Raw genomic sequence first — 276367 nt, forward strand, 5'->3', positions numbered from 1 at the left:
CAACTGCTCTCAGAGTGACAGCCAACTGTTCGACCTCTCGCATGAGCTGTGGGATGAGGGCTCCCTCCACTGCTTGCTGTTTCATATCTGTGATGCAGCAGCGGCAGCAAAGGAAAGGCTGGCCTTGCTTTGTGCAAGGCCTTTCATAGGCCTTGAGCTATTGCAAGACCTTTATTCATTCATATAAGTTCCATCTCTAATATATTCGTTTATGTAAATGTATTCAAATTTGAAATGTGAATTAATTCTTTTTTCCCAGCCCCCCCCCCTCCCGACAGTGTCAGAGAGATGATGTGGCCCTCCTGCCAAAAACTTTGGACATCCTGATCTTGCTGCTGGGCAGCAAGACTCCAAGAGTCCCATGTGAACCACCAGACACCACCTCAGGTACCACTGGTGGTACCCCATACCACTGGTTGAGAAACACTGGTCTAGAAACTCAGGGCTGTATCACTGGACTCTGAATGTAACACTGAACTCTCAAGGACTCTCAAGGTTGTAGCTGAGGACAGCCTGCACTGGCAGGGATTGAACTCAGTGATCTGGTAGGTCCCTTCCAACTCTATGATTCTTCCACTCCATCCTCCTCTCTCTTTTCCCAGTCCCAGAAGAGGAAGGAGAAGCAGTGGAGGCAAATGGGCAGGGAGAGGTGGCCTGATTCCTGAAGCATCCATCAGAGGCATCATTGTGGATGGGCTGGCCCTGGGAGGTTCAGCTCAAACCTGTGATACTCCAGGCCCAGGGTCCCCCTCCCAACTTTGTATTCTACCCCCTCTCCAAAGAGCTCAGGGTTGCAAACAAGGTCCCCTCCCTTTTATTGTCATGATAACAGATCCCGCACGGAGCAGAGGGACAGTAAGTTTTGAGACAGAGCAGAATTTGAACTCAAGGCACAACTCCGCCCACTCAAGACAGACTCCGCCCACTTGGGAAGGAAGAGAGGCTGCTACTAGGGCTGGATCATTGCTTTGGAATCTGTTGACCTCCGCAGCGCGCCCTCCCCCTCGCGGACTGCCCCGGGGTCTCCAAAGCCGCCTGGGGCCGGGGCCGGGGCCGCGCTCGCTGCTCCCAGCAAGCCGTGGCACGTGTGCAGGCGTTGTGAACAATGGCACAGCGAGCCCCCGGGGCATCCCGGGGCTGGCACCGCGGCCCGGCGCTTCAGGAACGACCCTAAAGGCTGGGGACTAAAGGGGGGTTACAGAGGGAGGGGTGCCAGCCAGCCACACGCTCCTTGGTGACCTCCTTTCGAGCATCGACAGGAAACCGGGACAGATTCTATGCTCATCAAGCGACCAGCAGCAGCAGCCAGGGGGATCGTGTCTCTGCCCCCAACAGTCCTTTTAAGTGGCACCCGATCTCTTCTCCCTTCCCCCCATACACACTCCAGCTTGCGACACTCCGTGGATGCGGGTCTGTGAATGAATTTGCTGGGGGGGGGGGGTCTGCTTCCTGCTGCACGCATGCAAGCGGAGCCCCAAAGATCAAGAAGGACACGTGTCTTGGACTGGAGATCAGCAGGTCTTGAAGTGCTGGGTCTGGGATAATTACCCAAGAACTGGCCAGCGGCTACCAGGAGGTGTGAAGGGGGGGGGGGGTTAGAGTTCAACCAGAGGTCCCTTGGCCAGGAAAGGGCTGTTGCTGAGCCTGCCCACCTCTTTTCCCCTGCTGCAAGTTCCCTCCCTGCCTGGGATGATTTCCTGCTCATGGAGAGGGGAGGGTTGGTGGTGGGACGGTGGGAACGCAAGAATTCACACACACCCCCCACTCCTCCCGCCTGCCACTTCGCCGTTTGGGCAGGGCGATCCTGTGCACGAAGGGGTGGAAGCCACTTGCAGAGCGTGCAGTGGGGCTCAGTGGGTTCAGAATTGCCGCGGAAATCGCCCCCCCCTTACCGCCCGCTGCTGCCTGGTGGTTGCGTGGCAACACACTCTGACGTCCAACATGCGGGTCGACTCAGGTTTTCTTAAGTACATAGGCACAGATGCCAGCCATGATGAGTGGATTGGGGGGCATCTGCGTGTACAAAGCTGGAGAATCCTGCAGCTGCCTGCCCCCCCCCCGCCCCCAACCCCACAGTTCTAGTGTCTGTGCTTGGCAGTTCACTGCTGTGACTTGGAGCTGAAAGGCAAGGAGCCGTCCTTAATGGGTCCTAGCTGTGTGGCAGGTGTGCTGCAGGGGTAGGATGATCGGTTGTTTTGCTCTGGGTAGAGAGAGGAACTGGGATTTCACGTGGGAGTGTCTGCCAGACCTGAGCTGGGGAAGATGTGCTGCTGCTGAGCTACTAACTGACAAATTGGCTAGTTAAGGGAAAAGTCAGATCTACACAGATCTCCATTACAGATCCCCAAATCCACCATCTGCAGCTGCTCACATTCATGCCTGCTGACTGCACCCTCTGACATGACAGCTTCCGTGAATGCTTCTTGAGGCCCGGAGGTTAGGAAACATCACCTGGAATCTAAAGCCATTCACACTGAAAAGAAGTGTTCAACCATCATACCCAGTGGGAACCCTTTCCGCACTGGGCCATTGTCCTGCACAAACCAGGCCATTGTCCTGCACGGACCAAGAGTGCACAGCTGAACATACCCCAGCCATGCATTGTGGGCAGGGCCTAGGAGAGGGTGGGGTAAGGGGGTAATTTGTACCCAGGCCCAGGGTCGGAAAGGTGGTTCAGGAGCCAAAGGAGGGGGGCCCAGAAATGTCCTGGGACCCGACATTTTCCTATCTACTCAGACTTGTTGCCCGCACGGAATTCTGGGGACAATACCATGAGTGTGCGGCTGCAGCTGCTGCAGCTATTGGCAAGCCATATATGCTGGACCAAGGAATGCATACGTGATACCACTGTGTCAAATCTGGGAGGAAACTGGCCTGCTCTTTGGCTTGTGAATCTGCTTGCCATGAGGAAGCATATAGGAACTCAGGCACAGCTGTGGAACTACGGCTGCTACAGAAGCAAGTTTTGGAACGCAGAGGACACTTTCCATTCTAGTGTGAGCCTAAATATGATGATGCTAGTTTTCTGCAATGATTTTCTATATTTAAAAGGTTTTGGAGAAACTATATCTAACTGCCAATGCCACATGGAGACCTGGGCTCCAAAGACTTTTCCAGCTGTCCCCACCCTCCCCCCCCGTTTCGCCCCTCCCTGCCCCCATTTTGCTCACCCGTCACCACCCTCCCCCACTCTGTTTCACCCCTCCCCCTTTGCAAAGGGGCCCAAAAGAAACTTTGTAACCCCTGATAAAATTTCTTTCAGAGGCCCTGATTGTGGGGAAGATGGTGGCAAGCTGTGTTTCCAAGCAGCCTTTTCAGAAGACTTGATAAGATTCCAAAGAACCCCAAGGGTTCTTTGGGAGACAATACCACAGAGTAATGGCAGGTGAGGTATTGGAGCACTCAAGTGGCTGCAAGGCCCGACTCTTACGGTTAACGTCAGAGGTTAATTCAGCCATCCAGATCTTGTAAACATTGGCTGGGCTCGGAAACGGCTGCCTGCCTTAAGATGTCTCCAGACCACACTTACACAGATTGACTTGCCATTAGTTCTTTCATAAGCAGCATCCCTCACCCCTTTACCCTTTCATGACTCAACAGCTCTTGGAAAGCCTGTGCTGGCCACATGGGCTCAACAGCTGTCGGAGCCAGCAAGAAATTTCAGGCGTGATTGATTTAAATAAGGAAAAAATCCCTAGCATGTTGACCGAGTGACACAGTATCGATTGAGATGGAGGAAAAGTGGCCATCAATCACCATGCTGCCTGCCCACACTGGGGGGGGGGGCAGAAGGAGGTCTTCCCTGCCCAAAGGATATTAAAAGAATGAGCCACATAAGGAAAAGGAGCACCCTTGTGTTACCTGTACTGAGGTTAAACTAGGCATGACTAGTTTCTTGTATTAAATCAAGAGTAGTCCCAAAGACGCTGAAAGAGGGAATTTTGAAAGCAAAAGGGATGCTCAGGTGAGGAATGTAGAGACCTCTCTTCCTGCAGCTTTTCAGTCCAAATGCTTTTATCCCCAGTACTGGAATGGCTGAGGGACAATAGCTTGGGGAGAGAGGCTGCGTGAGGAGTAAGCCACAGGCCAGGCAAGATTTTATGCCCCTCATCTGAGTGCCCCTTTTGCTTTAAAATTGAACATTCAGAGTGATTAAGGCAACTCCATGCTTAAAATGCCATTGTCATATCTAGTTTGACTTTCCCAAGGGCTCAGGAGCACAGTCTCCTAGATCCCAGCCTCCCTTACCTGCCACATCTGCATGTGCGAGGCCCCTAGACTAACTGTACGGGAGCCAATACATGCAGCTTTTCTTTTATTAAAACTTCTGTGAAGGATACTGCCCTCAATCTGTACCCTGCCTTGAGCTGCTTTGGGCTCCTTGTTTTTGGTGGAAGCATTCGAGGGAAAAGGGCCCATATTTTGCCTTGTTGGCAATGCTCTGAATGCAGCATTGATGCAGTGACCAGTGGAGCGATGACTCTTTGAAAGTACCACAGGCCCTTCCAGCCCACAGGTCTTGGTCTCCCATATCCCCTTGCCCTGAAGAACCCAAACCCCATGACAGTCCCCACTCCTGCAATTCCCCCAGAACAACTGTTGTCCTACTTCCTCCTCTGAATATGTCCTCTGTCACCCTGTCTCACACAGTGAACCGAAGGCAATTCTGGCCCCCTGCCAGCTGCTGACTTGTTTACCAGCAAGTCGACAGTAAATTAGTGTCCTTAACCAGCATTGCGCGACTCCTGGCAAAGCCAGTAGTATGTACAGAGTGCAGAACTAGAGGGCCACACAGAACATCTGCAACTTGCTGCGTATTTTGATAGATGCTTTCCACCCCCAGCATTAAACGTATTTAATCTGCTCTTGCAAATGGCTAATTTTGAAAATCCTCTTATCAGCATTAGCTCTTCAGCACTGGTATTTATTTACTGTTCATTTTCATAATCTTTTTTTACCCCTACACTCGTGTGACAGAGTTCTCTATTCAAATGGCTGGCTCCATTTCAGAGAATCCTGGTGGAGGAGAGAGGCAGGAAGGCAGGCTGAGGGGGAAGGGATGTCATCACAGAGGGAAAGAGGACAATGGACATAAAGAGGAGAACCATTGCTTTTGTGCTGGATCAGGCAAGCCAGCCAGCGTGAAATGGCAACCTTGAATGCACTTGGGCTGTTGCTCTCTAAGAAGGAAAATGCAACATGTCGCTGTCCTTACACCCCCTAAAATCAGCTATTTTCAACCAGTGTGCCAAGGTACTTTGGTGTGCCACAAATGGTCCTCAGGTGAGCTTTTGGAGGTTGGGACAGGGTCATTTATTAGTAGAGCCATTGGGGATGTGAGCCCCTTGCCAGCAGTGTGGTGTGTCTCGTCAACTGTCAAAAAACGGATGGTATGTCCTGAAAATTTTAGCACCTTGTCAGTGTGCCATGAGATGGAAAGGATTGAAAGTTGCTGCCCTAAATGTTTTTACCTTTTTCTTCTGCACCTGTGTTTTCATTCATTTTTATGTATTGTTTCATGTTATCCTATTTCTAAGAATAGAAATAATGGTCTTTGGTACTAGTCTCTTTTGGCAGCACTTTGACTGCTTCTGCAGAAATGTGGAATGCCTTTAACTGGTTCTTTATGAAGATGTCACTCCTTCCTCAGGGACTAATTTATCAAAATCACTGCTTTGCTTTGCCTTAGCAAGTCTGGACGAAATGCAACTGCCTCGTTTGTCCTAATGCATGTTTTAAGCATTCTTTTTACCATCAGGATTGTTGGAAGTATGGCACCATGGCTTCACTGTATGAGCATTTTCTTATAGTCCTTGCTTTTTATTTTGAATGGCTTCATCTGGAGAGTTATAATGATGGTTGTCATGGTATAGAACAGTCTGTTCACCAAAACACACTCTTTTCAAGCATGGGAAAATATTCCTCACTTTGCCACTCTTGAACCACTCTTCCCTGAGTGCAAACAAAGGGTTCACTGAAGCACGTATGGTGTTCCTAACATACATTAAAGTGGTCTTCTGAATGCTTCTTGTGCCTCTATCTTTACAGTGTCGTATTAGATCTTGAATTCTGAATGTGTAAAACAAAGCATTCACTCACCTGTAATCCAGTTCAATCCTATCTCTTGTGCTTCCCTCCCAGTAAGTAATCTTGACTTAGATGCTTCTCTAGTCCCTATTCAATTATCTCAGTTCAGAGAGAGAAATCTATACAGAGACGCCTTGATTGGCAACCAGTAGTTATTCTTAGTGAGAGATGAGAGTCCATCCTGGGCCCGGTTCTTCTCTCCTCTGTCTTGCTGCTGCAGTTCTGGTGTTCTGCCTGTGGAATTCAAATGAGTGACAGCACCCATTATTTATTAACTCTCATCCCATGCAGACTCTTTTCTGTACCTCCCTTGGGTTAAAAAAAAAAAAAGTACACATTGGATCTCCTGCTCCCACTGGCTCAGCTTGAAAGGCTCACATCTTCCCCTTGTGCAGTCTGAAATATTAACATGCAGAAATCCAGGCAGGGTAGATCACAGGCTGGTCAGTGGTGGTGAGGCATAGCAAAAGCAGCCAAGAATTTGCAGAGAAAAAGACACTTCTCTCACACATCCCCTCTCTTTTGTCTTTCACATGCATACTCCCCAAGCCAATGCACAAATGCAGCCAGTCTGGGAGACAGGATGATGAGAGCAGGGATCAGAAAGCACAAGCATTACCAGGCCTCCTAGCTAAGCCATTGGTAATGAGCATTGATGGGGGAAGCATTCAGGGTAGGCAAGCGGTTTAAGGAGATAATTGCTACGCTCACAGACTTGTGCTCACCTAGAGGAAATTTTCTAAGACCACAGCTATCAACCATACCACCATTCCCCTGATTCTTTCATGCCCCTCCTTTTCTTCTCTTTTAGTCACTGAATACTGTAAAGTTAGCAGAGTGGGAGACTGATCTGACCCATGGGGCACACCTGGATGTATTCTTGCACATGCAAACTCTTGTGCATACCCACATTCACACTCATGTAATACACTTTCACTTCAGTGAGGCTTGTACAGGAGGCCTTCCTGGTGAATTACGCCCCATGTAGCTAGAAGGGGTGCCATTTGGATTTTTCTGGCACCAAAATATCCTGCCCAGCACCTGCTAATTTAAAGACATGCCTTTTATTATTATTTTATGAGTTTACAAGCCCACAGTATACAATGGATGTTTCCCCAAAGTCCTAATGCCTTTAGCACACACAGATAATTGCTTCCAAGAAAGCAATGCCCCCAGTCACAACTTTTACCAATTCCTCATTCTCTGACAAAAATGCACATCTCTTCAATATGCCTACACTAAAGCCAAATAAAGGCTTATTTAACAAGGTCTTTGATCAAGATTCAAATGGCTGCAAGTAGAAGGATTGGAAACAGATGGTTACAGAAGAAGAGAAAAAAATCATAAAATGCATTTCAGAGGCTCTGCTTATTAACAAGATTCTTTCCTGACTAATAAGGTATGTCTCACCCAAATGGTCAACCCATACAGAGCTTATCCAGCCAAGTGAACTGGAATCCTGTTTTCCTGAGACACTCAGGTTGGCAGTGTTTCTTCCATAATAAGACAAAATGCATGCTTCCCATTCCACCAGGGTGTGATTTCATACTTCTGCAGCCTGATCCTGTCCATGTTTACGTGAAATTAACAGCCTGTTCTACATTCCAGATATGCCAACATAGCCCTATATTTGCTGGTACCGTTATAGCCCCCTGCCAGCACAAGGGCCTGCCCGCTGACAGACATGTCTTGGTTGCTGGCACAATGCCAGAAAAACACCTTGCCATCATAGCTAAGATGTCAGATGTTGGTGCAATGCCACCCATGGAGAAGTCAAAACAGGATGATTGGGGCATAACATGGGAAGGACAACAATATGTCCAATTGCTAACACACACCCCCAGATGATGGATATGCCTCCAATGCTGGGAAAATGCTATGCCAACAACAGAGTTGGCATTGATAGAAGTAACCCCATAAAGAACCTTGAGAAAAGGAAAAACAGCAGAAAATTGCACCTCCTGCCACTAGGGGGGGCCGTGCCCACTTTCCAACGACAGAGCATAGGATACAGACTGCATCTGGCAGTCAATCACAGCACACCAACCACAGGGTCTACTTGGTCTTGCACCAGCCAAATAGATGGCACAGCTCTGACTACTAGACTTGGGGTGCAGTCCTAACCCCTTATGTCAGTGCTTTCCAGCACAGACATAAGAGCAGTGCAGCTCTGAGGTAAGGGAACAAACATTCCCTTACTTTGAGGAGGCCTCTGTGAGTGACACCCAACTGCAGGATGCAGCACAGGTCCCATTGCTGGAAAGCACTGACATAAGGGCTTAGGATTGCGCCCCCATTCAGGTAGCGAGGGCCTGAAACTCCCTCATGGGATACATCACACACCCCATTGACTCAGCTTCATCGCCACATGGGGGATGAATAGGATTGGATTGTTAGCACACAAAGGAAGCACTTTGCACATACAAGAGATTGTATGTGCAAAGTGCTTCCTTTGTGTGCTAACAATCCAATCCTATTCATCCCCCCATGTGGCGATGAAGCTGAGTTGGGCTTCAGACAACATGTATGGGAAGACTTTTTGTTAATTCTTGTCTTAGAATTCTTACTGAAGGGCTTCTGCCCTGGAGGTCTCCGCACACAAACACCCAATTGGAACCTCTACCTCACCACCCCAACAGGGGAATCAAGGATAATGTACCTTCTGTAGGTAAGCATGGGGGGGGGGGAGGTAGTCCCATGCAGCATTGTTGCTCCATCTCTCATGTCTTTACCCTCCTCATTCTGACCTTTCAGGATAATCACATGTTTCTTTGCTATTAACTCTGTTGCCTAACCATTTCTTCCTTTTGCAAGAGCTAAGAGCAGGGAGTGCCTTCTCCCTTCTGGAGAATGCCAAGGACTCCAAACATTGCTATTGTTGACCAAACACTCATCTTAATCCCTTTTGTTTTTCAGGACTGCTCCATTACCACAGGGGGTTGAACAGTGGTCTTCTTAGTGCCCATGCAGTGCTCCCCCTCCCCAGGAGAGGGGAAAGTAATGTTCCAAAGCATTATGCTCTTGCACCCAACAAGGCACCACTGCATGTACACTCTGGTGGCACCACTCTCTCTAATAAACACCAAGTATGCATCTCCAGCCAGAGAATAGTTGTGGCTGATGCTGTTTTCCATTCCTTGTTACTCTTTGTGTTTCTCTGGGCTCCCCATGGGTAACCATCCTACACTGTGCACGTCCCAAGGGAAAACTATAGCCTGCCTCTCTGCAGCGAACAGTGTGAGTCCAGCTGCTGCTCAGGGTGGTTGCTGGCCTATTTGTTCTAATCAGGCATTGCAAACTACAGCAGCTGGAGAACCAGACCTCACTGGCACCTTTTACTTGGCTATCTGTTAGATAACTTGCAATGACACATTAGTCCTCCTGGGATGAGCTGGTTGGCAACCACACTTCTGTGTTTCTCTTTCAGATGCTGCTCTGTCACAGACACAGTTTAATAAAAACTTTGACTTGGTCATGCTTGCCTTTTTTTAGGGGAAAGGGATCCTTTCTTACTACTAACCTTCCTTCCAAGGCAATGGTTTCCAAGCATTTTAGCACTGGGACTCACTTTTTAAAATGACACTCTCTTGGGATCCACCTAGCTTTACAAGACTGACATTTACCTGCCCTGCTGGCTATTGGGCAGGATGTGACACCCAGGGGATGGCACAGGCCTTCCCGCTGGCGCCAATTATTCTTTGGGTGTCTAAAAGCACTTTACAGACAATGCATCTTCTATAGGTAAGTATGGGGGGCACTCACAAGCCCATAGGATTGGGCTCTTACTGTCCAGACCTAACTTGTGCTGGAAACAGGCAGGCCGGCATGCCTGCGCTGTATCCAGCACAAGTTTGGGGCTAAAAGGACTGCAGGGGAATTACTTCCCCTTACCCCGTGTCATTCTGCAGTGGCCCCAATGGGTCTGCTTGGATCTGTACCACCTCAGGAGATGGTGCAGATCTGAGCAGAATGGAGCAGCCAGAGGCTGCTCTGTGCCGCCTGAGAACAAGGGTCAGGATCCAGCATAACTGCCGGGTCCTGGTCCCGCTTCCCCCCACCCACCTGCCCCTGGGAATGCCCCATGCCCACCCTCCCCCCACCCTGGAACACCTCCCTCCCGTCTCTTCCCTGCCCTCCCCATGCCCCTGTGCTGGCTGAGCTCAGTCAGTGCAACTCACCCTTCCTCCAGGGCCCATGTCAGCATGGGGAGGCTGGTGCATGTCCATGCGCTGGCCTAACTCCCTTTAGAGTGGCCCAAAAGTGCTTTATGGCACTTTTGCAACCCTCTTGGGCTGGTGCAAAGGACTTGTGCCGACCCAACTCCCCCTTAGGAGTGCGCCCTTAGGCTGCAATCCTAACCCACTTTCCAGCACTGACATAATAAGGGCAATGCAGCTCCAAGATAAGGGAACAAACATTCCCTTATTTTGAGGAGGCCTCCGTGAGTGCCACCCAACTGCAGGATGCAGCACACGTCCCATTGGCACCGCTGTGCCAGTGCTGGAAAGCTGGTTAGGATTTGGGCCTTGGTGTATCATTTTCTCTCTTTCTCATGGCCTGAACATGATTCTAATAATGTTGCAATCCATTCCTACGCTGGAACAGGCAAGCCAAGAGGCTTGCACTGTATCCAGCGCAGGATAAGTGGCTCAGCCAGAGGCAATGGGAAACATTTCCCCTTACCTCCACATAAGGGCCACTGGCCCCTATGGGTCTCCTTGGACTTGTGTCACCTCTTGAGGTGATACAAGTCCAAGGAGAGCGGAGCGACTTGAAGCCAATCAGTTCTCCCTGAGAACGGGGGTTGGGATCTGGCATAACTGCCAGGTCCCAGCCCCGCCTCCTGCTCCCAACCTGCCCACCCCAGGGCCAAACATTGCGCCCATAGTCTATGTGAGATCTTTTACCAAGTCCAATTGGTCATCCATTTCTACAACACTTTCTCCTCTGGATGCATCCCTGATATCTTTCTCCAAGTCAAGATCACCCTCAGCACTTTGGTCAGGATGGCTACAGCATGTCTTTAAAACAGAATTACCTTATTGTTTGGTCTTGGTATTCCCACCTACAGGGCTCCTAGGAGCACATTTTGAGAAATGCCAATCCAGAACATTTACAACCTCATTCCTTAAGGATGCTGTGGTCTGAATCAGATGCTGCCCAACAGCTCAATCCTATCCAGTTTCCCAGTAGCAGTGCAGCCAAGCCAATGGTGTGTGTGATAGCTGGGCAGTCATGGAGGCCTCCTCAAGGTCAGAGAACATTTGTTCCTTTATCTTGGGGCTACATTGTGGCCGCACTGGTGGTGAAACATTGGATAGGATTGGGCCCCCGTTCCTTTCAGCTTTCCCCTAGAGGTCAATCTGAAAGTAGCTCTGCATCTATGGATTTGAAAGGTTTACTGTTTACTTCCCTTTCCCTCTGCCATCTGGTCTAGTGACTTTCCCTTTATTCTGGTCCCCATACACTGTCACAAGCAAAGAAGGTCTGCTTTGCAAGATTTGACCTTGCTAGATCAAAAAGGAAAGCATTGCAAGTATTCAGCTCCTCTGCAAATTATTACTATTATTTTTTAAAAGAAAAAACTTCACTTTCCTAAATGTGAGTTGACATGTGGAAATGTAATTATTTTCATTGAAGTGCATTTAGGAATACTCTCAAATGTTAATATAATTTGCCCTGGTTCTCTTGGCTTGAGTTATGCCAAGGGTCAGCAAGTGGGAAGGAGGTAACTTGAAGTCCAGGGGGAGGAGCCTACAAATCCTTTGCAAAGTTGACATGTTTTCTGAAGTCTTCTGGAGACCCCCAGATCTGAAGGCCCTCTCCAGTCCCAGTGCCCCTCTGCCAGCCTCATCCTCTGGCAGCCATCAAGACCTGCAAAGCGCTGACAGGAAGCGCTACCTGGCTTCAGGGCTTCTTGGTGGAACTGCGCCTGGTGATCCCTGTCTTCAGGTGACCAGATTCAATGGAGGACAGAGTGCCTCTACCTTTAACCATTGTACAGAAGAGGGCGTCAGGGCAGGTGCAGCTCAAGCTGGAAGGGTTTAAAAAGCTGCCCCTGCCCCAATTCCCTCTTCTATGCAGTGGTTAAAGGTAGAGGCGCTCTGCCTCCCATTGTACCTGGTCACTCTGCACCTGATGGCAGAGCGCAGCTGCCCCAACGAGCCCAGGGATGCTCTTGACATGCCCGCAGCGCCGAGCACCGCTGATCTGAGAAGGTAAGGGCCGCCTCACCGCTTGGCCTCGTCCAGCAGCGCAGGCGCAGCTGCGCAGGGAGGAGAAGTTCTCGGGGCCGGCGAGTCATGCCCCGCCCTTTCGCGGCGTCTCCGCTCGGCCGGCAGGTGGCGAGAGCGCCGAAGGGGGCGATCTGGTGAACTTCAGGCTCCCCAGCAGTGTGATCCGGGCGAAGAAAGGAGCCCGCAGCCCGCGCAGGGAGCCTCGGTGCCTGGCAGGCGCGCTCGCCCTCCCGCAGGGTGGAGAGCGGCGGCTTCTGCGCACGCCCCAGGCCCGCTCGGAGCTCTTCGCCGCTTGTAACTCAATTGGGCGGGCAGCCCGCAGTCTCGGGCTACTGCAGTGGCGTTTAATAATATGCCACTCCTTAAGCACCGCAAGTGGGCGAGCGGCCGGGCCGTTCATTATGCAGGAGCGCAGACCCCGAGTCCAGTACTGGCGGGGAGGCCAGCAAAGCGCGGCCGCCCCTCTCCGGCTGCTGGCGCTGCTGCTCCGCGGGGACCACCTGGGGCGCTGGCAGAGCGCCGCGAGCAAACAGGCGGCAACTGGACAGAGGCGGCCTTCCAGCGGGGGAGAAGGACAGACGGACAGTGTGTGTGTGTTAGAGAGAGAGAGGGTGTGTGTGTAAGAGAGACTGTGTGTGTGTGTGTCTGTGTATGAGAGAGAGAGGTTGTGTGTGTGTGTGTTAGAGTAAGAGAGTGTGTGAGGGGGTGTGTGTGAGAGAGAAAGTATGTGAGAGTGAGGGTGTGTGTGGGTGAGAGAGAGAGGGTTTGTGTGAGAGACTGTGTGTGTGTGTGTGTGTGTGTGAAAGAGAGAGAGACACACACACAAGCACAGAAGAGCCCTCTCTCTTTGTCCTGTCTCTTTGCCCTGACATCTGAAGGCTTGTGCACTGGGGCCTTCTAGCTAAAATCCAGGGCAGACTTTTCTTGTCTCCACATCAAACTGTATTACCTGGCATCAAACAGGTGCCTCTTTTTTTGTTAGATCCAGGAGTTTGCAGCTAAACTAAGGAGATCCAGGAGTTTGCAGATAAATTAAGACTCCCTGAAGATAAATTTTCCATCTCCCTGAAGAGAACTCTGTGTGCTATATATGGGCACACCAGTGTTCCTGTGCAGTATCACAAACCAAGAAAACTCAAGAGCTTATATTATCCTCTACCTAGAGGACAAAGCTGGGGATCCAGTCCCAACTCACCACCTGGTCTTGGGCATGTTCTCTGTTCTCTACCTGGATGATGGGAATAATGTTTTCCTTCCAAAGGGATGATCACCATATTTTGCATATTTAGAAGTATCACGTGCAATTAAGGCTGCAATTGTATACACACTTTCCTGGGAGTATGCCCCATTGAACTTAATGGGACTTACTTTAGACCTGCATAGGATTGCTCTGTAGGAGAAGCTAAACTCATCAAAGAACAGGCCAGAGGGTAGGAGCAGTGCAAAATGTGCTAAAGGAGGAGTGAACTCCTAGGTTATAGGGATCAATGACAAAGAAATATTGCTGTAGTAGGCTTACCGCCTGATCCTAAGCTTCCCAGTGCCTGCTGGAGCAGCAGTACCAAAACGTCTATAGGGAAGTGCACCAGGAAGCAGCCAGAAGTCTCAGGAGAAGGGGACTTTTGTCCCCTTCCCCTGAGGAAAGCCCCACAATGGGGCTTCTCAAGTCTCTGCTGGCTATTTTGCCAGCGCAGTCAGGCCAGAAGGCCCAACACAGAGGTTTGGATATGGCAGAGCAGAGCTCCACTGATCCCCTCCTACTGGTCCAGCACTGTGCCCAGCACTGGTGCTCGTAAATGCGCTTTACAGTATGTTTACAGCACCCAGTGCAGATGCTAGGTCTCAGCGCCAGCACTGGAGAGGTTCAGGACTGGGCCCTTGAATCCCTACATTAGTCTCTATGCTAATCACAAACTGTGGTGTAGTGTTCAGCTGCCATGTCAAAATCAGAAGGCCGGGGATGTTCTGCAGCAGCAGTGGTGCCAGCTCACTGGGACTGAGATATGATGTTATGTTCTGAAGTAAGCAGACCTAGTTTTACCTGTGTATTCAGAGTCCCTATCAACTGGCTGTGGTAGAATAATCTTCCAGGAGTTTCCACTGTGGAGTAGGTGCTCATCTTCATTTAAATTTCCAGCACATATTTTATTATACTGTCTACCCCACCTCCAGGCACCTCAAGATGGCATACTCTGCTCATCCACTTTATCATCCAAACAGCCTTATGAGGTAGTCTACGTTGAACGGTGGTGACTGGCCCCAGATGCCATGTGAGCTTTTAAGCTGATTTGGAAATTGAACCTGGGTCTTCCCATCTAGCACCACACAATTTTTTTTGCATTGCTAGCTAGTTTGGATCAACCCATTTGATCAAGAGATGAAGGCAGTCTCTTTAGAGATGCGCAGCGCACATATATGCAGACTAGAGGTTCTCAGCTGGAATTCAGGATGGACATTTAGGTTCTGGTTGGAGTGAAAGGTTTCTGGCATGGATCCAGGGCCCACAGCGTTCAGGTGAGTTTGGAATCCATTGCCAATAAGATCTCATGAGATAAGGGTGTCCATAAACACCACACTGCTAGACCATGCTTTGCATGCTCTCAATAACATCACAGACTCTTTGTCACCCTGGACATCACAGGGCATGTACTGACAGGACTGGCAAAATGCATGACACCACCGAACATGCTAGGAATGAATTGAAGATTACAACCTGGAGTCCACAATTCACTCCATGTTTCAAGTGAAGTGGCATGAATCCGCTTCTAGCTCAACCAAAACATTTTGCAGTGGTACCAAGTGATTCCCATCATTATCATCATCAATAATAGTGCAGAAACCAAGAAATAGCTTTGTGGGTACTAAAACAAATTGCAGTTCTGTGGTGAGAAATGCTGAATTCTGCATCATGTATAAGCTTTGCAAATCAAGCACAGTTGCATATATTTGGCATGATTTCTTCTGTTTCTTATGGATAGACACAGAGGCTACATAGGGTACTGGTGACCCAGCTTCCTAATCACTGGCAAATCTGATTCAGACTTTGCAAGATGGTTGCTGAACCAAAGACACAGGGCCTCTACTCCAGACATTTCTTTGCCCATTGGGTACAGGCTTTGTGCTCTCTAGAAGATCTCATATCCCTAAATCCATTTGTGGAATGTTTACGGAACTTCTTAGACTAGCAATTTTCAACCAGTGTTCCATGGCATTTTTGTTGTGCCATGAATGGTCTGCAGAAGTGCCTCAGGAGTTTGGGGGAGGATCATTTATTAGTAAGATCAATGGAGATTATGATCCCCCCACCAGCAGCATGGTGTGCCTTGTCAATTGTCAAAAAAACTGATGGCATGCCCTGACAATTTTAGAACCTTGTCAGTGTACCATGAGATGAAAAAGGCTGACAATCGCTGTCCTAGATTACTGAGACAGCGCCTCCACATGGGCAAGGAAAAGGTGCTTGCTAGCCAAACAAGAGAGGTCCCACTGAGTATCTCATCAAACCAAGACATCTCAGTTCCATGCTCATTTCTCATGCAAGTCATTTAACAGGCAGTTAATCCCCGTCCAATCTCCCCCACCCGGCACAATCCAATTTAATTTAGAGAAAAATCACACAAAGGCTGTAACATCCAGCTTATCCCTTGAAATGCAATCACTCTGTAGAAAAGAATTAATTTTTAATTCCATCTTAATTACACAGAGTAATAATCCATTTACACAGACCAATGTGGTCAGCCACATGCATTCCTTCGCTCTGGAGGGCCAGAGTCACGTGACTAATGCCCTTGTCAGCTGACCAGCTGAACTAATCAATCAGAGGCGATTATTATGCCAGGAGCCCTGAGAGAGTCTGGAGCCATCGATTAGTCCCTTCCGATTGTGTGGCTGCGCCTCTCCCATTGCTCACATTTAATTAACAATTATTTTGTCGCTAAGAACTTTCACTAAACTGCCTTTGTTATAAAGATGTGCACCTCAGTCTTGTACAAATCAGCTCTTTCCCTTTGGTAGAAGCCAGGGCTAGGACAAACCTAGTCAGCTTTGATACATCCCTTGCATTGCTGCTTAATCTTGACCTTCAGCTTCTGTCTGAGCCCCCACTGTGCATCTCAAGTTCCCTGCCAACCCAACCGCTTGCTTTTTTAACATGGCCTTTGGTCCCACTGGCCCTGGCTCAGAGGCAGACCTGTCATAGACAGACTGACCAGCTGAGCATGAAAGTTTAGGGCCTAATTTGAACTGGATCTGCTTGCTAGAGCTCATCACAGCTGGGCTTACTTAAATAACTGGCAAGCAGCCCTTGATTCAGTTAGATTGGGGGGGCAAACAGGTCTTGACAACCGTATTTGCATCCTGATTGATCAGCAGTGGTGTTCTGCATATACAGGTAGGAAGGCAGAGGGAACCAATGAAGCTACCAACATCAGATGTAGGACCACTTTTGCTTTCCACCCAGCACATCTCAGTTCACCCGCTCCTCTATTTGGGGATATTATGCTGTGGAAGATAATGACTAACCTGTTATGGTTGTGCAAAAACTCCAGACTTTATACAGGGAGTTAAAATAGGCAAACATTAGTTCCCTCTAATCATGTTCTTCAGTTGCTCTTAGTCCACACTTTCTTAGCTCCATCTGGCTCACTGTCATAGGAGATGAGGCACAGCCAGAATGGATTACTCCTTGGCTCCATATCCCTGTACATGCTAATGACAGCAATAAACAATGTCTTACATTGGGAAAAGGGATGCCTACACGGTGCTCTGTGTTGCACATCTTCCTTGCCTAGGTTGACACTTACTTGTCCATAGGACCAAACTAAATAAGAGAGGAAGTCTGTAATCTGACCTCCTGTCACTGCCTTTCTGCCCACTTCAAAGCAGATGCAGCTGTGTGTGTGTGTGGGGGGGGGGAGTTTGGAAGCTTGGCTACAGTGCTGGAGGGGGGGTGGTTAATCCCCTTTCCAATGCAGTTTTCAGAATCTGCTGCATTCCCTAAAGCTGCTATTTGCTCACTTGGAAGAACAAATGAATACCCATGTTTTCTCCAACATGCAAATAGCAGCTTTGGTAAGGGATTTAGATTAGGAAAATTGTATAAGGGAGAAAGGGTTAAACCCCAGTCTCTCTCAAAGCTGCAGCCCCAATGCAGTTCACCTCCTGGCTAACCCTGTGCATTGACTTCCCAGAGCAAGTTTTTGTCCCCTCAGACTGCACTGTGGTTTCACTTCTCAGAGTACCCAAATCCTGGGGCAGTGTTGCAGGGTTAGTTTCCTTTGGATGAGAGCTTTGGTGATGTATTGTGCCTTTCTTGTATCTTATTTACAAGTATACAAGCAGCACACACAGTGGAAGCAGACTTCTAGAGTGGGCAGTACAACCACTGAGCCTGCTTCAGATACAGTGGTCCTCAACCTTTTTTCATGCCACAAACCCCCAAAATAAATAAATAATGTATGAGACTTGGGACCCGTCGTGTGGTCAGTCTGTGGAACTCCTTGCCACAGGATGTGGTGACGGCATCTGGCCTGGACGCCTTTAAAAGGGGATTGGACAAGTTTCTGAAGGAAAAATCCATTAAAGGGTACAAGCCATGATGTGTATGTGCAACCTCCTGATTTTAGAAATGGGCTATGTCAGAATGCCAGATGCAAGGGAGGGCACCAGGATGAGGTCTCTTGTTATCTGGTGTGCTCCCTGGGGCATTTGGTGGGCCGCTGTGAGATACAGGAAGCTGGACTAGATGGGCCTATGGCCTGATCCAGTGGGGCTGTTCTTATGTTCTTATGTAATCCCACCCCCTCCTGGGACCTGATCTGCCCATCCCTGCCCGAGTCACTGCCCACCCCCACTCACTCCAGTTCTCCTACTCTTATGTATTCACAACAACCCTGTGGAGGTAGCAGCCTGAGCTGGGCTGGCTTTAGGAGATGACAAGGAGCAGATAAGACAGTGTAGGATTATATCAAGAACTCTGTTTTATAATGCAGTACCATTATTGGATTGGATCCAAACCCTCTCTTGCACAGGCTTTGAAAGGTTGGCATGACCCCACCAAAATGAGCCTTCACAATCTCATTGGGGTTGCAACCTACAGGTTGAAGAACACTGAGATACTCTAAGCAGCAATGTGGGTCTTAGAGGCCCCCCTCCACACCTCCAGCTAAAGGCACCTCTTTGTTTCTCTCTCTCATTTAAACTGTAAACTGCCTGCTCTCACAAAGAAAGACACACAAACACACACACACCCTGCAGTACAGGTCTCAGACCCCACCCTGCAGGTAAATTGCCCATTCGGGAAAATGTCTCCATTCATTAGCTCTCATGGAGAAACATCAACCAATCATCCCTGACTAGTGACAAGCAATCAGCTTAACAAAGAATAGTCACCCAGAGGCATAATAGCACTAATCCCAGGTACATGTCTATTGCTGGAAACATCTCTTCCTGGTGAATAAAACTGTATGATACACACTTGCTATGGCCCTAGTGATTACCATGTGCATCCGCAGGAGTGGAGCTGATAAGGGCCAGGAAACTGTCACCTTGGGTGGCAGAGCAAGTATGCCCTTGCCTTCATCCCTGCTCCACTCTGCTGAGCAGAATAGCTGACCTTCCCATGCGTCCCACAGACTAAGCCAATGAATGTTGTTTGTGCACAGGCTAGCAAGGCGGTCCAAGTGACTGAACTGGACAGTAAAATGATAAGAGGAAAGACTCCTGAGAACCATTCATAGTTCCTCTGCACCAGAATGCACACAGCTTCTCTAGATTAGAAGCTTTCAAGGTTCTTTGGACTGCAGCTGTTATGGACTCAAAAGTTTCATTGCATTGTATTCTCCTTTTTCTTTTGGAGCAATAGGCGGGAGCAGCTTCTCAAGTTGTGCTGTGATGAGGCTAGCCCTGATGCCAGGGTTATCAGGAGCCTCAAATCTACAAATGTGATAGGGTAGGGAAAGCTTTGCTGTGGGCAGAAAAGCTCCTTTTTTAAAAAGCAGGGAGAAATGCACTCCAGCTGTACACAGAAGAAGCATGCACTCTTTGAAGAACAACAGATGTAAAACTATAATAAAAGCAAGGCATTGCTGCAGGGCAGCAGGCAATCTTGTGTACTTGTTTTTCTTTCTAAAGAGCCATATGAGTACTCCTGTAGTTCAGCAGATCAGGACACTCACTCTGCTGTATGCACAAAATAACCCTTTAAGAACAGTTCCAAAACAGTGCTGTGCACAGTGTGGGGGGGGGGGGAGAGGTGTGTTATTCACTACCATGGACTACCAGGTTCTAGCCTTTAGGAAGCTGTGTCAGTTGCATGTGAGTGTTATGCTTATTCAGCAGTGCTGTGGCTCCACTTCTAGGAAGGTGGTTTCAACTTTTTTCAAGGTCCCCAACTATGAAAAGCAGCCTTGGCTATGATTGAAGTGCAAATGCAAGGGGGAAAAAAAGAGATATGTGCTGCCAGCTGTCACAGGAGGACCAGAGGGCCTCCACTTCTCTTGAAAGGTCTTGTTTAGTGTCCTTTATTTCCCTGAGTAGCAAGGAGATCCAGGGGAGCTTCTATGATGGCAGTGGTGGAGTTAGAAGGGGCAAAATGGTAAGTACTGCAGGCGCTGCATTACCTTGTCAAAGTGGCCTCTCCCACTCGCCATCGGAGCAATTCTAGGCATGGACAGCAACACACAGGAGGCACAATTCAGTTCCGTGAGCACCTGAGCATTGCCATTGCTGCTCAGAATGGCTTGGATGGCAAGTGCGAGAGGCTTCTCACATATTGCAGCACCTGCAGTACTTACCGTCCCCCCCCCAGCTACACTACTGTATGAAAGTCCATTTCCTTCAGTGTCCTGAAGACTTGCAGTTTTTCTTTTAAAACATTCACAGTGTAAAAACCAAGCAGGTGGGAAGCAAGTATGCACACAGGCAGGCAGATGCTGATTACTCCAGGAATGCTTCTGTCGAGCACTGACATTTCCTGAAAAGAGAGCCTGGATCCTCTTGGCCACCTTGCCCAGCTACCTCTCAAACACAGCCCTCTCTCCTCTGGTAAAACTGATGACTGCTCACATTGCACCTTTCAGTCTGAACTCCATAGGTTGGTGTGACCATTTTTGCAATGGTTTTTTTAAAAGAAGAAATTATAACCTGATGTGTGATTAATGACTAGTTTAGTGGTGATTTTCAAATGTATTTTTATTGTTTATATGCTACTGTTTATATATGCTGAAAAAGTGGAATATGAATGAATGAACTGAGGAACTTCCAGGTGTAACAGGCTAGACACAAGCACCAAAAAACAGCAGACTGTCTTTGCTTGGCATAACAAAATAGCATGGACCGAATAATATTGTCTGTACAAGCCCTAAGGGACAAAGTTCTGGGTATTGACTGCCATAATGCTAATAATGAGAATAAACTAACTGGAGCAGGAGTTTTGCAAGGATTCCAAAGAACCCAGCAAATACTTTTTATGACTGCAGTGATGTGAGGAGGTGAAGTGAGCTGCATCAGCTAAAACGGAACTATAGTAGTTTCCTGCCTTAGTGTTCAGGTTGATTCAGGGTCCAGTTCTATTCAACTTTCCAGCACTGATACCTTGGTAATACATTGTGGCTGCTGGAAAAATTGGACAGGATTGGGCCCTCAGATAGAAAGAGATACAAGATGTGACCACTCAGGCCTTTCTTACATTATGTGTCAGGACACTAGATGAAATGCTCCAAACTTGATTGCTTCTGAGAAATCAGAAGAGGGACAATGGTAGCTAACAGTTAATAAATACGTTTTATGTTTATCAGCTCCACAGTTGCACGGTCATGTTCAATAACTGAATAAACTGAATAACACAATGGAGCTCTGCCATCTTGGGTCCATCTGGTTCTTGGCACTCAGTGTAGAGAAGGGGAGTCTCCAATTCTTTTTCCACAGTGGATGCAACTGCAATCTGCTCGTCTTTGACAAGGTTGCCTAGTTGTTAAGAAAAGGAGCAGTGATAGAAAACAAACTGGAGTCTGATCGTGATGATCAAAGTGCTAGGAGCAAGCCAGGAACTGCATACAAAAAAATATTTTGAACAAGTTTTTTTTGTTTAAATTTCAAAATGGCTTATGCCCATGGACTGATTATGTGCACATCCTGGCAGGAATTCCAAATGGCCATTGTTTGTGTCCCTTGTTTGTGTTATGGGAAAATCTAAGACTTGCTTAATCTAAGCCTATACCATAAAAACTTAAGAGTGTGGAGGAGATAATTCCTGCATCACTCTACCTATATTGCTCTTCCTCTTCCTGGATTCAGAGACACAAGGTGGATGGCACCAATTATTTCAGCCTGTGGCAGCCGATCAGACACACCGCATGGCTTCTCAGTGAGTCCTCCCCAGTGACGTGAATTTCTAAAAAAATGTCTTTTGTGTCATTGCCACTGAGCTCAGCAAGGACAGGGTGTAAGGAGACATTGGATAGAAATAGAGCAAACAGACCTGTGGAGTGAGGTAGGAGGTGCAGGCAGGTCTGTGGGGTGTGGGAAATGAAGGTGTATTGTTCAGAGATATGGGTACAGAAAGAGGAGGATACTATGAGGTGCAGAGAGGATAGGGTAGCCAAGAAACAGGGCTGAAAAGATACATGGGGTTAAGCATCAGAAAACAAGGGAATGGCTGAGAAGTGGGAGAAAGAAATCCGCAGGGTGGTGTAAGAAACAAACTGGGGTAATGGAAATGGGGGTGCAGAGAGAACTCTGATGGTGCGAGGAAAACAGTACTATGAGGTGCAAGAGTCTAATACAGCGATTTTCTACCTTTTTCATCTCATGGCACACTGACAAGGCACTAAAATTGTCAAGGCACACCATCGGGTTTTTGACCAAGCTGCCAGTGGGGAGGGGGGCTCACATCCCCCATTGGCCCTACTAATAAATGACCTTCCCCCAAATTCCTGTGGCACACCTGTGGACCACTCATGGCACACCAGTGTTCCACGGCACAGTGGTTGAAAGTGGCTGATCCAATGGAGTGTAGGGGAAAGGGGGAGTTAACACAATGGAATTAAAAAGAAAACACTATAGGAAATTGTAGGCAAGAACATTTTGCTGCAGTTAATAATGTAGTGATGAAGCCCCCTTGAGTTATCAAAAATATAAAAGTGGCACTCCTGATTTGAGTTGTGCAACACACACCCTTCCTCCTGAGATGCAACAAGGATTGGGTAGGCAGAGAGACACAAGGGGGGAGGGAGAGAGAGAGAGATTAAAAACACATCATTGCAGCAGAAACTCTTGAAGGGTTGAGTGCCTACTTCTGAATAGCTGCAGAGCCAGAAAAATTCCATTGGGAAGACTTTGCCTGAAGAGAATGCTCTACAATGGACAAGAGACAATATGCCCTCTGAACTAGAGTTGAAGCCTGTGGGGAAGGGAACTCTCATTCAAATTTCTGCTTGATTTGTGGATGTCAAAATATCTCAGAACTGACTTTGCAAGCCTGTTTTTAAGTGTTAATTTTGGAGTGGATTTTCTGATTAGGAGAATTCTCTTCTTAGGTACTTGTATATATACATGTTGTTAACTCTTAGCAAAAAAAAAAAAAAAGGATTTTTAAAAATTAAAGTTGTCCACCCTTAAATACAGTACAATACTCCCAGAAAATACAGTTACTTTCTAATCTGAACCTTCTTCACCTGACTCCATAGAGGTGTTAGTGACTTTTTTTTTTTTTTTGAGCCATTTGTTATGTGCTTCATTCTAATCTATGAAGAAATGAAATCCTGCTGGGCAGCCCAATCCTGAGATGCCTGTTGCGCCGGGACTGGCACAGCACCGAAACAGCTGCTGTGCAGTGGTGTAGCTTAGGGGGTGCAGGGGGTAGCAGCCGCAACAGGCAACAAGCTTTAGGAGGGCAACAAGTTGAGCTTGACACTAGTGGCCAAAATTGTGAAAATCTTGGTATGTACGAATAATCCCATCATGTTATATATCATTGGAAAGATAATTTAATGCAGATTGCAATGAAACAAACCACATTAGAATATCTGTATTCTATCAAAAGTTATGGCCCATTAACCAGAAAATGAAAACACAACTGCCTTAAGGAACAAAAAAGTGGATTTCTTTAACTCAAAACTATGAGTTAACTGGCCTATGAGATTGATTGTTCTGAGAGCCAATGAGCTGTAATTATGATACAGCATGGAACCAATAAGGTGTTAATATGAGTCAGCTCTCATTTCCATGTATCATAATACAGCTACTCCTGCTAATTGTTGAAAGGCACTTTTTCAGGTGGTGTTCCTCTTATATTTAGAAAGGAGAGAATAACTGTCCCTCCTCACCCCAGCACAGTGTCTCTAACCAATAAGGGCCACACTTTATTTATTTACTTAATTAAATTTGATTTTGTCTTGGGGGAGGTTACAAAACTTTCTTTGATTCCAGTTAGCAGATAGATGCCTTAGCTATGCCACTGGCTGGGGGAAGGTGGCAGATCAAGTGGGTGCTGAACTGCTGGGGGGAGGAGGCAGATTTTCCCCCAATTTATTATTATTATTATTAACAGTATTTATATACCGCTTTTCAACTAAAAGTTCACAAAGCGGTTTACAGAGAAAAATCAAATAACTAAATGGCTCCCTGTCCCAAAAGGGCTCACAATCTAAAAAGATGCAAAAGAATACCAGCAGACAGCCACTAGAACAGACACTGCTGGGGTGAGGTGGGCCAATTTACACTTTTAAAAAAGCCCAGGCATGACATTCACTTCCGGTTGTGACATCACTTCCGGGGCATCATTTTGAGCTCCGCACCAGGCTACACGTTCATTAGCTATGCCACTGCTGCTGTGGCATCCTGTGCGCAATAGGGCAGCTGCCACTGGCTCCACAGGGGATGGGGACTTTCGTCCCCTTCCCCCTGGTAAAAGGATTAGTAGTTCAACGGGGCTACTTGATTCTGTGGCATCCCCTAGGCTGCCATAGAATCAAGAGCCTCTGTGTTTGGCCTTACAGCCCGACACGGTCCCGGCTCCCTCCCAACCAGCTCACTCCCCCTACACACCTCCTCCCCACCCTTCCACACCCCAGAATGCCTCCTCCCTGCCAGCAGACCCCTCACACCCCTCACACCCCCACCTACCTCTTTGCTACCCTGCTGTCCAGGTGACTGCTGAGTGGCGAAGCACTGGTGTTCCACTGGCACTAGCCCAGCACTGGCTGGTGCTGGACTAGCTCATGCGCTGGGGGCTGCAGATGTGCATTACAGCACATTTACGACACTCAGTGCTGGTGGAGGACCGATGGTAAGAGCTCTGGTTTGGGTATTCAATCTCCATGCAGCTATGCAGTTTGGACCTGCTCTAGCAGTATCACTCATGCAATCCAGGTTGATCCATGCTGGCCCATCAAGCCCAGGAAGGGGGTTTGAATTTACCTGCTCTGGTGGGCCTTCCAATGACTTTCATGCCAGTGAGAAGACTCCAGCCTTCCTGCCAATGTGCCTGGGCCTTGCGCTGTCTCCAAGTGCTTTACAGCACTTTTGCAACAGTGTGCACAGAATGTGCTTTCCACCAGCATAGGCCCTCAATAGGATTGGGCTGTATCTTGGGGAGGGGGGGATATTTTAGAATTAAATGTATGTTTACTTTAGTGATGAATTAGATTCTGACCATCTTTGCAGTCAATATCCATTATTGCCTGCTTAGTTTGCATGAGGTTAAAAAGTTCCCCTCTGGTACCTGAATTTCCATGGATGAAGAAAAGCCTTGAAAAGGGCAGGAGCTTTGGAGGAGGAGAACATTATTCTGTAGGAGAAGCCACTTATTGGTAATTGTCTAATCTTTCATAATTCTGTGATTGCCCGTCACATTGCCTTCAACAACTGAACTAGGACAGAACATTATTGATTTTATTTATTAAAATGTTTCTATACTGCACTGCCTTTCTACTTCGGGAAAGCAATCAAAGGAGTGCGCAACAAAGATTGTAATGCAGACAATATAAACTGGCATGAACAGAAACAACAGAATTAAACAATATTGAGTGAGGATGTGTCTTTATGCTTCTTTATACTTCTGAATTTATGTTCTGTTTTCAATAAGTAAATCATTTGTTTCATGGAAGATTTTCTCTTTTGCCCTGGATGATTCACAACCTCTGTCGAAACTCGTTGGCTTTCTGTTACTGAAATAATAGAAATGGGGGGGGATGGACGATGAAAAAAGAGAACCCTGAAAGTTAAATGGAAATGGGGTACTGCTTAGAGGTCAGATTAACCCAGTTCTTCTTTTGTTATTAGATATCTTGCAGTACTTGGAGATTACAGTACTATGTGCTGCATTACTGGCAGCTCCTACTCAAATTACAGAGGGGGGCAGCCCCCAAACCTTTTGTGCCAGGTATTGGTTTTAAAAGACTACAGAGAAGTAGGTGATCATGATTGGTCCAGGATTAGGGTTTGTGGATTTCATTATGGCTTCCCCTCCTTGCCACCATATGAGTGCTGATGAGGTGCAAGGGTGGAAACTGGTAGGCTTAGTTCTATAATTTTCAAAGTCACCTCTAAGGTGAATCAGCTGCTGAATCAATTTTAGGTGGGTCCCCATTCATTTCAATATTTTATTTTTAATAGACTTGATGCTTCTATGGTATGTGACTGCATTTGGGGAAATGTTACAGACCTGTAATTTTAACAAGCTATTATATATATATTTTTAAACTGTGATAGTAAATGGGACTTACTCCTGGGTAAGTGTGGGCAGGATTGCAGCCTAGGATTGTTTAAAAATTTTCCTGCTTGATGATGCCACTTCCGGTCATGACATCACTTCTGGTGGGTGCTGACAGATTCTCATTCTAAAAAGTGGGTCCTGGTGGTAAATGTGTGAGAACCACTGAGCTAGAGAGTAATGGTTTTCTCAGCTACTCATTGCATAAGAGCTCCACACACCTCTTCTTCACAGCCCGACATGTAATCTCAACTATTGTAGACCATGCCACCAAGACCCTGGTGTCCAGGCCCTTGGCAATGGCAGTGTGTGGCTTGGGTAACAGTGAAACACAAGAGATCTGACCTTCTCAGGCAATGCTGGAGAGATGAACCTCTCTTGTGATCCTTATGAAAATCAGCAACCCAAAGCTAAGCTGAGCTAGGACAAAGAGCTGTACTGTAGCCTTGGCTGTGCACTGAGCTCTGCAGACACTACAGCCAGCGTCCTCTGTGGCTCTTCAGCAAGAGGGAGAGTCAGGGAAATTGAAAGTGATCTCCCCAATCTGTATTAATTAGAGTCTATTAACTCATCAGAGCGCACACAGGCGGCTGCATGGGCCGCTTCCCCTATGAAGGGAGCTGCCACCACCATGTCTTGGCAGAGAGGGGAGCTGAGCCAGGAGGAGAGCTTTCACTGCTGTGCTGGGGATAAAACCTCACCCTCAGAAATACATAGCGCGGACAAAAAGTATTTGCAGGACTGCATGAGACAGGCTGGGTGGCGGGGCTAATGTTGCTGTCTTCCTCTTGACATTTGCCAGGCAGAGAGAGAGAGAGAGAGAGAGAGAGAGAGAGAGAGAGAGAGAGATTATGTGTGTGGAAGAGAGGGGAGCAGGGAAGAGGCATACAAGAAGACTGGCATGAATGACCTCAGGTGTGTTGGTCCTTCAGAAGTGACTTGTCTTTGCATAGACAAGCACATATCTGGGAAGTGGGGCATGACAGGAAGTGGTAGAACTGTGATAAAGCTGGTTCAGGAAAAGCAAACACAAGAAATTCAGTAGACAAGGAAAAGGTAACTTGCTCAAAAGGAGGAACTGGCCTACAAGTCTAATGGCCCAATCCTATCCCCTTTCTGCGCCAGTGGAGTACTTGTTCCGCCAGCATTAGCAGGCGCAAAAGTGCCATAAAGCACTTCATGATGGTGTGACTATTGGTAGCGCTGATGGGAAGGCCTGAGCATTCCCACTTGCACCCGTGTAAGGAGTGGTGCTGGCCAGAGTGGATAAGAGCTGTGCTGAGCAGCGACGGTGCAGGGGGATGGTGGGGAGGGGTGTTATGGGGCAGGGGGGCAGTGACAGGTATGGGGTGGGTGAATCAGGCCTGGGAAGGGGCAGGGTTGTCAGCACTGGCATGGGCTGTATCCTATACCCTTCCCAGGCCCAATCTGGCAACATGGATCAATGTGGACTTGCACCAGCAATCAACTCATTGCAGTGATCAACCCAGGGCAAGGGGATGAATGTCCCCTTATCTCAAGGAGACTTTTCACCTGCTAAACTTCCCCATGGGATGCAGTGTCACCCACCCTGCTGTGTCAGTGTGGGGACGTTTAGCTAGGATTGGGCTGAAGGAAGATAAACATAAGTATGTAAGAAGAACCCTGCTGAATCAGGCCCAGGGCTCATCTAGTCCAGCTTCCAGTAGCTCACAATGGCCCACCAGATGCATCAGGGAGCAGTTGTGCAGGAATGCGTCACTTAGCAATGGGGTAACATTCTGGTAATCTTGTTGTTAATCAATTTTGCCATTATGCAAAAAATGTATTGAAACTTACCGTTTTTGGTGATGTTGGGGATGTCCTTCGGAGGCCCCGGAGGCCTTCTCTGGGCTGTGCTGGGCCCCCACAAGCCTCAGAAAGGCTTGCAGAAGCTACTTTCGGAAGCAAACTGGAAGGAGTTTTTCAAAAATGGGAAGTGGCTTCTGTGGGCCACTCTGAGGCCTGTGGAGGCCCAGCATGACCCAGAGGCCTGGGGCCTCCCAAGAATACGACCAGCACCAAGGTAAGGAGTTTCAACTGCTTTATAGCAAACCAACTGGTATCTGGTGACACCCACCTGTATCTTGTTGCCACTCCCTCGCCTCTGGCATTCAGAGACAAGGGGCTACCTCTAAAACCTGGCGTTTGCATATAGTCATCATGGCTTGTCACCTGAGTCTGGTGCTGAGGAGAGGACTGTGGTATAGTGGAGACAGCAGAGCAGCACGGTTTGGAGTAGATATATGAGCTATAATCCAGCTGCTGTTTTTAGAAGCTGATGCGGGAGGTTGTACTATGACTTAAACAGAGGGGAGTCAGGAGGTGGGCTTTATGGGTTTCATTGAGGTGCCCTAATTTTTCTATTGTAGCTTGAGCACTGAACTTAATGTTTGGGGTCTTCACCATTCTCTGTACATTGAGTATTTGCTGAGTGTCTTCTACTCCTGAAGTGTAGAGGGCCCTCACAGAACAGTGTAAGAGTAAGAGTCTCACTGAATAGCTCTGCCCTGTTCAGAAGGCTTTCAGGAACTGACGCAATCAATGCTTCCATCTTCCCACTCCAGCTTTGTTGCTTTCTTTCCAAGTGTTGTTTTCTTCTTTTCCCCTGTCAGCCTTCTGAAAACTAGAGTGAAAAGTAGCCCCATTGTTCCCTCTCACTGTCCTTTCCTAGTGCCTCCAAAGTGGAGTGTGTGTGTGTATGTGCGTGAGAGAAAGAGCTCACAAGAGAGAGAGCCCTTCCCCACAGAGTTGAGCACCTCACAAAAAAAGAAAAGCCTCTTGAGCAGCTTGGCTCTTCTCCCTCCTCCAGACACAATGGCTCTTGAGGGCTGCTCACAGGGAGTCAAGGAAAAGAAGCACCCCTGAGTGCTGGTTCACCTTGTAGGTGATACTCAAGAGATGCTGGAGGTAGAAAGAGACAGGTACTGCCTGAATGTGAAGTCTAAAGACCTGCATGGCAGTGGTAAGAATGGCAAGATATGATCCAGGAAACCACAAGAGTAAATGCTTCTCAGATTCTCACCTGAGAAAGGGCAGGGGAAAAGCAGTGTGGAACTCAGATCCTCCTAGTGCTTTGTATTAGCAACCTTCAGTCTTGAAAGACTATGGTATCGCGCTCTGAAAGGTGGTTCTGGCACAGCGTCTAGTGTGGCTGAAAAGGCCAATCCAGGAGTGACAATCCCTTCCACACCAGGAGCAAGTGCAGTCTGTCCCTGGTCTATCTCCCTGGCTATGGGCCTTCCTTCTTTGCCTCTTAGCCTCAGACTGTTGGCCAAGTGTCTCTTCAAACTGGGAAAGACCATACTGCACAGCCTGCCTCCAAGCGGGCCGCTCAGAGGCTAGGGTTTCCCACTTGTTGAGGTCCATCCCTAAGGCCTTCAGATCCCTCTTGCAGATGTCCTTGTGTCGCAGCTGTGGTCTACCTGTAGGGCGCTTTCCTTGCACGAGTTCTCCATAGAGGAGATCCTTTGGGATCCGGCCATCATCCATTCTCACGACATAACCGAGCCAATGCAGGCGTCTCTGTTTCAGCAGTGAATACATGCTAGGGATTCCAGCACGTTCCAGGACTGTGTTGTTAGGAACTTTGTCCTGCCAGGTGATGCCGAGGATGCGTCGGAGGCAGCGCATGTGGAAAGCGCTCAGTTTCCTCTCCTGTTGTGAGCGAAGAGTCCATGACTCGCTGCAGTACAGAAGTGTACTCAGGACGAAAGCTCTGTACAGAGCAGAGCTAGTGTTTTATGTGCCCTATATTGATGAGTAGTTCTGTGCAATTTTAAACCTTGCATGCACTTGCAATTAGGATTTGTCAATTAAGAATGTAATGCTAAGTTAGGCCATCTATCCTAACACTGGGACTAACAAGGGCCACCCAGATATCCCCATCCCCGGCAAAGTAGTCAGTGTGCTTCTTCACAATGTGGGTCTTCTCCCTCTTGGCCTGACACACTAACCACTACAGCATGTTTTCCAAACCCGTCAGTGGTTTGGAGCTCAAGGAATTTGCTTCTGTCCTAGCAGCAGAGGTTCAGCAATACAATCCAGCAATACTATCCAGCAGGATTGGTAATGGAGCTGTCAGTCTCTTGTGCTGTGTGGAAGAGGAGAGCAAGCACAAGGCCCCATTAAAGGCTGTGGTAATTATGGTAACGAGTTGAGCACAAGTGCTCCATTTTCTTGATCAGACACTGCACTGTCTGCATAAAGGCTTGCTTTGCTCCCCACCAGCTGGCTCCTTGCCTGAGTCTGCCCTTTTCCCCCCCTTTAATGCTTTAAAAGCCACCCCTCATCTCCTGGACCAGGTCAGCACAGAAACCAGATTGCCAGCTTGGTATGTGAGAAATGGGGCTGGACATTAGGTTATCATAGTGGCTCTCCATCTTGGCGTAAGGAATCTTGCACCAGAGGGACACATGAGGCTGGCACTCATGTGCTGTGCTTTTCAGAGGAAGGATAGCAATTGCCAGTCGGGTGCCTAGCAGTGTTGGGGGTGGAAACCTTTGGTTTGAAGAGTTGCCAAGATAACAAGCATGGGGTCAGACCAGCACGGGAGGGTATCAGGGAAGGTCTTGTCTTATGCTGGACTTTTCAACCTCTGCCATTGCAGAGTGAGACAGAGTAGTTGCTGCAGCTATCCAAGGATGTCTAATAATTGTTGGAAAAATTTTGAAGTGAAATGCTCCCAAGCAAAGCATTATGTGCAAAATTCCACCAGACTGAGTTTGCAGGAGACATAAGAACAGCTTCACTGGATCAGGCCATAGGCCCATCTAGTCCAGCTTCCTGTATCTCACAGCGGCCCCAGCAAATGCCCCAGGGAACACATCAGATAACAAGAGACCTCATCCTGGTGCCCTCCCTTGCATCTGGCATTCTGACATAGCCCATTTTTAAAATTAGGAGGTTGCACATACAGACTTAAGGGCAAAATTTGAGTTTCCCCCATGAAATCCCAATTCAGAGCCTATAGTCAGAGTTCTTATGCAGTTTTGTGTTTTAAAAGTCATGTGCCATGACCCAGAAAGCTGAGCTTTGCACTCAAAAACCCAGAGTTCTGTAAGCATTGTGATCATTTGCAAGTCTTCCAAACAAAATTAAACACTTGCAAATGAGGGGACTTGGTTGACTTTTCCATTCCTGCAATGTTTTGTTTAAGCACTAATAAAAGCCACACACTCATTAAGTGTAGGCACGACTCTGCTACTAGTGCCCCTCCCGTCATCCCTGTGTGGGGGTGGTTGGCCCGCTTTGTACTTAGCTGGGGTGTGTTTTTCCTGGCATTGGATTGGCAGCACCAGAAGCCAGAGCTGGAGACCATCCTGAATGGGGAAAAGATAGAATAATAACAGAGGGGGGAACAGATGGAGTGTTTCAGTGCTGGCCGCTTCGGAAAAAGAAAGATGCAGCAGAACTTTGCCCTAAGAAAGCCCCACTCTGAGTATTATGGGTATGTATGCACTGAGTGTCTGATGTTTGCATGCAAAGTGTGTACTCTGGGCATATGTGTGCAAGGCTTTGATGAGTGTGTCTACATGCAAAGCCTGTTTCTGTTTGTCCTTTGAAGTCTACATTTGATGTGTATGCACTCATGGAGAAATCTGTCCATTGTTGTGTCCCCTGATGACCCCTAGTGGAAGAAGAAAACAATGGGATTGTGTTTACATGTAGCTGGTGTGGCTTGGAGGGTTGTTATGCATTGGGATTCCCTTGGGTGAGGTGACACATTTGCTCTGTGTCACCTGTACTCTGTAAGCATCCAATGCAAACCAAGATACTCTGTTTCTGCAGTCACCTGTTGGCTCAGTACAGGACTGGGATGATGAACAGCTGCATGCTTCCTCCCCACCTTTTCTCAAATCAGTGGCCTTTGATGGTGCTTTTTCAAAGACCAGGCTCAGCTGTGCACAGCAGGACTAGGCCCTTAGGCCAGCTGCTTCCCCCTGTGCACCTTCTGTGCTAGAAGATAGTGCAGGACTCAATCTTCATGCTAGCCAGCATTCTCTGAGCCAGACAGCATACTTCCTCAAGTTCTGTAAGGACATGGTTCCGGAAGTGGACAGTTATCAGAGCCAGAATGATGAACCTTGGAATGATGATGGTGCCCTGCAGCAAGCAATTGTGACATGGGCCTGGCAGTATATCCGTGAAAAAAAGATCACTGATGCAAACTTGAAAGGGGGGGGAGGGAAATCTTTTTTGAGGAACATCTGCCTCACATGCTGGTCTCATAGGGGCATAACGATTTGCAGTGGGGACAGATTGCTTTTTAAACTGGGGGTGGTGTTCCTTGTAACTACTCAAAAGTTAACACAGAACTGCTCACATATGTTGGAAAGCACCACTGATGTCCTGACATTGAATCCCAACAATGTCCCATGCGGTCAGGTACAGAGCAGTGATCCAGCATGCAATGCAGTAGGGATAGAAATGTGCAAGACAAAAGCTGCTGACTCAAGGTGCATTGTGGCATGGAGATTTTTGGAGTTCATGATTTTAATTTACAATGGGAGGTGAAGAATAGAGAACTATAGCCACATAGGTAGGCAGGCTCAGCGACGTGTGCCACTTTGTTACATGTTGGTCTGAATGAACACTGTGTTCAGAGTTGGCTCAGTTGCTTCTGCCCAGTTGCCTCTGGAGTCCTCAGCTCCTGCTAGATGCCCCTTGTCCACTGTTGCACACCTCCACATGTGAGATCACAGTTGTCACTATAGCAACTTGCAGTGAGCTCATGCGCAGGGGCTGTTACTTCAACAGGAACAGATGGAGCTGAGAGCAGCAAAACATCCTGTTTTTATGCAAATGCTGTTAGTAATATTTTTTTTAATGCAGAGAGGATTATGCCAGGAGAAGATGTTTTTCTCTGTATGCTCTGAGTGTGTGTGTGTGCATGTGTGTGAGAAAGAGAGAGTGTGCAGGCTGAGGCTGACATAGAGAAGGCAGTGATTTCAACAGGATGAGGCCTACCAGGCCTTTCCTTGCGGAAAGTTGTCAGAACTGTAACCAGTTGCGGACCTACCATTAGGTCCGATGGGGCAAATGCCCCACGTGCGAGCCACCAGGACCCCACGGAAACCTCTCTGAGGTTCCAGACAGGGTCAGAAACTGTGCTTTCGGTTTCCTGGAAGCACAATTTATAGCATCGGGGAACCTCAGAGAGGCTGAGGTTGACACAGTCCTGGGCCGCGCAAGGCTCCATGAGTCTCAGTTGAGTAGGGGGTGTGTGGATTTTCATGCAGGTGACAGCCTGTGGGGGAAGCGCCATTGCGGACCTTTGCCCCCCCCCCCATGGGGCTGGGGAGGTCCATGGCTGACTGTGACCTGTAAGTGATATTTGTGTGGAGTAAGAATCCAGGTGCCTTTCAATGGATTCCTTTGTGCATGTGCCTGAATGACAGCCCCCTCCCTGAACCCTTGACCTTTAACTTAGAGGAGGTTTCATTCACATTCCAACCTGTTGGGTGCTGGTAATCAATAATTTCAGGAAGTTTAAAACACTGCTGGTTCTTAAAATCATATACCAAATCTGTTGCTGACTTGGTAGAAATGCTGTTGAGGTCTCTCAGAGATTACTTAGCTCTTCGGCTTCGGTGCACTTAACTAATTGCTTCCTCCTTGACAAGTTTTTGGGTGACTTCTTACCACTGATTCAAAGCAGGTGCTGTTACATGAATTTGGTTGTTTTTGAGCTCATTTGTTAGTCAGGGCTGCAAGTTCCTGTGGAGTTGGGAGAACAACCAAGTGAGTCTTGTTACAGATGCAGTTGGTTTTGGACTGAAGGATGACCCTGTGGGGTCAGAGGGCAGGAGGAGAGCCTGCCCAAATGCTGTGCAGATCACTGATATGGTAGCACCCTCATCTAGAGCTGAAATGGAATTTCACGTAACTGAAAAACAAGCAATTTTCAGAAGTGGATTTAGAGATTCTGAGATGGTGATTTTTATATGCAGAGTCAAAGGCAAGAATTTGAATGAGATGTTACAGCGTTTCAACCCTGGTCTGAATGCAGAAGTGCCTAATGTCACAACAGAAAGGAGTTTTATTCCTTATTGAAAAGTGGTTCTCAAACTTTTAGCACTGGGACCCACTTTTTAGAATGAGAATTTGTTAGGTCACATCAGAAGTGATGTCATGACTGGAAGTGATGTCATCAAGCAGGAAAAATTTTTAACATTCCTAGGCTACAATCCTACCCTCATGTACCCAGGAGTAAATCCCGTTTACTATCATTGTTAAAAGCATATACAGAGAGTAGTGTAATGGAAGATCAGAAGATCATCAGGTGGATGATGTGGTGTTGACAGCAATTCCATGTTTCGACAGCTCTGGGAAGGGCAGGACTGGCTCCACAGCTGTAATCAATCAAGGCCAATGGAGACATGGATGGACACCTGAGCTTCATCTGACCTTGATGGGACTTTGAATGAGCTAAGGAGGTAACTCACAGCTGAGCTGCATTTGGACTTAACAAGGGGCTGCAGGATAAAAGGCAGTTTCAGAAGGAGCAGGGCTACCTGACCAGACCAAAGGCTACCCTGACCCAGAGGGAGATGCTACCTGACCCAGAGGGAACATGACCAAGAGCTACTTGATCCAGACCTATAGGACACAGACGAACCAGGTCCTAGGGGAGAAGAGAGGACTGCCAGGACCCTGCTGAAGAGGATACAGAGGAGGGACTCTGCTGCAGAAGACTGCACTGTGCTTTGGAGATTGGATTGGACTTGGACTGGAGGCTTCAGACCTTTACCTACTGAGTTAAGTGGAGTTTTGGGGAGGGAAAGCCTCTCGACAAGAGGACTTGCAGGGAGTGTCAGTGTTCGTAGCAATAAATTTGGTTAATTGCTATAGATAAGAAATTCTATTCATTTCTTTGCACACTGCAGCTGTTCTTTCTAGAGATAAGGGGGTGTTAATTAGCCAAAAAGTGGGGCAAGGGGGTTGGAATATTTGGATGGGACAAATTGGTGTAGTCGGCAGGATAGGGAGAATCTGGGCAAGACAAGTAGCCTGTTAAAAGTACAGGTCTGTAACACTTCCCCAAATGCAGTTACATACCAGTGTAGCATCAAGTCCAAAATATTAAAAACAAAATATTTAAATGGATGGGGTCCCACCTGAAATTGGTTTGTGACCCACCTAGTGGGTTCCAACTCACAGTTTGAAAAACACTGCCTTATTAGGAAGAAGAGGTCAGGAATCTTAGCGAAAGACACAATCTGGAAACTTTTGCTGTTTGAGTAGAGAGTAACTGGGTAGTTCAGCTGCCAATACTGGCATATATTCACTGAAGCTAAAACACAGAGCACAGAGTGTTAAAATTTGAGTTTGAGCTCTAGATAACACTGACAAATTCAGCATTTGCTAATGTTGGTGAACAAGTTTCCCTGAAATTTATTTCTGCTCTGTCCTCCACTACCATTTAAAACAGGCATTGTGGGTGGGGATGGTAGGGGGAAAAACGCTTACCTGCCTTGCCAAGGATGCAGTGTTGCAAATTTTCTGTTTGCCATTTCTAGTGAATACCTGTAGAAAATCTTTCTCAGTCAACAATGGCCAGAGAATAGTGTGAGAATCTAACTCAGTAGTGAAGCATGAAGTGTCTCTAGTGTGCTCTTAGTGTTCCAAGCCATTCCTCACGTTTGGGAAGGTCAGCCGCTGGCATCCCTTCTAGTGCCTCAGGCTCCCCACATGGTTCCCAGACTCTCCCACATAGTCTTAATTAGCAGCAGGAAGGCAAAACTCTCCGTTTTCACCCCTGCTGAGTTTTTACACCTGGGAGCAGACACATTCAGGCTGAACTAAACTGGGGAGGGGGCTGATATTGTTTTCCCCCACCGCGGGGGAAAATCAGTGGGAAGTAGCTGGAAATTTTGTTCTTACAAGAAAGTCAGAAAATCAGCATCTTTTCATCTGGAATAGTAGCTGGAACTGCACCTTTATCATAAAAAGGTAAAAATGTCATCAGATAACTCTCATATTTCCAGAAGTCAAATACAGGCTGGAACTCATTTTGCTCTGCAATGAGCTCAGAGGGTGAACATGAGGCTCCCCATTTTATCCTCATAATGTCCCTGTGAGGTAGATAAGTCAGTGGACTGAGCAGAAATTTGAACCTGGCTCTTACCTAGTCTACCTCCAGTGTTCTATCCACTACGTTGTATTGGCTGTCCTTTCTGTTTGTTGGATTTGGTTGAGTGATTAGCAGTTGCAGAACTGAAATAAACCAGTGACTTTGGAGAGTTTGGGGAAAGAAGGAAATAGTGATTTACAAAAACAGGTTAGAAAACAAATATCCAGCAAACACTTATTGGGGGCAACAACAATTCCAGTATGTGAAGGAATATGGTGATGGACAGCCCAATCCTATACTGTCCAGAGTGTGGGGCTGCCGCGGTGCCAAAAATGGCTGCCACTGCATCCTGTGTGCTAACTGGGCAGTGCTGGCAGCAATTTGGGAGAAGGGGACTTTCATCCCCTTCACCTGGATAAGGTAAGTAGCCCCACAATGGAGCTACTCAATTCTATGGTAACCCTTGGGTCGCTGTAAAATCAAGAACCTCCATGTCAGGTGGTGGACCCAACATGGAGGCTCTGGTTCCGGTGAAGCAGAGCTCCACCAGTCCTGCCTCCCTCCTGCCCCGCTTCCTCCCCCAGTACACCTCCTACCCGCCTTCTCCCCTCTCCCCCCACCCCAGAACATTTCCTCCCTGCCTGCCCCCATGCCCCCACTTACCTCTCTGCTGCCCGATGGTCTGCGCGACCATGAGTGGCGGAGCCACCAGTGCTAGCCCAGCACTGGCCAGCACTGAGCTAGCACTGGCACTCCGCCAGTGCTAGGGCCTCGCAAACATGCTTTTTTAGTATTAGTATTTATTTATTTGATTTGTATTCTGCCTTTCTCCCCGAAGGGCACCCAAGGCGGTATATAAATAGTATTTATAAATAAATTTATATTTATAAATAGTATATAAATATACTATATATTTATTTATTTATATTATAATTATAATACTATATTTATTTATATATACTATATATATTTATAAATATATTTATAAATAGTATACTTGTTGGCATCCTTCAGTCTTGGAAGACTATGGTGTCACGCTCTGAATGGTGGTTCTGGAACAGAGTGTCCTCTCCAGTGCACGAAGCCTGGGTAAAGTAGGTATGGAGGATAGACTGTTTCCCATGCAGCAAATCCCCCCTCACCACATGGCTGTAATGGTCCAATGGAAAGGCAGAGGCCAATATGGTAGGTTCCAGCGGTGTCGCAGGAGTTGCCAGAACGTGATTGTGTTCAGCCTTATATAAATAGTATATAAATAGTATTTATATACCGCTTTTCAACAAAAAATTCACAAAGAGGTTTACAGCAAAAAATCAGGTAACTAATGGCTCCCTGTCCCAAAAGGGCTCACAATCTGAAAAGATGAAAAAGAACACCAGCAGACAGCCACTAGAAAAGACAGTGCTGGGGTATGAGGGCCAGTTTCTCTCCCTCTGCTAAATAGAAGAGGAGCACCCACTTGAAAAAGTCCTCTTGCCCAGTTAGCAGGGGTTTTTACAGCACATTTGTGACAGTGCATGCCAACGGTAAGCCAGCGCACACTGTTTTGGATTGGGCCCTTAGTCAAGGACCCGCTAAGGGCAGCCCTTCCTCTCTTATCATATTATTATTATAATAAACAGTTTCATACTAGTTTGGTTTACTGTTTTAGGTGCCTAGCAACATTTTAGCAACTGTAGTGGTACTACATTTAGAAGCTTACCGAGGGGTAGGCATCATGAAATGGGGATCTTATCCATATCACAATACATTTTGTGTCTTGAAGGTAACACAAGATGCTTTGACTGCAATCCTATGGATATTAACCTGGTAGAAAGCCTCATTAAAAACAATGAGACTTGCTTCTGTGTAAACACATATAAGATTGGGCTGCTTGTTATATTTGCATTCAGAATCTAGATATCATCTTCCTAAGATTTAGAACAGTGATTTTCAACCTTTTTCATGACACACTGACAAGGTGCTAAAATTCTCAAGACACACCATCAGTTTTTTTAAGGATGTTTTAAAAAACAAGTATTAAGATATAGAAATAACAAACAAAATGCATTAGTGCAAGCTTACCCAATCCAGATGACTGAAGAATGACACTGGTTCTGTCCTCCCTCAAAATCCCCCCAATGGCCCTACTACTAAAATAACCCTTCCCCAAACTCCCATTGCACACCCCTGGACCATTCACAGCACACCAATGTGCCTTGGTATAGTGGCTGAAAGTCACTGCTTTAGAGCAGTGGCGTACCTAAGGGGGTGTAGGGGGTAGCAGTTGCACCGGGCATCAAGCTTTAGGGGGAACAGGCTGAGTTTGACACTAGTGACCAAAATGGTGAAAAACTTGGTATGTATGAATAATACCATCATGTTATATATAATTGGAAAGGTAATTTAATGCAGAGTGCAGTGAAACAAACCGCACTAGAATATCTGTATTCTATCAAAAGTTATGACCAATTAACCAGAAAATGAAAACACAACTGTCTTGTGGAACAAAAAGTGGATTTGCTTAACTCCAAACTGACCTATAAGACTGATTGTTCTGAGTGCCAATGAGATGTTGTTATGATACAGCATGGAACCAATAACTTTTTATTTAATTTGATTTTATCATGCATGGGAGGCTACAAAAACTTCTTTGACCCCAAGGAGCAGATAGATGTCTTAGCTATGCCACTGGGGGAGGCAGCAGACCAAGTAGGTGGTGAGCAGCTAGGGGGAGGAAGTGGCTTCCTCCCAATTTTCACTTTTTAAAAAGCCCAAGTGTGATGTCACTTCTGGCTGTGACATCATTTCTGGGACAACTTTTTGAGCTTGGCACCAGGCTACAAGATCATTAGCTACGCCAGTGCTTTAGAGGAACCTGCTAGCTGGAGTTGAAGCACTGATGCCCCAAAGAGAGGGAGGCTTGCTCATGCTGGTTTTGAGAAGCTGGAAACTGACCTGGACCTGAGGATACCAAATGGGTACTTAACACAGCTTGACACTGAGTCCTCAGGGAAAAGTCTAAAGTCCTCTGCAGGAGCTGAAGGGAACCTGTACCCAAGCATGTATTACAAGGTGAAGGAAGGCAGCAGCTGGCCCAGGCTTTTCTCGCCCACTTCAGCTCTTAAAGGCATCAGAGCATCTTGTTAATTGTTCATTTCCTGGAGCTACTAATGAAATTAGCTCTGTAGAGCATGCACGCACATGGCAAGGAGCAGATCACGTCCCATCACTCTTAGGCCTGCCTTCCCTCACCCGCTCCTAGACTGCGGTAACCTCTTCTCTTTTTCAGTGTTTCATTTGGTGCCTTTACTTCGCCTGACCCAAGTTAAACTGGTGAACAGTTTAGCTTTTTTCTCTTTTTCGACTGCCCTGGGCCTCACCTGGCCCACACTAAACAAATGGACTCCAAAGCCAGGCCAGTAACAGACATTACAGTCAGTGGCTATAGTAGATTTGTCTGTTTGAAGAGAAGGCTGGAACAGGTCAGGGCTGTGAATGAACAGAAGAGAATTCCAGATGAGGCTAAGTTAGTATCCACAGCACTTCTGAAAGTATCTGATGTGACAGATTGACAATTTTTTCCCCCAGTGTGCCAGGGACCAGTACCATATCTATGCCATATTATTACTATTGTTTCCTTCCTAGAAATTTGCCATGGGCCAGCAGCCGATGCCTCGTGGACCAGTCCACAGACCACCACTTAGCGTAGCTAGAGGGCTGGTTTTCAAATGGTTTTGATCAGAAACTCAGCAGAGGTTCCTCAGGTAGACCAGTAATGGTGGATCAGCTTTCCTGAAAGACAGTTTTCCCACGACTGCTCACCTTCCCCATAATGCACAGCAGCAAGGGAGCCTTACATGTGATCCTGGGTGCACAGGCCAAAGAAGCCCAGACTTTTCTCTCTATGAACTGAATTAATACCCTATGACCTGGAATCCTCTGTTCAAGGATTCTATGGGAGACATGAAGGGGGTCTTCTGAAAACAAATCAACATGAAAAGACTTTTCTCATGTTAAAAAGGTTTTAAATCACTGATATCCAGGAAAACTTGGAGACCCCAAAGCAAAAATTAGAACAGATTGACCTGAACATTGTGACATTGCAGGTGTATAAAAATTACGCCTTTGTCTAACCCACACTGCAATGTGCCACCCAGAGTTCTGAGTGAATTTGGCTACCCTAAATTGGCAAGAGGGAGCTTCACTTCCACACTTGGATGCCGGGACTGTGTGAGCACTAAGGTAGTGGTTCTCACACTTTTAGCACTGGGACCCACTCTTTAGAATGAGAATATGTCTGGACCCGCTGGAAGTGACATCATCAAGTAGGACATTTTTTAACAATCCTAGGCTGCAAGCCTACCCACACTTTCCCAAGAATAAATCCCATTTACTATCATTGTTAAAAGCATATACAGAGTAGCCTGTTAAAAGTACAGATCTGTAACATTTCCCCAATTCAGTCACATGCCATGGTAGCATCAAATCTCATATATAAAAAATTAAATATTGAAATGAATGGGAACCCACATGAAATTGGCTCGCGACCCACAGTTTCAGAAACACAGCACTAAGGCAATAAGCAGAGTTCTCTCCGGCTATCATCAACTTTGCCTTGGGTTTCCCAGGGACTAGGAGTGATTATGTTCTGAACTGTTTTGGATCCATCTTTGGGGGGCTCAATTCTGTTGTTGTTGAAGTGTGCTGCTTCCACTGAGTCATTACACCCAGAGTCAGCTAGTCTAAAAAGCAGCACTTCAAATAGAGTTTATAGTGCAACATCAATATGTTTATTAAGGAAAATATGAGGTAATTGGGGGTGAGTGGGATGAGGTTAGTGAGAAGCAGAATGGCTATACAGAAACAAAACTCCAAACAATTTCTAACTTCAAGATTTATATTCTGAATTCATATGCATTTCTTCTATCCTCACACAGTAACCTCCTGCTGAAGAACTAGTTTCTCAGATCAAGGAGGGTACATGGAGTTCACAGCTGAATAGTATAAGCTGCACCCTTCATGCCAGAGCTGGTGCTGCTGGGAAATGCAAGCCCAGATGCAGCACCAGCATCTCCTTTAGGACTGTTTATCAGCTTCAAGCAAATAGAAAAGACCAATCAGTCTCTAACTGCATGCTACCAAATGGATATGAATAAATATCCTAAGGAGGGGGGCCAGCTAGTGAGAGCAAGCATGCTTGTGTCCCTCTCTTGGCAACAACTGAAGTGTCCCAGACCAGCAGGGCTGTGCTGGGGCTCCAGCCTGCTGTATGATTTGCACATGCTAGGTCCCTGTGAAAGAATTAACAAAGGTACTACTGTTACTAAAAGGGCTGTTTTGTTTAGGGGGAATTATTACACTACCCTTTTAGAACCTCAGGATCGCAGGCTGGATAACAAGATGGTGTAATGCAGAGAAATTCCCTTTTAGCTTAAAGAGGAGGCTGGGAGAAAGATAACTTTTAATAAAAGATTATAGTTTTATTACAAAAGCACAAAGGTAAACATAATGCACATGGAAAAAAGTGGTAAGTATATGTTCCTTGGTCCTAGTACTTGAATTCAGTGTACCTAGCTTTCTTGGTGGTTGCATGTGGAGAGTATTTGGTGCATCCGAGGAAATTAGAAAAAGGGAAGGTTGTAGGGAAGGATTTTAGGGGTCCCTGGTCTGCCAAACCCAGTTGCTAGCTAAAGATGGGGAGAGAAGGGGAGAAAAGGGGGGGAGAAGGAAAGAGTTTCAGGCGCCAGATAGTTACTTGTCCTGTAGAGCAGTTGGGGGGGGGGGGTGAGAGTCCTGTGTAGAGGACTCTACACAGTGTAGAGGACTCTACAAAAGTGTTGTGTCCTTTAAGGGGGAGCCAGAGAGAGAGAGAGAGAGAGAGAGCATGTGGCAGCCCTCTCTTAAAAAGGGGTCTGCAAAACGTGCTGAGCTGAATGGTAGCTTCCTTACTATCACACAGCAGGGTAAACATTGAAAAGATCAGGCTGTCCCTTATCAGCAAAATTCAATGGGGTCTAATGGCTAGCTGGGGGAACTTTGAATGAGCAACCCAGGAAGGCAGTTCAAGTTTGCATACGGTACTTAAGCAGTGATTGAGTTAAAAGATACAATGAATAGGAGACACTTAAACAATGATTTAATATGCCAGACTTCTTCCTATAATATGTGAATTTTGTAACCATGAGCTTGTGATTTGACCAGAGTTTTTTTGGAAATGTGTGCTGGGAGAAGTGTGGCCTGCATGAAGTTTTAGTAACATAACCAGATATAAAATCACAACTAAGGAAAAAAGGGGATTTTCACGTAACACTACATGCTAGGGAATAGGAGCTAATGTTGAAGTCGGGCAGAGTTAGGAAAAGGGCAGGCATGATGAATGCACACCTGGACAGGAAACATGTCTTCCTACAACAGTTGTTGGCGAATAAGATCCTTCTGGAGAAGGGCGGAGAACTGCAGTGCCCACGTTTATGTGCACTGGAAGCTGCCCCAACCAGATAAAGGGACAGTCATTCACTTCCCTCACTCCTTTCAGCGCAGGGAAGGCCTAGCCAAGTGACCATTCTCTGTGCCAAGAAAGGTCCTCTTAAAGGACATTCTTGAGCTATGCTGCTCTCCCAGCATAATTTCCTACCTGGCACCAGTAATCCTTATACTAATCACAGGCATTTGAAAAATTTGGAATATTTTGGCAAAGACTGGAGTAGTAAAAGGCAAAGTGTAAACCTGGATGGGAGTGGGAGTAAAAAAGCAAAACAGATTTGGAGGTGGGGACAAGGATTGATAGGGAAGTACCAAATCCCCACTTCATTCTGATCACTGGGGCCTTGACCAAGGTTCTGAGCTGCCCAATCTGATCCCCCACCATTGAAGATCAACAGGACATGTGCTGCACCCAATGGTGGTGAGGCAATCAGGAAATCTGAGAGAGGTAAAGAAAGATTTTCCCTTACCTCTCCATAGGCATCTTGGTGGCCTATGGCCTTCTCAAAACTATGCCAGATATATAGCTGGCAGGAGGTCTGGTCTAGAGGGTAGAGCCTCCGTTAGCCCGAAGATAACATCAGAAGGTCGCCAGTTCAAAGACACTGGCAGCTCCCCGAATGGCGAGACCTTGAAGCAGCTGACAATCTGAGCTGAGTGATTCCACCTGCTCTTGGTGTGAGCAAGAAGCATCTTGGCTGCCCTCCATGTGAGAGATGGAGCTGCTTGTCAGCCTGCCTGGGAGAACTGGAGGCCAGAAGTGCAACCAAACCAGGAAGATCCATTCTGAAATGTTGTTGCTTCTTGAAAGAGAGAACCTCTATGATTGTAAAAATCCCCTTGAGGGATTTAGAAATGCCTGCCTATGTAAACCGCCTTGAATAAAGTCAGAGGAGTAATCTGATGATCAGAAAGGCAGTATATTATTATTATTATCATCATCATCATCATCATCAAAAAGGGGTTGTGGATGCTTTCAAAAAGAGGGGTAGGATCCTTGCATAAGTCACTGCCTCTGGGATCCACCCCTCCCTTCCCCTCCCAGCCCTGAAACTCCCCCTCCATGCCCAAGACATGCCTCTGACGCCAACTTACCATGAGCTGACGCCAACTGACCTCATGCTGTTTATGGCAGTGGCCCAGAAGTGCACAACAGTGGTCTAGCTTTTGCACCTCCATAAAGGACCTCATGCTGTTGGAATGGGAGTTCCAGCAGAACAAGGCCCAGATAGGACTGGACCCTTGGTTTACTGAGCTGTCACGCAGGCATGCTGTCTCCGCTACACTGAGACCTAGAAATGTTCCTGTACACCCACACACAAACACCAAGGTTCTCTGTCAGTCAAACGCCATACATACAATATTCAGTGGTAATGTGATGTGTGCCTATACTGGCTACACAAAGGTAGATCTTTCAGTCAATAATGACTGAATACCTCCATAGGAGGGACAGGCTGATACTCTGGGCTCCAACCTTCCAAGAGTCGTTGTAAGCAATCCCTAGTTAAAATGTTCCTCTCCCCTAATGCTGGCCACTCTCATTAATATCAGGACTCCAGCCCATATTTCAGCTTCTCACAGTAATGTGTGTCAACCTGTTTCCCTTTCAGAGGATCCTGGGGTGTGTGGGGTGGGTGAATGGCTTGCCCTCCATTTCCCGGGTTGCCCCCAGTGCTGTTAGTGGTGACTGGGGCTGTGTGATAATTGTCATTCTTGGGACCATTGGCCATCCTTTTTCACTCACAGCAGGGGAGCAGCCAAAGAGCTGAGATGTGGCCACAGGCAGGGATCCGTTGTGTGCATTCACATCTATTTGATGCAGTGCAGTACCTGAGATCCCTTTCCCCAGTCAAGAGCATTCAGGGGATGATGAACACCTGCTGGCACATGACCAAGTCTTCCCCTCACCCTCCCATCAGCTCAGGTCAGTGTGTGCTGGAAATGGGGGTTTCTATGGAAACCCCGTGCTGGGCAGTGATGTCACTTCTGAGACAGTGCTTCATTCAAGTGGGGGGCTGGGGCTGTCAGGGTGGGTATCCTCCCCTTGAAGTGTTGCTCCTTTGACATTTAAAGTGTGTGTGTATCATGCTTGCTCTTTGCAGAATGCTCAGACCTGAGGTGCCAGAGGTTTGGCAGTGCTGCTGAGTGGAGGAGAGTCAGGCTGGGATCTTGGGGGAAGGGGAGGCACCCTCTAGGTAGTACCTGGGACATGGGCATGCCAGGCCAGGAAAAAAAGCTCCCAAAATAAATGCCAAGTAAAAGCAATTTGTAAGAGGGCTGCGGGAGCAGATGTATTCAAAGTTCAAAAACAGACAATGCATTTGAGACCTCAGGGGAATTGTGTGTGTTAAGAAAATGCATGCTTTAAATAAGCAGAAAGGCTTGTGGTTTGGTTTGGTTTTTTAAGTCAAGCATTTCTTTTGAACTTTGAATTCGTCTCCCCCTGCATCCTCTTATGGATTCTTCATGGGTAAACCACCCTGCCTGAGAAGCAGTTTGACAACTGGAGAGAGCAAAAAGGAGAGGTTGTCCCCAGCCACGCCTGCGCCCTGTGATAGGATGAATGCATCAGAGATTGCTAAGGTTGGCTGGCACATTTGCAGCACAGGGGTTAACTGTAGGCAGGATGTTCTGTTTTAGCACAGTAGGGGCAAAAGTTGGGTGATCGAAGCCAGAGCTTGAATGGATTTTGGCTGTCAACCATTTCAGCTCCTCTTTCCCCCCAGGTAGCCTTGCCCTGGGTGGTTGTCACCTTCCTTCTCAGTGTCCACAACTCTGTCTCAAGCACCAAACTCCAGAGCCCATGGAGGTGTCTGGTTGCAGCTGGGGGAGAGGGTGCCTGCAGAAGGAGCCTGTTGGCGGGACCCTTGGGTCTCGGAGATGTGTTTCCAGTCCACTCCAGGTGGCTGCAGGCGATGTTGAGCGGAGCACTGAGTACAGTTCCACCCCAGAGGCAGCTTTGTGTGGGGGAGGGTTGTATGCAGCTGTGATTTGTGTGTCAGAGGATGCTTCTCTTTGGTGTGGTCTGTGTGACTGTGTGTTCTCCTCTGGGTTGCTTTGTCTTTGTTTTCCCATGTTCTTCGGTGTCTCTGTGTTGTTCTGTGTGCGCGTCTTGCCCAGGGTGCCCTTCTGCCCGTGGCTCGGTGTGCCATTGTTTTCATGTGCGCCTCAGTCTGCCCGTATTATTCGGTGCCTATTTTGTCCCGTCTTTGTGTCTCTTCTTGGGAGCTGTGCGTCTCTGTGTGAGTGGAGAGGTTCTTTTCGCAACAGCTCTGGCCGGCCAGCCTCCTTGTCTGACCCTGACACTGCCCCTCCCTCCCACAGTGTAGGGTGCCTCCTGGGCTCCTTCACACCCTTGGCCCTCCTCTCCCGCCCTGCTGCGGCACAGGGAGAGCAGAGGGGTCCCAGGCAGCAGCTCCTCAGGGGACGTTTGTCCAGAACACAAATGCCAATGATTGGCAGCCCCTGCGCCAGACAAGCCCAGGACTGGAGTACGGATGAGACACCGGCCAGGCGGGGCTCTGGACCCCCTTGGGAATCCTTGCTCCCCATTCAAGGTGAAGAGAGAGAGAGAGAGAGAGAGAGAGAGAGAGAGAGAGAGAGACCAGTCCCTGAGGCACATGGTTGACTCCTCTTCCAGAGCAGGGGTGCTGCCCACCCTTGTGCCTCCTTCCCCGCGCCTTCCCGTCTGCAGAATCGTGGGCCCGATTCTGGGTCTCAGAGGAGGCGCGATGTCTCTTGAAACCCAAGGGATGGCGAAAGGGGGACATCATCGCTGGGGGGTGGGATTGAGAGCGGGCGAAAGAACCCTCGTCCAAGGTGACCACGCAGCGACCTGACTGGTAGACTGGGCTGAGCTGGTGGGGTTCTCTGCCTGTCGGGGGGGGGCAGAGGAGGGGGTGGGCTTTCTGGGGCCGCCTGTTGATCACTCAGGGTTGGAGTGGCTGCGGCGGTCGCGGGGGGGGGGTGTTGGTCTCTGTGGCCTGTTTTGGGTGGGAGGGACAAACTCTTGCGGGGGGGCTCTGTGCAGCTCCATGATCACAGGGATCCAGCCTCCCCTGGTGGAAAAGGGGCTTCGTGTGCCCCAGCAAAGCACCCCCCCACCCCGCCCCCCCGGTCCCCGCAGGCGGGCTTTTCCTACCCGGTGGTGCGAGCGAGAGGCAGGTAGGTAGGTGTGCGCGGCTCCGCCTGGCGGCTGCGGCGACAGCAGCTCCCTCCCCGCGGAGGCTTGTTTGCGTCTCCGGAGCTTGTCAGTCTGGAACCAGCTGTTGCTCGGTCCCTTCCCTCCCGCGGCGGATTCCAGTCCGGGTTTTGCAGCCCCTCGCAGGCTGGCTGGCTGGCTGGCTGGCTGGCTCTTTCTTCTCGCTCTTCTGCAGTGCCGCGGACAAGGTGCTCGCAGCCCGCCCGCTAGTGAGTGGGGGGAGGAGGAGCGAGCCCCAGACAGGCAGACACACACACGGGCGCACACGCACCGTCGCGCCGCGGCCGCCGGCTGCCGAGGGTCTATGCGGCTGCCCGGCGCGGAGCTCCAGAGCCGGCTGTGGGATCGCGCCCCCCAGCCCGCCTCCCCCTCGGAGCCCCGGCGGCGGCGGCGGCTCCGTCCGGCCATGGGCAGCGGCAGCGGCAGCGGATGGAGCGCGCGGGGGGCCCGCGGCGGGCGGGGGTGCTGAGCGCCCCCGAGGTGCCCTGAGTCGGTGCAGCGGCGCGGAGCAGACTCCAGCGGGGACTCCTGCCTGCCTCCCCTCGCCGGGAGCCGTCCCGTCCCCGCCGCCTCGCCTCTCCCCCGCGGCCACGGAATGGCTTTATGGCAGCGGCCGGGAGCCGGTGCCCGCGTGGGCACGGGGCTGTGGCATGTCCTGCTGGCTGGCACCATCCTCACCAGCCACATCCATCCCAGCGGTGAGTCACAGCGATGTTCCTTCACGCGCGGTGGCGTCGTCGGGCTCCCCGGCCAGCGTCTCTGGGCTCTGCTCTCCTGCCCGCCTTCCTCGGGGACGGGGGGCTGGCTGGATCGGGGCGCGGAGCCCGGCTTCGACGGGGCGGACGGCGCCCAGTGGAGGAGCAGGGGGCTGCGGGGGGCGCGGGCTCGGCGGGGGAGGTGTGGAGACTGGCAGGGGCGGCAGAGGATCCGAAGGGTCCGCATTCCATCTGGCAGGTGGCATCGGCATCGGACCGGGCGCGGACTGTGTTCCATGGAGGCAGGGGGCAGGGCAAGGGGGCACAGAGCTCTGTGGGCACCAGAGGACTCGACGGGGAGCACAGGGTGGCATCACAAAGTGGCACAGCAAACTTTCCCGTCGAGCTGCACCCCCAGCTCTGTCGAAAGGAACCATTGGGCTAAATGCCATGTGGAGCGCTACCTTTGCCACCCACTATCCTGGCACTACCAGGGGGCCTGTGATTGCAGCAGAACCCAGCTCCATCCTGTGCAAGTCCATTGCTTCTGCTTCTGACTGAGCCCCAGGCAAGAGCTTTAGAGCTGGGGAAGGGGAGGGGTTGTACCTGTGCCCCCTTTCCTTCCACCCCCTGCCTCCTGCTGCTTCTCTTGGCTTTAGCTAAGCACCGTCTTTGGGTTCTGTGTCTCAGATCTGGCAGTCTGCTCTCTTTGCAAGGTGACTGAAGGATTTTGTGTTGTGTGACCGTTCTGGCCTCAGCAGGCTAGCTGGGACCTTTGCACATGAACAATGCTGGGGTGAGACTTGAACAACTCTGCGGGCAGTTGTGGCCAGTTCTTGGTTAGGGAAGTGTACAGATGTTTCACTGAACAGCCTGGGTCTGCTATGGGTATGACAAAGAAGGGATTTGATGGGGACCCAGGGCCTAGTGGCATGTCTGTGGCCAACTGTTCATGTGCCAAAGAGAGGGATACTGATGTGGGAAGTGGTGCTTCCAGTGTGTGTATCATCAGGAGGACAGGGTGTCTTTAGAAGGCTGGCTAATAAGTGTTTCATGTTCCTCACCAACAATGACACCCATCTGTTCAACCAGAGACGATGGTCTGGCTGGACTCAAATGCAATTTTCTGTTCACAGCAGCATGCAAGCCTTGAACAAACAAACAATGCAGTCACCCAATCCCTGTTGGCAGGGCAGGGCTTTGATTCCCAGGGTATAGCAGGCACGCTGAGGCCCAAAACCTCCAAGACTTTGCCCAAGGTCAACCAGCAGGTCAGTAGCGGAGTATGGAACTGGGGCAGGTTACCTTTCCGTGGCCCCATCTTGCCTCTTTTCCGTCAGGATCCCAGTGAAGCTGGCATGGCACACAGGTGTCTGTGGAACTGCAGTTCTTATAGCTATGCTGGCAGAAGAATTTCCAAGCTACAATCTCAGTCACTCCTTCATAATGCACCAAAAACAGAGGGACACAGACCTACATACATGTGCTCATGCAAACACGCTTTGTGAGTTTTCTCAGGGATTTAAAGCAGCTTCCAGATCTTGAGAGACTACACACCCATGCACAGCCTCAAATGTATGTGAGAAGCTCATGTAAATGCCTGGTAACTGCATGGTGACTGCACGCACAACAAATATTCACACATAAAAACTGCCCTTGCATATTGGTACCACAAATGCCCCTGGCAATCACAGATCTCTATAGGGGACCTGCCTCCAGTCCCTCATGGCCATGCTTTGCATGTCATCAAGTCACTCAGTTCTGTACATAAGCAGAACATCTGGCACCCAGGAATATGCACTCTCTACAGAGCAACCAGCAGCAACTGCGCAAACAAGTCCTCTATTGTACAGCTGTACAGGGTTTCTTTTAAAAAGCTGTGCATGCCACAGGCTGCTTTGAAGCCTGAGGACCTGGACCAGGCAGCAGAGAGGAGCATGAGTGGAGACTGTTTTCTCTTTTCATCCCCTTCTCACTGATCTCCATGCCAGCCTGCAGGGAACTGGCCAACTCTCAAGCAAATCAGGAGGCAAACCTGCCAGTCTAGAGAGACATGCTCCCATGTAGTGGACATGCTCCCTTGGTGTTGAAGGTGGCGGGGGGGGGGGGATGTTCCACCTAACTGAAAGCTGTGGATTGGGCTTATTCTGTCATCAGGGTCCTGGACTAGAAAGCGTCTGGTGGGATGTGATGCCTGCCCATATTAGTGAAGGCAGTTTGACCCATTTGCCCAGGAGGATTAACAAGTTCAGAGTGCACCCAGCATAATCCTTGCTTCAAATCCACAGAAGCCTAGGCCAACGGCAGCATCCTCAGAGTGACTGTGGGGTTCTCCAGAACACAGGATTCACTGTGTCAGCCATGGCCAGGCAAGGAGTTGAAACAAGCTTTGCAAATCCAGTGAATGAATTCCCCGTTGCCAACTCTCAGCAATCCTGATTTCCCCCAGTTCCCTTTTGGAACATCATAGCTGCCCTCTTGTCCCAGACTGGATTTCTCCTTTCGCTATGCTTTTGTCCACCGTGCACCCAACTGTACAGCTTGTCTCCTGGTTTTCTTGCTGATTCTTTGTTGCTAGCAGCTCTCGATTCAAATGTGTGACCCCCCTCTGCTATTTTTGTGCCAGGTTCACTTCCTAGTTCACCTAGTGAGGACTGAACAAAAGGTTCTCATGAGGGCTGGGGGACTCTATCACTCACAGCACATAACAGAATAGCACACTCTTGTACATTAATCCAGAATAGCTGCCTTTCCTTGCTTGTGTACATTTCCTGAAGAATAAGAGCGAAACCCTAATAATTGGGTCTAACACCCACTTCATTTACAAGCAAGCACTGGAACCAACTACCTGAAGTTATCTAACCAATATGGGGTTCAGTGTAGAACCTCTTCTTATTATGTCCATAAGAAGAATTGGAGCAAATCACGGCCCTTAGAGTTTTCTTTCCAACTCTTTCAGTTTTTACCCCAGTGCTTTTTAAAGTGATACACAGCTTGGTTCCTTAGCCTGCAAAAGAAACAAGTAAAGGATTTTATTTATATGTAAAAAGGTGTTCCTATCCGAAACTATCCAATTTCCATTCTTTAACTGCCCTGAATCTTTGATGGTATGGCTAAAGGGCACTAACAAGTAACTAACCTGTATTGATGCTGATCTTGAGTGTTGCGGCCTTTAGAAAGATGCACGAGGCCAAAAAAAGGTCTGATCTGGATGTTGCACAAGGGATGTGAAATGTTATGAAGCAACAGCTGAAGACAAAGGATGCCTCTGAGCTGTGCCTGTGGTGGGATGCAGGAGGTCAGCGACTGTGGGGAAAAAATATCTGGATCCCATAATTCCGTTGGTGCATTTCTGGAATGCTTCTCCATTAAAAGCCCAGCTTAGGATCTACTCTGCCTTTATGCCAGCACTGACCTGGAACAAGGCACTGGCTGCTCTCCTGGAACCCATATGGAGTTCCCAGATCAACCCCCCCCCCTTTTCACTTTGTTAGGGTACAAGTTAGGCAGGTGGAAGTGTAAAATTCTTCTTCCCATGACAGACTAAAGGAAGGATAGGGCTGCTGTAACAAAGTAGAACAAAATAAAGGGCACACTGGAAATGTGATTTCTATTGCCCAGAGTTCCGTTGGTGTGTCATTTTTGGAAATAAAAGGCCTTCCATTCTGCAAGTGTTCTTCATATGCTCTGAAGTGAGGGCCCACCCTTTGTGATGATTGGCATTAAGAAAAAAAGACACCTGGCTGCTTTAATGAAAATACAGGCTCTAATTCCTTGGCAAATTCCCTCATGAATGATCTTCTCTTCAGCCTGGAGTAAGCACATTCTTCCACTGGAGGGGGTGCTGTATTCAGGCAGATATTTGAGGCAAGATTCTTTCTGGCCACAAGTGGGAAGGGCATTCTGGGAAAGAAGGGGGAAGGCAAAGGGCTGAAAATCTGAAGGAAAAGAATCTGGTATCAGTCACCATGCCCCAATCCCCTGTGATCACAGTATAGTTTGTATGGAATTCTTTTGGCAGTACTTAGAAACCCAGTCATGAACCAAGGACCTTACTGTACACGTACTCAATAAACAAGCAGACATGACCTCTGATGGCTCTCACAACCCAGCTAGAAAATATCAGGCAAATACTCTGGTCAGAGAAGGAGAAAGTTCAGAGAATGTTCTGTTGTTTGTTTTCAGCTTCCCCACCCCTGCCCTGCCCTTGTTTTCTCTCCGCATAGCAGCCCTGAGATGGCATGGCCATTTTCTGATGTGGCACAAGCTCCCTTTGCTCCATGCCACAGAGGCACAGCAGTCCCCAGGAGTGCTAGACTGCAGCTGAGAGCTCTTTCTATCCACGAGGGTGGAATTAACAGGTTTGGAAGCCTTGGTTTTTATGACAATGTGTGTATATCTTCGATAGGACGGGGCAGAGATTACAGTGTTAGAACTGTCAAATTTGCACAGTGTTTATCTTGCTGACATGGGAGTAGAGAGAGGGAGAAGCAACTTAGCAGTATGGTTGGTTTTGTGAAGATTCTGTTATACTATGCTCTCTCTTAGCCACCAGATCCTGTTCCTTGGGTGGACCCCAGTGTGTTTTGGCAGCTTACAGCACAGTCCTCTGCATGTCTATTCAGAAGTAAATACCATTGCATTCAATAGAGCTTACTCCTAGGAAAGTGTGTATAGGATTGCAGCCTTAGAGCCTAATCCTAAACAATGTGTGCCAGCTCACTGCCGACGCACACTGCCACAAACGTACCGTAAAGCACATTTGTAAGGCCCAGCATCAGCCAGAGGTGGAAAACCAATACTCCGCCACTCAGCAGTTGCCCAATCCGCCAGGTGGCAGAGAGGTAGGTGGGGGGGCGGGCGGGGAGGAGGTGTTCCAGGTTGGTGGGGAGGGCAGGGCAGGAGGAGGGCAGGACCAGTGGAGCTGAGCTCCACCGGATCCTGAGCTCCATGTCGGGCCCGGCAGCCCAGAGCTCTCTGATTCTGCGGCATCTCCAGAGCTGCTGTAGAATTGAGTAGCCCCATTGCTGGGCTACTTCCTTTACTCAGGGAAAGGGAACAAAGTCCCCTTCTCCTGAGGTGGCGGTGGCGGCTGCCTGGGGTGTACTGGATGCTGTGGCAGCTGTTTTTGCCACCGCAGCAGCTCCGCATTCTGGGTAGCTCAGGATTGGGTTGTTAGTCCCTCCTTCCAGCAAGCAGCAAAACACACTTAATGGACCACCAGCATACAATCCTTCTGACCTCTAGAAAACACAATTGGTGTGTGTAGTTCAGTGGTAAAGCATGTGCTTTACATATAGAAGGTCCCAGATTCAATCTGAAGCATCTTCAGGTAGTGAAGAAAGATCCCAACTTAACCCATTTTTGCTCATTCCCCAGGTGTACACATTTGATCCCTGTTGTGTATATGCAACGTTGGGTAGAAATAGCTTAAACCCTGGAGAGTCAAAGCAGCATACAATCATGTTTAAAATGACAGTGGAAACTACCAAAATGTTGTTTTTAAAAAAAACCCTCCATGACATTGTTTTTAATTAACGGTACAATCACACAGCTAACAGAAGAATCAGACAAAAACAAAATAAAAAACTCATTATTATTATTATTATTATTATTATTATTATTATTATTATTATTATTATTATTATTATTATTATTATTATTATTAACAGTATTTATATACCGCTTTTCAACTAAAAGTTCACACTTTTAGTGTTCACACTCATCACTTGGGGCTTCAAATGAATCCAGATTGGAGACTCATCTAAACAAGGCAGTCTTCACCAACATCAGTTGGCAACCTTCAGTCTCGAAAGACTATGGTATTGTGCTCTGAATGGTGGTTCTGGAACAGCAACTGGTGTGACTGAAAAGGCCGATTCGGGAGTGACAGTCCCTTCCACACTGGGAGCAAGTGCAGTCTGTCCCTGGTCTGTCTCCCTGGCTATGGGCCTTTCTTCTTTGCCTCTTTGCCTCAGACTGTTGGCCAAGTGTCTCTTCAAACTGGGAAAGGCTATGCTGCACAGCCTGCCTCCAAGCTGGACGCTCAGAAGCCAAGGTTTCCCATCTGTTGAGGTCCATTCCTAAGGTCTTCAGATCCCTCTTGCAGATATCCTTGTAACATAGCTGTAGTGTACCTGTTCACCACCTGTTCCACCTATTCACCAACGTAAGCACGGTTAAAAGAGGAAGAAGCTAGATAGATTTCCCACTCCAGGATCCAGGTGCCATAACTGAGACAGCTTTGTCCCTCATACCCTCTAAGCACACTAGCAGCGAATCAGGAACATGGAGCAAGTTCTCCTCTGCAGATCTCAGTGGTGGAGCTGGATCATGTGGGAATAAGAATCCTTTAAATATCCTGAACCAAAGCCATTTATGGCTTTACCAAATCACACCTCTAGCATGTTTTAGAATCTCCACTCAGCTCATTCTATAGTGTGCATTCTGAAGATTACTTAACATGTGCTAGCCAGCTTGCTGTTTGCGTAATTACAGTGGCTAAAACATAGTGAGATGATGGATTCCCGATCCCTCTCCTTTGATGCAGATTCAAGAGAATGTTCACACAAATCTTTGCTAGGCTATGTCTTTGATTCTGCACTAATTAACCCAGAGTGTTCCTTACAAGCATCAACAGATATTACAATCACCATTCCATTCTTGGAACACTCTTTGAAAGGGGGGAAGTCTACTCATTTACCATTCTTCAAACATCCTGATTATAGAGTGGTTAAATGTGGGTAAAGTGTGTGAAGGGTTAGCATTATATGATCTTGTAAACATTCCGTTAAATAAGCAGGGGTCACTGCAACAGGACAAGAAGGCGGTGTTACCTTTGTGTGTGTCGTTAAGACACCGTTGCTAAATACTGCATCACAGCTGTGCTTATACTGCAAAAATGTGTTGAGTAAAAATGTGTTGATAAATCAGAGAAGGTATGGAGAAGCTGTAAGAATGACTGGAGGGCTGGGAGCCCTGCCTTACCAAAGCAGTTCGATCTGTTTAGTCTCTCCAAGAGAAGGGTAAAGGGTGACTTGATCACAATCTCTAAGTACCTACATGGTACGGAAAGAGATTTCTGACTCTGACGGCAGACGGCTCTTTAATGCAGCAGACAAAAGCAGAACGAGAGCCCCTGGCTGAAAGCTGAAGGCAGACAAATTCAGACAAGAAATTAGGTGCAGATAAGCTGTACCCTCTTAGCACAAAAAAGGAGTAACTATTGGAACAATCTAGCTAGAGAATTGCCAGATTCACTGTTCCTTGTTACAATAAAGCCCTTTTCCACAATAGCTCCTTAAGGTGGAACAAGGTATGTGTAAAATCTCACCTTATCCCCATTTTCTTAGCAGCATGAACTCCAAATGTCTCCTTGTGACTATGGGCGAGTGTCTGCTGGGTAAGTGGTGCCGAATTGGTGTTTGACACTTACTGGTTCATTCTGGGGTCAGATGCATCCAGCACCTTTCCTCAATTGCTCAGAACTTAGGATGGAGACAAAAGGGCCAATTTATCCTCTTCTTGCATCAGATAGATCACCAACTAGAAACAGACTAGTAATATTTCTAGGAGCTGTGCTCAGAGGTTCTCCTGAAAAGAAAAAAGAAGAAGAAATGCTTGCGTAAGAAACTCTGGCCCAGTCCATGCAGAAACTCACAATGGATATCTCTGATGTTGTAGTTTCGTATAATTCCAGGATTTTGTATAATCCCAGGATTCTACCAACCTCCTCCACCGACTCATTTTCTACCTTCAGTGCCTGAGAGTTCCAAAAGTAGAAGTGAAGTGGACCTCAGTCTTCACTCTGCAGTGCTTTTGTTGAGGGCATAATGTTTTGTAGTGTAGCTTTAGTGTGCATTTGTAATATTTTGCTTAGCTTGTCCCACATAATCTGTAGTTCCAGATCAGTGAATTTCACACAATAATAATGATCCTTGTTTGGGGGTTAGTCAAAGCATGAGGTTCCCTAAGGCCAATGTAGGAGCAGTAAAAGCTTAGAAGGAGGCTTGGAGCTTCTCTCTGCATGGCAGCCAGCCAGGCTGGGACTCCAGGATCGGAGGCATCTCTACTCCTCCCAGCTAGGCATGAAGCTGTTAACTTTCTTCTTCCCAGGTTTCCAGCATTGGCATTATTATGTTATTTGTGCCATTCTCTACAAAGCAAAACCCTGCACAACTGTCTGACTCCTTTGTCTCCCCAGTTCTTAGCCCGAAACAATTTCCTTTCCAAAGCTAAATCTGAAGACATTCCAGATATTACCCAGGATGAGACATGCCATCCTGATTACTTAGGATGAGAGATGCTACCCACCATCAAAGTATGTGGGTTAGAGGGGACTGCCCAGAAGTTTGTCCACACAATAATTCTTATAACAATTCCTTCATTCTTAGATTTATCCATCAAAAACAATTTAAAAGACAGACTGCAGTGGGGAGGGGTCACCCTGTTAAAATCAAAGGGACTCAACTTGCTCCTCTTTCAGCCTCAAAAAAGCAAAGATGTAAATTATTGTAGAGTTTTGTCTCTGATTTGTAATGGTTGTTGGATTGTAGATTTCCCTGCAAATGTAAATGAGCAAATGTAAATGTCAACAAGACAGTAGGCAGAGGTTGTTGTTTTCACACCCTGGGACTGCTTGACCAGGTAGACTGATTCAGGAAAATAACACAAAGTTAATATCTTCTGAAACAACCACAGGTATCCATGCTCATGTAAACAACACCTACATTAAGAACAGCAGAGATCCTGGAAGTCTGCCCAGACCTGAGCAATGCCTAGATAAAGAACTTTGCCAGCATTCCTCTGTCCCAGTTTGTGTTTGGTGGTATTCTACCCTGATGTTCCTTGCATTCAGTCTGTACCCACAGTTGTTTTGGCTCCTGGTCTCTCAGGCACTCTGCTAATGTTCCATAGTTGTGACCCATCCTCTTCTGCTGTTCTGGAATTGGCTTTCACATCACTGAAGATGTGACCATGTGAATGTAGGAATTACCTTGCTGGGGCAGCCTAAGGACCATTGCCTCCAACACTGACAAGTCAGATACCCCTAGGATGCTCATGGCCAAGGCACGATAGGGATTTGTTTCATCCCAGCATGTGGCAATATGCACAGCATTCCATTTGTACTTCTTGGCTTCAGGGTGGTACACTAGCTCCGTGGTAGAATGCGTACTTTGCATCTCAGGTAAGGCTGGGAAAGTCCATTCCTAAAGTCTTAGAGAGTCACTCTTGAGTTGATGGATCAAATGGTCTTACTCAACAGAGGGTATGTTGTTATGACTTATTCCATTTTAATCTGACTAAGGGCTGCCCTCCTTGGCAGCCCTGCTTGATGCAGTAACGCTGATGCAGCATCTACTGCATCCATTGGCCGGCGACCAGGCCTGTGGGAAGAGTAGGCCAATGGGCCTACTATGATCTACACCAGCTATTTTGCTATCCTCCATATCTACTTTACCCAGGCTTCACACACTTTAGAGGACACTGTTCCAGAACCACCATTCAGAGCGTGATACCATAGTCTTTGAAGACTGAAGGATGCCAACAACCCATTAGACCAAAGGGAGGGTATCAGGACTGGGATAGGGACTCTTGCACATGCTGCTGCCACCAAGATCCACCCCACCTCCAGCCTGACCCAATCCCTGCCCCTGCCACCACCTTACCTGATCTAGCAGCTGGTCTGTTATCTGCCACTGCCAGCACAGGGATGACTAGCTTCTACACTTTCAAAAGTGAGCTGCCCACCTCTGGAGCAGCTTGTGTAATGGCAGCCCATGAAGCACAATGGCAGATTATGAGATCTACAATCATATTGTGAGGGTAGGATTGGACTGAAATCCTATACACCAGGGGTGCTCAATAGGTGGATCGCGATCTACCGGTAGATCACGAGGCAAAATGAGTAGATCGCGGAGCCCTGTCTCTCCAAACTGTTAATATGTCAGTTTCGTCTAGTGACTAGACGAAACTGACATATTTAGCTGACACTGAAACTGACACTTTAGCTGCTCTTCAGGCATGCAGCAACAAAACTGACGAAACTGACTAGACTCCAGCAGGGGCTCCATACATTAAAGGGGGTGTCTGTCAGACGCTTCCTTCCCCCCGGTAGATCTCTGGGCCTTGCTGGGTTTCAAAGTAGCTCTCGAGCCAAAAAAGTGTGAGCACCCCTGCTATACACAAACTTTCTTGGGAATAAGCCCCATTGAATACAATGGAACTTACTTCTGCCAAGGATTGTGCTGTAAACCACTTTTAAAGCCATCAAAGCTAGTGGCCACCACCACATCAAATAGCAATGAATTCCATAAGTGACATATGCATGACATGAATGTATTTGTCATTTGTCCTGGGCTTATTGCCAGGCCATTTCTCTGGATGACCTAAAAGACCAGAGTTTTGAGTGTGAGGGGAAAAAAAAGTCTATTCACTCTCTTCATGCCATTCATAATTTTATAAACCCATTTCATGTTCTCTCTTAGTCATCTTTGTTCTAAACTAAAAAGGCTCTTTCTTTTTAGCATTTCTTTGTAGAGAAGATGCTCCAAGCCCCTATTTTTTCAAGTTGTCCTTTGCAGAATCGCCTCCAGCTGCAGTGATGACAATCCTTGCTTCCCACCTCCCACCCCATCAGCCTCATGTTCAAATCAAGCAGGCTGTCAGTAACTAATGAAACTTCTTCATTATAAGTATAATGTTCACGACTGTACACATAAGTTCACGTGCAGGCTTCCTTACATGATACATCACACACGTGCACAGAAGGGAAATGATTTTTTCTGCTTAGGTTTATGATGCCCCAAACCTATTATGCTAGTATCCAAGCATAAGCAAATCTGTTCACACATTCAGAAATATGATGTATCACTGACCTCCTGGGAATAAGCAGCCACTATAGAATGCAGGAGGGCAGATCTATGCTGGAACACTCATGCATGCTGTAGAATGCAAGGAATTCTCATCCACAGAATTTACTATTTTTTTTTCTAAGATAGGGCTTTTTTAATGTTGGGGAACATTCATTCATTTAATTCCTCACCTGTATACTGAGAAAAGGTTCAGTTTCAGAAAGGTAGTACTATATGATAGTATTGTATGGCTCTGAATTCTTCTCCTATCTATTTTGGCTTGGATCAATCCTACTGCCTGAGGGCCCTTTCAAGTGCTAATCCAGTCTGAGTCTAGGATTTGCCTGTGGTTGTCTGCATTATTTGACTAGTCTCAAGGGAGGTGTGGTTTTACATAGTGGAAGGGTGGTAAATAGGATCTGCCCTCTGCTCTGGGTGGTCCTCTGCTCAGACAAGTTGACAATCCGTCCTGGTATTGTGACTTCAGATATGGCAAGCGGAATGGCCCCAATGTGTATTAGGCTTCCAATGGGATTTCCCTCCCACTGCTGGTCAGGCTAGTACTGTATGCCTATTGGTGTCGACTCCAGAGGGGTGTACCAGCACAAGTGGGCTGAGCAAAACAGGTGGATGTTTTGGTGTGCGTGAGAGCAGAAGGGAGGAATGTATCTGTGTTGGTAGGTGCCTAGAGGTTTGTAGCAGTTGGTATTTACTTCTCTGATTTAGACTTTGAATCAGCATGTGGTGTAGGATGACAGCCAGTAGTAAAGAATGAGGGCTGGGAATGACAAATGGATAGAGCCCAAGAAGGGGCTTCTATAACTTCCAGGATCAACATCCCATCAACAGATGACCCACATTACAGCAACCCAGACTCTCATATGTACTGCCATCTGTGTAGGAGAGATCCAAGCTAAGAGACATTTAATGAGTCTGACTTATAGTTGTCCTCTGGCTACTGGACTGTTAGAGAAGGTTGTGTGCAGAAAGTACCTTTCTGCAGCATGTATGTATCTTCCATATTTTTTTTTTGGGGGGGGGGGGTCAGTACTACTGGAGAAAACTCTCTGTGACCTCAATGAAAGACTTGGCTCCTTGAACCAGAGCCAGTCAGCTAACCATTTCAAAGAAGTATGCAAGGATACCTCTACTAGACAATTCTACACTAGTCTGTTATGGGGCTGTCACTCAACCAGGCTGTCACACACCAGACACCAAAAGCCATTCCTGTGCTGTTGTGTACACACAGGAATGTTCTTCATGCAGGATGGAAAGTGAGGGACAGCAGCCATTTTTTAAAATGAATGTACATTCAAGCCAACAGGCATTACATTTGAATTGCAGAAGAGACATGCACACAACACAGTACATATGTGAAAATGACCTTAGAAGAGGGTAGCTGCCTGGCTTTTGTTCTGGAAGGGAGAGGAATGATATCCCCGAATGCAGGCAGGGCCTGTTGCTGGTCAGAGATTCATGAAAGCCCGACCTGTCTCCTTGTCACAATACTGTGTAATACATTTACATGGATTTTGCTGTGGCCAACACTGTGATTTATAGGGCTGTGGACTGGAAGATAACGAAGAGCAGAAGTTGGGAAAGGTACTAATTGTGCAAAGAGCCAAGTTGGTGCTTCACAAGCCTGCCTGATTCATAACTGCTCCACCTCTACATAGGTATGTTTATTAAGCAAGTCAAGGGACAAAAAAGGAAGGAAATGCAGGAATAGCTGGAAGTCGACCTACATGGAAGTGAATCTGGGAGGTAACTCAGTGGGGCTAGATTTGTGGAAGTGAGATGATCACTCAAATATAGGAAGGCAATGTTTCTTTCTCCTCCCCCCCCTTTGATATAAGGCAACTTATATCAAACTGAATTTGTCTCCAATGACAAATGGACCAAAGCATATATGGGGTGAGACAAGCTGAAAGTCAGCTCTCCCTCATTGTATCTTCTCTCTAATGTGTGGCAGGGCAGGGATCCCACTACTGCTGGGTGCTGGCTGTGTGTGGAGGGAGCCTACCGAGACTGCAGTCGCCCCCTCCTCCTCCAGGCCTGTGTCTCCTCCTCCTCTCCACTCTGCAGCTGGAGGGACCAGGGCTCAGGGTGACCTTGAGGCTCCAGCAGGAACGCTATTGAATCCAAGTGTTTGATCCTCAGCTGCAATTAAAGGAGAGGCAGGGAATTTGCTTGGCCTTCTAGAGACATGGCAACACTCCCTGCTGGAGCAGTTAACGGTAGCGTTGGGATGAGAGGGAAGCAGAGGAGACTGTATGGGACACAGCATCTATCTGCTGAGCAACCCTCGCTCCTGCCCAGAGCCTGCAGCTCTGCTGGGCTCCTCCCTACTCCAGCTTCACCTCCCTTTGTCTGAATCTGGGTCTTCTCTGTTGCTCTCCACTCTGGGCTCCTTCCCCCATCCTCAACTCCACTGCCACCGCTGCAGCTGCTACTGCCCCTAAATCTGGGACAGGTGGAAGTGACTGTGGCAAGCGGTTGCTGAGGTGAATGGTTGCCACGGCAGCACGGCTGATGCCTGACGACCAGGAAGCATCTGCTATTAATCAGGGCAATAAGTGGGTCTCTCAAGGCAGGATGCACGGTGCAGATCAGCAATTAGCAAGGGCAGCTCCCTGTAATGAGCAATTGTGGTAACAAGGGGGAAAGCACGGTGAGGCAGGAGAAGGGAATGCCCAGTAGACCCTGCCTCCCCATTACATGCGAGGGATCAGTTAACAGCTCCTGTGCTGCTGCACTTCTTTGAGCCCAGCTGCCTATTCCTCAATTAGCCCAATGCCCTTTCCACTCTGAGTTGATGTTACCAATGGTGGCTGCAGGCTGGCCTTTTAAGAAGCAGCTTAATGTATGCAGTGGCAATTGGGGAGCTTTGTTAGGTTCTAAGTGTCAGAGCAATAGCTCTGGCTCTCTGCTGGCACCTTTAAGTACCCCCTCCCACCAGTGAGCAGAGCTAGTGCATCTACCAGGGGAGTTGTGGAGAATGGGGGCTTATAGACTCTGGCTGTTTATTCCTTCTTGTGTCCAATGCTTCACAGTGCCATCTTTGCACACTCACCCTATTATGCACCCTTTGCCCCAAGAGTCAACAGTGATTGGTCAGTGCTGGGACCGGGGCTAGTCCATCCATGTGGTCAACTGAAATGGTCACTGTAGGCAGCAGACTGGTGGGGGCGCCCCCTCTGTCCACCTACTTGCCTCCACTGCTCCTCCTTCTACTACCTGGATTTGAAAAGGAAGAGGGGGTCAGAAATGTGGAAGGGAGGAGAGCGCTGAGCTAGAACATTGGAGAGTAGGAGAAGCAGAGGCCAGCACATCATCAGGTTAAAGCAGGGGTGTCCAAACCCTGGCCCAGGGGCAACTTGCAGCCCTCGGGGGCTCCCAATCTGGCCCTCGGGGAGCCCCCAGTCTCCAATGAGCCTCTGGCCCTCCGGAGACTTGCTGGAGCCCACACTGGCCCAACACAACTGCTCTCAGCATGAGGATGACTGTTCGACCTCTCACCTGAGCTTTGGGATGAGAGCTCCCTCCACTACTTGCTGTTTCATGTCTGTGATGCAGCAGTGGCAGTGAAGGAAAGGCTAGCCTTGCTTTGTGCAAGGCCTTTTATAGGCCTTGAGCTACTGTGAGACCTTCATTCATTCATACAAGTTACATCTAATAAATTCATTTATGTGAATTTATTCAAATTTGAAATGTAAATTAATTCATTTTTTTACCGACCCCCGACACAGTGTCAGAGCAATGATGTGGCCCTCCTGCCAAAATGTTTGGACATCCCTGGGTTAGAGGAGCAGCATTCTTGGGCTAGCTCTGACTGGGGCAGTCCTCGTATATTAAATTACTTTGCAGAATCTGCTTGAAGCCTCTCTCACTCTCATGTTGCTTGGTAGAGTGTGAGTGTGCTCCTCTTTCTTCAGGTGTCCAATGTAGTATATATAGTAAAATAAAGTGAATAATAATAATAATAATAGTAAGCCCTTCCACCTTCTGAATGCCAACAGACAGTTAGCATCAAATTGGAATATGGCATCTGTGTTGAGGCTTTTCTGCAGTTCTCACTAAGGTGGTAAACCTGTGTATGGATTATACCACTTCACTTCATAGGAGGGAACCTACATAATTGAATGTTCATGAAAAACAACAACACCACACTCATTCACATAGAAAATTCAACCTCAAGGAGAAGAGTTCTAGCCTCACTTTCACCCTGATGTGCCAGCTTTCTGTGTGCAAGGATTTTGTTGGATGGTTTAGAACAGCAACCCTAGAATCCCCCACCTGCAGTCTGAAGTGGTAGAGCCCAGGCACAGGTTTATGCCCTCAGTAAGAATGGGAGAAAGGTCTCAAAAGATCAACAGGAAACAGCAACAAGAATGGCTCTTTATTAGACACAAACAAGTAATGGACTGGTGGAACAAAAGTGGAAATTATGGCCTCAACCATCTCTGAAAGATTCCAGCCCAAAGTGGATCCACTGTCCCTGGCTACACAGCTGGCACAGAGTATTTAGGTGAGCCAATTTCTGAGCTTTTAATCTGAGAGGTTCTTCATGTTCTTATGACTGAGGCTACAGTTTGGGATGACCACATAGTTTACCACTAACCGGACCACTGGTTTATTGGGGTAGCTAAGGCATCTGCTTCCTGGGATTGAAGAAGATTTTGTAGCCCCCCCCCCCCAAAAAAAAAATCAAATTTAAGTAAATAAAAAGTTTTCTGGTTAATGTGCCGTAACTTTTGATAGAATACAGATATTCCAAGGCAGTTTGTTTCATTGCATCCAGCATTAAATTACCTTTCCAATGAAATATAACATGATGGTATTATTCTTACTTGCCCAGGTTTTCACAGTTTTGGCCACTAGTGTCAATCTCAGCTTGTTGCCCCCCTAAAGCTTGCTGCCTGCTGCAGTTGCCACCCCTGCACCCCCTTAGCTATGCCACTGACCCGGTTTCCTAGGATGTGCAACTCGTTCAGAACAACTAATGACTTACAGAGCATGAGATATGCTCCCCTATATAAACTCTCAGCAGAGCTTATTTCCTTAAGGGTATTTTGGCATTGAGCCATAGAGTGGGACTAGATCGTAGGCAAAACCCAGGACTGCTGAACATTACCTCCATTTTTTGGGTTCTGGGTGGTCTTTGTAGTCCAACCCCACCTCCAAGGATAAGTTTGGTAGCTAGAGAGGGGAGCAGCACAGATATTTCCAGCCTCTAGTGCTTGCTAATTGCCTGTAATGGGAGAAGTGTTATCAGCTGAAATACTTAATTAGCTAAATTCCATTGTGATGCAAAACCGCCACTGACAAATTCATTTATAACAATCACTGACTTAATCAGCACTTGGCCCTACCATTTATTGCAAGTACAACATGAGGCTAGGAACAGGGAACCAACTTCAGCCTCATGAGCACAACTCCGCTTGGTTTCCCTATCCAGCTGTCTGGTAGAAGGGGCTGTTAGAAGCTATGGGAGAGCAGAACTGCTATGGGGAGAGCTCCCTGCTCCAAACGTAGGAAGCAGCCTTCTGCTGAATCAGACCATTCGTTTTGATGGGCCTTGTCTGTACTGCCTGGCGGCAGCAATCCTGAATTCTAGGCAGGAGTCTTTCCTGCCCTACCTGGAGATGTCCAAGGATTGAACCAGGGACCTTCTGTAGCCACAGAACAGGTACTCTTCCACTGAGCTATCACCCCTTCCCAATGGTGGAGCAAGCAGCTTCCTTGCATTGTCAGGGGGATGGGCAATGTTGCCTGACCCCCAAGTGATAATAAGTTGTGCTTGGAAGAGAAAAGGGGGGGGGGATGTAGAAGGAGTGCAGTTAGTTTCTCTCTGTAATCATGAATAAGGAATGAACTGGGCAGAACTCTAGATTTAGCCTATGAATCCAAATATGAGATCTAGCCAAAGCTCAATTTCTGCCAGGGCTCAGTCTCAATGCCTGCCTTCAGTGCCAGGGCTGTATATTACAAAGTAAGAAATCAAGGACACAGAATCTTTGAGCATGTGCAGAATGCCTGCCCATAATCTCTGAATAACCGAGGCTATTCCCACAAACTAAGGGGTAAAAGCAGTGTTACTGAGACACATAGCATGTTTTCTCAGCAGCCTTCAATCTGACATCTCTCTTCAGAAATTAGGCATCTGAACTTGTCTATGTCCATTCTGGATGGACCATATTCGCCCTTAACAGGATATATCATTAGGACTGCCCTCTTTTAGTTTTGTTTTTTTTAAAAGGTACTATTAGTAAATTTACTGAATTGAATTTTACCAGACTATTCATCGTGGTCCAATTTACACATGAACATTGTTGCATGGCTGCTGCTATAAAACCATCGCCGTGATGGGTTCCCACTTTACACTGGTAGCACATGAATGCACCAACCAGCAAGGTCTCGTAGGTAAGATGAGTCTGCTCATGCTGGCATTTTGCTTCCATCAGGACTATTGATGCTAGCAAGGTACTTGGTCCTCTTACCTGCTACTGACACATTGTGGAGACCAGCCACAAGCAAACAGTTTTGTGGTGGCAGCTGTACTGCCAAAGAAACACATCACTTGGACCTCAATCAGAGCTACTTCCTAGTGAAGGAGATTGCAGCAGCAGGCCTTGGTTGTTTCAGAAGCAGTTAATCATTGAGTTGTTTGGTATGGGACTCTAGGGGATTACTCTGAGCAGAGAGGAACTGAGAGTGCATGAGAGTCAAGGAGCTTTTGTAAACTTCTTCATGGCTGGTGGGTTCTCCCACCCCTTTGCTGCTTCTGGTTTCAGACTGGCTGGTGGGCACAATTCCAGTACAGCCAGCCAAGGCCTGCTGGATTAGATTGGCCCAAGTGTGACGGATGTGAGTATGTGGGTAATGCAACAGAACCAGCAGTATGAACAGGGCATGGATGACGTAGAATGAGATTCCACCTACCAAGAGTCAGAGCACAGGAGGAAAAGCCACAATGGCAGAAGATGCCCATTTAAAATTAAATTAAATTTTAGCTCTTTCCCATTTTTCTCGTGAACGTTTTTTGCACATCACACCTAGAGATGTCACCCAATCAAAGGAGCTAATCCATTATATGATTTTTATAGCCCAGTCTTATGTATGTCTCCTCAAAACAACATCAATTTATTTCAATGGGACCTACTCCCAGGTAAGCACGTATAGTCATGTATATGACTGAATTGGTCGGTTAAGCCATTTCTGCCTAAAGTTGCATGTACGCAATGGGATCAAATGTGTATGCCTGGATAGAATTGGGTTAATTTAGCATATATTTGCATGTGGTAAAAACCATCATTTTGAAGCAAGAAGCATAAGCACATGTTTTTTGAAGAACGCCTCTTAGAAGAGCTGTTCCCCTCCTATGTGGGAGAAAAGCAAGAATACAGGTTATGCCTTGTTATCCACTAGGGCTTCATTAAAAAAAAAAATCAGTGGATACCAAATCAGTGGAAAAATAGCTTCAAAGACTCGCTTCTAGGTTTCTTGCTCCTCCATTGCTCCTACTGAAATAACTTCATTCCATTATTCACCCCATCTAGTAGCTGAATGAGGTATAGCGTCTAAATAAAAGCATTCTGGGGCAACAATGTAGGAGCAAGAAACCTGGAAGTGGGTCTTTAAAGCTATCTTTGACCCTGAGAAACTTGTGACCAGTGCAATTTAATAGCACGAAGGTAGGAAACTGGATTTTGGTGCTTTTTTCCTTGTTACATGGCATTTCAATGTGGACCCCAGTATGAATGGTAAGTCAAATCAATGGATACAGAGGTACCACCTGTACCTCTTTTCAGATGGTGTTTGCCACCTGTACTTTTATAAGTACTTGTGCAAAAAATGTTTGTGTACTCTAATTTTTATTTCATTATATTTACACACAGAAACACTGAGTGAGTGAGTGAGTGAGTGAGTGAGTGAGTGAGTGAGTGAGTGAGTGAGAGTTGCCCTGTCTCATTTTGTACAGTGCCCTCAGATCTAGTAGTCAAGGAACTGAGGACCTGTCATTAACAGTCTCTGTGAAGGGATGGGGATAAGGAGGTAGCAGGACAATGACTCATGGCCTCTGTCTCTATCTCAAGAATGGGAATGATGCCCAGTGCATTAGAAGCTGAGTCAGGACTCCACTTGAGTCTTGTCCTCATTCAGGAAGCGTTTATGATGTACGGATCAGTGACTTGGCTTTGTAAACTATGTAACACCCTTGTTATGAGGTACAAATAAGAAATCATTCTAGAAGTTGGCATATTAGGGAGTAGATATCAGGATCCTCCAGCCTCTTCTTCAGGACATGGATGGATGGAAGAAGAGGGCAGAGGTATTTTCTGTTCCCACACCTGCCCATTCTCTGTTGTGTTACTTGCTTCCTTTCCCTGGGTTGGGAAGGGAGATGGATCTAGTAGCCCTGTGGGATAATCTCAGTAAGAGAAGAATATAAATGTTTCTGGAGTTACACAACACCCTGCCCCTGGGCACAACACTCCCTCTATGTGACTAAAAACACTCTTGCCCAAAGTGGAGGATGCAATCACATTCCTAGAAAATGCTCTCCAGGCTTAACCTGACAGATCATTGGATTGGTGTTTTCTCTCAGAGACTACCCAGCCTCTTTTCACTTGCACCAGTGCCCTCCTGCTCTCACAGGATAGACTTCAGGACTTTATTGCCCCTCAGGTATTCAGCTCTACAGGAGGGTGTTTCTCATAGATGACCTTGGGTGAGCAGAGCTCCACAGTGGAATTGCTTAAGTACCTCATTTTCTGTAGGGTCAAGTTAGGAAAACATCTTAGGACAGTTTTCACATTGGTGGTAAACCTATGCTTTGGCTGTACCACTTCACTGTAATAATAAAATAATAATAGCTAGGTATTTATATACCGCCTTTCTGGTCATCAGATTACTCCTCTGACTTTATTCAAGGTGGTTTACATAGGCAGGCATTTCTAAATCCCTCAAGGGGATTTTTACAATCATAGAGGTTCTCTCTTTCAAGAACCAACAACATTTCAGAATGGATCTTCCTGGTTTGGTCGCACTTCTGGCCTCCAGTTCTCCCACGCAGGCTGACAAACAGCTCCATCTCCCATGGAGGGCAGCCAAGATGCTTCTTGCTCACACTAAGAGCAGGTGGAATCATTCAGCTCGCCTTGTCAGTTGCTTCAAGGTCTTGCCTTTCTCAGCTGTTCAGGGAGCTGCCAGTGTCCTCAAACTGGCGACCTGACAAAATGCTCCTTTACATGAAGCAATTCACAGCATATGGAAAGCTTGTATGTGAGGGAGAAGCTAGGCTAGAATCCTAGTCCTAGACTCTAGTTTTCTGTATGCAAGTCATTTTTTCTATAGAAGTACATTTAATAATACAACCCCCCCCCCAACAGGGCCTAGGAGAGGGGGGTAAAGGGGGTAATTTGTACCCAGGCCAAGGGTCAAAAGGGGGGCCCAGGAGCCAAAGGAGGGGGCCCAGAAATTTCCTGGGAACTGACATTTTCCTGTCTACTCAGACATGTTGTCCATATGGGATACGGGAGACACTACTGATGCCAGATGAATGGGTAGACCTGGGCTCCAAAGACTTTTCCAGCTGTCTCTACCCTCCCCTAACCCTGCTTTGCCCCTACCTGCTCCCCCATCACCACCCTCCCCTGCTCTGTTTCACCCCTCCCCCTTTGCAAAGGGGCCCAAAAGAAACTTTGTACCCCTTGATGAAATTCCTCTCAGAGGTCCTGCCCCTCAACCTATGGCCTGAAGTGGTATAGCTCAGACAAAGGTTGACATCCTCAATGAGAACAAGGGAGCTGATATTTTTGTAGCTCATAAGGGCAATGCAGCCCAGCCGGGATTAGGACTTTCACCAGTCCACCATGCTAGCCTCCTGCAGATATCAGCACTTCCTTTTTACTAGCAGTATCTGGTAAATATCTGTGTCCCAGTCAGCTGGTAGAATATCCTCTACCCACATTCCTTCCACCTGTTATTCCACAAAAGACTGGGATTCAGTCATCTCATCCTGGTTAGTTCAATGGCTGGATGGTAGTTCCTGTAGCCCTGGGCATCTCAGATACTGCTCTACGAAGTTATGGCAGATAATCAAACCTCTCTCCTCCTTTGAGTTTACTTCTCCCTAAAGAAGCACTAAAGGAGATCCACTGAAGCACTTCATTTTAACTTGTCTGCCCAAACTCAACAAGTCAGAGCTATGAAAAATGCCAGTCCTAGTCCCAGCTAACCTTTGCTGGCCCAGTTAATCTTTTTTGAACCTCACTTCTCAGTGGTCTAGAGACATCAGCCACAGCTTGCCAGGTCCAGCCTGTCTTTGGCTGTTGATCCACTGGAGTTTTGCCCAGGTAGAATTGGTGCTTGACAACTCCAGCTGGCATATCCCAGTCTTCTAGTATTTGCCCAGCTGGATGCCCATCAATATTGCATTCCAGTGTCATTAGCAATAATGAGCAGGACTTACTTCCTGACACTATCTGTCTCAGCTCCCCTCCTGACTGTCATGTGGACTGTACACAAGGCACTTCACAGGTGCCTGTCCTCAAACTGATGGTATTGTGGGTGCAGAGTGGAATGTGGTTCTTGAATATCATGGGCACCCATTGGCTAGTGTCCATAACAACATTAGAAGCTAGTGACTCCATTAGTAGCTAAAAAATGAGTTGGTAGCCATGATAGCCCATTAGAAAAGATCCAAAAGCTATAGTCTGATAATATCTTTATTAGGACCAACCAAAATTACACAATTTTGTGAGCAGAACGTTTTTGAGTTCTCCAGAACTCTTCATCAACCTGCATGTTATGCAAATTTTTAATAACCCAGAGAAACAAACAAAAGCAGGGAGAAGCTAAACATGATCTCCAAAGCAGAAGTACACAATCTCCAAAGTGTGCAGTTTATGCCAGTCTTATGACAGAGTGCAGGAGGAGGGTCAAGTAGACCTAACAGTCCAATCCCAGGCACGTCAGCTTAGATCAGCAATTTTCAACCACTGTGTCATGGCACACTAGTGTTCCGTGGATGATCCGCAGGTGTGCTGTGGGAGTTTGGGGGGAGGGTCATTTATTAGTAGGGCATTTAGAGGATTTGAGCCCCTACCAGCAGCATGATGTGCCTTGTCAATGATAGAAAAACTGATGGTGCGCCTTGACAATTTTAGTGGCCTGTCAGTGTGCCTTGAGATGAAAAAGGCTGAAAATTGCTGGCTTAGATATAAGCTCCATTAAATTCAATGGGACTTATTCCCAAGTAAGTGTGTATATAGGATTGCTGTGCTTGTAGTAATTAGTGACACCATTTCTTCTGCCATGTCATAAGGTTTAAAAACAGCAGCTTTAAAAACACATTATTTGGAGATAGATTATTTATTGTTGTCCAACTGTGGAGCAAAGCTGTAGGCCTTAGGAATGAAAAACTCCAGCATGGCTACCCTTTCCACCTGGAGCAATACTACACAGTGATGCAGTCCTTTTGGTCCTCCACATTTGGTTTCCTTTTAGTTCTTGTTCATACCAATGCTGAACCACACAACTCCCCTGACCTATCAGGCTATCCCTCTCTGTGGCTGTCCCTCTGCTTGGATGGGACATGCTATTGTACACTGGCTCCCTGAATTACTGACATCCTAGTTATGGAAGGCTGCATTGGCACTTTGGCACAGGTGCAATCCATCCATTGTGGTCCTTTTGCACAGATGCAATTGTGCTGGACTGGCAAGAGCTGGGTGTTATGACCTATGTACATTCTGACTTCCAGCTAGACCTCTGGAATAGATCGAGAACATACATTGGGGACTAAGGGCACAATCCTAACCAGGTCTACTCAGAAGTGAGGTTAGGATTGCAGCCTTAGTGTACTGAACTGTTACTAGTATAAATATCCCACTAAGAATAAAATGCAAATTGTAACTGCTGTCTGGAAAGCTTTTAAATTCTACCCATGAAAGCTAAGGGTATTTTGTATGCTCCTCTCTGCTCATGGCACACTGTAGTCTGGGTTTTGTGAATTAACCTTTAAGAGAGAGGATTGGGGAAATAATGTGTGAAGGGCCCTGCTTTAAATGTGGAGGATGGGTAGAATTCTCCCTTCTTCTAGCCCTAGGACTCTAGGCTTACTATATATTATGCAAATCAATAATATGTATGCAAATACCCTCAATTAGCATAAACTTGCTCAATTGGCATATTTTATTCTTACCCAAATATTTGAGTATTAGGAAAATTTGCAATTCTTTTGGCAGAATGGTGTGCTGGCAGGAAGGATAGGCACAGAAGCTTAGGCAGACAACCTCAGGCCTTGGAGGGGTGAGCCTTTTGCAGATAATTTCTCCTATACAAAACTTTTTTGTGGGTGCAGAAGCTCTGGTACACTCATGGTTTGACTTGTTCCTTTGAGTATGTGGATCTCCTTTCCCCACTTAATGGAACAGTCTGCAATGTGCTTGAGTTTTGTGCTAAGGTGACTGACTGCTTATTTTTTGCTGTGAGGACTAGACACATGCTTTCATAAACATTCTGAATTGACCAAAACTCCAAACTATGAAGCAGACTCTGCATAGAATTCTCTGCATACAAACTAAGAGAAGCAGAAAATCCCTATTTATAGTGGATCACAAACAGAGCACTTGCCAGTAAGCGTCATTTGGGATTGCATTAACCAAAGAGGCAGGTCTCAGGCGTAGATAATAATATCGCTTCACTTGGCACTGGGTAGGTTGTAGCTAGAGCAGTGTGTGTCCAGTTACAGTCACCAGACTGTAAGAACATAGCAGACAAATCAGAGAAAGTTCAAAGGAGGGCAGCTAAGATGATAAACGGTTTGGAAAGCAAGACATATGTGGAAAAGTTGAAGGAATCGGGGATGTTCAGCTTAGAGACAAGAAGATTAAGAACATGATAACAGTCTTCAAATATTTAAAAGGCTGCTCCAAAGAAGATGGAAAACAGTTGTTGTCCCTAACTACAGCGGATAGGACAAGAGCAAATGGCAGGAAAATTTAAGGTAGATATTAGGCAAAATGTTTGATTGCACCAAATACTGGGCAACTTTGCATACTGGGTAACTGAAGGAAAACTTGGAACATGAAGTCCCTACTTAGGGAACTCATGGAGTTGCCTTCAGCTGTTTTATTAGAAAGAGGCTAACTAAAAACCAAAAAAGGGCTTTTTTTTTTTTTTTTTTTTAAATTTAAGGTTACCAAAGTTTCTAAAACAAAAATAAAACTCATCCTTTATGCCAAACACAATCAGGGCTCTGTTAAACACAATAGAAGCTCCTTATTCCTGAAATATTCTTGCCATCTCTTCCTGAAGGAAACCTACACTTCCTTCTTTTTTGGACTTGGGTCTGACAACTGTAAAAGTGTATTTGCCTTCATTGTGGCAGATTAAATGTTGATTGCTGCTTGCAGTGGATTGAATGGTGGGTTGATCCCTGAAGCTCCTTTCAGTCTGAAGATGCTATTAAGCTGTGTGGACACTTTTCCTAACAGAACTGGTGAGGTTGTAGGAGAGGATTCCCCAGGCCTGCCTCACCAGGGCTATGAGCTGTTGGTGAGGATGAGGAAGGGGATAAATTTTGTTTGAAAGATTATGCCTTGGAGGAACAGCTGCAATCCCTCAGACAGGAATTTGCATTTCCTCCACCCCCTCACAGCTCACAGAGGCTGATAAAACAGCGCAGGCTTGTGGGAGTGTGTAAAATAAGGTGGCATCCCATTAACATTGCCTAAAGTCTTGGTGAGCAACAGAGAGTCCTACTAGGCACTACTGAGTTAAATAGATCAATGGGCTCACTCCATTTAAACAGATTCCTATGCTCATGGTCTTCCCTGGGGCCCAACGCTTCTTCCAAACAGGACATCACTGAGCAGGAAGCATGTAAGGAGCTGTGTAGACAGCTCTGGGTTCACTACAGTTTGAAAAGAATCCTTGCAGCTGGCTGTAGTTTATGCTCTCTCCCTGTATAATGATTGATGAAACCTTGAAAGAATTTCTCATAAGCACCTTCTTGTGTCCTCCTCTCTGTCTTTCTCACCAGACAAAGACACCCTGTCAGGACAGTCCTGCTAAACTGTCTGCCCCTCAGATGTTCCATCAAAGAACTGAGTAAGCTGTGTATGAGAACCTCTCACATTACACCCTGATGCTAACAGTTTCAGTGTATGGGCAGAATATGGCGTGTTCCGTGTGTTTGATTCTGACAGAGATGAAAGGCTTCCAGAAAGTCCAGTCCACGTACAGAGCTGACCATGCTCTACACTCACCCACTCACTTTCAAGGTGAAGCAGCAGCAAGAGGGAATCAAACATTACCTTTGGCTGCAGGGGCTGTTTATGCTCACTGATGCCTTTTCATCTCCCCACCATTCCATAGCCTCCCGCTCAAGCTAGGATCCAGTTCTCAACTGGAACATACATTCCTTCTTGGAGATGGTGATCCTTGGTAGAACTGTGTTTGGAATGCCACCCAGGCTCCATGGTAAGCAGCCGAACCATTCTCTGCCAGTTAGTGTCCAGCATGTCATTCCAGTTTGATTTAGTCTACAGTTGACATATAGCACGCTCTCCAGTGTCTTAACGCAGGGGTCTTTTCTCAGCACTGCAAGAGATACTGTGAGTGAAATCAGGAAACTAGTTCATGCAAAGAATGTGCTCTATCATGTGCAATGGGCCCTCCCTAGCTAACAAGCAGGATTCGCATATGGAAAGATTCCTATTTTAAAAGATGAAGAGAAAAATCCCAGCTTAACTCTGTACTCAACTATCATGGTTATGATATGCGGCCTGAGGAGCCTATCCAGCTTTCTCCCCAGTGTTGCCAGTTGGCCAGAAAAAAAAGCCTTGGCCTATCCTTATACCTCATTAGGTTCTGCAGAAACCAGCACTTGAAGTTTTCAAAGCAAGCACCAGCACTGGTACTAGGTTGCCTCCCAGGCCCCCACTGGTTCCCATGGCCACCAGGTACTGGGACTTCAAACTTGGCTGGGTGGCCTTCCTTCAGCCAGTGCCCACCGGGCTGCCACCTCTGAATAAGCACATTTGCCTACTTTTCTGTAGCTCAAGCTGCTATTAAAGGCCCAGGAGCAAGGACTGGTTAACAGGACGGGCAGCTCTATTCTTCCACCTGTGCCTATGCCCAGTCCACCTTCCACAGAAGGTGATTACATCTCAAGGAAGACTACTCTCCAGCCATGAAAGTGTGTCTTTTTGCTGCCCTTTGCACAGTTGTTCGAGCCTGCTGCATGAGTTTCTGCTTCTACATAGCATTTTAATTGCCTTGGAAAATTAAGTAGACAGTAGGGGACGGGGAGGAAAACTGCAAAACATGGCACGGCCCTTTGGCAGGGGAAAACCTACTGCTGGGTAAACATTGGGTTCATCTTTAATTTGGCAGCCACAAAAGGTCTACACAGTTAAGATACAAAAGTAGTGGAAGCACAGTGAACCAGCGCCACATCCAGGTTTGAGCTGTGTTGAATAAGCAATCCTGTAGACATCACCTCAACACCCCTTGCGGGACACAGAGGCTGATACATGGCATGGAGGCAAGAAGAGTCATAAGCCCAGCTAGTCAGGTCTCTCTCTCTCTCAGCCTAACAGACCTCACAGAGTTGTGCGGATGAAGGGGCAGTGGCCATGTATGCCGCCCTGAATCTGGAGGCAGAGCAGAAGAAACCATAAATGAACAAACAAATTGGGGCTTCCTGTTCCTGCTAGGCCAGAAATGAGAGAATTCACTTGGAAACTCCCTTGTGAAGAGTCCCATGTAATGATTCACTTTGTAAAGAATCTTGTGTCACTTGCAGGCATCTCATGCATTCATTTTAAGCACAGTCACTCATAAGGACAGGAGGGAGGAGAAAAATCACATTCACTTCCTCTGTGTGTGTGTGTGTGTGTGTGTGTGTACACGTAGGTACTGGAGTGGACAGCTTGTGTGAGAGGGGATCTCTGTGTGGGTACTGGAGAGGTACCTGGATAGCATGTGTGTGAGAGGGGATCTGTGTATATGTGTGTACACACACAATCATACACAGATCCCCTCTCACACACAGACAGCACAAACCATCACCCGTGCTCGATCATTCCCAAATGCAATGCTAGACCCCGACGCCCGCCTACATTCCCGTCTTCTGCGGGGGCGGGGCGCCTGCCTGTCCGGGCTCCTCCTCTCCCAATGACTTGGCCAAGCCCCCTCCCGCGGCTCTTTCCCCCTGCAGGGTTAGCACCAAAGTTTCCTCGTTTAGGAAGCGCCATCAGAAGCAATTATTGCTCTAATTACCTGCTATCGGCGCGGGCCTGGGAGGTTGTAAAGTGCGCGGAGATCTTTCATTGTAATGGAGTGCCAGCCCCGCGGCGGGGACTCGATTTATAGGGCTCCAGATGGTCGCTTTAACTCTGCCGCGAAAACCCGCTGATACGAAAGGGGCCCCCCGGGAGTGAGCGGGGGGGGGGGGGAGGAAGGACCCTCGCAGGTGGAAGAGGCCGGGGCAGGAGTAGCAGTGCTAAGAAGAGCCGGGTGGGGTGGGGTGGGAGAGAGAGAGAAGCGGCCCTTAGGCATGTTGATTTCCCTAATGCTTAATTGCTGAAATAGGAGGGAAAACTGCTTAAAAGCCTCCCCCCCTACACAATCTCCTGATCAGCGTGCTGCTTTGCTTATGGTAACTCTTTGGTAAAGGAAATACACTCTGCACATGCTCAGAGTTCTTCCCTTCAGTTCCTGAGCTGAGCCCTGACATTGCAAATAAGTCCTAGGGTTAAACCCTTTGAAATCAGGGCCCGAAATTTTGAAGTGAGCTGCCACTTTGCCCTTACTATTGCCACACTCAGAAGCAAGTAGGCTGCAGTTGGGCCTCCAGGAGTTTGTTTATATATTTATTTTTCAATAGTAAATCTTTGCTTTTCCTTCTTGTAAGAGAAGCCGCCAAGGCAGCCTACTTTGAACACAACAAAATCACTAAAAATACAACCTCTCCAGAAGTTAACCAATAATACCAAAAGTGGACCAGAAGTAGCAGTGAGAAACGCCAAACCAGCACCACAATCCATCAGGGAAGGCCAGCTAAATTAAAGAGTTGATGCTGAAGCAAGAGCCTCCCCTCCTTTGGGAAGTGGGTCCATAATCTGGGTGCCACCACAGAGAAGCCCTTTCATATGTTGCCACCCAGATGTACTTCTGTTGGCAGTGGAATGCAGAAAAGGGCCCTCCCCTAGAAGTGCAGGCAGAACAACACAGGCACAGTCATGCAGCAGTATTCTGCACAAGCGGAAGGTACACACCAGTGGCCAAAAGGGCAATGCAAGATTTCCCTTAACAGATTTTTGAGACATGGAAGTGAGAAAGGAGTGGATCAAAGCCAGGAGCAAGGAGCAGAAATTGCCACCCTCAAGGGTTGTCTACAATGCCATCTATAACCTTGGTTGTTGGCAACCTTCAGTCTCGGAAGAGTATGGTATCGCGCTCTGGATGGTGGTTCTGGCACAGCGTCTAGTGTGGTTGAAAAGGCCGATTCGGGAGTGACAATCCCTTCCACACTGGGAGCAAGTGTAGTGTGTCCCTGGTCTGTCTCCCTGGTTATGGGCCTTCCTTCTTTGCCTCTTAGCCTCAGACTGTTGGCCAAGTGTCTCTTCAAACTGGGAAAGGCCATGCTGCACAGCCTGCCTCCAAGCGGGCCGCTCAGAGGCCAGGGTTTCCCACCTGTTGAGATCCACTCCTAAGGCCTTCAGATCCCTCTTGCAGATGTCCTTGTATCGCAGCTGTGGTCTACCTGTAGGGCGCTTTCCTTGCACGAGTTCTCCATAGAGGAGATCCTTTGGGATCCGGCCATCATCCATTCTCACAACATGACCTCATTCTTCAAAATGGGACTATAGCCTCAGCACTTGATACCCAAAAGTTGGAGGCAGAGACAACAGAATTCTCATGCAGTGGTAGCATTACTTTGAGGACTGTAGCTCATACCCCACTGCAAATTCTATGCACTTATTAGCTACACCGGGCTGGGAAATACAACTAGCTATAAACTAGCTGGCTAAATACAACTAGCTACAACTCCTAGAAAGCTATAAAGTGGACAGGATTTGGAGCGGTGGGTAGAGCAATGTAGGGCAACATTCCCTGCATCCCATTCCCAAAGACCCACATCAGGCTCAGAGGAAGTGCCCCTCTTGTTCCTGTGTGCTGTTGCACCAAGACAACTTTTTAAAAGTCATATGGGTTGAGTTCACTTTGCATACTTGCCCCAGATAGTCAGACATGGGCCACTGCTTCACAAACTTATGAAGCTCATTACGTTTCACTAAATGAATGCTACCGATTTTTGCTGCCTGCTTATGAAATACACATGGAAGGGCGATTTATGCTGTTGTGGCTGTATGAAAGCTTTTGTAAAACTGGCAATGTGAAAAGACAGAATACCTTGTTAAACTATGAAACCAAATATGGGAGGTCCTTCACTACAGAGTTTGATACTTTTTCCCCCTTGAGGTAGATTAAAAGGGAAAAAAAGAACTGATAAATTGAAATCCACCTTACGCTGCTATCTAGGGTGTCTTCCATGGTAATAATGTCCACAGGGTAACTGTGTTAGCCTGTTGCAGCAAAAACAACACAGAATCTTGTGACACCTTAAAGAATCTTTATTTTAGCATAAGCTTTCATCTAAGGTTTTTTTAAAAAAATATGGCTTTCTGCATCTAATGAAGTGGACTGTAGTCCATGAAAGCTTATGCTGAAACAAATTAGTTCTTAAATTGCTACAAGACCTTTTGTTGCTATAGACCGGGCTGCCCAAACCCCGGCCCTGGGGCCACTTGCAGCCCTTGAGGCCTCTCAATGCAGCCCTCAGGGAGCCCCCAGTCTCCAATGAGCCTCTGGCCCTCCAGAGATTTGTTGGAGCCAGCACTGGCCCAACTGCCCTCAGTATGAGGGCAACTGTTTGACCTCTTGCATGAGCTGTGGGATGAGGGCTTCCTCCACTGATTGCTGTTTCACATCTGTGATGCAGTAGCGGCAGCAAAGGAAAGGCCAGCCTTGCTTTGTGCAAAGCCTTTTACAGGAATTGAGCTATTGCAAGACCTTCATTCATTCATATAAGTTCATCTTCAATATACTCATTTATGTAAACTTATGTAAATTCATTCAAATTTTAAATGTAAATTCTTCCCCCCCCCCTGGCCCCTGACACAGTGTCAGAGAGATGATGTGGCTCTCCTGCCAAAAACTTTGGACACCCCTGCAATAGACTAAGAGGGATAACTCCTCTGGAAACAGATATGTTTATATATTGTTGTGGACTAGCCCTTGTTCTAGGATGCATTGATCCTAGAGGAACTATTCCATTGCAGGAGGAACTATTGATTTCCTACTTGTTAATCATGATTGTCAAAGAACAATTGTCTTATTTAATTCATTCTTTATAAACAAGAATCCACAGATTTTTTGAGTTTTAAGCTGAAGCTACTGAGAAATCATAAACTGTGGTTTGAAGTTAGCAGCTCTTTTACTGTTTTACCTTCAGAATTCAGCTTATGAGAAAGAGAGTCCTGAACCTCAGGGATAGTTCTGGTGTTACTTTTGCTTAAGTCAAGAGTGAAAAGGAAGAGGAAAGGGCTGAGATAAACAGTCACCATATCATCAGAGTATCAGATGTGCCTGAAAAATGGAAATTACAAGGTAGAGCTAGAACGATCTGTATGTAGACCTACCTTGCAAGGCTGTTGTGAAGGCAAGCACAATAAACTCTGTAAAGCGCTTTTGCAAATTAGAAAGTGCTAAATAGGAACAGCATTAGTACAGTTTATGTGCTCCATGTGAACTATACTAAGTTATGGCAAAAGCAACATACCGTTCCACAAGAAACTGTCACAATCTGTAATAACTAAATGGCATTTCCTTCTGTAGAGCAATTATATATTGTGATGCTAAAACAATAAACATGATAGCGAGGACAATCAAAAGAATTTTAAAAGGACTGAAAAGTATCAGGCGATGCAATTTTCTACACACTGTGGCCTTGTTTTAGTTGCTGCGGCAAATGCCACCCAATAAACAATTTTCTTATCCAAACCAATAAGCAGTTATGTGGTGTTTTGGGTTTCTGCCAGATGTTGTTTTTTGTATAAAATCCCTCTCTAACTAAAATATGTGTCGCTTAGCGAGATCTGCTAGTTCTGTGTCAGATTCACACTGACTCTCTGACATTAAACTCTTGCATCCGCCATTGTTTCCTCCCCATTCGCTGTAAGCAGATGCAAAAGGGAAACCTAATAATAGCAAGTCTATTAGTAGAGAAAGCTAATATAGAAACCCACATTCCATCTTTTGACAACGTACATCATACACCGTTTCTGAGAGTCCTACTTTAATAATATATCAGCCTCAGGGTTTAATTTGTGCCAGGCCTGTGTTTGGTCCAAAGAAAACCAGCCAGAATGTGTTTGGACCAAACTCTAGGTCCAAAGAATATGCAAAGCAATTAGGAAAGCAGCGTGTCCCTGAGCATGTACAGAGTGTAATTTTGTCCCCATCTGTCCTTAATCACCCATTTGTTTCCGGGGGGGGGGGGGAACACATTTGGTCCCTGTTGCGTATATTAAACGTTGGGCAGAAATGGCTTAGGACTGAGGAGCGGGGCTTTTCCAGTAGATGGCTTGGCTGGCAAGGGAAGCTTGAGCAGCGGGGACTTTTCTTTTTCGAAGTGAAACCCCACTCCATTTCTTGGCAGGGATAACTACTGAGGAGGGAATTCATGCATCCTATGTGTGTCAGTCTGTGGGGGGGGGGGGTTGTCCAGCTTCCAGGTCACACGTGACTTCCAAAGTTAGCAGAGAAGGCGCCGTGCCGGCCGGGAAGGCTGTGCGTTGGTGCAGACGCCGCCCCCTGGCCGAGAGACGGATGGCTGCGCTTCCTCCCCGGACGGGGCCCAGCAGCGCTCTCTTCGCAGCCCATCACTCTTCTCGCCGCCTGGCACTCCGGAGCGCGAATAGATTCCCCGGTGCTGGGAAGGGGGCAGTTAATTAAAGCGCCTCTGCCGCCTGCGGAGCGGGGACAGTGTGCGGGAGAGCTGGACCTGCGAGGCTCGGGCGGAGTGGCAGCCTCGGCTCTCCCCCGCCCGCCCGCCACCACTGCCTGGTCCCCGGGGAGGCTGTGTGGCTGCACTAATGGGCTTCCCAGCTCCAGTAACGCCGTTCCCTTCTACCTGTCTGTGCGCATCGCCTCAGCCGGCCTGGCGGGGGGAGAGTTGCTGCTGCTGGGTTATTTTTGCAGGTGGCACCGCAATCTTGCTGAGTCCTCCGTTCCTCGCCAACTGCGAGACTCTCCCGTTGCCTTCGCCGCATATTTTTGGAAATCGACCTGGCAAGAAGCGACCTGCTCAATAATTCAGCAAAGCGGGCGAGGGGGGCGCCTGGAAGAGGGAAGGAGCAGCGGCGTGTATGGGGGAGGGAACCAGTGGCTGCAAAGCACTAAGTTTTGCAGGGAGCCCCCCCCCACCGCAGCCTGCAAGCGGCCCAGTTTGTCCAGCTGGAGGGAGTGCAAAGCACCAAGTTTTGCAGGCAGCCTCCCCGCAGCGTTCACGAGGCCCCTCCCCTTCGGAGCCATTCCGGGCGGGGGGAGCAAAACGGAGGCGAATGCAAAACGGGTAGGAGGAGGGCTGCTTGAACGCTGCGGAGAGGCTACCTGCAAACCTGAGTGCCTTGCAACCCCCCAGCTACGCCACTGGACGGAGCGAGTGACTCCTCCTCCGCAGCCTCTTCCCCGACGCCGAGCAGGCAGGGTATGCGGCAGTGCGAGGGGGCCGGGGGTGCCGTAGCCCGCTGAACTGATCGGACCCGCCTTGGCAGCAGCCGAGAAAAGCAGCGCGGAGCGGGAGCCGCGGCGGGGCTTGGGGGCAGGCCAGGCCAGGCCAGGCCAGGCTTCGCGGCTGCTCTCCGGAGCTCCAGCAAAGGCTCTGCCCGGACCGAACAGCAGGAGGCAGAGCGAGGGGCTGCGATCGGGGAGCGTTTCTTTACCCTCCCTTGGCGCTTTCGGGAGAGAGAAGCCCACGTGCGAGCAGCGCGCTGTGCAGCCACGTGCACGTCTAGACGGAGGGCCATTTGTTCTCGGTGATAGTGGGGGGGGGATGTGCGCGGTGGAAGCCCTGTCTGGTTCACGCTCCTGCCCTGATGCACGACTCTGGCTGCTGCTTGAACAGACACCGACCAGAGAGGTGGGCACCAAGGACATGCTGCACCCGGCAAGGTCAGCCTGCCAATTAAGCGCGCATCCAGGCACCCGCTTCCTGCTGTCATCGCTGAGCCCAGCAGAGCACTAGTGGGACCAAAGAAATCACCTTGGGGAATGGAAGGAACCTTTGCGCACACACAGCGCATATGCTACAGCTGTGCTGAATGCCTGGCCCGCGCATAGCCGAGTGGGTGGGAAATGGTGGCACAGCGTGCTTAGTGCCCCCAGGTTGGAACTTCCTCCTGGATCACTAGGCAGCTACTTCCCCCTGGGGCAGTGACTTTACTGCAGCTGTAGCAAAGGGGAGGAGAGGGCATGATGGGCAGAGGGCCTCATGCTGCAGAGAGTTATTGGTGAGTAGGTAGGAACAAACAAGTGTTGACAGGGCCAGCCCAAGACCTCCTGGCATGCCCAGTGCTGCTCCCTATACCCAGTGATGCCTCTGTTCCTCTCACTCCCGGACCTGGGGAAGAAGAGGAGAGTGGTGGACTTCCCTTCTCACACTGTCTCTGTCTTCCTCTTTCAGTCCAGGTGCCTTAGTTGGCTGCTCGGACAAACCAGCTCTTGGTATTGTGTCAGGAAACAGCCCTATTTTCAGAAACACATTTATTTTTTCTTCTATTTATATCCCAGTCTTTCCCCAGGAAGCTCAGTGTGGTCATATGACAGCTATCCTATTTTATCCTCAGAACAACCCTGTGTGATAGGTTAGGGTGGAAGGGAATGACTGGCTCAAGGTCACCCAGAAGAGATCTTACTCCCTGATCCAAGTCATGCATTCCATCCACTGCACTGACAATGGTGTATTTAATCCATAATCATCTTTCAGTTCAGATGGAACCTGAATGTTAAAGAATCCAATACAATTTTTTTCCCCCAGCACAATGAATGATCCTGTAACAGGCAAAGTGAGGAACAGCAGGAAGGGGGTAAGAATCCAGTAGACTAGGAGGGAGGAGAATGCAAATTGCAGGGGCCAGTCTCTTCAAGAGGTGCACAGGGGGAGAGGAGCAAGCTGCAGGTTCCAGTGGGGACAGCTGGCTGGGTGACTGTGGGAACACTGAAGAAGGCCCCATCAAGTCTCAGCAAGTCACAGTGTCAGGTGAGATGGCTAAGGAAGTCAGGAGCTACCAGGTGTATAGTGAGAAGAGTTTAATACTAAACTCAAGAAACAAAATACAGTACTTAAAGTTGCCTCCAGTCTCAGGCCTCACAGAGCTATCAAGCATTCTCCTGTACATATACAACAATATTGTGCCTGAAGCAACTAGGGACCTCAAATATTTTTTGTCCAGTAAACTAACACATATATCAGTGGCCCACAAATGGAAATCAAGAGGAAAGATTTATCAAGCTGGAGGTGCCTGCAGGACAAAGAAAATGTTTAGTAATCACCACACTGGGTAAGGAGCTAATGCATTTGCCTGCTCGATAGTGTTTAGCATTAGGATTACCATGTGTATAACTCATGGTTCCGTTATCTCCTTTCCTCTGTTTCCCAGAACATTTTTATCATATGTTCATATTTTATCTGTCTCTCTTAGCAATCCTCGTATGGTCCTTATGTTTTTCCCCCTTTGGTGTCCATGAGCTCTTAAAACTTCAGTGCCCTTCCCTGCTGTTTAAGTGTGAAGAATAGTTACTAGCAGGTTCCAGAATATAAGCCTTTGGGTGTGATGGATTATTTTGTGGTATCCTTTGGGATTTCCACAATTCTCCTTTTCAAAACTCACCAAGCACCACTGGGACTGTTGGGTATTTTTGAGAATATTTTCCAGGCTATGTGTTTGCTTCTTACATCATTGTAGAAACAATTTACTTAATATCAGTGGTGGTTCCTCACTTTTCAATAGACAGCTTGTTCCATTTGAGTTTTTCAGAATTTTTTTTGAAGGCTTGGGTTTGGAGTCTTGCTTCCGCCACACCTACTACCTGGTTTTGACAGCCCTTGTGCAGTGTACCAAGGAAATTCATTTCAGGAAGATCAACACATACTGTGAACCTCACCTGGCAGTGGCTGTCTTCATCTATCCACTTTTGGCTTCTAGAAACAGGTGTCTGCTCAGTTTTCTGCATTCTCAGTTGTGCTTTAATGATGAACTGCAAACAGCTTGAACCAAGCTCCACAGAGGGATGGCTTGGAAGCCTCTTTACCTGGTGCTCCGCCAACACGCCTGAGCCATAACCTAGAGAGACATCCCCTCTGTATGTTCTTGGCTGGGCTCACTGTGTCTGTCCGGTTGGTTGCTTCCATTGTCACTGGAGCTGCTGTGTGCTGAGGATCTGGAGGGCTCAGCAAGCCACTTAGTGGACAATGGCCCAATCACATAGATACAGCATGGAGGCGCATGTTGCCAGCCCCAATGAGCCTGTTGGGGGCAATAGCCCTCCAGTTAATATCCCTGCCAGACAGTCCTCTTCTTTCAGAGAAAATGTTTTTACTCCCTTTGTCAACAGATTCAGAGCATAACTGAAAAGGCTGGAATCTGAAATAAAGATTGCACCAAGGAGAGCTCATTTGGAACATGGAAGTGTCTCCTTTATCACCAGTGTTAACCTTCCATTATGTGGATAACAGTCTCAAGTGCCTCTTGTCATAGACACATGACTGATAGTGAGAGTGTAAGGCTGCAGTCCTATACACATTTTCCTGAGAGTAAGTCCCATTTAGTTCAATGGCACGTAGATCTGAGTAGTGATGCATAGGCTTGTGCAGTAATTGGTGTGAGCCCAGTATCAGCACCATGGACAGCTCAGTATACAAGTAGTGGTCCAGAACGGTGGTTCTCAAACTTTTAGCACCAGGACCCACTTTTTAGAATGAGAATCTGTCAGGACCTACCAGAAATGATGTCATAACCAGAAGTGGCATCATCAGGCAGGAAAATTTTTTAACTATCCTAGGCTGCAGTCCTACCCACAATTACCCAGAAGTAAGTTCCATTTACTGTCATTGTTAAAAGCATATACTTAGTAGCCTGTTAAAAGTACTGATGTGTGACATTTCCCCAAATGCAGCCACATACCATGGTAGCATCAAGTCTGATATATTAAAAATAAAATATTGAAATGAATAGGAACCCACCTGAAATTGGCTTGTGACCCATCTAGTGGGTTCCAACCCACAGTTTGAGAAACACTGGTCCAGAAGACACTAAAATATCAACAAGAGCCAGCTATTTCCTACATAGGCTATATAGGTGGCTGTCCAGACAGCACTCTAGGGGAGGCTGGGTGGTTTAGGTGGGTGAGAAGACTGTCAGGGTTCAAAGCTGTTGAAGCCTGAAATTCACTGAAAAGTATCAAGCAGGCAGTAAAGCACCCTAAAAGCCTTACTGTCTCTTTGAAAGGAAGTGTACTCAGTTAACACATTCACACTCTGCTGCCCATGGCAGGAGAGTGCTCACACTCCATCTCCCTAACTGGAGAAATTATTATCTAAACCAGCCAAGGTTGGTTTTTCAAAGAGTGAACCAAGTGTTGCAGGATGTGTCAGGAATGACCAGGAGTGAGAATGAGCTACTTCAAGGAAGGATTCTGGAAACAGATCTTTGAAAAGCAACTCCATGACCAGAGCGATGTTTCTTAATCTGCACAAGTAAAGAAATTGGTGTCTGGCATTAAAAAAAGCATTCTGAGAATCTTAGCTTTCGTTTGAAAAGAAAAAAATAGTTCAAACATTTAAACCTGAAGAGAATTTTTTAAATGTTTGCTTGGTAAACTCTGAGAAATCAGGGAAGGGCTTTGGAGTCATCAGAGAACAAGACTGGTGCCTTTACATAAATTTCTTGCTCTTCCTTAGGACCAAACAAGCAAAATAAATTAATGCAATTTGCATAATTGATACCAGTTGCAAAGTTCAGATTTTCTGGGTACAGAATTAGAGATATTAGGGCACAGAAATCTGAATATTCCACCTCCTCCCAATGCAGACTATACTCAGTACTACCAACTACTAGATCGTCGAACGATGAATGTTTATTTTATTTTATTTTTTGCAACCAGGACTGTATATTTAGTGCTTGGAAACCCTCTCATGGGAAATTAAGAATATCTGCTCCTTTTTTTATATGGCTTTAGTGACATAGTCTCAATGGGCTTGAGTGATGGCAACTTGAGTGTGAGACACTAAGAGGTTCCGTTTGAGGGGCAAAGCTCTTCTCTTTCCCATCATTCCGTCGCCCCTGCCCTGCTCCCAAGGCAGAGATGATTCCTGGCATCTCCCTTTACCCAGTGCATCAAAGGCAGTGTACGAGGAACTGTCTGTCCATTCATAAACGGAACATTCCCGCAGTGCTTAATTAGTCTCAGCAGCCGAGACTAGCTGTGTGTTCCAGGCCTGATCTTTTGTTAACAAAGTCTGAGGGGACAGTAGCTGTGGAGTGAGTGATGGCCACATGCCTTCAGACTGTGAAACATAGAGACACTGCTGCTACTGTCTACATCAGGGACAGGCTTGGAGCTGTCAGAGAAGCGGTTTTCCTTTGAGTGGGTAAAACAGCAGATCTTCAGTTTTGTCCTGCCAATTTCTCTGACTCCCTTTATGAAGGGATGGGGGTTGGTTTTCTGCCCACAATACCATGTTTCATTGACAAATATCCATGTGCCCAGGTCTTGGCACCCTTATACACAACACTGCAGACCAACGGTAGGAGAAGCAGAGGTCCCTTTGCTATCTTGGCCAAATCAGAGTCCCAGGCAGAGTAGTCTTAGCAGGATGTTGCATGCTGACAAATGGCTTGATAAATGGCCTATGTCAGCATCACTCAGGTCCATGTACTAACACTGTCAGCAAAGTGGACACTTTAGCCTGGGATGCTGATCTCGCCCATCAGAGTAAAGCACAACACAGTGCCAAAGCCTGTCTCCTCCTTGCAGCCTCTGATGTCAGGATCCCTGGGCTGCGTCATCATTCCTTCTGCCTGAAGAAACATAAAGCTTGTTAGAGCTTGCTTAGGGGCAATCCCAGAAAGCTTTTTCTTGATGAGGTGTGACCACAAATACTAGCAATGCTTTTGGGTTCTCAGACCAAAAGCGGCTGGTAATCTGTTTGTGGAAACCTTGCTTTGTATATGATTCTGTATGTGCTTAAAGTTTCACTTGGGGCCTCTCTCTGGATGAGCACGGTTTGAGTCTTGCACTCTGTGAGGAAGGTATACTGCCTGATAAGGGCTCCCTGCTGGCACACCAGGCTAGTCTATTCATGCTACCTCTACTCCTCCATAGATGAAAGGCTGGGTCAGTGAACTGTCCTGCTCTTTCTCAGATCAGATGGAAATGCTTCTGTCATAGCTCCTCATGGAAGTTGTGCTTCTCTAGCTGGGTGCTTGGTCCCATCCCAGAAAGCATCTGCTGGCACACAGCCATTAAAGGGATGCGGGGGGGGGGGGGGAAGAATGCTGTTTGGACAAATCATGGTATCTGATAAGCTCACCCCAGTGCAGGTTTTGGAACATGAAAAGAATAACAGCTAAATTTTTAGCCCAGACTTTATCAGTAGAAATCTGTTGACAGCTTTGGATGATGGATGGTGGGCCCAGAGTAGTGAGGAAACCCTCTTAGAATTACAGTTCTCAGGCACTCAGATGTGTTTATGGAGTAACCTCTATGTGTGCAATATTTCTGCCCACGCTGCTAAAGATAATGTGTTCCCAGATCTGGAATACCCAAAGGGTTTAGGTCTGGGACTAGAGCCAGGTAATGATGTCAACGGTGGCCTCACTAGGTGTCCTTTGGCAATCCCGTTTCTCTCAGCCTTAGCCTCCTCTCCTCTCTGAAATATGATAATAATAGTGGCCTGCCTTACAGCATTGTTGTAAAAATGACTGAAATAATCTACGCAAACTGCTTCGGACAATCCAAAACACCAGCTAGCGAGGACAGCTTGGTACTGTTGTGCTGCTAATAGGAAGGGCATAATCACTAAAGGCCCTCCACATAAAAGGCAATATAACAAAGTGGTAGCAGGAACCCCCATTCTGCAGGCCCAAGAGGCTTTCCCTATGCAGGGATCAGAGAATTGTACATCTTTTGTGGTTGGGGAAATGACACTGTTTAGAGGTGTAGTGATTATTGCATCAGGTTAACAAGCTTCTGGCTTGTTAAATCCCACAAATATGGCTTGGTGGGGCCTGACTGTTGTAGAGTAATAAACTGGGGCAGCCTCTTGATCAGGAACACAGAGACCCGTCACCCTTATTCTTTTCCACCCTCAGTCCCTTCCAAACACTAGCTCTTTGAGAATTGGTTGCTGCACCAGAGACAAGAGGGTTATTTCTGAGGATCTAGGGGAGTACTGTTGGCATTGTGGTTCTGTTTGAACTCTTGCTATGCATTACCCCGCAACCCAGGGTTATTCAAACTGTGAGGCGTGGCTCTTCAGGGAGGGGCCAGGAATTCAAAAGGGAGGTGCAGGATGTCCTCTGGCAGTGATACAGTCACACCCCTGGGCAGAATAGGAGCCTGTCTTCTTTGCTTTTTTTTAAAGCAGAAGAAACGGGAGTTGCTCAACTGCTCCCTCCGAGAGTGACTGCCAGAGTGGCTGCTGCCGCCCCGCCCTCTTCTCCCTCCACTCCGATGTTGTTTCCATAGCTCTTCCACTCCAACCCCCATCTGGCAGGTACCAAGCATGCTCATTTTGCAGTCCTTGTCCTTGCTGACCGTCAGAAAGAAACCCTCCTTGATCCTTGTCTGGTTGGTTCCTAGTTCTCAGCCTGGAATCGCTTCTCATCAAAGTGAAATCTCTCTTTTCAACCCCCTCCTTCTTCCACTCCCCCCTTTCAATCTCCAAACCTTCCTGCTTTCCTCCCCCTCCCCAAATAAAACACTTCCCAGGGGTCTTAAAGTTGCTTCCATGCAGTTGGCAAAGGGGAAAGGGAGACACAGGCACACACTTTACTTGGCCAGGAGCAGAAAAAGGGTACTGTTTTTAAAGTGATTTATTAATCTTGTTGTTTGACTGAAGAGGAGAGGCTGTATTTTTAAAGTGATGAATCTTGCTATTTGAAGGGAATACCTATCTGCCATTGATTAAGTGATTGCCAGCCCAATCACTTACTCCCACACTTTCCTGGGAGTAAGCCCCATTGTCTCTAATGGGACTTACTTCTGAGTAGACATGCATAGGCTTGAGCTGTGCATCTCCTAGTATAGGAGACAAATCAGCTTCCTAACCAAACCCTTATCAACTCTGATATATTTTCATGGTCTATTTTTGTTTTCCCCACCAGCTGCTGGAAAAATTTAATTTCATTAAATTAAAAAGGGTTCATTCCTATCCAAGGAGAATGGGAGAAATGACTAGTTGGTTTGGGGTCCACAGGGGTGTGTGCGTGTGTAATGTTGGTCAGACTGGTTCTTCACAAAGTTCATTTGATAAAACAATTCTATTGGTATGCTTACAAAGTTTAAAAAATGAGTGTTCCTGGACCAGACAAAATCTACCTACTCCAGCATCCTGTCTCCAACAGTGATCAGCAGCTGATCATTTATAAAGCATGTATATCGCTGTGCATTAATAATATATTTTTAAGACCTGCATTTAATTAATGATATGATTAATATAATTAATATTAATATAGTTAATGTTTCTGGCCACTTCCTGTTTAATTATGTCACTTTCAGCCCTCAGGAACATGATGGGGAGTCATGGCCAACAGCCATGGGGGTCAAGGGAGCCACTGGCCGGAAAAGTTTGAGTACCACTGCCCCAACCCATGAGCACCGTCATTCACTGTGACTTTCAGTCCTTGCTTGTCTTTCACATGCCCCACTACAGGTGGAGACATGCACACTCCTACGAAAGCAGCAGCCGCCTTTCAGCAGGAGAAGCTAGTTGCATAGACTCCCTGCCATAACAGCAGCAGCGCTTTTGCTTTGCTAATGAAGGGCTCTGCGTTTCTATCTGAGGAGCTATCTGTGTGTGTGCTCGTGCCTGGCACGGCCCTCCCACAGTGTGTAACTGCACCTAATATTTATTTATGCCTCTTAGAATGCATCCATTTCCCTAAATGAGCTCACACTCTGGTTGGCAGTTCTCTTCCCCTGTCAGGGCTATAATAACTAACCAGGCTGTGAAGGGGTGAGCTTTTTGATACTTGTCTCCCTTGCTCAGACACATACATTACCATAGCCAGAAATAGCCATGTTAAGCAGCACCCAAAATGACAGGGGCTGCCATTTCTGTGTCATCAAGAAGGCACAATAGAAGTATGTTGCAATAACCTGTGGGCTTGAACACCCACTCTCCTGATTCTAAGGCTGGAGTTGGGCCTCAGAAGAGTTTTAGGCTCATCATAGTGCACTCAGTGCCCATGGCTTGCTTACTTTCTTCTAGATAGGGGTGTGTGTCCTAGACACATAGTGCCAGGCTAGTGGTGATCTGATTCTGAGAAGTTCAAGCATATCCAAGTGGCATAAAGGGCCACAGTGAGTTATCCTTTTCCATATTCCTAGAGTGTCCTCAGCAAGGCAGTTACCTGGCTTCTGATGCAACCCAGAGAGGCCCAGCCCAGCAGAGAAACCTTATCCTTCCTGCTCTGCTTCCCTGACAAGGTGTGTGGAGGGAAGGGGTGATGCCAACAGCACTTGGAGGTGGCAGCTCCATGAGACCTGCCTCACCAGGTTGGCAGACAAAACTGCGTCCTCTTGGATCATCTGCCACCTTTACAGATTACATACTGGAGCTAACCAATAGGCCACTTGGCTGTTAGCTCATGAAAGGCAGTAAGCCAGGCAGCCTCTACAGATTGCTCTGCCTCCTGAGCAAACATATCAGAAACAAGGAGGCTGGCAAGTATGTAGGGGCTTGCAAAGTGTTAGAAGAGGCAAAAGGCATGTGGATGCAGGTGAACCTGTGGGATCTTATATGCCTGGATTTTCAGAAGGCGTTTGACACAGTCCTTCACCAAAGCCTGCTGAGAAAACTCCACAATCAGGAAATAAGAGGGCAGGTTCTCTCATGATTAGGAACTGATGGAGGTCCAGGAAACAGTGAGTGCGTGTCAATGGGCAATTTTCACAATGGAGAGAGGTGAAAAGCAGTGTGTGCTCCAAGGATCTGTCCTGGGACGGGCTTTTCAACCTGTCATAAATGACCTGGAGACAGGGTTAAACAGTGAGGGGGCCAAGTTCGCAGGTGACACTAAACTTTTCCAAGTGGTGAAGCTCAGAAAGGATTGTGAAGAGCTCCAGAGGGATCTTTCCAAACTGGGAGAATAGGCAGCACAATTCTTGTGTGCTCCCAGAAGTATCGGATAGGGCACTGATACAGGAAACTGGCCTAGATAGGCCTTTGGCATGATCCAGCAGGGCTCTTCTTATGTTCTTATGAGGGAGTTGCTATTTTTCACAAATAACCTGGATACATGAAGTTGCTTTGTAATGACTCATACCTTGGTTCCTTCCAGCCTCATCCTGTCTAATCTGACTGGTACAGCTGCTCTCCAAGTTCTCAGGCACAAGGACTGCAAGGTCTTTCGCAGCCCCACCACCTGATGTCCTTTAACAGGAGATACTGGGAATGAACCCCCTGCATACAAAGCATTTACTCCATCCCTGAGCTTCAGCTAGTTTTAAAGAACCCACCAGGAACACTATATCTGATGAAGAAGAAGGGGATGAGATTTAGTGGCTATTCTGCTCTGGGATGTCTGTCTTTTGCTGATGGCCTCCTAATAAATCCCATCTTGTGGGACCCATTCTAGAGCCAATAAATGGTTGTCCTAGAGAACGGGGAAGACAGGTTCCAGGCTCAGAAGGCACAGGAAGGCTGGCTAGGATGTGGGGAGTAGTAAGACAGAACAAAGTGGCTGGGAGGGAGCATGCACAGGATTGCCAAATTGCCAGCAACTTCCATGGTTAATCCACTTACGGTTTTGTTTGTTTATTTGCCTCCTTGCACTTAGAGGCTTCACAGGATATGCTCAAGTGGTTTATGTTGTTGTTGTTCCCAGCAGTGAAGGTCAGAAACCTCTTTTCTGCCCAATATGATGTGTCAAGGATGCCAGGGACTGGCAGCCTACAAACAAACCTCAAAGAATGCCTGTGTCTCCTCAGAGTCACCAGAAGGGGCATCTGCAAGGCTCCTTGATAACTGCATGCACACTTCACTGAGCTCATAAACCTGGGATCCTCAGCAACACTTGCACTGAGTCCCCATCCGTTTCCTTGCTTGTGTCTAAAGAAATGTATGCAGGAAACCAGTTCCCTCCAGAGTTAGCAGCAGAGTTGGTTCCATGCTCTGGGTCCTGAGGTGGGTCATTCTTTCAGCGCAAGGTGAAACCATTTACTTTCCTGAGTGATTGAGGAGCCAGGCAAGGTGAATTTGGAGAAAACAACATTCTGTCACACCACCTATTAGCCACTTTTAAGATGTTTTGTACCAAGGTACAAACACCTAAGTAGAAAAGACACACATTCAGGTGTAGCCCAAGAATTTTTAGTGCCCAAGGTGGAAAATTCATTATAACATCCCCCAGTCCACAGTTTCCCACCCTTTATTGCCTGAGGTGGCTGTCTTATTCATGATAGGGCTGATGGCATGTCCAGTCCATTATATTGGCTATTTGCTTAATTTAAGCCTGCTGTTTTTTATGTAATCCTATGAGCTTGCTTATGAGATGATAGCTGCAATCCTCTAACACTTTCCTGGTAGTAAGCCCCATTTAACACAATGGGACTTACTTCTGAGCAAACATGCATAGAATTGTGCTCTATGTGTATTAAATTAAATTGGCCTAAGTGGAATACAAAATGGATGACTGTTCAAAATGGCTGACTGTGGTAAGTACATGAGTGAAAGGATATACAGAGGCAGTGTGTGTGGTGAAGCAAAATAGAGCTACTTAAAGGAAGGGCAAACACCTGTTTATTTGGGAATTTTGCCCAGCTAGATGTGGCTAAATTGTGGTAAAATGTTCTGAATCATGCTATTTGGAGATTTTGCAAATGATATTAGTGGTTTGGCAGACAGGCCCATGACTCATAGAAGTTGAGATGCCATGGACTTCAACAAGAATAAGACTGCCACCCCCCATCTTTCCACACAAAAAATCCCAGTCAAGATAAGGGAGCACTGAGATGACTTGGCCCTAGGATTTTTTCCGTCATTTCATTCCTTTTGTTGAAAAGAACTACATCTTTGAATAGCTGGATACAGCAGTTTTGTTGTCTGGTACCCGGGGAGCAGGGTCAAAAGGTGATGAACTTGGTAATGAACGCCAAGAAAGTGATGTTTGAGAGATCTGCTTTGCTGAAATTTGCATGTTAATTGAACCTCACTTCAGTGGAATTTGTAAGGACTGGTGCCATCAATTAGGGAGAAAGGAGCTGCCCCAAGCCTATTGAGGCATCTTCACACTCAACAGGCTGTCACAGAGGACCCTTAATGGGAAATTGGGTTCATCTCCCTCCTTCCTGTCCCCACCTCAATCTCTCTCTGATACTCACTTATACAAAAGAAGTGAAGTTTTAGCAGATGATCTTACCTGATCTTTATGTATTAATTTGAGTGTTAGCTCTTGGGGTAAAGTAGGTTTTATATTAGGTTTAATATCAATGCTGTTCAACTTTGAAAGCAACAGAGGTCTAAGCCCTCTGCATATACTGCCTTTGAAAGTAAGATATTTTCGTAATGTTGTTAGAGTTTTGCTATGAACTTTAAACTTCTGTCCATGTGGTCATGTTTAGTCAGATGCTTTTTATAATGCGACTGAGCACGTCTCCCGTGACTGCTGTAGCAGCCAACATCTTGCTAGAAAACGTTTAGTCAGGGTATATATCTTTTGTTTGTTTTTCTCTCGAAGTACTGTAGTATATTTGCATAGTGAGCAGCTGCCTATTGTGTTTGCACCTAGAAAATTCAAACATTCTAACTCTATTCTCTGAAGTCTTGCTTTGCTGCTGGCTTCTGGCATAGTGTGATACGGAGGACAGAGGGGTGGAGGAAGAAAATACTTCTAGCGAGGAAGGCCTTGTGGTAACAGTAAAATGGAGGATGCCCAGGCTTCTCTTCATCTGCTTATGTTTACTTGATTTTATGGACCTTTTAAAAGCTGTGGTGATGGGGAGGGAAGCAAAGTACCCACTGGCATATGGACCTCTCCTCATGTTCCCTGTTGTAGACTTTGGTTAGGTAGTCTTAGCATTGGTAGCATGGCCCTCTGTTTAAGAGACAGAACGTTACCACATGTGATTAACTTGTGCAATTCCCTGCCACAAGATGTGGTGACCACCACTGGATTAGATTAAGGCAGTTTTTCTCAACCAATGGTACTTGAGGTGGTATCTGGTGGTACTCATGGGACCCCTGGACACCTACCACCCGGCAGCGAGACCAGGACGCAGCATAACAAAGATGTTTTCCTGCACTTGAAAAAACCTTCCCATCCACCCTGAGCCTCCTACTGGTATTTGTCACATTGCCTCTGGTCTTCCAGACCAGAAGTAACTGTTAAAGATTTCATCGCCTGTTACTTCGGTGGTACTTCAAATAGGAGAATGGTGTGAAGTGGTACGGTGGAGGACAAATGTTGAGAAGCACTGCTTTAGGGGGGAATTAGACTTTGTGGAAGGGGGAAATCTATCATGATGGCTGTACAGAACATTCAGGATACCAGATGGGGGGGACAACAGTGGGAGGAAGACTATTACCTTTATTGTCCATTATCACAGTTTTTCTACCCTTGCTCTCTTTGGAAGTAGTATCTCCACCACACTATTGTACCTGAGTACAAGACATATCATTGGACATGGCCCAGTTCCAGTCTTCTGTGCCGTGGCTGAGCACTAGGGGCATGTGACATCACAGTAAATATAAAACATCTGGGAGCATATGCAGGATATCCGCATCCCTGAATTTAGCTAGCTTTTGCAAATAAGTTCACGGAAATTACTAGTCTATAAAGCTGTTTACTAGGCTATCTTCCCAAACATTTCTATATTGGAAATTGGTGGCACATTGACAGTCTGAAAGGGATAATGAACTAATTCTCTCTCAGTTTACAGAAGTTTCTCTGCCTGGTTATCTGCAAGCAATTCAGATAAGCACAAAGTGGGTGAGCAGCTGTTAAGAAGCACAACCACTTTCACACACATCTAGGGTAGGGCTGCATCTTAGTGGTAGAGCATGTGCGGTATATGTAGACGGTCCCAGGTTCAGTGCTTGACACCTTCAGAAAGAGCTTGAAACCCTGGAGAGCTGGTGCATTTTAGACAGTACTGAGTGGACCAGTGGGCCGATAGGAAGCAGCTATCTCTGATGGCTGTTATGAGCTTTCAGGGCAGAGAATGTGACTTCTAGCCTTGAGTATGCCTCGAATCAGTGCCCCTTTCCTTTGTAGCATAGCAAAAGTGAGGTTTGCCTCTTTGGGAAGGGGAGGAGTCATGTGATGCCCCTTTGCAAAGCAGGATAATCCTGGCAGGAGATCTGGCTTAGTGGTAGAGCTGCTGTTTATGATGATGCCCGAAGGACATTTGGGACCGAAGTTCGAGACTGCTGGAAACATCCAAGAGCTGCTGCTGTTGCTGACGAAATGAGTCATCCCATCAGGTGAGAGCTGGTGAGAGGAGCAGAGGATGACCCCGGCCTTTAGTGAGAGTGAAGGAGTGGTTGTCCAATAAAGCGTGGAGGTGAATGTCACCAGAAAGATACCAGACTGTGAAGGATTTCACCTGAAATGAAGGCATTCTGTGAAAGGTTAGAATTTGTAATTGCAAAAATCCCTACATGGGAATTTAGAAAGCCTGCCTATGTAAACCGCCTTGGATTAAAGTCGGAGGAGAAATCTAATGACAAGAAAGGCGTTATATAAATACTGGTATTATGATCCATGGGCATGGTTTATCTCACCCGCCACCCTCCTGGGAAGAGGGCAGCATGGCAGCTGTTGGCCATATAAGAGCAGAATGAGAGGAGGAGTTTACTTCATGGGCTGGTGCCTGATTATGACTTAATTGCCAGGCAGTGGCATAGCTAGTGAGGGGCGGGGGGGTGGTGCAGCCCAGGTACCAGCCTTGGGGGGGGAGGTGACACCACAAATTACCCAACATCGCTAACATCATGGAGGTTACGAGTAACCTCATCATGCTATATACCGTTGGATGTGGAATTGCCAGCTGAATGCAATGCAAAACACCAGAGGCAATGATCTCCTTTCCCTCAAAAGTTATAGCCAAAAAACCAGAAACAAAAAAATGCATGGAGCCCTATGGAAAGTGAAACTGAGCCATATTGTACGTTTACCCACGAGTAGGCGAACGTACTTTAGTCCTTCGGAAAGGGCAGGCTGAGAGAAATCTAATGATACCAGAATGGTTCCTATCCAATTAAGGCTGCTTCCCAAAAACACCCAAGAAGAAAGTCCCTTCCTCCAAGCAGGCAAATGTATTGTGCTCTATGGAAAGCGAAAGTAAGCCACATGGTCGCATTTACTCGCGAGTAAGCAAACGTGCCTTGGCTGCTGGTCAAGTCAGGCAAAGGGGAATGCAAGGCTGGCTGCATGGTCCCAATCTGATGAAAGTGGAGCTCAACAAATGCTCCAGAAGACAGCACCCCCCCCCCAAGAATAAAACAGAGGCTTTAAACTAAAACAGAAAGTTCACTTGGTGAAACAGGGTTAGTTTCCCCTTATTTAATTATCTGTGTTTCCTTAATTTAATTATTTATAATTATATTATTTTGCTTGATGATATCACTTCCAGCCATGACATCACTTCTGGTGGGTCCTGGACAGCTTTTCATTCTAAAAAGTGGGTCCCAGTGTTAAAAGTTTGAGAACCATTGCCTTAACTCAAAACAGGCCAATGAGACATCCTGGCGCGGGGGGGACACGGACGACGACGACGACCAAAATTCTGGAAATCGTAGCTTTTAGGAATAATACCATCATGTTATATACCATTTGATGCAGAATTTCATCCATTTCTTGCGGGGAAATATTCACTGCATTTATTTTCTGGTCATTATTATTATTAATTTTATGTCATGACTATTACTATCTCTCAGTCTCACCTACCTCACAGGGTTGTTGTGAGGACAAAATAAAGGGAGGAACCATGTACACCACCCTGAGCTGCTTAGAGGAAGGGTGGTATAAAAATGTGAATTAATTAATTAATAGTTAATAAATACAAATTTATAGTATAATATAATTAATGTTGTATGGGGTGACAAAAATTTATAGGTGTCAAATGACCTAGCTACGCCTCTGTTGCCAGGCCAGGGCTTGGGCCTTTGCAGAAACACAGCAAGCCAAAGTATCTAATTGGCACAATATTTGCAGACCTTGAGAAGATCAGACTGCATCTATATTGGCACTTGAAGGAGTTTGAATTTCTGAACTGAAGGACTGAAGTCTGCTTTAAAGTTGCAGGCGGCCTTTTTGAAGCCCTTCCCTCTAATCTCAGATTTGTAACTTCTGGTTGTGGACACTTACTGGTGAAGGAAAGACACTCTCTCCTGTACCATTTCATATGTTTTCCATATTGCTGCAGTGGAGGCAAACATTGCATTGCACTAAAAACGACAAGACCATGCCTGGTCTATTTGTTGACTTGCAGTTAAGAACTGCCCATCCTTCTTGTTAGCACATGTTGAACTCCTGACCTATGGCAGTATTGTTGCTCCACATTCCTGCTGGAGGTTCTTGCATCTGAACTTCTCTCTCCTTAGCTTGGCATTTGGGCTGGGGACAACCAGGACCCCCTGCAATGCTTAAGCCATCAGTTTCCCCACGCAACACTGCTGGGAGGGATAATTGATACTAAAGCCCTGGTTAATGCACTGGCTTTGCTGGGGGATTTATCGCCACCGATAGCGTCTCCTGCTCCCAATTACCCATTTAGCTGCCGAGATAACAGGCTGCTCAATCAGCTCCATCCCCATGGTTATATACTGCAGCTCCATGCTCATAAATACTGTCCAGGCAGGGCTGCAAGGCACCTCCTTGCATGGGAGCTGCTGGCATCTTTTCCATGGGGCGATGCTTGGATGCTGTCTGCCTCCCGTCCACTTGGCTCAGCACTTTCCCACCTCTGAGCTCCCCCTTTCTGCCTCTTATCTGGGAAATGTAGCTCAGATCCATCACCTGGGTGACTTCAAAAGCATTGAGCCAGTTTCCATGACGATCCCTGAAGCAGGTAAAAGGGGCAACAAAGGCAAGAAAACAGCCTTATGGCAAACTGAGCCATCCTCCCACTGGTTTCACAAGGGGAGATGTTACTCCCAGTGTGTCTTGTTTGAGGATGCCAAGCTGAGTATGGGAAGACTCTGAGCATATGCTGCTATCCCACCATATATTGCCTGGGTTGGTAGAGCCTACTATGATGGAAGAGTCCCATGTTTCTACTGACATGTAGGACACCCTTCTTGTCTCCTTTGTTCCTGAACTCTTTGATGTAGGTAGGTGGTTATGGGGCAGGCCACCACCACTATCACCCTCAGTCTTCCCATCTGTAATATAAGGATAATAATGCTGACTCTCCTTACAGGGTTAGTGTAAAGATTACTGAGCACATGTAATTTTAAACATGCTATGTAAAGAACTGTAAAGGTAACAGCTAAGGCAGCATTTCCCAGATGTACGAAGCTCCCTTGCACGGAATTCAGCTAGTCTGGAACTGTCTACACCAGGGGTGGGTAAACATTTTGGCAGGAGAGCCACATCATCTCTCTGACACTGTGTCGGGGGCTGGGAAAAAAGAATTAATTTACATTTCAAATTTGAATAAATTTACATAAATGAATACATTAGAGATAGAACTTATATGAATGAATGAATTTTCCTGAGCTTATTTATAATACACATGAGAACTATAATACAGGCATGTAGAACCACATCAGAACTATGAATTGTTTGCCGCACACCCCTTGCACAGTGAAATCATACAGACCAAGCCAGAAGCACATGGAGACATAAGTTGTTCAGAGGCAATTTGGGGGGGGGGGAGTTTAAAATAATGCCCAGGGAAAAGAAGAAAGCTTTTTATGTAGACTCTAAAAGGTCTTGCTCTAACTTGGCCCACAGATCACATCTGGCGGTTGTGACTAGCAGTTGTGGGCCAGTCTCATAGGAGACTGGGCGCTGCCTGTGGGCCGGATTGGGGGTCCCCAAGGGCCGCAAATGGCCCCCGGGCCAGGGTTTGCCCATCCCTGCTCTATACTAACAGCAGTTTTCATTGCAGGTGGAGATCAGTCCCAACCCTTCCTGGAGATTCCTGAGATCCTGGGACCTTCTGCATGGAAAGTATGTGTTCCACCATGGAGCCCAGGCCTTTCCCCTTGAGTGATCAGCTTCTAATAGCTGAAGAGCATTTTTGAATGAATTAAAATTGGAGGTACACATCATTCCAGTCAGAAAGATTTACTATTGGCATGTGAAAGGATAAGAATTGTGCTGTCTTTGAGGAAGGCTTGGAGCTCAGTAGTAGAACCTTTGCTTTTCAGGCAGAAGGTCCCAAGTTCATTCCCTGGCATCTCTAGGTAGGGCAAATCAAAAATTCTGTCTGAAACCCTGGAGAGCTGCCGCCGGTCTATGTTGATAAGCCCTGTACTCACCTACATAGACCAATGCAAGAAACTCTCTTTAAGTTCCCCCACCTCTCTTTATGTTTATGTATCAGTCACTGTTCTGAGTGTACTTCCTAAATGGGAGGTAATCCTAGAGAAGAGACTCATACAGAAATGTAACAGGCAGCCTCTTCTGAAGGTAATACCGCCGTCACTACTCCAGGAATAATGTAATAATCTAATCACACCTGGTCTAGAATTACCCAGTTTTGTTAGTGTTATTACTCACAGTTATATTTATTAATTTGATGCCTTTGTATCCTGCCTTTCCTTCACATTGTGAGTGTTCACAAGCTGGTGAGATAGGCTGAAAGGTAGTGACTGACCCAAGATCACCTAGTGAGATTCATGGCTAAGGAGGGATTTGAACCCAGGACCCCCCAGGATATTACTGGTCCCACACTTACTGCTACACTACATTGGCTATCCCTAGCAGAGGCTGGTTGGAAAGATTCATGGCCAAAGCAGTAAACTGGGGGAAAAGACAGCAGGCAGCCTCTTTTGGGGCTCGTGGGAGACATTAACATTTTAATTAATTTGTTTCCCATGGCATACGGTTTAGGAATGATGGCGCTAAACAGAATTATTCTATGTCTGTTTCCTTTTACCCCAGCAAATGCTTGACGGTCCATGATGGCAGACTCCTCTGCAGAAGAAGGGGTTCGATTTTGCATGTACGCACCATTCTTATACCAATGCTGAGTGGTACAAAATGGATTGGTTCACTATTAGGACCATTAGTGTAATGGAAGGTGGCAGCCTCTTGCTGTTGCTGCAGCCTGGCATAAGGAAGGGATTCGGCTGCTCCTAGCCTCCAAGCACATGCTCTCTCCCCACCCCTCTCCCCAACACTTCTCCCAGCTACATCCCCGGCTATTAAAGGGGCTGGGAAGATAATGAGCTGACAGGGAAACACAAAATCAAGGCAGCCCCCAAGCTCCCATTGTGCTCATAGAGAGAAACAAGATAGTAATTACAGGGACAGCGGGCAATTAAATGGGTTGAGGGCTAATTAGTGCCATCAGGTGGGGGCCTGCCACAAGGGACTTTCCTCACCAGCCCTGCAGGGATAGATGCGATCAGGCCAGCTTGCTCCAGGCATGCCAGCAGGGAGGGGGTGCTGCACTCCTGGCTAGCACTCCAGAGTCAGCTCCTGGGAAACCCCGACCACAGTGCTGTTGCTGCAAGCAAAAACCTCAGCCATGTTTAACTTTCCCTACATTTATTTTAAGTTGTGTATATGTAAGCCCAGTCAACAGGGTACATATGTGACAGAATAGGCATGTGCCTGGATATGTATGCGCATTTGTGTACAACTGTGGGCAACCTACACATCTGCGCATCAAAGTTACATGAAGAGGTTCCTGATTGAGAAATGTGACTCTGAACAGAACTATCTCTTGGTCCATGTTTGTTATTCAGTAGGTCACTGTTGTTACTTTGAGAACTGGACCATTCATTTAATTCTGGGGGGAGCCGTGCAGGAATTGCAGTCCTTTGGTTGACTATGTAGTGATACAAGGCTTGGTTTCTGCCTGCGTGGAGGGTGTTGAGAGTTGTACAAGAAAGATAATGCTTGCAAGGATAAAACATCCCTTACCTTATCTTTGCTGTGAAATTCCATGGGTTCAGTATGGATTTCTAGGGCACAAGGAACACATCAGAATGTCACATTACCACTGACTGGACAGGAGAGCAGGGTCAGAGTTCCCTGGACACCAGGCATCCTATTCAGCAAATAAACTGGTAGGCGTGTTATAGAAACTGGGAAACTGTGCATGTGAATACTGTATTATCAAATGCATGCATTCTTGTGGGTAAGATCCAGGTCTGGTAAAATGAAGGAATAGTGGAAACCAATGCATTGGGTCCATATCGCATCTGTGTGTGTACATGTATTCCTAATTTTGTATTGAAATTCTAAATTCTGCAATAGGAATCCATTGTGCAAATTCTGGCAGATTTATTTAATTTTCATGCTTTACACAATTTGTTTATTTTTTTTTTTATCTTAGTCTTGGAGCAACTCTAAGAAAAATTAATGAGAGATGTGTAAGGTTCTCCTACCACAATTGCCATGATGAGCAGAGGGCATGGATTTCTGTGAAATATCCATGTGATCTGTCAGAGTCCACCTGCTGCATTTCCATGTCTTCTGTACTAAACATTATATAGGCCCTGGTTATTGCCAATATGTGTAAATAAGCAAGTGTGCAAGAATTACTAGACTGTGTATACATGGCAACTACAAAACCCATGTTGCAGTATGACTGTGAATACAGTCCCTATGCATGCAGCCATATGTAATGTTTCATATAGGAAGTCTGGGGTGATAAACTTAGATAAACTGGGTCCCTTTGGGGAGAAGGGCGGGATAGAAATAAAGTTTTAATATTATTATTATTATTATTATTATTATTATTATTATTATTATTATTATTATTATTATTTTGCAGCAAATTTCATTTTATGTGGAATTTGATAGCAATCCTAAAATCAGCTATCATTATCTGGCAAATTCATTTACAAACCTCTTTCCTATGTAACTGGGAATGGTTGGTGAATTAGTCACTGAACTATTAATATCAGAAATTGACAAGTATGTTTGGAAACATTTTGCTCTTCTGTTTCTGTAATAGCTAAGGGGGGTGGATCTTGAACATTAGTATTTTGCTAATGAAAAGGATTTGAGACTTTTATTCTACTTATGAGACTCAAAGCCTTTCAGATCATAAAAACACAGAGGTTTACTCCTGGCGCTATATGTACTTTAGGCCTGATCCAGCACCAAGAGCATGAACATTCATCCCCCCACATACATGGACAAGGGCAGTAGTGCTCTTGCTGCTGTTTGCCACTTGTTTTTGTTAAGGAGGCTGGATAAACACTCCAGTGCTGGCTTTGCACAGCAGGGGAGTGCACAGGCAGCGAGGAGACTGGAAAAAAAATAACTTTGCGTAAAGGTTCCTGAAATGGCAGGGAAGGGAGGGAGCAAGGGGGCGGCAGCTTTCAGCTTTGGGTTGTTGTTTTTAAACGAGTGCTGAATGAAAACACCAGTGCTTCAGTGGCACATCCAAAACATACATTATTCTTTTTAAAGAAATTGCTTGAAATAGAAATTGGCAAGATGATGGAGATGTGAGGAAGAGGAGCTGTGTAGCTCAACAGTAGTAGAAAAGCCCTCTGGATCCTACAAAGTTGTATCAGACCATTGGCTCATCTAATTCAGTATCGGCAACACAGACTGGCAGTAGTTCTCCAGGGTTTCAGGCAGAATCCCCCCATCTGAGCATGACAGGGTTTGAACCTAGAACCTTCTGCTCATAAAACATGTTCTTGACCACTTAGTCACTACCCTTCCCCTATGAAATCAAAGGCCCACCTATTCAGCATCCTTTTCCCTCTGTGGCCCACCAGTTACCCCTGGGTAGCCCCGAAGCAGGAGATGGAAGGTGTATCCTCTTCCAACATTGCTCCCCTGCAACTGCTGTTCAAGAGTACATTATGGGCAAGAAGGCAGAGGGGGTAGGGGAAGAGTTTCCCCTTGCCTCTGGCTGAGCTGCTTCTGGCCCCAATATTGCACTGGATACAGTGCAGGCCTCCTGGCCTGCCTGTTTCCAGTGGAAGTTAGGATTGTGCTGCACCTCTCCTTAGCTTGCCCACTTCCTGACTGCCAGTAGTGCACAGTTCTAGTCTAACGTTCTCCTCCTTCCACCTCTTGCTACCCAATATATCCTCTAGGGCTCTACGGGATCCACTGCCTACTCTTTCCCACTTCCTTTCACCACCTTGGGCTATCAGATGATATTGGTTTCCCTGAACCTGCCCCACATGATAACAGACAGCACATTCATTTTGCTCACACTTCCTGACTCTTCCCTGGTACTTTCCTAAGTGCATTGGGAGGGTCATGCACCCTACTTTTAAAGTGGATCTAGTAGCCCACATAGAGGGGCAGTTTGGATGAACCAGCTCCTCGTGTAATTAGAGAAAATAACCAGGAAGGGAGGGAAGGCGCCAGGACCTACACATAGCTTAAGCACACTAAGCAGGGTCAGGCCTGGTTAGTACTTGGATGGGAGACCACCTGGGAATACCAAGTGCTGTAGGCTTATACCATAGTCCAGGGGTGCTCACACTTTTTTGGTTTGAGAGCTACTTTGAAACCCAGCAAGGCCCGGAGATCTACCAGGGGGGAAGGAAGCGTCTGACAGACACCCCCTTTAATGTATGGAGCCCCTGCTGGAGTCTAGTCAGTTTCGTCAGTTTTGTTGCTGCATGCCTGAAGAACAGCTAAAGTGTCAGTTTCAGTGTCAGTTGAGTGTCACCTAAATATGTCAGTTTCGTCTAGTCACTAGACGAAACTGACATATTAACAGTTTGGAGAGACAGGGCTCCGCGATCTACTAATTTTGCCTCACGATCTACCGGTAGATCGCGATCCACCTATTGAGCACCCCTGCCATAGTCTTTCGAGACTGAAGGTTGCCAACCAACCAACCAACCACACATCTGTTATCACATTGGATCAGTTCAGAGCAGGGAAGAAACATCATCCAATCAGCCCCTTGCCTTGTTCAACCCCCTCATGATGTACAGTTTCTCCTGATATTAAGAGCTGTGAACTTTCAGTCCTGCCCCTTCCTCCATTAGAATCTTTTCTTGCCTGTTGCTTGCCTCTTGCACCCTTTTCCTTAAGCTCCACTTATTATTTCTTCAGCTCCTCTTTCATCTTCCACTTCCTAGTCCAGGGGTGCCCAAACCCCGGCCCTGGGGCCACTTGCAGCCCTCAAGGCCTCTCTATGCGGCCCTCAGGGAGCCCCTAGTCTCCAATGAGCCTCTGGCCCTCCGGAGATTTGTTGGAGCCCACACTGGCCCGACGCAACTGCTCTCAGCATGAGGGCAACTGTTTGGCCTCTCGAGTGAGCTGTGGGATGAGGGCTCCCTCCACTGCTTGCTGTTTCACATCTGTGATGCTGCAGCAGCAGCAAAGGAAAGGTCAGCCTTGCTTTGTGCAAGGCCTTTTATAGGCTTTGAGCTATTGCAAGACCTTCATTCATTCATATAAGTTCATCTTTAATATATTCATTTATGTAAATTTATTCAAATTTGAAATGTAAATTAATTTGGCCCCCAACACGGTGTCAGAGAGATGATGTGGCCCTCCTGCCAAAAACTTTGGACACCCCTGTCCTAGTCCCTTCCTTCCCCTCTGCTTCCTTGCCTATGAGCTTCCTGGGCCGTAACTTTCCTATGGAAACATCTTCCCCATCCTCAGGCTGCCTCAAGTGAGGTTTTACTCCCAGCTAAACTGACAACTTTCCCTTCCCTCCAGACATTGGATTGCAAATTGTTTGGCTCTCTGAGCAGCTCACTGAACATTCCAGAGTCACCTCGCCAGCTCAGCCAATGAGGGTCAGATGCTTCATCATCACAAGCACAATTCAATATACATGTGCTAGCTTAGGGCAAGATACCATTTTCCTAGTGACAAAATATATATTCTTCAGTTTGCCATTTGCCTATAGCAGTGCTGTTTACCAGGGCACCATAACTCCAGACTTGTACAGCACCTTGTTATCTTAGCAGCTTTCGCCACCCCCGCAATGCTGCCAATGCTTCTAAATCCTGACCTTCCTGCACCTTTCCAGAATTCCAGCACTTTGTTACCATATGCATCGCACTGCAGATATTCTCCCTCTCCATTCTGCAAACCCATTCAATCTCACACAAGCATACACACAACACATAATGCTGCCAGCAGCCTGATCATAATGCCAACCTGCGGCTTCCTGATCTTTCGTTTTGAGTATCCCTCTCATTGTCTCTCCCAGTCCCTCTCCTTCATATTCAGCACTCCTCCCCTACCTGCTTCTACTAGTCCCCTCCACCCAGCCCCCTAGCCCCCCCCATTTAAAGCGATCTCTCAGCAAGGACTGCTACTTATGTGACAATGCTGAATGTCCAATTGTAGAGGCTGCCAAAATCACTTCACATGGTGGGATTAAAAACGCAGGGCTCTGTCAAGGCACTCTTGCATTGCCAGGTGCTGTTTTACTGTGCCAGGCACAAGAGGCTTCTGGCTGGCAAGTGAAAGGAAAAGGCACATTGTGCTTTATTGCCATAATGGGTGAGGGGAGAGTAAGTGGAATGAATAAAGTGGTTTCCGATAAGATGATGTGACTGCCTTAGGTAATGTGCCCAGCAGTGGATGGATCAGGCAGAAGCCCAGGATATGTCTGTGTAGGTCAGGAGGAGTCTATGCAATTCAGGATTACAATCAGGGTATTTGTTACATGAGCAGCATGGCTCTGTGAAAACCCCTGTGTGTGTTTTGAAGTGCATTTTCGGATATACGTGTACACTCTCTAGAACAGTTAGGATACCCTTATGTTTTGTTTCCTATCTAATAATTGTGTCTCCTTGTACACTCATAGATGCATATGTATGCAGTGGGTTATTTTTAATGGATATGGACAAAGATAACTGTGTTTTTGCAGTGTGCAGCTTGTGTCAATTCTGTGTTTTTGTATGTGCACATGCACACGTGCCTAGACATAAAGCAGCAGCGTGCTTGTCGTGGTGTAAAGTTTATTGCAGGTTTGTCTGACAGGCAGGTGTGTACAACGCTCTGCATGTGCAAGCACTCGTGTGCTGGTGTGTTGGACCCAGGTGCCCCCTGCTGTGCTGCAAGCAACAGGGCTAGGGGTTGAGGTGGGGGGTTGAGAGTTGTTAAATCAGTGAGTTATGAAATCCCTTTATATCCAGGACAGGGGTTTTAATTAAATTAATTGCCAGCAATGCTGTAAAAGTGCTGAGGGGTAATAACCGGAGCGTTATGGCGCCGTTTATCTTCCCCACGTAAATTAGCTGCAGCACCTTACTACACGAGGCAGCCAGACGTGAGCAGGGTGCATTGCCTGGCAGGCTGGCTCCTGGGGAGCTGCTGAGAGCAGCGGAAGGCCTCCTGTCCTTGGCTTGGTTTTTCCAGCTGCAGTGAGTGGTCTGTATTATCACGCATCCAGCTGACATGGGGCTGGTGGTGGAGGGCTGACTCAGCAAGGGACCTGTGCACATTAGTTCACACTGCCCTCTTCTGGCTAGATAGGAAGATGCAGAGCAGAGATCAGATTGTGCCAGCCTTACCAGAGAAGGGTGTGAAAGGCAGGTAATTAGACAGGGCCTATTAGGTGACTGTAATGCTTGCGACAGTAATTGCTGTGGTACTTGATCCTGTAACAGACAGAAAGAACCTTGTGCCACCTTGTGCTCAGACAAGGAAGGAGGGGCCAGGGCAGTCTTGGTGTTAGATTGCTGGGGGCCCCAGAGCGAACCCCTTGGCACACTTGGTGCTACCACTGCCACTGCTGCTGGGGGTTCAGAGGTTTTCCTGGCCAGGTGGGCTCTGATGGGCATGGATAGTGCACATTCTGGCCCTTGACACTGCCCCTGGTCTAGGCAGAAACAGGACCCCAAGGCAGCAGGCCAGGATCCTACATGCATGAATGGTGGGGTACTAACCTGGCTAAGGCTTTGGTGGGGAAGAAGCAGAACTTCAGTAATTTTTTGTCACAAAAAAACCTGTTCTTATTTAAAGCAGAGCTAGTCAGCTTCCTAAACCACAGAGGGAAAACCTTCTGGCCAAAAAGCTCAGAGACTGGCCCATTCCCTGCTGTTACATCATCATCAGGCTCAGAACATATAGAGGAGGTCAATGCAAAGAGAACAGAAGTATCTTGCTTGCTCTTGTGACCACCTTCAGCAGGAATGGGAGGGCTTCCTCACTGCAGCTCCCCCCCATTCTGGGCCTAGCTGCAAGCAGAATAGAGGACATTACAAGGGTGGTGGTTGAATCAGTTCTGCTGTCACAAAAGCTAGGGGTGTGTGTGTTTGTTGGGGAACACATGAAAACCTGAACTTAACAGGCCCATTCAGTTTATTTTTTTCTTACTGAAATGAATGCACCTCCAAACACATGTGGCGCAAACAGGGTTAAAGGGGGATTGTTTTTGGAGCTCCAGTTTTTGCCATTTATATTAATTTGTTGGCTTATTTTCTCTGAGGCCAGAGAGCAATTTTGTGCAATTGTTGAGAGCCATTTTGACTTTCCACAATGCCCCAGTTGATTTTCCCCACAGTGCCCCAGATACTATAGTTTCAGACACCATAAGGACATCAAAATGGCAGAAGGCAATTTTGTAGAGTGCTGCTGATGCCTCAGATGGCAGCAAAACAACAAAAAGGTAGAAAATTCAAAAAAATTCAAAGCATAAAAATTGTAAGATGACTGAGGAGTAATGAAAAGAATGGAAGACAAATGGAAAGGTAACTAAAGGTAACAAAACACAAATGAAACAACAATAGAGGCTTAATTAACATAAATGAAAGAAGAAACAACCTGGAAAAAATTCTTGCATGAGCTGAACAAGGAGATGGAAGCCAAAGCTCCAATTATTCTCCTCTGTACGCTGAGTTTGATGGTGCACAGCAACAGATGACTGTTGTAAGGACTGGACTGCGTGGACACCATGACTGAAAACAAAACTAAGAGATAGTTTGAGCCAGCAGCAGACCTCCCCAGCCCCATGCCCAGGGCGAAGGTCCACAATGGTGCCCCCCGTAGGCTGTTGCCGCCACCCCCGCACAAAAGGCCGCCCCCTATTCATCTGAGGCTCACAGAGCCTCGCGTGACCTTCACCTGCAACAAGGAAGCCGCTCTGAGGTTCCCCGACGCTTTAAACTGTGCTTCCGGAAAACCAGAAGCACAGTTTCTGTCCCCATCGGGAGCCTCAGAGAGGCTTCCGCAGGGTCCTAGTGGCTAGCACCCAGGGCTTTTGCCCCATCAGACCTTAGGGCAGGTCTGCAACTGGTTTGAGCCTGACTCTGCCCTTCATGCATTATTCCAGCAGTTCAAACATAATTCCAACTTACAGATGATTCTATATTTAAGCTCTTCCCTCTCAGATGAGCATAAATGCCAGTTTCCACATCTCCACAATTTCTCACAGTTTAGGCAGCCAGTAGAGGAGGAGACTTCTTTGCCACAGCAAATGATTTTTTTTTTTTGCAGTCAACAGCTTTAATAAACAATTCCTGAACTATTGGAATGCAGCACTCAATAGCTCAGCTTCTGCACCTCTGATGGGAGTTTCCATTGTTATTTCAAATATGAGTCAGACCCTTCCCCACAACTACAGTTCCAGCTTTTTACCTAGCATTTAGAGTTGGGGTTCCTCTTCCAGCCTTAAAGAATGTAAGACTTCCTCTTATGCTGTAGGTGGACATCTATATAAACTAGAAAAAGCTTTTTTCTGAAATTTCAGAAAATGATTCACAGGTTTTCAAGCTTTTCTCTACAGCCAAAAGTACTAGAGTCTCAAAGCTATATTTGAAGTTGAGAATCTCAGCATATCAACTTTTGTACCAGATACCAAAACTTATGCTTGTACAGTGAAACAACAGGTGTGCACAATATATACAGCCATTGCTTTTGTGTTGCATTTGTGAAAAAGGGCACCATGGTGTGCACACTAGCTGTCAGCAGAGTTAACACAAAGAGAGCTTGCCCTGAGCAGCTAACTGTGGTCCCACTGGACAAGCCCTGAGACAACAACAGTACAAAACTGCCAGGCTCAAGATGGGAGATCCAGGTGATAGAAGCACGTAAGGGGAAAGCACTGTATTTCTGCATCTTTGCAAGTAAAGAGAGGCGAAGTTTGTAGGGTGGGATTCACACATTGCTAGATCCTGATTTAGTTCTGCATTCCTGGACCACTGAATTGTAAGAAGAAGATAAAAGGAAAAATAATTGAGAAATGCATAGTTGAGGCCAAGAGGCACTGGGCTTTCTTGCACTCAGGGCGCAATCCTAACCCCTTATGTCAGTGCTTTCCAGCACTGACATAAGGCCAGTGCAGCTCTGAGGTAAGGGAACAAACATTCCCTTACTTTGAGGAGGCCTCCGTGAGTGACACCCAACTGCAGGATGCAGCACATGTCCCATTGGCACCGCTATGCCAGTGCTGGAAAGCACTGACATAAGGGGTTAGGATTGCGCCCTCAGTGAACTTTGCTGTCCAAGTCAAAAATGATCTTTGCGCTAATTTTCATACCTAGAATTTAGAGTCACGGACATTGATGGGATTCAACAGACTACCTCATTTGAGCAGGAAATCTTTTACCAGCAGAAACTGATAGATGCCTGTCCAGTCTTTCTTTGAAAATTGTTAAGCAAGGAGATAATGTAAATTCCTTAGGGCACAATCCTAACCCACTTTCCAGCACCGACATAAGGGCAACACAGCTCCAAGGGAAGGGAATAAACATTTCCTTACCTTGAGGAGGCCTCCATGAGTGCCACCCAACTGCAGGATGCAGCACATGCCCCACTGGCACAGCTATACCAGTGCTGGAAAGTGGGTTAGGATTGCGCCCTTAGGCAAATTTTTGTTAAGCCCAGAAAAACTGATTTGGGCAACCTACCTGATATGATGTACTTGCATATCTCTTTAACCAGGGATTGTCATGTGCTTGAATGTGCAGAAGATGGTCAGTAGGAACATTAGCCAAACGGAACCTCCACCTTCAGAGGCAGTATTAGAACCATATGCTGGGGATAAACAACAGAGGAGGGTCACATGTTCTGCTTGTGAACTTTCCAGAGGCTTCTGGTGAGGAAGATTAGTTGGACAAAGAATGCTGGACTAGATTGACTTTGGTCTGATATAGTAAGGCTCTTCTTAAACTCTTGAGTGAATGTGTATGTATTGCATTTTTGTGAAGTTTACCTCTGATTGAACTGTTACACTTTCCTTCAGTTTCCTTATGCTGGGGTAGACTCTTATTTTACTTCTACAGGTCTTCAATGGCGTCTAACTGACATAAGGGCAATGCAGCTCCGAAGTAAGGGAACAAAATTCCCTTGCTTTGAGGAGGCCTCCGTGAGTGCCACCCAACTGCAGGATGGCATTGCTATACCAGTGCTGGAAAGTTGGTTAGGATCTAGGCCTTAGAGGTTAAAGTTTTTGCCTTTGTGCAGCAGCCTAGGCATACTCAAATGATCATTAAGAGGCCCTGCATATTGCAAGGGACCCTAGGTAATGTCTGCAAATGCTTAGAGAGGAGCATGCTAGCACCTGAAAGCCAAGCAAAGAATGTATTTACACAGTCTGGGCTACAAGGAGAAGGCAGGTAGCTGTGAGAACTGCAGTCACAAAAGTTGCCTTTTTGTTGCCACATGTGAGAAGGATGTGTGTACTTGAAAAACTGACACACTGACAAGACACTAAAATTGTCAAGGCACACCATCAGGTTTTTGACAATTGATGAGGCATATCATGCTGCCAGTGGGAGGCTCACATCCCCCATTGGCCCTACCTCCTCAAATTCTTGTGGCACACCTGTAGACCACTCACAGCCAGTGTCGTCACTAGGATTCATGTCATCTGGTGCGGGAGGCCTGCACGTCACCCCATGCAGACTGCAGGGCAACGCCCCAGCTGGTGGGCCTGGTGATGCACTATCGCCCTGCCCCCACTGGTTTTTTGGCTTTACCTTTTGTTAGAACACAGATATTTCAATGTGGTTTGTTTCATTGCATTCTGCATGAAAGTATGCATTGATTGATATATAACATGATGATATTATTCCTCCAAACTCTGATTTTAGTTATTTTGAAAACTTGTTGAGTCTCACACACAAACTTGTGGAGCTGACACACATGTGTCAACTTACTAACAACTTATTGCAGTAGTTCTCAAACTTTTAACCCTGGAACTCACTTTTTAGAATGACAATCTGTCCAGGACCCATTGGAAGTGATGTCATGGCCAGAAGTGACATCATCAAGCAAATTAAAATAAATAATTATAAATAATTAAATTAAAAGAAAAGAAATAATTAAATAAGGGGGAGCCAGTCCTGTTCCACTAAGTGAATCTACTCTGAAGTAAGTCCTATTGTGGTCAATTGGGCTTATTCTCAGGAAAGTGTGGGTAGGATTGCAGCCTGTGAGCCCAAGCCTATGCATGTCTACTCTGAAGTAAGTCCCATAGTGGTCAAAGGGGCTTACTCTCAGGAAAGTGTGGGTAGGATTGCAGCCTGTGAGCCCAAGCCTATGCATGTCTACTCTGAAGTAAGTCCCATAGTGGTCAATGGAGCTTACTCTGTAGTCTGCCTGCAATAACAACCCCCCAAAAAGATTTCCAGCCCTCCCCAGTGCCCAGTTTAAAGTTCTTCTGTTTCAAGCATATCAATACAAAGACCCACCTGGCTTCACAAGTGCAAAATAGAAAACATTCCCCATACCAGTTCAAACCTGTTTTTTTGTCCTTTTTAGTTGGGGGGGGAGGCTACCTTCTGGAGCATTTGTTGCGTTCCAGCTCCATCGGATTGGGACCATTCTGGTGTCCTCACATTCCCCTTTGCCTGTCCTGACCACTAGCCAAGCACGTCTGCCTACTCGTGAGTAAATGCGACCATGTGGCTGAGTTCGCTTTCCATAGGGCTCAATAGACTCGCAGCTGGGAGGGGGGTGTTTTGGGGGGCTGCACTCATTGGATCAGGACCATTCTGGTTTCATTGGATTCATTCAGCCTGCCCTTTCCAACAGACTATGGCAAGTATGCCTACTTGCGAGTAAACGCGCGATACGGCTCACTTTCACTTTCCATAAGGCTCCATGCATTTTTTCTTTCCAGTTTTTTGGCCATAACTTTTGAACGAAAGGAGTGATTTCAATTCTGTTTTTTGCATTACACTCCACTGGACATTCCGCATCCTATGGTGCATGGCATGATGCGGTAGCTCCTAATTCCGTGATTTTAGTGCGTCACCCCCCAGGACGCATTACCCCCGTGGCGCATTACTCAGTGTGGCCCGCACCCCTCGCACCCTCCTAGCGACGCCACTGCTCACAGCACACCAGTGTGCCATGACACAATGGATAAAAATGGCTGGTCTAGAGTGACCTGAGTATGACAGAGGGTCAGGAAACATGTGGGTACACCATTAGGAGATAAACACTGAGAGACATGAGAGTGAGTCAGGAATATTGCATATGTGAGGAGTCTGGCATGGGAAGCCTGTAGGTGGAGAAACGGTTTTGGATGCCTGATGGGCGTAAGGGAAATCACTCTGCTTTCAGGCTTCCAGTGCCTTCTGGAGCATGTAGGCACCCTGGCATGAGGGGAGTATGTGGGAAGCTTGCAGGTGAAGACAGTGCATGTGGGGAGCTTGTGGAAAACAAGGTAGTGGGTGTGGAGCATGTGAAGAGCTGAGTATGTGGGGAGCAGGTGGAAAGTGTGCAGGTGGGTGGGGAGCAGGCTCAGCCTTAATTCCCCTGCATTCCATTCTGTTTAATTGCTTATTAAATTCTAAGCAGCCAATTATCAGCAGCAATTACAGCTCTGCACAGTGACACAATCTCCGCTTTAGCATTTGTTAATCAAATGCTTATTTAGGACTCAGCTTTATTAGCTGCTGCTGGAGGGAGAGCCCAGTCCCTGAGGCTGGGTGAAAGGAGGCTGGATGAAGGCCCCCTCCTCACCTTTCCCTCCTCTTTTTTACCTCTTGTGGTGTGGCTGGACTCTTTCCTCACTTGGGATCTGGACTCTCCCTCCCCTTCTGATATGCCTCTGAGGAAAATAAATTGTTCAGAACCTGGAGAGAGTAAAGCAGCTGCAGCAGCCCGTAGCTGCCTCACTCTGATAACGTAGTTTCAGAGCAGCAGGGATGGAAGTACTGTATTCACCCAAGGATCTGGCCTCATATATACTATGTGGCACACAGGTTCCTCAAGAAGGATAGGGCCTCAGGGCTCTTTAGCCTTTGCAGAAAAGAACAGCCCCTGTCTAGCCACTGGCATTCTTGTTCCTTCACCTTAAATGCTGCAGCTGCTTTGCCTTGGGACAGGATGTTTCTCCTTTCAATCACATTCAAGCTAGCCTTTGCCAATCAATGGCAGGGCAATTGCCCCCAATCAAGAGACAGAAGGATAAGAATGCAGCCTTTGGCAGCTCACTGGCTCCCTTTTTACAAGTGCACAGTGAAATTGCTGTGCATGTTTTATGCATCTGGGCATGTGAAGAGACATTCCGGATATGAGTGACTCAGATGGGCAAAATGTACAGAGAAAGCATCTTTGTAGAAGTGTGCAGAAAAATGTGGGTGCCAGCACCGAAGGAGGAAGTGCACTGAGTACACAATACCATTGTGTAGATAGGTAGACAGTAGGTAGATTGGCTGTGCAGGGTCATTTGCTGCATCTAAAGTCAGCATTCAAGCACAAGTTCACATGGATGTGAGCCTGTGTGATCCATCGATGAGAATCAACCATTAAACAAGTAAGCACATGATCAAAATGGCAAAACAAGAACATTTAGAGGACATTGAAGGAAGAGTGTAGTTTCTTTTAAAGGTGTGATCATTTGCAATTTAATAACCCAAACAATGACTTTTTTCCCCCTTAAGAGGAAAGGCTGCCTTTAATATCTTCTTTTTCATTAATCTGGCAATCTCGCTTCCCTCTGACTGTAACACACCGAGCCAAAATGGCTTCCAGAGTAAATAAGTTCAAATCCCATCAACATGGAGGATCCAAATGTAAAAAATGTATTGGCACAAACATTAGCTGTACGCTGCCTGCCACCTGCAGTTGCCTGTGGTTCTTCATTGCTGTTAGGAGGAATGCCATAGAAGCTTTGCCCTGAAATATCTGCCAGCAAGGGATACAGAAAAGTATTGAAGGTTTTTTAAAATCACACTTGCCACAGGGAGGAAAAAGGTAGTGTATTGGTGTGACCTATATAATGGTGTGCCCTTCATAGGGTTGCCAGGTTACCCAGAGATAATGACTGTCCCTGGAGGCACCAAGAGGGTTCCTTCAGCGCCACCATTCCTTCTTTACACACCTCCCTCTCCTGACTGATATGGAGCAGAAATAGGCTCCCCACTTTGTAGGAAAGGGATGTAGACAAAGAGCTCAATAGAGCATTGGAGCAGAAGGCATAATAATGAGGAATCCATGCCTCAGTGCTTCACAGGGGATAGGCACCATCTCCACAGGTAAGCCCTGCTATCCTTGTCCTCCCTCAGTTAATGGTGGGGAGATTTTAATTAATTCATGTTTATAGATCTAGATAAGCAGCATATTGGACTTGGACTGAGAGCCTCAAGACGGGTTCACCTCACCTCAGTGGTGGACTCTGCATTGTCATGAGCCAATTCCTCAGCCTCAATTCCTGATCGGTTAGTAGGGATTTGAACCTGCATTTCCCTGGTCTGAGAACCAAACTAGACATGACAGCTGTGACTGGATCTCTGGTGGCTTTTTAAAAAGTCAGATACAGATGGAAGGAACCCTGATTTGGATCAGGAATATGGAGCTGCAGTCTTATCCCCCTGCACTATGGTTCCAGTTTGAATGCCTTCCCACTTCCACAGGTGCTGCTGTTTGTTCCACTGGGCAAAACATAACCAGTCTAAATGGGTGGGGAAGACAGTTCTGGTTTTCCATAGAATGGACTGAACAATTCTGCCTTTGAAGACAAGAATTGAAACATGCTTGGCTAGCAAGAAATCATTCTCAGTGCACCTTTGAGGTCTTCTCTGTCTTTGTTTTTGTACTGGGACCCTCCCTCCCTACTTTTGAGCAGGAAAAACCATACCCTTAATTTACAGGGCAAACCTCTTAGCTGAAGCTAGTGATCTCAGGTTATTGTTCAAAGCCAACTCAAATTCCAAACAGGAGGATGAAAATGTAATTTAGCATGTGGATTTGATCCTAGCAGAGCATCAACAAAAAGGGGTTGGAATCTATAACCTTCCTGCTGACTTCTGTTTGCTGAGAAACCTACTGACCAATGATCAAAGGGCCAAGTGCAAATGGTTCCCCCTACAAGTTTTAGAACAACAGTTGCCTCTGACTGAAATGTTAACCTTTGGCTCATGTGGGTGGGAGGTTGTAAACTATGCATTTGGAGAAATACCAAATCCTACACTATAAGAATAGGTCTGTTTTCTCAGCTGTAAGGAGAAACCATGACTGTAGTGCAGCACAGAGTTTGGAATGCTTAAACCCCCTTGATTTCATTGAGACTTTAGCATATGCAACTATGCACTGGATTATCACCAGTGTGTGTGTGTGTGTGTGTGTGTGTGTGTGTGTGTGAGAGAGAGAGAGAGAGAGAGAGACTTCCTGTTTGTGTCTTTCTCTGTATTTATGTGTATATGGATATGCTTTCTGTGTGTGTGAAAGTATGCCATGTACGTTGTAGGTATGTATGGTTTTAATTCTGCCACCCCTGCTGGTGCCCATCCTGGTGCATCACAGATGTGATAGAGAACCAAATGGATCCTCCAAGAGGTAACCCTGCTAATGTTGGTGGGAGCAAATAATTTCTTTCAGTGGAGTAACAAGGCTTGCAAATGCTTGTAAAGTTAAGTTTCCTTCACGCATGCACCCACCATAACCACACATGTCCCCTCCTTCCTGGGCAGAGTTCTGACTGAATGGGAAAGATCACAAAAGCAGCTTTACTGCAATGGTTAGAGTATTTCCCAGAAGTGTGGGATGATTCCACAGGGAAATGACTCTCATTCTGCTGGGTGCATGTGTGGAAAGTGTCATAGACATCAAGCCAAAGATAGCTTAGCTGATTCTTGGGAATTGCATGCATGTCATGCACTGTTCTCTTCCAGATACACACTAGGAAGCTCAAGAGGAGGAGGTGTTGGTGGTAGTAGTGCTGATTGCAGGAGCTGATCTCGCAGCTGCAGAACTTGCAGCTATCAAGGATCCTCAGGAATTCAGCGAGATAGGAGAGGGAAGGAGTAGAGAAAAGACACGAAGTAAAGAGAAGCCAGAATGGCAAGGAAGCTGGGAGAAGCAGCAGTCGAAGGCGGAATGAGGGCAACCACATGCAATAGAGGACCAGGCTTCTGTGCCTTTAATTGTTGGATACAGGAAGGGATTTTGGCAAGTTCTGCGTATTGTAACACTGCCAGGAAAAGAAAACCAAAATCTGCTGAAAATTTCCTATGCCTATCCTCCATTGTGTTTAGGTTTTGCTACTGATGGGAAAGGGAGAAACTGCCACAATAGCTGTGAATGTGAGAGAGGCTGTTGAAAAAAGAGGTAGAAGCCAGGGTAGTGAGTGATGTGGAAGGCAAGAAGCACCAACTGTGGGGGGCTGAGACAAAGGCATGTGTGAATGTGTGCGTATGTTTGTGTTGTGGCTAGAGAAACACCAGGAATGTTGGCAGTGGGCCATTGCACGTTCTCCTGTGCTGCTGCTCAGGTTTAGAAAACTGTCTCCCATTTCCCATGTGAGTCTAGAACAGCCATTTTCAACCACTGTGCCGTGGCACACTGGTGTGCCACAAGTGGTCCACAGGTGTGCCACAGGAATTTGGGGGAAGGTCATTTGTTAATAGGACCAATGGGAGATGTGAGCCCCCACTGCCAGCATGGTGTGCCTTGTCAATTGTCAAAAACCTGGTGGTGTGCCTTGACAATTTGCCTTGTCAGTGTGCCGTGAGATGAAAAAGGTTGAAAATCACTGGTCTAGAAAGGTTCCTTCAGCCTGAGGACCAGCAGAGTCTCCCCAGCAGGCAGATTTGCCATTTTTCTGGCCTCTGCAAAAAGATAGACCCAGCAGCAGACAATCTCCAGAGCTCAGCAGCACAGGTGCCGTGGCACTGCCCTGCCAAGATACACGCCAGGCCCAGCAGGCGGCTGCACAGCAGAGGAGGGGCCAGAGGGGAGGGAGCAGGATCTGCTCAGTGTGGCATGACGAGACGAGGCCCCCGGAGAAGTGAGCTATGTTCCTTATTGGTCACACTACATTTCTTTTTCATTAGCAGTTAAATGCAGACATGAGGGATCGGTGCAGGTTCACTGGGCGCATGCCGTGCGGCATTTCCTGCCATGATGGATTAGCCCCGGTGGAGGCAGGGAGGGAGAGCCTGTTGTCAGCAGCCCCAGCTGTGCTAGCCTCTTGTAGGGAGCACAGCGATGTATCAGGAACAAGAAGGATGGAGCAGCCATGGAGAAGGAGTGAGCGAGGGAGAACAAGGTTGCACATCAGGGCCCAGGATGAGAGTACACTGGGGGATGATGTATCTTGAGGAACTGCATGCCACACAACGGTGCCTATTGAATAGGTATGGCATCTATTTTCTACTCATTGCCAACATGTCTTCCAAATAAATTTATTGGGCTAGTTTTCTTATTTTGCTGTGCAAGAACCAGTTGTTTTTTATTTTGCAGATGCCTTGCATCTGATAAAGTGGACTGGAGTCCATCAAAGCGCCTACAGAAATAAACTGGCTGCCTGAAGGTGCTACAAGGCATCTTCTGGTTTGCCACAAAAGACTTAACAGGACTTCTCTAGGAGTTGTCCTTGTACCATTGAATCTTAAAACGTTAGCAGTATATGTTGTGCTTTCAGAATTTTGATATTTGTAGCATCTATGTACTAGATCAGGGGTGTCCAAAGTTTTTGGCAGGAGGGCCACATCATCTCTCTGACACTGTCTCGGGGACCGGGGTAGAAAATAATTAATTTACATTTAAAATTTGAATAAATTTACATAAGTTTACATAAACGAATATATTAAAGATGAACTTATATGAATGAATGAAGGTCTTGCAATAGCTCAAGGCCTATAAAAGGCCTTGCACAAAGCAAGGCTGGTCTTTCCTTTGCTGCCAATACTGCATCACAGTTGTGAAACAGCAAGCAGTGGAGGAAGCCCTCATCCCATGCAAGAGGTCAAACAGTTGCCCTCACGTTGAGAGCAGTTGCATCGGACCAGTGTGGGCTCCAACAAATCTCTGGAGGGTGAGAGGCTCATTGGAGACTGGGGGTTCCCTGAGGGCCACATCGAGAGGGTCGCAAGTGGCCCCAGGGACAGGGTTTGGGCACCCCTGTACTAGATGTACGTGAAACACTGGAAAAATCTATACACTTGTGGTTTCTAAATGTTTAAATGTATATTTTAGATTATAGAGCAATTGACATTTTGAAGGTAAGGTTTTCAGAATTCTTCAGCAGCAGGCATGTTGTTTACCAAATTCCACTGAAATGGCTTGACACCCGTTCATGCACATCTTCACATTGATATTGTGTTAGCCAATGTTAAGTGCTCCCCATTCTAAGAGCACAGATAATATGCTCATAAAGAACCTAGTTTCATTGCTTAAATTCCATCTTGTCCTATTGCAGGCCACCAAAAGCCGATAGCAAATGGAAAAGAATCATGTATTTCTACTTGTTAAATATTGGAAAGTGTGTGGTGGTCCCTCAAGAAGTTGAGGAGCTGGTTGTACCATCCTCTGACTGGAGATATGTTTGCACTTCCTGCTAGAAGGTTTACAGCCCAATCCTATGCATGTCTACTCAGAAGTAAGTCCCATTAGAGTCAATGGGGCTTACTTCCAAGAAAGTGTGGATAGGATTGGGCTGTTAATGTCTCAGGCAATCACCAGATTGCATGTAAAGGGTTGAGAATCTGAGGGCGCAGTCCTAACCAATATTCTAGCACTGACCTAGCCGCAATGCAGGCCCAAGGTAAGGTAACAAACATGCCCTTACCTTGAGGAGGCCCCCCTTGACTACCTCCCACTGCGGGATGCAGTGCACACCACATTTGCACAGCTATGTCAATGCTGGAAAGTTGGTTAGGATTGCGCCCTAAGCCTCAGATCTACACATTACAATAGCACCACGGCTTGTCCATCAGGTCTAACCCATCAGTCCCAAGAAGAGATTGAAAGGCTATTGATCGACTTACCACCCAATCCTGACCACCTTTCCACCACCAATGCTCCATGCCAACAGGGTGTGCATTGCATTTTGCAGTTTGGGGGGGGGGGGAGGTTAGTCACAGAGGCCTCTTTGAGCCATTTCTGCCCAATGTTGCATATACGCAACAGGGCTCTAATGTGTGCTGGGTAGAAATGGGTTGAGGTAAGGGAATATTTGTTCCCTTACCTCAGGGCTGTATTGTGACTGCATCAACACTGGAAAGTTGGTTAGGATTGGACTGTGAGTGTGAAGGGTGGTTTTGTCTGGGAAGACGCTAAGAGCCAAGTTCCGTGAGGATTAACAAAGCATGGGATGTTGTTCTCATGTGTCAAAACTGAAAGCCATTAATATTCCCAAGTGGCTATCACCACAATAATGACCTTTACAACTGTGAACCATTTTTCCTGGAACTTCATACGCCAGTAATATACCATCAGTGTTGTCTGCTCCTGTTGGGAATGCATGTGCAGACATGTATCACAGCAATTTTTATTTAGATATAAATATAGATATAACTCTTGTCATCAGAGAACATTTCCGCAACCAAGAGGGCTCACATTTAATGCATGTAAGAGAGTATCAAGTAGCTTTTCAACAACCAATGCTGTTAAACTTCTAATAAGGATCGTAAGAACATAAGAAGAGCCCTGCTGGATCAGGCTCAGGGCCCATCTAGTTCAGCTTCCTGTATCTCACAGCAGCCCACCAGATGCCTCAGGGGGCACACACAAGACCACAAGATACTAGCATTTCACTGCCACCTTCCTGCATCTAGCATTCTGTTTATGCTCACACTCCCCAGCGAAGACACCAGATTGCAACTGGGTTGAATGTGTGCTACTTTATTAAACACAGTGATCAATTTTTAATGCATAAAGCCTACTGAACACACCTCCCCTCCCTTGCCAGTCTGGGGTCTGTGAAAAAACTGTCATCAATGGCCAATTCGGATGACAGAAAAAATTCCTAACCTCATAATTAACTAATCTCAGACTGTACATATCCATCATGGCTTGTAACCTGTGGTGGAGTTTTCCTCCAGAAATCTGTTTCAAAGGCATCCATGCTGAATGTCATCACCACATCCTGTGGCAAGGAGTTCCACAGATTAATTACATGCTGGGTAAAGAAATATTTTCTTTTGTCTGTTCTAACTCTCCCAACGCTCAATTTTAGCAGATGCCCCCTGGTTCTGGTGTGTGAGAGGGAAAGGAGCATCCTTCTATCCACTTTATCGATCCCCTGCATAATTTTGTATGTTTCAATCATGTCCCCTCTCAGGCCCCTTTTTTCTAGACTGAAGAACCTCAAGCGCTGCAGCCTTTCCTCATCTTTTCTGCTTCTGTTATCTCTATCCATCTTGATACCCTACCCTGGGCAATCTTAAAATGGGGTATCATTTGACATTATAATTCATTATTTCTCTGGAGGTGTCCCTGGCGTTTCTCATGACCTCCTAAAATCTAGAAAATTACTGGTGTATGTAATCCATGATGAGTTTTTGACTTTTGCTTTAATATATATACACTACCAGCTAAAAGGAACTACCACTAACTTCTGGCTCTTATCACCAGTGGCTGCATGCATGAAGCCTGAGAACAAGAGGTCCAGGCTATCTAAATGACCATGTGGGACATCAGCATGATTGAGAGTTCTTGCTGCAGTTGCTTTCATTAATGTTACAGAACAATTAACTGTGTAGTAAGCCAAATATTCCCTAAGAGCTGCTGCTGTTGCTCTGATTACAGCAAAGGAGACATGACACCTTGCTTTTTAATTGAAGAAGTTTGGTCTTAGAGGACTGTGGATCTGGTCAGTGGAGCAAACGTCTGTACCGACTATAATTCCTTGAAGTATGGACCAAAGAGCCATGCAATCTCAACAAGGAACAGATTTCCTCTACAGGGCCCATGGTAGAAGTTTGAGCCTTCATGGTCTGGTTGAACTTTATCATTTCCCAAATGCCTGTTTCTAACTTCCTCCTCTCTATCCGCCTTGCACAGATGCCCAACAGAGTGCCACAGTGCCCATCCCTGTGCCTGGCTCCACCACAGATCTGCTCCCACACTTCCTGTTGGAACCTGAGGATGTATATATTGTCAAGAACAAACCAGTGACCCTGGCCTGCAAGGCCACACCTGCCACTCAAATCTACTTCAAATGCAATGGCGAGTGGGTGCACCAGGGTGACCATATCATACAACGCAGTATGGACAAAAGTACTGGTGAGTGCTAGAAGGGGATATCAAGAAGCAACAGAAAAATCTGGGTCTTTAGACCATGGGCTACTGACAGCCAGCTATCACCCTGCAGTCAGGAAATTCTTAATGGGCATATCTCCAGTACATACCAATTAAGATCACTTTTATCCAATTTAGCGGTAATGGATTTCTCCCTCAGATCCTGCGAACTGTAGTTTGTTGAAGTGTTCTCTGTCAGAGATCACTGTTAAAGATCACTAGCGTAGTTTGTTGAGTATTCTCTGTTGGAGAATCACTAGTCCCACTCACAGAATTATAATTCCCAGAGGAAAGGGAATAAGCATGAAGTCTCATTTTATGAGTTTATGTCTGTAGTGTAGATATGGCCTAAAGGTTCTTGTGGACAGCAGCCTTCCAGGCCTGCACAATCAGAATTGCAGTCCTTCTCCACACAGGGCAAGGGCTAGTTCTTTCAGGGTACATTTCATTGTCAATTAAGAAATTGGAGTGAAAGTGGAGAAACAAATAATTATTTGGCAAGGCCAAAAAAGATGGAAGAGCAAGATTTCCAAAAGAAATGGGTTGGCACCTGCCCCCAGTGCACCTTTTCAGACTTTCCATCAACAAAGACAAGTACCAGGGATGGGCAAATCAAGTCAAGCCACAAGTCTCCTCTCCTGGTGACTCGAATCGAAAACGAGTCCTAACAGGGACACTTTCTGAGTCACTCAGAGCATTTATGCGACTCAAAAAGACTCGAGTCACGTGTATCTTTTTGATACATGTGTCAGATGCAGAAAAAAATGCTGGGCTGCGTGTGTGTCAGAGTTCTCTTTAAACATTCTCTTGCTGCCAGATCCCATCTGTAAACAGAGCAGGAGGGGATGGGATGGACTGCGAGAGAGTGGGGGCAGAAGCAGCAAGAGAGGAAGGTCACATGCAGCAGCTGCGAGGCTTACCAGTACGACCCAATCCTTTGCAACTCTACTCAGAAGTAGTCCCATTTGTGCCAGTTGTTCAATGAGGCTCCTTCCTACCAAGTAACAACAGAGCCATGTGGTTGGCAAGTGTGATAGCTACGAACCACCTCCTCTCCCTCCCTGGCTTCTCCAGCCAATTCTAATAACTCTCTTGGGCTGCCCTATCTCAGCCAAAGAAAATATCAGACTGCTCATTGTTTGTCCAATGATCATTGGTTCTTTCATAGATGGGCAAGAGAGCCTGCTCCCACCTCCTGCCTCCTATTCATTGCAAAAGCAAGATATTAACCCTTCCCTGCCTCCTGGATGGCACTTCCCTGCTGCTCACCCAGCCTGAATAATGGCCTCATGAGGTCTTACACGCCATGTAAAAAGTAAGCAAGTACACCCAGACACAGGCAGACTCGAGTCTGCATGTGTGGGGATAAGTGTCGAGTCAAAGGCCCTTGACTCGAGGATCTTCCACGCACATGACTCGAGTGTACACCAGTCAGCGAAAAATGTGATTTTTGCGACTCAGATTCAAGTCACCTGACAGTGCAATCCTATCTTGTGCTGGAACAGGCAGGCCAGGAGGCCTGCACTGTACCCAGCACAAGATTGGAGCCAGAAGTGGCTTAGACGGAGGTAAAGGGAAACTCTTCCCCTTACCCCCTGGGTAAACCATGGCAGCCCTAATGGGTCTCCTCGAACTTGCGCCACCTCAGGAGTCGCATAAGTCAGAGGAGAGTGGAGTAGCTTGCAGCTGCTCCGTGCTGCTTGGGGAATGGGGTTGGGATCTGGCATAACTTCCTGGTTCTAGCCCCCACTCCCCGCCTGCCCGCTCCTGGGACCGTCCTCTGCTCGCCCTCGCGCCACCCCAGAATGCCTGAATTCCATTTCCTCCCTGACTCCCCCCGCCCTCCCTAGACCCTCGTATCAGCCAAGCTCAGTCAATGCAACCCTCCCTGCAAGAGTTGGTGCAAAGGCTGGATTCAGCCTCTGTGGGTTGGTGCGTGTCCCTGTACCGGCCCAGCTGACTCTTGAGGAGATGCAAACTTGCTTTATGACACGATTGTGATCCTCTTGGGTCAGTGCAAGGGACTTGCAGCAGCCCAAGGCGTACTCAGGATTGCGACCTGACTCAAGTTTCCATCCCTGACAAGTACAGTGCCAAATCATAGCTGGACATTGCGCTTCAGGGCTTGGGATGTGCTGCTGCCCTACAGCTTGTCTGTGCTTAACTTTAAAGAAAATCAGAATTCTAAGTTACAGCAAAAGAATTCTGCACTGAGGAAATGCTGGGTTATATGAACAGTGTGAAGTGTGCAAACGTGCACAATTTTTCTTATTTTGCATAGATTCATTCTGTAGTTCTTAGCATTTTGCACAATTTGTTCCGTTAATCATGAGCGGGACAAAGAGCTATGCAGGTTACTGAAGTGCCCCACCCTGATCACTAGAAATCTTATTTAGCAAAGCTTCTGGCTTCTGGGATTTAACTCGGGGTGGTTCATACACTTTCAAGCATATATTTGCTCTCATGCACTCTTCCTGCAGTTCCACAGAATTGTGGGAAACACACAGCAGTGCCTAGAGCTCTTCTATCATTGATAGGGAAGCTCTACCCTCTTATATTTAGTATCAGGGCCCAATCCTATCCAATTTTCCAGGGACGGTGCAGCGGTGCGAATGGGGTATGCACTGCATCCTTTGGTGGGGTGGCAGTCACAGAGACCTCCTCAAGGTAAGGGAACGTTTGTTCCCCTACCTCGAGGCTGCATTGCAGCTGCACCGGTTCTGGAAAGTTGGATAGGATTGGGGCCTCATCCCTCTTCACCCCGGTACAGTGTACTTTCTAGGGCTGTTGCTGATGTTGTTCTGCATCTTTTTAGACTGTGAGCCCTTTTGGGAAAGGGTGCCATTTAGGGCCCAATCCTATCCAATTTTCCAGTGCTGATGCAGCCGTGCCAATGGGGGTGCTCTGTATCCTGTGGTGGGGAGGCAGTCACAGAGGCCTTCTCAAGGTATGGGAACATTTGTTTCCTTACCATGGGGCTGCATTGTGACTACACCAGAGCTGGAAAGTTGGATAGGGTCGGGCCCTTAGTTATTGTAAAAAACCACTTTGTGAACTGTTTTAATTGAAAAAAGGTATAAAAATATTCTTAATAATAATAATATCTTCTTCTTTTGGGTATTTGCCCCTGGTGTTTTGGCAGGACTGCCCCTCATGGAGGTGCGAATTGACATCTCACGGCAGCAGGTAGAGAAGATTTTTGGCCTGGAGGAATACTGGTGCCAGTGTGTCGCCTGGAGTTCTTCTGGCACCACAAAGAGCCAGAAGGCCTATGTGCGCATTGCTTGTGAGTGAAGCCCTGTTTGTTTACTATCCTGCCAGCCCAGGGGATCCAGCTAGGATCCCAGACCATCCATTCTGCCGCTTCTCAACCTTTGTCATCATGTTTTTCCCCATTAGGCATGTGGACAGGCTGTGGCCTTTACTTAAAACCAGAGCCCAACAACCAGCCTTTCCTGACCCAGTTGAATACGACCAATTGGGATTGCTGTACTAAAGACAACCAGTTTGGCCTTTCTGTTGGCAAAGACAAGCCTGTGCCAAAAGAGGAGAGGCCTGGCATGGTGCGGGGACTTTGTTGTCATAACACCACTCTGAATCTCTTTACTTTCTAGATCTGCGGAAGAACTTTGAGCAGGAACCAGTGGCCAAAGAGGTCTCCATTGAGCAAGGAATTGTGTTGCCCTGCCGTCCTCCGGAGGGGATCCCGCCAGCTGAAGTGAGTACCAGCCCTGCATGCTTATTCTTGGGCAAATACTAGGAGGTCAAGAGACAGCCACCAGGCAGAAGCCCACTCATTAGCACACACCACCAAATTTTGATCCCAGTTCCATTAACTTTACAATGCAACAGTGCCTGCCTCTGCCCTGGGATGAGCACATGGTTGACTATCCCCCTCCAGATTCACTGCTGTTTGATTGACTCCAGCTCATCCCTCTGTAGAGCTCATTAACTCCTGCTTTGGAACCTCCTTGGACTGTCCTAGTGCCAATTAGCCTGTCAATCTCTGTCCCTCACTAGGTTACAGTACCAGAACCCGTCTCCCTTTGAGACACATTGCAGCACAGTGTCCATAAAGGCTCCTGTGCCACTTGACCCACTCCTGGCCACCATGTGTGGCTTCTGTCTCTTCAAGGTTGAGTGGCTGCGCAATGAAGAACTCCTGGACCCAGTGCTGGACCCCAATTTCTACATCACCCTGGAGCACAGCCTAGTGGTGAAACAGGCCCGCCTTGCTGATACAGGCAACTACACCTGTGTGGCCAAGAACATTGTGGCCCGTCGTCGCAGTTCCCCTGCCGCAGTCACTGTCTATGGTAAGGCCCCCACGAGCGTGTGAGGTGAACAACTCTGAGGAAAAGGGGATCAGTGGGAAAGCAGCATCTTTCTTATAAGCCCCCTACCTCTCGGGAGAGGAGCAGGAGTCAAGTACTTTTGGATGTTTGAACCTCGCCCTGCTCTCAAGCCATTGGGGCTTCTGGGTTTAGTCACTGATGAGGGAGGAAGGCAGAAGGGCTACGAGGTACAGGGCTACGACACATGTGGGGTTTGGGAAAGAGGGAACTTTGCTTAACAGTCTAGATCCCCTCATGGAGGGAAGCGTGTTCTGGGTGAGGTGTATGAACTGAGGGAACACCAGGAAGCAATGAGGAGAGCTGGTCTGCACACCCTGTTAGGGAGCAGGTGATGCTTCTGCAGAACCCTGCAGGGGAAAGCTGCATGGTCCTTCCCCCTCCTCCAAGTGTTTGCCCCTCTGCTTGTGACTCCTCCTGCATACCCTCCATGTTTTCCTGTGTATTTCCCCCAAATTGTACACAAACGCACACATGCACCACTGAAGCTTTCCCAGAGCTTGTCTTTCTGCCCCAATATGCCCACAGGATTCAGTGGCTCCTTCTCCAGGCCCAGAGAGCGCTATGCTCCAGATCGGGGAGGCAGCTCACTTCAGCCATTGCCACCCCTGTGGTATAGTCTTTGGGAGCTCTAGCTGATGCTATCCCTTCCCCCCAGTGAATGGTGGCTGGTCGACGTGGACGGACTGGTCAGCCTGCAGCACCAGCTGTGGACGGGGCTGGCAGAAGCGGAGCCGGAGCTGCACCAACCCAACGCCACTCAACGGGGGGGCCTTCTGTGAGGGCCAGAATGTGCAGAAAAGTTCTTGCGCCACCCTGTGCCCAGGTACTTCCCTGCCACTGCTGTGCGAATGCTCCTGTGGCTCTCTTTGCTGTGCTCACACCCTAAGCACTCACTGGCACAGTCCCCCTTCCCAGCTGAGTCCCAGCTCAGTCTCTCATTTCTCAGTCCCAGCTGAGAAATGTTTAGGAAACCAGTCTCCTGTGAAACCCAGAGGTGGACTTGCAGCACACTTCGGCTCATGTTCTTTCTTCACAGTTCGTAGACCACTCGCTTTTCTGTTCCAGGCCTGGACTCACCATTCACACAACCCGGCCTCTACCCTATCCTAGAATTCCCCTGGTGTCCCAGCCGTTGCCTTTTCTCAAAGGCGTCCTTTACAATTTACAATGGAATGGTGTTGTGTGTGCCTGACACTTAATTTTCTGTGTCTCCAACTGTGTTTGAACCAGCAACCCCAAGGCCAACGGTCTTTGCCTCGCCCACCCACCCCCTTGCTCTACCTGTCTTCCCCAGCCAATCCATGTGTCTGTGTTCGTCCTCTCCCATCTCTGAGTCCTTCTCCTTCTGAGGCATGTTACAAATGTGGGGGGAACTCCCTTTCCTTGTCAGGGTGGCTTTGGGATCAGCCAGCCATGAGCCCCTCACTCCATGGGTGACATCCACAGCCCTCCTGGCCCTTGAGGTTGCTGTGAGTACTTGGATAGAGAGAGATCTGCTTGGGGACTGGGGAACTGGAACATAATTCACTGTGTAGAAAAGAATGTCTTTGAGTTCGCATTTTGGTTACTAAGCCTCTGTACTGCCTCCTCCTGTCTGACAGTGCCTGGCGGTTGGTCAGCCTGGAGCATCTGGTCAGTGTGTGGTGCAGACTGTACCCACTGGCGTAGCCGGGAGTGTTCAGATCCAGCACCCCGGAATGGTGGGGACGAGTGCCAGGGGCCTGAACTGGAGACCCACAACTGCACCAGTGAGCTGTGCATTCATGGTGAGTCCCGGCCATTTCTGCCTTCTGTGGGAAAAGAGGATGCCGTGGTTGGAGCTGGACAGGCATTGCAGGTGGGGCATATCATGAATTTTGGGTGGGCAGGAGGAAGCTGGTGCTGCCTGCAGAAGGTCTGTTTTGAGTGGCCTTACATTCCATTCAGATTGAGATGTAAGAGCAGTGAGGCCTGTCAGCTCTGGTTTGCCTATCTGTCCACACAGAAACCAGCAGCTGTCTGCCCAGCACAGATGGAATCTCTGCTGCTTAGTTTAGCTTTGCCTCGCAGCGACGGGCAGCAAAGCAGGAACCCACCTTGGCAATGACACCTCCCCCCAGCCCCTTAGCCCCTGTGTCCATCCACAGGCTCTGTCCCTGCTCAAATTCCCAGAGTCCTGCCTGAAACAATGCGCTCTCTGCACCCAAAGATAATGACTGGCGCACACAGGCCTAGCAAGCAGCCTGTTGCCCTCCAGGCAGGGACGCTCTGTGCTGGCATGACATGGTGGGAGAGTGAGTGACAGGTCCCATCCTGGCTCATTAACTAGCCTTGCTTGTTAGGCCTCCTAGGGGTTTTCTCTTCCTTTTACATCAAATTAACCATTCTCACAGCTGAAATGAAGCAATGTCCCCCTGTCCTCCCAGAGGTACTCAGCCTGACAGTTTGGCCCAGCTGGCAGGGAGAGTGGGTGGGGTAGGGAATCGGAGGGACAGCAGGGCACAATGTTGGCTCACATTAAAAAAACACACACATGCTCTTTCTTTCTCCCTGATACACACTACCCTCCTTGCACATATGCTGCCTCATAAATTAGGCCAATGTGTGCATGTCTGCTTGCTCTTGTTAACACACAGATGTGCTCTCTCACATGACAGGCTTGCCTGCCTGTGCTCTCCCCACCCTACACCCTCCAACTGTCCCCGATATGCCAGCCCGTTGTCTTGTCAGTCTGTGGACGCCCCATGCAGTAAGAGCACACACCTCACTCTCCCTCCTCGTAGTGAGGATTTGGGTCATGGAGCTTTAAATATTTCTCTTGTCTCAACTTTCTTGAGCACAAACAAGTGGATGGGGAGGGGACCATTAGTCTCTTCTTCTAATTCAAGACAGCTGGCCTTTGTTTAGAAACTGTGCAATAGGAGCAGAAGAGCTCTTTCTAATGTCAGTTGCCCCCTTCCTCCTGCCCACTATCAGCTTCCTCACTTACGAAAGGGGCCCCGCTCTCTTCTTTCAGGCCACATTACATTATTCCTGGGGGCTGTGTATATTTCTGACACACTCCCTGATTCTGTACACCGCGTTGCTATTATTAGAAACAGTTCGATGTACTCATGTACTAGGTATGCATATGACAAAGGCACAGAATCCTGTGATTAGAAAGAATTAGAAAAAAGACCCCTATTTATAACATCACTGTAGTTCTGGTAGGTAACACTAAACGCTCCTGAAACACTCCGCTTTTCTGCAGCGTAATCATGAATTCATCAAAGAGGCAAGGCTTTAAACCTTGCTGAGATTTTTCTCCCCTTCTCCCACTGCATTCTGCATATGGCACCCAGAAATGCCTTCCAGAGCAACCACTATTACTTTTTGCACTGTCCTCTCTGAAACGGACTCTCCACCCCACCTGAAGAATTAGATTATTATTAAGGATGCTTTCAGGGAGGTTCCAGAACCCCAAGCTCTGTTCAGAAAGAAGAAGCTGGTCGTGTGGGTCTGCCCTTGACAAGTGGGGAAAGAGCAGGTCCTTGATCCTGGGGTGTGATTCAAAATTGTGCCAAATTTTTGTGAGCACTTGGGAGACAGAGTATCATTGGCCCCCTGTTGCCCTGCCCCTCTGGTACTGTCCCTTTCTCCTCTAGCCTTACCCCTCCCATGGTCCCTCCCTTTGCCCTAAATGTGACTTTCACCATTTCTGACATTGCAACCACGTCTAGGCACTTCATTAAAAATGGAGCATTACTCTCTCGGCGAACTTCTTAACAACTACCTCTTCTCTACACCCACTCAAAGATAGCATAAGGATTAACAAATGCATTGCAGTACACACTTTTGTGGCTAGACCCCACTGCATCACTCTAGTCCACAAATGTTCTTGCTATAAAGAATTTGTTAGTCCACACAGAATTGTAGGACAACAACAATTGCATTTTTTCCCCTACAACAAACAAAGCACAGCTATCCCCCTGGAGGTTGTTACCACAGATCACATACATACCACATCTTGCAGTGGGAGGGAGAGATGCTCTGTGTCTCCAGTTGCCATGCCCAGGGCAATAGCTAGCCCAGTTTACACCTCTTCTTTCTTCTGCATCCCTTCCTAGGAACTGGTGGCTCTGAGGATGTGGCTCTGTATGTGGGCCTGATTGCTGTGGCTGTCTGCTTGGTGTTGCTACTCCTGGTTGTAGCACTGGTTTATTGCCGCAAGAAAGAAGGTCTGGATTCTGATGTGGCTGACTCCTCTATTCTCACTGCTGGTTTCCAGCCAGTCAGCATCAAACCAACCAAAGCAGGTGAGTGTCACCTCAGTCTTGCAGCAACAAAGGAGATAAAAGTGTTCTGTGCAGTGAGAAACCACTATGGGGGCAAGCCATCTCCCTGGAGCCACAATCAGGCTTGCATGGTGTTGCCAGTGTCTCTTTCCAGGGCTGCTAATGACGATGCTGCTAATGTGCCCCCAACTCTGCTGGAAAATAGTGTTTATGTTGGAAGAGTAATAGCCTGTGAGTTAGAGCTGTACAGTTATGTGGGTGTGTTCATTTCCATCAGTAGGGGGAGCAGTTACCTACTCAATTCTTAGTTTAAATGTTTGTGGATTGCTGTCGCCTGCTTTGACTAGACTTCTTATTAGTTTCTTTTCCTGTCTTGTTGTTTTATGTCTCCTTATCCCAAGCAGCCATGACCTGTTGACCATTTTGCAGTATGCATACAAAGTGCTTTGTAACTCAGCTCTACGGTGAATGAGTTGTGTTTTTTTTCCACAGCTCTGCTAACAGTTTCCAGATTAAAATGCAGAGATCTTGCCTGCCACTTTTAAATGCTCCATAACTGCTCCACCTCCAGTCCTGCTGCTCCTAAGATCCCTTTTCTCCCCTTCCTTTTCCATCTGCAGTAGCAAGGAGAAGAAAGGGGGCAAAGAGCCAGTGGTACAGTAGGGGAGGTAGTTGTGGAGTTTTTCAAGCAGCAGGGCTCCTGGGATGAGACCTAAAAATTCTAGACTCTTTTTGATGGCTCTTTTTCTCCTACTTACCAATCTGGGCAAGAGTTCTCCAAGAGGGGCCATGCTACTTGGGCTGTAGAAATTAGATGGTGATGAGCTCCACTTGTGTGGTGGACACTGTTTGTCAGATTTCCTCCGGATGGGCCTTATAACTACACGAGAAGTTATCCATAATAACTAAATAGCATAATAATAAACTAGCAGTCATCCAATTTATTTATTGGAACTACCTTAAAAAAAACTGAATATCAAGGCAGCTTACAAACATAGAAGGGCTGCTTAAATGAAAAGGAAGGCTAGAAGTGCTGAACACTGGAAGCCTTCTTATGGGATCTCCAATATTCCCCTCTTCTCATGTTTGATTCAACCTTGGAGGTTCTCTTTGGTGTCATTCTGGCCTCAGTAGTTCACTGGGAGGCTAGGAAAGGCAGGCTTTAAAAAATTGAGGTACCTGTTACGGAATGTCCTCCCTCGGGAAACTGTTCTGCTTTTGCCATATGGTGAAAACTTGACTTTTTAGGAAGGCCTTTTGGGATTTAGTAAATGCTGCTTTGTTCAGATAATTGGATAAATCTTACTACTGTGTTGTGGTGTGATGATTTTGTTGTTTTTTAGTATTATGATTTCTTTTAATCTTTGTTGTGTGGTTTCTTTGTTTTTGTTTTGCTTTGGGTAGCCATCTAAGGGCCCAATCCTATCCAGTTTTCCAGTGCAGGTGCAGATGGGGCAGCTTGTCCCAATGGGGCATCTTGTGGTGGGGCAGCAGTCACAGAGGCCTCCTTAAGGTATGGGAACATTTGTTCCCTTACCTTGCGACTGCATTGCAGCTGCACTGGTGCTGGAAAATTGGATAGGCTTGGGCCCTAAGTTGTCTTTGAAAAGACAGGCAGGCTATAAATTGTTTAATAAATTCACATAAATAAATGAGCAAAAGGACTCTACTGGTGGCTAGTGTCATACCAGAATTGTGTGAATGGTGGCCTAAGTTACCACTACAGTGAGACACTCATGTGCCTGAGATCCTCCCCATACATCTTGTCACAATTAAATGTTGTCCTTGCAAAAGTAGGGTGCTATATCACAGCGTGGAAACAAACCATTTGTATATTCTGTGAGAAGCTTCTCAAATGCTTAGAAATACTCCATTTCGATAGCAAACCTCTCGTTGCCTCATGCAGTGTTGCACTGGAACCCCTACAGGACACTAACCAGTAAGGATAGACCATCACTGACGGGGACTAAGAGAGGTTTGCTAATTACAGCACTCTACATGCACTTTTCTCAGTCTTTCTGAACTAGTTAGTGTAAGCAGGTTCTCCATTAAACAAGCAACATTACTTCTGAGGCAAAGAAGTTCTTGATGGTATGGTCGATGCAAGGCCTAGTGGCACATCTCTATCACAGTGGCTGTCAACAACCCCACTGAGTGACAGTTAAGAACACAGGGAGCAAGTTACATAATGTGGCATTCCTCAGAAATACCACATGTTCTTGTGTTTGCTACAGGGACAAAGCCGTCTTGCCCTTGAGATACCAAAGTGCCTGTATTGTAAAATGCAACTCGTGAATAAGTGTATCTTCTTCAGTTATGACCAATCTATTTCCAGCCTTTTGGAAACAATTCACAAGACCCTCTATGTGCATCTTGGTGTAGGCTGAGCAAGGATCATTTGATTGTGAGGTGACCTTTGAACTTTGAAAGTCACCTTTATACACCCTGGATTCTAAATGAGGCAATAAAACAACAGCTGTGTCATGCAGGCTGCTCCTTCCGTCAGTCTACATTTGGGTTGCAGAGGTGGATTGAATGAATTAGCCCAGAATCCTTGCTCTAAAAGGGAAATCATATTGCACTTTTAAAAAGCCGTATCTGGGAAATAAAATGCATAACATTATTAATACAAAAAGTGATGGTTTGAACAGCGATAGTTGTTTCTCGGGTCATTGCTGCAGTCTGTTACTCCTGCTGGTTAACATATTTTATGCAACACTGTCTGATGAGATAATGTTTTGTGATTAGGCTGCTACCTACCTGAGGTGACTCAAAATATCTGCATTTGCATCTATAAAGTAATCTAGTCCTGAATGCAGAGCTAAGAATGAACTCCCCTTTCCGCTCGGCCTGGAGAAGAGTTTTGTTTATCTGGAGATAGCATGTAAATTTTTGGCTAGCACAACCTGTCGGTTTCTCAATCTCATCTCTCGCAATACAGATAACTCCCACTTACTCACCATCCAGCCTGACTTGAGTACCACCACCATGACCTATCAGGGCTCACTATGCCCACGCCAGGATGGACCGAACAAGTTCCAGATTGGCAATGGGCACCTACTAAGCCCCCTGGGCAGCGGACGCCACACCCTGCACCACAGCTCACCCAGTGCTGATCCAGTGGACTTTGTCTCACGATTCTCAGCCCAAAGTTTCTTCCGCTCTTTGCCCAGAAGTGGTGCCAGCATGGCATATGGAACCTTCAACTTCCTGGGAGGACGTCTAATGATCCCCAACACAGGTGAAGGTGGCAAAAAGGGGAACAGTATGGCTGGGGATTTGGGAGGGAGGCCTAATTTGGGGGCATCAGAAGATGCTTTATGAAGATCTCGGGATTGCGGTGAACCAGCACTTCAGGCCAAACATTCATTAGGGAGAGGCGGTACAAAGCATGTACCCTTCCCCTCTAAAAAGCCTCTACTGACCAGAAAGTAGGTAGGTAACATCTACCTTCCCCTTCCAGTCAGTGCTCTCAAACAGAAAATTGCATACATCCAATTTCCCACAAGACCCACAAGATGGTCTGTCTCCAGACTGCTTGTGCTGTATCCCACTAAGCAACAATGTCTCTGTCCTTTAGGTGTCAGCCTGCTCATCCCACCTGATGCCATTCCACGGGGGAAGATCTATGAAATCTACCTGACATTGCACAAGCAGGAGGATGTGAGGTACCTTTCTCAGTCCTTGAAATCCCCTTGCTGTGCCACTGGTGGCCCACTATGGGACCCTGACTCCACCATATACCAGTGGAACTTTGATTCCAGGCCACAGCATGCACATACATCCCTGAATGTTGCAGGTACCTTGTGCTAGAGAACAGATGGGGCACTTGTATCCTACAGACTGTCTTTGCTGCCCTGCACTCATGCAGATGGGCATTTGGGAAGGAGACCTAATTGGGTGCATTAGAAGATGCTTTATGAGGCTTTCAGTACCCTTCTGAACCACACAGACGGGCATGCAGAAATCTTCTTCCACTCATGAGGTGGATGTAACTGAATGTCATCATCATGATGGTGTAACCATGTCTTCTGTCATGGTAGTTACACAACTCTCTACCCAGCATTTTCAGAGCGCGATACCATAGTCTTTCGAGACTGAAGGTTGCCAATACATACCCAGCATTCTTATTGAAGGGAAGCAACTTTGTTTTGGCATGCCCAGTGCTCCTTTTGCTGGAGAATTCTTGGTGCCATGTTGCACAGCAGACTCTCCCAAATCCATTTGAAACTATCATCGGGCACACATTTAACTTAAGTAAACAAAACTTCGTTGATGTACTCAGCAAGATTCCATTACTGGCTTACAAGTCCCAAGGCTACAAGGCTATGGCCCTGGTCCTGAGCACATGACATGAACATAAGCTCTGTTAATATCAATGGAAAAGATTTCCCCACAATACATAGGATTGGGGCATATATCAGATAACGACCGGCATGCAAGTCCTAGGTGAGCTGCCTAACAGCCTCATTGTCTTAACATTTGAGCACGTTTGTCACTGATGGAATTTCTCTGAGGAATGTTTCTGTTGTCCTGGTGCTTTACAACCCACTCTTGCTGGCTTCTTACTGCTCATGACTGCATCAATAGCAAATGAAGAAAACATGCTTCTGCCATGGCACGTGTAGTAGCAAGCGTCCCTTTGGTGCCGGTTAAGGACTGAGGTGGTAGATTTTATTAGGAATTGTAAAAGACAAGAGGACCTTCCCTTAGGCCCCCTTGCTAGCTGAGCGGCAGGCCTGCCAGCCAGGAAAGACCATGCCAGAATGGCCAGACCAGTCTCACAGGAGAAGAGTTCAGTAGGGCAGTTGGCTAGGAATCCTCTCCGAGGAACCTGTCTACTGGCCACATCTGGAGGTTTTTAATTTTCTCCTGAAAAAGGATTCCTATTAGCAGTTGTTTCTGTTGCACGTATTCCAGAAAAGTTTCTGGAGTTTCCAGCTTGCAGAAGTCCCTGTAATAACGATATGCTGTAAGTAGGGCATTTCCAGCATTACCAGGATTATTGGATCAACATCAAATTCATGCATTTGCTGGAGCTTACTAGCTACTAATTTCTGAGTCTGAACAAACATCTTTGCTAGTGTTCGTAATGAATACATGCTGCTCCAAACCCATGTAATTTCCCCATTCCACTTTCTGCATGTACTAGGAGGGATTCAGATCTCAAAACAGCTGATAACAATAACCATGTATACATGGTTTTGTACACCTTGCCAATGGTGTACACCTTGTCACTCTTCTCTCTCTTGTTGAGGCTGCCACTGGCTGGCTGCCAGACCCTGCTGAGCCCCATTGTCAGCTGTGGCCCTCCAGGAGTGCTCCTCACCAGACCTGTCATCCTAGCCATGGACCACTGTGTGGAGCCAAATCCTGAGACCTGGAGTCTGCGCCTCAAGAAGCAGTCGTGTGAAGGTACATGGGAGGTGAGTGTTTCATGAATACTTGGATTTTATCTCATTGCACATGCTTGTGGCTCCAGGCACAAATCAAATATCAAAGGAGAGTGGGCGCCTTGCCTGAAGACAGATACCCATTTGTTAATATGCTCGATTTGGGTGTAGCTTATAGGATTCTAATCCATTGCAAAAAAATCCACGGGGACTCCAAATTTCATAATACTAGCAAACACAAATTTCCAATGTACCCTGTCAAACTCTCAGCATCCAATGAACGTTTCAGGAACTTTAGCAAGGATATGTCTATACAATATTTTTTACACAATGCAATCAAAATTCTATGCCAGGTTAAATCCCAAGTTCTGCAAGCTGTGTAGTTTATATTTTCATAGCTTGCCTACGTTTTGATGATTATGATTTTGATTATGACTTAACATGATATGCGTTCTGCATCTCTGTGCTGACCGAGTCAATAAGTGTTGCTTGGAGTCTCTTTGTTTCCTTTCCGTTCTCCCAGGATGTGCTGCATCTGGGGGAGCCAGCACCTTCAGAACTCTACCACTGCCAGCTGGAACCCCAGGCTTGCTACATCTTCACTGAACAACTGGGCCGCTTTGCGTTGGTGGGGGAATCCCTCAGCATGGCTGCCTCAAAGCGGCTCAAACTGGTCCTCTTTGCACCCACCACTTGTACGGGGTTGGAATATGATGTCCGTGTGTATTGTCTCAGCGACACTCGGGATGCACTGAAGGTACAGTACTACTACCCCCAGGAGACCCAAACTCTATCCTGGAAATACCAGCACACACACACACCCCTCAAACACTGCTTCTACCTCTGTGCTGGGTTGCTATGCCTTCCCTTGTCTCCGTATACCACTGTTTGCCCAAGGACACTGTCTCAGGAACTGCTAAAGCCCAGCCGCCATGCCAGAGGGAGGCACCTGTTATGTCATGCAACACTGACCACATCCCTAATATGCTGCCCTTCATAATACTTACCTCACCACAACCACAGGATCTATTATTTCACCTTATAAATTCACCTGGGAGTTGCCTCCCCCAACCATAACCTCCATTTCTTCTTCTGCTATGCTGATTTATGAGAGGGGCAGGCCCATAGTTCAGCAGAAGAGTCTCCGCCTTGTAAGGACAAGGTCCCAGGTTCAATCCTTAGTGGAGCTGAGTGAGACTTCTGCTTGAAACCCTGAAGAGTCACTGCCAGGCAGTGTCAACAGTGCTGAACTAGATGAACTTATGGGCTACTTTGGTTCCTGATATTTGCATCCCAAAATTATGCCACAGAAACACAGAGCAATCTGCAACCCTGTTGTCCATACCATACTAAGATTCTGCTTCTGTTGGACCTGTAGTGGGTAATAGCCACTGGGAATGGGGGTTGCTGATTCTAGAAACTTGAGCTCTCCCTCCCAACCCCTTATGTCCCCACAGGAAGTTGTACAAATTGAGAAGCAGATGGGGGGACAGCTGATCGGTGCACCACGGATCCTGCACTTCAAGGATAGCTATCACAACCTGCGCCTCTCCATCCATGATGTGCCCAGCTCACTATGGAAGAGCAAGCTCCTGGTCAGCTATCAGGTCAGTGTGACTACTAGTTTTGGAAATGGTCAGCATCCAGGGCAGATTGAGGCAGATGTGCACACTCTGCTTGTTAGCACTGGGGCTGTTGTTGCCATTATATGTTTATGCTGTTTTCTCTTCTGTTGGCTGGAACTCTGTGTTTGAGCAGAGCCATAACTCTGTCTCAGGTCCAAGAAGACTCTGTGCAGGAGCTGCCAGGCTTTCTCAAATCAAGTGTTCTTTCAGGAGTCAGATCTCTCCATCACTGTGCTTGGTCTCCTTTCTCACACTGCCAGCATCTACTCATGGCCCTCAGCTTTGTCATCATGCAGAAGCCTGGTTGAGCCTCAGCCTTGGGGAGAGCAGCAAACCCCCCCAACCTAAGCCTGCCATCTCTCTTCACAGGAGATCCCCTTCTATCACCTTTGGAGTGGCCTGCAGCCCTACCTGCACTGCACCTTCACGCTGGAACGACTCAGCACCAGCACGTGCCAGCTGGCTTGCAAAATCTGGATCTGGCAAGTGGAGGGTGATGGACAGAGTTTCAATATTGACTTCAACATTGCCAAGGTGAGGACCAAGGACACAGTGATGGGAGGGCTGGTGAGGTGACTTCTGTGCTACCCTTTGGGTATGAGGAGGATTCCTGTGTGGGGCGGGGCTGTTCGTGAAGTGTGCTGTTACACACAGCTCCTCCTAGTCTAGAAGCTTAAGACAAAGATTCCAGTGCGTGGTATGAAGGTACCTGGCTAAAGTTAAGTAATTCTAACCCTCATCAGAACCTGGATGGGTGGCCCTCTGGGAACCCCATGTGTGCAGCTTGGAGTCCCATGACGAAAGAAAGACAGGGAAACTAAAATACTGAGTGGTCTGCATAACAACCTTTCAAACTGGTCTCAAGTACTTGATGTGCACCTTCAGTTAGTGGGTTGGGCACCATCTCATGGAGTCCCAGCTGAACAGACTCAAGGGTGAAAGTTTCAGGCATGGTTGTGTCTGGATGATTCTCCTTATAGGAATGTCTTCTGTTTCAGTGTAGAGCTCACTGTCCCATCTCCCATTCTTCTCTCTTTTCTATCCTAACGACTCCATATGTCACAATTTTGTGCAAAAAAAGCACACAACATCTTTGCAAAAAAGTAAAGAACAGAACATTGGGGGTATAAATGCAATATTCTGAAAGCCTCTGTCTCACTGATGCTGCTGTTTAAAGCAAGTTTCTAGGTACCCTATACCTACAAATAGGTTGGAAAGCATGTGGCCACTGTCTGCTGACATTGCAGAAGCTAGAGGGGAGACTGAATAATAATTATGTTCAATTTACAAATGCTTTATAGATGTAACGGAATTCCATTTTTCTTGGTGCAGATTTTTTTTAATAGTGGAGTCGTGCTCTGTTCATCACTGGTCTTCCTTTAGGCAAAAGTGTCCATTGCCCCACGGCACAGAAATTACCCTCCTTAACTTTCCCTTCCCATTTGCCTTCATTCCTTTTCCCATGATATATTCCTTGTGATCTTCAAGAGTCCTTCCTCTTTTCTAAACCTGTCAAGGCAGGTATGCAGATAGTTACTCTTCAGGGAAATCTCTAAGAGGAAACAATGTTGTGTCGGGGGGGGGGGAGCATCCAAATAGGTGAAAACAGCATCAGATGAAAAAGAATATAAGACAGAAAAAACCCATTTCATACCCTCAGGCAGCTCTCCTCCAACTCTTGCCCCAGAGTTCTCACAAAGAAATTGCTCGCAGGTTCTAATTTTTGCTGTCCTCTTTCCAGGATGCCCGGTTCTCTGACTGGCTGCCCCCAGACAATGAGGCTGGTTCCCCTGCCCTGGTGGGCCCCAGTGCCTTCAAGATCCCCTTCCTCATCCGCCAGAAGATCATAAGCAGCCTGGATGCACCAGGGTCCCGTGGGGCTGACTGGAGAGCATTAGCCCAGAAGCTGCACCTTGACAGGTAAAGGGATAGCTTTCCCTGGCTATATCTCAGTAGCCACAGATTGCAGCAAGCACAGGCGACAGGGGTGGGGGTGAATCTCACTGCAACAGAAAGAGGGCAGGTGTGTGAATATAGGCTGTGGTGCTAGGTATGGTGGGGTGGGCTTCAGTATGGATGTGAACATGCACCATCAGGGATGCCCCATTCTTTCTTCAGGGGTATCCTCAAACAGAATAATTGGGTGGCAGTGGTAGTAAAGGAAGGATAGAAGGTAAAGTAAAAAACATTTGACCAGGATTGCAACTTCCTCCTCTCTTTCCACAGCCATCTCAGCTTCTTTGCTTCAAAGCCCAGCCCAACAGCCATGATCTTGAACTTATGGGAGGCACGTCACTTCCCCAATGGGAACCTCAACCAGCTTGCTGCTGCTGTGGCGGAGGTGGGCAAGCAAGACAGCTCTCTCTTCATGGTTTCAGAGGCTGAGTGCTAAGACACTCCATGAGGGTAGCACAGGCCTTCGCTGGGGGATGACGGGGGGCATCTCCGTTCGAAAGGGCAGCGTTCCTGCACTTGACCTACTCTGAATATGCCTGTGTGCCCTTGCCTGAGGCTTACTGGCCTCATGCCCTCTATTCCTTGTGCCAAATACAGCCAGAAGGCAAGCACAGTTGGCTCAGTTTCCAGCAGCCATGGAAAAGGCTACTGAATGCTGCTACCACGGAAGCCCTGGGACTGGGAGGTCTGTCCCTTCTATTGGAATAGGCTGGCAATGGATTCCAATATGCTGATATCTGGACTTGATCATGATCCCAGGGCCCTTTTCTTCCCAAGTATGGAAGGAAGTGGGAGGGGAGATGTCTGGCCTAATGACCATTGTGAGTAACCAAGACTAACAGGTAAGCTTCGTTCTGGAGCTGAGATGTCTATGCCTCCTCCTGCTGCAGGCCCCAGAAAGTCCTATTCTGTGAGAAAGCATGGGGTAAGGAGGATGGCTCAATACTATTCCACAGTTATCTCTATTTACTTTTGCTCTAGCCCAACTGATACCCAAGACTCAGTCACAAAGGGCAGCCCAGGGCTTGGTGGTTTGCAAACACTGGGAGCCCCAAGGGGACCACGGAGGGAAAGGAGATGTAGGCAAATGGCAGTCCAGGGATGAGGACAACGCAGAACTGGATGACTGGATCTGTGCCTCCTTAGTCCTTGCCCAGTGAATATGCAAAGGGAATTGTGCGTGTGTGTGGCAGTCCAATCTGTGCAGTGAACGTGTGCTGGACCAGGTGGATCCATGCTGTATTGTGTAAAGATCGTTTTTTATTCTGTATTCAAGTGCATTCAAGTATTTACACTTGGCCTTATGTACATATAAGCGTCCCGCACAGGGTTTTAGCGGGCATGAATGTAAATAAATTATATATATATATTGCTACATGGAGCTTCTTGTGTCTCTGATCACACCAATCCAATAGATGCATCACCAGATTTGGAAGCAGACAGAGTCCTTAATTAGAGCCCAAGGGTTAAGCAGAGCCCTCTTGAGAGCTCTGTGGATGTAGAAATATCCAGGATGATGGGTCTACCTCCATCTTGGCTCTTTCAGGGCCCAATCCTGTCCAATTTTCCAGTGCCGGTGCAGCAGTGCCAATGGGGCGTACACTGCATCCTGTGGTGGAGAGGCTGTCACAGAGGCCTCCTCAAAGTATGGGAACATTTGTTCCCTTACTTTGAGGCTGCATTGCGGCTGCACCAGTGCTGGAAAGTTGGATAGGACTGGGCCCTCTCTCAGGGCAACTTTCGGTCTGGCTCCCCAGGAAAAGAGTAGCTTCAGGATCCAATTGGCAGCAGGAATTTTGTTTATTTTTTTCCTTATGTATCAGACAAAGCTTGAGGATGAGTCAGAGATATTCAGCAGAAATGGAAAGATGAAATACCACTACTAGCACAACCTGCCTTTCCTGCCATTCTGCCACAAGTGCCTCAAAGAAGGGTGAAACTGTGCTAAAGGTCAGAGTCGGGACCCGAGAGAGAATGATCCATCCTCCTAGATACTGGGAAATCTTCAGGAAAGTCAAGCAGAACTTTATTTGGCTTTATGGTTGGCTACGGCAGCAATCAGTGCCGCCCCCTTCCCTGAGCCGTCCTCTGACAGCAAGAATTTGACTTTACATTTTGGAGCTAGAATTGACACTGTTTCTTGAAGCTCTTTTGAAAACCTGGGGACAGAAAGGAAGAATGGCTGTGAGCAACAGGAGTCAACATTTGGTTCAGCATCACAACCTCCCTGCCAGCAACACAGTCCCTGGCAACAACCCTCCTGAAAGAGCAGGTTTTGTAGTTCCCCCTTCTGCCAAACAGGAGCAACATTCCTCTCAGTGATCTAGGCCAGTACAGTAAGACCCAGAACCCCTCAGAAAAGAAAAGCATGGATTACTCAACTGCTGAGCCACAGTCACCTTTACCACCCATGCTATTTCCTCAGGTCTGTTCAGAAGTGCTCTAGAAACACTTCTCTGGCCCATATACTAGAGGACAGGGGTTCCCAAAGTGTAGGTTGCGATGCACAAGTGGGCTGCAACTCGATTTCTGGTGGGTTGCAGGCCCACCAATGCTGTAGCCTAAAATAGCGGGATCTGGAAGTCGCTTCTGGGACACACACACACACATGTCTGCATCATTGGCCGTGCCACGCCATGTGTCCCAAACTGTGTGTCACAATGCACCAGTGCGAGAGACAGTTTCAGAAATGACACAAGAGTGAGTGCGCATTCTGAAAGGGACTTCTGGGTCACTGGCCATTTGCAGGCATCTGGCCTCAACGGGCCCTGGATCCAGGGGCTTGGGCTGAAGCCTTGCTTTGCCCCACCATCGGATGCCACAAAATCAACTCACTTAGGGTGCACCTTGTACAGTGTCCCATCCACACCAATGGTCATCTCCAGCTTCTCCAGTTGCCGATTATCTCGTATCTTCTCCACAACAGCAGCTATTCCAGCTCCACACAACTTAGCAGCACGTGAAGACACTGTATGGCACACCTCCTTCACCACCCTGGCATCTTCAGCAGTTACAGTCAATTTGCACTCTTCCAACATAGTATACACCAGTTCCTCTCCATGACTGCCCCTGCCAGGATATTCAAATCAGTGCTGGTGCCTTAACAATAAGCAAAAGTACAGGGGTTGTGGCATCTACTGCACACTATTCACAAGGGCTATCTCCTCTCAGACACACTTATCCTGAAAGCACCCAGGCTCCACAAGATGGGGCTTTGTGATTGCATGCAACCAATGACAGAGATTTCATATTCCAAGGAAGAATGTTCACATTCTTCATCAAAAACGGAAAAAAATCCAAAGCTAGTGCCACGCAAGCCAAAATTCTGTATCACCAAACTCAAATTTTAGTGTTAAAAATAAATAATTAAAATCAGTTGAACCTGTGAAAACTTGCCTATTTTCCATAAACTTGCTAATCCTACATACATGCAGAATGTGGAATCTGGGAGAAGGTTGATGTCAGTCACGAGGTTAGGTGAGGGAAACTCAAAGCATTTAATCAATGGACAGTGCTGGCACCCTGGGTAAATGCCACAGCATTCCCTTTCTGATAGTGCTTTGGGCACTCCCATTACCACCAGTGCAAAAGATTCAGGGGTTGGCCTGACCAGGTGGGCCCCAGATGGGTATTGGCCCTCAAACAGTGCTGGTGCTTGCATAAAAAGCCAAAACCCCATATTCTTAGGACCCTTATTTCTGTACCAAAACCCAGATTCTACACAGTATGGCAAGATACTTACTCCACGTCTGATAGGAATTTGGTGGGAAAGACGCCTTTGTTCCGAAGCACAGTTGAATCTTGACCCTGGAACAAGACCTTGCGGGCCATTAGCTCCAGCAAAATATAGCGCACAATCTCACCCAAGTACATGCCACTGATGAGCTTCTCATACCTGGTGTGTGTGTGGGGGGGTTTAAGATAGGAATTGTTACCACACAGGATGACCTTGGAAGTAGTGCCCTGGCCTAGAACCAGCCATGATTACAGACCCCACCCAAATAACCAATTCTCAGACTCACCTGTGCTGGCCAGCATTAATAGATTCTGCATCCACTTGCACATCAAAGGGCGTCATTAAGTTTTCAAGGCAGCCACTGTCCCCAAATGCACCCCATTCCGTATTTATACACATCTTCCCTTCCTTGCCCTCCACAGCATCCACATTCGTCATTTCTTCCATGTAGCAAGCATTGGTACCAGTTCCTGATTTTAAAAAGGGGGTGGAACTGAATCACTGATGAAAATGGGCTCTTCCCAGCTCTGAGCAATGAAGCTGTTGGGGCTCAGGTTGGCAGAAGAGTCTTCACCCCAGTTAGATGTAGGCTCAACGTCACGTTGCAGAGGAAGGCTTACCTGTCAGGGAGCAGGGCCCTGGAGCAGACTACCTTCTGGCCAGAAATGCCCAAAGGAGGCCACAGACTGAAGAAGTAAAGCGGAGGAGGAGATCTGCCCTTGGGAAGATATCTCCTGGACTACAACGAGGGCACTGCACCTATAATTTCCCTGCCCACCAAAGGTTGCCCATAACCCCCACCTTACCGACAATGAGACCGATCTCACACTTGGGGTCCACATAGGCACATGACATCATGGTTCCCACAGTGTCATTCACTATGGCAACCACATCTACATTAACGTGCTGGAAAAAGAGGAAGGGAGAGATAGAGAGAGCAGCAAGATGTGTTACCAGGCAACACAATTCCCTATCACCACAGTAACCAGCACAGACCTATAGGCCCTGTCACATGGGAAACAGCCCCCCCTTCTATAAATTCCTGGGGCCATCAGTCTGGAAGAACTTCTCATGCTCTATCCCTGCTGTCCAGCTGGTTTGGTCAAAGGACACAGTTACTGGTGTTCAGCCTTTTACCTTCCCACTGGAATATGTAGTACAGTAGACCCTTGGCATCTGCTGTCTTGAAATCTACAGATTCCGGCAACCGTGGATGGCCTCCCCAAATATCAGAACAGCTCCCAGAGATGACCAGAAGTGACTTCCGCTGTGTGTCCGTGGCTTCCAGTTGCACTGGGGAAGTGTTCTGTGGGGAAGCCTGCAGCCTACTGCATTGGCCTGCCCACACCTCAGAACACCGCTTGGTTGCGACTGGATGTCATGAATGCAAACCAGAAGTCACTTCTGGCACCTGTTCTGATGTGTGGGGAGATCAATGCAGTGGGCCACAGGTCTGGCACGACTTCCAAAGGGCTCAATGTGACCTCCAGGTGAGTAATTTCAGTGCCACAACCCTGCCCCCACCTCAGACTTCAACATCCATGGATTTCAGTATCTGGGGGAGCCCTGGAACCAAACCCCCATGGATACCAAGGGCCCACTGTATTTCATCACTGGAGGTGGGAGAAGGTTTTATTCTTTATTTTTTTTGCAGATTTTGATCTTTTTCAAACTTATAAGTGCAGAGAGCAGTGTTGTGTTTTTATTCAAAATTAACATTATAATGATAAATTATAATTGCTTTAAAAATGTACTAGATAGGTGATATAGGTAGTATAGTGTCAGTAGATGCAGCCACAGTTGTTACTCATGCACATCCCCATTAAAAAAGAAATAAAAGCCAAATAAAACAGGTGTTTTTTTTTTTGCAGATTCTGGTTGTTTTTTTTTCCTTTTTCTTTTTTACAAAAATGGGAAGGGAAAAAAGTGGTGTTATGAATTTTTATTTGTTATCACCATTTTCTCCCACCTTTATTCATCACAGAGTAGGTGGACAGGGTGCAGCTACATATTACATGCTTGTGCATGGAACAAAACCCAACTGGTGGTGGGCTGAGGGGCACTGGAGTGCAGAAGACCAAAGTGTAAGTGGGAGATGAGATACTTAACTATCTCACAGCCCAATCCTGCGCTCCTGTGGCAAATGGCTGTGGCAGCACCGAAAACGGCTGCCACCGCATCCAGCACACCCATGCAGCCATGGGTGGCACCTCGGGTAAGGGAAGTAGCCCTGCAACGGGGCTACTCGATTCACTGCCAACCAAAAGGTTGGCGGTGATAGAAGAGTATTTGTGTAGGGTGCTGAGCTGCGCAAGAACGCTCTGGATCCGGTGGAGCAGAGCTCCACCAGATCCACCTCCCTCCCTTCCTGCTCCCTCCCCCAGCGCACCTCCTTCCTGCCTTCTCCCCGCCTCCACCCTCCCTGGAACGCCTCCTCCCCGGCTCTGCTTTCCTTACCACGACTTGGCGGTCTGTGCAACTGCCGAGCAGTGGAGGCCAGGCGCCCGCCTGGTGCTAGCCCAGCGCCAGCCGGCACTGGGCTAGCACAGGTGCTCACCTTGCAATAAGCCTCACAAACATGCCTTATGGCACGTTTGCAACAGTGCGTGCCAGCGGTAAGCTGGCGCCTCGAGCCCAGGATTGAGCTCTAAATTCCCTATCATCACTGTAACCAGAACAGACCCATAGGCCCTGTTGTATAGGAAAGAGGCTCCGTCCCCCTCCCTTCGGCACATCCCTTGGGCTATCAGTCTGGACGGACTTCTCAAGCTCTGTCCCTGCTATGCAGTTGGTTTGGTCAAAGGACACAATGACTGGTGTTGAGCCTTTCACCCTCTCACTGGGATATGCCCCCCTTCCTCTTCCAGAGCCTGGGAGGTGGGGATAACTTACCCTGTCGAGAATATAAACAGATTTGGTATCATCTTTCCAAGCCTGCTTTTCATACAAGTGCTTTCACTGATATCTTCCGTTCCGTGTGCTTCCTTTTTTGCTCCTTAATTCGCATCCTAAAAACAGCTAGCCTCTGCCGGGCACAAACCCCATTCTCCAGGTCTAACCAGAAATATTGGTCTAACCATTTTCAACCTTATATTCAAGTACCCCACCACAGACCTTCACCCATGCCACTGAACTTGCCAGATAGCACTGGAAGAGCTCAAAACTGTGAGGATGCAGCTACATGTTACATGTATGGACATGGAACAAAAGCCAGGTGGCTGCTCTTCCTAGTGAAAAACAACTGGAGGAGGGGTGGAGTGCAGAAACTGTGGGGCAGGAAGTGCTTAACCATTCCTTGGTCCACTGCTTCTCCATGCCCAACAACTACTCCTCCCTTCCACACAGGGGTCTCAAATAAGACAAACATGCATTTGAAACCCCAGAACAGGGAGAGGAAGAGGCAGCTGCAGAGTAGCAAATTGGAGCAGAGAAGCAGCAGCAGAAAAATGGCCAAGGATTTTTCCCTCCCAATACTTTTCCACCTCTGTTCAACTCCTGCCAAAGCTACATTTCCCTTGCAAAAGCAATCATCAGGCTTTTGCTGAATGATCATGCATGTAATGTTCGGCTAGGCCCTGAAAGTTGGAGAGCTGTAGGTTTTCTTGGTGGCACAACCAAGTCTGAACCAAGGCTAAATCCATCCCCTTGCCAAAACTATCCAGCTCCTGACAAAGCCCCTGTCCCAGGCACCACACATACCTCTCGACGCTGTAGTGCCTCCCGCAGCAACTGCACAACATCCTCCCCCACACAGCCTGTGGCACTGAACCCTTTGCTCCAGGCTAGCAAAATGCCCTGTGAGATCAAGAGAAACAGGAAATTATGCAGCTTGCATCTGTGCCTCTGGGTCAGGAGAACTGAGCTGCGTGCACCTGGCCCCTGTGTCCTGTTTGAGGAGACCCCTGAGCTCTGCTCCAGCTGCAATGCAATGGAGAGATGAGGGCAGAGGACCTGCAGTCAATTTTTGTAAGGAGGTTGCGACTTACAAAAATAGCTGTACTCAGGTACTATATGTACTCAGTTTTAAAAAAAAAAATTCTGCAACCCTCTAGCATCTGGGTTTTCATCAGGCACTAAACATAACATCAGAACTTTGCAGGATCAGGTCAAAGGCACATCTAGCCAAGCCTCCTGTTTTCCACAGTGGCCCATCATTTGCCTCTGGGAAGCCCATAAGTAGGTAATGAAGGCACAGCCCTCTCCCACCACTACTGCCTTGCAACAGTTTTTCAGAAGCACATAGCCTCTGAATCTGGAGGTGGCCCACAGCAATTGATATACCTATGCTCCATGAATTTGCCTTAATGCCCTTTTACAGCTAGCCAAGAAAGGAGCCATCACCATGTCCTGTGGTAGTGAATTCCATACATTTTTATGCACTTTTAAGGACTGACTCATTGCATACCCATTTTCAAGCCTATCTTGATAACTATAAGGACTAGAAACTTGCCACTACCAAATTTGTTGTCTGTGTGCGTGTGCATGCGTTTGTGCTTACAATAGCAGCATACAAAGAGCCCAGGATATTCCAGGCAATTCCCTGGGCTTTCATTTCAAATCCTTGACAAATGATGGAAAAGGCTATGCTATTTCCTCCATCACATTTAAAGAGTTTGCTCTTTCCGTCTTGGAGACACAAACCAATTCAGGCTTATTCTTCTTCCCCAACCCCCACAAAAAGACACTCCGGGCACCACTGTCCAACCACTAACGTCAAATCCATTTATGTTCCATACCTTGTCCAGGCCTATTTGATGGCAGGGAAAGGAGAAAGTGAAGCCCAGTGGCAGAGCGAGCCCCAGCATTTTATGCTTTGTCTCAAAATCCACAATGCAGGTAACGATGTGATCAAAGAGCTGCAGGAATGAAAGCAGTTTGCATGAGTACTTTGTGAGACAGAACAAACTGGAGAAGAGGTTATTCCATTAGCAAAAGGCTTGGCCCAACACAAGCAAGATCGTCCACCCCTACAGGCACCAGTGCTTGCTTTGAAAGGGGTAGATATGACCACAAGACAAGCCAGACTGTAAGAGAAGCTCATTCAACTCCATCATTTTATGTGAACTTCTGCACCTACCTCAATGGCAGAGCTTTGGGATATCTCTGGTGGAATGGTATAAATCTCATTGGTCATGATCACACCACCATCCTCTGGGTCTTTCAGCTCTATCATTAGCACTCGGAAATTGGTTCCACCCAGGTCCAGTGCCAGGAATTTCCCTCTCTCTACAGCAGAAGAATATGGATGAATATGACTGTTCCTCACTACAAATACAGACTGCAAGCAACCTCAAGAGTCTCCCATGTTGGCGTTTTTTTTCAGGGATCAACATCCTGACAATCAATGCTGGTAATCTCAGCAGGGGAAGCATTCATCTACTCTCTAAGAGTATTGATATGTTTGTGTAGCTTGAGCTGTGCCCTTGGCAGAACAGCAGCCCCTGATCAAATAAAGACCTAAGCTAGTCAGATGAGACCAGGGCAGCCAGGAAGGTTTTCTGACTCAGAACAGTTTCCCTGAGACCATATTTAAGCAGCCCTAAGCTCTTTTCTCCCTAGACACTAGGCCAGTCCCCAGCACCCTGTTCCCTGCCCTCACCAGAGCCATCTGGCAAATGGCGGACATAAGTAGGCAACATGCGAACAGTGGCTGTGCGGTCCAGTGACAGACCCTTCAACATCTCCAATCTCATCAGGTTCTGCACTCTTTCAAGTTCCTTCACAGAGAGTCGGAAAGGTGCCAGGATCTGGGCCACCTGCTGACGCTGGTTTCTACGTCTTATTGCTGCAGCTGTCGCCATGATAACCCCTAAGGCACAGTTGCCATGTGATGGGACGAAGGTGACGGTATACTCAGGAACCAGTGATTTCAACGTTTCATGCAGTATCTCACGGTACCTGGAAGAAGAAACATCAGGGACATTGCAGGAGGGTGAAAGAAACGAATGGCCTTCCTGGGCCTATGACCTTCCCTACAACTGTCTTGGTTCTGCAAGGACTCAATAAATTTCTTGGCTGAATGACTCCTGAGCTGGTACAGCATTCCAAAAAATAAAACAACTGAATGCAACTTCTTAACAATGATTGTGTGAGCAAATGCTTTCACTTGGAAGGCATCAGTGATCTAGGAAATAGGTCCGAGTTGGATGATACCAAAGTGGATTGATCCAGTTATCTGATTGATATACATGGTTACTGTCCTAGATGGAGTCATGCAGAAGGAGAAAGGTCTAGATAGGCCTACTCACTGTGTTAATGGTAAGAAAGAATAGCTCTGCTAGGTTAAGTCTTCTAGGCTGAGGGGGATTATCTGGATAGATAAACCACTGGGAAAATGGTACAGGACAAAGTTGGCCAATTAATCCAATTCAGCAGAAAAATTGGCCTGCACAAGAAACAAAGTGAAGAATACTGGAATTCTTGGCCTGGAATTCCTGGATTTCTTGGATTCAAGGGACAGTGGGATAGCCTCTTGGTGTTGATTTAAATCAGGGGTCTCCAAACTTTTTGGCCAGAGGGCCGCATCAAATACCTGGCATGGTGCTGAGGGCAGGAAAAAAAATTTAAATATAAAATTTATATAAATAAATTAGAGATAGATGAGTGAATAAATGAATGAATGGGCTCATTCATTCAACCTCTATGGCTCTTAGAATACCCTCCAGACTCAACCACAGCATAGTTCCTGTCATGTTCGGCCAAGTGGGCCAGAGGCTTTCAGGGGACAAGAGGCTTGTCGCGGGCCAGATAGAGGCTTGCTGCGGGCTGCATCTGGCCCCCGGGCCAGGGTTTGGAGACCCCTGATTTAAATAAAAGCCTCTACATACAACGAAATTCCTTACTGTTCATGGCTATTGTACACGACTCCATCCACAGCCACATTGACCTTCAGCTGTGGCCGGTTCTGAACACTAGCAATTCGAGTAAGAATACCAGCCAATGCAGCAGCACAAAGGCTAGCAGAGCGGTCAAATACTGCTTGGCATGCTTCCTGCAAGTGGAAACAGTCTTCATTGCTCGCCACCATCCCCAGATGTAGCAGAACGTTCTTGGCTTTGGATAGGCCCATCTCTTCACTGCAGTTAAAGAATACATGCATTAAATGAGGGAGAGACATGGAATCCTAGAAACCTAAAATCCATACTACAGAGGACCCCTATCTCCATCTTCTGGCATGGCTTCAACTCATCATGTCACCGCAATCACTTCAAGAATCGTACCTGGAGTTGAAGCCTCTCCCAGTGCAATTCCATGCTGCTCTGGGTCACCTCCCTTCCTCTCCTCCAAACAGAGGAAGATGCAGTCCAGAGCAGCCCAAAACTGCACCAGAAGTCTCCTGGCATGCTGCTGCTCTGGGACATGTCTTTTATCTCCTCAGAGCAGATGAAAGATGCGGCGCAGGCTCCAGAGCAGCACGGAATCACACCCGGAGTGGCTGCCACTCTGAGCCGCTTCTTTGGATTCCTCCAAGGAGAGGAAAAACATGGACCAGAATAGCGCCTGGAATCGTGTCTGGAGTGTTTGCAAGTTGCGGCCACTCTGGTTGTGATTCGGCACAGTTCTGGGCAGCCCCAAAGGAGGAGAGGAAAGGTGGTGCAGAGCAGCAGGGTGCCAGGAGTCTCAACTCCCAGCAGGCTGCTGCTCTAAGCTGTCTCTTCTCCTATAAAGGAAAGGGGTGGCCCAGAATGGTGCTGAATTGTGGCCGGCGTGGCAGCAACTCACAGCCACTCTGGGCGTGATTCTGTGTCGCCCCCTCTCTCATCAGGAAGAGAGCTTTTCTTTTTTCTTTTCTTTTTTTAAAGTGAAATAAGTCAGCAGAGCTGCAGGCTTCTTTCTCTTTAAAAAGGAAAGATAAACGGGTGGCGGGGGGGGAAAGGCTGGTGAGGCCACCCCTGCAAGGGCAGTGTCCAAGCATCCAGGGCATTTGCCCCTGTTGCCCCCCTAGCTACACCACTAGCAGAGGGCGTGGTGATGTACTATCGCTTCACCCCCACTGGTTTTTGGGTTATAATGTTTGATAGAATAGAGGTATTTCAACGCAGTTTGTTGCATTGCATTCTGCATGCAATTATGCATCAACTGATATATAACATGATCATATTATTCAGAACTATGAAGATTTAAAATTTTTTGGCAAGTAGTGGTGTTACCCCCTTCCCCCCCCATGAGCATCACCCAGTGTGGCCTGCATCCTCTAGCAACGCCACTGGGACCATTTGCTCTCAAAGGGGCCGCAAGCTAGGATAATCAATCCTAGTCTTGTCATATACACACAACAACACACTGCAACATACACCTAACACCACATTTTATAGAGAACAGCAGGTTTCCTAGAGAACAGCAACAGTTTTAATTTTCTTTTGAATTCTTAAAAGGGAATTAGCAGGAGTTAAAATCTGAACAAAATCATAAGAGACTTTGCAGAGAAAAAAGCAACAAAGATAACTTTTTCATAATAAAAGGCAATAATAATATGACTTATTTATAATTTATTAATGTTAAGTGATTTTTACAAATCCAAAAAAAGATAATTTGTTCCCAATAAAATGCTTACATTTTGAATTTTTTTCTAAGCAAAAAATAAAATTAATATTTTACTAAAACATTTCACAGTCACTAAAACAAGTGGTTTTGTAACAATTTACTTTTCAAAGGTAATCTTCAGATTTTGATTGTTTACTTGTAGGCTTACACATATACAATTTTATATTAAAATGTGATCCATTCAGTCTATTAACTCACATGCACTTCTTAATCACACATTGTGCTTTCCATTGTACCATTGAGATATATACTCCACAAAATAATTTTATTTATTTCTCTAAAATTCTACAGACCTTGCCTGTGAACCTGGGGCCCTGCAAAAAAAATGTTTCCAATTGGGCCCCACAGTTCTTACAGCCAGCCCTGCATCTTAACTTCAGAAAAGATGTTTCATATTTCTAGGCATTTGATGGGTTTTTCTTGTGATTTTTTCAGTTTTAAGATACCCTTCTTTAAAATGGGTTTGATAATACTGTGTGAATGCACCTCTGATTTTTATAGGAACACTGATACTCATCACAATGTTTTCTAATTCTTTCTTACAGTGTAATCCTAATTTGCACTGGAACAGACAGGCCAATAGGCATGTGCTATATCCAGTGCAAGTTTGGGGCTGGCTATGGCTTGGCCTGAGGCAAGGGAAAAAATTCCCCTTACTCCGGAGAGAGTTGCAGCAGCCCCAATGGGGCTACTCGGATTTGCAACACCTAAATCAGTGTGCAAATCCAAGCAGCCTAGAGGATTGCCCTGGGCTGCCCAGGAACGGGGCTAGGATCCCACACAAGTGCTGGGTCCTGGCCCTGCCACCCATTCCTCACCCATCCGCCCATAAGCCCGCCAGCCGCTCGTCCTCCCAACACCTCCCCAGACCCCTGTGCCAGCCTGGAAAGGCTGCACAAACTCTCCAGGCCCAGGGCCAGTGGTGGTGCGGGGTGGGGCCAGGGGTGGTGTGGGGGCCAGTGGTGGTGCTGACTCAAATGGATGTGCAAATATGCTTTACAGCACATTTGCGACCCTCCAGGGTTGGCACAAGGGACGTGTGCCAGCCCAAAGGAGCTGTTGGATTGAACCGTTAATAATCTTGAAAACTGCCCTGAAAGCTGCATGTCATTGACCTGTTCCACCCTTCCCCACTCGGTTCAATCCCCTCCCTTTCATCCCACCCCCTTTGCCAGGTTTACATCTTTCAGTAGGCCTCTGTTGCTCTACCAGCATGCACAGGAAGGCTCTGGCCTTTCCGCCAGTCTTTTCGCCAGTTCCCTGCACTGCCAAAAGTACTTATGGTGGTTTTGTACCACCTTGTGCTAGAAGAACATGTTTTCCACTGGCAAGTCCTTTCAATAGAATTGGGCAGTGAGCCTTACCTGCAATGGTTGAGAATAGAAAGACTATTGGGTATCTCAAGGTTGACTTACTCTATGACCTCCGCCATATCTTGGAAGTCAAAGTTCCCTCTGGTCAACAGGGTGGGAGTAAGAACACCATTGAAGAGATCACCCTTCTCAGCCAGTTGAGCCAGCAAAATTCGAACAGTATCACATATATACAAGCTACTAATCAACTTCTCAAACCTGTCAGCAGTGAAAATGAAGAACATTAGCCGAGAAAGGGAAAGAAGTAGAGTGAGAACAGTGAACACCCTTCCTGGGCAGCTGGCAGGTAATTGTTCGATCCATTCTGTATAGGCTAAAAAGGAATTATGGCTGCATCGTAAGTGCTTGCTGCTAGGAAAAACAAAGGAGACTACAAGTCAAGACAGGCCCTTGCCACACAATGACAAATCAGTGGGGGAAAGCATCTGCTTTGCATGGAGCATCCAGCTGTTTGCATAAGATCTTGGGACTAGCTGTACCTTCCTGGTTCCAGATCCTGTTTCCAGACCTGTCCTCCGTAGAGGAGCAAAATCAGAAATTCTGAAATAGAAGCTTAAGGAAAAGCAAAGCAAATGCAAGGCCTGCATTTTTTTTTCTTCTAAAAGTCTCAAACGTAGGCCCAGAATCAGCTAAGCCCTTGGGGACAACTAAGAATTTACTTGACCATTTATGTTCAAAGCCAATTCATGTTGGTTTTTGCAATGCTAACGTGTATTCACACATGCTGGGGAACCAGGAGCCAGTCACAGCTCTGCAGCACATGTCCATAATGTGTCCCCAAGCATTTGGACATGGAGATCTCTCCAGAGCACAGTAATGGGCTTAGCACTGCAAATATCTGTGCACACGTAGCCAATGTGCTTGACGTGTACAGCGCAAATTGATCCTCGGACAGGCAGTCTACCTGTGTTCCCAGCCAAAAAGGGGACGCTTCTTTCCCGGTAAAAAGTCCTTTTCTTCTTGATTCGAAATCTCTATCCTCTTCTCCATCCCTACAATGCTCCCCTCTATTCTTTGCTTCCTCCTCCTCACAGCATAACTTGCCAAAAATCTTGAATTTTGTCACAATATCCAAATATTCTCTTGAGAATGGGTCGTTTGCACCAAAGTAGACAGATGTTAACTAAACAATTACAAATGCAACTTTGGAGTTCCTTTCTATAGAAACTTCATTTGGGATCACGGAGTATGTAAAACCCTCAAAGAACAGCATTACAGCAATGCAGTGTGACTCTTTCTGTTCCTCTTCCACTGACTCAAAGACACAGGTTCAGTTCTAAGGCTAAGTATAGCAACATACCACAGACCATGCTCTCAATGCCAATGCCAAAAAACATCCACTTCCTTCAAAATGACCCACCTTTGTGCCCCTGGATTCGTGGACTGCTTGTCCATTAAAAGGTCAAATTCTGTCAATAGGTCATCCAGCTCGCCGGCTCTCCCAAAAGCTCCCCATTCTGTGTTCACGCACATACGCCCTGCTTTTTCCTCAATGCCTGTTATCGCCTGCGCCTTTTCCATGTAGCAGGAGTTAGTTCCAGCATCTGCCATGAGAGGAAGACAGGAGCCAGGGAAAGAATCCCAAAACGGGGGGGGGGGGGACTATTGTAATGATTATTAATTGAAGTGTTCTCAACTCTCTTAAAAAATCTGCCCCACTGTATAAGCTGCAAAGTCCATCTATGACAGTAACTGGCAATGGGCTATTACCTGTCACTTTGCAAAAAATACACAGTATTATAGGTATGCATGTCTAGAAGCGTTCATTCTAACTCTTAATAGCAAAGAGATTAGCTTTTAGTTTTGTAGCCTTCCAGTTCAACAGTACAGCTAGCATGAATCCAGCCTGCACACGTTAGTGCTTACCTATCATTAGCCCAACTTCACATGGCTCATTTTCAGAACAGCCACCCAGCATGGTTCCCACAGTGTCATTCACCACAGCAATGACCTCAATCTGGTAGTTCTGGAGTCAGCGAAAGAGAGAGAATGATCAAACTGATTCAGAGCGCAATCCTAACTTGCCATGGAAGCAGCTAGGCCAGCAGGACTGCGCTGCATCCAGCACAAGTTTGGGGCCAAAAGCAGTGCAGCCCGAGGCAAGGAGAAATGTTTCCTCTTACCCTGTGTCACCCTGCAGCAATGGGCCTACTCGCTCCAGTGGGTCTACTCGGATCTGCGCCACCTGATGAGGTGGTGCAGATCCAAGGAGCCTGGAGCCACGCTGCGCTGCCCCGGAATCAGAGTCAGGATCCAGCATAACTGCCAGATCCTGGCTCCACCTCCCGCTCCCCGCCCATCCACCCACCCCTAGAAATTCCCGCTGCCCGCCCACCCCCACCCTGAAACACCTCTTTCCTGCCTCCTCCTCCCCCTCTCTACACCCCCCATACCCCTACATCGGCTGAGCTTGGCCGACACAACTCACCTTCTCACCGGGGCCTGCAGCGGTGCAGGGAGGCCAGAGCACATCCATGCGCCAACCTATCTCCCCAACAAGTGGCACAAAAGTGTTTTATGGCACTTTTGCGACACTCTCGTGCCAGTGCAAGGGACTTGCGTCAGCCCAAGTGCCTTCTAGGATTGGGCCCTTATTCTCTCTTCACAGATTTGCACACTTTAGCCACTGCTAGCACAGCTTACCTTACAGCGGTTGTTAATAGCTGCCTGTAGCTGTTCCACCACATCTTTCCCCTCCATACCTGACCACCAGAAATCTTTCGTTGGGTATAATAGAAAACACTACATGAAATGACAGCAAGACAGGAATATAGTTGAGGACACAAGCACCTCCAGTTGGTTGGTCCCAATGAAACTCAGCCCTGCTCCCTTACAAGCACCTCCTTCTAGGGCTGAACATATAGGACTTCCCACTTGGCCAAATTCCCTGCTCCACACTTTTTAGAAGTAGAGGGAGAAGCCACAACTAAAGTACACAGAGAAGTTTTCTCAAATCCATTTTTTCACTTTGCAGTTCTGGCAGATAAAGCTACTCATGTATGGCTCTGTTTGAAGCCAGTTTCCACCAAACCCATGACATGTCTTCACATACTGGCCAGCTCTGCTGCAATTAGAGATCTGCATGATCGCACCATCCGGATTGTCCTAAGAAACACACACCTCCAACCCCCCTTTGCACTCTGCTGCTGCATTAATGACATATTCACCTGGTTCAGCGAGACATGTTTGCAAGCGAAGGGAAAACAGAATCCCAGAGGAATGTATTTCTCTCTGGTACCAGCTTCACGCAGAAATGCTTCCAGGCACTCTGCAAGGAATTCAAAAAGCTGGAAAAGCAAATGAGACATTACAAGTATGACAGACCACCCTCATCTCCTCCTCCACGGCATTCTGTTCACCTCAGAGCTTGTTGCCAAATGTTCTCACAGGGTATAACTTACCCTCTCCCATTCTAGAACCAACAATTTCACCAGCAGTGAGACACCACGGAAGAATCAAGCATGGTTTCCGCACCATCATCATCATTAAAATCCACCACACACAAAATCTGACACATTTCCCAAACCAGAGAGCAAGTTACACTCAACTTAAGCAAGGACTAAACTAGACAGAAACCAGACAGAAGGTCTGTGACAGGCTCCTCCACACCTTTTTCTAGTTCCTAGTAACTGGCAGGTGGACACTTTGGGTAAAGACGTGATGCTGTGGAAAGGGTGTTTAAATCTTTCTTCTGTGCCATTTTCCTGATCTGAAGTTTTCCCCAGAAAAGGTATGGCATACAGTGAGGAAGTTAACACTCCCCCCCCCCCGTACTGTTTTAGCACTGAAAATCCCCTCCAAAGTGCCTGTTTGGCAGTAAAGTACTGCTTGGGGGGGGGGGTCAGCACAAAACCAACGCAGAAGAGTGTTGACTTCCTCCCCTCACCAGGCACCCCACTTGCAGGTCCAATCAGGCCCCACACAATTAATTTTGGCAGATAAACAGACCACTGCCCAAACATTTTCACATTAAACCCATCTTCTAATGATTGGTTTACAGCAGCGATGTGCAGTGGGGGGAGCAGAAGGCAAAGAGTTTTTTTTTTAATCCACTCCAAAAACGCTGCCACCGCAGCTGGGATCACGCAAACACAACCCACCACTCCAGCTGCTCAGAGAGCGTGGGTGTGAGCGTTTGCACACTCGGAGCTTCTGCAGCCATGGTGGTGCTTTTCGAAGAACCCCAGTGGGGTGCTGCTGCCTCATCTTCCATCCCCACACTGCACATCACTGGTTTACAGCCAATCCTAACCCTGCACAGCTATAACCAGACCACGTGGCCAGCGCTGTATCCTTTGCAGGTTAGAGGTAGGCTGGAGGCCTCCTTGGGATAAGGGGGTATTTTTCCCCTTATCTGATGTAATACTCCAGCTGTCCCTATGGGGCTTCTCTGAGCTATTTAGTTGGTGCAAATCCGAGAAGCCAGTGTAATGTTGGGCCAGTGGGGGGGGGGATGTTAGGATTTGGCTGCCACCACCAATCTCACCTCCTCCAAGGCCTGACCTTCCCCCTTTCCACCCTGCCCCGCACCAAAATGCCACCTCTCTGCCACTGAACTGTCCTCCTACCAGCCTCTCCCTTACAGTACATTTGCAACACAGAGGCCTGTGCTGGCTCAAGTGGCAGTTTGGATTGGGGATGTTAATCTCACATGTAATTTGGTTCCTGAGTTAAGAAGTGAATTTTGAACAAACATTATATGCTGTAATGCAAGAAGACAAAGGGGTGATTGGAGTAAAAACCTATCAGAAAAGGAAAAAAATGACACCGGGCCCAATCGTATCCAATATACCAGTGCCAGTGCAGTCATGCCAACTGAGGGATGCACTGTAACCTTGTCGTGGAGAGGCAGTCATCGAGACCTCCTCAAGGTAAGGGAACATTTGTTCCCTTTCCTTAGGGCTACATTGCAGCTGCACTGGTGCCAGAAAGTTAGATAGGATTGGACCCACAGTCAGGGAATGAAGAATAGGGGTATAAGTGTCCGAAATGGAAGTAGAGCAAAGAGAGAAGGAAAGGCAAAGAGTGTATGAGTGTGTGTGTGGGGGGGGGGGGGGTAAACACGCCGGAGCAAAAGAAAGAAAAAACATTTGGAAGTCAATACAAGAACTTTTAAATGGAATCATAGAGTTGGAAGAGGCGTGGAGGTCATCTAGCCCAACCCCTTGCTCAGGGATACCACTGAAAAGAGCCAAAAGCTACTGTTTGGCAATACCTTTATTAGGACCAGTCAATATGAAACAGCATCATCAGCTGCTGCCTTTCAAGTTCTTCAGAACTCTTTATCAGGCCGGAGGGCAAAGCAAAAAAACAGGAGCGCATTGCAGCAGAGCCCCAAAGAACTGTTTATAAGACGACTGTACTGAAATCTTGGGCTCTGCCTCCATGTCCAGCTTTTTCACCGCTGTCCCTTTTCTTTTTCTTTTCCATCCATCCTGATGAACCATTTGGAAATCTGGAAAGCCTGCTGCACAGCGCAGTGGGCCATTGTGGTTGGTTTTCATAAAGATATTACCAGGCAGTGGCTTTTACATGTTTGTTGAATGGACATATCTACATTTTTTCGTGTACTTAAGAGAAAGAAGGGAACCAGAGGAGAGATCCGAATACAATCATAGCAAGCTGAAAGCAAAGGAATTGTACCTTTTCCGCAGTGGTCTTCCTAATGTTTTCAGTTATTGGAAAGTTCTTTGACCTCAGCTGCGCCTGCTGGTTGTCTTCGTCTGTCATGTACAACAAGACCTTCACATGTGTTTGGGTCATCTCCAGAGCCAGATAATTCCCTCTCTCTGGTGAAGAGATCAGAACAGCAATCCTAAGAGCTAGTGACCAAGATTGCTTAGGCCTCACTCACCCCTAGGGTTACCTCATAACTGACAGGTATTTTTTAATTGCTGAAGGGTATGTCCAGGACTTTTGTTTGTGTAGCTCAACTACATTGCTTATCAATGAGGAATTTTTAATTTGAATGTATATTTCAGTTTAGGCCTATCTTCCTCATAATTTATCATTGCTATGTGCTATATGATAGTAATTGACAATTTTAGAGCCCTGCCCACAGGTTTGTAACCTAACAGGACTGGGCGGCCAAACAGAGGAGGTTATGACAGTGACTTCCATTGTCATGAAATGGCTGCCAACATAACTCACAGCACTCCATCTGTGGCCATTTTGGGCATGTTGCCGCAACAGCGCTGCAGCTCTGCCACCAAACTCTAGTAAGTCAGTGGTAGTGGTACAGGGAGTGGTGATGGGAGGGGGTGGGAGGAGTGGGTGAGTGGGCAGGGATGGGGAGGAACCAGGGTTAGGGAGGAGATGGATCTAGCAGCAGCAGCAGCAAACAGCCAATCCTATCCTCTCCATTCTGAAATTCCCTTCCCCTTTCTTCAGACATAGGCCCCAAGGCTTACTGGGAGGTAAGTATAAATGTTTTACAGCTACCTCTCTTTTATCCTCAAATCACTCCCCCCTTCCACTGCTAAATGCAACGCATGCCCTTTTGGCATAGCTGTATCAGTGCTGCTGGTAGGGATAGGATTGGGGTATAAAATATGACAAAACTAGATCACGTACAATGGTATTTTAGGGTTGTCATGCCAAAAACAGAATGTTACCCCTTTAGCCTGTTGAGGTAAAGTTAGATCAAAAATCCAATGAGCTGTTATTCCTGTTGGTATAAAGGTACGAGCTGTCATGGCACACACATTGGCACTGAGGCATCATTTGGGGTTTGTATTTGCATTTGTATTGTTAATGATGTGAATTAATGATGTGAATTAATGAAGACTGTGGTCCTACTGGAGATCTACCCCATCCCCATAACAAAAGTTGTGCACAAGCTACTGACACCATTTTACAAAGTGCATTCAGCAAAAACTGTGCACACATGTGTTGCTCACTCCAGAGTCCAGCTTTTCATGCTTGCTCTGCCTGTCACATTTTCCCAAGGTGCCTCTCAGCCACCACCATCACCCATGGAGACATCTAGGCAGGTAAGCTGAGGGCAAGAAGCAGGATTCCAGGTTCTAATCTAGGACATTCCAGTGAAGGTGTAGATAGTGCATTTGACACTAAGGGCCAAAAATTTTTAACACCACTCAATACAACAAAATTATTTTCAGCATTCTAAATCTGCTCCCATTTTCTCAGTCAGAGATGGCGATCTAACCAGCGAGATAATTAACTGGCCTGTAACAGAAGAAGGAGGGGGAAATGGGACACAACACCTAAAGGTTAGCAAACGACTCTCATGCTAACTTCTTCACACTCCTTGCTGGCTGAACTGGGTTTGAACTGGGGAGAGGCAGATTTTGTTGCTGTGATGGCAGAATTGTTGTCTAACATGCAAGATCTAATAATTGTCTAATACGCAAGCCAGATTAGAATTTCTTCATGTATTCTTGATACCATATCTCGTCAAGACAGTGGGCAGCTGAATATTATGTATAATCAGTATCTATTGGTGGCCCTCACCATAGCCCCAATCCAAATTGGCCCCTGCCCCCCCCCCACAGCTGCTATTTACCCTGGAAGGGTACACAATAAAGAGCATGTCAAAGGGAGAGGGTTAAAAAAAAACTCCCCTCATAACAGTCTGATCCAGCTGCTGTTGGCTGCATAAAACAAACATGCTGTTGCACATGTGTAAAGCAAAGCATCGTTTGATCTTTATTGCTCAGCTACTCCACATCTTTTCCTTTTGCCCTTCAAACGCCAAACAGTCATTGTTTGAAGATGTTGTTTGGGCTCTTGTAACTGTCATTTTAACCTTATTTTTAGTGTAATTTGATTCACTGGATTACATTAGTCCAGTGAGCATTGCCTCTAGTTTACAGGAAAAAACAGGCAGTATTTGTATTGTGTCATCAACGTGCATGGTGTTTTATACAGAATGAGAAAAGAAAACCCTGCCCCAAGTGGCTTACAGTTTAGACCAGGGGTGTCAACCATAAGGCCCGCGGGCCAAATGTGGCACCAAGATCAATTTATCCAGCCCCTGTTATAATTGGCCTGTCTAATATCTTGAAAATATGAACAAGATTTGCACATTTTCTCTTCTGTCATTTGCAGCTAATGAGTTTCTATGTGAGAACAGAGTGCTTATTTCTGGCCATCATCTACTTAATGATTTTGCTTTCTGATTCATGCTGCCACTTCCGGCCCTCAGCGGGCACCATGAATGCTAACATCAGCCCTCTGTATGAAATGAGTTTGATATCCCTGATCTAGACAGACACAAGGGAAACAAGAGGGAGGGGAAGAAAATGGAGGCAAGAATGAGCTGGGGAAGAACATGCAATTCTCTAGACAGGGGTGGGCAAACTTTCAACTTTAGGAATCCAGGACCTTTAACAAATGCATAGAAGAGGAATTCTCTCTCCTACACAATTGTTAAAGGTCCAGGATCCCTAAAGTTGAAAGTTTGCCCACCCCTGCTCTAGATGCCTGTCCTTAAGCTTAGTTGTGGTAGGGAAAAAGGACTGAGAACCAAACTACAAGTGATAAGAAATGCAAACTGCGCCAATGGATTTTTTTTATAATACTGAAGGGCCATCCAAAATGGGGCAAAATCCTAGGGAATGTAAGGAGACTAGAATTTTTCCCCCATCACAGTTCCAACTGCAGCCCCTTGTGTATTACTTTTGGACAAAGCTTCAAAGCCACTGGAAACATTTCTCCCTAATTAAAATAGCAGGTGGGATAATCAGATTCAAAGTGCTAAAGCTCTCCCACCCCCCCATGATTTTGCCCCATTTAGGTATTGTTGGATTTAAGAGAAAAAAAATCAGAAAAACAATCAGATGTTGCAGCTGATCCCAGACTAATTTCCATCTGTAAGTTCCAGAAACTATTTCATTTGTATGTTTTCTCCAGCCAATTCAAGAACTAAAGACAGTTTGCTGACTCATTCACCCCACATGGGATAAGCCTCCAAGGCGCCAAAGGACTTAGGCTTAGAACTAGACAAATATAAAGTCTAGAAAACAGTCACAAAGCCATGGAAGTTGCATAGCTACTTGACTATGAACATCCATTGAGAAAACAAAATATACCATGAACTCAGGGTGTAACTACAGTTGGCCCATGTTATCCGCAGGGGTTCCATTCCTGGAACCCCCGTAGATACTGAAATCCATGGAAGTTTAAATTTGTGGTTTTTGGGGGCCATTTAAGCCTCCAAGGGTGATCAGAGCAGTACTCCAGTCGCCACTGGAAGCTTTCTGAAGCCCACAGAGGTTGTGTGCGTCTGTCCTGAGCCTCTGTGGGCTTCAGAAAGCCACCCAGAGCAATTTAAAGTGAACTTCGAATTTTTGCCAAAAACCAGAAGTTCACTTTAAATCGCTCCGGTCTTCATTCTGAAGTCCGCAAAGGCCACGGGCAGACACACACAGCCTCTGCAGGCTTCAGAAAGCCTCCAGAGACAACCAGAGCACTGCTCCGATAGGTGGACCCTTCCCTATGAGTTTGGAGTCCGCAGATGAGGAAATCTGTGAGTTCTGAATCTGCAAATAACATGAGCCACCTGTACACAGCACAAAGGAAACATTTTATGAAATTCCAGAAAACAATAGTAAAGTGGCCAGCTTGTGTGAGTGATGACACACAACTGAATAGGAGTTTTAGTATTAGCTCTCATAAATGCAAATGAGAGTTATTGCATACTATCAACTTTTAATTCCATGCTGTGTCATAACAACACCTCACTGGTTCTTGGAAAATTCAGTACCATTGGTTTTAGATGATTGGTATCATTGGAGTTTAAAAAATCCACTTTTTGTTACAAAAGGCAGTTATGTTTTCTGGTTATTTGACTCTGACACTTGATAGAATACAGAGAATTCAACACAGTTTTTCATTACATTGTGCATTAAATTATGTGTATAACGATATACAACTTTATGGTATTATTCATAAATACCAATTTTCCAAAAAGTTTCCATAATTTTGGCCACTAGTGGTATCCACCCCTTCCCCATGGCATCACCTGGTTTGGTCCGCTCCCACCCTTCCCAATGATGCCACTGCATTCCAGAAGTACTGCCTCCCCCCTGGCAGGGGAAAAAAACTCTACATATACTCATAAATACCCAATCCTAGGTGTCAAAACCTTGTGGCAAACTGACTGGGGTGGGGGGCCTGGTGGGAAAAGATGTGTCATTGAAAACAATGGGGACTGATGTCAGGAGTGATGAGTGATGTCAGTGAGGAGTGATGTGATGACATCCATCCAAAAACAAAATACCAGCCTGACCTGCAGCTGTAACTTTAACAACAGTTGCAGTGCTTGTGCCAGGTTGTTGGGTCTGGGGTCCTTTGGGCAAAGCTCTGCACTGGGTTCCCCCATGCAACTCCTTGCTCTCACATTACCAGCTACCTAATTACCACTGTCAATGAGCTCAGGGGTTGGCCGGCTTAGGTGGGCCCTTTGATGGGTTTAGCCCCCAGCCGTTGCCAAATCCAGCAGACCCCAGCAGCTGTATAAGCAAAATATCAGCAAGGGATGCATTTCACATCATAGAGATAAATATTATCTCCTGCTAATACCTGCACATCCAGCTAGTTCTACAGGCACAGCTAGAAGGGCAATTTCAAAAGGCGGAAATCCTAGTGATGGTGGCTGAAAGCTTTGCATGGGTGTGCAGATTGGTTTGGGAAAGGAATATTAGGACAACTATTGTACAGCACACTTACCGGTGCCATCAGGCAAGGCACAGACATAGGTGGGTATGACAGGGATAGAACTGCCTCCTTGGAAGTGGTGCTTTAGGCCTCTCTCCAGGGCTTCCTCCATGGAGATCTTCACATACAGGAGCTGCTCTTTGGACAGTTTAAAGGACTGCATATGCTTTTGGACCCGGTTAGAAGCAGAAGAAACAACGGAGGGAGCACGATGGGGTGATAGTCTGGAAACATCAGGCACGTCTTTGGGCTCGAGGTCCATATCTAGGCTAGACCTAGAAAGGGCCAGAAATCTGCTAGTAATGCTAGCCTTGTGCCTGGGAACTACAGGCATCTCCTTAGAAGGTTGTGAAAATGAATGTGACATGGAAAGTGCCAGAAAAGAGCTGGCAATATTGGAATCTGGTGTGGAAGCACTGAAAGAGTCCTTTGAAAGTTGGCCGGGGTGTCTGGTTCTCATCTCAAAGAAATCTGTGAGGTTGGTCCCTGACATGGGATGAGAGATGGGGTCCTCAGAAGTCGGACCTGCTGTGGCATTGAGCATGAAGGACGTTTGCTGCAAGTTCTCAGAAGCTGGATCTGAACCTGAGATGGTATTTAGTGCAAAGGAAACCCTAGAAGTTGAACGTAAATTTGATTTGGACCTAGAAGCACTGGCCCCTGGCTTGGAGTCTTTGTAAGGTGGTCCAGACATGATTTCAATCACGAAGCCACCAAGCAATGGAGATTGTGAAAGGACAGTGGGGAAGAAGACGTGTGAGCTTGGAGATCAAGGGGGACTTGGGGCAGGGACAAAACCGAGGCAAGATGTGGGCGGGAGGGTAGTGAAGCTGGGTGGGCAAGGTAGTTACAGCAATACGGATCAGGTTGGCTTGTGAGGGGTCACTGGGGAGGAACTGAAGGGAAAGGAAACAGGCAGGAGGGCGAATGGAAAATAGAAAGGGAAGGCAGAGGGGAGAGAGAGAGAGAGAAGGAGGGAAAGAGAGAATGCTGAGTGTAGACAGTGGGGGAGGGGCAGAGAAGAAGGCAGTTGGAAGAGCGCACAGAGGGTGGAATGGAAGGGGGGGCAAAGAGCAGAGCATAGACTACACATAGAACTGGAAGGGGTGGGCCAGATCAGGGAAGATGATAGTGCATGGCAGAGCTGTTGATCAAAGGATCGAGGAGGACACTGTCCCTCCCAGAAATTTCTCTTCCCAGGAATGTTATATTCTAGATTTTTTCCTTTCAGTTTACCTTAGGTGCCTAGAAAAGGTGATAGTTCTGACTTGCTGAGCATTCTAAATAAATAAATGTTGGTTGCTTTGAGTAACAAAATCGTTCAAACTTACACATGCATGAGCTTCATGCACACACTTCTACGACTACACATTTTTGTCTTTTTGCTGGTCTATAAAAGTTTCTAGGAAAGTACAGTCATTTCCACCTCACCCTTGTGAAACTACCACCACCCCCACTGCCATCCAGTATTATTAAACACAGGTCTTATTATTACAGGTGGGGCCTCCGTATCTGCACATTTTGCATCCAAGTATCTGGTTCAATGAGGGTCCTCTAACCTGCATTGAACAAGCCTTGGCCCCACCTGAGTCCTCCAGAGGCGACCGGAGCTCTGCTCCATTCGCCTCTAGAGGGCTTTCTGAAGCCCACAGAGACAGTGGGAGTTTGCCTGCTGCCTCAGCAGACTTCAGAATGGCCATTTCTGGCTAAAAACACTACTTCCGGATTCCCAAGGGAAACTGGAAGTAGCATTTTCCAGCCAGAAATGGCTATTCTGAAGTCCACAGAGGCAGCAGGCGGACTCCCACTGCTTCTGTGGGCTTCAGAAAGCTATACAGAGGGGACCAGAGCATTCTGGTCCTCTTCATAGGGCTTATGGGGCAGAAAATAGTGGATTTGATTATCTGCAAATTTTGGCATCCGTGTGAGGGAGTCAGAGAATGGATCCCCCATGGATACCCAGGTCCCACCTGTATTATCATCATCATCACCACCACCACCATCATCAAAATATTTATATATCACTTTTCAACAAAACAAGTTCACAAAGAGGTTTACAGAAATAAAACAACTAACTAAATGGTTCTCTGTCCCACTGTGATCATCTCAATGAGGATGGTGAAGAATGTGCCTAGCAAAAGCACACTAGGGCAGCAACAAACCTTATGGCACTGAGAGCAAGGACAGGGTTTTAGAAGAGCAAGGCCATGTTTTCACTATTTGACTTGCATCTAAGGGCGCAATCCTATCCTGTGCTGGAACAGGCAAGCCAGGAGGTTTGCTCTGTATCCAGTGCTGGATGGGGCCAAAAGTGGCTCAGCCAGAGGCAAGGGGAAATTTTTCCCCTTACCGCTGGGAAAGGTGCCCTTTCCCCTATGGGTCTCTTCAGACTTGTGCCACCTCTTGAGGCCAGGCCGACGCAAGCCTCAGTGCTTCCATTGGCATGGAGGCTTGTTCCAGCCTCCGCAGGCCGGCATCAAGGCTTCTGAGAGGAATTTTATCAGGGGGTACAAAGTTTCTTTTGGGCCCCTTTGCAAAGGGAGAGGGGTGAAACAGAGTGGGGGAGGGTGGTGATGGACGAGCAGAAATAGGGGAAGGGGGGGCAAAACAGGGTGGGGGGGGAAGTTAGAGACAGCTGCAAAAATCTCTGGATTCCAAGCCCATGTAGTCTCAGTAGTGTCCCCAGCATCACCAGTTGTTGTAGTGTCCCCAGCATCCTGTGCAGGCATTGTTGTTGGCAACCTTCAGTCTCAAAAGACTATGGTATCGTGCTCTGAAAGGTGGTTCTGGCACAGCGTCTAGTGTGGCTGAAAAGGCGAATTCAGGAGTGACAATCCCTTCCACACCGGGAGCAAGTGCAGTCTGTCCCTGTTCTGTCTCCCTGGCTATGGGCCTTCCTTCTTTGCCTCTTTGCCTCAGACTGTTGGCCAAGTGTCTCTTCAAACTGGGAAAGGCCATGCTGCACAGCCTGCCTCCAAGTGGGCCGCTCAGAGGCCAGGGTTTCCCACTTGTTGAGGTCCACTCCTAAGGCCTTCAGATCCCTCTTGCAGATGTCCTTGTATCACAGCTGTGGTCTACCTGTAGGGCACTTTCCTTGCATGAGTTCTCCATAGAGGAGATCCTTTGGGATCCGGCCATCATCCATTCTCACCACATGACCGTGCCAACGCAGGCGTCTCTGTTTCAGCAGTGCATACATGCTAGGGATTCCAGCTCGTTCCAGAACTTTGTTTGTTGGAACTTTGTCCTGCCAGGTGATGCCGAGGATGCATAGGAGGCAGCGCATGTGGAAAGTGTTCAGTTTCCTCTCCTGTTGTGAGCGAAGAGTCCATGACTCGCTGCAGTACAGAAGTGTACTCAGGACACAAGCTCTGTAGACCTGGATCTTGGTATGTTCTGTCAGCTTCTTGTTGGACCAGACTCTCTTTGTGAGTCTGGAAAACGTGGTAGCTGCTTTACCGATGCGCTTGTTTAACTCGGTATCGAGAGAAAGAGTGTCGGTGATCGTTGAGCCAAGGTACACAAAGTCATGGACAACCTCCAGTTCATGAGCAGAGATTGTAATACAGGGAGGTGAGTCCACATCCTGAACCATGACCTGTGTTTTCTTCAGGCTGATTGTCAGTCCAAAATCTTGGCAGGCCTTGCTAAAACGATCCATGAGCTGCTGGAGATCTTTGGCAGAGTGGGTAGTGATAGCTGCATCATCGGCAAAGAGGAAGTCACTCAGACATTTCAGCTGGACTTTGGACTTTGCTCTCAGTCTGGAGAGGTTGAAGAGCGTTCTGCCTGATCTGGTCCGGAGATAGATGCAGGAGATAGATGCAGGCAACTCTGAGTATATAGTAAAACGTCAGATCTCAGGAAATTTCTGGGCCCACTCCTTTGGCTCCCGAGTCCCCCTTTTGACCCTGGGCCTGAGTACAAATTACACCCTTTAACCCCCCCCTCCTAGGCCCTGGTCGGCACACTTCTATTTGCAACACTCCTGGGCCACCGCAAGGGACTTGCACCGGCCCAAGCCTGAGTCAGGATTGCGCCCTAAGACATTTAGGGCTTAGCTAGCTGCTCCTCATCTCGGCATGATCACAAGGTCTTCCACAAGAGTAATCTTCTGCTGGCGGACATCTCCCCTGAAGTTCATCAGAGTTGGATGTTCATCAGTTGGAAGTTCATCAGAGTTGGACTCAAGAACATAAGAACATAAGAACATAAGAACAGCCCCACTGGATCAGGCCATAGGCCCATCTAGTCCAGCTTCCTGTATGTCACAGCGACCCACCAAATGCCCCAGGCAGCACACCAGATAACAAGAGACTTCATCCTGGTGCCCTCCCTTGCATCTGGCATTCTGACATAGCCCATTTCAAAAATCAGGAGGTTGCGCATACACATCATGGCTTGTACCCCGTAAAGGAGGACCGTAAGAAGACAAGACTGCATTTTTCTGTACCAGGAAAGCTGCTGTATGTAAACAGCCACTACACCAGTTCTAGATGTGGGAGGCCAACTCAGAGTTTATCAGAAGCCTTGTGATGGATGATCTCAGCCCCTCAAGGGGCTCATGCCAGCACAGAAATTTTCCATCTTTGGGGATGTGAGCTCTGGCTGATAGACTCAGGGCCCAATCCTATCCAACTTTCCAGCACCAGTGCAGCCTCGAAATAAGGGAACAAATGTTCCCATACCTTGAGGAGGCCTCTGTGCCTGTCTCCCCACCACAGGATGAAGTGCATGCCCCACTGGCAAGGTTGCACTGGCACTGGAAAATTGGATAGGATTGGGCCCCCAATTGCCAAAGATGCTGTCACTACAGAGCAATAAGGGGTTTGTGGAGCTGTATGGTTCTGATACATGCTCTGGCCTAGACACCTGACCTTTAAATACAGGATGCCCGATACCCCTAATTAGTACCCTAGCTGAGATCACTTTCAAGGGCGGCCACTGGTGTCAGCCTATATCTCATCCCCATGACTTGCGCTCAACAGGAGTGCAAAGCTTCATACCTGAAAGAAGCACAGGGTAGCTGCAATTATTCACTGCTCTAGCCACATGATGCAATTAGCAACACATGCAAAACGCAGCTAGATAGAGTCACACTGCCATGCACACCCCAGTATATAGATAGTGCACAGGCAGACAGAATTATCGAGTCACACACAATTGCAGGCTGATCTGGCTCATTAAAGAGAGTTATTAAGCAGTTTTCTGTCATAACTGGCCAATTATGAGAGGAGGTGAGATGTCAAGAGGGTTGCAACTTGCAGGTATGAGCATGTGTTTTATCCCTATTAGTTTGCTTCTCACTAAGCGTCTTGCACTGACATGGGGTACATCACTTAACACAGATAAATTATCCCCTAACATACCCGATCCTCCTTATACACATGGTGAAAGCAGATAATGTCTGGTAAATGACTGGACAGGGGCACACTTTTCATGGACATTCATGTGTAACCTGGAGGTTCGAATCCATGAAGTTGTCAGGCTTCAGGGAATGACCGAGATAACAGAAATCCTGCCTCAGGGCTCTAGCTGGGAAGAGGAAGGAAGGTAAAATGGCACCAAACTGCTATGGCTTTTCTTCTTCCTTGCACCCTTTGTTCCTGGCTTGCTGCTCCAACTGACCTGTGAGGACTGGAAGAGGTGGACCAGTCCAGTGGTGGCAGATCAGAGCACAAAGTTGTGTGATAACGCTCCCTCTGACCATAGAAACAGCAGTGTCAGCAGCCACTGCCAATGCTTTGTTCACCCAGCCCACCCATGGCTGACTGTAGCAGCAGGAGTGGTGTCAGCAATGGCAGCCCCCCTAGCCCCCCCCCAGGCTCCTGCCAGCTGGCCACTCAGAAACAGCAGCAGTAGCAATGGCAGAAATCCTCCCCACACACACCACGTTTTGGACTGTGGGCAGCAGCAACTTGAGGGCATAGCTTGAGCCTCAGCATGCCAAGATCCCAGATGCAGGTAAAAGAGAAGGGGAAATAGAGAGCTGATTGAGTCAGTGTGTGTGTGCCGGGGAAGGGAGGAGCCAAGTAAGTTTGTGATGGAGGAAGAACAGTGAGTGTCTGGGGATGTATGTGAGTAAATATACATCAGAGGAAGTTGTAGGAAAGTACTATACTACCAATATTGTACTCAAGTTTCTTTCTGTAAACAGAATCACTGTCAGAATTATCCAAAGCATCTTATTTTGCATTTGAACTTTAAACTTAAATTTGTGTTTCAGAAAGCAGAAGTATCTCATGAGAAAAGTTCTCCACTCATTCACCTTAGTAAGTTCCTTTTCTCAGTGTGTGTTGTTCAGGGAGGGGGTGTATGTTTCTAAACAATTTGCAGTGTGTGGCCACACTTTTATAGGATTTTTGTCCATATACTAAAAGGGAATCTTCTGTGGAATGAGCGGATACAGAACCAACCTGTTCCTAAATGGTACTTGATGGGCCATTCCTAGTTCTCAGGGGATGGGAAGTTTCTTTTTATTTTCTGTACAAAGTCTTAAGAAGGGGTTGAATGAACCACAATGTGGTCCAGATACTCTCTTAGCATTCACTCATGACCACACACACACACAACTGCATTGTATTTCACATCCATGCTCAGTAACAAGAGTAGGTCAAATTGACCTGGAGACATGGGGAAAAATGTTAAAAGTTTGATTTTAATATTCTACAACTGTAGACCGCCCCTGTTGTGCAACATGCAGCACAATTGTATCTTGCACTGGAACAGGCAGGCCAGGAGGCCTGTGCTGTACCCAGCGCAAGATTGTATTTTTGTTTTCCGGTTTGTTGGCCATAACTTTTGATAGAATAGAGATATTTCACTCCATTTTTTTTCATTGCATTCTGCTATAAATTACACATTGAATAGTATATAACATGATGGTATTATTCCCACAAATCGCAATTGAAGCGATTTTCGTCACTAGTGGTGTTATCTCCCTGCAGCTTGGCATGCGAGGCCCACGACGCCCTCCATTTCTTTGCCAATGCAGAGGCCTCCTCCAGGTAAGGCAATGTTTGTTCCTTTACTTTGGGGCTGCTGCATCAGTGCTGTAAGGTAGGCCTTCTCAAGGTTGGGCTCCACCCTTTTATTTATGGACTTTGTCTTTTTCCTGCTAAGTTCTGCAAAACTTGGAAGCAGTTTGTTTTTTCTTTAAAGAGTTGGCAACCATGTGGCATCACCAAGCCCCACCCTGTGACATTACCTGGCACCTGCTTGTGAGTCTCAGTGTGCGGGACTATTTTGACACAGCAATGCAACACTTTAGTGAATGGAAACTGAGCATTAGGGGTAGAAGTTATTTTGAACTGAAGAATCCAGAGTAAAAGGATGTTGGGATATACATGCCTGGGGTACATTAGAAAGTTAAAACATGAGATAAGTTGAAAAATTCTGTGGTGGAACTGAGTAAAGAATGGTTAATGTGAAGCACTGAGACGCCAAGCACAAATCTGAGAGTTGGTGTCGTCTAGGAGCTCTGAGAGCTCTGAGTTGGGAAGCTGACATGTTGAGTCTCCCATGAGCTATATGTGCACTAGGTGGCCTTAGGCAACTCACTATTGCTTCAGTTCCACTCTGGCAGTATGAGGATGGTGATGATGAAGATGATGATGATGATATTGACCTATTTTACAGTCTGTGGCATACGTGAAACATTTTGACCAGTGAATTGTGTTATAGAAATATCAAGTGTTGTTATTATTACAGATTTTAAAGGTTACCGTATATTCTCTCCCAGAAGAGAAAGAAGGAACTGACCAGTTACAAATGGCCAAAGAAAGGCTTTCATTAGGAAAAAGAAAGTAGCACAATAGCAAGAACCGATCCTGAAAGAGGTCCTAGACCTAGCTGAACACTCCCAGCTGGAGGAAAGGGGAGATTAATTTAAGGAGGAGAGCCGATGCTGAAACTTCTGCCAGGAGAAGATAGACATTCACTTTTTCAGTGGGGTGAAGGGAATTTGTAACCATCTCTACTTGTGATGTGCACACCCATTCCACATTTGCCTCTGCTAAACAGGTTTTAAACTTCCCCCCCCCCCCCAAAAAAAAAAACCGTTTGAGCAGAGCTGACAATGGGATGAAATAGATTATATCTGAGTTAGCCTATTTTTAAATGCTTGGTATGTACACAATTCCAATTTCAGACCATGTGTTCAAAAGTAGGAGATGGTTGATACAAAAATATTACACTGAAATTGAATATGTGCACATATCGTACTGGGCAAATGGAAAATCTGTCACATTACCTTTTGGACTGACCAGAATCTAAAGGAAAAGTGGGTGATGCCTGTCCTGAATAACTGATATAATTAACTGCCAGCAAAATACAGCCGTATTTTAGGTGCTCCTAATAATGGTCTTGCCCTACTTTGGCTCCTGTATGGGAAAATACTATCATTCTTTGAAAGGGAAAACATTAAAATACTCCCAACCGTGCTGCTCATGTCACTTGTGTGGCTACAAAAGAAAGGTGAACCTACAGTGCAATCCTATGCATGATTATGCAGAAGTAAGTCCCACTGTGCTTGAGGCATACTCCCAGGTAAATGTGCACAGACTGCGGCCCTGGAGTACGCATTTTATTGTCTTAATTTTTGTAAGTGAAAATCAACACATTATGTCTCTATATCTCACCACTGCTCCTTCTCCAATTTCCTGATACCCACAAGCCCCTCTTGCCCCTCCCCCTGCATCCCGTTTGTCTCACCACTGGTCCTTCTCCAATTTCCAGATACCCACAAGCCCCTCTCTTCTAAACTCCCTACCTTCTTCCCTATTTATTCCTCCCTTCTTCCCCATCTTTAGTCAGCAACTGGGTTTAGCAGATGAAGGAACCCCTAAAAATACTTCCCTACACCCTATCCATTTCTGATTCCTTTTCGGATAATAATAATAATAATAATAATAATAATAATAATAATAATAATAATAATAATAATAATAAAACTTTATTTTTATCCCGCCCTTCTCCCCAAAGGGACCCAGGGCGGCTAACAACATATAAAACAGATTAAAACATAATTTCACAAACAGATAAAAACATATTAAAAAACACATTAGCAGAACCCATAAAAACAGTAGTCAGATAAAAGTCAGAATAAAAGAGCATAAAATAGCAGTTCTTAGAGGAATCGGGCCTGTAAAAAAGCCCGATTCCCAATGTGCTATGTATTTGGATACACCCAAATACATAGCACATGCAGCCACCACTAGCTAGGTACACTAGACACAAGTACCAGAAATCTATACTTATCATTTCTCCATGTGTATTATGTTTACCTTTGTGTGTTTTTGCAATAAAAATATAATCCTTTGATTGAAAGTTACCTTTCTCCCAGTCTCCTCATTAAGCTAGTCAAGGGATCTCTTTGCTCTACGCTATCTTGTTATCCAGCCTATGGTCCCAAAAAGTTTCCAAAAGGCTAATATAAACAAAGCAGCCTTTTTGGTAACATTTTAATTGAATGCCGTTTACAACAACACCTTGTTCATATTTGGCAAGAAGACCAACAAGATGGCAGACTGGTTTGAAGCCCACTCTGAGGAGTTGACACCAGTCACTGTGGAAAAGAGGAGAGCTCAAGCAGCATACAAGGCCTGTCCCAGTGAGCGCAACCTGCAGGTCCTCCGAGCTCTCGAAGCAAAGTCCAGCAGACTGCCAGGAGATGTGCTAACGACTACTGGCTCCAGCTCTGTTCCGACATACAGATAGCAGCTGACACGGGCAACATCAAGGGGATGTATGATGGTATCAAGCAGGCCCTAGGTCCAACACAGAAGAAAATTGCCCCTCTGAAGTCTGCCACAGGCGAGGTCATCCAGGATCGGACGCAGCAGATGGAATGCTGGGTGCAGCACTACTCTGAGCTATATTCCAGAGAATATGTAGTCACCGAAGAAGCGCTGAACAACATTGAGTGCCTGCCTGTGTTGGAGGAGCTTGACAGTGAACCAATCCTAGAAGAACTTCACGTGGCCCTGGACTCCCTTGCCTTTGGCAAGGCACCTGGGAAAGACAGCATCCCTGCTGAAGTCCTAAAGTGCTGCAAAGAGATCATCGTCACTGAGCTGCATGAAATCCTCTGTCTCTGCTGGAGAGAAGGTGGAGTACCTCAAGACATGAGGGATGCAAACATCATCACGCTGTACAAGAACAAAGGCGACAGGGGTGACTGCAATAACTACCGTGGCATCTCTCTCCTTAGCGTTGTAGGAAAGCTGTTTGCCCGAGTTGCACTAAAGAGGCTCCAGGTACTTGCAGAGAGCGTTTATCCAGAATCACAGTGCGGATTCCGAGCCAACAGGTCCACCACTGATATGGTATTCTCCCTTAGACAACTGCAGGAGAAATGCAGGGAACAGCGACAGCCACTCTTTATAGCCTTCGACCTGGTCAGCACGAAGATGCTGATCGTGAGATTATAGATCTCACGAAGGCCTTCGACCTGGTCAGCAGGGATGGCCTCTTCAAGATTCTCCCCAAGATTGGATGTCCACCCAGGTTCCTCAGCATCATCAGATCCTTCCACAAGGACATGAGGGCACTGTTGTCTTCGATGGCTCCACTTCAGACCCCTTTGACATCCGAAGCAGCGTGAAGCAGAGCTGTGTTCTTGCACCAGCCTTGTTTAGGATTTTCTTTGCTGTTCTGCTGAAGCATGCCTTTGGAACCGCAACAGAAGGCATCTATCTCCGGACCAGATCAGACGGAAAGCTCTTCAACCTCTCCAGACTGAGAGCAAAGTCCAAAGTCCAGCTGAAATGTCTGAGTGACTTCCTCTTTGGTGACGATGCAGCTGTCACTACACACTCTGCCAAAGATCTCCAGCAGCTCATGGATCGTTTTAGCAAGGCCTGCCAAGATTTTGGACTGACGATCAGCCTGAAGAAAACACAGGTCATGGTTCAGGATGTGGACTCACCTCCCTGCATTACAATCTCTGTGCATGAACTGGAGGTTGTCCATGACTTTGTGTACCTTGGCTCAACGATCTCTGACACTCTTTCTCTCGATACCGAACTAAACAAACGCATCGGTAAAGCAGCTACCACGTTTTCCAGACTCACAAAGAGAGTCTGGTCCAACAAGAAGCTGACGGAACATACCAAGATCCAGGTCTACAGAGCTTGCGTCCTGAGTAAACTTCTGTACTGCAGCGAGTCATGGACTCTTCACTCACAACAGGAGAGGAAACTGAACACTTTCCACATGCGCTGCCTCCGACGCATTCTTGGCATCACCTGGCAGGACAAAGTTCCTAACAACACAGTCATGGAACGTGCTGGAATCCCTAGCATGTATGCACTGCTGAAACAGAGACGCCTGCGTTGGCTCGGTCATGTCATGAGAATGGATGATGGCCGGATCCCAAAGGATCTCCTCTATGGAGAACTCGTGCAAGGAAAGTGCCCTACAGGTAGACCACAGCTGTGATACAAGGACATCTGCAAGAGGGATCTGAAGGCCTTAGGAGTGGACCTCAACAAGTGGGAAACCCTGGCCTCCGAGCGGCCCGCTTGGAGGCAGGCTGTGCAGCATGGCCTTTCCCAGTTTGAAGAGACACTTGGCCAACAGTCTGAGGCTAAGAGGCAAAGAAGGAAGGCCCATAGCCAGGGAGACAGACCAGGGACAGACTGCACTTGCTCCCATTGTGGAAGGGATTGTCACTCCCGAATTGGCCTTTTCAGCCACACTAGACGATGTTCCAAAACCACCTTTCAGAGCGCGATACCATAGTCTCTCGAGACTGAAGGTTGCCAACAACAATGTCTCTATATCTGTTCCTATTTGCCAAAGCTTATGGCATGAGCAGTAAAGAATATCACTGACAATAAATATTAGAGGAACAGTAGAGGAAACAAAACTTCCCTCACACCACTTTCAGCTGTCGGAAAAATTGTCTACAACTTATGCGTTTCTACCGGATGCTAAGCAAAAAGATGTCGACCTTGATGAGCACACACTCATTTTAAAGCTCCTGTGCCTGACCCTTGAAGCTGCAGTCCTTGGGCAAAGCATCCATTGCTACCGCTTCTGGTAAATCTTCCTGCTGAGCTCTGGCAAGCTGATGAGCAATGGTGGGGAGCAGAGGCTCATTCAGTCGCTATGGAAAGTGGGGACCCAGAGTGGAGTGCAACCCTGTCCAGAATGTTCAGTACAGGAATCAACTTTAGATTGGTGGAAGAACTAACCATACACAGAAGGTTCCATCTTCAGTCTCTGGCACTTCCGGTTAGAAAGGATCTACAACAGCCAGGCTAAGAAAGGTTTCCACTAGAGACCTTGAAGAGCTGCAAATCTAGAGTACTGAACCAGCAGGATCAACAGCCTTAACAAGGCAGCTTCCAATCAACCAAATGATTGAAGATCCATGGTAGTCTTCGAAGCCTAATGCAGATACGTCCCAGGATAACAAAAGTTCCAATACAATAGCACTTTTTCCAGTTCTGTAATACTGAGGATTGGGAGTGGCATGACACTGAATGCCACCCAGTGCCAACTCAGTCTACCACGTCTGTACACACATATGAATGCTTGCACACGTAGACATACAGGACTTCCAGTTTGATTTAAAGGGACCATGAAAATGAAGGAGCTCCTTCATTCACATGTTCCATGTTTGATGAAACTGCACCAGCATCAAGGTCACGTGACCAAAGATCCACTTTCTGTTCACTTTTAGTTGACGGCAAGCAGATCAATGTGGATCTCATCCATGGCAGGCTGGAGGGAGGTGGCAGCAGACTCTGGGTAAAGGACACAGAATCCACCTCATGGATGGCCTGCCCCTTCTGAAGATGTGTTCAGTTGTCACCATATTGATTAACGGCTTATACTTGAGATAGAAAACATTTTGGAATAGTAAATGATGGCTTCCTCGACTACTGGTTTTCAGACCCATGTAAAGAACATTCGTTCTTGATTCAGGGCACAATCCTAACCAGCTCTACTCAGAAGTAAGTCCTATTTTGTTCAATGGGGCTTACCCTCAGGAAAGTGTGGTTAGGATTGCAGCCTCAGCCTTATCTGGAACAGAAGCTGGATCAATAAATATAGCTGAGCTCCTACAAACTGAAGCGCATCTGCCATCTGACATTGAAGCGCATCTGCCATTTTGCTGCCCATTCTGCCAGTCTGGAGAGATCCTTCTGGAGCTCCTCACAATCACTTCTGGTCTTTACCACTCGGAAAAGTTTGGTGTCGTCTGCAAACTTAGCCACTTCACTGCTCACCCCTGTCTCCAGGTCATTTATGAAGTGGTTGAAAAGCACCGGTCCCAGGACAGATCCTTGGGGCACACCACTTTTCACCTCTCTCCATTGTGAAAATTGCCCATTGACACCCACTCTCTGCTTCCTGGCCTCCAACCAGTTCTCAATCCATGAGAGGACCTGTCCTCTAATTCCCTGACTATGGAGTTTCTTCAGTAGCCTTTGGTGAGGGACCGTGTCAAACGCCTTCTGAAAGTCCATTTATATAATGTCCACGGGTTCTCCCGCATCCACATGCCTGTTGACCTTTTCAAAGAATTCTATAAGGTTTGTGAGGCAAGACTTACCCTTACAGAAGCCATGCTGACTCTCCCTCAGCAAGGCCTGTTCGTCTATGTGTTTTGAGATCCTATCTTTGATGAGGCATTCCACCATCTTACCCGGTATGGATGTTAGGCTGACCGGCCTATAGTTTCCCGGGTCCCCCCTCTTTCCCTTTTTAAAAATAGGCATGACATTTGCTATCCTCCAATCTTCTGGTACCGTGGCTGTTTTGAGGGACAAGTTGCATACCTTAGTCAAGAGATCTGCAACTTCATTCTTCAATTCCTTAATAACCCTTGGGTGGATGCCATCAGGGCCCGGTGACTTATTGATCTTTAATTTATCAATGAGGTCTGAAACATCTTCTCTTTTAACCTCTATCTGACTTAACTCCTCGGTTAGGAGGGGCCATTCGGGCAGCGGTATCTGCCCGAGGTCTTCTGCCGTGAAGACAGATGCAAAGAACTCATTTAATTTCTCTGCCATCTCTAAGTCTCCTTTTATCTCCCCTTTCCCTCCCTCACCATCCAGAGGGCCAACCGCTTCTCTGGCGGGTTTCCTGCTTCTAACATATTTGAAGAAGCTTTTATTATTCCCCTTAATGTTGCTGGCCATGCGTTCCTCATAGTCTCGCTTGGCCTCCCCTATCACCTTCTTACATTTCTTTTGCCACACTTTATGTTCCTTTTTATTCTCTTCATTAGGGCAAGACTTCCATTTACGGAAGGAAGCTTCCTTGCCCTTCACAGCCTCTCTAACTTGGCTGGTTAGCCATGCGGGCACCCTCCTGGATTTAGTGGAACCCTTCTTTCTTTGCGGTATACACCTCTGCTGGGCCTCTATTACTGTTGTTTTAAGCAGCCTCCATGCACTCTGGAGAGACTGGACTCTTTTTACCCTCCCTTTCAACCTCCTTCTAACCAGCCTCCTCATTTGAGGGAAGTCCGCCCGTCGGAAGTCAAGGGTTTTTGTTAGAGATTTGCCTGGTATTCTTCCCCCAGCGTGCACGTCAAAACGGATCGCAGCATGATCACTGTTCCCCAATGGCTCAGTAACGTTTACATCTCTAACCAGGTCCTGCATACCGCACAAAATTAAATCCAGAGTCACCTGTCCTCTGGTGGGCTCCGTGACTAGCTGATCTAAGCCACAGTCATTTAGCACGTCAAGAAATCCGGTTTCCTTATCGTGACCAGAACACAAATTGACCCAGTCAATATGAGGATAATTGAAGTCCCCCATGATTACAACCCTGTCCCTCCTTGTCACCTCCCTGATCTGTTTCCTCATTTCAAGGTCCCCATCAGATTTCTGGTCTGGAGGACGATAGCACGCCCCCAGTATTACATCGCTGCACAAGCCTGGTAATTTAACCCACAGAGATTCTACGGTGGAGTCGGACCCACCTTCAATCTCTACTTTGCTGGATTCTATCCCTTCCTTAACATAAACGGCCACCCCACCTCCAACATGCCCCTGCCTGTCCCTCCTGTAGAGTTTATAGCCCGGGATTGCGGTATCCCACTGATTCTCCGCATTCCACCAGGTTTCCGTTATGCCCACTATGTCAATGTACTGGGTCCTTGTTCTTCCAACATATTTATTAATGACCTGGCAAAGGCAATGAAGTGGCAAAATGAGCGCATAAGACACAACGCTGTTAAATCCACAGCAGACTGTCTGGAGGTTTCATAACACTGTGAGAGTGGGCAATGAGCTGGCAGTGCTGGTTAGACATTCTGCTGTGGCATTGATTGATAAGTGCTGAAAGAGATACACATGAGTCTAAAAAGACCCCACCTATCTTTAACAGCCCATCAGCTTCTGAATGGCAGCCCAATCCTATGCATGTCTACTCAGAAGTAAGTCTCATTAAAGTCAATGGGACTTACTCCCAGGAAAGTGCGGATAGGATTGGGCTGTTAGTCAATGCCACTCAAAAGCAAAATCTTGAAATCATGTTGGCATCTTGTAGAATACCTTAAGCTATAGAATGAGGCAGCTGGTCTGGAATACTGTGAGATGAAATACAGGTTTGCACTCCCAAGGACCAACAATCTTAGTAGTTTCAGATAAGGCCCCACTAATGAAAAGAGAGAATGTTGATACTGTTAGAAAACAGCTACAGAATATGAATACAAATACTGATGGGTCTTTTATCTGCAGATCTGTTTGTCACTTACAATTACAAAATGATTCTAACTCAGTCTGTGGAAGATTGTTGTTGAGCACTTTATTTATTTATTATTTATTTATTATGAACACTAATAATAATATTCTTATTATTATGTAAGTGTTTCTCAAACGATGGGTGACGAGTCAATTTTAGGTGGGACCCCATTCATTTCAATATTTTATTTTTAATATACAGGTTGAGACTGTTATTCACGTGGGTTCCTTCCAAGCACTCACGTGGATAACAAAAAACGCACTATAGCAAATCAATTTAAAAAACAAAGTTTCTTTGCTCCAGTGATTGAAAAACAGCCTTGCTGACCTTTTGACTCTAAAATAAGAGTCATTAAGAAGACAATCCATCAGCATTTCACTCAACCCCTCCCTTCACCAATGCAAAATGATCACCTCTCTTTCACTTGCGAAGGATTGATGGATTGTTAGCCTGCTGCCCTCTCTCTCTCTTTCTCATTAAGGAGGCTGTTGTTAAAGGACTGTTCAGTTTTTAAAACTGATTTTAAAGGGATGCATTTTTCCCCTTCTCCAGGGATCAGCACATTCCTTCTCATTTGCAGGGGCCATTCGTGTTGAGTCAAATCCGTGTATAAATAGACTAGACCTGTATTAGACTGGTATGTGACTGCATTTGGAGAAATGTCACAGATCAGTACTTTTAACAGGCTACTATGTATATGCTTTTAACAATGATAGTCAATGGCGCTTACTCCTGGGTAAGTGCGGATAGGATTGCAGCCTAGGATTATTAAAAAATTTCCTGCTTGATGATGTCACTTCCAGTCATGACATCACTTCTGGTGGGTCCTGACAGATCTCATTCTAAAAATGGGTCCCAACACTAAAAGTTTGAGAACCACTGTATATATTATTATGTATTTATTATATTTATATACAGGTCAGACCAAGGTATCTGCAGGGGTTCCAGTCCTGACCCCCCCCCCCCATGGATATTGGGAACTGCGGATACCGGGGTCCACATTAAAGCGCTTGCAAAATAAGTGTCAAAATCATGGCTCGTACTATATCACCATCAAACCGCTCCATTTAGCAGCCTGTAGAGCTGGTTTTTGCCACTGAAAGACTCACTTCCATGTCACCAGGAGACTCCTTGCTCCTCTCAGCCTCATCCCAGAATGCATCGCAATAAGGTAGAACCCTCTATTTTGGTACTTTAATGTGGAATCTGATATTCACTAGTATCGGCGGTGAGTCAAATCTGTGGATGACAGATCCATGGATACCACAGGGTCCGCTGTACTCCTTTTCAACAAAAAGAACATAAGAACAGTCCCACTGGATCAGGCCGTAGGCCCATCTAATCCAGATTCCTGTATCTCACAGCGGCCCACCAAATGCCCATGGAGCACACCAGATAACAAGAGACCTGCATCCTGGTGCCCTCCCTTGCACTGGCATTCTGACATAGCCCATTTCTAAAATCAGGAGGTTGTGCATACACATAATGGCTTGTAACCCATAATGGATTTTCCTCCAGAAACCTGTCCAATCACCTTTTAAAGGCATCCAGGCTAGATGCTGTCACCACATCCTGTGGTAAGGAGTTCCACAAACCGACCACAAACTGAGTAAAGAAATCTTTTCTTTTGTCTGTCCTAACCCTCCCAACACTCAATTTTAGTGGATGTCCCCTGGTTCTGGTGTTATGTGAGAGTGTAAAGAGCATCTCTCTATCCACTTTATCCTTCTCGTGCATAATTTCACAAAGTTTACTAAAAAAAAAAATTGCAGAGGGAAATAAGGACAAGAATCTGAGTGGAGAAGACCAAATAAGGAAGGATTAAAAGGAAAGACTTGTTCTAGCAAAAAGTCTGTTCTGGAGTTTTATTATTTATTATTTGTGAATACTAAAAAAAGAAATGGTCAAAACAAAATGTACTGTAAATGTAAATTCTATTAATTATGTCATTAAAAGAAAAAAATCACATGAATAGCATAAGATTATTCAGACCAAATAATTATATGAGATAACAAGCAATCCAATCCTCGCCCCCCCCCCCAAAAAAAAAAACACAAAACAACACAGATATGTTGTCTCCAGCAGGTGGAGAAAGATCAGGAGGCTTCAACAGGGAAAGGGGATTAAAATGGGTTGGCTCCACAATGGGTTCCTTCACTCCTGAGCGGTGAGCTGAAGGAAAGGGGAATAGGATCTGGTGTGTGCCACTGCAGCTGGATCCATTCCCTCCCACAGCCTCCCCACCCTGTTACAACTCTCTCTGCCTCCTCCCATCTTCCTCACCACTTCCCACTTCCTTTTAGTAACTACGACTACTAAGCATGCTGCTGAAGCACCTTTTACAAGTGGCACTGGCTGCTTTACTGCAATTAGCATGAGCAAAAAGGCCACTTCACCAACCCCTGGTCCCTTAAACACAAGTCTACTTGTGATAAACACAAGTAGACTGCACTTGCCTACTGCCTCCGTCAGCCCCCAGAATCATGACACTACTAGCGTGGGCACTCATGACGAGTGACGCATCTTGACCTCTCAGCCATGCCCAGTCTGACCAATAGAAAAAGAGAACACCTAGCCATAGCATCTTCCTCCCTCCACTTCCTGCAGGAGGTGCATGGAGGGCCTAGCTTGAAGCATCTCCATTGAGAAACTTAGAGAAACTCTAAGTCAGCACCTTCCTTCTCCTTTACACTCTTTTCTTTTTGGCCTGATTCTCAGGTTTTTTAAATGGAATGAGGAGCGAGGAGAATGAAGGAAAAAGGAGGTGTCTGGTGTTGAGGGGGAGGAATGTGGAAGAGCTGTGTGATGGCAACTGCTTGCTTCCCTTGCCTCCGAAGGGCAGGGTGGTGCATCCCTGGGTATCTGCAGTTTCAATTAACAGAATGGAACCCCTGTGGATACTGGAGCACACCTGTATTAGCACTATCTTTATATTTAACTAATGCAATTTTAACTACAAGAGAACTTTCAGTGTCACTAAATGAGGTTCATGCCAAAGGAAAATACAGCACCTGCACTGCTGCCTTCTTACACACCTACCTACACTATTACTGAACAATGATTATAAAATACTTTGTTCTAATTTCAAGTTTAAATAAAATAATAGAGAAATACTCTCATACTGACCTAGCTAGTTTCCTTTTCCTTTCTAAGAGACAAAAGATAATATGTTCTACCTGGATGCACTCCTTACCACTAAGCCTGAGGAGAGGGAAGGCAGGGGACAAAATTCCCAGGGCCCAGGCTTCCAAGGGACGTGGGCCATGACAAAACAAACTATGCAGTACAAAACATATGTATCCAGGGTTGCTTTTCCACTACAGCTTTAATCCACTTTCATTGCACTTCCATTCCTCCAATACATTCTGGAGACGGTAATTTGTTAAGGGTAGCTGTAACAGCTCTCAGATTACTTAACCAACTGCAGTCCCCACAGAAGGCATTGAAGGAGCAGAAGTGCACTGAAAGTAGATTAAAGCTGTAGTGGAAATGCAGCCCAGCTCTTCTCCATAAGCACTGATGTGCAGTGTATTAGTCCAACTAAAACACAGGAAAGAGAAACTTGCCCCTTCAGACCAGAACTACTAGGCCCCAGTAGTAGGTCACCCAGTTCAGTTCACAGAACTTTGAGGCACCAACTGTAAGCACCACACCTTCTTCCAGTTTAGCATGTGTGTAGGGCTGCATTGTTTTTTAGATAGAAAATAGGAGGGGGTGACATTTCTAGCATGCTACTAGCATGCTTCCAGTGTGGCTCATTAAAAAACAACAAATTAGCGTCCCAGTGTTGAAATAAATTGCAAGGATTTTATCCCATTCTGATAAAATAGTGTCCCATCATTGAAATAATTTCCATGGTCACCATGTTGTTATCATACACTAGGGAGCCCACCATGTTCTTGATATAGAAATCATAGGCATGGAGGTGGCCATCTTTTTTAGCTCCAAGCTCACTTTTCAAAATTTTAGTGTGGCTAGCATGCTAGAATCTGAAAAACGAATGTGATCTGACCATGCTGGAAGCGGGGAAAAACAAAAAGCTCTCTAGTATGGCTTGCTTCTAGCTAGCTTCTAGTGCTAGAAGCTGAAAAAAGAATGCAGCCTAGAACACGTGGCACTGGATCAAATCTGTTTTGGAATTGTTTGAAGGTGAAATTAACAGTATGGAGTATAAATATAATTCTTGAACCCAGAAAAGAAAGAAAGAAAAAAACTATAAAAAGTCAGGCAAGTTTATTTCACCAGGATATTGTTTCAAATCATCACATAGTAATGCGGGAAACACAACAAACCAGTCCTTCAATGCCAATGCATTATTATTATAAGAAGAAACTGTTACCCTAAAGATACCTGAACTTGTCTGATCTCGGAAGCTAAGCAGGGTCAGGCCTGGTTAGTACTTGGATGGGAGACCGCCTGGGAATACCAGGTGCTGTAGGCTTATACCATAGTCTTTCAAGACTGAAGGTTGCCAACCATAAGAAGAAAAAGCAAATGAGGAGGACTTTACTGAGGTAGAAGAAAAGAAATGCAGTAGCACTACTCAAAGTAAGGAAAGTAAGTATCTCATTCTGATAACTGTTTTAATTTAGTTTTAATCTTAGGGCCGAATCCTATCCAACATTCCAGGGCTGATGCAGCTTTGATGAATGTTCCCTTACCCTGAGGCGGTCTCTGTGACTTCCCCCTGGTGCAGGATGCAGCACACACCCTGTTTGTCACAGCTGCATCAGTGCTGGAAAGTTGGACAGGATTGGGCCCTTATGCGCACTAAGTTAAAACTATCAATTAAAAATGCTTTTAAAATGTAGTAGTAGCGGTTTTGTATGAAAATTTTTGGGAGGGGAATCAGGCATCTTGCTGCAGGCCCAACAGCAGCTCTCAGCAGCCCTGCCCACCACCACCACCTTTCAGTTCAATGTTAAGCAGAAATACTGAGTCAAATTGTGGGCGCATGGAGCCAAATCTGTGAGTGTGACAAACCTGTAATTGGTAAGCAAGCATCCTGTGGGATACTGCGCAAAGTCTTCACTGCGTACATGGTGTGTAAGCTGACATGACCATTTCCATGCGTTGGGAAGAATGAGGGAAAGTTATAAGCACCGGAACTCTCATCTTAAATGGGGAAAAATGCTCCAAAGCACCATTCCCATGCGCCATGCCCCCAACAGGCCTAGATCCTTAGGAATCATTCTATGGCAGCTGTTAACGTCTGCTGTTCCCTGCAACTTCTCAGCTCTTCTGTGTCCCAGCAACCAAGCAGCAGAGAGTCAGGTGTGCAGCCCTGCACAAACTCTCAAAACTCCCCCTCCCACACACACCACACTGCCCCTTCCCTGATCCTACTTTTTTTTGGCGGCAATCACTAGCCAGTGGCATAGCTAGCGGGGGGCGGGGCAGTCCGCCCTGGGTACCACTCTTGCGGGGTGACACCACAAATGACCTAACATCACGAAGGTTAGGAGTAACCCCATCATGCCATATACAGTTGGATGCGGAATATCAAGCAGAATGCAATGCAAAAAACCGGAGTGAAACATCTCCTTTCCATCAAAAATTATGGCCAAAAAACCAATAACCCAAAAATGCATGGAGCCCTATGGAAAGTGAAACCGAGCCATATCGCACGTTTACTCACTAGTAGGTGGACTTGCCTTAGTGCATCGAAAAGGGCAGGCTGAGAGGAATCCAACAACACCAGAATGGTTCCTGTCCAATGAAAGCAGCCCCCCCCAAAAAAAACACCCAAGAAGGAAGTCCCTCCCTCCAAGTTGAAGAATGTATTGAGCCCTATGGAAATCGAAAGGAAGCCACACGGTCATGTTTACTCGCAAGTAGGCAAACTTGTCTTGGTTCCTGGTCAAGTTGGGTACAGGAGAGTGCAAGGCTAGCTGCATAGTCCCGATCTGATAAAAGTGGAGCTCAACAAATGCTCCAGAAGGCAGCCCCCCCCCCCAAGAATCAAACAGAGGCTTCAGCTGTAAAGTTTACTTGTTTTTAGACTTGCATAGCTGGGTGAGTCCTGATAGTGCTATGCTTACTCTCCCCCCTTCCAAGCCTGGATTCCCCCCCCCCACAATCACCCTTTCTCCTCCCCCTCCAAGTCTGGATTCCCCCCCCCCACAATCTCCCTTTCTCCCCCCTTCCAAGCCTGGATCCCCCACAATCTTCCTAGTGACCAAAATTCTGGAAATTGTGGCTTTTAGGAATAATACCAGGTTATATACCATTTTATGCAGAATTTCATCCATCACTTGTGGGGAAATATTCACTGCATTTATTTTCTGGTCATTATTATTATTCATGTCATGACTATTATTATCTCTGTCTCACCTACCTCACAGGGTTGTTGTGAGGACATAATAAGGGGAGGAACCATGTACACCACCCTGAGCTGCTTAGAGGAGGGTGGTATAAAAATGTGAATTAGTTAATAATATGATTAAATTAATTAATTACGTCATATGGGGTAACAAAATTTTATGGACCCCTGGTGTCAAATGACCTAGCTACGCCTCTGTCACTAGCCTTCTCCATCATGGCAGCCATCTTTTGGGGGGGGGAGTTCCCCCCATAAGGGTCAAAGCAGGCACTGAACATGTGCGGCACCAACTGCCTTTTCTGAAAGTGTCGACTTTTACACTAACATTCTAAAACCTTGTAACTTGATAAAGAGATAACAAATAGAAAGGACAAGTCCTCTGCTATTCCTTATATACTGTATTTGGGCTGCCCTACAAGGATCAAGGAACCCTCTGCAAAGGTATGTCATGATGACCAGGCTAAAAAAGATTGCAAACTGGTGAGATGTGGCCAAAGGCAAACATTTTTACACTGCCATATCCAGGCCAGGTGTCAACAGATCTGTCTGAAATTTGACCAGATTATGGCACTCAACACATGTCATTCCACACCAAATTTCAGACCGTTTGGGCAGTGCTCTGGATTTTATTCACCCTTAAAACGTTCAGGACTTGTAATGGAGGACCGCTGCTGGATGATACATCTGAGACAAACAAGCCACATGCAGTTAGGGACACACATGCTCATGTTCTGCGCAGCCCCGCAACACTGCACAACTCAAATTGGAAAACCAGAACAGAGCCCGAGAGAGGGATGTGAGTGCATACCTCCTTAATTATATGTGGGGAATAGCTTAGACCAGGGGCCTCTAAACTTTTCGATCAAAGGGACACATCAAATATCTGGCACAGCATCATGGGCCAGGAAAAAGAAATTAAATATAAAATTTAAATAAATATATTAGAGATGGAACTTAGATTGAATGAATGAATGAATGAATGAATGAATGGGCTCAAATGTTCAGGATTTCTCCAAGCACTAACACAGCCCAAGAAATAAAACACACTTAAATGGACCCCAAGTCCCCTACCCCACAAGCACAACTCCAGTTGTGTTTGGTCAACTGGGCCAGAGGCTCTCAGGGGATCAGAGGCTGGCTGCCAGCCAGCCAGAGGCTCACCATGGGTCGCATCTGGCCCCTGGGCTGGGGTTTGGAGACCCCTGGCTTAGACATATTACCCAAACTGGCCCATACCCAGCTTAATGACACTCCTGTGCCAGGAAAGGTTCAACAGCAGTCTGTCCCCAAATACCGGTTGCAGGGAAGCAAAGGCAGAAGAGAAGTCAGCACAGACACTCGACCATAAGCCAGTCTCACAGATAAGTCAAGGGCCAGTTTTGAGCAAAAAAAATTTAATGGAATTTTCTATGACCCTCAGATAAGTTGGGGGCTAAACTTCAGGGGGGTCTGTCTATAGTTTTGTTTGATTTTACCCAAGGCCAGAGCCTGAAAAATCATGTACGAGTAATTGTTACCTAAGAACTGTAGTCTCAAATTTATTTAAAGATTTAGTAAAAGATCCTAAGACACATTTTTATTCCTTAACTTTTTAAATTTGGGTCTTCACAACCTTTTTGCAAACACTGTCAGAGTAAGTGCACTGTAAGCAACATACCAGTAGAACCATTAATCAAATCCTTCTTTAAGGGGCCTGGTGTGTTAAGCCTGAGGCTCAACATGTAACATACAACTTATAATACTTAACTAGGAGTGTGCAATTCAATTCACAACGGAGAGACAAGCAACAAGGAATGAACATGAGCAAGCACAGCTACACATAGTTGCAACCCTATTTGCTCAGAAGTAGACCCATTGCTTTCCCTGGGTGTTATTCTTAAGTAATGGTGCACAGAATTGTAGCCTGGGACTTTGTTTCAGATGGAAAAGAGGATTCCACCCACTAAACACGGGGGTGTGTGTGAAATACTTTGAAAATGACTTGCCAGCAATTGTTCTGAGGCAGCAGCAAAAGGAATAAAAAGGAAGTATTTTAGCTTCTTCTCCAAGCTGGAAGGGAGATGAAGGTGCTTGTGGGAATTGTGAGGAGGCTTTGTGAGGAGTAAGTGCTGCACTTCCATAGCTGCCATCCTTATACAGACTATAGTTCCCATAAGTGCCTTCTCTTCCAAACAGCTGCCTCTGACTACAGTAATTGCTAGTAAAAATTATCCTTTTTCCTCCAACTCCTGGGTCCTGCATCTCTGCCCAGTTCCACCCCCCACTTCACCAGACAGCTGCGAAGCTTCTTAGAAGCTTCTCAGAAGTTCCCATAAGCTTCGGCTTTATTTACTGCATTGACCTGTGCATAAGTTGACCCAGGCTTCAGGGCCAATTTTAGGCATAATTTTTGACTTATAGGTCTATGGTATTTACTTACTTATGTCATTTATACCCCACATTTCTCCCCAAGGGGACTCTGGAGTTGTGCCTTCCTGTTCTGCTTGTGAACTTCCCATGGGTAGCTGTTTGGATACTGGACTGATCCAGCAGGGCTTTTCTTAAGTTTGTATAATGATTAATTGGGGGTAGGGTCCTGGAAAGTCTATACATTATATGATATAATGAGATGCTATTTGGAAATGGGGAAATATCTTCTCAGTCTGTCTATAATGGATAGATGGATGGATGGATGTTGCACAATCAGTATGGATGGTATATGCATGGCAAATATAAGAAGACAGGACCAAGGAGCTAACTGTCTAAAATTTGGCACGGGAGGGACAACAAAGAAAGGGGAAGGACATGGAGTCAGGGGAAGAATATGTGTTTTGTTCAGTAACGTTCTAAACATGACAGCAAATTATTTTAAATCTAAATCAAGATGGTATATTAGTTTTTGAAACCTCTTTGAGACAACAGGTACGTAGAATTTATCTGTTGTGTCAAAAAGAGAACCACAACTATTTCTATGTGTACAGGATACGTCCAATGGCTAGGATATTTGAGAATAAGATTAATAAAGCTATCAGATTATTACCAACATGACTCCTCTTAAATACTCTGACATTTTTTTAACCTAACCTGGAGGCCAAATTTAGGCTGCTAAGGCAGGAAGCTCAAAGCCAGGATTTGAGAAGTAGCATTCTTGAAAGTGCTTCCTGTTCTACACTCAGGGCCAGCTAGACAGGCAGAGCTCAGAGGTCTCAATGAGAGGGTTGTATTAGGAGGAGAGGTTTAGATTCGTTACAGACTGGAGAATGTTTTGGGACAAGCCAGGCCCATACAAGAGGGACAGGCTTCAGCTGAACCAAAACGGAAACAGACTGCTGACATGTAACATTAAAAAGGTGGCAGAGCAGCTTTTAAATTTATCCTTGGGGAAAAAACTGACAGAAGCAGAGTGGCATCTGGTTTGGGACTCCTCATTCCATAGGAATGAGGTTCAAGAACAATGAAGTTCAAGAACAGCAAGATAATGACAGAGTAGGAATAGGGAGCGGAAGCATGATGGAACATGACAGTCTGTCAGCGGAATGAGAGACTGTAGGATTAAAGGCACAAACAAGCAGCCCTTCTCAGGGGGACCCATTATATAGGTGTTTTTAATGCAAATGCCTGAAGTCTCCAAGGAAAGATGGGAGAATTAGAACGTTTGGTGGCTAAGGAAAACATTAATATAGTGGGCATAACAGAAAACTGGTGGAATGTGGAGAACCAGTGGGATACTGCAATCCCAGACTATACACTCTATAGGAAAAATAGGGAGGGGCATGTTTGAGGTGGGGGTGGCATCTATGTCAAAGAAGGGGTAGAATCCAGCAGAGATTGAAAAGGAGGGGGAGGGTCCAACTCCACCTTAGAATCACTGTGGATTAAATTACCAGGCCAAAGTGGGGGGGGGGGGGGGTAATTAGTGGTGGCATGCTATTGTCCTCCAGATCAAAAACCTGAAATGGATGTTTAGATGAGAAAACAAATCAGGGCGGCATGAAATAGAGACAGGATTGTAATCTTGGGGGACTTCAATTATCCTCATATCAACTGGGTCAGTACATGCTCTGGTCATAGCAGACTGGATTCCTTGATATGCTCAACGACTGTGCCTTAGAGCAGATAGTCATGAAGCCCACCAGGGGACAGGTGACTCTGGATTTAATATTATGCGGTACTCAGGATCTTTTTAGGGATGTTAATGTTACTGTGCTATAGGGAAATAGTGACCATGCTGCAATCTGCTTCACCATGCATATCGGGGGAAGACTGCCAAGCAAATTTGAAACAAAAATCCTTGACTTCCAAAGGGTGGACCTCCCTCAGATGAGGAAGCTAGTTAGGAAGAAGTTGAAAGGGAAGGTAAAAAGAATCAAATCTCTCCAGAGTGCATGGAGGCTGTTTAAAACAACGGTAGTAAAGGCCCAGAGGCAGTGTGTACTGCAAAGAAGGAAGGATTCCACTAAGTTCAAAAAAGTGCCGGCATGGCTAATGAGCAGAGTTAGAGAGGATGTAAAGAGCAAGGAAGCTTCCTTCTGTAAAAGGAGGTCTTGCCCTAATGAGGATAATAAAAAGGAACACAAACTTTTGCAAAAGAAATGTAAAAAGATTATACAGGAGGCCAAGAAAGACTTTGAGGAGTGTATGGCCTGCAACATTAAAAGAAATAGTAAAAGCTTTTTCAAATATGTTAGAAGCAGGAAACCTGCCAGAGAAGCGGTTGGCCAGCAGAGAAAGGGGTGGGTGAAAGGCAGGGAAAGGGGTGACTAATTAGTCCTTTGCATCTATCTTCACAGCAGAAGACCTTGTGCAGTTACTGCTGCCAAATGACTCCTCCTGACTGAAGAATTCAGGCTGCAATCCTAACCACACTTTCCTGAGAGTAAGCCCCATTGAACAAAATAGGACTTACTTCTGAGTAGACCTGGTTAGGATTGTTCCCCAAATCAAAAAGAGGTTAAAAAAGAAGATATTTCAAACCTAATTGACAAACAGGATCAATAAATCACTGGGCCCAGCTGGCACCCACCCAAGAGTTCTTAAGGAAATAAAGAATGAAGTTGCTGATCTTTTGACTAAAATATGCAACTTGTCCCTTAAAGTGGCCAATGTGCCAGAAGACTGGAGGATAACAAATGTCACACCAATCTTTGAAAAGGGAAGGAGAGGGGACCTGGGTAACTACAGGCTGGTCAGCCTAACATCTATTCTAGGTAAGATGGTGGAAAGTCTAATCAAAGATAAAAACTTAAAATATAGAACAAGCTTTGTGAGGAAGAATCAGCATGGCTTTTGCAAGGGTAAGTCTTGCCTCACTAACAGTTTAGAATTCTTTGGAAAGGTCTTATGAATGTAGACAAACCTGTTGATATTATACATCTATGTTTTCAGAAGGTGTTTGACATGGTCCCTCACCAAAGGCTCCTGAGCAAACTCCATAATCAGGGCAAGTTCTCTCACGGATTAGGAGCAGGTTGATGGGCAACAGAAACACAGATGGGCAATTGTCAATGGGCAATTTTTCACAATGGAGAGAGGTGAAAAGTGGTGTGCCCCAAGAATCAGTCTTGGGACCAGTGCTTTTCAACTTGGAGTTGGGGATAAGCAGCAAGATGGCCAAGTTTGCAGATGACACTATACTTTTCCAGGTGGTGAAGATGAGAAATGATTGTGAAGAGCTCCAGTGGGATCTCTCCAAACAGGAGAACGGGCAGCAAAATGTCAGGTGAGTTTCAATGTAAGTAAGTGTAAATTAATGCACATTGGAGCTAGGAAACAAAACTTCATATATAGGCGAATGCAGTGTTTCTCAAACTGTGGGTCAGGACCCACTAGGTGGGTAGTGAACCAATTTCAGGTGGGTCCCCATTCATATAAATATTTTATTTTTAATATATTAGACTTGATGCTACCATGGTATGTGACTGCATTTGGGGAAATGTTACAGATATGTATTTTGAACAGACTACTATGTATATGCTTTAAACAATGATAGTAAATGGACTTATTCCCGGGTAAGTGAGGGTAAGATTGCAGTCTAGGGTTGTTAAAAAATTTCCTGCGTCATGATGTCACTTCCGGTCATGACATCACTTCTAGGCTAATGGCATCATTTCCAGTTAGTCATGACAGATTCTCATTCTAAAATGTGGGTTCTGGGGCAATAAGTTTGAGAACCACTGGGCTAATGGGTTCTGAGCTGGATTTCCTGATGGATCAGGAAAGAGATCTTAAGGTGTTGGTGGATACCACACCTCAAAAAGGATATAGTGGAACTGGAAGAGAGTGACCAAAATAATTAGTGGGCTAAGGTAACTCCCTTAGGAGGAAAGTCTACAGCATTTGGGGATCTTCAGTTTAGAAAAAAGGTGCCTGAGTTGGCGACATGATTGAGACATATAAAATTATGCATGGTTTGATAGAGTGGAATGTTCTTCTTCCTCTCACACAACCTCAGAACAGGGGACATCTACATATTGGGAGAGTTAGAACAAAGAAAGTGTTTTTTTACCCAGGGATTAATGAACCTGTGGAACTCTTTACCATAGGATGTGGTGATGGCACCTGGCCTAAATGCCTTTAAAAGGAGAGGGGACAATTTTAAGAAGGGAAATTTCTTCATATGTTACAAACCATAAAGGGTCAGTGGTGGACATAGAGGGGGCAAGGGGGGCAAATACTCCAGGCGCCAGCCATCAGGGGACAGCCCCGCCAGCCTCACACACACCCCTTGCTGCCCTTTTAACTTTTTTTTTTTAAAGCAAAGAAGCCAGCAGCTCCACTGCTTCTCTCTGTTTAAATTTAAAAAACCCTCCTCTCAATGGAGGGGGTGTCCAGAATTGTGGCCGGAGAGGGAGCAAGCTGCTGCCTGCCCTGACTGAGCCACACACCCTCCTCCTTTATAGGAAGGGCGGCTTAGAGTGGCAGCGTGCCAGAAGCCGCTAACAACTCCCAGCATAGGGCCACTCTAAGTAGTCCCTTTCTTCTCCTTTATAGAAGGAGGAGAGGAAGGGGGTGGCTCAGTCTGGTCCTGAATCTTGAAGGAGACAAAAGATGCCGCCCAGAGCAGCATCACACCCAGAATGACAGCCATTCTAAGTGCGATTCTGCACCACTCTGGGCTGCATCTTTCATCTCCTTCAAGGAGACGAAAGGTACACACCAGAGTAGGAGGATGCTGCTTTGGGTTGCGTCTTTCCCATAGAAGCTCGAAGAAGCCTAGGCTCAAAGAAGCCCAGGAACTCCACTGTGATGGGTGTACCTTCTGGTTCTAAAAGTAGGGTATATATGAAGTAGGGTATATCTGAATGCTAGATGCAAGGGAGTGGCAACAGGATGCAGGCATCTTGTCTTGTGTTCTCCCTGAGGCATCTGTGGGGCCACTGTGAGATACAGGAAGCGATATACAGGAAGACCAGATGGGCCTTTGGCCTGATGCAGCAGCTTTCTTATGTTTAATCTATACCAGAATTATTGTGAATTTCTTACTTATATGATAGTTTCAGCTAAATATGCTGTGCAAAACAGTGGAGAGTGCTTTTTGCTCCCTTTCTACATGGAGGAAGAAAATAAGGTATATGAAGAGGTATTGGAATCTGAGGTATGAAGAGGTATTGGAATCTGAGGTATCTGAGGTATTGGTATTTTTCATCTCATGGCACACTGACAAGGTACTAAAATTGTCAAGGCACACCATCCCTGGGGGCTGGGGCTAAGAATAGGCCCTCAGTTTGGCTGTACTTGTCGTAAGAGGCGACTAAACAGCCACCGGGTAGATGGGACTCGTCAGCCTAGGAAGGCAGCTCATCTAAGAGAAGGAAACTCTGACCTCAAACCTCCACTGCCTTGTGGCTACATCCAGTTCTGGAAAAGGCTTCAGGAGTCAACCTCGAGGCAAAATCAGGAGCCGGAGTCCCTTAGGCAGTTCATGGCTGAACACAGTCACGTTCTGGCAACTCCTGCGACGCCACTGGAACCAACCGTATTGGCTTCTGCCTTTCCATTGGACCATTCCAGCGACGTGGAGAGGGGGGATTTGCTGCATGGGTAACAGCCTATCCTCCATACCTTCTTTACCCAGGCTTCGCGCACTGGAGAGGACACTCCAACTTCGCCATACGGCGTCGGCACAACACGGGAAGCAGCAGTTTACCGGTTATAAGTCTTTGCTCGATTGGCGTAGAGCATGACGCCAGGGGCTGCTTCCGACGGTGGGAGAGATCATTGCATCTCATTGGGCAGCTACCGCCCGCCTTAAGCTGGGCAGTCCCCAGCCAGTAAGGTGTTGCCTCGCCACGGTCCGTTAACCTCATGGGGTGCGTGGGGTTTAGGGTGAAAACCGACAAGCGGATCGACAACTCTGCACCATGCAACAGAAAACAGAAAACTACTGCCCTAAAGCTGGGCACCTGGAACGTTAGGACAATGACACCTGGCTTCTCTGATGACCTGCAAGAAATAGACGACGCACGCAAAACAGCTGTCATCGACATGGAGCTGAGCAGACTGCAGATGGACATCGTCGCCCTTCAAGAGACTAGGCTGCCAGATTCCGGATCTGTCAAGGAGAGAAATTTCTCATTTTTCTGGCAGGGAAAACCACCAAACGAAACCAGGGAACATGGCGTTGGCTTTGCGGTCAGAAATACCCTGCTGAAATCCATCATCCCACCTACTGTGGGAAGTGAAAGAATTTTGTCCCTGCAGCTCCAGTCATCAGCAGGACCTATCACTCTCATCAGTGCTTATGCACCGACTCTGTCGTCTCCAGCAGAAGCCAAAGACAAATTCTATGATGACCTGGCCACCACTGTCAAGAAAATCCCTGTAAAAGAGCCATTGTTCATCCTCGGCGATTTCAATGCTAGAGTTGGTGCTGATAACAGTTCATGGCCCACTTGCTTAGGTCAGTTTGGCACTGGGAGGATGAACGAAAATGGCCAACGCCTGCTAGAGTTTTGCTGTCATCACGGTCTCTGTGTCAGCAACACGTTCTTCAACACAAAGCCCCAACATAGAGTCTCTTGGAGACATCCAAGATCAAAGCACTGGCACCAGCTCGACCTGATCCTCACCAGACGCTCCAGCCTTCCCAGCATCAAGATCACACGCAGTTATCATGGTGCTGCCTGCGACACTGACCACTCCCTGGTGTGCAGCAGAGTGAAACTGCAAACAAAGCGACTGTATCACACGAAAAAGGAAGGAAGACCTCGCATTGATACCAGCAAGACCCGGGATCAGAGAAAAGTGGAGGAATTTGCACAAGCGCTTGAGGAATCTCTTCCAGGCCCGGCCGACGCAAACGCATCCAACAGATGGGAACATTTCAAGAATACCGTTTACAACACCGCCTTGTCCATATTCGGCAAGAAGACCAACAAGGCGGCAGACTGGTTTGAAGCCCACTCTGAGGAGTTGACACCAGTCATTGAGGAAAAGAGGAGAGCTCAAGCAGCATACAAGGCCTGTCCCAGTGAGCGCAACCTGCAGGTCCTCCGAACTGCTCGCAGCAAAGTCCAACAGACTGCCAGGAGATGTGCTAACGACTACTGGCTCCAGCTCTGTTCCGAGATACAGATAGCAGCTGACACGGGCAACATCAAGGGGATGTATGTTGGTATCAAGCAGGCCCTAGGTCCAACACAGAAGAAAATTGCCCCTCTGAAGTCTGCCACAGGCGAGGTCATCCAGGATCGGGCGCAGCAGATGGAACGCTGGGTGCAGCACTACTCTGAGCTATATTCCAGAGAAAATGTAGTCACCGAAGAAGCACTGAACAACATTGAGTGCCTGCCTGTGCTGGAAGAGCTTGACAGTGAACCAACCCTAGAAGAACTTCACGTGGCCCTGGACTCCCTTGCCTTTGGCAAGGCACCTGGAAAAGACAGCATCCCTGCTGAAGTCCTAAAATGCTGCAAAGAGATCATCGTCACTGAGCTGCATGAAATCCTCTGTCTCTGCTGGAGAGAAGGTGGAGTACCTCAAGACATGAGGGATGCAAACATCATCACGCTGTACAAGAACAAAGGTGACAGGGGTGACTGCAACAACTACCGCGGCATCTCTCTCCTTAGCGTTGTAGGAAAGCTGTTTGCCCGAGTTGTACTAAAGAGGCTCCAGGTACTTGCAGAGAGCGTCTATCCAGAATCGCAGTGTGGATTCCGAGCCAACAGGTCCACCACTGATATGGTATTCTCCCTTAGACAACTGCAGGAGAAATGCAGGGAACAACGACAGCCACTCTTTATAGCCTTCATAGATCTCACAAAGGCTTTCGACCTGGTCAGCAGAGACGGCCTCTTCAAGATTCTCCCCAAGATTGGATGTCCACCCAGGCTCCTCAGCATCATCAGATCTTTCCACAAAGACATGAAGGGCACTGTTGTCTTCGATGGCTCCACATCAGACCCTTTTGACATCCGAAGCGGAGTGAAGCAGGGCTGTGTTCTTGCACCAACCTTGTTTGGGATTTTCTTCGCTGTCCTGCTGAAGCAGGCCTTTGGAACTGCAACAGAAGGCATCTATCTCCGGACCAGATCAGACGGAAAGCTCTTCAACCTCTCCAGACTGAGAGCAAAATCCAAAGTCCAGCTGAAATGTCTGCGTGACTTCCTCTTTGCCGACGATGCAGCTGTCACTACCCACTCTGCCAAAGATCTCCAGCAGCTCATGGATCGTTTTAGCAAGGCCTGCCAAGATTTTGGACTGACAATCAGCCTGAAGAAAACACAGGTCATGGTTCAGGATGTGGACTCACCTCCCTGCATTACAATTTCTGAGCATGAACTGGAGGTTGTCCATGACTTTGTGTACCTTGGCTCAACGATCTCCGACACTCTTTCTCTCGATACCGAGCTAAACAAGCGCATCGGTAAAGCAGCTACCACGTTTTCCAGACTCACAAAGAGAGTCTGGTCCAACAAGAAGCTGACGGAACATACCAAGATCCAGGTCTACAGAGCTTGCGTCCTGAGTACACTTCTGTACTGCAGCGAGTCATGGACTCTTCGCTCACAACAGGAGAGGAAACTGAGCGCTTTCCACATGCGCTGCCTCCGACGCATCCTCGGCATCACCTGGCAGGACAAAGTTCCAAACAACACAGTCCTGGAACGTGCTGGAATCCCTAGCATGTATTCACTGCTGAAACAGAGACGCCTGCGTTGGCTTGGTCATGTCGTGAGAATGGATGATGGCCGGATCCCAAAGGATCTCCTCTATGGAGAACTCATGCAAGGAAAGCGCCCTACAGGTAGACCACAGCTGCGATACAAGGACATCTGCAAGAGGGATCTGAAGGCCTTAGGGATGGACCTCAACAAGTGGGAAACCCTGGCCTCTGAGCGGCCCGCTTGGAGGCAGGCTGTGCAGCATGGCCTTTCCCAGTTTGAAGAGACACTTTGCCAACAGTCTGAGGCTAAGAGGCAAAGAAGGAAGGCCCATAGCCAGGGAGACAGACCAGGGACAGACTGCACTTGCTCCCGGTGTGGAAGGGATTGTCACTCCCGGATTGGCCTTTTCAGCCACACTAGACGCTGTGCCAGAACCACCTTTCAGAGCGCGATACCATAGTCTTTCGAGACTGAAGGTTGCCAATACACATTGGAATCTGGAAGAACTGGCGAGGAGGTAGATGTGGTGTCAGCAGTGGCCCCTTTAAGGGTAAGGCCTGGGCATCCAGCAGAGTGTGCTGCACAGCTACAGCCACTGGAAGGCAATAGGGCCCTCAGGGATATAAAGAGCACCTGAGGCAGAAAGGGTTTGTGGGTTTTGAAGGAGTGCAGGTTGGAGGTAGGAGAGGAGACTGACTTGGCTTATTGAATTTGGAATCTGTGGATTGTGACTGGACTCTGGCTTTGGACTTGGACACCCTGACAGATTTGACTCACCGACCTGGAACCTGACCTTGGACTGTAACTTGGCTTATTGGCTCTGGACTCTGATTTGGCAACTCTGATTGGACTGGTTTACTTGGCATCTGTGAATTGGAATTGGACTCTGACTTTTGCTTGCGGCACTGGTGAGTTTCACTAGGGAAACTAATCAGCCTTAAGTGGGCACAAGGCCCAGTGGATTGGGATTTGGCAGAACAGAAGATGCCACCTTGTCAAAACTTACAGGTTGCGTTAGGGTGAATGGAGAGACAACTTGGTATTAACTTTGTTTAAAACTGGAATACTGTTATTGCTTTGTGACGAAAGAAGATTCGTCCTTCTGAAAATGTGGCTCATCCATTTGATTTGGTGTAATAAGATTCAGGACTGAGTTGTAAAGTGCCTTTCAGTTCATGTTTTGTCAGGTGTTTTGGATATTTTTCTTCTTGATAAGATCAACTTCTTTAAAAGCTGAAAAACAAAAACAGCCACAATCCCAAGCATATGTGAAAAACATCTCTATGTGGTGGTCTCTACTCTTGGCATCTTATTTTAAGCTGGAGCCCAGGCAAGCACCATGCCAGCATGAGAATACAGGTGTGGTAGCTCTGAACTGCATTTAGTGCCAGGAGTGTGGGGCACACTGCACGAGCACATTCATTTTGCACACCCTGCATCACTTTTTAATCAGGCCTGAGCCGGTATGAAATGCCAGCAAACCCTTGCGCTCCTGCAGAAAGCTAGGCTTAGCCAGATGGGCGCAGCTCGGAACCAGCACTCTCCAACTAAGTGGCATCGATCTTCCTCTCACAATTAACACAAGCAGATTTTAATTAGCTCAGAGACAGTATGTTCCATTCATTAGGCACCCAAGTTAATAAGACCTTCCTCCTCCTTCCGAGGAGTTTTGGTGATGGAGAGATGGCAAGCTTGAACCCCCCTGAGGGTTGCTATGGTGAGGAGGAAACATGTTGGTTTGCTGAAGTGACCTCAGTCACATGATGCTGTTCAAGTCCAGCCAAGTCACAGCAACGGGTTGAGTTCCAGGGAATTTCAGAATTGCCCACTGCCACAGGCAGGCACAACAACCTTGTGTGAGGAGCTGCTGAAATCCAAAAGAGGGCTGGAGAGTGGTGTTCCTAGCTCAGCTTCTATGAGGGTCTCAGCCCTTCCCAGGGCCAGCCCATTCATGAGACTGACTGGGGCAGCAGCCTCACGTAAATTAGTCCCCACCTCCTTCTCCTCCTCACATTTCCTGAATGGAAAAAGGGGGGGGGGATAAAACGAAAGACTAAGTGGAGAGGAGACATGCTTCCTCTTCACCTCCATCCCTCATCCTTTTCCAATCGGAGTGGAAGGAACAAAACCTGGCACATCACCAGGTAAAGCGATCACCATTTGGCATGCTGCCTCAGGCATCACAGCCAGTCCAGGCATTTCCATTCTTCTTTGCTGTTTCCTTTCAACATCCCTGTAGAAGAATGGTCTTGTGACTTGCAGCTCAATCCTATCAAAATCCCCTCAATTGATGTATTCCTGGCACTGCACCACACCCTACATCTTGGAGGTCTCCTCCAGGTAAGGGAACATTTGTTCCACTGGGTTTATTTGGACCTGCTGCTCTGCTGGGTTTATTTGGATCTGCATCAGCACTGGTGCAAACCTAAGTGGACCTGGGAAGGTGGACTGACACCAGGAAGGTGTATTGAGGCCAGGAAGAAGGACCGGATATTGGTGGCGCTGCCACCGCCAATACCACCTCCTTCTTGGTCTTGATCCGTCCTTTTTCCTGCACTGTTCTCTGCTCTGTTCCTCCTCCTCCCACCCTGTTCTGCCAAACCTAGCCTCCTCCCCTCCATTTGTGCTGACTTACCAGTGGTGGGAGTCATGGATAGACTGCATTTGCCCAGCCCATGTGCCTCACCTCTTGCAGTGGCTCAATTGCACAAAACAGTTTGTCATTTTTGCACTAATGTAATGTAACATTAGTCCCAGCAGCACAAGACTCCTCCCCCCCCCCCTCACAGGACTGAACTTTGGTAACTTTGCTATATGTCCACTTCCTTTCTATGTGCTTCCTTTCTATGTTCCCCTCGGACCACTTCACATGTTACACTTTCAGATGTATACCTAGGATAATTTAAGCATACCCATGAAAAGCAAAAGTGCAAATATATGACAAATAGGTTTGCAAACATCTGTCACACAGTAACAGATTCTTTGGGGAGCTGGGCTTGGCGACAGCTCAGATGAATGCACGCTTGGTGGTGAGCCTGGGCTGACCACTACATTATGTGTGGAACTGTTCACAGGAGTTCCTTGGCTCTGGCGGCTAACCGAGTCACGTTTTAAAATGGATCCCAGAAATAACTCTCATGCACAGGTGTAACACTGCAAAGGAACTGAGCTGATTGGTTTATAAAAACTGTAGGAATATGAGGCCAGCAACTTGGCATGAATGCTGTGATTTGGCCCTCCTGGCTGCACAGCCTACCAAACACAACAGTGATATCCAGCGTAGACCCGATACAGACAAGAAGGTGAAGAGAAGAGGGGTCCACCCTCTCCTCTCCTGCATATGTCCTGCTTCCCTAAGGCTTGACAGGCCCTGGTTCTTCCTTCCACGCTGTTTTTATAGCTGACAGCAAGTCCTCTGTAGTGATTGATGCTTGCTAGTTATATAATGGACATCATAAGGCTGCAGGGACTTCCTAGGAAAAATGAATCAGTCAAATGCAATAGCCCACATGGGACATCCTCCGGAATATGCCCTCATGTCTCTAGGTCTGCATCAATTTCTGGCAAGTCAAAGATGCTGAAGTCCTAGTTCTTCAATATATGTATGTGTTTGGGATTGGGGGTTACTTCTTAGAGAAAAATGTTACAGATGCCTATGTAACCACTGTGTAGGAGTACATTTCCAGGCTAATCTATTACCAAAGTCTCTATTAGATGACATAGGTCAAATCATGACAAGATGAACTTATCCACAGAAGCCTTATTCCTGATCCTATCAAGCTCATTCCTCCAGGAATCAAGGTGTTTTCTTTTTCTAAGCTGGGCGGGGAGTGGCTACAGCAGCAACTAGTGCAGCCCCCTTCCCTGAGCCATCCTCTGACAGCAAGAATTTGACTTGACATTTTGGAGCTAGCAATGCCACTGTTTCGTGAAGCTCTTTTGAAAACCTGGGGACAGAAAGGAAGAATGGCTGTGAGCAACAGGAGTCAACATTCAGTCCAGCATCACAACTTCCCTGCTAGCAAAACAGCCCCTAGCAACAACCCTCCTGAAAGAGCAGGTGCTCGCTATTCCCTTCCAACAAACGTTCCCCTCAGTGATCTAGGCCAGTACAGTAAGACCCAGAACTCCTCAGAGGAGCAGGAATTACTCAACCTCTTAGCAGTAGCCACCTTTACCACCCATGGTATTTCCTCAGGTCTGCTCAGAACTGCTCCAGAAGTACCTCTCTGGCCCATGTACCATAGGGCAGCAGTTCCCAAAGTATAAGTTGTGACCCACAAGTGGGTCCCAACTTGATTTCTGGTGGGTCACAGGCCCGCTGATACTGCGACCTAAAATGGTGAATGACCCGGAAGTCGCTTCTGGAACACATGCACACCCCCCTCCCCACATCATTGGTTGTGTTGCCTCACATTTTGCAAACTGTGTGTCACAATGCACCAGAGCAACAGACACTTTGGAAAATGCAGCATGATATGGCCAATGACGTTGGGCCCATGCACGCGTGCATCCCGAAAGCGACTTCCGGCTTATCTGCCATTTTAGGATGCAGCCTCTTGGCCTCGGCTGGCCCTGGATCCACCATGGATGACGCAGTGGGTAGCCAAGGTAAGGCGATTTGGAACCTCTGCCATAAGACAATGATTGCCCTCTCTGCCCATCCAGGTTATATCTCCCAGCAAGCAAGCACGTTTTCCACTCCCCTCCGGGCAAGGGCTTGGACTGAAGCCTTGCTTTGCCCCACCATCGGATGCCACAAAAACAACTCACTTAGGGTGCACCTTGTACAGTGTCCCATCCACACCAACGGTCATCTCCAGCTTCTCCAGTTGCCGATTATCTCGTATCTTCTCCACAACAGCAGCTATTCCAGCTCCACACAACTTAGCAGCACGTGAAGACACTGTATGGCACACCTCCTTCACCACCCTGGCATCTTCAGCAGTTACGGTCAAATTGCATTCTTCCAGCAGAGCACGCACCCGCTCCTCACCCTGACGGTCCCTGTCAGGGCATTAGAATACGTTATGGTGCCTTGGACCTTAACAGTAAGTGGAAGTACACAGATCTACTGTGGCATCTGTGGCATCTACTGTGCACTATTCACAAGGGCTGTCTTCCTATCAGACACATTTATCCTGAAGGCACCCAGGCTCCACAAGATGGGGCTTTGGGATTGCATGCAACCAATGACAGAGATTTCACATTCCAAGGAAGAATGTTCACATTCTTTATCAAAAACGAAAAAAAATCCAAACCTAGTGCCAAGTAAGCCAAAATTCTGTATCACCAAACTCAAATTTGTTGTTTAAAATAAATTGAACCTGTGCAAACTTGCCTATTTTCCATAAACTCGCTAAACCTACATACATGCAGAATGTGGAATCAGGGAGAAGGTTGATGTGAAGCATCATGAGGCTAGACACTGCTGGCACCCTGGGTAAAGGCCCTGCACCGGGCATCCCGCGGCATTCTCTCTCTGATAGTGCTTTGGGCACTCCCACTGCCACCAGTACACAGGACTCAGGGGTTGGCCTGACCAGTGGGCCCCAGATGGGTATGGGCCCTCAAACAGTACCTTGGCTGATCCCTAACACTACCCAAGCCAGTAGGCAAGGGATGGACAGGTAGCCAGAAACAACACATAGGCACTGAACCCCCAAACAGTGATGGCTCTAAAACCCCATTATTCTCAGGAACCCAATTGCTGTACAAGAACCCAGATTCTACATGGTATGGAAAGATAAACACTTACTCCGCGTCTGATAAGAATTTGGTGGGAAATATGCCTTTGGTTTGAAGCACAAGTGAATCGTGACCCTGGAACAGAACCTTGCGAGCTATTAGCTCCAGCAAAATATATCGCACAATCTCACCCAAGTACATGCCACTGATGAGCTTCTCATACCTGCGGAGGGGGTTTAAGATGGGAATTAGTTCCACACAGGAAGACCTTGGAAGTAGGGCCCTGGCCTAGAACCAGCCACAACCACAGACCCCACCCCAATAACCAATTCTCAGACTCACCTCTGCTGGCCAGCATTAAGAGATTCTGCATCCACTCGCACATCAAAGGGCGTCATGAAGTTTTCAAGGCAGCCACTGTCCCCAAATGCACCCCATTCCATATTGATGCACATTTGCCCTTCATTGCCCTCCACAGCATCCACATTCTTCATTTCTTCCATGTAGCAAGTGTTGGAACCAGTTCCTGCGACAAAAGGGGTGGAACTGAATTGTTGATGAAACTGGGGTTATATTCCTCCCCACTCTGAACAAGGAAGCTGCTGGGGCTCAGGCTGGCAGAAGAGTTTTCAGCGCTGTTAGACGTTAACTCTAAATGTCACGTTGCAGAGGAAGGCCCTGTCAGGGAGCAGTGCCCTGGAGCAGCCTAGCTTCTGGCCAGAAATGCCCAAAGGAAGCCAGAGACTGAAAGTAAAGTGGAGGAGGACATCTGTCCTTGGGAAGATATCCCCTGGTCTACAACCTATAGAGGGCATTACACCTATAATTTCCCTGCCCACCAAAGGCTGCCCATAACCCCCACCTTACCGACAATGAGACCAATCTCACACTTGGGGTCCACATAGGCACATGACATCATGGTTCCAACAGTGTCATTTACTATGGCAACTATATCTATATTAGCATGCTGGGAAGAGAGAGGGAGGAAGAGAGAGACAAAGAGAGCAGCAAGATGTGTTACCAGGCAACACAATTCCCTATCACCACAGTAACCAGCACAGACCCATAGGCCCTGTCACATGGGAAACAGGGCCCCTCCCCCTCTCCTCTGTATATCTCTGGGACCGACAGTCTGGAGGGAGTTCTCAAGTTCTGTCCCTGATATTCAGCTGGTTTTGGTCAAAGGACACAATGACTGATGCACAGCTTTTCGCCCTCTCACTGGGATGTGTCCCCCTTCCTCTTCTTCTTCCAGAGAAATCTGGGAGGTGGGGATAATTTGGGATTAAGCAAACCCTGCCAAGAATATAAAGCATAAAAATGTGTGAACTGAAATGGCATCATTTTCCCAAGCCTGCTTGTCATAAAAGTTCTTTCATCTTAGTAACATCTTCCATTCGGTGTGCTACCTTTTCTGTTCTTTAATCCACATCCAAAACACACCTAACCTTTGCTGGGTACAACCCCAACTCTCCAGGTCTAACCAGAAATATTGGTCTAAACATTTTCAACCTGACATTCAAGTAGCCCACCACACCCACACAACTGAACTTGTCAATAGCACTAATTGAGACCAAAACTGTGAGGGTGCAGCTACATTTTACATCACCTCTGTTCAACTCCTCCTAAAGCTACATCTCCCTTGGAAAAGCAACGGTCAGGATTCTGATGAATGCTCATGCATGTAATGTTTGGATTAGGCCAACACAGGCTAGGCTGTTGGCTTTCATGGTGGCACAATCAAGTCAGAACAATTTGGGCCAAATCCACCCCTTTGCCCAAACTATCCAGCTCCTGACAAAGCCCCTGCCCCAGGCACCATACATACCCCTCGACGCTGTAGTGCCTCCCGCAGCAACTGCACAGCATCCTCCCCCACACAGCCTGTGGCACTGAACCCTTTGGTCCAGGCTAGCAAAATGCCCTGTGAGATCAAGAGAAACAGGAAATTATGCAACTTGCATTTGTGCCTCTGGGTCAGGAGAACTGCTTTCTCTGAGCTGCTTGCACCTAGCCCCTATATCCTGTTTGATGAGACCCCGTCAAGCTCTACTCCAGCTCCACTGCAATGGAGAGAGAACTGCAGAAGACCTGCAGTCAATTTCTGTGAGGAGGTATGGCTATACTCAGCTATGCACCCTTCTAGCTTCTGGGTTTTCATCAGGCACTAATCATAACATCAGAATTTTACAGGATCAGGTCAAAGGTACATCTAGCCCTGCTTCCTGTTTCACACAGTGGTCCACCATTTGCTTTTGCAAAGTTCACAAGTAGGTGATGAAGGCATATCTGTCTCCCACCACTACTGCCTTGTAGTTATTCAGAGGCACAATTGATAAACCTATGTTCTATGAATTTGTCTTACTCCCCTTTTACAGCTAGCCAAGCAAGGAGCTATCACCACATCCTGAGGTAGTGAATTTCATACATTTTTATATGCTTTCAAGTACTGACTCATTGCACACCCAATTTCAAGCTTATCTTGATAACTATAAGGACTAGAAACTTGCCACTACCAAATTTGTCATCTGTGTGCATGTATGTGCTTACAAAGAACAGCCAAATAAAGAGCCCTGAGTATAGGATGGACACTGGAACTGTTGGGGGAGGTGTGTTAGTGGGCTTTTTGTCAAACATGACATCCTCAACAGGCAGAGAACTAGTAGGCAGAAATAAAAGTGGCAGGATTTCACAATTTACAGGTCATATGGATATTCTAGGCAATTCCCTGGGCTTTCATTTCAAATCCTTGACAAATGATGGAAAAGGCTATGCTATTTCCTCCATCACATTTAAAGAGTTTGCTCTTTCCGTCTTGGAGACACAAACCAATTCAGGCTTATTCTTCTTCCCCAACCCCCACAAAAAGACACTCCGGGCACCACTGTCCAACCACTAACATCAAATCCATTGATGTTCCATACCTTGTCCAGGCCCATTTGATGGCAGGGAAAGGAGAAAGTGAAGCCCAGTGGCAGAACGATCCCCAGCATTTTATGCTTTGTCTCAAAATCCACAATGCAGGTAACGATGTGATCAAAGAGCTGCAGGAATGAAAGCAGTTTGCATGAGTACTTTGTGAGACAGAACAAACTGGAGAAGAGGTTATTCCATTAGCAAAAGGCTTGGCCCAACACAAGCAAGATTGTCCACCCCTACAGGCACCAGTGCTTGCTTTGAAAGGGGTAGATATGACCACAAGACAAGCCAGACTGTAGGAGAAGCTCATTCAACTCCATCATATTATGCACTCTCCTGCACCTACCTCAATGGCAGAACTTTGGGCTATATCTGGTGGAACGGTATAAATCTCATTGATGATGTGCACACCACCCTCTTTTGAGTCTTTCAGCTCTATCATTAGCACTCGGAAATTGGTTCCACCCAGGTCCAGTGCCAGAAACTTCCCTCTCTCTACAAAAAGGACAAATTGAAGAGTCTGGGTGAAGATGGCTGTTCCTCACAATACAATACTGACAATAAGCCACCTCAAAGTCTCTTACGTTGGCCTTTTCTGCTGGGGTCAACATCCTGCTAATCAGTACTGGTTGCATTTTAGCAGGGAAAGCATTTTATGTATCCCCTAGCACAGTGTTTCTCAAACTGTAGGTCAGAACCCACTAGGTGGGTCGCGAGACAATTTCAGGTGGGTCCCCATTCATTTCAATATTTTATTTTGAATATATTAGACTTGATACTACCATGAAATGTGACTGCATTTGGGGAAATGTTATAGACCTGTACTTTTAACAAACTACTATGTATATTCTTTTAACAATGATAGTAAAGAAAACTTACTGCTGGATAAGTATGGGTAGGATTGCAGCCTAGGATAGCTAAAAATTTTCCTGCTTGATGATGTCACTTCCAGTCATGACATCACTTCCGGCGGGTTCCGACAGATTCTCATTCTGTCCCGGTGAGTCCCGGTGCTAAATGTGTGAGAACCACTGCCCTAGTGGGATTCAGATATGTTTGTGTAGCTTGAGCTGTGCCCTTGGTAGAACAGCAGCCCCTGATCAAATAAAGACCTAAGCTAGTCAGATGAGACCAGGGCAGCCAGGAAGGTTTTCTGACTCAGAACAGTTTCCCTGAGACCATATTTAAGCAGCTCTAAGCTCTTTTCTCCCTAGACACTAGGCCAGTCCCCAGCACCCTGTTCCCTGCCCTCACCAGAGCCATCTGGCAAATGGCGGACATAAGTAGGCAACATGCGAACAGTGGCTGTGCGGTCCAGTGACAGACCCTTCAACATCTCCAATCTCATCAGGTTCTGCACTCTTTCAAGTTCCGTCATAGTGAGTCGGAAAGGTGCCAGGATTTGAGCCACCTGCTGACGCTGGTTTTTCTGCCTTATTGCTGCAGCTGTCGCCATGATAACCCCTAAGGCACAGTTACCATGTGATGGGACAAAGGTGACGGTATACTCAGGAACCAGTGATTTCAACGTTTCATGCAGTATATCACGGTACCTGGAAGAAGAAACATCAGGGAGATTGTAGGAGGGTGAAGGAAACCAATGGCCAAGAGCTTTCCTAGGCCTATGACCTTCCCTACGACTGTACTGGTTCTGAGAAGACTCAAGAAATTTCTTGGCTGAATGATTCCTGAGCTGGTGTACAGTGTTCCAAAGAATAAAACAACTGAATACAACTACAAATGCTCTCACTTGGAAGGTACCAGTGACTTACGGAATTGGCCAGAGTTGGATGATACCAAAGTAAATTAATTCAGTTATCTGATTGATATATGTGATTGCTGTCCTAGATGGGATCATGTAGAAGGAGAAAGGACTAGATAGGCCTACTCACTGCGTTAATAGTAAAAGAAAGAATAGCTCTGTTAGGTTAACAGTCTCTTAGGCTGAGGGAGATTATCTGAATACATAAACCACTGGGAAAAACTACTGGGTACAGGACAAAGTTGGCCAATTATCATGCACATCGTGCATGATCATGCAGAAAAACTGGCTTCTACAAGAAAGGCACAGCACAATCCTAACCAGCGCTGATGCACTGGGGCCAGTACAGCCATGCTGCATCCTGTGCTGGATGTGAGCAGGCTGGAGGTCTCCTAGAGGTATGGGGACATTTGTTCTCTTGACCCAGAGAAAGCTCCTGCCTGCACTACAGAACTGCAAAATGCCCAGCACAAGTCTGAGTTAAGCAATGTCACAATTTCAGGCATGGGGAGGGGATAGGATATGGTGTGTGATGATGCCATTGTCCTGCCCCCTTCCGGGATCCAGTCCACCCATTCCCCCATCCCTCTCTGCCTTCTCCTGCCCTCCCCTCACCCATGCTCTTACATGCTCCAGTGTACATTCCCCCTTGCACTGGTGCAGGCAGGATGGCACAGGCCTTCCCACCAGCACCCCATCTTCTGCACTGTTCCAACATGTTCCACGGCTTGTGTGTGACAGCACACGCCGGTGCAGTGGTTGCTGCACCAGTGCGGGGAAAAAATAGGATTGTGCCGAAAAGTGAAGGATAATGGAATTCTTGGCCTGGTGATCCAAGGGTAGTGGGACGGCCTTGTGGTGCTGATTTAAATAAAAGTCCCAACAAACAACAAAATTCCTTACTGTTTATGGTTATTGTACAGGACTCCATCCACAGCCACATTGACCTTTATCTTTGGCCGGTTTTGAGCAACTCGAGTAAGAATAGCAGCTAGTCCAGCAGCACAAAGGCTGGCAGAGCGGACAAATACAGCTTGACATAGTTTCTGCATGTAGAAACAATCTTGGTTGCTTGCCACCATCCCCAGACGTAACAGAAAGTTCTTGGCTTTGGATAGGCCCATCTTCTCACTGCAGTTAAAAAACACATGCGTTAATGCGGGAGAGACATGGAATCCTAGGAACCTAAAATGCATGCCACAGAGGACCCCTATCTTCATCCTCTGGGATGGCTCCAACTTCCCAAACCCTCACTCATGAGTTCATGTGAAGCCTACTACACTGCAGCCTACCCAGAAGTCCATATATTTTGTGGATCTGAAGGAAAATACCCATCAGCAGTAGTAGAATCCAGTACATCAAAAATACAAAAATACGTAAGCCCTTCTCTAGCCTTTTGTGTACAAGAGTGGAGAGTTTAGCAGATCAGCTGTGCAGCACATGTAAGAATACTGTACTTGTTAATTTTAAACAGGCAGTGAGTTACCTTTTGCAGTGTTTTGGGATGCCTGGAAATGGAGCGAAACGCCAGTGCAGGGCAAAGGAGGCAAAGGTGTGTGTGACTTTCTGTCCCCCCACGCCATACTCGTTGAGACAAATCCGCAGATTAAAAAAATCCATGGATAAATAGGCTGTACCTGTATTAGAACATCTCCTGCCATTGTGGCCCTCTGCAGATATAACAAGGCCCCCTCAAGTGGTGGTTTGCATCAGGAAACTGTGCTGGGAATACTCACTCGCCGCCTGACTTCCTTCTCACTCTGATACAAATTCTACCCCCCTTCCCTTAGTAAGGGCTTAATGTCATATCCATACTGCTGCTGATAATGATAAATGCTAACCAGGTTTCCCATTTAACAAAGATTTGAAACCAGGGCTTAGAGAAGGTTTGCAAATTCTGCTTAACATCACCCATGGTTGGTGTCAGTTAAGATATAATACTAAACCACGGCTAAGGCTGACAAGCAAAGGGAGAGTAAATACTGAAAGAGAAGGAGGAAGGAGTGCATATTCCCAAAGCTGACTCCCAGTTTATAGACCAGGTGGCAGGGAGCCAGTACTGTTCACTCGCCTAGTGCTGTGGGATCTTTGTCTAATATTCTTCACAGGGTCATTTCAAAAAGTAGACATTCCAAATATAAAAGTAAATGCTTAACTTCTGAAGCACCAAAAGCTACCTTTGCTAAAATAATTTGGCATTATCTGTCAATTTTGCTACTTTGTAGATTGCACCATTTCTCAGGTACCCGGTACATTTTAAAGAAAATAACCAAATGTAGATCTTTGGGAGACTAAGAGCCCAATCCTATCCAACTTTCCAATAAGGGAACAAATGTTCCCATACCTTGAGAAGGCCTCTATGACTGCCTCCCCACCACAGGATGCAGTGCACACTCCACTGGCATGGCTGCACCAGTACTGGAAAATTGGATAGGATTTGGCCCTAAGGGCGCAATCCAAACTACACCCTATGCTTGCCCAAGTCCCCTGGGCCAGCCTGGGAGGGTTGCAAACATGCCATAAAGCACGTTTGCACCTCCTCGGGAGAAGCCAGGCCGGCGCTCCAAGAAGCACTGGCCTGAGGAGGCTGATGGAAGCCTCCGTGCCAACTTTCCCCCAGCTCCTTGTGTCAGCTCAGATGAGCCGATGCAAGGACGAAATGTAGGCGTGGGGGGGGGCGGGGAGGAGGACGGAGGAAGGGAGGCGTTCCTGCGCAGGGGAGGACGGGCGATGGGCGGCCCTGGGGGCAGACAGAAGGAGAACAGGAGGCGGGGCTGGGATTCGGTAGTTATGCCGGATCCCAACCCCTGTTCCCGGGGAGAACGAAGCAGCTTCAAGCCACTCCGCTCTCCTCAGATTTGTTTCCCCTTACCTCTGGCTTTGTCCCCTTACCTCTGATTTGTTTCAGGTAAGTTTCCCCTTACCTCTGGCTGAGCTGCCTCTGGCCACAATACTGTGCTGGATACAGCGCAAGCCTCCTGGCTTGCCTGTTCCAGAGCAAGTTACAATTACCTTAAATGTTTATCTTTAATCCAAGTGAAAATTGTTTTTCATGCTTTACCTCTGTTATTTTAAAGCAATTTTTAAAGCTACCAATCAGCTATAAAGAGAGAGTTTTAATTATGATTATTGCTACAGAGGATTGTTCATCTAGTATACTACAGTATCAAATATTTTTAGCTTTCCTCTTTACCCCAATGTGTCACTCTAGTAGCAAAAGGTACATACACACATCCTGAAAATGTTACATATACAATAACACCTCTCATTGTATAGGTATAGAGGCAGGGCAGGCCCCACCATGCTGCCAACTGAAACAGTTGCCTCAGGTAGCAGTTTGCTGGGGTGTGCCCATCTCTGTCCACCTACTTGTCTCTGTGCTCATAAGAACATAAAAACAGCCCCACTGGATCAGGCCATAGGCCCATCTAGTCCAGCTTCCTGTATCTCACAGCGGCCCACCAAATGCCCCAGGGAGCACACCAGATAACAAGAGACCTCATCCTGGTGCCCTCACTTGCAGCTGGCATTCTGATACATAGCCCATTTCTAAAATCAGGAGGTTGCACATACACATCATGGCTTGTAATCCGTAATGGATTTTTCCTCCAGAAACTTGTCCAATCCCCTTTTAAAGGCATCCAGGCCAGATGCCATCACCACATCCTGTGGCAAGGAGTTCCACAGACCAACCACACAGACCTACTCCTTCCACTCTGTGGATGGGGAAAAGAAAGCAGGGACAGAGAAGAAGAGGAATGTAGAGGGGAAGAGAGTGCTGAGCTAGAACACTGGGTGTGGGGGAGAAGAGGCTGGCACATCATCAGGTAAGAGGGGCATGCCACCTCAGGAGGTCTTGGGCCAGTCCTGTTAGAGAGAGGGGTGTGTGTGTGTGTGTGTGTGAGAGAGAGAGAGAGAGAGAGAGAGAGAGAAGAGAAGGTCACATTCTGCAGAGGAAGTAGTGTGCTCAAGTGTGTAAAAGAGGCATGTGAAAAGATGGAAGCAAAGATGAACAGAAAATAATCAGAACTTGGAGACAGCACAGAAGTGAGATGGAACAGAACATCCAAAGATGAAATCAAATGAGAGATTATCTGAAAAAGAGAGTCATGGGAAAGAAAGTTCATGCCACGTTCTTCCATGCCACGTTCTTCCACGTTCTTCCATGCCACGTTCATATTGGCACGGAAGAAAAAAGTACTAAAAGATGCTGCAGGAAGGAAACACACAAGTGTGATATTGCATCTCAACCTATTTTCTTCTTCTCCTTTGTCATCACTTTGCTGCTTTTTCCCACTTGATAGGAGCATACTTTTAGGAATGAGTCCAAAATAGTTATTCACTCCTACCTAGCCATCTTATTCTGACATATATCGCCATGTGTCTATGTAATCTACAGTATATTCAAAAGCTTAAATAAACTCATTAATTCATCTACTTTAATATCTCTTCATGGGTTGGAGGTCCAATGAATGTGGAGGACTCATCTCTCCTAACCATCTTGACTAGGGGTAGTCTAACAAGATACATGACACCCCAATCCAACCTAAATCCTCACATGCAGCATCCCACATGGGATTTTTGACTGCTGGAGGTAAGGGGATATTTGGCCCCTCGTTCCAAGATAACCCCAGCAGCTGCAATGGGTCAACTCAGACCTGTGCCAATAATATCACTGGCAGATGTCTGCACTGATCCATGCAGACAGATCAAGCTGAGAAAGGGGGGTTAGGGTTTGGCATGCACTACTGCTGCCAAACCAACCCGCCTCCTGGACCCGATCCACCCAATCTCCTCCCCATTCTGCCCTTCCCAGTGCCGCCCAACCCCCTCCCTGTCCTCCCATCCAATGCCAGGCTTACCTGATTTGGCAGGCCTCCGTCTCTCTGCAAGAGGAAGGCTCCAGCCTACTCACTGGTGCACTGGCTCCTGCACTGCTGCAAAGAATTTTATAGAGCATTTCCAGGAGCCTGCATTGGCAGGAAACATGCCTCCTTGCAATAGGATTGGGCCATGAGCCTCACCTGCAATGGCTGAGAATGTAAGGACTAACGGGTATCTCAGGATTGACTCACTCTATGATCTCCGCAATATCTTGTAACTCAAGGTTCCCTCTGGTCAGCAGGGTAGGAGTCAGAACACCATTGAGGAGCTCACCCTTCTCCGCCAGATGAGCCAGAAAAACTCGGACAGTGTCACATATATACAGGCTACTAATCAACTTCTCAAACCTGTCAGCAGTGAGAAAGAAGAACATCAGCCAAGAAAAGGAAAAAACTGGAGTAAGAACAGTGAACACCCTGAGTGGCTGGCAGGTTACTGTATGATCCATTCTGTACCCACTAAGGAGGAAGTATGGCTGCCTTTTAAGTACTTGCTGCTAGGAAAGACAAAAGAGAATGCAGGTCAAGTCAGACCCTCACCACACAATGACAAATCAGAGGGGGAAAGCACCTGCTTTGCACAGAGCTTCCTGCTGTTTGCATAAGATCTAGCTGTACCTTCCTGGTTCCAGATCCTGTTTCCAGGCCTGTCCTCCATATAAAAGCAGAATCAGAAATTCTGAAAAGAGAAACTTAAGGAAAAGCATAGCAAATGCAAAGACTGCATTTTTTTTTTCTAAAAGTCTCAAACGTAGGCCCAGAACCGGCGAAGCCCTTGGGGGCAACTAATGATTTACTTGACCATTTATGTTCAAAGCCAATTCATGTTGGTTTTTGCAATGCTAACATGTATTCACACATGCTGGGGAACCAGGAGCCAGTCACAGCTCTGCAGCACATGTCCATAATGTGTCCCCAAGCATTTGGACATGGACATCTCTCCGGAGCACGGTAAGGGGTTTAGCACTGCAAACATCTGTGCACACGCAGCCTATGTGCTTGCCGTGTACAGTGCAAATTGATCCTCAGGACTGGCACTCTACCCGTGTTCCCAGCCAAAAAGGGGAAGCTTCTTTCCCGGTAAAAAGTCCTTTTCTCCTTGATTCCAAATCTCTATCCTCTTCTCCATCCCTACAATGCTCCCCTCTATTCTTTGCTTCCTCCTCCTCACAGCATTGCTTGCCAAAAATCTTGAATTTTGTCACAATATCCAAATATTCTCTTGAGAATGGGTTGTGTGCACCAAAGTAGACAGATGCTAACTAAACAATTACAAATGCAGTTTTGAAGTTCCTTTATATAGAAACTTCATTTGGGATCACTATGTATAACCCTCAAGGATCAGCGCTGCAGCAATGCAGTGAGATTCTTTCTTTTCCTCTTTCACTCTCTGACTCCAAGATGACATAGAGAAATGTGGTTCTTTTTTATTTCTTTTTGATTGGAATAAAGGCAGCAATCTCTTTAGAGTTTTACCTTCTATTATAAATATTACAAACGGAGCTATTGTTACCCTTGCAGTCATGGTGCAGCTGAAATCTCCACCCAATCAATAGCCCAATCCTGAGCTGCCCAGCGTGCGCGGCTGCAGCGGTGTCAAAAATGGCTGCTGCTGCATCCAGCGCACCTCAGGCATTCGCTGCCACCTCCTTGAGAGAAGGGCACTTTTGTACCCTTCCCCCAGGTAAAGCAAGTAGGCCTGCAATGGGGCTACTCGATTCCACGACAACCCGAAGGTCGGCATAGAAGGAAGAGCCTCCGTGTCAGGTGGCCAGCCCAACACGGAGGCTCAGGATCTGGTGGAGCAAAGCTCCATTCCCGCCTGCCTCCCGCCCTGCTCCCTCCCCCGACATGCCTCCTCCCTGCCCTCTCCCCACCCTCCCTCCACCTCCCCCCACCCCGGAATGCCTCCTCCCCACCTTCCCCCATGCCCTTCCTACCTCTCTGCTACCTGGTGGTCCACACGACCGCCAAGCAGCAGAGGTTTGGTGCTCCACCGATGCTAGCCCAGTGCCGGCCAGCGCTGGGCTAGCACTGGTGCTAGGGCCTGCAAATGTGCAACAGTGCGCGCTGACGGTGAACCGCCACGCACTCTTTAGGACTGGGCCCCAAGTCGGGTATTTATACCTTTACAACAGCAAGTTGGATACAACTACTAATCCCTAATTTAGGTAAAAACTTCTCTATTTGTACTTCATACCTTATAAGGAAAAAAATTAATCCCTTCCTGTAATGTCACTAATTTTACGGAATTCCTCCTGGCCAATTTTCTTTTTGTAAGACAAAGAAAATATTGAACAGTTTGTGGTGCTTTGAATAACTAGACTTGAATACAGCTGAACTGGTCAAGGCAATGGTCTCTATATCGTGCTGCACGGCCTCCGTGTATCCAGCGTAGCTTCGGAGCAGGTTAGAGGTTTCCCTTGGGAAAGGGGATATTTTCCCCCTACCCCAAGGAATGCCCCAGCCTGCCCAATGGGGCTACTTGGATCTGCACCAGCTATTTAAGCTGGCACAAGTCTGAACTGCCACATGTAGGCAGGCTCAGGAGGGAGGACAGGATACAGCAGTGGCCTGCTTTGTCGATGCTGCCCCCCTCCCAGGCCTGATGTGTGTCCCCGTTCTGCCCTTCCCTTTCCAGAAACGCCACCTCCCTGCCTCCATTCCACCCTTCCCCTGCCACCAGGTGCGACTCTTACCTCCACTGGCGGCATCTTCAGGATGCTGCATCAGTGGCATGGTGCAGGCCTCCCAGCCGGCACTACCTATTCATATGATGCCACAAATGTGCTTTATGGCATGTCTGTGACACCCAGCATCAGCACCGCAATTGCTGCACCAGCGTTTCAGCAAGATACAATTACACCGTGAGAGTGGTAACTTAACCATACAACTTAATTTCTTCCCATCCAAGACACAAGTTCAGTTCTAAGGCAAAAAACATCCCTTCCACTTCCTTCAAAATGACCCACCTTTGTGCCCCTGGATCCATCGACTGCTTGTCCATTAAAAGGTCAAACTCTGTCAATAGGTCATCCAGCTCGCCAGCTCTCCCAAAAGCTCCCCATTCTGTGTTCACACACATACGCCCCTCTTTTTCCTCTATGCCTGTTATCGCCTGTACTTGTTCCATGTAGCAGGAGTTAGTTCCAGCATCTGCCACGAGAGGAAGACAGGAGTCAGGGAAAGAACCCCAAAACCGGGGGGGGGGGAACTATTGTAAAGATTACACAGGCCAACACACATTTTGCTTCCTTAAATGTTACATCAATTCCTGGGTATATTTGGGGTGCTGATTCCAAAAATGGTATCCGTTTTGCCCTATCACAGCTAGTTTTGAAGACACGGCACAGCCTCTTTAGTGAATGGTTCAAGCTAAAGAGGCTGTGCCATGTCTCCAAAACTAGCCGTGATAGGGCAAAACGGATGCCATTTTTGGAATCACCCCAAATTCATATCAAACCACCATAAAGTTTGGGAAAAACTTTTCTGACCCTCAATTTTGTAAGCCTGTGTTATTAATTGAAGTGTTCCCAACTCTCTTAAAAAATCTGCCCTACTGTATAAGCAGCAAAGTCCATCTATGACAATATCTGGCAATGGTTAGTACCTGCCACTATACTAAAACACAAAATCTTACAGGTATGCATGTCTGGAAGCATTCATTCTGAATAGCAAAGAGATTGGTTTTTAGTTTTGTGGCAACAGTACAGCTAGCATGAACCCAGCCCGCACACATTAGTGCTTACCTATCATTAGCCCAAGTTCACATGTCTCATCTTCAGAACAGGCACTCAGCATAGTTCCCACAGTGTCATTCACCACAGCAGTGACCACAATCTGGTAGTTCTGCAGCAGGTAAAGAGAGAGAACAATCAAACCAATCCAGTCTCTCTCACAAATGCACAAACTTTAGCCCAGGAGTGTCAAACATGTTTCACACAGAGGGTCAAGTAGCATTCATCCTGCTTGCTGAGGGCCGGAAGTGATGTCATTAGGCAGGAAGTGATGTCATTTAACAGATCTTAACAAAAAATAAGCACTTCTCACTTAGGAACTGATTAGCTACAAATAACAGAAGAGAAAGTACACAAATCTAGATCATATTTCAAGATATGGGAGGGCCCAATTTTCATTTGAACTGCCCTTCCAGCAGTAACACCTCAGCAATGCTCAGCAGCTGAGAGCCTGAGGGCCGGATAAAAAGCTTCCATGGGCCACACCTCACCACAGGGCCTTATGTCTGACACCCCTACTTTAGCCACTGCTAGTGTGACTTACCTTGCAGCGCTTGTTAATAGCTGTCTGTAGCTGTTCTGCCACATCTCTCCCCTCCATACCTGACCACCAGAAATTTTTCGCTGTGTTTAACAGAAAACACTACATGAAATGAAAGCAAGACAGAAATGTTGTTGAGGACACAAGCACTTCCAGTTGGTCCCAATGAAACTCAGCCCTGCTTCCTTACAAGCACCTCTTTCTAGGGCTGAACATATGGGAGTCTCCACACAGCCAAATTCCCTGCTCCAACTTTGCAGGAGAGGGAGAAGCCATAACTAGAGTACACAGAGAACCTTTTCTCAAATTAATTTTTTCACTTTGCAGTTCTTGTAGGTAAAGCTACATATGTATGGAGCTAGTTCTCACCAACCCCACTGCAGCTCCCTCATAAACACAATTACGTTGTGTCTTCACAGACGGTTAGCTCTGCTGCAATTAGGGATCCGGACTGTCCACATAAGGACATAAGACCCCTCCTGGATCAGGCCAAGGCTCATCTAGTCCAGCTTCTTCTGTCTCACAGAGGCCCTCCAGACACCTCAGGAAGTAAACAAGACAACAAGATACCTACTTCCTGTTGCCACTCCCTTGCATCCTCCTAAGAAACACACACCTTCAATCCCCTTTTCACTCTGCTGCTGGACTAATGACATATTCACCTTGTTCAGCGAGACATGTTTGCAAGCGAAGGGAAAACAGAAGCCCAGGGGAAGGTTTTTCTCTCTGGTGCCAACTTCAAGCAGAAATGCTTCCAGGCACTCTGCAAGGAATTCAAAAAGCTGGAAAAGCAAACATGACATATCAACTGTGACAGACCATCCTCATCTCCTCCTCCACGGCATTCTGCTCACCACTGAGTTTGTTGCCAATGTTCTCACAGGGTATAACTTACCCTCTCCCATTCTAGAACCAACAATTTCACCAGCAGTGAGAGCCCATGGAATAATCGAGCATGGTTTCCGCAACATCATCATTAATTTCTAAATTCAAACCCATCGCATATAAAATAGCACACAGATTCCAAACCAGAAGCAAGATAATAGCAAGTTACACTCAACTTAAACAAGGGCCAAACTAGACAGAAACCAGACAGAAGATCTGTGATAGGCTCCTCCACACCTTAAGAACTGGATCAGGCCATAGGCCCATCTGGTCCAACTTCCTGAATCTCACAGCGGCCCACCTTTTTCTAGTTGCTAGTAACTGGCAGGGAAGAGGGCCCATGAGAGGGGGGTAAAGTGTACCGTGGCCCAGGGTCAAAAAGGGGGCCCAGGAACTAAAGGAGGGGGTCCAGAACTTTCCTGGGATCTTACATTTTCTAGTCTCACTTGGACTCACTGCTTGGGTGGGATGCTAGGGCACATGACAGCAGCTGCTGCTGCAAGCCATATGCACCAGGATGAGGAATGCATACAATACATATCACTCCTTGTTAAACCTTAGAGTGAACTGGCCTGCCACAGTAGCTCTTTGGTTTGTGGATCTGCTTACCATGAAGGAGTGTATAGGAGCTCAAGGACACAGCTGTAGGACTATAGCAGCTGCAGTTTCCTTTCTAATGTGAGCCTAAGTACGATGATGAAGATTTTCTGCAATGATTTTCTATAAAGATTTTAGAGAGACTTAGGAGTGTGTTTGGTTTTCCATATTACTGTATCTAGCTGCCAACTCTGTGCAGGCTGGTAGACCTGGGCTCCCTATTGGGAAGCCAAGTAGACCTGGGCTCTGAAGATTTTCCAACTGTTGCCACCATTCCTCTGCCCTTTTTCACCCCTCCTTGCCCTCATCCATCCTCCTCCTCCCATGCTCTGTTTTACTCCACCGCTCCCCCTTTCAGAAGGGGCCCATAAGAAACTTTGTACTCCCCCCAATAAAATTTATCTTGGAGGCCCTGCAGGGGATCATCTTGGGTAAAGATGCTGCAGAAACGGTCTCCTGTGCCATTTTCCTGACCTGTGGTTTTCCCCAGAAAAAGGTACAGCATGCAGCAAGTCAGGAAGTTAACATATTCCCCTGTACTCTTTTAGCACTGAAAATCTCCTCCATAGCAGCAGCTTGCCCTCTGAAGTACCAGTTTGGCAGTAAAGTACCGCTTGGGGAGAGGGGTGATCAACATGAAAGCAATACAAGAGAACAGTGTTAAGCCATTTCTGCCCAAAGTTGCATATAAGCAACAGGGACCAAATGTGTACAGTTGTGGCCCAGGAAAAAATGGTTAACTTCCTCCAGGCACTACACTTTCAGGTCCAGTTAGGGCCACCACAACAAATTTTTACAGATAAAAAACTGCTGCCAATCCATATATTATAAGAACATAAGAACAGCCCCACTGGATCAGGCCATAGGCCCATCTAGTCCAGCTTCCTGCATCTCACAGCGGCCCACCAAATGCCCCAGGGAGCACACCAGACAACAAGAGATCTGTATCCTGGTGCCCTCCCTTGCATCTGACATAGCCCATTTCTAAAATCAGGAGGTTGCACATACACATCATGGCTTGTAACCCGTAACGGATTTTTCCTCCAGAAACTTGTCCAATTCCCTTTTAAAGGCATCTAGGCCAGATGCTGTCACCACAACCTGTGGCAAGGAGTTCCACAGACCAACCACACGCTGAGTAAAGAAATATTTTCTTTTGTCTGTCCTAACTCTCCCAACACTCAATTTTAGTGGATGTCCCCTGGTTCTGGTGTTATGTAAGGATGCAGAGAGTTACTGCATCTTTCCCATGCATAATTTTGTATGTCTCAATCATGTCTCCCCTCAGGCGTCTCTTTTCTAGGCTGAAGAGGCCCAAACGCCGTAGCCTTTCCTCATAAGGAAGGTGCCCCAGCCCAGTAAACATCTTAGTCGCTCTCTTTTGCACCTTTTCCATTTCCACTACATCCACTATTATGTCTCAAAGTTGTCAGAATCTCACAATCGTACTGAACATGGTCACAGTATGGGGTTAAACAAATCGCTATTTCTCCACAAGTATTCCACCGGAGAACTTAAAACTTTACCAAAGTTCGTTTGAGACATGTGGGACTCTACACACAAAATTTCATTAAAATCTGTGATGGTCGCATGGGGAGCCCTAGACCACGTGACATGGAATGACCCAGAAGCTAAATAAGTTGGAGTAAAAAGAAAGAAAAAACATTTGGAAGTCAATACAAGAACTTTTAACTAGAATCATAAAGTTGGAAGTGGCATGGAGGTCATCTAGCCCAACCCCTTGCTCAGGGATACCACTGAAAAGAGCCAAAAGCCACAGTTTGGCAATACCTTTAATAGGACCAATCAATATGAAACAGCATCATCAGCTGCTGCCTTTCAAGTTCTTCAGAACTCTTTATCAGGCCGGAGGGCAAAGCGAAAAAACAGGAGCGCATTGCAGCAGAGCCCCAAAGAACTGTTTATAAGACGACTGTACTGAAATCTTGGGCTCTGCCTCCATGTCCAGCTTTTTCACCGCTGTCCCTTTTCTTTTTCTTTTCCATCCATCCTGATGAACCATTTGGAAATCTGGAAAGCCTGCTGCACAGCGCAGTGGGCCATTGTGGTTGGTTTTCATAAAGATATTACCAGGCAGTGGCTTTTACATGTTTGTTGAATGGACATATCTAGCTACATTTTAGTGTGTACTTAAGAGAAAAAAGAGCCAGGAGAGATCAGAAGAGTAATACAATCATAGCAAGCTGAAAGCAAAGAAACTGTACCTTGTCCACAGTGCTCTTCATAATGTTTTCAGTTATTGGAAAGGTCTTTGACCTCGTCTGCCCCGGCTGACTGTCTTCGTCTGTCATCTGCAACAGCAAGACTTTCACATACGTTTGGGTCATCTCCAGAGCCAGAAAATTCCCTCTCTCTGGTGAAGAGATCAGAACAACAATCCTAAGAGCTAGTGACCAAGATTGCCTAGGCCTCACGCACCCCTAGGGTTCCCACATAGCCTACAGGTATCTTTAAATTGCTGGACGGTATATCCAGGACTTTGTTTAGCTCAACTACATTGCTTATCAATGAGGAATTTTTAATTTGAATATATATTACAATGATTACAGTCATAAGAGGCGACTAAACAGCCACCGGGTAGATGGGACTCGTCAGCCTAGGAAGGCAGCTCATCTAAGAGAAGGAAACTCTGACCTCAAACCTCCACTGCCTTGTGGCTACATCCAGTTCTGGAAAAGGCTTCAGGAGTCAACCTCGAGGCAAAATCAGGAGCCGGAGTCCCTTAGGCAGTTCATGGCTGAACACAGTCACGTTCTGGCAACTCCTGCGACGCCGCTGGAACCAACCGTATTGGCTTCTGCCTTTCCATTGGACCATTCCAGCGACGTGGAGAGGGGGGATTTGCTGCATGGGTAACAGCCTATCCTCCATACCTTCTTTACCCAAGCTTCGCGCACTGGAGAGGACACTCCAACTTCGCCATACGGCGTCGGCACAACACGGGAAGCAGCAGTTTACCGGTTATAAGTCTTTGCTCGATTGGCGTAGAGCATGACGCCAGGGGCTGCTTCCGACGGTGGGAGAGATCATTGCATCTCATTGGGCAGCTACCGCCCGCCTTAAGCTGGGCAGTCCCCAGCCAGTAAGGTGTTGCCTCGCCACGGTCCGTTAACCTCATGGGGTGCGTGGGGTTTAGGGTGAAAACCGACAAGCGGATCGACAACTCTGCACCATGCAACAGAAAACAGAAAACTACTGCCCTAAAGCTGGGCACCTGGAACGTTAGGACAATGACACCTGGCTTCTCTGATGACCTGCAAGAAATAGACGACGCACGCAAAACAGCTGTCATCGACATGGAGCTGAGCAGACTGCAGATGGACATCGTCGCCCTTCAAGAGACTAGGCTGCCAGATTCCGGATCTGTCAAGGAGAGAAATTTCTCATTTTTCTGGCAGGGAAAACCACCAAACGAAACCAGGGAACATGGCGTTGGCTTTGCGGTCAGAAATACCCTGCTGAAATCCATCATCCCACCTACTGTGGGAAGTGAAAGAATTTTGTCCCTGCAGCTCCAGTCATCAGCAGGACCTATCACTCTCATCAGTGCTTATGCACCGACTCTGTCGTCTCCAGCAGAAGCCAAAGACAAATTCTATGATGACCTGGCCACCACTGTCAAGAAAATCCCTGTAAAAGAGCCATTGTTCATCCTCGGCGATTTCAATGCTAGAGTTGGTGCTGATAACAGTTCATGGCCCACTTGCTTAGGTCAGTTTGGCACTGGGAGGATGAACGAAAATGGCCAACGCCTGCTAGAGTTTTGCTGTCATCACGGTCTCTGTGTCAGCAACACGTTCTTCAACACAAAGCCCCAACATAGAGTCTCTTGGAGACATCCAAGATCAAAGCACTGGCACCAGCTCGACCTGATCCTCACCAGACGCTCCAGCCTTCCCAGCATCAAGATCACACGCAGTTATCATGGTGCTACCTGCGACACTGACCACTCCCTGGTGTGCAGCAGAGTGAAACTGCAAACAAAGCGACTGTATCACACGAAAAAGGAAGGAAGACCTCGCATTGATACCAGCAAGACCCGGGATCAGAGAAAAGTGGAGGAATTTGCACAAGCGCTTGAGGAATCTCTTCCAGGCCCGGCCGACGCAAACGCATCCAACAGATGGGAACATTTCAAGAATACCGTTTACAACACCGCCTTGTCCATATTCGGCAAGAAGACCAACAAGGCGGCAGACTGGTTTGAAGCCCACTCTGAGGAGTTGACACCAGTCATTGAGGAAAAGAGGAGAGCTCAAGCAGCATACAAGGCCTGTCCCAGTGAGCGCAACCTGCAGGTCCTCCGAACTGCTCGCAGCAAAGTCCAACAGACTGCCAGGAGATGTGCTAACGACTACTGGCTCCAGCTCTGTTCCGAGATACAGATAGCAGCTGACACGGGCAACATCAAGGGGATGTATGATGGTATCAAGCAGGCCTTATGGTCCAACACAGAAGAAAATTGCCCCTCTGAAGTCTGCCACAGGCGAGGTCATCCAGGATCGGGCGCAGCAGATGGAACGCTGGGTGCAGCACTACTCTGAGCTATATTCCAGAGAAAATGTAGTCACCGAAGAAGCACTGAACAACATTGAGTGCCTGCCTGTGCTGGAAGAGCTTGACAGTGAACCAACCCTAGAAGAACTTCACGTGGCCCTGGACTCCCTTGCCTTTGGCAAGGCACCTGGAAAAGACAGCATCCCTGCTGAAGTCCTAAAATGCTGCAAAGAGATCATCGTCACTGAGCTGCATGAAATCCTCTGTCTCTGCTGGAGAGAAGGTGGAGTACCTCAAGACATGAGGGATGCAAACATCATCACGCTGTACAAGAACAAAGGTGACAGGGGTGACTGCAACAACTACCGCGGCATCTCTCTCCTTAGCGTTGTAGGAAAGCTGTTTGCCCGAGTTGTACTAAAGAGGCTCCAGGTACTTGCAGAGAGCGTCTATCCAGAATCGCAGTGTGGATTCCGAGCCAACAGGTCCACCACTGATATGGTATTCTCCCTTAGACAACTGCAGGAGAAATGCAGGGAACAACGACAGCCACTCTTTATAGCCTTCATAGATCTCACAAAGGCTTTCGACCTGGTCAGCAGAAACGGCCTCTTCAAGATTCTCCCCAAGATTGGATGTCCACCCAGGCTCCTCAGCATCATCAGATCTTTCCACAAGGACATGAAGGGCACTGTTGTCTTCGATGGCTCCACATCAGACCCTTTTGACATCCGAAGCGGAGTGAAGCAGGGCTGTGTTCTTGCACCAACCTTGTTTGGGATTTTCTTCGCTGTCCTGCTGAAGCAGGCCTTTGGAACTGCAACAGAAGGCATCTATCTCCGGACCAGATCAGACGGAAAGCTCTTCAACCTCTCCAGACTGAGAGCAAAATCCAAAGTCCAGCTGAAATGTCTGCGTGACTTCCTCTTTGCCGACGATGCAGCTGTCACTACCCACTCTGCCAAAGATCTCCAGCAGCTCATGGATCGTTTTAGCAAGGCCTGCCAAGATTTTGGACTGACAATCAGCCTGAAGAAAACACAGGTCATGGTTCAGGATGTGGACTCACCTCCCTGCATTACAATCTCTGAGCATGAACTGGAGGTTGTCCATGACTTTGTGTACCTTGGCTCAACGATCTCCGACACTCATTCTCTCGATACCGAGCTAAACAAGCGCATCGGTAAAGCAGCTACCACGTTTTCCAGACTCACAAAGAGAGTCTGGTCCAACAAGAAGCTGACGGAACATACCAAGATCCAGGTCTACAGAGCTTGCGTCCTGAGTACACTTCTGTACTGCAGCGAGTCATGGACTCTTCACTCACAACAGGAGAGGAAACTGAGCGCTTTCCACATGCGCTGCCTCCGACGCATCCTCGGCATCACCTGGCAGGACAAAGTTCCAAACAACACAGTCCTGGAACGTGCTGGAATCCCTAGCATGTATTCACTGCTGAAACAGAGACGCCTGCGTTGGCTTGGTCATGTCGTGAGAATGGATGATGGCCGGATCCCAAAGGATCTCCTCTATGGAGAACTCGTGCAAGGAAAGCGCCCTACAGGCAGACCACAGCTGCGATACAAGGACATCTGCAAGAGGGATCTGAAGGCCTTAGGGATGGACCTCAACAAGTGGGAAACCCTGGCCTCTGAGCGGCCCGCTTGGAGGCAGGCTGTGCAGCATGGCCTTTCCCAGTTTGAAGAGACACTTTGCCAACAGTCTGAGGCTAAGAGGCAAAGAAGGAAGGCCCATAGTCAGGGAGACAGACCAGGGACAGACTGCACTTGCTCCCGGTGTGGAAGGGATTGTCACTCCCGGATTGGCCTTTTCAGCCACACTAGACGCTGTGCCAGAACCACCATTCAGAGCGCGATACCATAGTCTTTCGAGACTGAAGGTTGCCAATACAATTACAATGATTCTATATTCTTAGAAATAATAGAGGATTACGTCTCATCTGGGAGAAAACACTACTCACATACCAAGATTTCAACAGCACATGATAAGGACACAAATGCTAGAACAACACAATCAGTCTAGGCTTACCTTCCTCATAATTTATCATTATTATGTGCTATATGATAGTAATTGACAAATTTTAGAGCCCTGCCCACAAGTTTACAATCCAACAGTGCAGCCCTATCCAGGACTAGCAGATTATGACATAGCATAGCAGATTATGACAGTGGATGTTACTTGCACTGTCATAAAATGGCTGCTGATAGCATGCACAGCACTCAATTGATGGCCATAGTACACATGCTACCACAACAGACAGCAGCCCTGCTGCTCCACTGCCAAACCTCGCCGTAAGAACAGCCCCACTGGATCAGGCCATAGGCCCATCTAGTCCAGCTTCCTGTATCTCACAGCGGCCCAGCAAATGCCCCAGGGAGCACACCAGATAACAAGAGATCTCATCCTGGTGCCCTCCCTTGCATCTGGCATTCTGACATAGCCCATTTCTAAAATCAGGAGGTCGCACATACACATCACAGCTTGTAACCCATAATGGATTTTTCCTCCAGAAACTTGTCCAATCCCTTTTTAAAGGGGGCCAGATGTCGTCACCACATCCTGTGGCAAGGAGTTCCACAGACCAACCACACGCTGAGTAAAGAAATATTTTCTTTTGTCTGTCGTAACCCTCCCAACACTCAATTTTAGTGGATGCCCCCTGGTTCTGGTGTTATGCGAGAGTGTAAAGAGCATCTCTCTATCCACTCTATCCCTCCCATGCATAATTTTGTATGTCTCAATCATGTCCCCCCTCAGGCGTCTCTTTTCTAGGCTGAAGAGGCCCAAACGCCGTAGCCTTTCCTCATAAGGAAGGTGCCCTGGCCCAGTAATCATCTTAGTTGCTCTCTTTTGCACCTTTTCCATTTCTACTATGTCTTTTTTGAGATGCGGTGACCAGAACTGAACACAATACTCCAGGTGTGGCCTTACCATAGATTTGTACAACAGCATTATAATATTAGCCATTTTGTTCTCAATACCTTTCCTAATGATCCCAAGCATAGAATTGGCCTTCTTCACTGCCGCCGCACATTGGGTCGACACTTTCATTGATCTGTCCACCACCACCCCAAGATCTCTCTCCTGATCTGTCACAGACAGCTCAGAACCCATTAGCCTATATGTGAAGTTTTGATTTTTTGCCCCAATGTACATGACTTTGCACTAACTTACATTGAAACACATCTGCCATTTTGCTGCCCATTCTGCCAGTCTGGAGAGATCCTTCTGGAGCTTCTCACAATCACTTCTGGTCTTCACCATTCGGAAAAGTTTGGTGTCGTTTACAAACTTAGCTACCTCACTGCTCAACCCTGTCTCCAGATCATTTATGGAGAGGTTGAAGAGCACCGATCCCAGAACAGATCCTTGGGGCACACCCCTTTTCACCTCTCTCCACTGTGAAAATTGCCCATTGACACCTACTCTCTGTTTCCTGGTCTTCAACCAGGTCTCAATCCACGAGAGGACCTGCCCTCTAATTCCTTGACTATGGAGTTTTTTCAGTAGCCTTTGGTAAGGGACCGTGTTGAATGCCTTCCGAAAGTCCAGATATATAATGTCCATGGGTTCTCCCACATCCACATGCCTGTTGACCTTTACAAACAATTCTATAAGGCTCGTGAGGCAAGACTTACCCTTACAGAAGCCATGCTGATTCTCTCTCAGCAAGGCTTGTTCATCTATGTGTTTTGAGATTCTAACTTTGATGAGGCATTCCACCATCTTACCTGATATAGATGTTAGGCTGACCGGCCTATAGTTTCCCGGGTCCCCCTTACTTCCCTTTTTAAAAATCGGTGTGACATTTGCTATCCTCCAATTTTCTGGCACCGTGGCCATTATGAGGGACAAGTTGCATATTTTAGTCAAGAGATCAGCAACTTCATTCTTCAATTCCTTAATAACTCTTGGGTGGATGCCATCAGGGCCCGGTGACTTATTGATCTTTAATTTATCAATGAGGTCTGAAACATCTTCTCTTTTAACCTCTATCTGACTTAATTCCTTGGTCAGGAGGGGCAGTTTGGGCAGCGGTATCTGCCTAAGGTCTTCTGCCGTGAAGACAGATGCAAAGAACTCATTTAATTTCTCTACCATCTCTAAGTCTTCTTTTATCTCCCTTTTCCCTCCCTCACCATCGAGAGGGCCAACCACTTCTCTGGCGGGTTTCCTGCTTCTAACATATTTGAAGTTTTTATTATTGCTTAATGCTGCTGGCCATGTGTTCCTCATAGTCTCTCTTGGCCTCCCATATCACCTTCTTACTTTTCTTTTGCCACAATTTATGTTCCTTTATTCTCCTCATTAGGGCAAGACTTCCATTTACGGAAGGAAGCTTCCTTGCCATTTACGGCCTCTCTAACTTGGCTCATTAGCCATGCGGGCACCCTCCTGGACTTAGTCGAGCCCTTCTTCCTTTGCGGTATACACTTCCACTGGGCCTCTGTTACTGTGGTTTTCAGCAGCCTCCATGCACTCTGGAGAGATTGGACTCTTTTTACCTTCCCTTTCAAGCTCCTTCTAACCAGCCTCCTCATTTGAGGGAAGTCCGTTCGTTGGAAGTCAAGGGTTTTTGTGAAAGATTTGCCTGGTATTCTTCCCCCGACATGCATGCCGAAACGGATTGCAGCATGATCACTGTTCCCCAATGGCTCAGTAACATTTACATCTCTAACTAGGTCCTGAGTACTGCACAATATTAAATCCAGAGTCACCTGTCCTCCGGTGGGCTCCATGACTAGCTGCTCTAAGGCACAGTCATTTAGCATGTCAAGGAATCCGGTCTCGTTTCGTGACCAGAACACAAATTGACCCAGTCAATATGAGGATAATTGAAGTCCCCCATGATTACAACCCTGTCCCTCCTTGTCACCTCCCTGATCTGTTTCCTCATTTCAAGGTCCCCTTCCGATTTCTGGTCTGGAGGACGATAGTACGCCCCCAGTATTACATAGCTCCTCAGGCCTGATAATTTAACCTACAGAGATTCTATGGTGGAGTCAGACCCACCCTCAGTCTCTACTTTGCTGGATTCTATTCCTTCCTTAACATAAACGGCCACCCCACCTCCAACACGCCCCTCTCTGTCCCTCCTGTAGAGTTTATAGTCCGGGATTGCGGTATCCCACTGATTCTCCGCATTCCACAAGATTTCCGTTATGTCCACTATGTCAATGTTTTCCTTTGTCAGCAGACATTCCAGTTCTCCCATCTTTGCTCAGAGACTTCGGGCATTTGCATAAAAGCATTTGTACATGGAATGCCCCAGGATGGGCTGCTTATTAGCTCCTTTATCCCTGCATCCTCTCACTGTGCCAAACCATCTATCACATCCCATCACGCTACCATTCCCAATTTCTTCTCCTACTCTGCCTTTGTCTTGTTGTTCACTAACCTCCCCATCCTCGTCCCATAGGGATGAGGAGTCCCGAATCGGATGCCCCTCAGCTCCTGTCGGCCTTCCCCCAGGGATCAGTTTAAAAGCTGCTCTGCCACCTTTTTAATGTTATGCGCCAGCAGTCTGGTTCCATTCTGGTTCAAGTGAAGCCCATCCCTCTTGTACAGGCCCCGCTTGTCCCAAAATGTTCCCCAGTGCCTAACGAATCTAAACCCCTCCTCCATACACTACCATCTCATCCATGCATTGAGACCCCTGATCTCCGCCTGCCTAGCTGGCCCTGCGCGTGGAACAGGCAGCACTTCCGAGAACACTACCCTTGAGGTCCTGGCTTTCAACTTTCTACCCAAGAGCCTAAATTTGGCCTCCAGGACCTCCCGGCTACACTTCCCACGTCATACCCAGTAGGTCAGTAGTGTGGGGGGCAGGGTGGGAGTGGGAGAACAGGGGAGTGATTGGGTGGGGAGGAGAAGGTACGGGGGGTGGGGAAGAGGTGGGATGAGGTGGATCCAGCAGCAATGGTGCACAATGAGCCCTATCCCTTCAAATCTGTAGCTCTGTGCCCTTTTCCACTCCTCAGACATAGGCCAACAAAAGTGACCATTAGGCAGTCTCAAGGTTTACTGGGAGGTAAGTATAAATGTTTAATAGTTATCTCCCATTTGCCTTGGGTAACCCCCCACTGCTGGACGCAACATGCACCTTTTTGGCACAGCTGCCCCTATGTGGCTGGTGGGGATAGGTTTAGGACACAAAACATGAAAACTAAATCACGGACAACAGGATTGTAGAGTTGCCATGTCACAGCCAGAATGTTGCCCCTTTAATTTGTTGAGGTAAAGTTTTAAAAAAATCCAGTGAGTTGCTATTCTTGTAGATATAAGGGGGTCTAAGGAATAACAGGTGTTATTGCTGTTGTTATTCCTGTGATCATGGCTGCAAGCCTTGCAAGAGCTGGAAAAGAATGTAGATCTGTTTCGGAAATGAACATTAGGACAACTACTGCAAGATACACTTACCGGTACCATCAGGCAAGGCACAGACATAGGTGGGTATAATGGAGAGAGAACTGCCTCCTTGGATGTGGTGCTTTAGGCCATTTTCCAGGGCTTTCTGCATGGAGTTCTTCACATACAGGAGCTGATCTTTAGACAGTTTAAAGGACTGTATATGCTTTTGGACCTGGTTAGAAGTTGAAGAAAGTTTAGAGGGAGCACGGTGGGGTGATAGTCTGGAGACTGAAGGCATTTCTGTGGTGTCAAAGCCCATATCTGGGCTGGTCCTAGATTGGGTCAGAATTGCACTAGTAATGCTAGCCTTGGGCCTAGGAACAGTATGCAACTCCCTAGAAGATCGTGGAAATGACTGTGACATTGAAAAAGCCAGAAAAGAGCTGGAGATATCGGAATCTGGTGTGGAGGCACCAAAAGAATCCTTTGAAAGTAGGCTGGGGTTCCTGGCTCTCATCTCAAACAAATTTGTGAGGGTGGACCCTGTCAAGGGACGAGAGAAGGGGTCCTCAGAAGCTGGACCTGCTGTGGCACTGAACACAAAGGATGTTTGCTGCAAGTCGTCAGAATTTGGTTCTGTGGTTTTTAACGCAAAGGAAACAGAATGCAAATTTGATTTGGACCCAGAAGCACTGGCCCTGGGCTTGGAGAAAGGATCTCTGTAAGGTGGTCCAGACATGGTTTCGATCACGAAGCTGCTGAGCGATGGAGAAAGTGAAAGGACAGTGGGGAAGAGGTTGTGTGAGCTTAGAAATCAAGGGGGATTCAGGGCAGGGACAAAACTGAGGCAGGATGTGGGCGGGACGGTGGGCTGGGTGGGCAAGGCAGTTACAGTAATACTGATCAGTTTGGCTTGTGAGAGGTCACTGGGGAGGAAAGGAGGGTGAATGGAAAACAGGAAGGGAAGGCAGAGGAGAGAGAGAGAGAGAGAGTGAGAGAGATGGGGGAAAGAGAGAATGCTGAGTGTAGACAGTGGGGGAGGGGCAGAGAAGAAGGCAGTTGGAAGAGCACACAGAGGGTGGAATGGAAGGGGGGGCAAAGAGCAGAGCATAGACTACACATAGACCTGGAAGGGGAGGGCCAGATCAGGGAAGATGATAGTGCATGGCAGAGCTGTTGATCAAAGGATCAAGGGGGTCACTGTCCCCTCCCAGAAATACCTCTTCCCAGAAATTTATATTCTAGTTTTTTCTTTCTTTCAGTCTTTCAGTTTACCTTAGGTACCTAGAAAAGGTGATAGTTCTGATAGTTCTGATTTTTTGAGCATTCTAAATAATTAAACATTGGTTGCTTTGCGTTATAAAATAGTTTAAACCTATATGTGCATGAGCTTCACTACACACTTCTAAGACCACACTTTTATTTGGTTTTTTGCTGGTCTATAAACATCTCAAGGAAAGTACAGTCATTCCCACCCAACCCTTGTGAATCTACCACTACTTCCACCACTACCCCCATTGCCATGCCAGTATTCTTAAACACAGGCCTTATATGTGATCATCCCAATGAAGAATGTGTCTTGGAAAAGCACGTGGGAGCAGGAACCAGCCTTATGGCACTGAGGGCAAGGACAGGGCTTTGCTCTTCTTTCAAGCAAGGCCATGTTTTCACCACCTGATTTGCATCTGAGACATTTAGGGCTCCCCTAGCTGTTCCTCACCTCAGCATTGTCACGGCCCTGGTCTTCCACAGGAGTAATCTTCTGCTGGGAGTTCATTACAGCTGGAGTACTGGCTCAGGAGGACTCTGTAAGGAGACAAGACTGCATTTTTTTGTACCAGGAAAGCTGCTGTATGTAAACAGCCACCACACCAGTTCTAGATGTGGGAGGTCAACTCAGAGAGTCTGTCAGAAGCCTTGTGATGGATGATCAAGTGTAATATCTTAGCCCCTTGGGGCTCATGCCAGCAGGGAAATTTTCCACCTTTGGGGATGTGAGCTCTAGCTGACAGACCCAGTTGCCAAAGATGCTGTCACTACAGAGCCATAAGAGGTTTATGGGTCTGTGTGGTTTTGATTCATGCTCTGGCCTAGACACCTGTCCTTTAAATACAGGATGCCTGATCAGTACCCTAGCTGAGATCACTTTCAAGGGTGGCCACTGGTGTCAGCCTATATCTCATCCCCATGACTTGCGCTCAGCAGGAGTGCAAAGCTTCACACCTGAAAGAAGCACAGGGTAGCTGCAATTATTCACTGCTTTAGCCACATGATGCAGGAATACGACAATGCAATTAGCAACACATGCAAAACACAGCTAGATAGAGTCACACTGCCACGCACACCCCAGTATATAGATAGTGCATAGGCAGGCAGAATTATCGAGTCACACACAATTGCAGGGTGATCTGGCTCATTAAAGAGAGTTATTAAGCAGTTTTCTATCATAACTGGCCAATTATGAGAGGAGGTGAGATGTCAAGAGGGTTGCAACTTGCAGGTATGAGCATGTGTGTTACCCCTATTAGTTTGCTTCTCACTAAGCGTATTGTATTCAGTTGCATCACGAGGGGGTACAGTCTGCACTGGGTGACACCCTCCGGTTGGTGGTGACACCATTAGTGGCCAAAATTTTGGAAAACGTTTGGAAAATTTGTACTTATGAATAATACCACCATGTTCTAGATCATTGGAAAGGTAATTTCATGCAGAATGCAATGAAACAAACAGTGCTGAATTATCAGTACAGGCATGCCCCATTGTCCATAGGGATTCTGTTCTGGAACTCCCTGAGGTTAATGGAAACCATGGATACCAGGGAACATCCCCCCACCCTCAGGAGGCAAGGGCAGTTCTGCTCCCCTTGATTCCGGAAGGTCCTCTGAGCCCAGCAAAGGCCATGCACATCCACCCATGGCCTCTGCTGGGCTCAGGCTGTGTCTCACCCCAGCAGTGTCTTTTCTAGTGGCTGTCTGCTGGTGTTGCATCTTTTAAGATTGTGAGCCCTTTTGGGACAGGGAGCCATTAGATACTTGATTTTCTCTGTAAACCGCTTTGTGAACTTTTCGTTGAAAAGCGGTATATAAATACTGTTGTTGTTGTTGTTGTTGTCTTACAGTTAAAAAAAAAAAAAGACTTCTGTTTTTTTCTTAAAACCAGAAGTGATGTTTTTAATGATAATAAGGTTCAGCACCGCTCCCCTTGCCTCTGGAAAGGGTATGCAGGGGGAGTGGACCCAATCAGCCAATAAGTGAATCTGCAGATAGATACAGGATCCATGAATATGGGGGTCCCCCTGTATTCTATCAAAAGGTATGGAGCTCTGAGTTGGGAAGCTGACACTTGGAGTCTTACCTGATCTATATGTGCACTAGGTGGTCTTAGGCAGTGGTGGGATTCAGCAGGTTCTCACCTATTCTATAGAACCCCTACCTAATCCAGCTGTTGGTTCTAAGAACCGTTTGCTGGCCAGGGAGCTCGCGCCTTGAAATGTCAAGGCTAACCCTCATGGGGGGAGCAGCTGTGCAGGGCCAACCTGTCCCGGGGGGAAAGGGGGTCGCTCCCAGCGGGTGCTGAGGTTGCTGGGGCTGAAGGGGCAAGCTGGACACGGCCAACTGGAGTCTCCCGCGACGCGGCTGCTGTTCACCAGCCCTTGCGAGCTCGCTTTCACAGCTCCTGCGAAAGGGCGCGAACGGCCAGCATGCCCGCAGATGCAGCCTGCTGACAAGGGCGAGAGAAGCAGCCCAGCTGCCCGCCCCGCGCCTCCCCTCCTTGGCTGAGCTGGCCAATTGGCGAGTAGACTGCTCCTCCACCTGGAGGCTCCTTGGGCTCAGCTCTCCCGGTGGGTCAGGGGCGCAGGCGGGACAAAGAGGAAGGCGCCAGAGCAGCTCCCGCCCAAAGAGTTCAGTTGGTCTTACTCCCAGGAAAGTGTGGATAGGATTGCAGCCTTTGACCAGAATCCTATGCATATCTACTCAGAAGTAAATCTCATTATAGTGAATGGGGCTTATTCCCAGGAAAGTGGAAGTAGGATTGCAGCCTTAGGGCACAATCCTATGCATGTCTACTCAGAAGTAAGTCCTATTGTGCTCAGTGAGGCTTTCTTCTAGCACCTGTGCAGTCACAATGCAGCCCTGAGGTAAGGGAACAAATGTTCCCTGCCCCCCACCACAGGATGCAGTGCATGCGCTATTGGTACAGCTGCACTGGCACTGGAAAATTGGATAGGAATGGGTCCTAAGTCCTCTTAACTGTAACTTTCCAGCACCAAGTCCTGGAGGTCTTCTTGTGACAAGGGAATGTTTGTTCCCTTACCTCGGGACTGCAATGTGGCTGCATTGGCTCTGGAAAGTTGGATAGCCCTTAGGCTGCAATCCTACTCACACCTGGGAAGCAAGCCCAATTGACTATAGAATGTGATTTACTCCTGTGTAGGCTTGCATAGGATTGGGCTGCTATTCCCAGGCAAGTGTGCTGAGGATGGTTCAGTTAGCATTGCTCCTTCTCTAGCAGAAAAGTTCCTTTAAGTTATTCCCCACCCCACCCCACCCCACCCCCATGCAAGTGAAATGGCAGGCTGACTAGAAATTGAAGATTTTTTTGAACAAGTTTGCAAATTGGGTTTAGGTCTTATCACCTAATGAAGAAGAACTGGAGAAGCACTGGGAAGAACTTGTGATCAGGGTGAACCTCAAAACCTGCAAGGCTTGTTACATGTGCTGTTAATTTTCATTTTTAGGCTGGGTTGTGGGTGCTTGGGCACCTACACAGGTGCAGCACTTTCGAAGGACTGTGGTGGGGAGGTTCTGCCTCACCTGCCTCCCCACCCACTGCAGGCCCCTGCTTTGCACTACTTGGTCAGTAGCAGCCCTCAGACTTGTGGGAGAATTGCCACTAGAGTAGACCAACGTGATGGGTATTTACTGTTGCCTGTCGGAAAGCAACCTAGAAGAACAGTTCCCTCATAATACTTTTTTGCTCATTAGTGAAACTGTCCTTCAAGGCTGCCATTCTCTTTCAAACCCTGGAAGTCAACAACTCCCCTTGAACTTGTTGGGCTTCTGAGTAGACGTGCATTCGATTGCAGAGTTGGAAGTTGGAGGGGGAAGCTTTAGAGTTCACTGGAATTCTTTTTGGGGCTGGGTGGTAAAAGCAATAGAGCAGCATTTCTCAACCAGTAGTACTCATACCACCAGTGGTACTTGAGGTGGTGCCCAGTGGTACTCATGGCAGGCGCCCCCCCCCCCCGAACCTCCACTGCCTGGCAGTGAGACCAGCAGTACAATGCAACAAACAGTGGTAGGAGGCTCAGTTCTGCTTTTCTTGCACTCAAAAAAGCCCTCCCATCTACCCTGGGAGCCCAATCCTATGCATGTCTACTCAGAAGTAAGTTCCATTATAGTCAATGGGACTTACTACCAGGAAAAAGTGGATAGGATTGTAGCCTGAGCCTCTTACCGTGGTTTGTTGCATCATGTCTGGCCTCTTAGTATGGAAATAACTGGTGTTAAAGTCATTCCTGTTACTTCCAGTTGTACTTCCCAGAGGTGGGCCATGCAAAATGGCGAGAGGCAGATGCTGAGGAATGCTGTAATAGAACAAAAAAGAAGGGCAGATGTAAAGATGTTACTATGCTGTTGTTGCTTTTGGTTGATGATGAGGTGTCAGACTATGTGCTCAGTGCACTTTTGCTGACCAGATGTTCACCACTAAAAGTGAACCAGATCCTTGAGAGGATTGACTGCTCTGGTAAAAATCACCAAGTTCCCACTGAGAAGGAAGGTGGCCCAGCTCAAAGCCCAGTGCAGCAAGTTGGTTTGTGCAGATGTGAAGGTGCTATGCTGCTGTGGTGTCTCCAGAGGTTGGTAACCTGGAGCCCTGGCAGTTCCCACCTCCTCTTCTTGGTGCCTTCCTGATTTCATTATACAACTGCCTTGAGAATTCAAGAAAAAATGTCCATTTGAAGTGTGCATTTCAGCCGCATGTTTATCCTCCTTGGAAATTAGTGGCCAGAGGCCTGTAAGTATGACTATAGAGGACAGAATTGCAGCCTTGCAATTTGGATTTAAGCATTGGGTTAAAGTTACAGTGCAAACCTATGACTGTCTACTCAGAAGTAAGTCCCATTATATTCAATGGGACTTATTCCCAGGAAAGTGTGTACTGTACAGTATAGGTGTGCAGCCGTAGTCTTTCAACTTCCTTTGCAGCAGACAATTGAAGCTGAGTTGCTCATTGCTCATTAGGACATAGAACCTGTTGTTAATTTATTTGAATCCCACCACTGGCCTTAGGCCATTCACTATGGTCTCAATCCCATGCTTGCAGTATGAGGATGAGGAGGAAGAGAATGATATTAACCTATTTTACAGACTGTTGCATAAAACATTTTGAGCAGTGAAGTGTGCTATATAAATATCAAGTGTTATTGATATTCTGAATAACTGATAATTCTGAATAATATTCTGTCCTGAATAACTATTATATTTAAGTGCCAACAAAATACAGCCGTATTTTAGGTGCTCCTAATAATGGTCTTGCCCTACTTTGGCTCCTGTATGGTAAAATACTATCATTCTTTGAAAGGGAAAACATTAAAATACTCCCAATCGTGCTACTCATGTCACTTGTGCATCTGCAAAAGAAAGGTGACCCTACAGTGCAAGAAGTAAGTCCCACTGTGCTTAATGAGGCATACTCCCAGGTAAATGTTCTTATGTGCACAGACAGCAGATGCATTTTATTGTCTTAATTTTTGTAAGTGAAAATCAACACATTATGTCTCTATATCTGTTGCTATTTGCCAAAGCTTATGGCATGAGCAGTAAAGAATGTCACTGACAATAAATATATATGGACAGTAGAGGAAACAAAACTTCCCTCACACCACTTTCAGCTGTCGGAAAAATTGTCTACAACGTATGCGTTTCTACTGGATGCTAAGCAAAAAGATGTCGGCCTTGATGAGCACACACTCATTTTAAAGCTCCTGTGCCTGACCCTTGAAGCTGCAGTCCTTGGGCAAAGCATCCATTGCTGCCGCTTCTGGTAAATCTTCCTGCTGAGCTCTGGCAAGCTGATGAGCAATGGTGGGGAGCAGAGGCAGCAGCAGAAGCTCGTTCAATCACCAAATGCTGGATTTAAGAACATGAGAAAAACCCTGCTGGATCAGGCCAAGGCCCATCCAGTCCAGCATTTGGTTTCCCACAGTGGCCCATCAACTGCCTCAGGGATGTCCACAAACAGGAGAGAAAGAAACACTTTTCTCCCACCATTGCTTCCCTGCAGATGGTATTCAGACTGCCACTGAACCTGGAAGTGGTGCACTGCTAGCATGACTAGTAGCCATGGATTGGCCTATCTTCCATGAATTTGTCTTGAAAATAATTCTTTTGGAAACCGTGTGCTTTATCCCCGGGAAAAAGAAGATCTGCTTATCAACTTGATTTAGAAATACTGTATTTTTTTTTTATGTTTGTCTCTTAGATTTTACCCCCTTCATGCGTAAAAGCTCTGCTATGCTACACTTTATTGATGTTTTGTGAGTTTTTATGGGGAAAAAATGGATATATTTTTGTTTTATAGAAGAAATTGAGGCACACTGAAGTGCTAAAAGGAAAAGTCTATTTGAGGCAATGGCGGCTGATACTTACACTTTTTGTGGAGGTTTTAAAACATTTTGAGAACCATCTGACAACTCACTTGGTTGGTAGAAAAACATGTAGGTGTGACCTCTCTCTCTCTCTCTCATTTACCTACTTATTTACTATTTTTATAGCCTCTTTTCTATCATAAGGTGCTCAAAACATTTTACAAGATTAAACATAAAATATAATATTTAAAACAGTTAAAGCTGCAGCACAGTAGAACCCAATAGGAGACAAGCTATCAAGACTAAACGCCTGTTGAAAGAAAAATGTCTTAGGCCGCAATCCTAACGCACTTTCCAGCACTGGCATAGCTGTGCCAATGGGGTATGTGCTGCATCCTGCAGTTGGGGAGCAGCCACAGAGGCCTCCTCAAGGTAAGGGAATGTTTGTTCCCTTCCCTAAGAGCTGCATTGGTCTTACCTTGATGCTGGAAAGTTGGTTAGGATTGCACCCTTAGCTGTGTGGTGGAAATCATATAATGAGGGGATTGTTGTTGGTGAGTTCCAAAACTGATATGCTATCACTTAAAAAACGCTGTCCCGTGTTACCACCAACCGGATTTCAATAGAATGGGAGAGTGAGCAGGACCCCAGAGAAGATTTTAAAAAGCAGGCAGGTTCATGTGGGAAAAAGTGATCCCTGGGATACCATGGGCCCAAACGATAAATGATGATAAATGTAAAAACCAGTATCCAGAAATGGATCAGAAGTCAGTGCAGAGCTAACAGCAAGGGAATTTGAATTTGACAAAAAGTGGAAAGTGGATCTTCCACCACCTGACATTGCTGATGGTGCAGTCTCACCAAACACAAAAGTGTGGGACTTCTGGTGTGCTTTACATAGATTATGCAGGACTCTTTCACTTTCATGGTCCCTTTAAATCACACACTCACTCACTCACTCACACACACACACACACACACACACACACACACACACACACAGATGGCAGTGGTGGATTGAGTTGGCACTGGGTGGCATTCAGTGTCGTGCCACTCCTGCTCCTCTGTATTACAGAACTGAAAATAAAATGCTATAGTTTTGCTATTGGAGCGTTTGTTATCCTGAGACAAATCTGCATTAGGATTATAAGACTCCCATGGATCTTCAATCATTTGGTTGATCAGAAGCTCCCTTGTACTGATTGAAACTGTTGGTCCAGCTAGTCCAGACTCACAGCTCTTCAAGGTCTCCAGTGGAAACCTTTTTTAACCTAAGAACCTTTCTAACTGGAGGTGGATTCTGTTAGATCCATTCAACTGGAGATGCCAGTGGCTGAAGATGGGACCTTCTTCTTAGCTTCCACCAATCTAAAGCTAATTTCTGTACTGAACATTCCGAACAGGGTTGCACTCCCTCTGAAGGATCAGGTTTGCAGCTGGATTGCTTGTACATCCAGCATTGTTCTTGCATAGTGAGGTGACTGCTGTAGCAGTCTTTGAGCAGCTTCAACTCATGCATCAGTTATGCCCTTCCCTGGAGATGATGATCAGGTCACTGCCACTCATGCCTTGGTTATCTCTAAGTTTATCTATTATAATGTGTTCAACATAGGGCTTCCTTTAAAAAGTGTTCAGAAACTGCAACTGGTCCAAAATGCTGCAGCCAGACTGCTTTCAGTGTCCAGTATAGCACTTTGTAAAGCACACCAGAAGTCCCACATTTGCATGTTTAATGAAACTGTACCAGCAGCAAGGTAAGGAGGCCAAAGATCCACTTGCTGTTCACTTCCGTCCAACACCAGAACCAGGAGACATCCACTAAAATTGAGTGTTGGGAGAGTTAGGACAGACAAAAAAAATATTTCTTTACTCAGCGTGTAGTTGGTCTGCGGAACTCCTTGCCACAGGATGTGGTAATGGCATCTGGCCTAGTTGCCTTTAAAAGGGGCTTGGACAAATCTCTGGAGGAAAAGTCAATCACGGGTTACAAGCCATGATGTCTATGTGCAACCTCCTGATTGTAGAAATGGGCTATGTTAGAATGCCAGATGCAAGGGAGGGCACCAGGATGCAGGTCTCTTGTTATCTGGTGTGCTCCCTGGGGCATTTGCTGGGCCGCTGTGAGATACAGGAAGCTGGACTAGATGGGCCTATGGCCTGATCCAGCAGGGCTGTTCTTATGTTCACTTTTAGTTGGTGGAAAGCAGATCAATGTGGATCTTATCCATGGCAGGCTGGAGGGAGGTGGCAGCAGACTCTGGGTAAAGGACACAGAATCCACCTCATGGATGACCTGCCCCCGCTGAAGATGTATTCAGTTGTCACCATGTTCATTAATGACTTATATTGGAGAGAGAAAACATTTTGGAATAGTAAAAGATGGCTTCCTTGACTACTGGTTTTGAGACCCATGCAAAAAACATTCATTCTTGATTCAACCTTATCAGGAACACAGAGGCTGGATCAATAAATATAGTTCAGCTCTTGCGAACTGGCAGCTATTGTCAAATTCAACATCTTAAAGAGCTATATCCCTGAAAAATGCAAGAATTGGGAACTATGCAAGCATTAAAGCAATAAGGCAAACTTTATGAATGCACTAACACTATTTTTTTTAACAAAATACTGTCTATATAAGAAGCACAAATATAAACATGAATATATTCCCTGAATCAGATAATGTCAAAAGTTGTAGGGCAAGAATAAGGCCTTGATGATATCTCACAGAGGAGACAAATAAACAACTGGATGCTCCAGTGATCTGTACTGGGACCTTGTTCTTCCAACATATTTATTAATGACCTGGCAAAGGCAATGAAGTGGCAAAATGAGCGCATATGACACAACGTTGTTAAATCCACAGCAGACTGTCTGGAGGTTTCATAACACTGTGAGAGTGGGCAATGAGCTGGCAGTGCTGGTTAGACATTCTGCTGCGGCATTGATTGATAAGTGCTGAAAGAGATACACATGAGTCTAAAAAGACCCCACCTATCTTTAACAGCCCATCAGCTTCTGAATTAGTCAATGCCACTCAAAAGCAAAATCTTGAAATCATTGTGGGCAGCTTGCAGAATACCTTTCAGTGGGGCCTCTGAGCGGCCCGCTTGGATGCAGGCTGTGCAGCATGGCCTTTCCCAGTTTGAAGAGACACTTGGCCAACAGTCTGAGGCAAAGAGGCAAAGAAGGAAGGCCCATAGCCAGGGAGACAGACCAGGGACAGACTGCACTTGCACCCAGTGTGGAAGGGATTGTCACTCCTGAATTGGCCTTTTCAGCCACACTAGACGCTGTTCCAGAACCACCATTCAGAGCGCGATACCATAGTCTCTCAAGACTGAAGGTTGCCAAGGGTTCCAAAACTATGCACTGTGGTGTCCTAGGGTGCCACAGCTCCTTCCTCCTGGCTCTCTGAGGTGCCATCATCTGGGCAAGCCAGGATTTTGTGAGGTCTTGTGAGAACTTGCCCTATTCTCACAAAATCTGCACTGTGGCGCTGCCAGAACAGCACACTGGGGAAGAAGGGTGCCATGACCAAGGTAAATTTGGGAATCTCTACCTTAGCTCATTAGGTGGTGGCTGTCAAAATAGGCAATATGAATAAAGGCAGAGAAAATATCAGCAAAAAAGCCATTACACCTTTCAAAAAATCCATGGAACAAGCACGTGCAGGTGATTTATCTTGGATCAAACTACTAGTCTGTCTTGCTCAGTAGTGTCTATTCTGAGTGGCAGCAGTCTTGAAGGTCTCAGGCAAGAGTCTTTGCCAGTGTTGCTACCAAATGGCCACCAGAAAGAAAACGGAAGGAGTTGGGAAGCTCAAGAGCAGAGTGTCATACTGGTTTCATACAGAGGGCCAAAGTTAGCATTGATGTGCCTGCTGAGGGCTGGAAGTGAAATCATTAAGCAGAAAGTGACATCATTAAGCAGACGATGGCCACTCTGTTCTCACATACAAATGGATTAGCTGCAAATGACAAGAGAAAGTGTACAAATCTTGTTCATATTTTCAAGATATGAGAGTGCCCACTTATCATGCTGGGAGAGCCCATTTATCAAAGGGCTGAATAAATTGCTTCTGGTGCACATTTGGCCTGTGCAGCACATTTGGCCTGTGCAACTCAGAGCAGGACACCTCTGCTCTAGAGTGTACTGTGTTGAAAAAGGAGGTTCTAGCAAGCTGAGCAATCAGCAGAAAAATGCTTTTCCTTTTGCTTTTCCTCTGGCATAGTGGTTCTCACACATTTAGCACCAGGACCTACTTTTTAGAATGAGAGTCAGGACCCACCGGAAGTGATATGACCAGAAGTGACATCATCTAGTAGGAAAAATTTTCACAATCCTAAACTGCAATGCTCCCCACACTTACCCAGGAGTAACAGCCCAATCTATGCATGTCTACTCAGAAGTAAGTTCCATTAGAGTCAATGGGGCTTTACTCCCAGGAAAGTGTGGCTAGGAGTGGGCAGTAAGTTCCCTTGACTATCATTGTTAAAAGAATACACATAGTAGCTTGTTAAAAGTAAAGGTCTGTAACATTTCCCCAAATGCAGTCACATACCATGGTAGCATCAAGTCTAATATATTAAAAATAAAATATTGAAATGAATGGGAACCCACCTGAAATTTTTTCTCAACCCACCTAGCGGGTCCCAATCCTTAGGGCACAATCCTATCCTGCGCTAGAACAGGCAAGCCAGGAGGCTTGCGCTGTATCCAGCACAGGATAGTGGCCATAAGCAGCTCAGCCAGAGGCAAGGGGAAACATTTCCCCTTACCTCCGGGTAAGGGCTGCTGGCACCTATGGGTCTCCTCGGACTTCTGCCACCTCTTGAAGCCACTCCGTTCTCCCCGGGAACGGGGGTTGGGATCCCGCATAACTGTTGGGATCCCAACTGTTTTGTTTTGCTTAGGTTATTTGTTTTTGTTGTTGTTGCTGACAAGTAGGTGCAACATGACCCACAGGACATTAGTTGCAATGTCTTGTCCAGGAGGCGGATGATTCAGAGGCTACCTGTCTCAGATCTTGACTCTTGTCCTCTTTGATCTGTGGGGTTGTGTTTCTGGCTTCTTCCCTCCCTATCTTGATCTCTCAAGGGGCAAGACCTTTTTCCATGAGCTCTGACTACCAGCATGAAGCCAGCCATACCAGCAGGTCTCACTGCACACAATGGGAACAGCTTTAGCATTCCTGTTCCATGTCTAGCATCTTTTTTATCAACAGAGATGTACATGCTTGTGAGCTATAAGTAAAGTATTTTTCTTTGAGACTGTTTCTTTGTACCCTGCTGAGAAGGGCAGCGCCAGTTGGTAGACAGGTGTGGGTCTGTCCAGTGCCGCTGAGACCAAATAAGACACTGAAAGGTGGAAGGCTATGAAGGCTGTTTATTGTTTCAGCAAGGCATGCCTATGGCCTCTGGGAGGCTCAGCTCAAATCCAGAAGTTCCTTTTCAGAGGGGTGGGACACTTTTTATACAATTCTCGGCTCTTTGTCTGAAATCTAGACTTCCTATTTGCTGAAAATCCGCATCATAGATGGGGCAAACTCTTAATAGGCTGTAGATAACCTTAGAGACACCTGATAGGTATGTTTCAGGTTACAGATTTCCATAAAAGGTAAAATTAGGCATTTAAACATATTGAATTACAAAGTTTTCAAAGACCAGTAGGGGGTGCTACAATTCCGTTTACCCAGTGTTGAATCTTATTCACATCCATCATTCTAATTAAAAGTATTTTTGGCATGTCCTCTTACCAACCTCATTAAAAGAGAGCAATATAACACAAAGACAGGTGTGAAGGCCAACTTCATAAGATATTTTAATGGCAGAACTTACTCATCCCTCATTAGGATGGCCCGGTACAAGCAGCCTATCTTATCTTCTCCTTTTCTATGTGTTAGTAAAGCACTGTGGGGCCCTCTGCCAACTTCTGCAAAGCAAAGGCTTCTAAACTTCTTTTGTTGCCTCTTAAGACTTTTCTAAAATCAAGCAACCTTTTGGTTCCTTAAGAACTACTTCTCATGGCTACTATGTTCCCACATGTGAATTACAATTTGGGGCAAGACTATCTTGTCCTAGCTTTGTCTATATGTGCCTTTTTCTATTTCAGTTGCAATTCAAACAAATTTGAACAGCCTTCAAAAGGCAGACGTTTCCCTGGTACTTTCCACTTTGTCCCTCTCATCTTCTCGTCCCCTCCTTACTTTCAAGGAGGGAGTAGCCTTGTCTCACTTTGACTTGTTCAAGGATGCTTGCTTTTCTAATTAAAATGTGTGCTGTCTTCTAAAGTTCATCTCTTGCAGGTGTCTGTGGTTAGCTAGTTAGACACTTTGTTACTTTGCCAAGGAACATCGCCAACTGATAGGACTACCTTGAGATTTTAGCAGAGCAGTTAATTTAGCTTTCCCTTAAGTTCATGCTTTCCTGTCTTCTCCCCCCCCCCCATTATACTATTTTGATGGTTGCTATAGGTTCTTTTCTTGGAGGGGGTCTGAGACAGGTAAGCAGGCGTCAAGACCTTTTTACTGCCTCTGCACCCGTTTCATTGTTAGCAGCAAACTAGCAAGGGTTAGTGAGGAGCAGTTGGAAAGAGTCTTCCACTATATGACTCTGCTTGATTTAGACCCCATTTTCCAACACTTTCCACAGGCTTTGCAATGGGCAAGCAAAACCCAGAAAGAGGCATTACTTTTAACTTCCACCATCAATTAATGTCTGCTATCAATGCCATCTGCTCAGTTGAGTTACTATAGGTTGTTATCACTTTCTAGGAAACATGATGTAGTCTTTGAGAAAGCAGGAAGCTTTCGTGTTTCTGCACTTTCTGCCTCTGGGCTCCTGAGCACTTCCGATCTTAACCTTGTTACTACTCACATCATAGTGTCCTAATCCAACCTCATGCAAAACTCCAGTTTCCCCAAGGAGCTAACAGGAAGAAGAAACATGGGTGAGCTCTAGTCTTCCTGCCCCCTGCTTTGACATAGCTGCCTAACCGCCTGTTTGTGACTGTTCCAGTCTGTTACATCCTGCTATTATTAAACATTGAGTTAGCCTAGCACTCAGTTGGTGCTAACTGAAAAGCAGCTGCCTACTACTAGCTTACTAGTAATATTGTGGGCTAAGTAAATGTCACAGTACTTCTGAGGACCCATAGCAAGTTACCCCTCTATACTGTTTCACACTGTTTGAGACTGCAGTTAGCACAGATTGTTTTTCCAAGATGATCCTTGCATTCCAGACAACCTAATTTTTTTTTTTTTTTGACACAAAGAAGGCAAAGTGGGAGACAGCTGGCATATCTCCATTTGCATAGATTTGGCTAAGGTGAGCAGAATACAAAACTACTGTGATATTACCCAGGGGGTAGGAACCAAGAGAGATAAGGCCCACTTTTCATGTTACAAGAAAGAAGAATTCAGTTTGTCCACCTTCAAGGGTGCTATTTCATGTTTCAGTGCGGTCTCCTGGGAACCAGAGGGGTCGGGATTGCGTTCTCTTCTCCTTCTCAATCTCCCAGGTAGTTCCTAGCCTAGTGGTCTCAAGGTTCCTTCTCCGGCCAGATGGGGAATAGCCCTCCCTCCAGGTAAGTGGGGTCAGCCTAGATGTGCTCCTGAGGTCCTCTGCTGTTGGGGTTCTCCCATAGCCCTGGGGAGACTCTCCCCTCTCTGAGCCATAGTCCTTAGCTTTGGCTGGCCTGTGGCTACTTCCAAGGTGCCAGAGGCATTGCCTTCCTCCTCTCTTTTGCCTTCTCTATCTCCCCCTTCCTGGAGCTCAGGAAGGTGCTTCCTCTTCCTTTGGCTGCCAGGTCTCCTCTTACCCTCCTGGGCAGCCCTTCTAGGCCTGCCTCTTCCTGGTCCCGCCTGGGTCTGAGATCTTGTGAGATCTCAAGTCCTCCTCCTGCAGGCCCCGCCCTACCTGTTAAAAGGGGTAGCTGCACCTGGGCTGCCATGTTCCTGGGGAGGCCCCTGCCCAACCCATAACTGCTGGATCTCAGCCCTGCCTCCCACTCCCCGCCTGCCCCAGGGCCGCCCACTACCTGCCCTCTCCTCGCCCAGGTATGTCTCCCTCCTGCCTCCTCCCCGCCTCCTCCCCGCCCACACCAGAGCCTTGCATCAGCCAGCTGGGCCGACGCAAGGCTTACTGCAGAAGCCACCACAGTATTGGAGGCTGGAGTCAGCCTCCGTGTGCCAGTGCACCTGCATGTGCTGGCGCAGCTGAGGAGGTGCAAATGTGCTTTATGGCATGTTTGTGACCCTCCTGGGCTGGCGCAAAGGACTTGCGCCAGCCCATGTCGTTCTCTAGATTGCACTTGATGTCCCTTAAAAAGGCTTTTGAAAAAACCGTGCTGGTGGTAGCATAGCATATTCTTTGCATGTGGAATGCCCCTGGTTCAGGTCCTAGTATCGCCAGTTACGAAGCTCAGGTAGCAAGTGATGGAAAACCTGCTGCCTGAGACAGTGGAGGGCTGTTGTCAGAGTAGACAAACTAAGCGTGTGATGTTTGTGGGTCCATAAGTATTCCCAGCAGGAATTAACACACTTTTAAAAAACAACTGGTTTTGCATGCAGGGCCAGTATAGTGGGATGTGAGCTGCATCTTTTGATGGGGAAGCAGTAACAGAAGCCTCCTCAAGATAAGGGAACATTTGTTCCCTTATCTCTGGGCTGCATTGTGGCTGCACCAGTGCTGGGAAATTGGATAGGATTGGTTGAATATGTGCAGTTTAGGCCTAGTAGCATTGCAAAGCCTAAACCAAAGTAACCCAGTAACAGAGAAGTGGCTTGCAGTCCTAGCTGCAAGGAATTTACAACTCAATGGAAGGTGATGATGTAGCATCTCAGCAGACAGAGAGGCGCCCATGAGTCTCCAGTGGGGAGGGGGAGAACTAGGAGGACTAGCATCCAGCCCCACTTCGAGAAGATTCTGTCCCCAAGAGTTCTGATTGGGCAGTTTAAAATGAGTACAGAGTCACCCCATCCTGTTGGCATGAGAAATATAAGAACAGAGCCCAGGGGGGTGTCTTGTCCCTTTTGTCTTTGTCTTTGGCGTGGGTGCAACATCCTGCCCCGCCAGGGCCATGTGGCCTCATAGGTAACTGGGGGCTGAAGATCTACAAAAGAAAGCTGACCAGGTGAGAGTTAGGGAATAATAGAGATAGCCAGTTAGCTTTGCTATTTTAATGCTGAGATATTTCCTAGAAGTTTTATGCCTCTAGCATCTGCTGTCTTTTATAACTTTATGTAACCCTATGTACTTAATAAAGTAAAAATCCTTTTACTAAGTTGTTTCATTGTCTGTTGGGGACAAAGGTTCAGAATCCTGCCTAGCCATTCAGCAAGCTACCAAATACTCATTGTGGACTAGTAACTTGAGGACTGAGACTTTAAGTAAAGAAAGTACTCAGTGCCTACAAGGGATATAGTTAAGCCTAGAGGGTCTCAGTGTCCCTGGACTGAGACACTGGCACGTACAAGGTGGTGGTAGTACTACCGAACAGGGGTCCTTGAGGGCTCTGGGTTCGAGTACCAAGAACTTGAGAAAGAAAGAAAGAAAGAAAGAAAGAAAGAAAGAAAGAAAGAAAGAAAGAAAGAAAGAAAGAAAGAAAGAAAAACCAAACCTCACTCAATCTAGAGAGCCACCACCAGTCAGTAAAGAAAACATGGACCAGAGACTTGACTCAATATAAAGCAGCTTCTTATCCTACTACATCGGCTTCAAGCCTTCCTGTATTCTGACAACCCCATATGACCTCAGCATGTCTACAAATTGCCATTTATGAAGATGGTCAACCAATGAATAAGAGAATGTAAGGAGAATCCTGAAGCACCTGGTAGCATGCTGCCAGGCGAATGCAGTCAGAGAGGTGTGCCAGAAGGGCATTTGGCCTAGAGACTTTAGCCTTAGTCAGGAACTTTTGTCAAATATTTCTCAGTGTAAATATAAGTAGAGATAATAATGAAAGTTTAATAGAGCTGGATGAGAATAGCTTCAATCGTTTAATATAAGTTGATTCAAAGTTTGGCTTTTGTAATATTTTTAGCAATATTCTTTGGAAGGGATTTTTGTATGATTTACTTATATTATAGAATATGAATTTTAAGAGAAAGGAGTTTATTGCAATATTATCTTATAATCTAAACTGGTAAAAAATAGGGTTTAGATGAAAAGACACTGTTTATGATACCTGAAAAATTTAAGGTGAACCTGACAGACCTTAAAAAAAAATTTGTGGAAGAATTGATTACAGAACAATTGACTGAAAATAAAAATAAAAAATAGGTAAGGAAAAACAGAAAAGTGAAACAGTGAACTACATTTTATTCAGCTAACTGTAGGGGCTGGTTGAATCTGCATACAAGGTGAATGAATCTGCATATGAGCAGGGCCAGTAGCTGTGAAACAGAAAGCATAATTTCTTTGTTTCTGGATGATGACAATGTGGTTGTAACAGACATCTTTTCTGAGTAGATGTTTCTTCCTGTAGGTAAGGAACAAAGAGGAGATTCAAGCTTCCAGGGGATTTGGTCATCCCTCACTCCAGTTGCTGGTTATCTTGAGTTTAGATGTAAGGGTTGCAATGAACTGCAATGCCAAGTCTGCTGTGAGCCCTTCCTATGCTGGAAAAACAGCTTAAAAGTCTAGTATCCAAAGGAGTGTCAATTTTCCGTGCCCCAAGAATCAGCCCCACACTTATCATTGCCTTCACCTCTTTTGTCTGTGGAGCTGGAGCTTTGTGGGAAGGGGCCAGGGAGAAGTTTTCCTCTTTTTCTTCCAGCATCTTCTCACTCGGCCTGTTTTGAATAACTAACAGGTGGAGGAGATAGCAAGGGGGTCTGTAAGATGTGCTCCCACTGCCCTGCTTCTGTTCCAATCCTCTGGATTGCAGCAGCTTCCTCCTTCGATCCCACTGCCACACTTGCTTGCCACAGTGGCACTGCTGAAGGAAGTGAGGCAGTGGCAAGGTGGAGACAGCAGGCAGATGTGGGTGCAGCCCCTCGTTTGTCACAGCTTACTGTTCAAAGCAGCCACATCACTTAACCTCATGGGTATGTGCAAGCTCTTGGTTTTAGAGGCAGGCTCCCTCAGATTGCCGGATGCAATCAGGTTGTGTCTGTTGTCTTGTGTGCTCCCTGAGGCATTTGGTGGGCCACCGTGATATACAGGGAGCTGGATTAGATGGGCCTTTAGCCTGATCCAGTGGGGCTCTTCTTATGTTCTTATGAAAAACCTGATAAATAACATTCTGAGGTTAGAAGAGGATAACCCAATTTATTTGGAATCTAGAATACGTATCAACTCAATAGCTCAATGTTATAAAAAAAGTCAACAGATGTGCTGGTTCAATTTCTTAGTTATATTCATATGAAACAACTGGTGTGGAACTCAATTAGGGCCCAATTCTAAAGTTATCCAGCACCAGCGTTGATCCCTAGCACCAGCACTGGGTGCTGCAAACATGCTGTAAAGCACATTTATGGCACCCGGTGAACAAGGAGAGCTGGCACTAGGCCCACACCAGTAAGGTGTCGGGCCCAGTGCTGGCAGGAAGAGGACGGCCGCTGCGGGGAGTCAGTGCAATTGCTGGACAGCAGTATGGCCTCTGGGGAGTGGGGGAAGGTTTCATGAGGGCAGGGTGGGAGGGGGAACTGGGGCGAGATTGGAAGAGCTCCTACTTGCCCGACACAGAGTCTCTCTGGTCTGCACCAGCAAAATAGTCCTGCGCATTTGAGAAGCCCCATTGCAGGGTTTGAGGTTTTCCCCATGGCTTGAAGGAAATGAAAGTCCTCTTCCTCCAAGAAGACCTCTGGCTGCTTCCCAGTGCAGTAGCCGCTTTGGTGCCGCTGCTCCAGTGGGCTCTGGGAAGTTCAGTGATTAATCACAGCCATGAGCCAGGGCAAAGGGAGGGAATCAATTTGCTTGGAGCGAGCTGCAAAATAGCAGTTCTGCTTGACTGACTCATATTTGATTTGTTTTAACTGTTTTTTTTAACATGCTTTTTGGTATCTGCAGGGGGTTCCAGAACCAAACCCCAATGGATACAGAGGTTTATTTATTTTTCACATTTTTATACTGCCCTGGTGTATACATCTGCTCCCCTCCTTTTTGTCCCCACAACAACCCTGTGAAGTAGGTGAGGTTGAGAGAAAGTGACTGGTCCAAGGTCACCCAGGAAGCTTTGTGGCTGAGGGGGGATTCAAACCTGGATCTTCCAGGTTCCAGGTTTGAAACATTTGTTTCAAAATGTTTCTCTGTAAAACAGTGATGTACAACAGTGGTTCCCAAACTCCTGGGAACCTGGTAAGTCTCTGTGGGGGCAGGGGGGCAGCAATGGTGCAACCATTTGCACCATTGGGTTAAATGGCTTCTTTACATACCCGAGGGGTAGCGCTGGCCTTTGGCAAGGTACAGGATGCTCAAATTTCCCTCTGTGGGCTTCCCTGCTGGTCCAAACAGTTGTTTTCAGCAATCGTGACCCACTTCCAAGTAGCTATCACCAAACCACGTGGGTCACGATCACCAAAAGAGCTGTCTGGAGCAATGGGAAGGCCTGCAGATGTGGCTGCAAGCCCCCCACACCCTGCCAAAGGCCAGCTCTACCCCTCAGGTATGTAAAGAAGCCCCTTGGTGGCTCGGTTGCTATGATGCCGGTTGCTGCCATTGTTGCAGGGCCACTCCCCTTAACGTGGAATGCACTGCTTCCTTTGGTGGGTCTTGATCAGTTTGGGAACTACTGATGTAGAAAGCTTCACTGGTCTACCAGAGTCAGATCTTTCTAACTTGCAGCCCCAGATTGAAGAGGCTGCTTTAAATGCAGCAATGTAATTAGAGAATTGCTTCATTGCAGCTAAAGTTACACCATAAACATAGCAGCAGGTCGGGGCAAAGCTATCTAGCCCCACCTTCGTTCCATACAAAAATCCCACAGCAAGTTTCCCCCAAAGTCTATAACCCAGAATTATGCAATACAAGTTGCAAAAGCACTCAAAGACCCTCAGGTCTGCACATGAAGTCCCTGAGTTGTCTTGTTTTAGAATATTGACTGTTTCTCTCAAGAAACTGTAAAAAACTAGTTGCTTTAAAGTGCTTCAGTCCCCCAAATCAACATCAAACATTTGCAGTTCTCCAAGTCTCCTTAAAATGTAAGAGTTGACCAAGGGCTCATCAAGCCCAGAATCCAGTTTCCAACAGAGGCCAGTCAAAAGCTCTAAACAGCACAATCCTAACTCTGCTCTGAGCCAGCACAAGTTCACTCGGAAGGAAGCTGAACCAACACACAGCACTGGAGCCGCACCAGTGGATAGTGAGTTTGTGCCCATCTGGGCAGGCTGGCACAGGGGGTGAGAGAGGATGGTGGTTGGATGATGGAACGGAGGTGTTCTGGGGTGCAGGGAGGGCAGTCAGGAGGCGGATTGGGCCCAGGAAGGGGGTGGGACTGACCTGGGCGACTTAGACTGGATCCTAACCCCTGTCCCTGGCCCAATCAGTATTACACAGACCGCTCGGATTTGTGTCTGCAAAATCACTAGCACAGAAATGAGGAGGATTATAGGGCTGGCTGGCATGACATAAATCTCCTTACTCCAAGTTGCACCCAAGCCTGCTCCTACCCTGCACTGGATACAGCACAGGCCTGCCTGTTCCAAAGCAGGTTAGGATTGCTCCCTAAGAAGCCTATATACAAAGAATAAAGGGGGAAGGACCATGACTCAGTAATCAGCATGTTTGCATGCACAAGGTCCCAGATTCAACCCTTTGCATGTCCACGTCACACTGGGAAAGACCCCTCTCTGAAACCCCAGAAAGTCGTTGCCACTCAGCTTCAACAGTAGCTAGAGCAGCAATTTTCAACCTTTTTTATCTCATGGCACACTGAGAATGCACTAAAATTGTCAGGGCACACTGTCAGTTTTTTGACAATTTGACAATTGACAATTTGACAATTGACAAGGCGCATCGCACTGCTGGCAGGAGGGCTCATGTGCCCCAATAGCCAAACTAATTAATTACCCCCAAACTCCTACAGCACACCTGCAGAGACCATTCATGGTACAACAATGTGCTGTGGCACACTGGCTGAAAATCGCTGAGCTAGCGGGACCAATGGTCTGACTCAAGATAAGTCAACTACAATACATTCAAGAACCTTTCCCAGTTGCTTGCCCTCAACCCAGTATTCAGATGTATGCTGCCTCTGGCACTTTGTTTACATGGCTAACAGCTATTAAGTGGCCTGCCATCCATGAATGTGTCTAACACTTTTTAAAAGTCAATATTTCTTTATTTGTTGTTCAACATTTATGACACTTTATATAGTGATAAAAATATCCAGGATAAATATCCTAGATGTGGATGCTGATGTATTAAGGAGATCTGGTTGGATGAGGCAGGATTCTGGGTAGTACAGCAGTCATGATTGCAGGAACAGGGAGGAGAGGTTGCATGCCCTAAAGGGCTTACAATCCTGATGTAAACCTTCTAAGCAGGCAGCCAACACTGCATTTCCTTCATGCCAGCCAGCTCTAAAACCTTTCTTGCGCAAAGTCTCCCTCCCTTAACACACAGCTTCCCAGACAGAACACTGGTCTCAGCCTTCATCCTGACAAATAGGTATATGGCTTGCATTCCTGGCTAGCCTTGATTACGTATTAATCAGCATTTGCCATTTCTGGGAAAGCCAAAGCTAGAGTACAGAGGCTCCCATGATGCTAAATGCTCCTCTTGAGGCAGAATCATTTGTACAAAAAGTGAGGAGAGAGAAAAATTAATTACGTTGCATGTGTATGGGTCCCCCCTCCCCTTTTAGCTTTGTAAAATCCAAATCTGGCTTTCCATTTGAGTTCACTCTGTGACTAAAAATAACTGAGCAGCAGCTCTTGGAAGTGAACACAGAACATTTCTCTTAAAGCTTCTCTCTCTCTCTCAGAGGAAGAAAGCTCTTAACTGAGCTCTTCCACAAATAGGTCTCTACATATTCACACAATGCAGTTAATGGGAGCACATCACAAAAAGAGGGTATGCATATGTACCCTGCCTACACACTTTCTTCCAGAACAAATTAACAGAAATACTGTAGCATCAATCGTTATCGTTTAAATGCTCTTTTTCTTTTTCAAGCGTTTACCATCTTTTATCTTGGTCGTCCTCGTAACAACTCTGTGAGGTAGGTCAATACTATTCTATTTACAGAGGTAAGGAAGAGAAACTGAGAGAATATAGTTGTCTAACTTGGGATATTTGTCCAAGTTGTTACACAGCCAATAAGGCTGTGCTGGGCAGGGGTTGATCAGGGTGACAAATGGCCCAGAGTTCCGGCTGGCTGGGCCAATCCCTAAGTAAGGAAATGGTAGCAATCACCTTTCGTGCTTAACAGCAAATATATCCACACAAATCATCTGGTAGCCTTTGTTACTTCAGGTTGTGCTAACAGAGCCCCAGATACTGCTGCAGACATTCTTCAGGGGCTGTTGAACCTTTCTGCTTACTTGAGTCCAGGCTTGGTCATTAGAGAGTCAAAGCTGGAGGAACCCATGCCTTGATGCTTGCTTTGGGTTCTGAAGTCCCTGAGCAGGGATGAACCTAAACAGACTAGCACAACAAATGCCAAGACGGGCAGTAAAAGGTGCCTTGTTTGGGGGGGGGGGGTGTAGAGATAAATTTCCTTATGACCAACAGTAAACAGAAGTTTAAACTGTTATGAAAAGGTTAATACACTGGAATGGACGTTGAAAGCAAGCTACCTACATTCTCCTCCTACAGGAAAGTGGTAACTATGTAAAGAGATTAAAATGTACATAATTAAAACAATCTGCCACAACAGTCTGGATGTCGAATTGCAGCCCCCAAAGCTCTCTTTAAACTCAATAGCATTGAGGGTCCATCCAGGGATAAGCTAATTCAAGATGTTGAATCTAAAAGGCATTTTCTAATCTTCTCAACATGAAAAAGTGCACTCGTGTGACCAGGTATCTTTTCCCAGCACTGATGCTGTAAAAAGGCACACTGTCCTACAAGAGACATTGCATGATGTAGCTGCCAGCGGTTGAGGTTGTACCCTCTCCCGCTTCCTGCTGCTTTGTCGATACAGGAGAGGGATTCACCCTTTCCATATACAATAATAATAATAATAATAATAATAATAATAATAATAATAATAATAATAATAATAATAATACAGGTATTTATATACTGCCTTTTGGTCGTCAGATTTCTCCTCAGACTTTATTCAAGGCGGTTTACATGGGCAGGCTGTTCTAAACCCCAGTAGGGATTTTTACAATTGAAGAAAGGTTCTATCTTTCAAGAACCACAACATTTCAGATGGATCTTTCTGATCTGGTATCACATTCTGGCCTCTAGTTTCCTTCCGCGCAAGCTGACAAGCAGCTCCTTCATCTCTCACATGGAGGGCAGCCAAGATGCTTCTTCACTCACACCAAAGAGCAGGTGGAATAACTCGGCTCAGCTTCTCAGCTGCTTCAAGGTCTCACCATTCATGGTGCCAGTGGCCTCGAACTGGCGACCTGCGGATGTTATCTTCAGGCAAACGGAGGCTCTACCCTCTAGACCAGACCTCCTGCTCCTGATAAAATGATATATTTTATCATACCATGAGCAGGGCCGGCCCATGCATGAGGCCAACTGAAGCAGTTGCCTCAGGCAACAGATAGGTGGAGGATGTCAATCTCTGTCCACCTACTTGCCTTCATTGCTGCTCTGCCTCCTTCTACTCCCTGAATTTAAAAAAAAAAAAAGGGAATAGGGAGACAGAGATGAAATGTGGAGGGGAGGAGCACAAAACTTTGGAGAATGGGAGGAGCAGGTGCTGGCACATCATCGGATAAGTGGGGGCATCAAGAGGTCTTTGGCTGGCCTCGCCAATGCAACATTACTAAGGGCACAATTCTTTCCAGGCCTTTTAGTGGTGGATCTCATGGAACAAACGTTGCACCATCATTCTGTAGGCCAGGCATGGCAACACAAATGGTTGGAGGCTGTGTATGTGTGCTACTGGTTCACAGAAACTCCCCCATCCCCTGCTGAAGCAGGTAGGTCAGTGGTGGGGCAGTTGTGCATGCCAAAATCCTATCGCACCATCTATAGGCTTTACTCAGGTCTAGAAAAATATAAAATATACAAGGATGTGAATGGACAATAAGCAAATTGCTACTTGCACTGAATGGACACAAAATCTGAATTATACAGTATTAATTACGTCTTGAAGAGCAATTACTTGTAGTAAATTAATTAGTTCTGATGACTTGAAGAAAACATTTATGTCTCTCCACTAGGAGTTAAGTGCATGGGTTTATGGTAGATTGTTCATTAATTATTAACTATATACAAGGGGCTTGAATGAATTAGGCATGATTTGCAAAAAAACTTCTGCGTAATTAGCAATTTATTTAACTACTTGAATTAAATTGAGTGTGAGTTTCACTGAAAGTTTCAGATTAATTATTTGGATGAGGTTAGGTGCACAGAACACAGGTTGTGAAAGATCTTTGATCAATCTGCAACTGTATATGGAAACCAAAACAAATTCCAGCATACATGTGGAAGAATTTCTAGAATAGTAGTTAATTAGCTCTTCAATTTATAATGAGTTTAATCCACGGAGCACTTCTGCTCATGTAGGTGGGTTGTCTGCTGACTTCATTAGTAGCCCCCTGTGTCACATCTCACACTATTCCTGTGCGCTTTGGTGGGAGGGTGTCTGGGAACAGCAGCATGGAAGTGAGGTAAAACAGGCCTGTTTTATGAGTATGATGCTGTCCACGGCTCTCTGGATCCAACCAAGCAGAAGTAGGTAGCACAAGACATTTTTGTTCATTTTGCTGCTACTAACATGGCTATCCCTCCCCAAGCTGAACCCAATATATATGGCTAAGAAGATTACAGATGGAAGCTTTCTGATATCATATTTCTGATTTCAGTCATCTTTGTTATCAACTGGGGTGGTGCTAGTTATTTGATAATGATAGTTATTTGATCATTAACTGAATTAACTGATGTAACACATAGAATCTATATCGCCTATAATCACTCACCTAGTATGCTTTTAAAATGATTATAATTTATAATTATAATTTATAAAAATGCACCCTTGGAATAAAAACGTCACACCACTTTCTGCACTTTTAACTTTGGAAAACATCTGAAATTCATGAAAAATTAAAACCTTTTTTTACCCACCTCTGTGTATAAGATTGTAGAATGTGAACAGAAGTTGGACTTAGTTCAACAATAAATTAAATTACAAGTTGAGCGAGACAGAGATAAAGAAAGTGGTAGATATTTATGAATGAGCAATAATAGAAACTCCTTCCAAAAAAGCTTCTTAAGACATGTTACAGGAAAAAAAACAACCAACTGAGAAATTTATCAGTACGAAGGGCTGGACTACACTGGTCATTGGAGGAATATGATTTTCAGAAGGATACCTGACATTAGAAAAGAGTCATTCAGCATGGAAGAACGGGTTTCAATTGACACAATCACTGTGAATCACTTTATAATTTGCTTTATGAATTAACCCCAAAGCAGTGAAGTCTCTTAGCAATAAGAAAAAAAACCTAGCAATAAGCTATAGAATGAGGCAGCTGGTCTAGAATACTGTGAGATAAAACTCGAGTTTTCACACCCAGGAACCAGTGATCTCAGTAGTTTCAGATAAGGCCCCATTACAGAAAAGAGAAAATGTTGATACCATTACAAAATAGTTACAAAATATGAAAAATATGATGGTTTTTCCCCCTGCAGATCTGCCACTTACAAAATGATTCTAAATCAGACTGTGGAATGGGGATTGTTGAGGGTTTATCATTAATTACAGTTTTATTGTTGTTGTTGTTGTCATCAAAATAATTGATATAGCTGTTGGCATCCTTCAGTCTCGGAAGACTATGGTGTCACGCTCTGATTGGTGGTTCTGGAACAGAGTGTCCTCTCCAGTGCGCGAAGCCTGGGTAAAGTAGATATGGAGGATTGACTGTTACCCATGCAGCAAATCCCCCCTCTCCACGTCGCTGAAATGGTCCAATGGAAAGGCAGAGGCCAATACGGTTGGTTCCAGCGGCGTCGCAGGAGTTGCCAGAACGTGACTGTGTTCAGCCATGAACTGCCTCAGGGACTCCGGCTCTGGATTTTGCCTCGAAGTTGACTCCTGAAGCCTTTTCCATATCTGGTTGTAGCCACAAGGCAGTGGAGGTTTGGGATCAGAGTTTTCCTTCTCTCAGATGAGCTGCCTTCCCAGGCTGACGAGTCCCATCTACCCAGTGGCTGTTTAGTCGCCTCTTACGACAAGTACAGCCAAACTGAGGGCCTATTCTTATCCCCAGCCCCCAGGGGAAATAGCAATACCTGGGAATAGCAGAATGGAAGAAAACGAGCTGGAAAAAATAACAAAATACAAAGATTTACAAGTAGAAATTGAAAGGCTGTGGCAGAAGAAGACCAAAGTGATCCCAGTGGTGATTGGCACCCTCCATGCTATTCCAAAACGCCTTGAAGAGCATCTGAACAGCATTGGGGCCATAGAAATTGCTATCCAACAACTACAAAAAGTAGCTTTAATGGTGACAGCTTACATCTTGCGACTATATTTATAGCAACAAAACAGGATTAAAATCAGGCATCCCATGTCCTTGGGAAGGACTCAATGTCTGGATAAAACAAAACAAACAATAACATCCAGCTGACTGTGCGAAAATCTAATAATAATAATAATAATAATAATAATAATAATAATAATAATAATAATAATATGCTGCTTTTGAACAAAAATTAGTTCACAAAGTTTACTCAGAGCAAGAAATGCAGAGGGAAATAAGGACAAGAATCTGAGTGGAGAAGACCAAATAAAGAAGGATAAAAAGGCTTGTTCTAGGAAAAAGCGTGTTCTGAAGTTTTGTTTCATCTTTCCTTATTATTTGTGAATACTAAGAAAAGAAATGGTCATAATAAAGATGGTATCGGTAAATTTAAATTCTTTTAATTATGTAATTAAAAGAAAAAAGATCACACAACTAGCATAAGATTATTCAGCCAAAAGAACTGTATGACACAGAGCCCAATTCTATCCTCCAGCCCCCAAGCCCCCTCCCCACTGGTGCAGCAATGCCAAAAACAGGTGTGCTGTATCCAGTGGTTGGTATGGATTTTGTGGGTTCAGCAGGGAAAGGGGATTTAAATCCCCTTACCCCTGCGTAAGCCTCCTGCTCTACATTGGGTCTTCTCTGACATGGTTCTGGCCTTCTTTTCAGTGTCCCAGCAGTGTGCTCATCAGCTTTACAGCAGTCACCACTAGTAAATGAGGCACTCCGACGATGCCTGGCCCTTTTAGGATTGGGCTGTTAAACACACTTACAAGGGTGCAAGCAACAGTTGAATTATGACTTACTTCAACGTAAATATGCACAAGATTGTTTACTGTAAAAAATGCATCACTTTTTTATTTGAAAGACATATAGTCAACTTATGAAAACATACATTTTTCAAAGAAAATGACATTTGAGAAAAGGAAAGTGTGGACCTGTTTGCTATAGGAAGAGCAAATCTGGCCCAGCCATGAGGCCCAGTGAAGCAGCTTCTTCTAGTGGTAGGCAGGGTAGGTCTCAAATCGGCAGGGCTTACCCTGTACTTGTCTACTGCCAGCCCCAGCCCCCAGAATCATGACACTATTACTCCTTGTGTTTCTCTCGGCCATGCCCAGTCTGGTCAATAGATAAAGAGAACACCTAGCCACAGCATCTCCCTCCTTCCACTTCCTGCAGAAAGTGTATGGAGGGGAGATCCTGGTCATAAGCATCTTCCAGGAGAAATTCTAAATCAGCATTTCCCTTCTCCTTTGCATACTTCCTTTTTAGCCTGATTCTCAGGATTTTAAAATGGGATGAGGGGGGAGAAGAAGAAGAAAAGGTGTCTGATGCTGCGGGAGAAATGGGGAGGGCTGTGTGATGGCAGCGGTTTGCTTAACTTGAGCTGGACCTGAGAACAGGTAAAAAATGAAGATGGTTGCACAAATAAAAGTGATGGTCATAATACAACTTAAGACATACCAAGACAGTAGCACAAGTTGAGAATGATTACAGATCTTTATATGGATCAAATAAGCTAAGTGTGAATGATATAAAGTGCATCTTATTGGCCCACCAATTCCAGCATTTTGAGAGCATTCTTCAGGAATCAAAACTGGCTGAAAGCATATTAGATGTGATTTTTTTTTAAAAAAGTTTTTAAATTACTCATGGCCCAAATAACAGCATCGTGTTGTACAACCTTTCAATTGTATAATATATTATATTGTATACATGTATAATATACAGTATAATCTGTATACTATATAATTACATTAGCACTGTCTTTAAAATATTTAATGCAATTTTAACTACAAGATAACTTTCAGTGTCGCCGAATGAAGTTCATGCCAAAGGAAAATACAGCAGCTGCACGGCTGCCTTCTTACACACCTACCTACACTATTGCTGAATAATGATTGTAAAAGACTTTGTTCTAACTTCAACTTCAAATAAAATAATGGAGAAGTACTCTCATACAGACCTGGATAGTTTTCTTTTCCTTTCTAAGAAGAGACAAAACAGAAAACACCGTCTGGATGCAATCCCCACCCCTAGCACCTGTGAGCTCAGCACTGAGCAGAAAGACTGAGGCAAAGGGTGGGCGCATGGAACCAAATGTGTGAGTGAGACAAACCTATAATTGGTAAGCAAGTATCCTATGGGATACTGCGCAATGTCTTCACTGCGTACATGGTGTGTAAGCTGACATGACCATTTCCATGTGTTGGGAAGAATGAGGGAAAGTTGTAAGCACCTGAACTCTCATCTTAAATGGGGAAAAATGCTTCAAAGCACCATTCCCATGCGCCATGCACCCAGCAGGCCTAGATCCTTAGGAATCAGCAGCTGATTCAGCAGATCCTATGGCAGCTGTTAATGTCTGCTGTTCCCTGAGACTTCTCAGCTCTTCTGTGTCCCAGCAACCAAACAGGAGAGAGTCAGGTGTGCAGCCCTGCACAAACTCTCAAAACTCCCCCCCCCTCTCTAACACACACACACACACACACACACACACACACACCACTGGCCCTTCCCCGATCCTACTTTTTTTGGTGGCAATCACAAGCCTCCTCCATTGCGGCAGCCATCTTTTGGGGGGGGGTGAAAGGTTCCACCCAGAAGGGTCAAAGCCGGCACTGAGCATGAGCAGCACCAACTGCCTTTCTTGAAAGTGTTGACTCTGACACTAACATTCTAAAACCTTGTAACTTGATAAAGAGACAACAAATAGAAAGGACAAGTCCTCTGCTATTCACTATATACTGTATCTGGGCTGCATTATAAGGATCAAGGAATCCTCCGCAAAGGTATGTTATGATGACCAGGCCAAAAAAGATTGCAAATTGATGAAATGTGGCCAAAGTCAAACATTTTTATACTACTGAATCTAGGCCAGGTGTCAACAGACCCTGTCTGAAATTTGACCAGATTATGGCACTCAACACATGTCGTTCAACACATCAAATTTCAGACCATTTGGACAGTGCTCTGGATTTTATTCACCCTTAAAACGTTCAGGACTTGTAATGGAGGACTGCTACTCAATGTGGGACTAGTTTGGATGATACAACTGACTCAAACTGGCCCACATGCAGTTAGGGACATGCTTGCTGATGTTCTGAACAGCCCCTCAACACTGCACAGGTGAAATTGGAAAATCAAAACAGAGCCCAAGAAAGGGATGTGAGTGCACACCTCCTTAATTATATGTGGGGGACAGCTTAGACACATTACCCAAACTGGTCCATACCCAGCTAAATGATTCGCCTGCGCCAGAATAGGTTCAACAGTAGTCTGCCCCCAAATACCAGTTGCAGGGGGGCAATGGCAGAAGAGAGTTGTACCGCCCTGTTCTTGTGGACTTCCCCGGGGCAGCTGGTGGAGACAGGATACTGGACTGATCCATCAGGGTTTTTCTTATGTTTGTATAATGATTAATTGGAGACAGAATCCTGGAAAGTCGATACATTATATGATATAATGAGATGCTGTTTGGAAATGGGGAAATATCTTCTCTCTATAATGGGTGGGTGGGTGGCTGGATTCTGCACAATCAATATGCATGGTGCATTACCAAATATAAGAAGACATGTCCAAGGTGCCAACAGTCTAAAATTTGGCACAGCAGAGACAACAAAGAAAGGGGAGGGACATAGAGGCAGGGACAGAATGCGTTTGATTCAGTTATGTTGCAACCATGAGAGCAAATTACCTTAAATCTATGACAATAATAATAAAAGCTTCTTCAAATATGTTAGAAGCAGGAAACCCGCCAGAGAAGCGGTTGGCCCTCTGGATGGTGAGGGAGGGAAAGGGGAGATAAAAGGAGACTTAGAGATGGCAGAGAAATTAAATGAGTTCTTTGCATCTGTCTTCACGGCAGAAGACCTCGGGCAGATACCGCTGCCCAAACGGCCCCTCCTAACTGAGGAGTTAAGTCAGATAGAGGTTAAAAGAGAAGATGTTTCAGACCTCATTGATAAATTAAAGATCAATAAGTCACCAGGCCCTGATGGCATACACCCAAGGGTTATTAAGGAATTGAAGAATGAAGTTGCAGATCTCTTGACTAAGGTATGCAACTTGTCCCTCAAAACGGCCACGGTACCAGAAGATTGGAGGATAGCAAATGTCACGCCTATTTTTAAAAAGGGAAAGAGGGGGGACCCGGGAAACTATAGGCCGGTCAGCCTAACATCTATACCGGGTAAGATGGTGGAATGCCTCATCAAAGATAGGATCTCAAAACACATAGATGAACAGGCCTTGCTGAGGGAGAGTCAGCATGGCTTCTGTAAGGGTAAGTCTTGCCTCACAAACCTTATAGAATTCTTTGAAAAGGTCAACAGGCATGTGGATGCGGGAGAACCCGTGGACATTATATATCTGGACTTTCAGAAGGCGTTTGACACGGTCCCTCACCAAAGGCTACTGAAAAAACTCCACAGTCAGGGAATTAGAGGACAGGTCCTCTCCTGGATTGAGAACTGGTTGGAGGCCAGGAAGCAGAGAGTGGGTGTCAATGGGCAATTTTCACAATGGAGAGAGGTGAAAAGCGGTGTGCCCCAAGGATCTGTCCTGGGACCGGTGCTTTTCAACCTCTTCATAAATGACCTGGAGACAGGGTTGAGCAGTGAAGTGACTAAGTTTGCAGATGACACCAAACTTTTCCGAGTGGTAAAGACCAGAAGTGATTGTGAGGAGCTCCAGAAGGATCTCTCCAGACTGGCAGAATGGGCAGCAAAATGGCAGATGCGCTTCAATGTCAGTAAGTGTAAAGTCATGCACATTGGGGCAAAAAATCAAAGCTTTAGATATAGGCTGATGGGTTCTGAGCTGTCTGTGACAGATCAGGAGAGAGATCTTGGGGTGGTGGTGGACAGGTCGATGAAAGTGTCGACCCAATGTGCGGCGGCAGTGAAGAAGGCCAATTCTGTGCTTGGGATCATTAGGAAGGGTATTGAGAACAAAACGGTTAGTATTATAATGCCGTTGTACAAATCGATGGTAAGGCCACACCTGGAGTATTGTGTCCAGTTCTGGTCGCCGCATCTCAAAAAAGACATAGTGGAAATGGAAAAGGTGCAAAAGAGAGCGACTAAGATGATTACGGGGCTGGGGCACCTTCCTTATGAGGAAAGGCTACGGCGTTTGGGCCTCTTCAGCCTAGAAAAGAGACGCTTGAGGGGGGACATGATTGAGACATACAAAATTATGCAGGGGATGGACAGAGTGGATAGGGAGATGCTCTTTACACTCTCACATAATACCAGAACCAGGGGACATCCACTAAAATTGATTGTTGGGCGGGTTAGGACAGACAAAAGAAAATATTTCTTTACTCAGCGCGTGGTCGGTCTGTGGAACTCCTTGCCACAGGATGTGGTGCTGGCGTCTAGCCTAGACGCCTTTAAAAGGGGATTGGACGTGTTTCTGGAGGAAAAATCCATTATGGGGTACAAGCCATGATGTGTATGCGCAACCTCCTGATTTTAGGAATGGGTTAAGTCAGAATGCCAGATGTAGGGGAGAGCACCAGGACGAGGTCTCTTGTTATCTGGTGTGCTCCCTGGGGCATTTGGTGGGCCGCTGTGAGATACAGGAAGCTGGACTAGATGGGCCTATGGCCTGATCCAGTGGGGCTGTTCTTATGTTCTTATGTTCTTATGACAATATGGTGTGTTATATTTTTTGTAACCTCTGTGAAAACAACAGGTACAGTCAGTTCTCTTTATATGCGAATTCGCTATCTATGAATTCACTTATCTGTGAGGGGCAAAATTGACACCTCTCATTATCAGTGAATCTGTTCTCCTTATCTTCGAATATGTGCTGGTGCACTCAGGGCAGGGGGGCTTGGTGCAGCCACAGGCAGGAAGGTGAGGGCAAGAGACATTGCAGGGGGATGAGGAGAAGAGACAGTGGCCTCCTCACGAACAGAAGGCATCACCCGAGTCATGCAGGAAGGAGAAGAGACATCTATTCAGTATATGGCCAATGATGAGAGTTCTCTGGAAGGCTACCTGAGGGCTGCTCTGGGGCTTGGCCAAGCCCAGGGAAGGAACCAAGAGAGGTGGAGGAGGAGGGTGGATAAAGCAAGTTCTTCCTCACTGCTGAACTCTGAGGCTCATTGTTGGGCCAGCAACCTTAAATGAGTCAAGGGACAGCCAGCATGGAGAAATCGTTATTGCCACAGCCTTCAATGCTTTGAGGGGTATCCAGTGGCATCACTAGGATTCTCGTCAACCCATGCAGTGGGCACAGCAACGCCCCAGGTGGTGGGCATGGTGATGTACCATCGCCCCGCCCCCACTGGTTTTTTGGCTGTACCTTTTATTAGAACACAGATATTTCAATGTGGTTTGTTTCATTGCATTCTGCATGAAAGTACGCATTGATTGATAGGATTATTCCTCTAAACTCTGATTTTAGTTATTTTGAAAACTTGTTGCGTCTCACACACAAACTTGTAGAGTTGACACACACGTGTCAACTTACTAACAACTTATTGCAGCAGTTCTCAAACTTTTAGCACTGGGACACACTTTTTAGAATGACAATCTGTCCAGGACCCATTGGAAGTGATGTCATGGCCAGAAGTGACATCATCAAGCAAATTCAAATAAATAATTATCAATAATTAAATTAAAATAAAAGAAATAAATAAATAAGGGGGAGCCAGTCCTGTTCCACCAAGTGAATCTACTCTGAAGTAAGTCCTATTGTGGTCAATGGAGCTTACTCTGTAGTCTGCCTGCAATAACAACCCCTCAAAAAGAATCAGTGAGCTCTTCAGCCCTCCCAGTGCCGAGTTTAAAGTTCTTCTATTTCAGGCATATCCAGATAAAGACCCTCCTGGCTTCACAAGTGCAAAATAGAAAACTTTCCCCTTACCAGCTGAAGCCTCTTTTTTGTCCTTTTTAGTGGGGGGAGGGGGGAGGGAGGCTGCCTTCTGGAGCATCTCCAGCTCCATCGGATCGGGACCCTTCTGGTGTCCTCACATTCCCCTTTGCCTGGCCTGACCAGCAGCCAAGGCACATCTGCCTATTCGGGAGGAAACGCGATGTGAGGCTGCTTGGCTTTCCATAGGGCTCAATAGACTGCAGCTGGGAGGGAGCAACGAACCTCCTTCTCCCTTTTGTGTTTTTGGGGGCTGCATTCATTGGATCAGGACCAGTCTGACCTCCTTGGCGTCCTCTCAGCTGCGCTTTCCAATGGACTACTTGCGAGTAAACGCAGCCACGTGGCTTCGTTTGGGCTCAGACTCAGACTAGCAGCTGGGAGGGATGGGACTTTCTCGGGTGTTTTTTGGGAGGCTGCATTCATTGGATAGGGACCATTGTGGTGTCGTTGGATTCCTCTCAGCCTGCCCTTTCCAACGGACTATGGCAGGTTCACCTACGTGCGAGTAAACACATGATACAGCTCACTTTCACTTTCCATAGGACATGCATTTTTTCCTTCCAATTTTTTGGCCATAACTTTTGAAGGAAAGGAGCTACTTTGATTCTGTTTTTTGCACTGCATTCCACCCGCCATTCCACATCCAACGGTGTATGGCATGATGCGGTAGCTCCTAACGCCACAAAGTTAGGCTCAATGATTCAGTATCCACTAATTGGGAATCTTCTAGATTTTCCAGGAACCTAACCCTAGTGGTTAACGAGCACTGACTGTATGTAGAACTTTATTTGTTGTGTCAAGAAGAAAATCCTACACTATTTGTAAGAATAAGGTTAACAAGACTTTCAAAATTATTACCCACCTGACTCCTCTTAAATGCTCTGACATTTTTTTTAACCTATACCAATTAGTTCTTGTGAATTTCTTACTTGCATGGTCGTTTTAGCTAAAATATGCTGTGCAAAATACTGAAGAGTGCTATCGGCTCCCTTTCTGCATGGAAGAAGAAAATTAAGGTATATGAAGATGCCACCTTGTCAAAACTCATAGGTTGCATAAGGGGAACGAAGAGAGACAACTTGGTATTAACTTTGTTTAAAACTGGAATGCTGTTATGCTTTGTGACGAAAGAAGATTCGTCCTTCTGAAAATGTGGCTCATCCATTTGATTTGTTGTAATAAGACACAGGACTGGGTTGTAAAGTTCCTTTCAGTTTATGTTTTGTCAAGTGCTTGGATATTTTTCTTCTTGATAAGATCAACTTCTTTAAAAGCTGAAAAATTAAAAAGAGCCACAATCCCAAGCATATCAGAAAAACTTCTCCATGTGGTGGTCTCTACTCTTGGCATCTTATTTGAAGCTGGTGGAGCCCAAGCAAGCACCATGCTGGCATGAGAATACAGGCATGGTAGCTCTGGACTGCATTGAGTGCCAGGGGTGTGGAGCGCACTGCACGAGCGCATTCATTTTGCACACCCTGCATCACTTTTTAATCAGGCCTGAGCCGGTATGAAATGCCAGCAAACCCTTGCACTCCTGCAGAAAGCTAGGCTTAGCCAGATGGGCGCAGCTCGGAACCAGCACTCTCCAACCAAGTGGCATTGATCTCCCTCTCACAATTAACACAAGCAGATTTTAATTAGCTCAGAGACAGTATGTTCCATTCATTAGGCACCCAAGTTAATAAGACCTTCCTCCTCCTTCCGAGGAGTTTTGGTGATGGAGAGATGGCAGGCTTGAACCCCCCTGAGGGTTGCTATGGTAAGGAGGAAACATGTTGGTTTGCTGAAGTGACCTCAGTCACATGATGCTGTTCAAGTCCAGCCAAGTCACAGGAACAGGTTGTGTTCCAGGGAATTTCAGAACTGCCCACTGCCACAGGCAGGCACAACAACCTTGTGTGAGGAGCTGCTGAAATCTAAAAGAGGGCTGGAGAGTGGTGTTCCTAGCTCAGCTTCTATGAGGACCTTAGCCCTTCCCAGGGCCAGCCCACCCATGAGATTGACTGGGGCAGCGGCCTCACGTAAATTACTCCCCATATCCATCTCCTCCTCATCACATTCCTTGCATTGGGAAAAAGGGGGATAGAACAAAATAGGGAGTGGGGAGGAGACACACTTCCTCTTTGACTCTATCCCTCTCTTCTTTTTCCAGCCCCTGACCTGTCCTCTGCCCCGTTCCTCCCCTCCCCCTTCCTACCTTGTTCTGCACCTCACCTATCTACCTACCTCTGTGCTTGACTTACCGTTGGCAGGGGTCACGAGCATATTGTAGTTGTGGCCGACCCGAATGGCACGTCACGTTGCCCTACCCATAAAAGAACTTGCACTGCCAGAACACTAGTTCTGGTAGTACAAGACCCCCATAGGATGGGGCCATTAGTAACATTGCTGGATAGATTTACTTTGTTTCTGTGTTTCCCTAGGACAGGAATGTCAAACCCATTTCAAACAGGGGGACGAATTTAGCATTCATGGTGCCTCTTGAGGCCCAGAAGTGACATCATTAAGCAGAAAGTGACATCATTAAGCAGATGATGGCCAAAAATAAACACTTTGTTCTCACATAGAAACTCATTAGCTTCAAATGACAGACGAGAATATGTGTATACCTTGTTCATATTTTTAAGATATGAAAGAGTTCAATTGTCAAGTTGGGAAAGCCCAATTGTAACAGTGGCCGGATGAATTGCTTCCAGGGGCCAGATTCAACCTGCAGGCGTTATGCTTGACACCCCTGCCCTAGGATCATTTCAAATATTGCATTTTCAGATGTGCTATATACCTAGAGTGCTTTACTGGGTAGACCAGTACTGATTATGTATTTATTCAGGAATAACTTCCACCAAGTTCAATTAGACTTACTCCCAAGCAAGGTTGCTTAAAAGCAAACCCATTAAAATCAAAAGTGCAAATATATGACAAATAGGTTTGCAAACACAGTAACAAACTCATCAGGAGCTGGGTTTGGCTGCAGTTCAGATGAATGCACACTTGATGGTGAGCCTCGGCTGACCACTACTTTATGTGTGGGAACTGTTCACAGGGGTTCCTTAGCTCTGGTGGCTAACTGAGTCACATTTTCCAATGGGTCCCAGAAATAACTCACACACAGGTGCAACACTGCAAAGGAACTGAACTGATTTATAGAAACTGTAGGAATCTGAAGCCAGCTACTTGGCATAAATGCTGTGTTTTGGGCCCCCTGGATGTACAGCCCTCTCAAACACATCAGTGACATATAACTTAGACCTGATACAGACAAGATTGTGAAGAGGGATGAGGTCCACCCACTCCTGCATATGTCCTGCTTCCCAAAGTCTTGGCGAGCCCTGGCTCTTCCTTCCACAATGCTTTTATAGCTGACAGCAAGACCTCTGTGGTGATTGATGCTTGCTAGTTATATAACGGACATCATAAGGCTGCAGGGACTTCCTAGGAAAAATGAATCAGTCAGATACAATCGCCCACATGGGACATCCTCTGGAATGTGCCCTCATGTCTCTAGGTCTGTGTCAATTTCTGGCAGGTCAAAGATGCTGAAGCCCCAGTACTTCAATATATGTATGTTTGTGTTTCGGATTGGGTCATTTCTTAGAGAAAAATGCTACAGATGTAGTCACTGTGCAAGGAGTACATTTCCAGGCTAATCTATTACTGAAGTCTCTATTAGAGGACATAGATCAAATCCTGACAAGATGACCTCATCACAGAAGCCTCATTCCTGATCCTATCAAGCTAATTCTCCCAGGAATCAAGAAGGTGTTGTCTTTTTCTAATTTGAGCAGGGAAAGGGAGAGGATATCTTTTCTCAGACACATCTCAGTCCATCACCCTTTCTCTCTGGGCTGATGTTTAGCCTTGTTAATTTCAAATATATATTTAAAAATAAAACCATATTATTATTTATATAGCACCTGCAGTGGTATGGTTTTTCTCATTTTTTGCAGGTCCTGTAAGCCATTTTGGACATTTCTATCCTCCCCTTAGCCTTTGTGATGCTGTTGCTGCTGGATGCTGTTGTGGACTCTTTGGCACCCTGGAAGTTGAAGCCATTACCTTGGAATGCTCCCATGAATCCTCAGTATGAAATGCCATTCCCAGTGAGCTATTGGTGCAGGATGTGGATTGCCCTGCCTTCATGTCTGGCCCAGCTGAAGGTAATAGCGCCTAGCTATCCCTCTTGCTGGAACTGGCATGCAGCTGCCCATTGCCCCACCCACCCGACCAGGTCAGAGATCTGCTGGGGTACCCAAGTGGTCCTCAATTCTCCAGTCCCATGACATCATCAAACCAAAGTAATAGAAATTCCTGCATCCAGGTGGTGAGCTGTGCATTTTGCTGGGTTTACCGTTTGAACCAGCTGCTGGTTCTACAAGCACAGCCACTTACAAAAATGCAGAAGGCCAGCATTTCTGGCAATATATACTGGTAAGTAGCTAGCAACTAGGACTCTATCTCTAAGCTAGACATATTTAAGGCATTTTTTGCTTTCTTTTTTCACTTCAGGCCTAATCTGCCAAACTTCCCCAGTGTAAGAACAAGTTGAGATTTGTTGTCTTTTGTTCTTAAGGTAGCTACCCAGTTTTCCCTTCTGGGTGTTACTAGTTAACTACATCTACTTTTATCAATGTTGTCTGTGGCCATCCATCCAAGTCCAGGCATTTTTCTTAGGATGCAATCCTAACCCCTTATGTCAGTGCTTTCCAGGATGTGTGGTGCATCCTGCAGTTGGGTGTCACTCACAGAGGCCTCCTCAAAGTAAGGGAATGTTTGTGCCCTTACCTCAGAGCTGCATTGGCCTTATGTCAGTGCTGGAAAGCACTGAGATAAGAGGTTAGGATTGTGCCCTTTATCAGCCTGCTTGTTGTACAGTACTTCTCTCTGCCCCCTTCTGTTTTGTTTAATTCCTTTTTATCTTTTGGGTTTTAATTAACTGGTCTTTTGGGTTTTAATTAATTATATTTTGACTTCTTGCCCACCCCGTCCATACTCACAGGTAACTGAGTGGCTGTCAATTACCATCTCTAGAACTGCTTGGGTTCACTACTGCAGTTTGTTTTAAATGAGAACTGCTAGGTTCTGTGCTGTCCTAGGAAGGGAGATCTTTTCCAGACACTCCCTTTCCTGGTTTCCACAGACTGGGATGCGGGCAGTGGATATCTACCTGTTTCCTTACACCCGCATTCAGCTACTGACCCAGTACATCAGTGAAAAGAGAGAGCAGGAAGGTGCACTGAGCGCTAACCACTAGGCCTTATTCACCTTGGTCAGCCTTTGGCTTCTCTAACAAATGTACTTGGCACATTACATAGAGTGAAAAGACAGGTTCCGGCACTTTACATAGAGTGAAAAGAAGGTTTACAGTCTAGATACTACCACAAGAGAGATAACAGAGGGAGGGAAGGAGGATGGAGGCAGGGGTAAACAGAGGGCCATGTGCAGTTTCAGTTATGCATACTAAACTTAGAGTAAGATTTTACAAAATTTTGCTCTTCTTGAATCATACCAAACCCCCCTGATCCATCCATGGGAAGCCCATTACTCATACTTGGACTGGACATTTGAGTGCTCTCAAAATCTCCATGGCTTTTAAAATTATATTCTTGCATATGAGAATGGCAGTCGGGAACCAATGGGAATTGTCCCATCTATATTCTTCCCATTTGTCACTTTGTCCTTTGTTTTCACTATCACTGACCAGCTGCAGACTTTGCAGCCTGTTTTGTGTCCAGCAGTCCTATTCCCAGAGTTGCACTTTGCCAATTTGCCAGGGCTACAGCTCTCGAAATAATAGCACTTCTCTGACCCTTTCCTTCTCCATGGTCTTCCACCAAATAGCACAGTCTCCAAGGGTTTACAGCTCCAGGAATCCCTTCTCCTCCAAGAACATCCTTGAGAGAAGTGAGACATGTCCTTTGCTTCCAGTGATGGAGCTTGATTTCTCTGGGCCACCAATGCTCTACCACATCATTCCTTCCCATCTCTGCCTACTCCTCTGTGGCCTCAGTTCTGTATTGCCACACACAGAGCGGCATGGGGAGAAGGACCCCATCAGGGGTGCTTTCCTTTCCTCATCAGGCAGGCTCAATCTGGATGTTGTCATCACACAGTAATTGGCAGCAGTCACACATTTGTCCTGCACAGGTTGTTGCCCTTGAACCCATAAAGGCAGCTTGAGGTTCTTTACCTGGGGCGCTACATCCCAATTTAACACTCTGAGGGAAGGTATAGCAGAAAACAGCTTGTTTATTGCTGGTACCAAAGCAAGGCAGCAAGGAGGCCAGTTGCCTCAGATCGTGCGCAAGTGTAGCTAGACGCAGCTAGCTTTTTATACTCCGTTCAAGCAATACGTTCAACAGGCAAAAAGTCCAGTAAATTTCCATCCCTGCCAAACTCAAACACCCCCTTTACCCCCCTATTAGTTGTTGCTTTTGCAAGATAACGCGGACCAGCTCTGTCTGGTCTTCAAGGACTAAGGCACTAGACAGCCAGGCACTGGGTCAGGGGTGGCTCACAGCTTCTTGCTAACTATCATTTTAGTACCAGAGTCAGAACTGATGTTAAAATGGTGTTACTTTGGCTAGAGTTTAGTGAGAGCTCTTGGCTCATGGCATCAGGTGGATGGCACTGCAATGGGTGGGAAATGTAAAGGGCATAATGACAGTGGTTTCACACTCTGGCTGACTGGCAGAATGTGGTTGCAATCTGGCAGAGCCTTCTCAATCCGTCTCACATCATGGAAGATGAAAAATGCCACTTACCAGTGATAAAGGTGGGCATGGAAGGTCAGCTCCTGGCTCAGCTAGGCAGGCTCAACAGCTTTTCTCCCTACTTGGCTGTTTGATGGAGAGACGATGTTTAAGAGGCTTCATCCAGAAGGGACAAGAAAAATGAAAGTTGCCTGCAATCAAACAATTCCTTCTCTCTGTCCTCTTTTTGGTCACCTGCCAACAAGCTGCTGTCACAGGGGGAGAAGGGCCGATGTCCACAGCTTCCCTGCCTGGAGAGCAACAGATGTTTGCTTGTGGCAAAAACTGAGAAAGGGGACATCTCCACCTCCAAGTCAAATGGGAGACTATTAAAGTTTTCACACTAAACCTTCCCCCAAATATTAATCAGACAACAGGGTGTTTGGGTACTGTTCCTATTTCTCTTTGTTATGACTGACCCTCTCTCATGGGAATACTTGGTAAGGAATTTAGCAGAGCTTACAACCCAAGTACCTGAGACAACACTACTATGCACTCATTCTGAAGATCATTAAATGTACTTTCAGCTCGCAGCCCCAGACGACGTCTCTTCACAACATATTGCATTTGATGGGAAGTAGGGAAATGTGTGCCTTTGCAAACTGTTCACAGTCCTCCTTCCTCTCCGCAGCCCTGCCTCTCTACTTTCATCCCACTGGAAATCACACTCTCCTATAACAACTACTATTTATCTTTTATACAACGTCATCAATGTGGTGGTGGTTGGCAACCTTCAGTCTCGAAAGACTATGGTATATAAGCCTACAGCACCCAGTATTCCCAGGCGGTCTCCCATCCAAGTACTAACCAGGCCTGACCCTGCTTAGCTTCCAAGATCAGACAAGATCGGGCACGTGCAGGGTAACACAGAGCAAAACTAGAGAACGGTCCCTGTTGAGAAGAGCTTACAAGCTAAACATGGCAGAGAGATCAGAAAGGAAGACGTGAGACTGCACGGCTTGATGCGAAAAACATGCACACTTGGATGAGTGGGCATTCTGATGAATAGAAACGGAAAAGAGAGTCAGGTTTGGAGCAGGGCTTTGCCAAAGGAGAGGGCTTTGAGGAGAGACAAGCAGCAGAGATGGCATATGGTTTTGCAGTGGTTTCAGAATACGGAAATTTTCAGTTAGGTATGGCTAAAGTCAGTCTGTTTCAAATATTTGGTTCTGAAACCTCATCAATTTGGGTGCTGCCAGCAGTCCCCCAAGAGCAGATGGCCACCACCCCATTCCTGTAGTACAGAGCATTCAAGCACATAAAGACGGATGCATTAAGCAGAGGTTCCAACTGATGCAATAGGAAACGTCTGTAATTTTGGGGCAGCAGGCAGTTAGCAGATTCCTCCTCTCTTTACCAGATTCCCATTGTTAATACAGACAACAGGCGGAACAAGCTACTGTACGTCCTTGGCTGAGACATGGAATGCTCTCATTATGAACAGGGCAGATCACCACCATAGCTATCTTCTGAGGATTCGTTTGCTTGCGAGATTCCTTTGTGAGGACGACACTTTTGCCAGTGGGCTGAGAGCGAGGGAGGACATGCTGTCTGTGCAAATCTGGTGTGTGCTGAACACATGGGGGAAGGGAGATAGTTTAATGAATAATAAAACATATTTGAGGCATCAGTGACAGCTGGGCAGAGGTTCAACAGCAGAGACCGCCACAAGCTGTCTCTGAGCAGCAGCCTCTCAGTGACCGACAAGGGCGAGCACAGGACCTGACAACAGCTTTTCTGGAAAGGCACACGCTTTCAGCCTGCATTTCTAGCAACACTGAGTGAAGGGACAGGCTCTGCTACCTCCCACCCTGTTCAGCCAGCCTCAGGAATTCTCTCTCTTCCACCAACCCAGTCAGTGAGCATCAAATCTCTGTTACTTCAGAATCTAATAGAGAAGAGGCTGGAGGTCCAAGCAGGAGGTTGAGGTTGGGGTGAGAGCTAAAATGAGATTTCACAAAATGTGGCCAAGTTTCACAATTCAAATAAACATGTTACATTTCAAACATGATCATATTTCACTTGAAAAATTCAAAGTTTAGTATCATACTCAAGTTTCAATCCTATGCACCCTAGATTGGAAATAACAAATAAGCACCATTGAACTTGGGTTGCGCTGCATGGTGCTTTGGCTTGTTGAATATTTACAAAATTAGATATCAGATGGTGATATTTGATATTTTTAGATCATTACAACCAACAGTCACTCCCAAACCAAGCAGTTTTCATAGGTTAGATGTTGGCGGGGGTGGGAGATTCAAATTAGAATTTACTACTACTAATAATAACAACAACAGGTATTTATATACCACCTTTCTTGGTCTTTATTCAAGACTTTATTCAAGGCGGTTTACATAGGCAGGCTTATTTAAATCCCTTATTAAATAGGGATTTTTACAATTGAAAGAAGGTTCTTTCTTTCAAGAACCACTACATTCAGGTGCTTCATTCCGATCTGGCTTCACATTCTGGCCTCGATCCTCCCACGCTCAGAGCAGATGGAATAGCTCGGCTTCAGCTTGTCAGCTGCTTCAAGGTCGCACGGTGCCGGTGGCCTCGAACTGGCGACCTTGTGGATGTTATCTTCAGGCAGACGGAGGCTCTACCCTCTAGACCAGACCTCCTGCCCATTTTGAATGTTTTTCCTCTGAACCAATTTTAGTGCTGTTTCCAACACATTGGAAAAGCTGGGGATTTCAAAACTATAGCCCTTCACAATTGCAGTCAAATAAAATTTTTAAAAACCAACCTTTCTTCAAGTCCAGCGACAATGCAGTCCTGGTCCATTTGTTGTACTATCACAACACGGACTACATCCAGTTTTGCATCCAGACTGCCAGGATAAACATGCTGAAAAATCACAGGCATGTAATGACTGCCAAAATACCCTGACAGTTCACATGTGCATATAGACCCAGGGGGTTACCATAGTTCTGTCATCTCTCTACAACCGTGTGCCCATTTTCTTATTTACATTTCACGTTCTTAAAACATTGAACCTCTACTATTTTTTAAAAAAAATGTACAAAGAGACTCAGCCAAGAGCTTATTATTACTATCACCCCTGAGGCTGCATGGGAGTAAGTCCCATTGAAAACTTACTTCTGAGCAGACATGCCTAGGCTTGTGCTGTATGTCGATGAGACTGAATTGTCTGAAAACTAAGCTGGATTAGGTTGCAGCAAGTTTGCTAAACCCACTAGATGTAATCTCTTGCTATCACCACTGGCTAGGGAGAAAGAAGAGTCTGAAAGTGTCATGGGCAACTCAATCCACCCTAACTCCCTGTGCAGCCATGCAGCGGTGCCCATGCAGTGTCCCCCTTATCCTGCAGGGGAGTTCCAGCATGTTGAGGCTTCTTCAGGATAAGGGAACATTTGTTCCCTGGCCCTGAGGTAAGCCCCAGCTGCCACCATGGGTCAACTCAGACCTGCGCCAGCAATGTCACTGGCAGAGGTTTGTGTTGATCCGTGAAGGTGGATCAGGCCCAGGTTAGAATTTGGTGGGCTCTGCTTCCACTGAACCCACCCAGTTCCCAGGCCGTGCCACCCTCCCCCATCCCATCTCCTTTCTATTCCCCCCGCCCCTTTCTACCCCCTCCCCTCCTCCCTCCCAACTCTTGCACTGCCTAACGTGTACAGAGGGCACCCTTGATCCTTCTTCACATGGATCCAATCATTTATTGTTTGCGGCAGCCACCAGGCTGTGCTTCCTGGTGGTGTCACATTTGCCAGTGGAATGTATGTTCTGCTGGCATAACACGCCCAAAGGATTGAGCTTCCAGTGATCCTGTGCAATACATTATTGCAGTAAGGACACCTAGATTCAAACCCAGAACTTCCCTCCGTTTGCAACTCAGATCTTCTTTGTCTGCCCTGCCTCTTTCTGCAAACCATCCATCCATGCACAAAGCCAAACTTCCCAGAAGTATTAATATTTTTAACCTCCTAACCATTCATATTTTTACTTCTTTATATTCAGCTGTTCATCTGAGAACTCTCTTCCAGTCCCATGGTGTTTGACCACCCAGTGTTTGGGTGGCCATTCTTTTTTTTGCAAGAGGTGCTCTCCATAAACAATATGTCTGACCCCCTTAAGGTGTTAAGGTAAACTTGTCAACTTGGAGGGTTTAGATTCTCTGGAGGTAATGGTTCTCCTTAAAAATTCTTTTTATGTACTACAAGGGACTCTGGATTTGGGACATGCATTACTTTAGCTCCCCAGAAATAGAGGCAAGGTTAGTAAGAGACTCAAGACAGGGAAGTCTGGCCATTCTTTTTTTGCAGGAGGTGCTCTCCATAAACAAAAAGTCTGACCCCCTTGGTCATTCCTTGCTAGACTTCTGATATGGTACCGTGGAAGTTCAGCCCACTCCTGTGCTAACCTTTCTCAACAATATCGGTGTGTTATAAAGACTTCTGATTTGTTCCTCCAAGCAGGAAAAATAGTCTGGTCAGTTCAAACACTAATTTCACAAGCAAATAATCCCAATCTTTACCCTTACCATCATCCATCTTTACCTCAAAAGCCCTTCAGCTAACATTTAGGTAAAACCTCAAAAACTTGCTGGTCATTTACTGGCCATTCATCCAGTTTATTTGCAATCTATCTATTAATTAGTAGCTCCTCACATATAGCTCCTTCTGGGAGCAATGTTGAATGCTTATCTTTATGTCTTGCCTAATCTCCATAGCTAATTAAATCTTGATACTCATGCAGTAACTATAGGAAGAACATGCAGGCTAGAAATAAACAGACTTCTCAAGGTGCCAAATAACATTTTACAGAAAAGCCACATCCAGTTTCCATCTGGACTGCTGTCCAAACAAGACCAATAAGCCGGCTTGCTTTCTGTCCATGGAACTTGTATAAACTGGTGCTGGAATCTAAATGCTTGCTTCTAGCAGAGTAATGAAGTCATGGCTATGCAGCTTCTGCACAGAGAAACATATTGGGGGCACTGCATTAGATAGTACATATTTTACTTTAAGATTAAATGCCGTATTTTGCTAACCAAGCAGCTGAATTTTAAGTACAATATGGTTGTGATTCTGTATGGTTGCCTTAACAGGTTGCCCTGCTATTATAGTGTGTTAATATATTTCCTTAAAAAACCCCAGAAAAGCCCCCACTTAAAGGGTAGAAAGGATGCGTAAATTCTTGCTTGGTCATTTCACAGCTGACTATCAGCCTGGGGAGGCAGCAGGGAAAGAACACGAGCTGTGGATAATCTCTTGAGCCATAGTACCAATGTTGAGACAAGTGAAATTAGCCCAATACTGTTCAAAATAGTACCCAGGACTGTACCAGAATTGAGATGGTAGAGGCCCTGCTTGGACACCCAAGACATCATCCATGACACCTAGTTTCAGGATGTTCTGGACACCCTCCACTCCACCCTGCTTGTCTAAGTCAGACCACAATGGAAAAGGAGACAGACAGCTGCAAAAATAGGTGCAGCCAGGCTTGTAAAAACACATTATTGCTGCCCAGGTTACCAAGCAGTCTTGCTTTTGTTTGCTTGCTGCTCTCAAGTATCAGAGCGAAAGTGCTCTGATCCAGCTGCAAAGCAGACTGACAATTTCTGTAAGATGTCCGTTAGATACTGTAAGAAGAGATGAGCTGCTCCGTCCCAAGGTGACACTGTCTGCAACATGCCTGAGGGACTGTGTCAGCCTTGCCTGGAAAGAGGTTCATGGGAGCGGCTGCTGGTTAGATCCCCAGGCCTCCCATGCTTGCTTTCGTGACATCTCCTTGAGCTGACCCTGGGCTTTGGTGACAGAGGAGCTTTGGGAGAGTCATTCAGCTCTTTGCTTTCCTTATCACCAATTGAAAAGATAAACAAGGGGCTTTGCTTCCAGACACAGGGCTGCAAGTGATTGACAGTTGATGAGCAAAGAACCAGGAGGGTGGGACAGACAGTGCCTTACTGAGAAGACACCTTTTATGCAATGGAAATGGAGAAAGATCCTGGCTGTATTGAAGCCAGGCAGGTTAACTGGCAAAGGAATGCCAGGCAAATGAGAGTCCCAGTTCCTTTATTTTTGCCTTGCTTTTTCCATCAGAGTGACATGTGGCAGCGCAATCCTTAACATAGTTACTTAGCAAATTCCATTTGTTAAATGAAAGTTATGACCTCATTAGTGTGCTCAGGACTGCACCCAGACTCCAGGTAAGTAAATCCCACACAACCAAGTAGTAAAGCTGGTACGGAATGGTACCACATTAGACAATTTGTGAAGGATCACATGTTTAAATGCTCCATCATTTAAACTGCTTTCGACACATACAAAACATACAAAAACATTCTCATCAGAGAATGACTGGCCTCCATGACAACACAATATTTTTGAGATGCAGGGAGATTCCCCCCCCCCAATTTAAACATGCACCTCCCCTCCCCCCCCCGACACACACACACCTACAGCCTAAAGTGGTGCAGTCAAAGTTGCACTGCTTGATTTTGCTACATTCATAAAATGGGCCTAAAAAGGTTTTTGGCAAGTTTCTAAATAACAATTCTACCCTTTCAGTTAAACTTCAGATACTTTCTGTATTAGGTACCCAATGTACATACAGCTTTATTGTAATCAGGCTTTTCAGAAAGGCCAGCTATCTATTACCCTAGAGCAGCAGTTCTCAAAGTTTAGTCCTTTATACTCCTAAATAGAGTAAGGAAGCCTTGCTGGCACATGCCTGGAGTCTCGGGGAGCCCCAGGGCACCAATGCATGCACGGAGTGGCACAGCACTGAGTAAAGAGCAGCCACTTATGGTGTGTTCTTTGAGCCCACAAAGGGGTCTCAAGGAGCCCCAGGGCTTCTAGGAGCACACTTTGAGAAATGCTGCCCTAGAGGCACATTCCATATCAAGAACTGAGAGCAGATAATGGAAACCAATTAATCGACACATAGATCTTTTAGGCCTTTAATAGCTCGGTCTTCATCACACAACTGCCTGAGGATTCCGAGCATTCCTCTTAGATCACATATCAAGCTCAACTTGTGAAAGACTATTCAGTTGAACCAAGCTGGAAGTTCCTCAGTATAGAATGGCTACTGTATCTTATCCATAGCATCGATAAGGTTAGAATTTCATCTTGTATTTTCTTTTTAACCAGTATTCGTTGCCATTTCACTTTAAATGAAGGGAACTGGGAAGTTGATGTGCCTTCTGTTTTTGGGACAGTATATTGGAAAGTCTCCATGAGCTCTTGCATTGACTATGTATTGAAACCATTCCAGTAAAACCAATGGCTAAACTTTCTGCTTCAAGGCCTATGGGATCCAAAGAAAGCCCCCCGCCCCCATAGCTCTGCAGCATCAAATCTTCGGATACTGAAAGGCTGGCCAAAATAAAAGAACTGCTCCTTCTGTGTACAGTCTTACCCTTTGGGAGGATGATCTGATAAGGAGGTTCTTCTGCCTCTTCCTTTCGAATTGGGATGGGTATCAACATGACATACAACCTTTCTAGGATACCTCTAGGCCACTGAAATCCACTGACCTATACTAGCAGGAGTTAACATCAACTTTTCAAAAGCAGAAGAAACCATGTCCCATTAAGATAACATATCTTCCTTTTTGTTCTCCCTGGCTACTGCAAGCAATTTAGACAGGGATCTCTCTCTTTTATGTGCAACTGCTGTTACCTATATCCAACTCTTGAGTTATTTCAGGCTCTGCATCAAAATAAATTCAAATCCCAAGAATGCACTGTATTTTGTAGAAACATGGAACAATTGTAGAACATCAAGGGATGATCTGCTTCATGTTGCCATGCAAGGCACCCCTTGGGTCTACTTTTTAACTGAAAACTCGTTTAAACTGGGACTGAATGAACTGTATATTGGTATAGTATCCAAAGATGGATGTGGCCTTCAAAAGTTGCAGAAAATTAAAAACATCCATAGAAGGGATTGCTCGAAGAACAAGAGAAAAAACCATACCATTGATAGTGCACCTTTATACAGTAATTGGGTGCTCATCAAACGCAGGGATGGTCAACTAGGAGCCCAATGGCCCCATCTGACCAATGCCCTTAGGTCTTTGTGTTCCCACCCCATGCCAGATTGGAAGTTTCCCACCACATGCCAGATTGGAAGTGTACCAGCAACTTAGCTGGGGAGGGGGGGCAGTCCTCACAAGCAGCTTGACCAAAGAGAATCCAGTCCCCTCCTTAGTCTTGTTCACCCCAATATACTGGGGAGAAAATGAAAGCCACCTTTTCTGTCCTCTGATATCTCTCTCTGTTGTACTTATTGATCTCAACTCAAGGCTTGCATTTCCTGAACATGTACTGCAGAAGTCAAGAAAGACTGCCTGGCTACTCGTTTCCCTATAGATTCTGTTGTGATATGAAAGTATTAACAGTATTTATATACCGCTTTTCAACTAAAAGTTCACAAAGCAATTTA

At 46.6% G+C, this 276367-nt stretch overlaps 2 protein-coding genes across 2 annotated transcripts; one reads left to right on the forward strand and one right to left on the reverse strand.

The window, feature by feature from the left end:
• The first annotated feature begins 47388 nt into the window (after window positions 1-47388).
• Window positions 47389-138323, forward strand: UNC5A (unc-5 netrin receptor A). Its single transcript, XM_066615836.1, has 16 exons — window positions 47389-47491; window positions 119955-120176; window positions 123334-123477; window positions 123806-123909; window positions 124327-124507; window positions 125202-125369; window positions 126148-126312; window positions 128632-128820; window positions 131741-132040; window positions 132380-132467; window positions 134057-134225; window positions 134716-134949; window positions 135650-135799; window positions 136187-136351; window positions 137559-137737; window positions 138044-138323. The coding sequence occupies exons 1-16, from the start codon at window positions 47389-47391 to the stop codon at window positions 138207-138209; spliced, it is 2727 nt and encodes a 908-aa protein (XP_066471933.1). The 3' UTR covers window positions 138210-138323.
• A 1476-nt stretch (window positions 138324-139799) lies between these two features.
• Window positions 139800-227867, reverse strand: HK3 (hexokinase 3). The gene is given in 27 exon segments (XM_066612943.1): window positions 139800-139932; window positions 140609-140826; window positions 141497-141668; window positions 141796-141979; window positions 142316-142415; window positions 145209-145304; window positions 146246-146365; window positions 146587-146735; window positions 162119-162272; window positions 167995-168023; window positions 199052-199173; window positions 200000-200233; window positions 200985-201137; window positions 201257-201440; window positions 201782-201881; window positions 202743-202838; window positions 203839-203958; window positions 204180-204328; window positions 205088-205386; window positions 206499-206726; window positions 210671-210826; window positions 213451-213634; window positions 214228-214327; window positions 214760-214858; window positions 215419-215538; window positions 218464-218612; window positions 227198-227867. Coding segments are annotated over 27 exon segments (4518 nt in total).
• Between the last annotated feature and the right edge of the window lie 48500 nt (window positions 227868-276367).

The sequence above is a fragment of the Tiliqua scincoides genome, chromosome 2 (assembly GCF_035046505.1).
Source record: "Tiliqua scincoides isolate rTilSci1 chromosome 2, rTilSci1.hap2, whole genome shotgun sequence".
NCBI lineage: Eukaryota > Metazoa > Chordata > Lepidosauria > Squamata > Scincidae > Tiliqua > Tiliqua scincoides.

Bases quoted from the DNA above. Each gene is read 5' to 3' on its own strand.
- UNC5A (XM_066615836.1), top strand. From the start codon at position 47,389: ATGGCTTTATGGCAGCGGCCGGGAGCCGGTGCCCGCGTGGGCACGGGG. The intron at 134,950-135,649 runs GTACAGTACTAC...ATGTCCCCACAG, and splicing joins ACACTCGGGATGCACTGAAG to GAAGTTGTACAAATTGAGAA. The intron at 135,800-136,186 runs GTCAGTGTGACT...CTCTCTTCACAG, and splicing joins AGCTCCTGGTCAGCTATCAG to GAGATCCCCTTCTATCACCT.